At 38.7% G+C, this 263,534-nt stretch overlaps 4 protein-coding genes and 1 long non-coding RNA gene across 17 annotated transcripts; 2 read left to right on the top strand and 3 right to left on the bottom strand.

Moving 5' to 3' along the window:
• Positions 1-24,944: 24,944 nt before the first annotated feature.
• Positions 24,945-58,754, bottom strand: LOC120787409 (1-phosphatidylinositol 4,5-bisphosphate phosphodiesterase delta-3-A-like). Of its 4 annotated transcripts, none has more exons than XM_040123043.1 (17): positions 58,469-58,754; positions 53,466-53,521; positions 53,224-53,335; positions 47,804-48,032; positions 47,504-47,633; positions 47,069-47,294; positions 45,660-45,861; positions 41,344-41,488; positions 40,911-41,063; positions 32,031-32,135; positions 31,691-31,844; positions 31,422-31,538; positions 31,077-31,255; positions 30,801-30,803; positions 30,578-30,713; positions 29,471-29,620; positions 24,945-29,351 (listed from the first exon to the last, which is right to left on the bottom strand). In XM_040123043.1, the coding sequence occupies exons 2-17, from the start codon at positions 53,490-53,492 to the stop codon at positions 29,191-29,193; spliced, it is 2,229 nt and encodes a 742-aa protein (XP_039978977.1). In that variant the 5' UTR covers positions 53,493-53,521; positions 58,469-58,754; the 3' UTR covers positions 24,945-29,190. The 4 variants fall into 4 exon arrangements, with proteins under 4 accessions (XP_039978977.1, XP_039978976.1, XP_039978978.1 ...); XM_040123042.1 differs by having other exon boundaries at positions 58,274-58,754; XM_040123044.1 differs by lacking the exon at positions 30,801-30,803 and having other exon boundaries at positions 58,274-58,754.
• Positions 58,755-63,393: 4,639 nt separating this feature from the next.
• LOC120787410 lies at positions 63,394-69,323 on the bottom strand. Its single transcript, XR_005706913.1, has 2 exons — positions 69,046-69,323; positions 63,394-63,626 (listed from the first exon to the last, which is right to left on the bottom strand). It is a non-coding gene; the product is annotated as an uncharacterized LOC120787410 (long non-coding RNA).
• A 2,315-nt stretch (positions 69,324-71,638) lies between these two features.
• acbd4 (acyl-CoA binding domain containing 4) lies at positions 71,639-88,515 on the top strand. 2 transcript variants are annotated; one of them, XM_040123036.1, is made up of 11 exons: positions 71,639-71,829; positions 74,281-74,413; positions 74,606-74,726; positions 75,619-75,703; positions 76,119-76,239; positions 79,364-79,510; positions 82,777-82,874; positions 83,086-83,272; positions 83,414-83,625; positions 86,246-86,304; positions 87,272-88,515. In XM_040123036.1, exons 2-11 carry the CDS (start codon positions 74,323-74,325, stop codon positions 87,363-87,365), a joined length of 1,215 nt encoding a protein of 404 aa, XP_039978970.1. In that variant the 5' UTR covers positions 71,639-71,829; positions 74,281-74,322; the 3' UTR covers positions 87,366-88,515. The 2 variants fall into 2 exon arrangements, with proteins under 2 accessions (XP_039978970.1, XP_039978969.1); XM_040123035.1 differs by having other exon boundaries at positions 86,251-86,304.
• Positions 88,516-91,247: 2,732 nt separating this feature from the next.
• On the bottom strand, positions 91,248-193,441 carry arhgap23b (Rho GTPase activating protein 23b). 7 transcript variants are annotated; one of them, XM_040123027.1, is made up of 23 exons: positions 179,749-179,809; positions 126,513-126,704; positions 119,351-119,381; positions 118,917-119,012; positions 116,433-116,511; positions 116,284-116,344; positions 113,386-114,832; positions 110,299-110,407; positions 109,885-109,924; positions 106,925-107,062; positions 105,880-106,188; positions 105,733-105,794; positions 104,840-104,946; positions 103,632-103,744; positions 102,322-102,474; positions 102,024-102,102; positions 101,769-101,842; positions 101,555-101,644; positions 101,342-101,467; positions 99,057-99,101; positions 98,865-98,958; positions 94,893-94,924; positions 91,248-94,813 (listed from the first exon to the last, which is right to left on the bottom strand). In XM_040123027.1, exons 1-23 carry the CDS (start codon positions 179,794-179,796, stop codon positions 93,818-93,820), a joined length of 4,521 nt encoding a protein of 1,506 aa, XP_039978961.1. In that variant the 5' UTR covers positions 179,797-179,809; the 3' UTR covers positions 91,248-93,817. The 7 variants fall into 7 exon arrangements, with proteins under 7 accessions (XP_039978961.1, XP_039978962.1, XP_039978958.1 ...); XM_040123028.1 differs by lacking the exon at positions 179,749-179,809 and adding an exon at positions 157,657-157,864 and having other exon boundaries at positions 116,290-116,344; XM_040123024.1 differs by lacking the exon at positions 179,749-179,809 and adding an exon at positions 157,657-157,864.
• Positions 193,442-197,305: 3,864 nt separating this feature from the next.
• LOC120787405 (zinc finger protein 271-like) lies at positions 197,306-213,685 on the top strand. 3 transcript variants are annotated; one of them, XM_040123034.1, is made up of 4 exons: positions 197,306-197,560; positions 203,715-203,774; positions 203,890-204,089; positions 210,763-213,685. In XM_040123034.1, exons 2-4 carry the CDS (start codon positions 203,746-203,748, stop codon positions 212,067-212,069), a joined length of 1,536 nt encoding a protein of 511 aa, XP_039978968.1. In that variant the 5' UTR covers positions 197,306-197,560; positions 203,715-203,745; the 3' UTR covers positions 212,070-213,685. The 3 variants fall into 3 exon arrangements, 2 of the variants coding, with proteins under 2 accessions (XP_039978968.1, XP_039978967.1); XR_005706912.1 differs by lacking the exon at positions 210,763-213,685 and adding an exon at positions 204,419-204,636 and having other exon boundaries at positions 203,715-204,089; XM_040123033.1 differs by having other exon boundaries at positions 203,715-204,089.
• The last annotated feature ends 49,849 nt before the right edge of the window (positions 213,686-263,534 follow it).

The raw sequence follows: 263,534 nt of genomic DNA on the forward strand, positions 1-263,534 counted from the left end.
TTCACCATTACCTATATAACAGGCACTTATTAATTGTAGCCCAGTGCCCAGAATTAAATCCTGCATTTTTAGATTAGAATATTAGCAATACATCTCATTATAAAGCCCTCCGAAAAAAAACACAACTAACTACCACCTCAAAAATGACCATGATGTTAAAATGATATGTTTCCATTACTTTGCCAATAGAACATCATAATTTTCATAGAGAAAGGAGCTCTTTCAGGGCATGTGAATGTAGATATAATGCATTAGATTGCAGCAGTGTAGGTGTTCCTTTTTCTGATGTTTCAGTGAATGTTAAATGAGAAAATATACAAAATCAAAGTATTCATAAAGGCGTATTTGATCTGTAAAATGTTACGCAACTATTCACCCAAGCAAATATTTCAGAATCACTGCACTAATTTGTGTTTTCTCATCATATTCCAGAGAGACAGATGGGTTTAGTGGAGAACTTGATGGAGTTAGCTTAGGCCTTACCTGCCGCCTCCCAGTGCTTGACTTCAGAGGAAGACACCACTTCACTTCTAGGTTATTTGATTTATTGTTCATAAAAATATTGACTTGTGCAGCTTTATAAAGATCATTAATATATAGTGTGGTGGCAGTTCTTTCCGTTCCATATAGTACTAGGAGTCAACTCTTGTCTTTCCTAAGTTTAATTCATCAACTGCAGATGGTCTCAAGCATACAGGGATCAAAGGACACAAAGCAATGAGCAGTGTATGGCAATGAGCAATGTATGACAATAAGAAAAGAGCACAAAACATAGCAGGCATTTATACACTTTTAGCGAGTACAGAAGGGAGGGGTTACTGTGTAACTGTTCAAAGAGATAAGACACACAACATAGAAATTGTTCCATCGCAGCTGCAGGGATGAAGGCCGTCTGTCTGGCATCGTTTTACCCCTGAAGGTCAACGGAACAGTGAGCATTCAGTGCATTCCATAGATAAATATAACTACAGCATAAAAGGTGAATAGGAAAATGCGAATAGTATTATAGTTTCCCATTACAATAGTGTCACATTTGAAAAAGGATCAATAATTTCATTGTAGTTTTCAAAGCTATGGTGTCTTTTGCCATACCATAGTGTTTGTGTGTGTGTGTGTGTGTGTGTGTGTGTGTGTGTGTGTGTGTGTGTGTGTGTGTGTGTGTGTGTGTGTGTGTGTGTGTGTGTTTGTGTGTGTGGGTGTGTGTCATTCTCAGGCTCAGTTCAGTTCAACTACAGCTTGAAGAGAAAAGCTCTAATTTCAGAAACCACAGTGCCTGGAAAACGGCTCTGCCAGATAGCTCCAATGCATTACATATACAGTAATTTATCTGTAAATGTCCATAATGGTGTTCTGTTTCATTTAATAATACCTTTTAAAGAATTCATTTCAGCCACATACCCGCTGTGAAATACAAATACTGTTACTTGTGTGTTCTCCGTTCTGTTAGACTTTAATTTGTGATATTGTTGGAAACTGTTTAAAGTAATATGAATAAAGTATAAATGATTTTGTAATTGTAGTTTATTTGATGGTGTTGATGATGTGAAGAGGATGAAGGAGACTCCGCTGACACCGTCTTGATTGTATATAAAGGTTTATTACAAAGAAGAACAGCGTCAAGTCAAGCATCTGCAGAACTGCTTGTGAGAGGGTGTGAAGCCAATGAACCACTCTGAAATTCAGCCTTGGTCACCGACTCTTAAATAGGACAGTTGTTTTCCTAAAAACTGTCACTCACATATGGTTTTAGTTACAAAGCATTACCTTCCTTTGCAAACTGCAAGACCCCTTCTGAGGACCTTTGACCTATGGCCTCTGAGCCATACCTCTATTTTCACACATGGTTTATATTCTACATTTATGACCATACACCTCATAGTTCATACACCCCTCTGCAGTTTATTCAGCTGTCATGGAACAATTCTGAAGAAAATGTCCGAAGAAGAAAACATAATCTAGCCTCAGAAAGAATGTATTTATTAGACTACGAAATCCTTATAATAAAAAACAGCATTACATTTTGCAGTAATCTTAATCTGAAAATACATATGCCAAGTTTTGGTGATGCAAGAAAATCCTAGAGTTGCTCAAGTGAGCTGATTTTACATGTATGAAGTCTTATTGAGACTGTGGTTATTCGCAGCTCTATCTTGAGAAACGTGAAGTTAGCAACATCAGCTACCATAGTCAAAGGTATTTCTGGGGCCAGAGTGGGCGACGTTGATTCCTATTTAAAACTGCTGGCTAAGGATAAACGTAAATATAGCAAGAATGTTATTCACATCAGCAGAAACAACACCCGATTATGGCAATCGGAGGTTACAAAAATTAATGTTGAGTCGGTGTGTACATTTGCATGTGTAGCCACATGTCATCATGTATGCCATCTCTCCTGGTCTGATCAGGAGAGATGGCATACATCCCACTTTGGATGGAGCAGCTCTCATATCTAGAAATCTGACTGAGTTTATTAGTACACCAAAACCATGACAACCCAGGGTTGAGACCAGGAGGCAGAGTCGCAGTTTTACACGCTTCTCTGTGCTTCCAGTACAGCAGCCACCCACCCAAACTCCCATTAGAGACTGTGTTTGCCCCCTGACCACCTAATTTAATGAAATCAAAAATAAACAGAAGAGGAGTTGTACACACAAATCTAATAAAAATTAAGACCACCACTGCAGAAGTACAACAAAATAGGAGATTTAAATGTGGACTCTTAAACATTAGATTGCTCCAATCCAAAGCCGTAATAGTAAATGATCTAATATCAGATCATTATATTGATATATTTGGCCTCATTGAAACCTGGCTGTGTCAAGATGAATATGTTAGCCTAAATGAATCCACTCTCCCCAGTCATATTAATACCCTCATTCCTCGAGGCACCGGCCAAGGAGGTGGAGTTGCATGTCAAGCCTGTTAATCAACCCTAAACCTAAACTCAATTATAACCAATTCGAAAGCCTGGTTCTTAGTCTTACACATTCATCATCGAAAACTTTAAATCTTATTCTGTTCGTTATAGTCTACCGCGCTCCTGGCCCATACTCTAAATTTTCATCTGAATTCTCAGAGTTTTTATCAAGTTTAGTCCTTAGTATAGATAAAGTAATTATAGTATGTGATTTCAATATTCATATGGATGCTGATAATGATTGCTTTAGAACTCAATTGGTTTCGCTCAGGGTGTATTAAACCCACTCACTGTTTTAACCACACCCTGGACCTCGTTCTGACTTATGATATCGAAATTGAACATTTAATAATCTTACCACAGAATCCTCTTTTATCGGAATTTATTCTGAATTCCTGTTACTTGACTAGACACTATTAGGCAAAAATGTCTTTTCTAAATGTCTATCTGATAGTGCTGTAGCTAAATTTAAGGAACAGATTCCATCAGCACTTAATTTACCGCCGTGTTACAATATAACAGAGGGCTCCTATGCTAACTTTAGTCCCTCCTAAATTTATCATCTTGTTGATAGTGCTGCAGGCCCAGTAAGAATGACATTCGACTCTATTGTCCCTCTAAAATAGAAGATAATAAAACAAAGGAAGTTAGATCCATGGTTTAACTCCCAAAACCATATATTAAAGCAAACTACACGAAAACTTGAAAGGATATGACGTTCTACAAAAAAGGAAGAATCCCACTTAGACTGGCCATGATAGTCTTAAAACATAAAGGAAGGCCCTCTGTAATGCCAGAGCAGCCTATTACTCATCTCTAATAGAGGAAAATAATGACAACCCTCAGTTTCTTTTCAGCATTGTAGCCAGGCTGACAGGGAGTCATAGTCATTGATCCATGTATTCCTATAGCTCTCAGTAGTGACGATTTCATGAGCCTTTTTAATGATAAAATTCTAACTATAGAGACAAAATACACCACCTCCTGCCCTCAACCAGCACCAACCTATCTTCAAACACAGGCACCTTAGAAACAGCTGTGATAACCTGATATATACTTAGACCATTTCTCTCCCATCGACCTTCGCCAACTAACTTCTGTAAGGTCTTCATCTAAACCATCAACTTGTCTCTTAGACCCCATCCCAACTAGGCTGCTTAAGGAAGTTTTACCCTTTGTTAGATATAATCAATATGTCTTTATTAACAGGTTATGTACGACAGTCCTTTAAAACTGCTGTAATTAAACCTCTTTTTAAAAAGCCTACTCTTGAGCTATATGTCTTAGCCAACCATAGACCCATATCTAACCTTCCCTTTTTCTCTAAGATCCTTGAAAAAGCTGTTGCCAACCAGTTGTGTGACTTTTTTACATGATAATAGCTTATTTGAGGATTTTCAGTCAGGATTTAGAGTGCGTCATGGCACAGAGACAGCACTGGTGAAAGTTACAAATGACCTTCTTACTGCATTGGACAAAGGACTTGCCTCTGTACTTGTGTTGTTAGCTCTTAGTGCTGCATTTGATACCATTGACAATCATATCCTATTACAGAGACTGGAACACTGAATTGGCTTTAAAGGAACCGCTCTAAACTGGTTTAGGTCTTATTTATCAGATCAATTTCAGTTTGTGCACTTGTGCACTAATGATTAATCCCCCATATACTGAAAAGTTAGTCACGGAGTTCCACAAGGTTCTATGCTTGGACCAGTTCTGTTCACCTTATATATCCTTCCTTTAGGCAATATTATTAGGAAACACTCCATAAACTTCCATTGCTACGCTGATGACACCCAATTGTATTTGTCAATAAAGCCTGGTAAAACCAGTCACTTGGCTAAACTTCAAGCTTGCCTTAAAGACATAAAGACCTGGATGACCAGCAACTTTCTGCTGTTAAACTCAGACAAAACTGAAGTTATTCTGCTTGGCCCCCAACACCTCAGAAACACCTTATCTAATGATAAAGTTCCTCTGGATGGCTTTGCCCTGGCCTCCCGCACCACCGTTAGGAATCTCTGAGTTCTCTTTGATCAGGATATGTCCTTTAACTCTCACATAAAACAAACTTCAAGGACCGCCCTTTTTCACCTACGTAACATTCCGAAAATCAGGCACATCCCTTCTCAAAAAGACGCTGAAAAACTAGTCCATGCTTTTGTTACCTTTAGGCTGGATTATTGTAATTCCTTATTATCAGGCTGTCCCAACAAATCTTTAAATACTCTCCAGCTGATCCAGAATGCTTATGCAGGAGTACTGACAGGAACTAGGAAAAGAGATCACATTTCTCCTGTTTTAGCTTCTCTCCAATTCAGAATAGAATTTAAAATCCTCCTCCTCACCTACAAAGCCCTTAATGTTCAGGCACCATCATATCTGAAAGAGCTCATACCACCTTACTACCCCATTAGAACACTTTGCTCCCAGAACACAGGCTGGAAGAACCATCTTCCAGTTTTGGTCCGGGAGGCAGACACCCTCTCCACATTTAAGAGTAGGCTTAAAACCTTAAAACCTTCCTTTTTGATAAAGCTTACAGTTAGGGCTGGCTCAGGCCTGTCTCTGAACCATCCCCTAGTCATGCTACTATAGGCCTAGACTGCTGGGTGACTTCCCATTATGCACCGAGCTCCTCCTCCTCTTCCTCTCCATCTGCACGCATTCATATATTATCAATGCTCGTTACTAACTTGACTTCTTCTCTCTCCCGTAGTTTTGTGCTTTCTCATCTCTATTCTCTCTCTTCCTGACACTTGCTGCAGGTATTTGTGCCCCTGGGGTTAGCGAGTCTGGATCAGTGACTGCAAACCACTTATTGCCCCATGATCCTGCTCAACACCCACTGCTTCAAATATTATGATTATCATCTATTATTATTAATTATAATAATATCTAGTCCTATTATTCACCCTATTATTATAATTGTTAGTTTATTATTAGTCTCATTATTGTTACACATCTTTATGTAATATGTCAGCTGTGCTATGCCCCCCCCCCCCCCCTCTTTTCTCCCTCTCTCTGTCTCTCTCTCTCTCTCTCCCTCAACCCAGCCAGTCGGGGTAGTTTTTCCTTGCTGCTGTCGCCAAGTGCTTGCTCATTTGGGAATGTTGGGTCTCTGTAAATATAGCTATAAAGAGTATGGTCTAGACGTGCTCTACATGAAAAGTGCCTTGAGATTACCTCTGTTATGATTTGGTGTTATATAAATAAAATTGAATTGAAATGAATTGAATTGAATTATTTTAGCTTCATGATGTTTGTCGCATTCCTTAGTGTCAGGGCGAGAAAGTTTTACTAAAATCTATTTGACTCTTTTTACTTGCATTTTACTTACTGGAGGAGGAGAGAGTGCTGATTGTGTCTTTGTGTGGTGCTTGCTTGGGTTTATAATAAAGATGTAGTGTGCCCTCTACTGGCAAACAATGCACATTCCAGAAACATTTAATATCATAGGTATTCCTACTTTTTTTCCTGCCAATCACCAAAGTGATTGTTGATATCTGGGAATTACTAAAAATAAATCAGACAGGGCAAGCAACAGAAGCAGTCAAATGATCAGACAGGATGCTAATAAACACCATGTTAGTCAAACTCATTTGGAAGAGAAAATGGAGGAGATCAGAAAAATTTTTACCCATAGTGTCCCAGTAAACATCCATCACAGTTTACAGACCCATTTCCTGATTCAGTTTTGACCTATTGTATTTGTAGTAGTTGGACGCACTCATAGTTTTCCTGTGTAATGAGGGATTATTAGCAACATTAAGGGTAACTCAATTTCCGTTTTACCTCCAAATATATGATTTAGATAATCTTACAAACCTTTTGGCTTGTTACAGCATGTAAACTTTTCTTTGTAATTGTCGACTAGAAAAATAAAATCCAAGGTGTAATAAACTGTCTTTTCCATTAAGATTTGAGCATTCATTGTTGACTTTCGAAATAATAGTTTGACGATATAATCGTAACTTGTTTTTAAAAGTCATTAAACTATTTTAGAGGTCAACAATTCATTTTCACACTTAAGTCTTAAGCCAACACAAAAGAAAGTCCTAAAAGTGCTCAGGAAACTGGAAAAGTCACACTGTAGACAAACCACAAGCTGTTCAACATCGAATGGGTGGAAGATTGTAAAATGTAATTGACAGCTCTTGAAAGAGTTAGCCGGTGAAACTTGAGTTAAGATTATTCTGCCAAACTTGTTTTGTAATTAAATGGTTTTATTTACAGAGGTAAGATACATTTTTACATGCATACAGTAGACATGCATGGTAGACAGTTTTTAAGTTAATGAGGATAATTTACCCGGAATTTAATAAACTAAATTCCAACCTTTAAAACCATCACAAATTTTAAAACACCCCTGCCCATCATTCTCTCTGAACTAGTTTATCAAGGTCCTTCCTATACATGTATAGGAAGGTCCTTGTATTCGGAATGACCTGACCCTGCACTACGTCCCATGTCTTCAAAGGGACAAAGCAAGAAAACGGTCACAATAATAAAATGAAAGGGCACAAAACAGTGAGAAAAATGAGTGTCTGGAATCAGCCTATGTCAGACTTTCAGTCATTTTTCCGCTTTCCTCTGGAAATAAGTCACTGACCTCTGGTTTAACAATAAGATCAGTGCCACTTAGATGCTCTGTTGGAATTGTGATCACAATCATTTACTGGTTGTAATCAGTGCTGAATATGACTGCTGAGTTCAGAAAGCTGTCTATAATAACAGGCAGTCCGAAAATACATCCCTCTGTGTCAAATTCTGCAAGAAAATCAAAACACCAGGAATGAATTTAGCTTTGACTTATCAAGTTCACATGTTTAGGCCGCTGTACTGACCCAATGTGTTTTCAACATTGGAGTTATCAATAGATGACAGACATACTTGAAAAATAAATAAGTTTCCTGACCATAGATGCCTTATGTTCTAATTTAATGGTGTAGGAATGAAAGTTGCTGCTGCATGTCCATTTAACATACGTGCCTAATTAAGGAAAAGACATTTGCGATACATTTAAATCGCTTTCAGTAATACAGCGGTCAACAAAAAGAAGATTATCTTACAGCAAACAATCTAATATAAACATTAGAAGCATTAATTTTTTCAGAAAAAAATTGAGTCCCTATTGCCTACTTAGCTTACTTTCCATTATAGCAGTAGTTTGTTGTTTTTATCATGAAAAAATCTCTGGAATTGTACATTAAGAAATGCATGCTAGTAAGTTTGCAACATTGTTAAGACTCCCTTTGAAATTATATGTTAAATCTGTGCTCAACTGCGACTTGTTTGGGGTAATGTAAGAAAACCTGAGCACTCTTTTGTAAATGTGTATTGTATGGATGGGTATATTGATCAGAATGAATCAAAATGAGAGTGCTCATCAGACAGCTAACTCTTGATTGACATAGATAATCCTTGATTTCTGATTCAGTTGTCCTCACAAATAATCTGTAGACACATAAACTTTTATTTGTTGGAAGCTGATTTAAATAAGCAATGTTAGCAGCTTCGTGAGGCTGTACTAAGGATCAGTAGTAAGGGTGGTCATTACCACAAAATTTCTTTTTGATCTGATACAAATAATACCAGGCCAGAATTGCCAATATCGATACCAATATCCATACAGATACTTTTTATTATTAAATCAGTTTATGTGCTGTAATCTAGGGGAGAGCAGTGTATCAGAATTTATTAAGCATATGCATTATCAATAGGCTAAATCTTAATACATACGTGAGGTATATATTATTTCAATTCCATCTAGATAATTAATTAAGATATCACGTTTCAGTGGGCTGAATATATTATTAGAGTGTCTGAATATAGTCTATTTCAATCAGTCTGCTAAAGTAACAGCTAATGATTGACCAATTACAGTTTAAAAATGCAACATAAACCAATGCTGAAGATGACATTTGACTAAAATACTAATTTCACTAATATCCCTGGATATTCCTTGCTCTCTGAACATCCTTTGAGTCAGAGGATCAGCAAAGTTGTTACAATTCATCCTGAGTGGAACATGAATGTCTGAACCACATTCATCACAATACATCAAGAAGCTGTCAAAACATGTCACTCAAAACCACAAATGTAAACACATTAGTGGCACTAAGTCAGTTGGATTCACAAATCTAGTAAGTTGACATCGAGCTTTACATTTTTTTGTCCAATGGACTAAGCTTATAAAGTATACAACAAAACTGAGTACATCCCTGATCAATGCCACCAGAATGTTAAGTAATTGCAATTCATGTCCACTTAATACAGTTTTATTTGTTTTTAGCCAAAGTTAACGGAGAATGAAGCCAATTAATTTGAAAAGCAGAAATGTTTGACTCAATAAACTGTAAAGAAGCGACCATATTAAATAACCAACTGCAACATAACTCACACCCTTCATTAGTGAGATTCGATTCTTTTATTTTTTAAATATTTTATATGCCCACATTTATTTTTGATATCAGATTTGATCCTTGTGGGCATGGATAATATGAGTTTTTTTTACAAATCTGTAGAGAGATGTTCTGCCATTCTCCACAGATGATTCTTTTCAGCTGCTCTTTACTGGAGTGTTTGTTGCTACCTCTGCTTTAAATACTCCATAGGTGTTCTATTGGATTCAAGCCAGGGGACATTTATTTATATGGTACTGTACAACCTATTGCAAATACTTACTGTATAACACTAGTAAAACACTACTGCTGGGGCCTACAAAATTAGAGAATAACATCAACACCTTTCTGGCACAATCCTGTCAAAACTGAACATTATATTGGGAGGATGTATTAAAGGGCTGTTGTACAATGTTCTTTTTGACTGTGAAGGGTTTTCTTTTTTTCTGGTTACTTTCCTCATATTGCAACAGTTACATCGCTTTTGATTTGCTAATGTTGTTGCATATTTCCAGACTTAATTGTTAAAATTTTATTTGAAAGCAGTTTCCTGAAGTTTGACCAAAATGCTCATTCTTGGTCTTGACTAAAACTAGAGGTAAATGTTTATGTGTTTCTTTTACTAAGACAAGACTAAAAATTTACTAAAAATAAAAAGGCTGAATTTGACTAAAATATAACACTGACTTTTTATCTCAGGATATAAGCTAAGACTAAATGTAAAAATAGCTTACAAAATAACACTAGTGGGACACTTCATGTGCGGTGTGTATTTTGATAGCTTGTGGCTGAGGTTTGGGAGTCTGGGTATGTTTGCTCCATACTGGTTATCTGGTGCTGTAACAATTCACTAACACAGGCCTGTGGCAGGATGTAAACATGTAAACACAAACCTGAATAACTGAGAAAAAACTCCAACACTGAATTAAACAGTTTATTGAAAGTGGCCTCTGTACACCAACCTTTGTTTATGTGGAAACAGATTCCGCCTCCTCCGATAACTTTGTTATTTCGCCACTAAGTGGACTTGGAAACCCAGCAGATGTAGCGTGCTATCCCTGCTGTCGCAGTTAAACCAGCACTCCGCCACACTTCCCCTGCTTGCATCTCCTCCGTGTCCCATAGAGGGCTGCTGCTCCTCCAATTAAAATGTCAAAACTTTCTGTACATCATCTGCCTGAATGAAGAATTCATGGTGACCCATACTACGGAGGTGCTACAATACAGAGAATCCTGCCACCAGAAAGTCTATCCGGTTTCTATCTGGTATTTAGGTCAGGACAGGACGACTGTGGAGGGCACCAGAGGCCGTGGATGACACTGATTCGTGGCTAAGGCACAGGTTGCTGGGGTGGGGGGCAGTGGCTTGTGGAAGGGCTGGCCTGGGTAGCAGTACTACACCTAGCTACAAAAAGGTTCAGGGGAAGGACCGGAGGGTGCTGATACAGTGAGCTTTGGAAAGTCGAGCCCCATCGAATAAAATTCTTAGTCCAGGCTGTCTACGATGGCCACTGAGGCCTCAAAGGTTGCTTCAAGGTGGCTGTGGTTCAGTAGAAGAGAGCCGTGGGTGTGGTACCTACCTCGGGGCTTGATCAACCCCAGCTGGGTCACCTGGGTGAAGGTGTCTGATTGTTGAAAGACCCGAAACACCCAATCACTCCAGGCAACATTACTGATGATGTGTTCAGGTAAATCACAAGATGATGTATGCTAGAAGCCTAGGTCACCAAAGGTTGAACAATACTATGTACTAGAATTACAATGAAAATATGTTACTAAGAAATAGAAATTGTAATGTACTGGCTAAAAAACTCTGGCATTAGTTCAACTGTATAATATTACCATCTGAAATCATTAATGCAGCAAGAGACATTAAAAATGTTTATGAAAAAAACCAAAAGGAAATGGAGTGACATACTAAGACAAATCAACGATGTACAAAATATACACAAGTCACAGATACAGAGGGAGAGACAGAGACAAACCAGACAAAAAGACAGAGGCGGAGAGAGAGACAGAGAGAGAGACGGAGACAGACAGAGAGAGAGTGAGACAGAGACAGATAAAGTACACTTTGCAGCACCCAGTGCATGTTACCCCATGAGACGTTTACCATGACAGACTGTACTTTCTGTAGCAAGCCAGCAGGGGGCTCCATACATGCTAACCTGTGCCAGAGTATAGACGCTACCAGGTTATTAATGATCAGGACTCTTCCTCTGAAGGACATCTGAGGCAGCAGCCACTTCAACTTTTTTAACTTCCCCTCCAACTTCTCCACCACTCTGTCCCAATCCTTCACCCCGTTTCCTGATTTCTTTGTTAGTTTGATAAACTCCATACAGACAAGTGCACACCGACCAGCAAACTGCAAACACATACAAAAATCCTACATCCAGTCTATATACACACCACACAGTGACACTAACAACAACTACAGTACAGACTATTTACAACATTTACAGGTGAAGTAAAAGATAGAAAAAATTAGACAAAACCATTCACAACCGCTCTCACGTCCACTCAGAGAGAGAGACGACAGACAGAGACAGCGAGAGACAGAATGGAATTTTAACAATATTTTATTAAAAATTCAATATGTTACATAACAACAATAAACAGGGCGCTTTATGGGAGGGAAAAGTTAGGACGATTCTAGGGGCCTGTGACTGATAGGGGCCCTTAAAAATGATTAGAACATTAGGTTTCTTTTTTTTCGATATTAAAATATTAACCTATCATTATTAATAGAATATTTTATTTACAATATACTAAGAAAACTAACGGTTTCTTTTTCTTTTCTTGTTTTTGGCAAAAAGTAAACATCCAGAGCCTTTATATTTCCCAACAGACTCAGTCTGTATGAAAGTAACAGCTAATGTTAAATACCTTCAAGTCATATGGCCAAGGTATGTCTCTATGGCTTAGATCAGACTGAATTATGGCATCTTGTAAAATTTCTTATAGAGGCCATCAGTCTTCATCAAATCATGAATTCCACTGTATGCAAAATTTTGCATGCATGTCTGCAAAGTGTTATATTTTCAAGGTTGGCATGGCCTACAGTGGTGGGATGGTGGGACCCAAACTCCCAGGCAGCACCACTGCTGTCCTCTCTTTCCCTGTCCTCATTTTGAAGGGATCTCTACAGGATCCGGATCTGCCACTACTACCTAACACTCATATAACACTTGGAGGCATCTTAATCAGATGCCTGAACCACCTCAACTAGCTCTTTTCCAAGTTAAGGAGCAGCAGCTTTACTCTAAGCTTCCTCCGTATGTCAGAGCTCCTTACATTAACTCTAAGGCTCAGCTCAGCCACCCTGTAGAGGAAAGTCATGTTAGTTGCTTGTATCCACAGTGTCTTTCTTTCGGTTACGACCCAAGCTCATAGGTGAGAGAGCGTAGATCAACTGGTAAATTGAAAGCTTTGCCTTTAGGCTCAGCTCCCTCTTCACCACAACAGTCATGGATAATGCCCACTTTACTGCTGATGCCCCACCAATCAATGTCAATGAATCTCAATGTCAATCTCCCACTCCATTGTACCCTCAGTACTGAACTAAACCCTGAGATCCCTTAAATTCCTTCACTTGTGGCAGAAACACCATCCCATCCCAAATGGAGCAACCCACCATTTTCTGGCAGAGAACCATTGCTTCAGACTTGGAGGTGCTGACCCTCATCCCAGCCTCTTCACACTCGGCTTCAAACCTCCCCAGTGCATGCTGAAGGTCAGAGTCTGATGAAGCCAAAAGAACCACACCATCTGCAAATAGCAGAGACGTAATTGTGATGCCCCCAAACTGGACATTCTACTCCCCCCAGCTGCACCTTGAAATCCTGTCCATGAAAATAACAAACAGGGTTGGTGAAAAGGGACAACCCCGGCAGAGGCCAGCACCCACCAAAAACATGTTTTACTTCTTACCAAAAATAGGGACACAACTCTCCCTCTGGTTATATAAGGACCGAATGGCTCATGGTAATGGTCCCAGAACCCCACATTCCTGCAGGACCCACCAAAAGATCCCTCAAGGGACCTGCTTGTAGGCCTTCTCCAAGTCCACAAAGCACATGTAGACTGGATGGGCGAATTCCCATGACCCCTCACGTGACTTTACAAGGGTAAAGAGTTGGTCCACTGTTCCGGGATGGAATCCGCATTAATCCTCCTGAATCTGAGGTTCAACAATCGGTCTAGAATCTCCTTTTCTGCTGAAAAGGAGTCTCCTCAGCCACCCTGTAGAGGAAAGTCATGTTAGTTGCTTGTATCCACAGTGTCTTTCTTTCGGTTACGACCCAAGCTCATAGGTGAGAGAGCGTAGATCAACTGGTAAATTGAAAGCTTTGCCTTTAGGCTCAGCTCCCTCTTCACCACAACAGTCATGGATAATGCCCACTTTACTGCTGATGCCCCACCAATCAATGTCAATGAATCTCAATGTCAATCTCCCACTCCATTGTACCCTCAGTACTGAACTAAACCCTGAGATCCCTTAAATTCCTTCACTTGTGGCAGAAACACCATCCCATCCCAAATGGAGCAACCCACCATTTTCTGGCAGAGAACCATTGCTTCAGACTTGGAGGTGCTGACCCTCATCCCAGCCTCTTCACACTCGGCTTCAAACCTCCCCAGTGCATGCTGAAGGTCAGAGTCTGATGAAGCCAAAAGAACCACACCATCTGCAAATAGCAGATAGCAGATTGTGATGCCCCAAACTGACATTCTACTGGACATTTACCCCAGCTGCACCTTGAAATCCTGTCCATGAAAATAACAAACAGGACAACCAGCACCCACAAAAAACATGTTTTACTTCAAAATCTGGTTATATAAGGACCGAATGGCTCATGGTAATGGTCCCAGAACCCCACATTCCTGCAGTACCCACCAAAAGATCCCTCAAGGGACCTGCTTGTAGGCCTTCTCCAAGTCCACAAAGCACATGTAGACTGGATGGGCGAATTCCCATGACCCCTCACGTGACTTTACAAGGGTAAAGAGTTGGTCCACTGTTCCGGGATGGAATCCGCATTAATCCTCCTGAATCTGAGGTTCAACAATCGGTCTAGAATCTCCTTTTCTGCTGAAAAGGAGTCTCAGACCAATTGTCAAACCTCAGGGTGCTCCCTGTCATAAGCATTCCTTGACAGGCTGAGCAGTGTAATTCACCGATAATTCAAGCTCATCCTCCAGACCCCCTTTCTAGAATTGTGAACCACCACCTAGGTCTGCCAGTTCACAGGCATTGTCCCCAACCTTCATGCAACAGTCTGAGTGAGCAGTTCTCCTCCCCTGCTGAAAACAGCCTGGGCCAAGCCCTGCTTTCCCTTTCTTAGACACCGGATGGTTTGCCAGAACTTCCTTGAGGCCAACTGAAAGTCCTTCTCCATGGCCTCCCCGAACTCCTCCAAAGGTTTTTGCATCCACAACCACCGCAGCTGCAGCCCTGGTTAAGAAGACCCATGGGTCAGCTAGGCCCGAAAGACCTCCTTCTTCAGTTTGATGGCTTCCCTCGCCACCAGTATTCCCCAGCAAGTTCTCAGGTTGGGGCAGGCACAGAAAACCTTCCGAACACAACCCCTAATGGCTGCATCCACAATGAAGGCTTTGAACATGGCCCACTCACATTCCATGTTCCCAACCTCCCCCTTGGATGAATGCAAAGTTCTTCCGGAAGTGGGAGTTGAAGACTTTACAGACGTTCCCATTTCACTCCCGACACATTTGGGTTTGCCGAGTGTGTGCAGCTGCCTCTCCCACCATCTGATCCAATTTACCACCAGGTGTTGATCAGTTGACAGCTCTGAGAACCTTTACCTTGGTCTCAGATCTTAATTAGCTTGTTAGGGCTATGGCTTGTTTACAGTCATCAAAAGGCCAGGTGATGCAAATTTCAAAGTTTTATAAATACTCTGACCCCTCAAGCTTGTCCCAACAATCAGCAGCCATAGGTTCCTCCAAGCAACTGCCTAGCACTCTGAAAATTAAAATAATTGATGTCCACAAAGCAAAAGAAGACCATAAGAAGATAGCAAGGTGTTTTCAGGTAGCCATTTCCTCAGTTTGTAATGTAATTAAGAAATGGCAGTTAACAGGAATGGTGGAAGTCAAGTTGAGGTCTGGAAGACCAAGAATTTTTCAGAGGGAATTGCTCGTAGAACTGCTAGAAATGCATACCAAAACCCTTGTTTGACAGCAAAACACCTTTGCCAAGATTTAGCAGACTCTGGAGCGGTGGTGTACTGTTTTACTGTATAATGAGTTCTGCACAAATATGGCCTTCTTCAAAGCGTCATCAGAGGTGTGTCCTCACCACAAAATTCCCGTCAGAAGTTTGCAAAAGAATGTCTAAACAAGCCTGATGTATTTCGGAAAAAAGTCCTGTGGACTGATGAAGTTAAAAACTTTTTGGTCACAATGATCAAACATATGTATGAAGAAAAACGGGTGCAGAATTTCATGAAACAAACAGCTCTCCAACTTTTAAGCACCGGGGTGGATAGATCATGCTTTGGACTTGTGTTGCAGCCAGTGGCGTGGGGAACATTTCACTTGTAGGGGGAAGAATGGATTCAATTAAATACCAGCAAATTTTGGAAATCACATCGCACCATCTGTAAAAAAGCTGAAGATGAAAAGATGATGGCTTCTACAACAGGATAATGATCTTAACACACTGCAAAATCCACAATGGAATACCTCAAAAGGCACAAGCTGAAGGTTTTGCCACAGCCTTTACGGTCCCCCTACCTAAACATATTTGAAAATCTGTTGATAGACCTCAAAAGAGCAGTACATGTAAGATGGCCCAAGAATCTCACAGAACTACAAGCCTTATGCAAAGGAAGAATGGGTGAAAATCCCTCAAACAAGAATTGAAAGACTCTTAGCTGCTTACAAAAATGTTTAAAGCTGTGATACTTGCCAAATGGGGTGTTACTAAGTGCTGACAAAGTTTTGTTTTGGGCTCTTTTCCTTTTTGTTATTTTGAAACTGTGAAAGTTGGAAATTAAAAAAATCATCTTGCTTAAATTTGAAAGAAATGTGTCATCTTTAACTTTATGCCTTTCGGAGATCAGTTCATCTTCTGCTCACTTAACTATTCACAGTAAAAGAAAGTTTGACCGGGGTGCCCAGATTTTTCATGCTACTGTTTTTATAATGGAATAACATTAAATATATATTTATGACATTGAATGTTCGTAAGATTTTTATTTTAATAAAAACTGTAAATTTATTATCTTGGTTTGGTAGAGCATGTTTTTAGAAACTCATTCAACCCTTACTAGACTTTTCTTTGTAGTATCAAGTTACATAATTCTGTTCAGTCAGATATCTGAAACTATAATATGTCAAAAAATATGCTTACACACAAAAATTCCACCAAACAAAGCCCTCATGTCCAGAGTGCCTTTTTTGTTGCTGACTTGTTGCTGTAAGGAAGCAAACTGAAAACGCGTACTACTTAAAGACACAGTGACATCTAAACCAAGTGGTAGAGATGGCTCAATCATGTTGAATTAAGTTTAAAACCTATTTCAATAAGATATAGTTACTCAAAATGTGCTCTACCAGACAGTGAGACAAATTAAAAGGTTAATTAGTGACACTTCATTTGTATCATATGCTCATAGCTTTTGTATTATTTCACCGAGCATATACACCTCTGAGTCCAAAAGGCCATCAATGCTCCGCTGAATCTGTTCTAGACTCTAGGTGTTTTTGCTCCACCCATCTGGAAATGATGAATCAAAAGATTTTCATTCACTTTCTGAACTGAAGTCACTGGTTTACTTGTCAGTCTGATTTATAGACATTTTCTTTGACATTCCCATTGTCATGCCCTCATGTGATTTTCTTTTTGTTGTTGGTAGTTTTTTAAAAATTATTCCATCTTCCCATATCATTGACTAAATCATCAATCTATGTATCTTGTTCACCAACCATGCTTGACAGACTGGTCTCTATAAAAGTAGCCGTGGAAGTGGTAGGCTTCATATCATCCTTTCTTATATCTGTTCTTCATCCTTTCAATTATCTGACTCAGTGATTTCAGCCTTCGCACTGTGCGCTGCTGCTGTCTGCTGCTCTCTGGCCCTTTCTGGACAGTTATGCACAATGTGCCCCTCCTGCCTGCACCCATACCACTTCCTAGACTCTGATGAGGCAAATATTGTGTATTTAAAACCATCAAATCTTAACTTCATCGCAAGGTTCAAATCTTCATTTTTTATTTTTCAATACCATGTACACTTGCCTCCTGAAAGATACCACGTGCTTCAGTTTTGGTGATTTACACCTCAATGAGATCATGGACACATGGGAAATAGTTACCTGTCTTGCCAAGGTGACTAGTGGGAAAACTGTTGTGTGTGTTTCTCGTGACTATTCCATCTTCAGAAACTAGATCAACTTGTCAATTTAATCTAAAAACATGACATATGCACTGTTCGGTCTCGATGGTGCCTTCACACTTTTGTAGTCAACAGCCTCCACCACCACTAAACTGCATTCCTCCACAGAATAATCCATACTGACAGGCAACTTCATGCCATGCCGGCGGGTGAGTTTCCTTAAACCCTCACTCATTTTGGCTCAACCAACCAGCCTAGTACTGGCTACCACAAGGCACTATATCCTGTTAACACCCCCAAACAGTGCTGTAAGTGCTTGAAAAGCGATTTGACAATAAGCATGGAAAATATACCAGTGAAAAACATGAAAATCGCAAGACCAACAGAGAAATCCCTTAGTCTTCCGCGGTCACATTCTTGACCAATCACAGAGCCCATCCACTTTTTGCTGTTATAGTAATCACGTATTATGTTCATTAATATAGGCTTACATTTAATTAATGTTTCTCTCCCACCACAGCCTCCCTTTGTGGCTCCTGTAAATCCCATCTGCATTAATTGTATGTCTGCTTTTCAGAGACGAACAATTTTACCCAGAAAACTAGCGGTCACGGTTTGTGTGATGTTAGTAAAGGAATTAATCATTTGCATGATCTTCCCTTAAAAGCACATGCAGTAAGGCAAGAGATCCACCTTGACTCCAATCTGGTGTGTCTGATAAAATATATTGTGTTTGGGGCAGAATGCAACGCAACTGAAACCATGCCACAAGCAGCAATAAATCTGAGCTCTGACAATCCTGAGACTGTCCTCCTGTAAAAGAATGAGCCCAAGGATCATCTGTGCAAGCAACTTGTCATGACCCATAGATAGGTTTTATTCTTAGGTGAACTCTAGCGGCTGTAGTAATTGTGACAGGAGCGAAGGAGGAAGTCAGGTGACGCATTAATATAGAGCGACAAAGACTGTATTAGGAGGAGATTGGGATGGATGGATGGATGGGAAGACAAAACACAGGACTTTCACACAGGAGACCGCTGTTCGTTTGTCATGTGAAACCATGACCATTACACAACCTTAACCTCATTTTAGCATTGTAACCATGATGACGAGGATCCTCTAACCTAGTACTTATTTTTACCCAAACCATGATCTTTTCCTAAACCTAACCAAGTAGTTTTCGTGCTGAACCTTACTAAACTGTGATCATTCTACAACCTTAACAACATGTAGTGGCCGTTATCTTCATAGTGATGAAACAACCAGTATGAGAAGAGGAATGATTACAGTGATTAATAACTCTGTGAACATGTGAGCATGGCATGTGAGCAAGACTGACTTGAAAAAATCCAAACCTTCCCTTAAATATACAGATCAGGCTTCTTAGTTTTTGCAGCATCCTAAACACTTTTCACTGAGAGCCCAGGAAGTAGAAACTCAAAATCCATGCTGCACATGAGGTTTACTGATGCAAATCATCAAGAGCAGCACTGAATCAAAAGAACCACTCGGACTGAGAGCTCGCTGTAGGACTATGAGACCTAGTAATAAGTTTAACCTGGCCATTCTATTCCTGAGTGTTACCAGTGGTATGCACCTTGTAGTAAACCCTCTGTATTTACATTCATGAAGGCATCTCTTGATTGTAGACTTTGACAATGATACGCCTACCTCGTCGAGAGTGCTCTTGACCTGGCTAGATGTTGTGAAAGAGTTTTTCTTCACCAAAGAAAAAATTCTGCGATAATCCAGGCCTATTGGACTTGCTGAGCTACCCAGTGATTTCTTTCTTTTTAAGAATGTACCAAATTCTTGTTTTGGCCGCTGTTAAAATTTCTTGTCTGTTAGGTTTGTTTGTTTTTTCAGCGTAATGATGGCCTCCTTCATTTGCATCAACACCTCTTTGAAACGCATATTGAGAGTTCCCGTGAACAGCTACCAAATGCAGATTCAACACTTTGAATTTACTACAGTTGTTTTACTTGCTGAATTTGTCATGAATTAACGAGGGAGCAGGCCACACTTAACCATGAAACTGACTGTCAGTCAATTTTTCTAATTACTTTTGAGCTTCTGAAAATGAGTTACTGTGTATAAAAATTTCTGTAATTCCTAAACAGTTAATACGATACTTTTGTTATGCCCAGGCCTAATGCCGCAAAACATAATTTCTTAGGTCCTGGCTAAGATTAGCGGTAAAGTGTGAATTGAGATTAGTTTTTTATGGTGTGGAAGACAATGCGATGTACTAACAAGAATAGCTGTGCAAACGTATGTGTGTGTCTGTGTGTGTACTTAAAGTGTGTGTAGTTTGGGTATGCTTGCCTCATGCATGTAGACATTAGTTATGTGCAGGTTAGCACAGTCATTTGATTTCGATTTGTGTTTTTTTTTCAGGCTGTATGCAATTCTTCATCCACAGCAGCTCAACAACAAAGCTTTTCTTAACTTAACTATACTAAACAATTCTGCCTACAATTAAGCCCTAAGAGCTCCCTGAAAATGCATTGAAATGCTCTGTGGACAATATAAATGATTCCAATTTAACAAAATATTTTCCTGCCAGTATTGCAGTTCTCCACATACATAAAAGACACCTGTTGGTTTAATATGTATCGTGAAAAAATGTCATTAATGCATACCTGGTATTTACATTAAACAGGCTCAAGGCTGTTCCTACATCCATTTTTGCTTAAATGCGAACAAAAATCTTGCTCATTCCCACATCCAGTTTAATAGTGATTAAGATATATGAAATAGATGCATGAAATGGAACAATGTAAACATGATTTTGTACATATTTTTGAACCTACACAGCAGAGTTTTCCTCATGTGGCCTCTGAGGTATTTCCTTTATTTACTGAGTGGAGACCTTATTGCAACCTTGGCTATGATGTGACCACCAGTTCCCAAAATGCAAAATTTAGAGGTATCACATCCCTATCAAACATGGCAAAATACGCTACAATTAGGACTAAAGAAAGATTGTGGTTACGGTGAAATAAAAGGGAGCACAATAACTATATGTCTGTGACATGACACAGACTCTGGTTTTGTGCATGAAATGCAGACTTGCTACATGCCCATCCACCACCCAGAAATCCACACTCTTATTTTCGACCCCACGACACAAAGGACACACTACTTCCTGCCTTGGCACTGAATGTTAGTTTCAGACATAATTGAGGCCACATTCTTAGGTGCTGAATTGGCCAATTCCCAGGATGCTGTGCTGTGCTTTGTCTAATGACACAGGTTCATCTTAGTCAGATTTTCTTTACATTTACTGGTTTCAGTAAACCAAAGTCACAGTACTGCTGTGAACAAGGGTTTTGGGAGCGCTCATGGCCGAATACAAAATCAGTGTAGTTTTGTGTGTGTTTATTATACTTCTCCAGGCTGCATGTGGGCGTGCACACAGGTCACTAGGATACATTTTTGTGGCGGTTTCTTTTATACTTGTATAAGGTTTGTTTACATTTGTTTTCATCTCCCTTTTAAAGACACCTCCCAATAGGAGTTGAATCAACCAATCAACTTACTTGACACACAGCCAACATAGCACGTATTTGGGATGGGAGGTGTGCACATTAGCTCCTCTGCCAAACTCTGTGACCTGCAATTACCCATAAAACCCTTCCCAGTGTAAGTTTGCAGAGATGTATATACGTGCATCTTCAGAGAAGCTCGCACCAGTTGGTGCTCAGGCCTTAAAAATAATAATGATAACAATTATAATAAACATAGCGATCCCAAGAAGGTCCTCGCACCGGCCAGTGCTTGGGCCCTAATGATAACAATAATAAACATAGTATATCTCATAGGGTCCTTGCATCGTTTTGTCCTTGGGTCCTAATAAACATAACTATTTCAGTAGAGTCCTCGCACCGGTTCGCGCCTGGGTCCTAATTTAACACAAAGTACAGCTAAAGCTGATGGGAATGTCACTAGTTTCACAGGTATTTGGTTATAAATCAAATCATAAGACAAATTGAAAATTTTACGTGATGATAGTATTATTTTTAAAGTCCAGGAGTCACCTACGTCATTAAAAGAATGTCTGTACAACATATAATCACAATCCATCCAATAGCTGTCAAGATATTTCAATCTGGCATTTCATGACCAAAAATTGGGACTGGGATCTCCACACTATCTGCAAAATCCCTGCTGTGCTGCAATAATATTTACCAAAATTCCTCAGCCAGTGTGGAGCCTATGAAAGATCTTTCATATCAGCCTGCTGATATCCACTTAATAGGGCGGGATTGTTCTGGTGGCATAGGTGAGATCCCTCTGGAGGCAGAGGAGGCGGCTGATGGTGAAAGTGGGATCCCTCCAGAGGCTGTGCAGGGTACTGGATTCGGAGTAGGTGGCAAGTGTCAGCGGGGCCAGACAGGCCAACAGGTGAAGCTGAGAAACAGACACAATGGAGGCTGGCCTCTGGAGCATCGGACAGACAGCCCGATGATCGGGCTTGTCGTCATCAGCTGAGTCGACAGCCGAATGCTCTGGGAGGTCTGACAGAGTGTCAGTAGGAACTGTCGACTGGAAACCTGCGCCAGCAGGTGCAGTCTACTGGAGATCAGGAGCAGGAGTCAACCGGACCACTGACTGGGAACCAAGAGTAGGTGTTGGCTGGGCCCCATTGCCTGGAGAGAAGGAGAAGACTTAATGTCGACCAACTCAGGAACATCCTTAAATTCGGGCGACTTAGGAACAGGCAGGACATTGGCTGGGATGGCCGACTCAGGAACAGTCTCAGGAACAGGCCTGGCATCAGCCAACTCAGGAGCAGTCTTGGGAACAGTCTTGGGATGGTATGGTCAACTCAGGAACAGGCAAGGAAACTGGCAAGATGTTGACTGGGACCCCCTTTGCAGGAACAGATAGGTCATCATCCAGGACTCCCAACACTAGGCAGCTGAGGTTCGAGGTCGCTAGGCAGCTGAGTCTCTAAGGAAATTGGCAGCTGAGTCTCTGCGTGGCTGGGCAGTTTGGGGGATCGATCAATAGAAAATGCTTCAATGCATGCCAATTTCAGAGCAGTGTCTTTGTACTCCATACTAGTGTCTAGTGACTAGTGTCGCTAACCATACCAACACACAAGGGAATATGTATATATGTATATTCTCAATTCTTGGTCAGATCATACTGTCACAGAAAGGGAGAACCAAAATGCAGACAAAGGCAGGCTGATGCAATCGAGTAGCTTTTAATGAAGAAAAACAAGGCTTACAGGCAGATGGATAGATATTCAGGCAGGTGAGTAGACAGGCTGGTATAATGCGTTCCAGACAACTCGGAAGTTGAGAATTTCCAACTAGGAAAAGTACAATAGAAAACCACTCATAGTCGAAGTTCCTACTTTTGAACTTGGAGCAAATCCACCTACACTGACTACATGGAGAAGCAGTTGTCTGAAGTCAAACAACACTGGCAGTACTCATAGAGGCATACACTGTAAATGGTAAACCACTAAAAGGCAACGCAAAAAATAAACATAATTTATTTCCTCTCTTGTACATTTCAATCAATAGGGGAGGGGGGTAGGATTTATTTGTAGACAACTATATTTGTATTAGGCTCATGATTGTAATTTTTAGATATTTTTCCATTTATTAAAGTGCCATAAAATAAAATGTATGTTTCCTCCTCTGTTCGTTATGAATGCAAGGAGGCTGCACTGCTGACAGTTCAATTGTCAAATCAAAAACACCAATTTCTCATGGTCAGCCATGTTTTTTTGTTTACATTTGGCGCTGTGCACCTGGAGGTGGAAATCAGAAATTTCAACTGGGAAATTCTGACCTCTGACTTCGAATGGAACACAGCATAAGTATTGGCTGAGATAATGAGAAACTGGGAACAGTTGTGTGTGTGTGGCGGGGCAGGGAAGCTCAAGTGATTGCAGGGCTGATGATATGGTCAGCCATCAGGTGTGTAGATGGGCCAGGCAGTCAGGTGAATGGATATCTGCTGGGTAACTAGAGGAAGGCAGGTCTGGGGAGATGAGGGAAGAAACATGACCTGGGAACAGTGAGAAGAGGCTGGAGACAAATACCAAGGGGAACAGAGGGGAAGATCATGACAAAAACAAAGAAATAACCAAAGTACTCACAGAAAATCAAATTAAGAGACACGCACTCTGGAGGTGTCTTTTCCCACCTTAACATGCCTCCTTTGCTTCCATCCATTCATTATACCCACCATAACAGTGGTACAACATGACAAAGAACTACATGTGACTGTATTGCTGTTTTCTCTGGACTTTAATTTTTTAATCTGTTACTGATCTAATTTTCCTACTATTCAAGGGTCTTCAGATGGGCTGCACATGTGCCCTCTATTGGACAGCCCCCACTGTTCACCGACTGTACAAATTTCTGATATGGGTATTGCTATATTGATGGGTTTGACTGTATGAAATCATTACAACCCCTAATTTAACCCCATAAATACTGACTATCTTTAGGCCTGTTGATGGTGACAGTACAACTTTTTACAAGTGTCTTAATAAACTTAAGTTAAGAGTTAAGAAAATTATTGCTATAATACACAGTTTGGAAATATTAAAGTTTTTTAAAAATGTGGCCTAAGACACCTTGGAGATAGTGGTGTCAGGAGGTACCCAGACTTATCCAGGCAGGCCAGGAGAGTTGGGGATTTTCCAAAGAGACTGACACCATTATTTCCAGTTGGATATAGAGAATGTAACCAAATATGGAAAGCATTACACCATTATTTCCTGATGAAGTGAAGTTCACTTTTTAGAAAAGAAGGTGGAGAACCCACCAGCAAGGAGGAGCAGTTTGGGGTATAAAAAATGATGTATAGCTATGCTTTCTTCAGTCGATTTCCGGAGCTAACTCAGGTTTATCTCTTGTGTATGCATAAACTCTATTGCATTGAACTCTGATCATCTCCAGTGAGTTTTTGTGAACTTTTTGGGACTCCAGTAACTCATCACCTTCACTGAAGTTAAGTGTTTGAAGAGAGGTCAAGAGTTAAACTCTGGCCCTGATCTGGGCATCTTTTTCTCCAACAATATATGAAGCACTGCTTCAGTAACATGTAGCAGCATATTGAGAATATCGAATCCATATCGAATGTGTGAGTGATCCATAAAATACAATTTTCCTTCTTAATAACTTCAGTCATTGGAGGTAAGTGCAAACATTGACTTAACAAAGTCAGTAAAACATTGAAAAATAAGACTTTTTAATATCTTTATTATTTTTTTGTAGAGAGCCATAATATGATGATGATTATAAAGGAAAATGTAATGCTGGAATTCTACTTTTTCACTGTGAAAAACAAGTCAGTTGTCTATGGTCTATGATTAAAAATTGGACTTTGGTTACTCAAGTACCATCTGACATTATGAGGTTCTTCAGTTTGTTCGGGTTAGGGTTAGGGCTACTATTTTCACAATGTTTTAAAACACTTCTATTCAATCATCGTGTATATATTACCTGGTAAAAAAAAAAGTAATAGGTTAATTACTATACAGCTCGTGCAGCACAAAAGCAAACAGTATAATATTTCAGTTACAATAAATAAACGACAAAACTGTCAATACGTTGAATTGTACAGTTCAAGAAACACAACTTTTTACCATATATGTAGTTCTTTTGCTTACAGTTCATCATACATGTGAGTAAGTGCAATATTGGTCAATCAGAGCTAGGATTTGTTATATATCGTTAAATATTGGGAGTAGGTCTAAAAATTAAAACTTTACCCCAATTCAGAAGATTATATGTTCTGTTAAATGACATTAAACTGTATTCATCAAAAAATGATTTATGTGACAAAAATGTTCCTAAAATGCCAAAGATATTCTGAAGCTGTTTGATTATTTCATTTTTTTTTTAATGTCTGAAGACTAATACTGGTCTCAAATAGGTTATCTCTTCTTCCCAGCACCCAGCCCTGATTGAAAAACTCCTTCAAGTAATAAGATTCTCTGAGATAAAGTCACCATGTAATATTCATAGTACTTCTTTTCATATGTAAATTAACAAAATATCAATGTTCTAAAACCAAATGCTACAAAAAACTTAAAAATTTCCTTCATCAATAAAAGCAACACTGTAAAAAACCTATTCTTGAACATGATAACCTAAGGTGGATGACTTAAGAGAGTGAAGTTTAACAAAGAAACGTGTTGTATGATCTGTTCAAACACTGATAATAATAAAGTCATGTCACAGTCACAAAGGATCATCTGTCAGGTTGACTTTGGCATGCACAGAACAAGCTTGAAACCAAAGTAAAAAATGGCAAAGTAAAATATAACAAAGAAAACTCACTGCAACTATCCATGTATGTCTCATCTACCAAGCTAACAATAAGGCAGCAGCTCTATCTAGTGCACATCATCATCTTGCCATAGAATAACTGAACAAATTCTATATTAAAAAAACTCGATGGCTGCTTAAAAAAATAATGTCTTTAGAATCTGTTTGCCATTTAACATAATACACTAGGCCACATTATAAAAGTACAGGGATGGAATCCTTCCTTTGCACATCATGTGTCAGACAGGTAGCAACAAGAGCTATTCTTTATAATGGTTATCTAACATATTTTAAAATAAATGTGTTTTATTTTCCATACGGCTTTTGCTATATACAGTTGTATTGGGGACATTGCCCAATTTGAACCTGATATCAGATTTTTACTAGAGCTGCATTAGGATCTGAACATCTTTATTACAATGTTAAAAGAACAGGTTTGGATTTCTCTGTGGCCCTGTTCATACTTCGCATTAACATGCGTCTTGGATGATCCGATATCAAGTGGACAGCTCTAATGTCCATGTGTAAATGCACTCAAAATGGTAGACACATTGAGATCTGATGACTCAGGCCACATTTGGAGCTGGTCTTGGCCGCATATGGCCACATTCTTTTGGCAGTGTGTACGCGAATGTGTCCTGGGCCACATTGAAGGACACAACCTACCTAACACTAGTTTGTGTTGTTGCCTTGGCAATGCATGTCCATGAATTTGGGAGGTGGAGCTGCTGAAGAAGTACAGTACAAAATCCTCTTTCAATGCTAAAAGGTTTTCTAATGTTTAAGCTTAAGTTACAGCGTTTTTAGTATGAAATCCCCTCTTCCCTTGAACAGTGTTTCCTTGATGAGCTGTGGCAGCAGGTCAGCACTTTTTACTTCCCAGAAGTCATACTTAGGTTTTTTTGACGGGACAAAACTCTGGCAATAAACCTACAATACACCAACTTCATTCGGCTATGTTCACACCAACATTAATTCTGTATAAAAAATGCAGCTCCGTCATTTAATTCAGTGAACTCTCCATTGGTACTGCCTTGTTAGGTAGTAAAAGTTGACCTCGGCTCAGCCCCGTTTAAGTTCACAGGTAGATTAATTCATATTGGGAACAGCCTAATTCTACAATTTACCTGACAATCATCAAGACAGAAGAAATAGATTCAAAGAACCCTTATCCAACCTCTATGGAGTTCATCCCACCCCAATAAGATGCATTTTTAATTAATATTTGACTGTCACCTTTCAACAAAGAAGGTAACATGAAATGACTGTAATTATCATTTCTCACATTATGGACCAACTGGAATCATACACACAAACACTGCAGTCCTCCCCCTCTCCCGTTTTCTCACTCCTAAAGGGGTCCCAAATGGCAGACGACAGGCCCCTACCCTAAATCACACCGCATTCCAATCTTGACAAGGGACTAGCATTTTCCTCTTTAACAACACATTTGAAATAATATGAAAATAATTGTTCAACTATTCCTTAACCTAGTTAATATTATTCCTCAAATGTTTTCAGGGAATTTGGTGCAACTCTCAAGTCTCAAGGTCTTAGGAAAGCCTCAAGAGTTTATTGCATGAGCTGAGCCAGTATCTATCATGTAACCATACTGCCATCTACTGACCATGTCTAATTAAGCATTCTCTATACAACCTAATGAGCATCAAATATTCTTAATTGTGTTCTATTATTATTAATGTTGTATAATTCCCATAGAAATTGTTGATTTTTTTGTTTAGTCAATTCCCTACTTGTATTATGTTGAAGATTTGCGAATGATACACTTCTGCGACTTTAGCACATAAACCCCAGATTAAACAATTTAAAAGGTATTGACAAATTATGCCTTTCTTCAGTTGAAGCAAAGACAGAAGACCCCAGTTGATGAACAACTGTTACAATGCCCATGATGTGCCTGGCATCCCCCTAAGGAAATAAAAGCAGCTGGACTTTCGTGTTCGAGCTTACTGTCTGCTCTGAAGCTGCTCTTCTGTCGTTTCTGCCCTCATGTTCTTCTTTCTTTCGCCACGTGTTTTCTGAGAAGGTTTTTTTGAATATGTGTGACCTGTAGCTCCTTTATTTTGAGAGACAAGTCAACAACAACTTGAATCAGAAGAGCAGAACTTCCTTAGATCATTTTTTGTAACTTTTAATTATTACTCCAGCTTCGCTTTAAAGATTTTTGAGGTTTTTTTTTTTTCATTTGGCCAACACCAATCCCTTCTAAAGTTATCTAGTTAAAGTTAAGTAACTTATTAGAATCATTACTTTATTCCACATCAACCTGCAAGAGTCACAGGCAGACAACTCATCTTCCCCAACCGCCTACGGAGAACTCATCAGCGGTGCCAAAGGAAGAGTCTGCTGGCAGACTTCCAGATGCTGAAACAGTGGAAAAACACTAGCATAACCCATCACCCAGGCAACCAATGATGCGTCAGAGAGGATCTTTCCAGAGTACGCCGTGAAAGGTCTATTAACAACCTCTAACGACTACTAACCACAAAAAAGTCCTTCCTGCAGAAGTTGTGAGACTTAAGTAATTTTGGGGTTAGCTTATACTCAATGTTCTGTGAATGAAGAGACAAAATCTAGCACCAAACTTTGGTCCTGGTCGTGTTGATTCATACATATAGACTCCTGGAGGCTGGATCGATGTGTTGTTATTAAGTTCTTGAGTCCTGCTCTAAAGATCAAACCCCATTAAATAAGGAATTAAAGAGACAGTTCTGGTTTCAAGTATCCAGTCACAGTGGTTGTTAGATTTTGTTTGAGGGAATGAGGCTAGGAGTGTAGTTAAACCCACCAACCACACCCAAAACTGACATTTGGTTCATTGGTGATGATCTAAATGTCCCTCCCTGATTGTATTTCCATTTCTGCTATTTAGACATCCCTAGGAAGATCAGGAAATTTAGAATACCATAGAATACCATATTAATCTGTAGGCAACGAACAGTGAGAGCAGCATTTACTTCTTTACAAATTTGTAATACTGGTCAGCATTTTTGCGACAACCTGTCTATAAAATATAGACAGGTTGAGGATATAGCTGCAGCATTTGCAAGACAATTTTATAACCATGGAGTTTTATGACTTTGGAGCCAGATCGTTTATTGCCTGGATCCAGGCAGATATGTTATGGCATCTTCCCATAGTGGCTTCCACGCTTCATGTGGCTAGGGGGAGAGGGGGGATTAGGGTTCCTTGGCTGAAGACTTGGTTAGTGACCTGGCTGGTGAATTTGTTGATGATTTGTAGAGACTGCTTTGACAGGGGGTGACTGTGACGTGGATGAACAGAGAGGCAGGTGAAAGGCTGGAGCCATCCAGCTTGAGCAGTCGGACATGACGATAACCTGCAGAGGTAAAGGAAAGAAGGTCAGTAGAACAAATGGTTGTTCACACTGTGTTGGCGACCTGGCAAGTCTTTTTTACAGCCCCCATATTAGCTAAAACATACTGTCCCTAAACTCACCTGTGCGGAGACTGGTGAAAGGCAGGGTGTATTGCCCTAGGAAGTCATTGCTTGAGGTATAGTCATGGTCTTCCACCATGAAGCGAACCAGAGCAAGGTCAGGGACATGGACAGTAAAGTTAAATGTACAGTCCCACCGTGGATTAAAGCCTGAAAAAGAAACAACATTTTTTACAGACTTATTCACACCAGTTTGTGTATTTTTACCTGATGAACTTTGCATGGAATCATGTTCATGCCGTATGTGATTCCCATCCTTTTTTGTTCGATGTACCCCCACAGCCCTGTCAGATAAACTAACATAGCCCTATGTGTAGCCATGGTTGAGCCTAGGTGGTCCTGGGCCCACCCATTCACAAGGCTTCATAGGACCAGCATCAAATCTAAACTAATGAATGCTAATCATTAACTCTTTCTAAATGTTCTTTAGAATAAATGTATTTGGGTCTTATTTTACCACTTATAATAATTCTGTTTCTGAATGGCAGCAGCAATATTTCATAAAACTATCAGGACCTCAAATATCCATCAACATATTGTTTAAGTTTGTCAATTACTGTTCAACCCTTTATCTTTATTTACTTTTAGCTTTTTTGACATTTATCCAGTACTTTTCGCTAACTGTTCAGACTTTTCTGCTGCTTACTAGTTTTCAGGCAGTCTCAACAGCAACAAATAGAGGTCAGGTATGATTGATTGATGTGGATATATTTTTTGAAATAGTTATTCATATTATTTCAAATTAGTCAAACTCCATAATCTTTCCATATACCCCATTACAAATGCAGAAGTACCCCCTGAGGTAGAACTACCCCTGGGCAGGAATCACTACTTTACAGTATGTCATTGTCATCGCTATGACACTTCAAAATGCAATGGTCATTGTACCCTTTTTTGCTGTTGTTTACAACTCATATATTTCATCAAACAAATCTTTTTTTAACCACAATCCACTTACTAGGTTTTTTGGGGGCTTTAAACTACATCTCAGTCTTCATTAGCTACAATATTCAATGTATGACTATCTAAAGCTGTGGAGAAATTCCTTAATGCTACCACTGAAGTCATTTAAATTGCCAAAGGGTCTTTTGTCATTAGTGTATTTACCATTGTTGTCGACATAATGAGTTTTCTTCTTATTGTTGTCGATGGGAACACCGTGTATCTCCACCTGCACTTGAGGGTCCACAATGGAGCTGGGCTTGTCCCATTCTGGTTTGGGCAGCTGCTGAGCTGAAATAACCTGGAATAAAAATAAGGGAGATCTTAATTTCATTGGAGAATCATTACAGAATTTAGCATGAAGAGCCTATCAAGCAACAGTTCTTACACTCTGATAAAATGACGTTCTCTGAGTATACTGATGTGGTCCAGTTTTCCTCCATGGGTCATGTATGGATTCAAGATGAAGTCAACTACAACTCTCTAGAAGCATTTCAGTAAGAAACATCCAATCTTCAAGCTTAAATTCTCATGCAGTTTAATGTTGAGGAAAATAATTATCTTTCAAATGCAAACTAACAGTGGGGAAAATACTTCTGGAACTTGCAATTCCACCTGTTCTGCTACTTGCTACTCATTTAGGGCAAGTATTGCGCCATCTTACCTGAACAGTGAGCAATACAGGTCTATGGCCAGGACCTCTGCCAACATTCTCTGGGTTGAATGTGCTGTCAATCTGGCACATGAAGGGAGGTTTCAGGATGTACCCACACTGACCATTCTGTAGGAACCTGCCTTGGTTTAGGTCCATCTGCTCACCAGGTGTCTGAAGGTTCAAAGCAACTGGAGAACACAATACAAAGGAGTGTTAACAGCTGCATTTCTGTTTCACACAGTGTGGTATAGGTGGTGTGCAGTTAGGACAGAGTGGAAGTTGTTTCTGAGTGACAACTCTTGATTGGTCTGTTAACTTCTCTTGAGGACTGAATAATATAAAATAAGCTCTCACCAATCTGACAGCCTCCATTCCACATCTCCTGAGGGTTGTAGTTAGAGGACTGGAAGCGCTGTCCTGAGGGGTAGATCCTGCTAAGCTGGTGACTGTTGTGACGCACAAAATACATCCCTGGAGGGGAAGGGGAAGGAAAAATAAAGTCCAAGTTAGTCCAGTCAGTCCAACAGTATACTGAAGAAAGATTAATTTTCTGGAACAAGGCAGAAAAAATGTGTAACTTTCTGTATCCACACAAGTAAATGTAAGTATAGTCAGCATCATACCTGAGTCCTTAATGTGCCTGAGAGCTTCACTTTCAGAGAAAGAGGACATTTCAGTCGCTGGGTTTTTGGAAGCTTGTTCAAAGCTTTTAAAAGGAACACTGCGGGTGTACACAACCAGCTCTGACAGCTCTGGACTCAGCTTAGAAACACTTGGCTGGGATGACACACACAGAAACCAATCACATTCTTAACCAACTGAACTGGTAAACAACTGGTAACTGTCAATTTATCCTCAGGCAGAAATCCAGAATGAGTACACCAATGCCCCAACCCCCCTAAAAAAATTGGTAAATTGATGAGAGCCACTAGGTTAAATGTGCACTGGTGGTGTTATACCCACCTTCTTGTCCTCCTCATCTGAGGAACTGAGGTCTGAAGTCCTGGATGAGCACTCCTCCACCACACGCTCCTTCTTCCCCTTCACAAGGATTTTCCCTTTAAGATCCTGCACAGACACAACCAACATACACACACACACACACACACACACACACACACACACACACACACACACACACACACACACACACACACATTACCAATTTGTTTGATAATGATAATCATAATGGAACTATTTTGTCATGCAAACAACACCATTACTACTGAAGCTATAACACCATGACTGCTACTTTGTGACACCGTTACTACATTAATAATGCTACTACAGCTTCTACTGTACTCCGGTTCCAAAAAATGCATTCGGCTGTTAGTGAAAAGACCCGTGATCATCCTCTAAATAGTCCAAGGGATGATCAGCTATTTGGCTTGGCTTTTGGAGTTTCCATAGAAGACAGTATAACCTCAGTGAAAGTCAGCCTCACACATGTAAACAAACTGGCATGCATGGATGAGTATGGGAGGGTGGTTAGGTCAGCCAGCTACTTGGCCTGTATGTAGATCCCTATGCAATTAGCCATATCGGCTATTAAAGGAGGCTACTTTCTGTTTACTTTTGGTTGGACAAGTGGAGACAAGTGTTTCAAATGATTCATGTAAATTCATGTTAATTTGGAAAGCTGTGGGAGCCTCACACACTTTAAAAAAGTAGCCCATTACACAGTCCAGTACTATCCTCTAATTATTCATCGAATTAATACATTTTGTTTTTCACATTTCCACTACTATTCACACATACAATTGCAATAATACCTTGTTATTGATATATCACCTACACATATACCACTTGAGGGATTATAAGTGATCAAATCATCTAATATTTCTCCTTTGTTTCTTTATTGTGTGTGTTTGTTGGATATTTTTGGTGGTTTCACAGACTTGGCTGTCATGTATTGCCTCTTCCCTATAGGGCTCCTCCAGTGGGTGTCTCGCTCACAACCCCCATATCTCCCAGCCTTCTCCTAAAAGGGTGATCTTCAGCAATTGGACACTCCAGTTTGTCAGTTTGACAGAATATCCTTTGGCACATGAAGGTCAATCTTGATTTTTGCATTGAAGCATTTTGAGCAAAAGGTCTGGCTCCTGAGGGTGACTTCACTGAAATCAACCCTAGAGGTTACACTCTGTCCTGCTGGGTGACACTGCTAATAGGACACTTCAATTGGTTGGTTCAACTGAGCTAATCTGGATGTTAAGATGATTCATATTGAGTGTTGTCCCTTTGTACATACAGGTACCCTTTAACCTGACATTGCTGTTGATAGTTGGTTGTGAAGCTAAGCACCCAGGACTGTTCCATCAGGGCTGAGTCTGTGTGACTGACCCTGTCTGGGAAAGCTGCTAGAGGGTCCCTGAGCCACTCTTTCAGTTCGCAACCTAAATACCCCAACCCATTGTCATCTTGGTAGCAAATCACATTGCTCACACTTAACCACAAGCATAAACATACAGACCCCAGCCACACACTAATGGGTAAAATAAGCTATTGTGAGAGACCCTATTAGTTCATAGCACTAATTCTGCCTAATCACCAGTAGCCTATCCTGCCTTCCTAAACTCTCATCTGACTTCTTTGGTTTTAGTTGTGTTCCGGTTATTCCTAAAATGGCCGGCCTGGTAAGCAGCAGGTAAATTGTCGTGGTATAGGGACTTAGTTGGTAGTTACACAAACACATGACTCCGTACTGCCATCACACCGTAAAACACTAAACAGATGTAATTGTGGAGTCACACGTGTGTTAGTGTAATAAGTGAGTAACAAAGAAAAAAAGACAAGAAAAAAAAACGGGATATACCTTAATTGCCTATACAGGTACATGGTGTCAGCCCTTTCTTAGGTTTTAGTCAGAATAAGTACTGTGTGGCTATTCACACTGGACTATAAACATGTTGACAACGTCCAGTCAAGCTGACCCCTGTCTTCTATGGGAGAAATTGGAGTTTTGGATCAACATCATAACAGGTGAACTCTTACCAAAATATGCTGACAAACTCCAAACCCAGGTACAACTGCAGCTTGACCAAAAAATAGCTGAGATCTTCACTAATATCACCATGAAGTCTTCTGGAAACAACAAATTGGTCAAATATTCAGCTGTGATAGAGAAATAATTCAGTTGGAACAAGAAACCAAAGCCCTGTCTGATCAAAATGCATGTATCAGCCTACTGTTAACCGTCAAGCAACAGCGACTGACTTGGGCAGAGTCGCATCACCCAAGTAAGCAGGAAATCAAGAAAAGGCTACAAGAAGGAAGTGGAGAAACTCAAAAGGTCTCAGGTTAACTGAAAATCAATTTCTTTACCTAGCATGAAAGCAACAGGGAGGAATTGATTCAAGTGAAGAGAGAAATTAGGTAATTTTACAAGATAGGCAAGGGATTCCCAAGGTCTCAGTACCAGATGAAAACATCATCATCCAGTCAAGCAGCATCCAACAGTCAAAGAAGAGTTCTTGAAGATAGAACAGACATTCATCAGCACAATGTGCCGCAAAGTCAGTACCAAGTCTGCCAATGGATCCCAAGAGAACCACCTTCAGGGAAGGACACCAAGAGGAAACTTTTCAGGAGTGGCGTAGAAGGGTGTCCATCAGAGGCTTAGACAAGGTTGCATGGAACATCAGCACTTGCACCCCTAGGGGGCAATGACATCCATGCTTATCTGCAAGACACAGACTTCCATCTCAGAATGTTATATGAAACAAACTCAAGATAAAGTGTACTTAATTAGGGTAACCTCTAGCCTTGAAGTCCGCAGCATCCTGGATCGTCAACCAGAAGAAGTCATGGCTGACTCCCAGCTGCTGCGTGAGGCCCCGACAAGGGAATTTGCCGACCCCAAATCAGAACAGGGTACAATGGATGTCAAACAAGGTAAGCAAGAGACCCCTTAGGCATACTACAACCACCTCAGGAAAGCCTACTTCAGGTCTTTAAAAAGCTTTTCCTCCATTCATCAATAAGCCGGTACCTGGGTTTAATAGCTGACCTTCTCACGATGACGATCCAGCAGCTAAGTGACCTAGCCATTAAAGCTTACAACCAACAGAAAGCAACCGCCGCTTATCGAGCCCCCTAAGTGCAAGATGAAAACAGCCCCAATACTCCAAAGTAAAAGGGTGGCCAAACAAAACGATTCAACCTGTCCAACTGAAAGGGAATTCCTAAACATGCTAAAGGACTTCTTGGAGAATGACTTCTCAAACAAACCCAAAGACTATACCAAGAAGAAGCCCTTATGAGTAGAGGGCAGCGGACAAGGAGCACTCGCCGTCCAAACACCCAATTGCTGCAAAAACAAGCCAAAACAAACCAACTCCCGCAGTCTACAGAATCCAAACACAGTAGTATTGAGAAAAGCTGCTCAGTGACAGCGGTCCCATGGATGGCGTCAACCTCCAAATTCCGGTCAATACCCCAAGACTTCAACCCCCTAGGTGACCTTAAGAAAAGGGGGTTAGCAAGGAATTTCTACTTGACAGCTACCCTTGAAGAAAAGGTACAGCTGTAAGCCCTAACTGACACAGCTGCAAACATCACCCTAATGATAACCAAGCTCTCCACCCAGGTACAAGCAGCCATTCTTAAACTGAACAAAACCCTGCAGATGAAGACGTGCTCCCTGACCATTCAAGTTCACATGTGGGCACATGGATGGGACAAATCGCCCTACTACAAATGTCTATAGATCACAGAGGACTGACACCTAGTGGTACATGCCAGTACGACGAAAACAGAGCAGTCAAACCAACTTGATCTATGCTTGTCAGAACATGGCTCCCCAGAAGAGCCCTACAAAGGACAATAGTGTAGAACTAAAGCCAACTATGTTGGCCTCCTCATACCGTAAGACATTGAGCCTCAGTCTGTCTGCATTCAGACCATCCAAAATGTCAAAGCACCCTCAAATGTGTCAGTACTGTGCAGTTTCCTTGGAGTGTGCAACTACTCGCGACAGTTCCTCAAAATATTCACTACATGCTTGTTTGAGGTCCCAATGCTTGACCAGCTTGTTGCTTGATGTCTTGAAATTGTTGCGTTTCCAGCATAGGAAGTGGCAGGTGAAACTAGGCGTGCGTAATCGGACTCAGTCCAGATGAGCAGGTTTTAACGCTGTGATTGACAGCTGTTTGGAGAGCGATGAAGATTGCCACTATCTCTGCATACCGAGTTGTGTGATCTCAAGTTGAGGGGGCAGAAATAGGTTATCATTGAGCAATACGATACCTGCATGTGGTTTGAGGGCTCCTTGATGATTAAAGGAACATCAATCCACATAGGCAGTGACCATTCCTTGGCAAAGGTTTTCGTCAAAATAGTGGTGATTTTCTGATGCGGGACGCAGATTTACTTGGCTTACAGTTGTGGAGAGTTCATCTTGGGAGCATTTTTGCCAGTGCCCAATGGCAGTTTGTTTTGTGCATACTAGACTTCAACGTAGTGGCCTTGGAGTGTCATGCGTGAGTTGGTGGGCACTCCATCTCGGATGCACTGACTGTTGAAAAAAAAAGGCACTGGTTGTTATTATGTTTCAATAATGATTTTCTGGCTGCTGATGTATTTGGAAAAGTGCTTCATGGCCCAAATTGTGCATAGCGGGGCTTTTTCACATTCTGATTATTTGCACTCCCCTGGATTGCAAATACTTGGCCTGTCTAGGTCATATTTCTGGAATAGTCCAGCACTTAGGCAGTGGTCTGAGAAACCTGCTTCAAGGTGGAATTCTTTGTCTGTGTTTAGATAGACCAAATGTGGTGCAGGACCCAGGAGCTATTTCAGTTGCTTCATTGCATGTTATATCTGTCAGACCCAGCCACAAATGCCATCACGGAGGTTGACCTCAAATAACTCCTGGGACTATGCCATCTACAGAAAATTCAACACAGGCTGCCCCTCCAGAACAACATACTGCTCTATGCCCCTGATCACCGCATATCACCACAGCTTGTGGTCCCTCAGAGCCGAAGGCGAGTGACATTAATGTACGCCCATGACACTCCATGTGCCGGCTACCACAGCACCCAGGCCATGTACAAAGCCTTCAGCCACACAGCCTACTCAACAGGTATGCACCAGGACATGACAGAATATGTCAAGGGATGCATGGTCTGCAGTCAATTCCAACCAGCAAATCTGAACCACAGGTTGCCTCTACAACGGAAACGGATTATGTTCCTATAGTCACTACCTTTGCCTTCGTGCAGCAGAATTTATTGCAGAGACTGGAACATATTACAGAGACTGGAAAATTTAATTGGCATTAAAGGAACCATTCTAAGATGGTTTAAGTCCTATTCATCAGATCTATTTCAGTTTGTGCATGTTAATGATATATCCATATACTCAAAAGACAGCGTGCCAAGAGAGGGTTTGAGCATGACACTGCCCCTGGGAGGGTGAGCCCACCACAGCTTGGCCAGGCGTCTCTATGAATATTTGTCCCAAACTTTCCCCATTAATCACTTTTATTAGTTTTACTATGTTGACTCTGGGATTTTAACAGTGGATGTTGTTCCGCATGATAATTCTGATTAACTCCATATTTCCCAATTAAGATCATTTGCTTACACTATCTAGCTCTCTAGCAATCGATTCACTACATTTCAGAGGGAAACCGATTTACTACACTACATTACTTTAGATCTGTAGTTACTAGTTGCTCTGCAAATAAACAAAAGTCTGTTACAAAACATAATGCATGACTGTAGATAAAAGAACTCAACAGTATATAAAGTAACAAGTAGTTCAAATTAGCTCCATCACACATTTGATATTGGGGTTTTAAAAAGATGCAAAGAACATTGTCATACATTGTAAACTTTGTGCTAACAGCAAAATGCTTTCAACCACGAAAAAATAACATTAATTTGTTGATGCATCTGATACAGCAGGACAGCAGCAATGTGAAACTTCAAAAAGGGAGGGAGGCCTCTACTGCCAGTGATGCATGCATGAATACAACAGAAACTGCAGGACACAGTGCTGGAGAGACGTAAAGTGGACAAGATCTGAAGAAGTTTGTCACTGGGTAAATCGTAAAGGATATGTTACCTATTTCCACAGTTGACTCACCCTCATTTCGACACATTACAGAGAAAATACTCACGAAGAGCAATGCTAAGCTGCGAGAGAGAAAGATGTTTGCTGGCTACCTCGAGAGAGGATATGCGATGATGGAATCTAATTTGAAGGCCAAATTTGGAGAGGCAGGCTTTGTTTCCACCACAGTTGTTAGCTGTTCTGGACAGCCAACAACAAAATCTTTCTGGGTGTAACAGTTCACTAGATCAGCAGTTCCAGGTTGGAGCCAAACAAGCCCACCATAGCACGTAAAGGAATCATAGGCAGGCATGCATTTGATGTTATTGAAGCAGAGATACAACAAATTCTTTCACCATATGGACTGTTTGGCAAAGTTGTAGACACTGTGACAGACAATGCATCAAATTTTTCCAAGACGTTTATAATATATCAGATTGTCAACTGAAATCTGATTCTGAACTGGAAGAAGACAGTGATGAAAATGTCAATTTTACAGATCTTACAGAAGCCCTCTCTGCTGAGGCTGATCATCAGTTTACTTTTCCCACATTACAGGTGCAGATTGCATACAATTAACCTAACTTTCCCCTGATCTTGAGAAATTCTTAACTTCCAGTGCAGATACCAAAGCTGTGTATAGGAGTAGTATCGCAAAATGCATAGTTCTTTGGACACAGGCAAGTCAATCTACAGTTGCGTCAGAACATGTGAAGGAAGTCAGCTGCAGAAAGCTACTGATGCCATCATCCACAAAGTGGAATTCCTTTTACGAGGCCATTTGCAGAATCACCAGAATCCCCATGGACGAGCTGAAAAGCTGATGCGTCAAACTGGCAATTAAGAGTACTGCTCCATCATGAAGCCACAGCACTGGACTTCTTAGAAGGGGATAACTGTTGTTATGGGACTCTTTTACCAAGCCTCAAAGTCTTGATGTCAAGGACAGTTACCTTGAAAGACAACATCTCAAGGATGAAAGCTGGCCTTCCAGATGTCATTGTTAAGGTATGGCTATATTCCTAAACCTATTATCTTTTTGCAAATTTATTTAGGCAGGTTTGTTGAATTGCACTATTCATGAACAGAGGGAACAGATCTTACTGCAATATTTGTTTTTAAATCAGTCAGTACAATTATCAAAAAATAGTAGTCAAAATAATGTTACTCATCCTCAAAGCAACAGAAGATTAAAAAAAAGGGGTTGATAAGTAGTCTAAAATAAAATTTAATCTATGATATTGATCCCACATGAGAGGAAGGATGGTTTAGGTCTATAGCGAACAGCCCGCATACAAAGTAATCCAAATGACAAATTAAACAGTACTTACACAATGATAATAAACAGATTAACTTGTAATTTTCAGGCCTTCCAGACTCATTTGGTTGGTGTACTGGATAGCAAAGACGCACTTCTTGCAGCTCCCAGGTGTCCAAAGTTCAAACTCCGACGGTTGAGAAATAAGGGTAGGAGAGAGCTTCTGACAGCACAGTGTCGCACAAGTGCTCCTGTGGAGTACCCTGCCTCTGTGTCGACGATGTCAGCCAGCCATGATGAAATCTACTTTTTTTGCATTTGAGACAGAGTCCGAGGACAGCTACTAGGCAGAAAAAGTGGTAATGAACTATTTGAGGTCGGTCGTATAAGGTTGAGACTGAATCAGTTCTCAAACATCAAAAACATTTACATGAAGTACAACACTCCCACCCCAGCTAGTGATCTGTGGAGCAGCTTTTTAGTTTAGGTTTGGTGCTCACCCCTAGAAGGAACAAACTGTATGATAAGAGGTTTGAGAAGCTCCTGCTAATGAGATACAATCATTGTTTCACTTCTGAACATTAGGACCTTGCTTAATATGTCAGGGCAAAGATAACAGAACAAGAAGCTGGAGCTGCAGTTCAGCCTAAATGTGGTGTCATGCAACATTTTGTTTTTTTAAAACCATTAATTACTCTTTGCTGCTCTTATGACAGAATATGCAGGAAAAGATTAGTTAAAAAGATGGAAGAAACTGTTGCTTTATTGTATTTTTTATATATGTATAAATATATACATATACTGTATCCCATCAGGTTTTAGGAGCTGCAATGTTTGCAGTTATGCAGTTTGGCTGATTGTTGACTCCCCCTGTAAGGTTGATTATTGTTCCAATACAGTGGATTCAGTTCTAAAAGGAGCTGGCTAAAGAGGTAATAAAAAAGTAACAATATTATTACTTTTTAAGGGAATAATACATTACCCTCATGCACATGTTATGATTATGTGTATTGTAGAATAAGTGGGACGCAGAGGAGCAGATGGCCCCAGATTTCCCATGTAACACAAACAGTCTGCTCTCTGCTTTAAACACAATCCTAACAAAGTAACAGTGGCGATAAAGATAGACAAACTGTTTACAAATGCCTCATGTTACATGACAGAGAAATAAAACGCCTGCCATCCAGTGTGAGACAGTTTTGATATTATGTGTCACAGTGAAATCCTTGCAGCGGAATCTGACTGAGAGCCAGTTATTGGCTACTTTTATCCATGTCCACAGTACATTGAAGTAGCAAGCATACTCCATGTTTGTCTGGGCAAATCATTTTTGTCCAGACAGTTTTTTAATCTTCAGGCAACGACAGAAACGTTCCAAGTAAGTTTCACATAAAAAATGTTTTATGTGGTTCCAGGGCATGCAAGCTTGATCTATGTTCTACTTAAGGACACCGTTAGTCTCAATAGACATATTAGTTCTTATGGGTATTGAACTTTCATCCGGGTATGGAACAGTGTCTCCGTACCTCTGGAGAAGGCAGGCTGTGACAATCCAGAGCATTGATGGGCTTGGTGAGGAGCTTGTCTCCCAGGATGGATCGCAGATGTTGAGCCATTACTGTCTGCTGCTCCACAGAGCAGTGGTTCTCCAGGGAGAGGATCAGAGGGTAAGGAGATGCCTGGGATAGAAGGAAGGTAAAAAGTCAGGGAGAAAATGATTTTCTCCATAGAGCAGAGGAGAGGAAGGAAATCATCTTTTGCCCCTTCAGTAAAATTGTCACTGTAAATGGAACTCAAAATTTAGATTTGTATAATCTTTGCCACACAAATTTATTAAATTAATCAATTTACAAAGCCCATGTGTCTAAACTTTACCAAGTGACCAAGGCAAAATACTCTATACCAGTATTTTTTTGTATCTGACAAGTCAGATGATTTTGATTTTATTAGTGTACTCACTTTAAAAGCATACTCATTGATAGTCTCAATGACTTCAACAAAGGGAACTTTGGAGGTGAGTGTGTGTCCATGGTAGATGACTGGCTCTCCTTTATCTCCATCCCAACAGTCCAGTTCAACACAGCGACAGCCATGCCTCAGAGCTCTAAGAAAACATTAAGAATGTCTAAAACAAAAAAGATTCTGAGAGTGAATGTGTAATTTCAGAGCTTGTAAGTAATCTGTGCCCTTTAGTTCTTTCTTTTCTGATTTGATTTCACTTTATTATCTGAATTTTCTTTTTCTGAAATTTTACTTGCATCCTAAGATGTACACTGTTTCACATACATGACAAAACACAACACTTAGCCTAACAATAAAACATCAAAAAACAAATACTACAAGCACATAATGCATTTTGCTCTTCCTGAGGTTTGTTCCATTTTACCTGTTTTTCCATTTTTACCTGGATTTTTTTGGCCAGTTTTTCCTTGTCTGAGTCAAGGGTCTAACGACAGATAGTGTCATTATACTATACATGTTGTCCCTTGAGGCAAATTTGTGATTTGTGATATTGGGCTATATAAATAAAAATTGACTTGATTTTACTACATCACACATTGCCAATAGGTAGCTACAGTACATTTACTTTAATTGATCACTTTCACATTCAGTGCAATTCTACTCCGAGCTCCTTCAAGATGTCTAAGACCAGCCACCCTGTGAAGAAAACTAATTTTGGCTGCTTCAACCCTTGCTCTCCCTCTTTAGGTAAATTACCCAAAGGGTTGGAACACCAACTTCTATGTTCAGAGTTTTTCCTTCATATTCAGCGCTTTTCCAGGGCAGCAATCCAGTACACCTGCAATACTGCTGGCACCGCACCAATCCGCCTGTCCATCTTCCAAATGGGGTAGCAACTCACTACCAACACAGTTTTAGGAATCCATTGTAGTCCGGAAGAATATTATGGCCTCACTCCTGATTCTGAGGAGAGATTCTGCCCCATGAAAATCACAAACAGAGGAAACGCTTAACAATGGCCCTTCTCTGCTGGCAACATGGAGGAGGGGTCTTGTTGCACAGGATGTCTCCAGTGAGTTTAATCAGGATTGCTTGAAGGCATCTTGGGTTATGAGCAAATGGCTCCCCCTGTGGGTTGGGCTCAAAATGCTTTGGTAGACCTATTCCCAAAAACAGCCTGAAAATATGCAACCAGATTTATGGTGATTGGAGAAATCGTTAATGAGTTAAGCCCCACCCTTGTGAAGTTTATTGGTCAGTATCTTGAAATATAAATAATATATCAATAAGCTTTATGCAACTTGATAAACTTGGTCCAATGATGATCTACTGAAAATTTGGTAGCAATTGGACCTACAGTTTAGGAGGATATGTCCAAAAAAAAAATTCAAAAAATTCAAAATGGTGGAAAATCCATCATAACAGATTTTTATGGTCCAAGAAGTTATTTTGTAGAGCTCATTAAGCTTGACTTTCAAGTCAATCAGAATTACAGTGTGAGGGGCATGGCTTTTCCAAAATTGCATTTTTGGGACTTAATTGCAATGCCACCATCTGGCCGATTGGGTGTATTTTTCATCCAAAGCACTTGCACATCATTTCCAGTTATTGGGCCAAGTTTCATGTTTCTAGCCCACTCCAGCTCATGGCAATTTGAGCCGATTCAGCATACTACTACTACTACTACTACTACCAAAACTACTTCTAATAATAATAATAATAATAATAATAATAATCCGACACAAAAACAGAAATTCTACCTTTTCAGTGCTTAAACCCTAATAAACGCTGCGTTGCATGCGCGGCCCCCAGTCCCGCGGGCTTGGACTCCTAATAAACTTACACAAAAACAATAGTAATAATAATTGTGATGATTGTGAAGACAGAATTTTAATAGAGCTGTGTACTGTCTTTAAAAATATACAAACTAACAAAGCAATGGGTCCAGATGGCATATTTGCATTTCAGAACATTTGCTGAGGAACTCACACCGGCCTGGCATCAGCTCTTTCAGCTCTCTCTATATATACACACAGTACCAGAGCTCTGGAAAAAGTCTATTATAATTCTAGTTTCTAAAGAGTCTTGTCCTCAGCAAAATAATGATTATAGATAAGTGACTTTAACTTCCAATGTTATGAAATCCTTAGATAGGATCATGAGTAAGGAACCATGTAGGGGGGTGGAGTTATCCCTAGCTCATTACCAACTTGCTTATATTTATATATATATTATATATATATATATAAAAAATGAAAAAAAAAAATCACAGTACAAATCACGACATTTCTACAATATTGCACCTTGTTTTTCAGCATTTAGAAAGTTTTGTTGCTCATGCCAGACTGCTTATTGATGTTAGATCTGCTTTTAACACTATTCATCCACACATTTTGTTTAAAAATTGGTTCAGTGGAAGGAGAATACTTTTTTTTATCAAGTCGTATTTATCAAACAGGCTAGAATAAGTGAAAATTAGTGCTCTCTGCTCAGTGCTCAGTTCTCTCTGATATAGCAATGCAATCAGTCCCTAAGGATGAGTCAGTAGACCCTTTTTGTTTACTCTGTATACAAATGTTTGTGTCAGCTAACAATCTAATCAATAGTAAGGAAACCCTCTGATGATACTGTTATTTTTACCTCAGTTTACTCAACAGTAACTCTGACATTAGCAGCTGTAAAGCTGAAATTGACAGGTTTGGGGATTGGGGTGATGAATATAATTTGTTCATCAGTGTACGTGAAGCTGAAGAAATGGTGTTGGATCGCAGATCAGTCAGAGATCAGAGTGCTGTTGCCATACATGGCCATGACATCAGACAGGTCACTTTTTATAAATATCTAAGGGTCCACAGGGATAATGACTGACACACTCATGTTGCAAGTGTCTGTGCTAGAATTCATCAGCATCTCCACTTGCTTTTTGGTGTCAGCAGGAATATTATGTTCATTTTTTATAGAGCTACCGTAGAGTCAATATTAAATTATTGTATTACCAGCTGGTTTAAGTGGTTAAGCTTAGGGTTCAAATTTTTAGTCTGGTTAAGATGGCAGGGAAGGTTATGGGAGTGCTCATACCCCTAACCCCACGATACATTTTTGAGCAGTCTACTATCCAGCAGGCCAACATGATCCTATCTGACCCTTCACATGTGTTGAACTCTTGCGTAGGAGCTAATGAATACTGTGCACAGGTACAGGGTGTCGTTATGGAGACCCAGTCCCATGGGACTGACCAGTTGTTATAAACACTAATTTGCACCTCTATCAGTTAAACTTATTTATGAGCAGCTCCTCAAGGATAGACAGAAGGGTAGGGAGACACACCCCATCACCCAGCCCATCACCCGTGGAGAATGTGCTTGACTTTCTGCTGAAAAATTCCCACACAAATCTCAATGCTGTTAAACAAGGTCTGGGTGGGCTCCCATCATTAACCATGGCGATCCCTATTCTGGCAGCAAATCCAACAAGACACACCAAGGGATGTGGTCATAATCTTTCTCCATGTTCATAAAACACATGTACACTTAATGGGCAAACTCCCATGAACCCTCAAGTGTCCTCAAAATGGTGCTCCACAACCAGGACGCAATCTGCACTGCTCTTCCTGAATCTGTGGTTCAATCAGCGCTTCCTTTCCAGCACCCTGGCATAAGCTTTCCCAAGCTGAGCAGTCGGATAAGGCTATAACTGAAGCACAGCCACCGGTCTTTTTTTTTTTTTTTTTTAAAGATGAGAACTACCACTGCTGCTACTCCACAGGCACTGTTCCCAAGCTCCACAAATCAGAGGCATTTTACCTGAGACACCCAAACAATCTCCAGAGCCTTCAGCTCCCAAGGTAAATCTCACTTACCCTTAGTGCCTTGCAGAGCTTTTTCACGATCTCTGTGGTCTCTGCCAGAGAAAGTCCTCCAAATCTGCCTCCTCAACATAGGGATGTTTCAGTCAGGTTTGGAAGTTCTTCAAAATGTTTTCTCAGTGTTCTTACAATATTCCCAGTCAGGCTCAGCAGGTGTCCTAGGACCTGCATTTCCTTCCTGAGTCGGATTGTTTGCCAGAACAAGGCCAGTTTTAAGGCCAACTAAGAGATGTTCTCTATGGCATTCCCAACCTCCTCCGAAACCTGAGTTTTGCCTGGGAAAAACTCGGCTGACAATTCCGAGCAACCGCCACTAATAGTTTCCCATAATTGAACAAGAAACAAGTTCTTATCTTATTTCTTTCAGATGTTGATTAATTGGCTTTACCTAGCCTAGCAAGCTACATAGCATAGTTCAGCAGATTGGCAGTTTTATTCAGAATCTTACCGTATGTATGGATCTGTGCTGCTGTCCCCAGTCAGCTGGTCTTTAGTGAGGTATGTGTTGTGGGAAGAGGAGATGAAGTAGTGTGCCAGTGGGTGTTTCATCTCTTGGTAAACCCTTGCATGTTCTGGGTTAAAGACACAGTTCTCCTTAGACAGCATGTACATGGTGAAGCCATTTGGGGTCATGAACTGGTTCTTCTGGGCTGTACTGGGCAAAAGGCACAAGGTAGTAGTCATAGTGCAGTATATACAACTAATTATTTAGCAACTTTGGCTATAGCATATCATCTTTTGGACATAGAGCAGGGGTTAGAGACACACCCATCCTGTTAGAAAAAAAGAATATCTTTAGTTCTATAAGCATAATATTTTGACCTTAACAGCAATTTAAAAAAAGACTAATAATAATATTTGTGTAATATTTGTGAAGGCTGCACCTCGTCTCTTGCTGTTTAGTCAAACCTTAATTAAATAAAAATGGATATAGCATATGCAATTGTAAATCTAACTTCCAACATTTTAAGATTTTAAAGAGATAGAGTTTAAAGAACAGTTTCTTCACTAGACTTCTGCAGCTAAATATTTGCTTGAGCCTTTGTCTTAATATTTACGTGTATATGCGTATAAAATCTGGGTGTAATTTTTGATTTTGCTTTAAATTTTGACAAATGCTAGACACTAGTAGTAGCTGTTTCCACATTAGGTCCATGGCGAAATTAAAACATTTTCTGTCCTTTGAATATCTGGAAGCCATTCTACATGCTTTTATCTCTTCAAGTCTTGACTCTATGTGGGACCCTATCTCGCCTTCAATAGGCTCAAAATGGAGCAGCCAGTCTCTTCACTGGTACCAAGAAGGGACACCATATTTCCCAGGTACATTGCCACCTTCAAATGGTTACAATTGAAATACAAAATGGATTTTAAGATTCTCTTAACTGTTTGCACTGCATGGACTGGCATCAGCTTACATCTCTGATCTGCTTACTCCCTATGTCCAAATCCCTCAGACACTCTGGTCACCTATTCCACACCAACTTTCCTAGTCAAAGTTCAAAAGTGACCAAGTGTTTACCAATGCTGCTCCCAGACTGTGGTACAGTGTTGCCCCTGTCTTTGAATTATTAGCAATAATTTGCTTTTTAACACATCTAGGTATGGAAAAAAAATTACACTTCATTTGGAACTGTTTTTCTGCCAGCTAGTTCAACATTAGGGTCTTCTTTTAGGTTTATTTTGGTCTTTACCAGTTCATGAGAAAAATATCTTTATCTGCTAGATGCTTTTTTGTGTTTCACAGCTAGTTGCTGAGTTTGTCTGTCTCCTTTTGATATTATCAGAGCTTTTTTGCTAAAACACACACCAAATAAATGTTGGTACTTTACAATATATTGCCACTTAGCACCGTACCCCACTCATTAAGTTCATATGTGAGTATGAGGCTTTGGGCATGGATGAGGGAAGCATCCTCCCCCTGGTCCTTCAAGAAATCCCTCAGGTCCACAGTGGAAAGTACACAGCCATTTGCAGAGTAGCAGATAAACACAGCATCCAGCTCCGGTCTCCGTAACAACTCCCTGCAGAAAACCTCAATCTCCCCGTGGTCCAGACGACCGTTGGCTGACCGGTCACATTTCTATCAGAGAAACACAAAAAGACACAGATGATCATTCCTGAACATCAACTTTCAAGTTGGCTTCAATTTGTGATATCCAAAGCAATGCATGGTGGTCTCTCATTACTCAGGCAAAATGAATATTAGGTTGCAGTAACATGTTTAAATATTAGTTTAAACCCTATATAAGGGATAAAGTTTTTAATATGTGTGTGTGCGCATCTATCCACCTGGAAGAGGCTGCTGGCATATTGGTCACTCATGTCAATATTGATCATCTGCAAGAGTGTCTGGACTTCTTCATAGCTCATCTTATCATCATGGTTCTGGTCAGCCCGACTCAGGTAAGCTTGAATCCAGGTGACACACAAACATAGTCAAGGAAATGGCAGGTTGACAAGATGTACATTGTTGTAGTTTACAATTAGAATTAATATTTCATTTTTTATTTTATTTTAACTTTTATTTTGGTACTATTAAATCCCCAGCTACAGTCTGGGCTAATTCCACACAAACAACAGTTAGGATATTGGTCAAGTTTTTCCTTCTGGGTCATATTCTCCAATCTCTCTTGAAGTGTTCGGATTCCTTGGGCCCAGTGTTGAGCCTCCTCCCGGCTCTGGCAGAGGAGATCCAGGCTCTTCCGGGGCCCTTTGAAGACCACCGTCAAACACCGGTCCTCAGGTAATGAGCCAACCAACTGCCGCAACGTCTCAGATTGGCAACCCTCTCGAATGCACTCCACCTCCATGACAGAGACTGAGGATGTGTGAGGAAACAGGAAGAGAAAGATGAAGTGAAGAAGAAGAAGAAAAAAGAACAAATGGGTAAAGAACAAGTACTGCCCAATTAATTATCCATCCTGTTATTAAGTGTGATGTTCACTCCAAGAGTATTATATCATATTGAGCCTTAACTTCTATTAGCACAATAGAAATATAAGAGAAATTTTAAAAAAACAAATAAAAAAAGAAAATCACAACAGCAAACATGGTAATTAATTAAGAAGCCATTCTTTGGGGGGGGATCTTTGAAAATGACAAACAATCAGTTAATTGAAGAAGTCTGTCTGCTGTGGGTATCCTAAAGAGGAGACAATACAGACATTTCTCTCCTCTCAATCATGAAAGGCTAAAAGGGCAATGGAAATGGGGAGAAAGGACATTTTGCGTGGAGGCTGTTTAACTGCTCCTCTATATTCAGGAGAATGTAGAAATAACAAGTCCTCTCACCTCAATGACCATATAGGTAATTTTTCCCTACCCTCCCATACGACCCCCATGAGCATCTCCTGAAATAGTGCCCCTATGGTGGCAGGCATAGGTTAAGATAATAAACAATCAGAGTTTAACGGCAGCAGTGTACCAGACCTTTGTCTGGCACAAAAACAACTTTTTTAAAGACGTACATGGTTAGGTTTAGGAAAAGATCATTGTTTGGGTTAAAATAAGTACTGCCTTAAGGTTAGAGGAATGTTGTCATCATGGTTATATTAATAAATATGCAGTTAAGGTTGTGGAACGGTCAAGGATAAAAGAAAAAAAGTTGACAATCGGTTTCACACCCGTCTCCTGTGTTAAAGTCCTGTGTATGGCCAACCAATTCCTCCACCCTAACCTTCTCCTAATGTGGACTTTGTCAACTATGTATGCAGTAGTTCTCTCCAACAACTGCAAACACACCCTGATATCTAATAAAGTCTTGCTGTATTATCTATCTGAACGTGGTGCAAAATGAAGTGAAATTTGCTCATATTTGTTGTCTATGGGATGCAAGTGAAAGTACTGTGGGATAGCAGGAACCATGGGACTGACCAGCAAAAGGGAGAGATTGAAAGTTGAACATTTTGTGCAAATGTGGCCAAAATTTGCCTAGAGGCACCGAGGTGATTTGCCAAAAAGCAGTGGGGCAGGAAGTTTAGTCTTTACCAGAATAAATGGAGAATATTTTTACTGTAGTTTTAATCAATAAGTCAATATATTTGCCAGTTGTTATTACACCTGTATTTACAAGTTGCAAACTGGTCATTATTGGAAGACACATATTAGGTATTTTAATGATGGTGGTGGAGAGCGCTGTCTAACACATTGGTCCAAAATCTCCCATAGGTGTTCAGTTGGATTGAGATCTGGTGACTGTGAAGGCCACAGCATATGATTCACATCATGTTCATACTCATCGAACCATTCAGTGAGCCCTCTTGCCCTATGGATGGGGGCATTGTCATCCTATTTTTCCAGTCACTTTTCATGTGTTTCCTTTAATTTGTTACCCGTCTGTATGTGAAAAAAGGTTTTGTAAACCTTTAGTGTGTCGAGGGGGAGCTTTGTGAAGTCTGATAGATGTACTCAGGTGATGTCACTTGAGTCAGCAGCGGTTGGGTCTGAAGACAACAAATTTGAAAAGTAAAAAAATCTGGGGATGTGGAGTTAGAAAGACGTGTCATAGCAAAGGGTCTGAATACTTGAGTGAATGTGATATTTCAAGTTTTTCCTTTTTAATTAATTTACAAAAATTTCTAAAACTCTGTTTTCATCTTGTCATTGTGGGGTATTGAGTGTTGATTCATGAGTGAAAAAATTAATTTAAATGATTTTACTTTCACGTTGCAACATAACAAAATGTGAAAAAAGAGAAGGGGTCTGAATACTTTCTTAATGCACCATATATATTTATTCTTCTCAGAGCAGAAGAATATCATCCTAGGGATAGTTTCAAATGAAACTTCATGGAAATTCACAATATCCTCCTAGGGATAGTTTCAAATGAAACTTTCAAATGAACCTCTAGGCAGAAAACCCTGTATCTTTATGAACTGCCCCCAACTCAGGAAATAACCTGCAATAAGGGGTACAGACTTTACTTAATTTAAAGGGTCACAAGCTAGGTTGGGAATCATAGCACTAAACCGCCCAGTAAGGTTATAGTTAACACATTTGGTCTAAAATTAGTGGACTAAATGACTGGGTGTGGCTGACAAGCCTCTACTTTCTTTCATCCACATGTAAAATCCAGTTAAAATCAATTTAAGAGTTTTTCAGAAGTAGGTATGCACAAGAGTATAGAATACAGATGATGCATCTAAAAACAAAACATGAACAAGCACATCAGGATTTAACTGTAGCTTGGTAGTGTGTGAGAAGAAACTAAAATCTTATTTAAAAGTTAGATGATACTGAGAAGATGCATAATAATCCAGGATGTCACGAGAGAGATGCAACACACACACACACACACACACACACACACACACACACACACACACACACACACAGCTTTAGTGGTTAGAAGAAAGGTCCTATAAAACACACACGCACCCACAAACATCAACTTTCGCACACAAACACACACTGTGCCACATCACAAGCAAATCTAGTCTTGTGGCAATTAAAGGCTGTGTCCTGTAGTTGGGAGCCCAACCTAGTGGTTGAGTCATATGGTAAATATAGCACCAAACCACAAGCTCCAGGGCCAACTCTAACCACCATATAATGTCCTACAATATCACTGTTTGAACCACAGCAGGATCAGCCGCCATCCTAGGCTGAAAATAGATGAGCTCTATAATCAGGGCACCATGTGTAACCCTCAGATAGCAGTGGAGACAGAGTAGCCTGTGTCTGTACAGAGCAGTAAGTAGCATGTAAAGTTAACAAAAATAGATACAATATAATCATGTTTCACTTCACACACCCAGTAAGCACTGAACTCTTCTGGAACCACTTCTATGGAAAAGGACAAGCTTGCTTTTACCAATTATCATCGTGGGATGATTCTTAACCTCTGGGTGGGGCCCCTTAAAGGATTTTCAATGGATTTTTTGGAACTAATTCTGCAGTGTTTAATGTATGATAGAGGTCTTCATGTGTCCACTCAGTCCCTAGAAACTAAGAACTAAGACTGAGACTCTAGGTCTCATATGCAGTCTATATCTGTCTAGTAGGGCGCTGTTGTATTGCCCCAAGTCTTGAGTCTGTGTTTCCATATGTCGAAACCTGTGGTCTACACAGGAGGCGTAGTGTGAGCAGCACGTTAGCAAAGTAGTAGCAGCAGCTCCAGTGCTGCATGTGTTTCCTACACAGGAGGTCTGCATTACAGAGTGTGAGTAAAGTGCGAACAGTTATGTAAACTGTGTAGACAGCTGGATTGATTAAAAAAAAGAAGCATGTCTGCTCATCACACTCGCATGAGGTGGTGCATCATCATCAAAGGAGAAAAATATGCTTTTGAGGCAAATGAAGGATGTGAACTGTGAAGCGCAGGGAAAAAAAATACATTTTTAGTATTGGTGCCATTTTTTTACTGTTAATTGGTGAGGCATCAGGCTGCTGCCAATGTTGTTCTTTTATCCTTCAATCTACTCGGACCAGGTCTGACTGTCACTGATGATAGTCAAGTGAACTACCAGACTTCTACAACCTGTTGCAAAAAGATTATTTGACTTTCACCTAACATATGGGTCACTCAAACAGCAGCATACCCTTTCTCTCTCTAATCATCTCCATAATCTCTCTTTCACCAGAGTTCATGTGCACTGTTAACATCTGGAGTGCAACTGACAACACACATGAAGTTACCCCTTGTTTATGAGTGGAGACATTTATTGAAGTGCAATCAGTGCCAAGTTGCCATTTTTTTCTATCAGGTTTACTGTAGCTATATTGTTGCAACTATGAAAGGTGAAGGGGCCACAAGCAGCAGCTAGCAGCCTGTAATTCACTTTCACTATTGGTGCAGTGATATTTGCCGAAGGGGAGATTAACTTCAGCATTTCCCTTAACAAAAAATCCTTTTATAAACACAAATAATGTGTTTTCGATAAACATAACACTATACTGAATTGTAGTCTCCCATGTTGAGTCATGCTAAGTAATGCTATTTAACCAATATTGTAACCATAGGCTTGTTGTCACAAGACCAGTAAGCAATATTGTGATATCTTGTTTTAAATCACTGCTCATGCAGTACTATTGATTGTTTGTAAAGTTACATGAGAGGGTTTAGTAACTATTACGTTTTAGTACAACTAGTTGTGAGTACAAGTTTTAGTGTAACACTGTGGAGCAGACATGACTCAAAACAAGTAACCTAGCGATGCAATCCAACTAATCACGTGGATTTGTTTTCAAGTTGAAAACTGTATGAACATTAAAGAAATTGAGCTGCTTAGCCTATTCAGCAATCACAGCATAGTCTTGCACTTCTTTTTGGCCTCAAACTATTTCAGCCATTACAACATGACAAATTCACTTTTGTTTTCAGATCAATTTAGCACATGCTGTCAAATTAAAGTTAACTTAAAGAGTCCTTCACAGATTTAGTAATGCCTTCCTATAACATCAGACTTATGATACCCAGTTAGAAAATACTAAATTCATTCAGTGCATTCCTCTTACTTGTCAATAGTTGGTGCCTACATTACCCTCAATGCAACTTGACTGCAGACGGGTCGAAAATTCAGGTGTACTAGCAGAGATAAGGAGCGGGCTACAGAGGTTTGTTAAGCTCACTTCTTTCTATCGCCACACCCTGACATATTTTTACATTTCAAACTTGTAGACTTTAGACTCAAGCCGACATTGACTCAAGGGACATGACTTGAGGACATTTATCAGACTTCAAATAGCTCACTCTGGAGACACTAAAAGCTTTAAAAAAAACTTTTTTTCACATATGAAGTAGTAATCCGTAACACCTGGAAACACAAAAAAATTTGTGGTTTGGAGTTCCCCTTTAATTCTAAAAACAAATCCAAATCCTAAAATGACACCACATAGATACATGAGGATCAAACTCTTTTTTTTTTCCTCATCCTTCAATCTGTGGTTGTCATGAGGATGTTCTATCTGAAATCTGCTCTGCCTTGTACCCTGCATGCCATCCTGTTAGTTATTCCTATGCATCAATGAATTGATTCTGATTCACATACTGTAAAAGAACAAACACTTACAGGATTGTTGCTCCTTGGTGTGGCTGGAGGTTTTGTGGGACTGACACCAGACAGTGACACCATCTTCCAGCAGCTTCAGAGTTCGTCGCTTTTGCCAGCGAGGTGAGCGGACCTTCAAAACGTAATAAATGAATGCATTAAATCTCATTTTTTTTATTGTTATCACTACTACTGCTACTACTGCTACTGCTATTGCTACTACTAACAGCTAACAATGACTAATAATTTATAATTTAAGATACCTTCACCATACTGGAGCCCTGTAACATCCACTTTACATCTTCATTATCCCAAACTCCTTGAAAGAAAACAGACAAAAATGGCTGAAGAAAGACAGATAAGGTGTTATGAAAACTCGATTGTGTATATGATTACAGTAAGTACACACAGAGTCCTGATCTGATCTCAACTTAGTAGCACTGAAAGAACATGGGGGATGAGAAGAGAAAAGGGAGGATGAACTGAGAGGAAAAAAGCGGAGGATAGCCAGAATTAAAAACTGGTGTATATATACACTTTACATCTATTGGACCATACGGGAGATCCACAATTCTGACATTTTAGCCCTGAATCAGCACGTGGGTGTGGCTTGAGATGACAAGGTATAGATGGAGACCTAGAGAATTACGATATACCTTTTAGCTCAATGTGACTGAATTTCAGCCTGATGAGATTATGCAATACATACAGTCATCCTTTTGCAACGAATATGTGACACTGTGCAATTTCTCTATGTATAGTTTCTTAATAACAGTTAATCTCTCCATACTGTTAGGAACGATGTCCCTCAAGGCATGACACTTAATCCAGTACTTTTTAACCAACTAAATCTTAGTTTCAGCAACTTTTATTAACCTCAGTATCAAATTCCACTTCTATGCAGATGGAACTAAGCTCTATGTTGCTGTCAATACTACTGATTACTAGGTGCTCTCAGACTAAGGCCTTTTTCAGACTGCCAGCCCAAATTTGTTTTTTGGTATATCCAGATTGACTTTAGAAAGCCTTGACATCAAATAACCACATGTGTTTGCATATCAGATCCAAACCACATTTTGGGGTGGTTTGAAATGTGATTCCGATCAGATTTCAACAGATGCAGACACACAATGATGACATCAAATCCAGAGTGACAGAGTACCAGCAGAGCGCTATCGGAGAGTATAGTTTTTTGTTGCTATGGAGCACAATGAGGACAACAGTCCATGGACAGATGCCGAAATAATAACAATTATTGTTTGGAGGGCAAGATGATGGCTCTTCATTTCTCGTGCTTCCACGCTAGAAAGCACATCAGTGCAGTTAGGTCAACATCATTACCACAGCAACCCCTGCAGATAAGAAGGTGATGTCTAGACACACAAATCCGATCTGATCACTTGCAAATAAAAGTGCAGACAGTCTGTCCTAAAGATCTGATTTGAGAAACAAATCGGATTTTCCTGCAGTCTGAACAAAGCTTAAGAGTTCTGCTTCCTAGCTGTTAAACAGTGCATGACAAGTAAATGTCTGCTTCAAAATGTAAAAAAAACCCAAAATGCTAATATTAGGCTTTAAGAAGCTGTTGACTGTTAAAAAATGTTATGTCATACCTTTCAAATTGGATTTATTCTACTAATACTGGCAACACTTTCAACAAACATAGGTCACCTATTTTAACCTCCACAATATGGCCAGAATTAAACCTTTCCTTAGGAGCTTCCTTAATCATCTGTCTTGTAAAATACATTTCCTTGGCATCACTGATGGTGAGACTTTGGTTCACAACTTTATAAGAACAAGCAGTTTTTGCATTTATTCCTGTGTTTACACCCCATTTGAAATGCCCAATTTCCTATGATGTGCTGTTCTTCTAACGTTGTCACATTCCCCAGGCCCAAGAGTAGGTCCAGTTTGCAAGAATTAACACCTATGTACAACCTCCATGACACATGCTGATGTAGTTGGTTTTTGACTAGGTTTTTGCTTGTGGCAAAATGGATTGAAGAAATTCCCCAAAGGTGTCCCTAACATATCGTTTTCACAAAAACGGGACGGACAGACAGATGGACAAAAACACAATGCCTCCAGCCATGGCTTTCACAGGTACGAAGGCATAAAAACAAACCAGCTTCCCACCTATGAACACGACCAACTGTGTTTTTGTATGAATCTGAACTCCAAAAAGTAATTTTCATCTACCTCTAATGGGATGATTATGCTTATAGATTTACTGTAAGATTTATAAGTACCACACTGGTTGTCTATGGACAACTATGAATATGAAATATGTGCTGTGACTTTTTGTATCAGATTCCAAAACAAGAATATATGAAATATCATGGATTTCAGAAGTTTAATGTCCCATGGTTGAAATGTTGCCATTCTTACAAGAATACATTTTGTAGACAACAATAGACTGTTTTTGGCACGAAAATTGTCAAATTGAACATTTTTCTGCAACATGCCCAGACCTCAAACACAAAGCAAATGATGATGAATGCTAATGCCATTAGCACTAAGGCCGCCACGCCAACACTATCCAATGCTGACCCTGGACAACAAGCGGTGCTACAAGCATATAGAGATCTAAAACAAGTATTGTTGATAAAAATCGACGAGAAAGCAAACAAAACACCTGCAGAACCAGATAATGCACCTTAAGGAGGAATTGAAAACTTCAGTGGAGCAGGCTCCACTCCACTCCATACATTAGGAGATGAAGGACAAAGTCACCGGTCTAGAGGCTGCAACTAGTAATCACTCTGACTCAATCACCACCCTTGTATGCAAAGTTAATGAGATGGAGATGAAAATACAGCGTCTTAAGGAGATAAACGAAGACTTGGAAGCAAGTCCACGCAGATGTAACAGCTGTGAGGTAACAGAGAGGACGGTAAATGCCTGACAGATTTAATTTCGGAGATGCTCAAGGAGGTTCTTGCTCTGGATAGACCCCCACTTCTGGACCAGTTGCACTGGACTGTGCCAGAGGCCAGGAGATGACCAACCACCAAGACCTTTTGTGGTGAGATGTCATTATTCAGAAAAATTAGGCAATCCTACTCAGGGCAGCAGAGAGCAGACAGCTCACCGGAGCAAACAGGGACAAGATCTGTATCCTATCTGATTATACCCAGGCAGTCCCCAAGTGACAGCCAGCTTTCCAGGCGGTAAGATCACTGTTATGAGGCTATGATGGAGTTTGATATGTCCTGTGGTATGCAGCTGAACTGAGGATTACAGACGGTAAGTGTTCCAACTTTTTGGATCAATCCAAGGCCAAAAATTTCATCTTTAACAACCTGCTATCCAAGAACACCTGAACTTGAACTTAAACAGTTTTAGGAAGATGCCTGACTTTCAGGGTGTCCCCAGAGGAGTCGGACTGGCTTTGAGCTACTATGAGAACGTTAACCTTTTACTAGGATATGGGTATGGCATTATACAATTATTCTCTTTATTCATACGGATTTAATCTCAATTTTTGCTTCCCCCAAAGAATCTAGCTTTGCCTATTCCAGGGCACTTTTGCTTTATAGCCATTTCAACTATTTGTTTATTTTGTTAAACCTATTTATAATGCATACTGCCTTGCTGTTTTTCTAAGTTATCAAACATAACAAAACTTTCTGGGCAGATCATGTTTCAAGATAACCAATGGGAATTTGAAGTAGGTCGAACTTGGCTTCTTCTCCTCCTTCCCCAATATTCCAGTCATATTCGGGAATAGACTTCTTTCTGCTAGACAACAGAATCCTCTCTATACAATAATCTACTGACTATGAGGTTATTGCAGTTTCTGACCATAGCCCAGTGGTGATGTCTCTCTGTTTTCCAGATAGGTCTTTGCCTCATCAAACTTGGTGATTTAATCCACTATTTCTATCGGACCACAAATATATTTATTGTGTATCAGAACAATAGAGGTTTTTTTAATTTATTTAGTCAACCAGGAGCCTGGCATAGATATTGTGATTCTGTTGGAAGCATTAAAAGTATACCCGGGCCAGATAATATCATTTACAACATAAATAGGTCTGCACGTCTATCCAAGCTTATTAGCCTCATAACTTATATCGATCACAGACATGCGCACCGTCTGGTGATATTTATAAGGAAAGGATCTCACTGCAGCGGAAATTTGATGATCTAACTTCACGGAACATTGGGAACAAGCCAGTTAACTTCTCTGCCACCAGTTTAGGCAATCTACTGCCTCTAGTCTAATATCTGCTATCAAAAACATACACAGGTGACCTTACCACTGATACAAAAGATGTTAATGACCTTTTCAGAAGGTTCTATGAGGAACTGTATTGTTCAGAAGAAAAAGGAGAATATTCTAACTTCTCAGTTCCTTGTCAACTTTGAGACACCAAGAGTGGATGCAAAACATAGAGCTGACCTTAACAAACCCCTCTCGGTGGCAGATATTGATCAGGTAATAAAATCTTTCAAAACCTTGTAAAGCCCCTGGCTCCAACATGGAACTTTAAAAAAAAAATTTGCAGAAATTGTCACTTTTACTCTGTAGTGTCTATACCGAAGCACTCCAAAAGTGGTTGCGTCCCCCAACTATGTATCAGGCCACAATATCTGTCATCCTTAAAAAGGATAAGGACCCACGTAAATGTCCTTTTTGTCCAGTGAGTTTACAAGGATGTGACTATAAAATCCTTACTATAGCCCTAGCTACTCAGCTGGCATCCGTTATGTCCACAATAATTTAAACAGACCAGTCAGGTTTTATTACAGGCAGAATCATTTGGCAGTTCACGTCAGCAATTTAACATTCTTTCACATCTAAGATGACTAAGGTTTCGGAAGCACTTATCTCTCATATCTATGCCCACAAAACTTTTGATCATATTGAACGCAAGTATCTTTTTTTCAGCACTGGAAAATTTGAATTTGCCCCATTGTTTTATCTACAGCAGAGCTGCCCTTTGAGCCCCCCACGGCTTGATATTGCCATAGAACCATTGGCTGTCTCCCTGAGGGCCAACCCCAGCATGATAGTTATAAGTAGAGGACAGTTCCATAAACTCTTTGTATATGGATGACCTACTATTTTATTTCAGGAGCCCCATACTTCCATCCCCAGAGTTCTGGATGTTGTCTCAAACTTTGGTGAAGTATCAGGATATAAAAGTCAACCTCAAAAAGAGCCTACTCTTCCCAATTAGTCAGGTAGCTCTGGACTTGTTCGTGACTCTTTTATATACAGCATCTAGGGGTACGTGTGACTTGGGAACATAAGCACCTGTTTAAATCTAACGTGAAAACAGCTTTAGAAAAGGCTAAGCAAGATTTGACTTGTTGGTCAAATTTGCCTCTATCCTTAGCAGGTAGAATCAACTCTATTAAAATGATCATCATGCCCTTCTTCGATATCTCTTCCAGATAGTTCCTGTCGCCATACTGTCAGACAAACAGAAAGGTGGGCAAGCTGGCAGGAACACAGGTAGGCTGACACACAGGTTAAAAAACAAAAACACACTGGTATCAGGAAGACAGGCAAAACACAAGGGACCATGAGCAGAAATACAAACAGATGATCTGACAGAGAACAAAGTGAGTGAACTGGTATATATAGTCCAGGGTTGATTAGTGAACGAGGTGCAGGTGGGGAGTGCTCAGGTGACTACAGGGCTGAGGACAAGTGGGAACAGGTGTGTGGATGGGCAGGGTAGTCAGGTGACTGGAAACAGGGAGGACATCTGATATAAAAATGGCAGGAGACAGGGACAGAATGGCCAAAATGAACAGGACTGGGGTAGGGGTCATGACAATTCCATAATAATGTGCTTGCTCCTTTTCAGCAATTGATGATAACATACAACATCCCTCGATCACATTTCTTCAGATATCTCCAAATCTGAGATTTTACGTCAGAACTTTTCTTCTCTTCAATCCCTCCTACTTTCGTGTTGTATAGGAAAATGCCTGGATATGGATCCATATTTAAGAGGACCTCTCTCAAGTGCCCTGAGATAACAGAGGTTATCTCAGGGCACTTTTCATATAGAGCAGGTCTAGACCGTACTTTTTACAGTTATATTTACAGAGAAATAACATTCCCCCATGAGTAAGCACTTTGCGACAGTGGCAAGGAAATAATAATAATTTTAACAGGTGGAAACCTTGAACAGAACCTAGCTCATGGTGGGAGGGCGTCTGCCTCGACCAGCTGGGTTGAGGTTTGATACACTCATCCTCTATTTGTATCGGCCTGGCCTGCTATTCAAAATTCAAAATCTCTCACCGCTAACACCTTTGTAGAAGTGGACTTGCCAAGCTTTATCCAGAAGTTGACCCAATGTGTTTGAGATGTAATCAGGCCCCTGCCACTTCTTTCCAAATGTTTTGGTCAGGCCCAGCACCAGTGTCATTTTGGTCCTCCATTTACAGGAAATTCTCTCATGTGTAGAAAAAAAAATATCACTCCAAACGCCATTACTATGCCAGTAATAGCTTCTGGAGTGATTTTTTTTTTCAAAGCTGCCCCAGAAAGTACATTGTTTCCTAACTCCCAATCAGAGGCTATAGCCTTCTCATCTCTACTAGCCCGACGCCTCATCAATCAACAGCATCCATTTCTCACACACGTGTTAGGAATATCATGTCTAACCTCAATCTGGAGAAGTTAAAATACACCACACTCAGAAATTTTACATGATATCGCAACCATTTACTTTGAGAGAGAATTTGCCTCTAGCATCTCAGGCACCTAACTTTCAAACTTTCTAACTAAACTGTAAGTGAACAAATTTATTCTGAAATGAATTTACAGTGGTTAATTTCTTACATAATGCTAAGACTGTAAATCAAAAAGAATAAATACAAAACACTTAATATGCCTTAGTTCCTAGATCAGATCCTTGTATAAAACTAAACATTAAAATTCTTATATTAGGGCTACTTTAAAATGTGTGACTGATGAGGACACTTAAATCGAGAGCTGAAGTTATGGATTTGTTGTTTTAATATATCCTGATTACCTGATTAGTGACTAAACAATACATTTGGCAAAACTGACAGCTTAAATGAGAATAAAATAATAAAAGTAACCGTTAGTTAAAAATCTTCCATAGTTTAAAATCCATTCTTTGCAATGGCTGTCATTGTAGATCTATAACATTACAACCTAATGTCTTCATTGTCTGTTTGAATGAATCCAGCTGCAGTCAAACCTTCCTCTGTGTACTCCCATTCTGACCGTGCAACATCTTTTACCCCACATCCAGATGCTTACAAATCTTTGGGTTTATTTGTTCATTAGCGGTGCATGAGTCAGAGCTGGGATCATCTGTGTGGTGGCTGGCTTAGAGTGGGACAGCAGAGGGGAGCTCAGAGGAGTTAAACCATAGTATATAAGATAAAATATCATAAGATCTTGTGATATATGTTCATATCTAGAGAAAGTTATAAGAGTAGATAAAGATTAATTGTCTCAAATCAATTGTAATCTATATTTTATGACAACAATGTATGAAATGACGATGTGAAAACATGTAAAACATGTAACATGTAACATGTAAAAGGTGTCTCTGGTAGATAAAGCTTTCCAGAGCTTAATAGTTTACTTTTTATAGTTTCAGCTCATTGTTTATCTGTCTGAGCCACAACTTTACTGTTTTGCTTCACTCTCATCGTTCTCATAGTGTAATTTTCTGTCACAGCTAGCAGCTGTTTTCAGAGAAAAAGCTCTAAAAGCCACTGTACACTCCCTGCTCAGCACCAAACAGTAGACAGACACAGTTAGAGACAAGCTGGTGAATAGTGGAGCATTTAGCAGCTAAAGAGCCAGCTATTTCCCTCAGAGTTGGTAGAGACCAAAAAAAGAGATAAAAGAGAGTGAATATTGCACTAAGATTCATCAGGTGGACACAAATACCACTCTAAGTGAATGATGGTGTTGCTCTGTAACTGCTTGAAATAAGCAGCTGTTTGCTAACAGGATCTCCCTGTAGGAAGAGAAGGAGGCTGATGGTTAAGATGGGTTCCCTCTGGAGGAAGAGCAGGAGGCCGAAGGCGAAGGCAAGTCCCCTCTGGGGGCCGGCGAGACCAGAGGTCTGAAGAGACAGCTGGCACCAGGAGACTCAGCTCAAGGCCAGAGCTGAGAGCATGACAGGTAGACGACTGGAGTGCTGGGCTGGACACAGTCAGATGGAGATCTGGCTCGGCGTCGATAAAGACGATCGATTGATGATTTGGGAGGTCAAACAGTTTGTCGGCATGACCTGTCAACAGGAAATCAGCGGCTGGTGTCAGCAGGGCTGCTGGCTGAAGATCAGGAGCAGACGTTGGCCAGGCTGCTGATGGGGGATCAGGAGAAGGAGTCAGCCAGACTGCATAAAGGGAATCAGGAGTAGGAGTCGGCCAGACTGCATAAAGGGAATCAGGAGTAGGAGTCGGCCAGACTGCAGGGGGGGAATCAGGGGCAGATGTTGGCCAGACGGCCAACTGGGAACCTGGAGCAAGCTTGACTTAGGAACGAGGTTGACGTTTCGCCTGGATGGCCGGCTCAGGATGTCTTCAGGGTCCAGGTCAGACAGGAAGTTGATCAGTTAATGAGCAGGAACAGGCTGGTGGCTAGCTGATTGGGATGTTGGCTGGAGGCTAATTGACTGGGGGACTTGCTGGAGGCTAGCAGGCTGGAGGCTTGCCGACTAGGAGGATGGCTGGAGGCTAGCAGGCCAAAGGCTATCCAATTGGGATGCAGCAAACTGGGAGCTAACAGTCTCAGATGTAGGCAAGTGGCTAGCAGGCCTGGAGATAGCCGATTCAGGAGCAGGCAGCAAGTTAGCGGACACTGGAATAGGCTGGAAAACAAGATGGAAGCTAGCAGGCCAGGTGCTAGCCGCCTAAGAACAGGCTAGGAAAGAGGTTGGAGGCTTGTGGGCCTGGGACTTTTCAACTGGGATTCAGGCTCAGGAAAAAGGGGACATGGAGGACTGGAGGGGCTGGAGTAGAATTTCCACCTGAAAAAGCTACCTTTGGAGAAAATTCTGAGTACCACTACCAAGTAACTTCAGGAAGCCTGACTGCTCCTGTCCTCCAGGGAAAATGCTAGGCGTGTCACTGTCACAATTCAAAGATTTCAGTACCCAAGTGCAGACACACACACAAAGACAGGTAGGGGCAATAAAGGTGCTTTAATAAATGAATATAACTGGCTTACGAGCAGATGGGTAGATGAGCTATAACCAAAAACAGGGAAACAGAACCACAGAAGTATCAGGAGCACTAGGAACAAACACAGGAAACAAAACTGACAAACTGACAAAGAGTGAGGGTAATACAGGGACTTAAAGACATAAGGGAGGCAAGGGTAATAGGGAACAGGTGAAACTAATTGGGGCAGGGCAGGCAATCACAAAAGCAGGAAAAAACACAAAGGCAAGAAGTAAAACAACCAAATACATAACAGGTATGAAGTAATAAAATAAAACAGGAAGCACGGAGTCCATAAGAAGTCACTTAAGGGCAGATTGTGACAGTTGTATCTTGTTTGTTTAATCCATGCACATGCAGGAATGTTAAATAAGTTGCGGTTTTATTTTGCTGGAAGCAGTTCAGGCATACAGTGGCTTTAGAGGTGTTGGTAGGCATATTTTTGAACTTTGGACAAAGTCAGTTAGCTGAACTAAGCGAATCCCCTCACAGCTCTAGCTCCGTATGTAATGCATGAGCGTGCATGAACATAAGCGTGCTATCAATCTTCAAGACTTTCCTCCTGTAAAAAAGGACGCCATAAGTCATCTGTGCAAGTTTGTTAGGACCCAAAGTTACATTTTCTTCTTAGGTAACTTCTAGTGGCCGTAGTAGTTATGACAGGACCGAAGTCATGTGACATAGTATATAGAGCGGCAAAGTCTGTGTTAGGAGGAGATTGGGGTGGATAGATGGATCGACAAAACACAGGAATTTCATACAGGTAAACACTGTTTGATTCCCATGTGAAACCGATAATCAGTGTTCTTTCTTTTATCCATGACCATTCCACAACCTTAACCACGTTTATTTTAATGTAACCATGATGATGAAGGTTCTCGAACCTTAAGGATGTGCTTATTTAAACCATTCCACAACCTTAACTGCATGTTTATTATTGTTACTATGTTCTCATCTAACTCAAGAGAGCAAATAGACAACTGTTTGCTAACATATTCATCATAGCAACAATTCAATTCAATTTAATTTTATTCATATAGCACAAATCGTAACAGAGGTCATCTCAGGGAACTTTTCATATAGAGCAGGTGTAGACCGTACTCGTTATAGTTATATTTGCAGAGACCCAACATTCCCCCATGAGCAAGAACTCTGGCGACAGTGGCAAGGAAAAACTCCCTTTTAACAGGTAGAAACCTTGAACAGAACGCGGCTCATGGTAGGCGGCCATCTGCTCCGACCAGCTGGGTTGAGAGAGAAAGAGAGAGCGAGAGAGAGGGAGAAAAGAGAGGGGGGAGGGGAAACATAGCACAGTAGACGTATAAAATAAAGATGTGTAACGATAATAAGACTAATAATAAAATGAATAATTATAATAATAGGATGAATAATAATACTAATAAAACTAAATATAATAATAGATGATAATCATAATATTTGAAGCAGTAGGTGGTTCGCAGTCACAGATCCAGACTCTCTAGCACCAGGGGCAGAAATAACTGCAGAAAGCGAGGTATTGCTAACATGTCAGTGCTGTGTTTATAGTTTGTTCCACTGCCAAAAAAAAAAAAAAAAGTAAATGCGTTAACACTTTTAATATGTTATGCATTTATTATAAATGCTTAAGTCAGTTTTGCTTCTGTGTAGAAGCAGTTGATAAAGACAGATCCAGTAGCAGTCTAATGAGTGAATTTTCCAGTAATTATAGAGACCAATAGAATCTGTGGAATGTAAGTTATCTCAATGTTTCTTATGAGGAAAGACTTAAAATGGGCTCTAAGGGGCCCCTGTAGCTTTGTTATTTTATAGCCATATATAACCACGTGTGCAGTACTCTGACATTGCCTTTAAGCTCTCCTTCACAGATACTGCTGAGTCCTAAGCTGAGTAAACAGGAATAAGCAGCAGAAACAGAAGTCTCACTGTGGTTTGGGAAGGGCTGGGTCCTATACTCACAAAGGCATCTTGATACTGTAAAGACACACATGAGCATGTAGATACACACACACTCCTCTGTCCACAGCAGTGAGCTACTGTAAGTGAGATCAGCAGTGGGAGGAATTCATTGGGTTTGTGGTTTTACGTGAATGCGAGGAGGAAGAGAGCCAATCTGTCTCAGTGTGGCTTTATAAACAGATTGAGTTCTTTAAAGTGATTGACCTCAAAACAACAGGTAACCACCACCAACAGTCTTCCATAGCCACACTTACAAAGGATTAGCAGTTAAGTTTAACATATAATTTGGCCTCCTAAAACTGTTTTTTTGGAATTTATGTTTCGTTTTTGTGATACTACATTGACTTACAGATTTCTTTGCTAGCAACTGGCTTGCACATGACTTAAGCATTTACAAGCATTCTGTAAGTTTTAATGGGGCAACTTGATTTTGTAAATCAGTAGTTTGAATCTAGCTAGTTACTAAAAACTGAGGAAGAAGTCTATGCAGAAATTAATGGACTCATAAATAGCTGGTGCATCCCAGTCCAGTACTTTTAGTGAGTTTACTTAAGCACAATAACTAATTATGCAAACATACTTAGTGACCTCCAACCTCTGAAAGTACATGTTATATCTACTTTAACTAAATAAACTATCTCTAGATTAACTAAAAAAAAGCCACAGTGCATGGAGTCAGACAGGAAGAGCGCCTCAAGCATTAAACCCGAATGTTAACAAAGCATCCTAACACAGACAAGTTAGCTTAACGTTTTTAGATGATATACCATTATGATTGTTGAGCTGTGATTTGCAAACAGCAGTTTACATATCACGTGACTTTTTGGTCATCGGTTTTAACAAAATGCAGCCACAACAAAGACATTTTGACATGTTGTCAATTAGTTTTGAGCAGACTGCAAGTAAACGTTTATAACGTTAATTAAGTTGGATTTAGCAGTCTTCATTAGGTTGGGCAAATTTAATCTTGTGAAAATCCACATAATGAATTAATCCTGCGATAGCGGTGCAACCAATGAGAATTTGGTCAGATGAGAGCATATCGATCAAACAATCGACCAGTCAACCAGGAGACTACAGCCCTGCTGCCCTGATCATTCCAGCTTGAGTTTGATGGAAGTTTACTTGTCCAGGACCCAAATGCATGTAGCAGAGGGACCCTGCAAATATGCCAAACAGGGCTTTGAAAAAACAACATGCAACCTTACCAGTCGTTGTCCCTGAACCCCACCGTGACACAGATGCTTATCTCTCCAAACCTTTGAAAAAGAGTTCGATAGATCTCCAGGGATTAACATTAACATAATTCTCTATCTAATAACAGGAAAATATAAGCTGTATTCAGAGTTATTTTCGTTAATGAAAAATATGACGAAAAAATATACATTGATGACGAAAACAAGACTAAAACTAAATAAAAAGTAACCTTTGAAACCGAGAACTAAGACAGAATGTATTACAGTTGTTAAACTACTATCAATAAGAAAAACCATGCAAAGTTATGTCAGTAATGTTATCTGATATTACCTGTTCTTGGAGGAAACAGATTTATGGACTAAATTGAGACAAACCACAAAAAAATGCAGGCAGAGCACCGACATATATAAAAAGGTAATTGGCTATCTTTTGTGTTGCTATCAGGAAGAGTGAGTAAGTTCTAAAATTAATGTCAGGGGTCCATCTGAATCATCCTCTAGATGTTTGCTAAACAAAGATCATAGTATTGATGTTACCTCACGATATAGCGTCTCCTCTCAAACTTAACCCAGAAAATTAACAATATTTTAGTGAACATGTGAGTGAATGCAGCTTCTGAATGACTCACTGCTCTGCAGTGAACAGCACAGGCAAGTGCAGTATCACTGCTATTGTTATTAAAACTGTACCTTTTAGTAGCTTCATGCTAACACCAAAGTGTTGTTAGTGGCAGTAGCTACATCAACGTTGATGTGTAAGACATATGTAGAACTAGAATTACCGCCACCTTTTATGCTGCTGCCAACGAAATTCTTTTAAGGCATTCCTGACATTTCACATTCATGATAATGGGACGTGAATGGCACAATTTGAAGATAGAGTGAAGTTGACCTTTGACCTCCAAAATCTAATCTGTTCATCCTTAAATCCAAGTGAATATTTGTGCTAAATTTAAAGAAATTACCTCAAGGCATTCCTGATATATCGCATTCATGAGATTGGGTCAGAAAACATAATGCCTCTGGCCATGGCTGCTGCCGGCATGGAGGCATAAAAACATTCAGTGACAATAAGATAAACTCAGTGAGGGCTTTTTTCTGCCAAATTTTCATGTACCTGAAATGGGACACATGTTATGCCACCTTTCAGCCCCAACATCTCACCAGCAGCATTATAACAGTCTTTAAAAGCTCAACAATAATATAAAAGCTATTATTGTCTATAGAACTCAGTAATAATCTGTAAATAGCTCCCTCTTTCACCACAGTAGTGTGTTTTACAGATAAGGTTATGGGGTGAAATTATCTCCTGAATGCTTCCATGGTCTTTGACAGTAAGTAATGGAGGTTTGCTTTGAGATGACTGACATATTTGTTGCCTTTTTGATAGGAGACATATCCACTGATTGCCATTCAGTGTAAAAAGTTAATTAGTTCATCCTTGCCGTGTAACCAGCCTTTCCCCAACATTCTACAATCCCATTCATAACTAACTAAGATATCCTGCGAGCAACCAGAAAACAAACAAAGCTGTTAGAAAAAACATCTTTATGGATCTTTATCCAAGCTGATATGTCTAACTCCAGGGTAAAGCTCTGAAGACTTAGTAGAGGTTAAAAGGGTCAGTTTACCCAAATTACTAAAAACATACTTTCTCATTTTCTCCTAGTGGTATTTAGCTACGCCTAAATTTTGAGAGATGTCTGATACTAGCCCAAAAAAAAAATGTTGGTGAGAGGAATTTACTTTGTGCTGCTTGAGACATTGAAAAGTCGCACTTTAGAAGTACAACGTCAAACTCTCTTTCCAGTTAGGGTTTTGGATAGTCCACAGAACATACTACTGACAGGTTTTCATTGGGAACTATTCCTTTGAGAGTGAATATTCCCAATCAAAACTGCTAATTGACCATTTGAGATTAACACAAGGTTATATAATAACTAAAAATTAAAAAGCCGAATCTACCTCCGACCATCCAGTTTGACAACCATTACAGAACTGACCTATGCCAACACCACAATAACCACAGGTTTCCTTGTTTCTAATTGTTATGGTTACACACGGTTAAATCAGACTGTGCTGTGCCAAACCATGGGCTTAGAATTCAAATTTGTATGCTAGAGAAAATATTGGATTATATTAAAATCTAACCCATTAAAATCATCAGTATCTCCATTTGTTGACCTGTGTTTCGTTTTAGTTCTCTGAGCATTAACAAATAAAATTAAATGCTTTTTTATTAGTACGTTATGCTGTCTTTTGCTTGCATTATGGGAATGGCACAACTAGTGCTTACTATACATACAGTGGCTTCAGAAAGTATTCCGATTCCTTCACTTTTTGCACACTCTATTGTGTTGTACATTTAATTGTAAATGGTTAAAATGGCCATTTTTACCATTTTACCATTTTACTGGCCAAACCCCAAAAAACAGTAACGAGAAGGAACACAGTGAAAAAACAGACTAGCACTGTTTGTACAGTAGCTACATGTCTAATATTAAAGTGTGGCAATGTCTAATAGCTTTTTCTTACTGGTGAACCTGGAAACATGTTGCCCTAAATATCTCCTCTGTTTGTGGAGAGAGTTTTCATGACCAGCTGATAAATGTTGTTGTTTCCCATGTGTGACACCAAAGTTTAAAATCAGTCTGGACAAACAGTTAGGACAAACCTACAGAGCAGAACTACACTGTGCTGTCTATGATGGATTTCAAGATATACTCACCACTTCTATTATCTTACCTAACAAACATGAGCTACAGAATGACTAAAACTCTGCATCAGTGATTCTAAACCATGTACCCTTGATGCTCATGAGACTGCAGGTTTTAATTTTAGTCAGCCACTACAGCTGATGGTGTCCCCTGTATAGTTGAGGCTGTGAAGATCAATGAAATCAGGCAGGATGTGTAAGCTCTTCACGGTCATCAGGGTACAGTGGTATACTGACCTCCAGTCAGTGAACACCTTTATTCATGTAAACATCCACTCTAATTTGATTAATCATCCCTGCAATTTTCCCAATTTAAATACACTATCTTTATTAATGCTAACGATTAGTCAATTATTTGATTAAGTGACAGAAAATTAATTCTGAATAACTTCTATAATGTTATTGCTTGCTTAAGTCATTTATAAAACAAAAAACTAAAATATTAACTGGCTACAGGATCTCCAATGAGAATATTTTGATTTTTGCTCTTTTCTGATTTATATAATTTTACACTGAATATCGTTGGCTTTGGACATTTGGTCAGACAAAACAAGCAATTTGAAGATGTTAGCTCGGGCTCTGAGAAAATTAATTCCGATTTATCATAACAATAACTGACATGTTCATTGCTAATGGCAATATTAATTAGTTGCGGCCTTTCGCTTTATTTAAATTTTAGTACAGGGCCGACATATAGGCACAAACAACCAGTCACGCTCACAATCAAACCTATGAGCAATTTAGAGTCACTAATTACCCTTACCTGCATTTCTTTTGACTGTGGGAAACACTCACCAAGATTCCTGAGAGGATCGATAGCCTTTAAATTGGACGTCCCGGCTCCGTTCTTCACCACCGGAGCTAATTTCTTTTTGTTGCCCAACATAGTGAAGCTGCGCTCGATTTCGCTCTGCCTTCCTCTCTTCCTTCACCTTCTCCGTCCCTTGTCTTTTCTCTGGCAGGAGGTCCGCAGTCTACTGTATAGAGGTCCTGCAGGAGGAGAATGTGCAAGTCTCCACAGCGCTCCTCAGGCTGCTCCGCATGCTTTTATCCTGGAGGAAGATAACAGGAGTCAAGCCAATCCTTCTCCCTGCTGATGTCACTGAGATTGGATTTAAACACAAAGCTGTATGAATCACACACACGTCAATAACCACAACAGTCAAAGACTTCCTGAGGTGACTTTCAACATAAAACTCGCTGAAAGTCGCTTGATATCAGGTACATATAAACTCGAAAAAACTTGACACTTGAAAACAATTGTTTTTCACAAAAGCTAAAATCTTATTATAATGTATATATATTTTTACCTGTCTTAAATTCATATTGAAAAATATTTACTATAGTTTGTAATTATTTATGTATTATATTATTATTATTATATTTTTTTATCATAAATGTTGTGCCACAGTGTAGAAATACTCTTAAAAATAAAATCTTAATAAAACTCTTAATAAAAACATTTGCATAAAAATATACTTATAGTACCACAAGTAAAAGTAATCTTTATGCAGAATGACCCATTTCAGAACAGTGTATATGAACTAAGTGAATTATAATGTTGCAGCTGTTAAAGGTGGAGCTAATTTAAATGATTGTATATACTGCTGGGTAGTGGGTGGATTAATAAAGTGTTATTTTAACCTATAATAATAAATCATAATGCATTTGTTGGTCATATTCTGTGTTATTATTTTCAACCTGAAAAGTTAGTAAAGTAATTAAATAAATGTAGTAAGGTAAAAAGTACAATATTGACCTCTGAATATTAGTTGAGTAGAGGTATGAAGCAGCAAAAATTAAGATACTCACTAAAGAACAATAAGCTCAAAATTGTACTTACGTAGAGTACTTGGGTAAATGTACTGTACTTAGTCACTTAGTATAATATAAATAAATCTTCTTCCTTGATAGAAAATTTTGCCAATTAGAAAGGAGGATATTCGGAGCTCAGTGCCAACAGTAGAATCCTATATATGTTTACCAACGGGAAAAAATTCCCTCAAATAAGATGTAATCTTATCAAAATTTTGGTCTGTAGCATGGTGTGTTCCTGATTACTGGAAAAACCCTTTTATTTTTGTCAGGGTTCAACAAAATAATACTACTGTGGTCCTCTGAATTGTGCCATGATATGAGAACTATTTTAGAGGTGGCTGAAAAACTATGGGTTATTTTTTCTTCATTTATGTTCTGTATTAGACTGCTAAAAACTTCAAAGTCAGCTTTGCCAAAGCTGACATAAATGACACCTGTCCAAAAATGTATTTTACAGAGAAATCTTTTGTAAATTAATCTATTATTCGGATAAAGTGAAATAAATTAGACTAAATTAAATATTCCCCCGTTTACCCCCACTTTATCCCCACTTAAATGATCTCTTTTTGGTTGTATCAAAAATGAAACACTCATATCTTAATTTACAAAATTACAACTATGCCTTTGTTTTGAATGCAAACTCTCAACATTTCCGGAATTTGTGTAGTCTTTGGCAGTTTAACAACAGACGGTTCTTAAATGGGTTACAAACTGAGGAGAAACGCCCATCTGTCCGATCTGAAACAGTCTTCCTCATCTCGGTCCACTAACCTCTAATTTGAACCAAATCACAGTCTAAGTGATGAGACTAAAAATAGCTTATCCCCAAATACTGTCCGCTTTAATCAGGGCAATGGCGCCCCATAATGATTTAAGCACAAATGGTCCTAATACGTCCCGTGTCGGCTGTAATACACGGACTGCTTAGAGCCTGTAATAAATTGATGGCTCTACCTTACCTGAAATAGGCCTAGCTTCTGTGCTGTCATCTGAACTATTTTTCCTAAATTGCATTGGTGAGAACAAGTATATTAGATTTTAAACGGTTAACAAGAATAGAAATCGAAGAACAGAAATACAGATTCTGAGAATACTGATTCTACTTGTAAGGCACCACTAGGTCTGGATGGCAGCTATATACAAAGGATTTAACATGTTTTTTGTGCCTTGCTTTTTTGTGTCATGTAGTGATAATTGCTCTGTTGATTTAAAAAATTTTTTTAAGATAGAATGGGATTTTATCATATCATATATAAAAATACATATCTATACAAATATAAATATATAACCACATAAACTATATAGACACATACACACCTTAGCCAATTGAATAATAAGACAGGCATTTGATTAAAAACGAATGTTCAGAAAGTATTTAAAAGAAGATACTGATTTTTGCACTCTAACTTTCTGCATTATTATAAATTTAATTTAATTTAATTTTCTTTTTTGAATATACTTTTTATTTAATTTTTTTTAGCGGTGTCACTTTAAATGGCCAAGTGGGCGTGGTCATACATGCGTCTTGTGATGTGACGCGGAAGTCGTCTGTATAAACAACATCCCGGAGTAGATGGACTGGATAGGTCAGTCTCAGGTTAGGTAGGACCGTGGGTAGATTTGTAGATAAACTTAACCGTTAAAGTAAACCCGCAAATAGGCGAAACTACAGTAGCCAGCCGTATCAAGGAGTACTTTGGTATTTGTGTGCTGTTTACATGGTGCTGCTGATGGCAAGTGGCGGGACACACAGCTTCTGAGGTAAGAAAAGTTAGCAAGCTAGTTAGCTAGCTCAGCTGTCTTCCATATGCTGCACTTCGGAGTGTTGTTTCTGTTTTTGTCTAATCAAACCAAATTTGAATTTAGCGATATGATGTTTCTCGGTATAATTATGTAGCAGTATATGTATGCTTTTACTTTAGCCACAGTCAATTCTTGGATTCGTGATGGAAAGTCTGGTAAATCAATGACCATTAGAAAGCAGTACTTTCATAAGTAAAAGTAGCTGTTAAACCCTGCATGCTGTGAATGAACCTGGACGCTTTCTCCAACCTAGTTTAGGTGAAACGCCGCCCACTTCCTGGATACCAACAATCCTCGTCTACTGAAATACATAGTGTTGGGCGGAGTGAGCACTACATTATTGTGCCTACAAAAAGTGTTCTCCACTGTACTTTCATGTCCTCTTTGAGTGTTATTGGATTTTTCTGAAAGTCATTAGTAGAAGAAATACTTAAATCACAACGTGAAAACGAAGCTTTATAAACGGATACAAATGAAGTAAAAAACAAAGGTGTGACACGTGCTTTCAGATAAAATATATCTGTATGTGGAAAGTCAGATGCTGCAAAACTTTATCATGAAGACCAATGAACATTCCAGGCAAATCCGTTACAAGGTTAGTGAAACATACAAACCAGTGTTTTACTAAAAAGTAGTCCCGCTACACACACACGCCACCCTGCCATAGCACTTGTACATTTTACGCCGATGCAAACACAAAGATTGCTCATAAATTTTCTGGACCTCATTTGTCATATACACCGGTAGAAGCACTGTTTGCTGGCAAGTGGTTTAATGCTTTTTGTTGTTTAAATATTTGGCATATAATTATTATAAGCCCCACAGCTAAGTAAGTGGGCATTTGTGCTGTGAAATGGTGAAATGAGTATGGCTAAATTAGGGTGTGTGTGTGTAGGTGTGGTGCTGTCCATAGTACTAAAACGGAGCGTAGGAGATCAATAGACAGACTGAACACTTCACTTAGTTCGGTTTCTTAGCCTGCTTGCTTTTTGTGGTTGTAAATAGAATTTTTGACTCTAATTCCATTTCCCCCCCATTGTAGCAAACCACAGACAAAAGGGAAATGACAGGGAAGTGAAGGGACAGGCAACGAGAGAGGGATAGAGAGAGAAGGAGAGAGCCACAAACCATAAACAGCTGTTTCAGTGTGCCTCCTATTGCTGGTTTTGAGTGATTATTGAGAATGCTCTGATTAATAAATGTAAATAAATCATAAGTAATGCTTTGCTTGTGATGACAGTTTCGTTTAGTTTTGTGCATTGTCCAATATGCCCAGGGGACTTTGGATTTTTGATGTGTTCAGTTTTTTGGGGACCTCCTGATTTACAAATTAGGCTCTGAATACAACACATGAACACTACCAAACTCAAACAGGAAGACCATTGCTTTACCCACAGACAGAACAACTAATTTGATTTTGGCTTAATTAGTGCTGTCGGACTTTCAGGTGACCCACCTTGAGAGACCTCTTGTCAGCCCAAGTCTTGAGCTGGAATACCTTTTCTGAGAAACCATTGCTCCATAGTCATTCTATGTGATAGCTAGCAAAACTAGCTATAGCTGCTTTCTTTGTTTCCAATCAGAAACTCCTGTGCACGCACACTTTGACTCACTATCACAGTTAATAAAACTTATTTTAAGGCAAATTATACCATGGGTACAGGTGATGTAAAAACCATTCCCCTGTCTAAAATATGCTATTTTATTTTTAATTTATTTTCTTATCCACCACCATCTGGTGACACCCGGAAATTGTCTCACAACCTCCTTCAGTATCAGGACCTGCAGGCTGAGAACCAATGAATTAGGGGAAGGATATTTAGGCACTTCCGTGGCACTGAGTGTCCCTTAGACTAATTAAGATCAGTCATTAAAAAATAAAAAAAAATCACATAGATGTAAGTCTGCTTTAAACAGGCCGTCCGCAAAAACTCGGTGCCTGTCTGAGACGAGGGGAGTCATCAAGAGGCATAGTGATACCCTGAAGGAGCTACAATAACCGTTGCCAAAGGTCCCTCTGCTAAATCTTGGCTTTAAAGGGATGAATACTTAAGCAATAAGTTATGTTTGTGTTTCATATTTTTAATAAGTCTATATCAATTTATAGAAATTAGTTTTCACTTAAACATTGCAGTCAAACTCCCAAGTGCTGCTTGGTCCGAATAGTGACTAACCTAAAGACCTTAAGTCCTGTTTTGTGAAATTTTCTGTGATGCATTAGCCTGTCACAATTTTTAACTAGCAGCTTGATATAAATACAGTAAATGTGTTCAATGTTAACATTATGTGACAAGCATTATGATCTATGTCACATAGATTATAATGCTTGTCACATAATGTTAATTTTTGATTCCACTCTCCTAACTGACTGTTACCGACTGCTACATCTGTTTTTGTGTGCTCTTTCAGCTCCATCTGTATCCATCCTGGTAGATTTAACAAGTCAGTGTCATGCCAGTCCCAGCAATGGCAGAGCCTTTGATTGATCATCAGAAACGGTTTCAGGCTGCCGTGGATGTCGTCCATAACCTACCCAAAAATGGTATGTAACATTTTACTTTGAGTACAGTCTCACATCAAATTTCTGAATATAGCAGCTCAAAGGTTCCTCTTTGCTAAAGATCAAATGAGCTGCTGTTTTGCTTGTGATCTGAAGTCCTCGTTGTGTTTGCCTGTGCTCAGGTAAATGGAGAAATAAGACAGTTAAACTTGATAAATGTCTGTTATTTTACAGGCTCCTACCGGCCGTCCTATGAGGTGATGCTACGTTTCTACAGTTTGTACAAGCAGGCAGTGTGTGGACCCTGTACGGTGCCCCGACCTGGCTTCTGGGACCCAGTGGGTCGCTACAAATGGTGTGTATGAGTGTGCACTATATCACTCTGTAATTAGAGTCGGGTTACTTATTGGTAGAAGTTGTTTTTTTTTTTTTTTTTTTTGGTAGCAGACACTAGCTATTCAGTTGCTTTGATAAGTGGTCTTCTTACATGGTACAGACAGAAGGCCATGCAGTTTATACTGTCCGTCATATTTCCATTCAGAAATCAAATTTTTAATGTGATCATTGGTTCTTATTATGTTTGCCAGAAGGCGTTGCAACACAAGTTTGCTAGATTTTTGCATGAAATTTGGTGTGATGCCCTCCATATGGATTTGTAACTTTATCTCCATGGCTGTTGGTAAGAACCAGATAATTCAGTTTGAGCTAATCTCACAATGTGTGTTTTTGTTCCAATTTTTTGTCCATCTGATTTATATTAATTAAGGTTGACAAAATATTAGGAACACTTCTCAGTATAACCCAGTACAGTTCAACAGCGCCACAATTTACAGCCTCCAAAATGACCATTAAACTAAATCTACTCCTCTTTCAAACAGATTCAATAAAAACTGAACATTATAATCCTCATGAATGGAGGATTTATTGCAGCCCTGTTGTATTGTACTGCATTAGTTTTATGTAGGTGTACCTAATAAATGGGCAAGTGAGTGTATGTGTCATAGCAGCCCTTTTGAATTTGTGGTCCAGTATTTTCTGATCAGGTATCAGACAAATAGGGTCTATTATTATAAATATTATGACACAGAAGTGACGTGGAAATTAGATGATGATGATTAGATGATTGAATAAAATATTTTACTATTGATGAAATGATAAGCACGTTTTCAATGGGCACTGCATTAGTGATAATAATGTTGTGTAATAGCAGACCTTTGTTTGACCCGTTGTTATTGTTTATGTGTTAGGGATGCCTGGAGCCGTCTGGGAGAGATGAGCAGTGAGAGTGCCATGGCAGCGTATGTGGACGAGATGAAGAATGTAGCTCAGGAGGTACATGACAGATTTTTTTCAGTCATATAGTTCAGCATTGTAAGTAGTATTTCTAGCAAGACGATATCTGCATACTGCAGGTGAAAATTAGTCAGTTGAAGGTAGATTTACATTTTAATGAATGTCTCAAATAAAATAAATAAATGAATAATTTTGAAGTGAAGGATGCTTACACCTTGGTACCTCAAGCCCACATTTTGCCACCAGGCACTGTTTAGATATTAACACTAATTTGTTTAGGTCAGGTTCCTGTTGGTTTCTTTGATCTCTGATCAAATAAATTCACAGTAAAGTTGTGAATATGAATCAGGGCATTAAACAAAACCGGATAAATAAAATGGCTCTCAGGCAGCATGAACACAGGGACTTGTACTGTAATTACCAGTGATCAATGAAGGTTTCCACTGATCTGCAGGTCGTCGACACCATGCCCATGAATGAGAAGACAGCCGCGCTCTTCCACCACTTCGAACCTCTCTACCTGGTGATTGAAGATATGCCGCGACCTCCAGGGTCACTGCTCACACTTACAGAGGGTCAGTGACCCCAAGTAGTTGGAGGGTGCACTGATGTCTGTGCAGTCCACCTTTGTGAACAGTACAGGATGTCCGTTGGGAGCCTGAACACTTTCTAAGGCAGTCCACAGACAACACCTTTTTTTTTTTTTTTTTTTTTTTTTTTTTTTTGGTTTGGTATAATTAAAAAAAAAAACACACAAAAAAACAAACAAACAAAAAACAGAGTATGAACCTGCAGAAAATTATGAGTGGAATCTGCAGCTCCCCTCGGCTTTACGGAGCTTTATAGGGAGTTTCAGATCAATTTATATCTGTCTGGACCTCACCTTTTACTGTTTAGGTTCACTCTCGCTGCTCTCATACCGTAGTTTTTGGCCGCAGCAGGCATGTGTTTTCAGAGAAAAAGCTGTAAAAAGCCACTATACACTACCTGCTCAGCAGCAAACAACGGACAGACAAGGTTTGAAACTAGCTGGTTACCATAGTGGAGCATTTAGCAGCTAAAGAGCCAGATATTTCCCTCAGGAGTTGGTAGAGACCAAAAACAGAGCTACTTTTAGATACATCTAAATGGTAACACCTTCAGTCACTTTCTTATGACTAAAGCTTTCGGCCAGGAAAAGATGTCATCAGGCGGCGTCGGACTGTCCTCGGACATTTCGACCCTAAACTGCAACGTCCTGAAATTGGTGGGTTGGCAGAGATGGCCAGTCACTGCCCATGTTCTCCTGGCTTCTGGCTCAACTCTTTCCTCCTGTTCTAGAGCCAACCAGAGGCTCTTTCCGCTGCTTTCCCCGACCTGCGAGCTTCTGTCTTTCTCTCCTTTCCTGCTATTCCCAGAGCTGTGAGCATCTTCCACACAGTCTGTGCTGGGAAACCTCTGTAGCCTACCTCAACTGGAAATAGCCAGGCCTGCTGGCTGTTGTTGGACCAGGTCTGAGCCTTTGTCTCCCCATGCACAGGTTCTCAATGATATTATTCAACTTCAGCATGCTTTCAGCCTGTGAACAGCTGCCCACAGCATCATCTTGTGGAGATGCCTGCATCTCTGACCTTTTCATTGCTGGAGTCTCTATACATCATCTCAACCCTGCACTTTGCCACTTTGAACTCTTCAACCGCTGATGATTGGGGTAGCTGTAACTGACCAGACCTGATGTATAGAGCTACTGACTTGGTGGAATTCCGAGCCACCTGTGTAGGTGTTTGTTCACTCACCTGTCGACTCCTTCCACTGATGTCATAGGCACTAAATAAATTGCCAGCAGCCACATGATTCTTGGTAGCAGAGCATGCTGGAAGAGCCAGGCCTTGAATTTTACCTGATAAGACAGATCCATCTATCTTCTTCAGGCATTCATCTGCCGGTTTTACTGACCTGGATACATTGCTTCTTTCAGTAAGAAGGCATCATACCACTTACGTATACATTTTATTGGGTTTTCCTCAATTGATGGTATAACCTCCCCCTGGATGTGAAGCTGGTATTTACTAGTCACATTCCCATTTCTGATCATCATGCTTTTTGCCTTTCTTGATATGACCTTCATTCTTGCCCATGTTACCAAGTCAACAAGTGCCTTAAGTATCCACCTTGCTTGTACATGGGATGAAGTTGTTATGGTTAGGTCATCCATAAAACCTCTTATTGGAGGTTGGTGGGTGCCGGACTCCATTATCAGCCCTTAGGATTTCTTTCCTACCGGTGTTATGAGTAGATTCATTCCTGTAATAAACAAGATGTTTTCCAGGTCTTTCCCCTGGTTTGTGAAATAGGATGTCTTGAAAAGTACATTGATTCCTCCAAAGTAGTTGTCAATCATTCCTCTGATGTGGTGGAGGATATGGTAGTGTTCCATAGCTGTTTTGATGATGATGTGAGGGATTGATCCATACGCATTGGCCAATTCAAGCCAGACAACTGTATCTGGCCTCCCTTATCAGCTGATTGAGGACAGCTGGGGGTGCCACCCTCATGGACTAGTGTTTCGACGTACTTGTTCTTCAACATGCAGATAGTCATCCTTCTCGCCAAGACAAAGAAGAGGATCTTTTCTTTGACGCTTAGCAGAGAAATGGGTCGGAACCAACTAATCTCAGAGGAGTCTGTTTCCTTTGTTACTAAACAGCCCTCTGCTCTTTTCCGAGATGAGGGGATCATGCCTTTTTTCCATACCTTCCGGAAAAGCTTCCCTAGCCTGAGAGTAGCATCAGGCATCTTTTTTATACGTTATAAGTTATACCACTTGGTCCTGGGGCAGATGCTGATTGGGCTTTCTGTACAATGTCTGGGACTTCTCTCCATGTTGATTCACTGGTGTCTAGCTCTTCCTCAAGAGGTTTAGTTCTAACGATCTTCAGGCGTGCAATTAAAGCCTGGCCCATAAGATTGTTGCTGTGGCTCTCTTTGAGGAACTCCTCCACAAATGCCGTAAGGGCTGGTCAGTCTCCTGGATTTTGCTTTACCAAACAGAATTTTGGTAAACCTGTATTGGTCCTTCAGGAACTGAGCTCACCTGGCCTCCTTCTCCTTCCTCAGTCTCCAAGACCTTTCTGCCCTTCTCAGTCTGTACAGTTGCCCTGCAAGTCCACTGGTCATATCTTTTTATAGCCTCCTTTTCTTCAGCACTTGCTCTTTTGAACTGCTTATTTAGAGTCTTGATTTCCCTTCTTGATACAAGATCTCTCGCTTCCTCCTGTTTGGTTGTTTTCCAGGTGTTTTGCTGGTGCCCTTACTCTACAAGAGAGTGAATATTGGACTCAGAATCATCAGGTGGACACAAACACCACTCCAAACGAATAATCATGTTGCAATGTAACAGCTTGTTTCACTGCTCCCAAGTGGCCAAAAATCATTGAATGCAGCTTTAAAAATAGTGGTACATACAAACTATGATGGCAAGACAGTAAAAAGCAGTTTTAATATCGTGTGACATCCATAAGTCTCAGACAGTTCGAGCTGTTTGAGCGGGGTTGAAAACTGCCCTATACAGTTAAAAAGCTATTAGCCAGTGTCAGCTGTCAGTCTTGTTGACATCAGTTTCCATTTTCACTTACCTTTATAGAAAATGAATTAACCTGTGGTGACTTTATGATGATTTTAAGTGTGAATATATAGAGGAGTGTTTGTTTTTTACTGTAGGTCTTAAAGGCAAGCAGCATGTTGAGAGGCAGAATGAGGATGAGGAGCAGGAGCGGCCTAAAGAAGATTCTTCTCTTCCAGAGGATCCAGATCAGGAGTTCAGCCTGGCTGAGATTATAGACTGCACTGCCAACACCATCCCTAATGGTATGTAATGAGTATAGCTCCTGTCCACACCTTTCTTCTGGTCTGAGTCTCTGTCTACTCTAAGCTGTCTAATTTTTAAAATGCAGTTTTTCCTATGGAAACAACTTGCGCCCTCACAAGTGTTTCACAGCCAACATTTGGTAAGAAGTGAGACAGGCTGCCAGCTGATTAATTCAGATTTTATGATTGTGATCTCTGTGGTCATCCATACTGTTTTAATTCAGCCAAATTCACCATATAGTTGTTCTCATTTACATATTTTTTTTTTCTTTTCGTCGTTAGAAATATTGACTTTAATTGTATTTATAATTGTAATTATATTTTGTGATGTTCATGTCCGTGTTAACAACAACAGCAGAGAGAGAGAGAGGGAGAGAGTGTGTCCCTCTGTATCCAGCAGGAGGGACTATATTTGAAACAATAGCAGAGTTTGTTGGAGCTTACGCATCTGAGACTCTTTTGGCCTGTTTCAGACATATTCTCAGTCTATTTACCCATTTTTTTTGGCAAAGGTATGTTCATTGGAAAAAGTTTTCCTGTCATCAGAGTTACATTCAGCTTGTCATCAGTGGAAAGGGGCCCCTTGCATGTAAAATAGTAATAATCCTGTGAATTGTGGTGCAGGGTGCCAACGCTTGTTCCCCTACAGTACAGTACAGTGCTCCATGCACAGTGGCTCACCCAGGTGCACTTAGAAACAAGGTGAGTTTACGAAGAGTTCTTGTATTATAAATGATGGGGTGTTGGGATTACACCTGTCTAACAGTTGGCAGCCTGGCATGCTGATATCCTGTGTTCTGGGTACAATTGCACAGGGAAAAAAAGGCCTGTGATTTGACTGACAGCTAAAGATTTGAACTGGGGCTTTTTGACCGATGTTTGGAGTCACTGACATTCAGAAGGCAGCCCTAGTAAGCTACTGACAAAGTGAGAATCAATTGAGCCTGTACATTGCTGTCACCTGGTTTGTAGGCAACACCACAGCATGTGTAGTGGACATACTAGTCAGCGAACCTGGGTTGGAAATATGGGAAATGAATTCGGAGCCCCACTTCTAGTTCTTGGGAACCCCAGGGACTCAGATATTGAAAGATTTACACAAACAAAAAAAATCAGGACAACTTCTCTCAGATATGTGGTTGTTATTTTACAATATTTACACACATAATGAACCGAGAGAGAAGATTAATGTGATAAATATTCAAATAGTAATACATTAAGAACCCTATCTAATAATGAAAGATGAAATAAATGATCATATTTATATTGGTTTCTTAAGTCAAGACACTCTCAGACTCAAGTAAGAGAGTGATCAATGACCAAACTATCTTGGAAAATAAGAGTTTATATTCAAATAATGAAATAGATTCAAATAATGAGGATACACCATAAAGCTACACTAAATGATAGCTATGATATCTATCACAGTTTAGGGATGCTACTCACTGAAAAGGTGAGTTAGATTATTTCTGGAAAGAAAACTGGAGAACCTCATGTAATAATATAAAGCATGGACAGTACTTGTGGCAGCATATGGTGAAGGATGATGGCAGGATGACTCTGTGGTCTGTAGTCCTGCCCAGGCAGGGGTCCATCATGCTGGTCAGCTGGCATCATGAAGCTCAGCAGTGTATCAGAGTTTTAGTAGGTCTCAGAAAGCAGAATGTTCAGCGTTCAGGCAGTTGAAGTCTTCAGCAAGAGGTACCTTTTAGGGGCAGCTCTTAATGCGAGTGTGTTGCAATCACTTCAGGTCGTTGAGTTAACGTGGCGATCCTGCACTGGTCAGACGGTGATGTTTAGTTTGGTTGCCAATGCAAACGCAGCAAATGGAGCTGAGCTGATGTAGGACTCACACAGGAGAGAGACAAAGAGACTCTGGCTCTCTGTTTTGGTCAGTAGTTCAGTGTCGGTTGGCCTGGTTTGTTTTGCCAGATGTACCTCAGGACCACCATGGCACAGGCTGGAGAAGTTACAGCAAGTCTTTGCTGTTTTCGCCATCTCCAATTCTTCAGTTCAGTTCAGTTCAGTTCAGTTCAGGAGAAGAGGCAGTCATGTGGGCTGATGTGGAGAAAGCATAAGGGAAGCCAAAGGGCATTAGATGGTAGACAAAGGACCACTTATAATTTTGGGTTGAAGCGGTGGCGACCAGGAAAGTTGACCTTCATTGTGGCACAAATCTCTGTTCACAGATGTTCACAATGTTATTCAATAGCTGATAAGTGAGTAATTTGATAATTTGGGCAACGGTGGGAGAAAATATGTGTAGGTTGTGTTATAGTTATATTACAGATCTTGAGATGTCTATAAATGAAGTTTAAGGACTAAAAGATTAAGTATTTTGTCATCAACGCAGTTATTAACAAAAGAAAAGATGGCCTTTTCCTACTTCATTTCACATTTTGGCCAATCTATAAGATAGAAATCTGGGGACTGAAATAAATTACATAAAATGTTTGCTGAGTAATATTACCTGGGTTAATAATTGGACAATTATTTCATATTGTTGCAAACACGTGTTGAAAAGGGGGAAATATCCTGTTGCTTTGCTTCATGAATGTGGCCTTTGATTTATGGTAGGTATCTATTAATAAAAAGGGAAAGGGAAAAGGGAGAAGAATGCCGTGATTGTGTGCTTGAGTCATTCTATGTGGGTCCATAGTATGAAGAGGGGCTCACACCTTAATGATAATTAGTTTTTTTGTTTTCATGTTGTCTTTTTTGAGGGAAGTAACAGTAAAATATTAATCAAAGATCAGTTGTGGTGGAAAGAACTCCGTTTCACTCTGTGGAGGTTTTGCTTGTTTAATCCCATTTGCCTTGTGTCCTTTTGACCCATGGGTTGGTCATACATATCTCTGAAGTTTTAAAAGCTTGTTAGTTTTTTTTTTTGGGAAAGATCCTTTGTCTAGGTTTCCTACGCATGTGATGGTTTAATTGTGGGAAAGCAGGAAAGGAGACCATTTTGGGTCCATAAACTCTGAATGTCCTTAGTAAGAACTCTTTAATAGCTTACTGAGGCTGGCCTATGTCTGCTACATTAGAGTTCTATTTTTGGGGGGCAGGAAGAAGCAAGCCATATGAACTACAAAATTGTCTAATGAACATACAATTCCCAGAATGATTCTGTTTGTGATCCAAAAAATAATTGTTGTTTTTTTTACATATTTGTTTGCAGTCAGATCACACTGTAATATCTAACCTACACACAAATGAACAGACATAAAAAACGTTTTTCTCACATATCTGAAATGCTTGTGATGCGGCAGACTCTGGAGTGTCCGAGGGTTTGGTGTTGACCAGTGACTCAGAGAGTGAGATCTTCTGTGACTCTTTGGATTCAGTGGAGCAACTCAGTAACATCAAGGTACAACTCACTCACATCCTCGAAATGGTGGGTGTAGCACTGGTGACACTGGTAACATACAAAGCAAGTTAACTCTACTTGAGGATATCACACAGTGCATTAATTATTCCAATAAACTGGAACATGAAATTAAAAGCAAAGAATAAAAATTGTAAATTGAGAGTTACTGTATATTCAAATAAGGCTATTTCAAACAATTATTTCTGTTCAGATTCCAGTAGTCAATTCCAATGGTTTTCAAAACGGCCACATGTACTTGGAGTCAACTCTCCGTCCGGAGGCCCGACAGGTTGGAGCAGGGCAAGGTGGAGAGGGAGCTGAGGATGGGAAGGGCCAGGGTTCAATTAGCAGGAGGCGAGACAGGGGGCGGGAAGGTTCCTACCATAACTGGAGAGAACGTAAGCTGCTACCACAAATACTTCAAACACAACTTTCTGCAGGATAAGTTCAACTTCCAGCAGTGCTTCGCTTCACACATTTGTTACACTTGCCATATGTAAAGCTCATCTCATAAATCAGGACTATATTTTGGTCCATAGGTGGTGTTCCTCGGGGCAATCCAAGGTGGGGGGCCTTGGGTGGTGGTGATGGGGCCGGACGTGGAGGAGGCGACGGTTTAGATGGCGGGGCAGAAATGCCCCCTGACACCCAGCTACAGCAGCAAATCATCATAGCCCTACAGAGGCTCAGAGTGGACATGAGGAGTGTGATGGACAGGCTGGAGGTGGTGGAGAGGCTCGCTGACAAACATGTAAGCTCATATATAATGATCATTCTATGCTGACACACTCAGAGCAAAACTGCCGAATTTCAAAGAGAATAACAAACTGTTGTTTAATTTAAAATGTTGTAGAAATTCAAAATGCTCAGTGCACCTGCATAAACGAATTGATTTCATCATTAAGCTTCAAATATAAAAAGCTAGCAAAAACCCTAATGTTAGTAGTAGTAGTGTTCAACTTAGAGCAGCTAAAAGTTACATAACTGAAACTGAACTGGTGTTGTAATTGTTACAACATTGGAATTTATCAGCACCCCTATCTTCCCTCTGCATATACCTTATGGTACTCATAGGACTTTGAGGCCAAATTCAGTGTGAGTTTATTTTTATGTTAGAGTGCAGAAGTGAAAATGGAGATTGAAAATGTCAGAAAAGCGAGATGCCTGTATAAAAAGTAGGTCAGTGTTATTCTGAATGTTTCTTACTGTCAAAAAATCCCAGCAAAAGACCCAAACCAACAATGTGTTAATCCGTTTCTTAACATTTCTGACTCCTCGCTCTGTCTGTGGATCTCAGCTCCAAGTCCATTGGTTCCTACTGAAGATGTGAATCTTAAAACACCTCACAAATATATAGTTTCCTTTTTAAAGTCTCAGTAATTTACTAAAACAGCTGGTTACTGTAGTTTTTAACAAATGTTACTCGAAAATGAGGACATAGTGCATTTGTTGGGGACTATTTTCAGCAGTGGATTAATCCACATTTAGTGCTCTGTATTTGGGGCAGCAGCACGGTGTGTGTGTGTGGGATTGAGTCAAAATAAACTACAGTGTGGGTTCATGGTAATGAAGGAACATGTCATCCAGTGCAACAGTTTGGCTCACTGCTGTGTTTTTAATATTTTTTGGACAACAATGGAGCTCCATGTTGTCCAAAAAGTATTAAACAAAGGAAGAATTTATGCAGTTGTGGTCAAAATTATTGACACCCCTAAATCTCAAGTACATATCCCAGAATAACTCAGAAATAAATGCAAATCAACCAATTTTGTATAGCCAGAATATCTTGATAAAATGTCCAAGGTTACTGAACAAAAGAGAAAAAACAAAACAAAACTTGAATAATAGTGAAAAAATACAAACACAAAATTTCCCCCGGATACAATTATTTGCACCCTTCACTAATATTTGTTGGCAGAACCATTGGCAACAATGGCAGCCTCTAAATGTTTCTTGTAGCCATTTTCAAGCTTCTTGTCCCTGTCTGCTGGTAGTGTCTGCCACTCTTCCATTGCTATGCATTCAAGCTGTTAAGTTTACAGGACTCCTTTTTGCAACAGCTGATTTCAGCAGATTTCAGCCAAAGTTTTTCAACCATTCTTTTGTGCTGCTCTGCTGCTGGATTTGTGCTTTGGGTTGTTGTCCTGCTGAAAGACCCAAGACCTTTGCCTCAGACCTAATTTCTTGACACTGGGTAACACATTTCAGTCTAAAATGTCTTGGTACTCTTCTGATTTCATCATTCCTTTTGATACATTCAGTGCCTCCAGTAACAGAGGCAGCAAAGCAATCCCACAGCATGATAGAACCTCCACCATGTTTTACTGTAGGTTGGGTTTTTTTTTTTGGTTTGTTTTTTTTATCCTAATGGGTGTCATTTCATTGCCTATAAACAAACTGAAGCACTGCATCGCCTAAGAGCTCTATTTCGGCTTCATCTGTCCATAGAACATTATCCCAGAAAGACTGTGGCTTATCTATATGAGATTTTGCAAATATTAGTATTGCCTTTTTGTGCCTTTCTTTCAATAGTGGTGTCCTTATTGGCCTTTGCCCATGGAGCCCTACTTAGTTGAGTGTGCGGTGCATGGTACGGGATGAAACCACCACTCCAGATTGCTCCAGGTCAGCCTTAAGCTCTCTAGATGTCTTGCGTGGTGTTTTTTCCAAAATCTGCACCAATCTTAGCAGATTTCTCTCATTGAGTTTAATGCCGCATCCTGGAAGTGTCTTGAAAATTCTTGATAACATTACAAACTGTTACAGGGATCTAAAGATCTTTGCCAGTTGCTCTGTAGCCTTCGGAGTTGTTCTGTTTTTTGATAATAACATTTCTGATGCTCTCAGACAATTCTTTTGTTTAAACCATTGTGAAAAAGAAACTCAAACAGTCAGCCCATTTTTATGAAGTAAAACCATCATTCATTGGTTATTTCGGTTCATGTGAGCAGTGAAAATTAAGCAGAGGTTATTTGTTTTTGTTTGGTTTGGGGAACTAATTTAAATTCATCAGAGGGGTGCCGATAATTATGTCAGGGATACATTTTGTATTTTTTCACTATTATTCAAGTTTCATTTTTTTTCTATTGTTCAGTAACCTTGGACATTTTATTGAAATATCCTGGGTATAAAAAATCGTTTCATTTGCATTTACGTGTGAAGGTATTCTGAATTATGTACTTGAAATTCAGGGATGCCGATAATTTTGACCAGGACTGTATCAGGCTTTGATATACACACAGTTCTTGTTAATGGAGACATTTAGTGTTGGTTTGGCTCTGCATATGGGATTAGTGGACAAGAAGAAAAATCTAGAACATCACCAAACTGCCCTCAGTGCTCTTAGCTCATTGCTCTTTCATTGTGACAAGCTCAGAGTTCAGAGTGGAGAACCTGTCTTCAGTGTGCAGCCACAGCTTCAGATCAACAGGTAAGAGAGAAACAGCATTTCAACTCAAGTCTCGTAATTCCAATTTCTTTTTGTTCTGCAACTGTTGGTGTTGATCATGAATGTATTAAACTGAAGATAATATCTTCAAACTAACCTCTGAATGTAGGTATGAGAGTAAAATCTGGATCCTGAGAACAGTACTCTTCAGCTTTAAATCAGCTAATAATTGATGTACTAACCAATATTTTAAAATTAGCAGTGAATCAAATAACTAAGTGTAATATGAGAGGTGTTGCTCCTAGAGTCAAACTCACAGAGAACTATCTCTAACTCTGCAGTTCCCCTCAGATTGATGGAGTTTTCTGGCCCACAACTTAACTGTTTCGGTTCAGTCTCACAGTTATCATCAAGTTTGGTTCTAGCTACAGCAGGGAGCTGTTTTCAAAGAAAAAGCTGTCATAAACCCACTGTATACTAGATTAATCAGATGGACAGAAACACTACTCCAAATGAATGATCATGTCACTTTGCATCTGACTAATGTACACATTACCTCAAACTGGTTGTAAGGACCATTTTTAATAACACATTAGTCAAAAACCTAATAATCTAATAATACATCAGTGTTTTAATTTACAGCTTGTTGTTAGTGGCCAAAAAAACACTGATACTGCTTTACATTATGTGTAATATTTATATAATTACTTTTGGTTTTAATTTGAACATTTCAGACCTTGGTGCCACCAGTGGTAGTATCAAAAAAACACTGGCAGACAGAAATTAACCTTGCAATGGTTTTCTGTTTTAATGGACACAGTAGCCAGTGCTCAGCAAAAGTTACACACACTGAATAAAAGTGGTTTATACCAGTTGTCAGGTGTGCAATGTTCAGTTATTTGACAGTAAAGTGGTCAGTCTCTTGTTTGAACAGGGCTGTGTGAGCATTGTGACAGCTCCTGGTTGTCTTTTCTATGATAAATAATGAGCTGAAATTTTTTTCTCTCAGGAGGAGAGGTGGTGGCCATTTGACGTGTCGGGTCAGACCATCCTCCTCTTCTTGGTGTGGCCATTTGTTGCTCAGGGTCTGGTCTACCTGTTGAGGAAAGCCCAGAGGAGAAGTCGCATATCTTCGTGAAGAGGGGCTGACACTCAACCATTCAGCCATACTGATAGGTGGAAGAAGTTACATTTTTACAGCACAAAAGGTTTGATTCTAATATGAATTCACGAGAATGCATCTGCCACCCTAATTTTGCGCACTGGGAAGAGGGCGAGAAATTTGTGGACTGTTTCTGTTGGAGACAAATGTATTTGGCTGTATTGTGCACCATAGGATCCAGAAATCTACTCTTCACTACAGCAAATTTATCTTTAAACTATTCAAGTGGATTCATCAGCTGGCTTGTGTTAAGCGGCAGGAATCAAATACTCAACATGATATTGTCTTCATCAGACCTGGAGAAGTGCTTATACGGATCATGAGGAGCCTGAATTAAAGACTTGGATTATGTTATTGTATTATCCATGTTAGTGACACCTAATATGCATTCACCTTATTTGCTTTCTTCTGGTCCTGCTACCAAAAACTCAATGTCTTTGGAATATACAGAATATTATCAGAATAAAATCACTGTCAAAACCAGCACAATGCAAGCAACAGTATCTGCTTTCTGGTGGAAAAAGACAATCTACAGATTTCATGCAGTTGCAATAATGACACTGTCTCTGAAATGTCTAATAACTACAATATAACACTGTTAATGTCATTGGAACAGACCAGACATTATTTGTTGAATTGCTGTGAGTGCTGAGGGGCTGCTGTGTACTGGATGAGAGGACTCATTCATTCATTGTAATCTTTGAGTTCAGACTCTTGAGCTCAGGTTGTTTGTCAGTGTCTCCTTTAACTTAAATCCAAGTCTTACATTCAAATAGTGTGTTTCCATTACTATGGTGCTGCATCTCTTTGACTGCTTTTGCATTGTGTCCAAACTACATTTAATCACAGTGTAACTTCTGTATCTCATTTTGTAGATCCAGTACCACTGTTTACAAAATCAGATTGTTTTGTGACATGTGGAACTTTTACCTACTGTAACTCCAGGCATAAATAGTTACTAAAGTACTCTGAGATGAAAATTGTAATTGAAAAATTTGTCACAAAATTATAAAGAACTGATTTTAAACTGCCCTATAGTGAACAGTCATGTATAAAACTGAAGCATGAGCTCATAATAAAAATCTATAATTAATAGATGGCTGTACTGTATCAAGTTTGTGGCAGTAATTGAGGATTTTAACAAAGGCCTCTAGTTTCACAGCAGTAATCCTAATCTTTATGTGGGTGTTGCAGTCCCCTGGGCTCTGGCTGGGCCACTCAAGGACAGTCAGAGACTTGTCCCGAAACCACTCCAGTGTTGTCCTGGCTCTAGGCTTTGAGTCATTGTCGTAATGAAAGATGAATCGTCATCCAAGTCTTAGGTTGCATGCACTGTGGAGCAGGTTTTCCTCAAGGTCCTCTCTGTAATTGGCTGCATTCATCCTTTCCTCAGTTCTGACCAGACCAATCTCCCAGTTCCTTTCACTGAGAAGTAACCCCATAGCACGATCCTGCCACCAACATACCTCACCGGGATAGTAGTAGCCAAGTGATGAGCAATGCCTGGTGTTTGCCAAACATAGTTTTGGGAGTTCTGCCTAGAGGGTTCAATTTTTGTCTCCTCATAGAAGAGAATCTATTTTCTCATGCTCTCAGAGTCCTTTAAATGGCAAACACCAAGTGGGCAGTCCATATGCCTTTTACTCAAAGCGGCTCCTGTCTATCTGGTCTGCCATAAAGGCCTGATTGATAGAGTACAGCTGAGATGGTCGTTCTTCCGACAGGTTCTCCCATCTCTGCAGAGGACATCTGAAGCTCTGTTAGAGTGACTGTTGGGTTCTTGGTCACCTCCCTAACCAAGGCCCTTCTTACCTGGTTACTCAGTTTGGCTGGGACATCAACTCTAGGAATTAAATTCAATTAAATTCAATTTTATTTATATAGCGCCAAATCATAACAGAAGATCTCAAGGCACTTTTCATATAAAGAAGGGATAGACCATAGTCTTTATAATTATATTTACAGTGATCCAGCATTCCCCCATGTGCAAGCAAGGAAGAATTCTGGTGTTTCCAAACTTCATTTCACAATTTTGAGGCCACTGTGCTCCTGGAAACACTCAAAGCCTTAGAAATGGTTTGATGCCATAGCCCTAACCTATTTCTAACTATAGTTTTATTGTAGAGGTCTACAAAGAGTTCCTTGGATTCAGGGCTTGGTTTTTGTCCCGATATGCTGTGTGAATTGTGGGACCTCATATACTGTACACAGGTTTGTGCCTTTCTAATCTATATCCAATCAATTCATTTACCACAGGTGAACTCAGTAAAGTTCTAGACACATCTCAAGGATAACTGAACCAAACAGGAAGCACCTGACAACAATTTGGAGTGCTAAGGCAAAGGGTCTGAATACTCCTGAAAATGAGAGATTTCAGTTTTTGATTTTTAATAAATTTCTAAAAGCTTTTTTTCACTTTGTGATAATGGGTTATGGAGTGTAGACTTATGGGCAAAAATGGAAATTTGATCAAGTTTACAATTAAATCTACAGCACAAAGTGCGCAAAAAGTGAAAGAGTCTGAATACTTTATGAAGCCACTGTATGACTGACAGTCTCTATGATACTGGTATTACATGAGAAAATATCGTAAACCCAATGTTAGGTAGCTAGAGAGCTTATTACTATATGTTAAAATAAGTTCAGTTTGATGCAGCCACAACTTATATAGAGAACAGTCCCTGTTAGGTTATACTGATACCTTATGAAAAATAAAACTGATACATTTTGATCAAATCGAGATATTAATACAATGCAAATGACAGAAATATATATTTAAACATTAAAGTAGTTTAATCCCACTGTATAATTACTAGGTAGGTATTAAACTGTATTTTTTTATAGATAGGGTTATGTATATATAGGCAACTATATATAGGTAAAGTGAGTGAACCAGGGATCCATTTTTTTTAAGGTTTCAGGGCTTTGTTTTTAATGAAGTCCTACTGAATAACAATGTGCTACTGCCTTCATCAAATATATTTGACATAACTGATTTCAGATTTCACATTTAGGCTTTTTATTTGTATGCACATAGAACTGAATTAAAACAAGCCAACTAATGAAATGAGAGTCAGAGAGCGTGGTGGACACATTTCCTTATTTTAAAAGCATTTCTACAGAAATTACACTTCGCTTCTGTAATGATGGGACTCGAGAAAAAATTTAGAAGAATGATCAAAGACGAAGCAGCAGAGGCAGAATTTTAGTCCCCAGTATATGTCAAGCACCAAGATTGTTACATCCTACATTTCCCATAATGCAGCTGCTATCTTTCAGCTTCACACCTAAAGTTTTTAACTTTAAGGCTTTCTGTAATAAATTTTCCAGGTCCAAGCTGAGGTAACGCTGATGACATTATGAAGGTTATTTGATATGACTAGACAAACCTCTGTCAGAGCCTATCAAGACCTTATACTACTGATTTACAGGCTGTTGCAGAGCTTTCTTTATAAAGTCTGTGGAATGCCATTTTAAGCTTAAGGATTCCTGTCAGCAGCTGGAGGCAAATATTATTTTGTGCAGAGGCTGATTTATCTCAGTGAAATCTGACAAATAAACTTTCTCTGTTTAACTCTGATGAAGTTCATGATATCAGTAGTTGATTTGGTTGACCGAGGGACAATCCACGCAGATCATTATTCTTAATGAGCGAAACCTTTTCAGTCTCATTACGACCTCCTCTGCATATACTGTGGTACCACATTACTGTGACACTACAGGCTTCAGTCTTTCTCCACATTCAATTTAGTATGATTATTGATATACTGTGGGACACATATTTACTTTTGAACCCATTTATGCCCTTAGTTAGATAAAAATAAATACGTACAGAATGATTTCCAAAACAAATAATTTATTATATTATTTATAATATTTATATACACAGGTTAACTTAACAAGGCTTTGTACAACTGTTATAAAATAGTACATGCACAAGGGCACAGATAGAGAGAAGGAAAGACTGAATTAAAATATGACTTTGACCAACACGGAGTCTGGTTGCACGACAGTGGTTGGCATTACAGTTGGGTTCAACTCCATTTTGTTTTTTCATACTCTAAAGTTCAGGGAAGGGAGCAAAACACTGAAAATGTGAACAGGAAAAATGCAAAAATATCACTCAGGTAAGACTAGGTAAGGTTTGGATTTAAAGAGGTTATTTGCCCACTTTAATCTTCTCCAATGACAATGCTATCTTTATAAAACTAATATAATGTATCAGCTGGAGTAACACTAAAGTTCTCTGTGTTGGCTCACCACGTTTCCATACTGTTCATACTGTACAACTACCCAAATAGAACAATAAAGAATTTTGGCATGACTTCACATAGCTGCCTAAAAAACAGTCTCTGATTAAACAAGCGTCAGTATCCTCAAAACTCTGGCCTATCTCTCCGAAACACACACACACAAAGGGAAGTACAACAAGCTTGTGTTGGACATTTACGCTTTGCATATTTTTATATGTCACTGACTCCATGCATGCATGTTTTAGACCATGGAAGTGTCAAGTCACATTGTCCAGAGAGAGAGTTTGTTTTGCTCCTATGGATCACTGAAGTTCCCTGTAAGTCCACAGAAGGATGTGGAAGAGAGTAAAGGGTTGAGAAGTAAACTGAAACGGCATTAGTGCACAGTGATATTTGCCCATGTGGATACCATCAAAGATATCATGAGTGAAATCCAGTGGGGGGAGACACCAACAGCACAGTCGATTGAAAAAAGAAAATCATTGCCGATGACTCTGCTGAATTGTTTGCCGGTGAAGGTTAGCTGGATCATCAGCAAATGGGCTCTGGAGTTGAATTTCAAATGTTTAGTGCTTTCTTTCTCTAATTTTTTTCTCCTTATTTATTATCATCATTCATCAATTTAAGTTTACAATTGAAGGGTTTAATTCCAAAACTTTAAAAAATATATGTTAAAGCTACTATGTTTAGGACTGCAAACTTCCTTGCTTTGACACTGTAAAACAATGACTGCACCAATTCACCAGGATTGTTCAAATTTTCTACAACTTCATCAGAATAATTTGAAAGATGTTTTAATCACACGGTGGCTTTAACTGATGTTCATTAGGGTTTAAGGTCATTTTGTCATTTTAGAAGGATTAATTCCTAGGAATATATCATTCCCTGGATTTCTCGCCATTAAGGAAGTTTGATTTTCAATAAGAAGTATAGATACTTAATCAAAACAATTCCTCTTAAACATACACCATCTTTGTATGGAAAAACACAAAGCCAAAGCCCTCTTTTTTGATATGGAGGTCATCATGTCTAAATGCAGCACTTCTTGAACACTCTGCATAGTGTCCATTTACAGATTTTGAAAAATGTAAACTGTAAATTGTCATATTAGCATGAAAAGGGGAGGAAACTAGGCCAGATGAGAAGTATTACCAGTTATATTGCTGTAAAGGCCCAAACACACCAGCATTTGAAATAAAAATTTCTGCAGCAAAATTAATTTATTTAAACGGAGATGTTGCAATTTGTTGATGGATCGCATAGGTGTGAAGTAAATCTGCAAACTACTTTCAGACTACTACAAAATACTTTAATTTGCACCACTGACCACTAGTAAACCATCTTGGGAATTCTGACCTTTGAGGGAATGGAGAGTCTGGGAAGTCCAGAACAGTGGAAGCTACTGTAGTTTATTTTTATTCAACCTCTCTGCAAGAGTAAAATGCTCCACAGAAAGGGGATGCTTTGTAGATCGTTATAAACTGTGTGAACATATTGTACTGTTAGTAATAACAGTCAAGTAACAAGCTACCTAGCTCAGAGAATTATTGTGACTGACTAAAGCTATCATGTTCCTGGCTGGTTAGCTTGTGAGCTGTTAGCTTGCAAGCTACAATAGTTCACCAACTCGGTCTTGCAAGTACACACTACGTCACCAAGCTTCTAGCACCACCTATTTCACAGGGACTCAAGGATGAACTTCACTGTGCCAATTTCTGGTGTAACTGTGCCTTATTTCTAAATTCTGGGTTCCGCAGGTATTTTCTCTCAGAGACATGTTCAGATTTTGGCGAGAATTTCAAAGGAAATACCAGGTTCAAAATTCCCTGTATTCAATCCGATACTCTTTGCAAAGTATATAAAGACATTGATAATTACATCTACAGTCATTTCGTAAGTAAAGGATCAAAACAGCTTCAAAAGTAGCTGAACAGTAGAATTTCTGTGTTGTTTTCAGAGTGAGTTTCAAAGGTTTCCAATGGTGATGATCTAATTTTGGAATGAAACTCAACAGATGTTCACAGTGTCAAAGAATTGTCCATGACGGACACTTGGTTTTAGAAACAGTGACACAGATAATCCAGTGTTAGTGAGTAAATGGCAAATACTTGGTTCTGCATTAGCAGATGAAACAGTCAAGTTAAACTACCACTGTATGTCGACGCCACGCTCTCATCTTGTCCCGCGGATCCAGGGCCGATCTCCTCAGAACCACAGTGGAAGATCCTGGGAAGCTCTGATCTATCCGTGCTGAGGAGGGGAGAGGGAGAGCCCTCTGGGCAAGACTAGGGAGAGGATCTATTTGCCGAATTGCCTTGGGGCCTACAATTGATCCCTGAGGAACCACAACACATTCATGCTGACCCTCAATGACTCTGATCACCTCCACCCTCTCTGCTCTCCACCCTCTGACTCTGTCCTCATTCCTGCCTAGCTCAAGGTCCAGGTTCATGGACATAGCCTTCGTCCTCCCACCTCTGGTCTTCCTGTAGCGGACTGGTGCTAGTTGGTTCCAGTCTGGCTGCTGTGTCCCATGAAAGCTGGAAGCCTGGTAGAGGCTGGGAAGCCTGTCGGGAGAAATCCAGAAAGGGACCATGGTGCGTTCTCTTGCCAGATTGTCAGGTCTCAAGTGGGAAAGAGGATTAATCACAGGTCTTGGGTATGTGGCATGGATTTGATGGTGTGAGTGGAGAAAGCTGTTTGGGCGAACCTGCAGTGGAGTACCCGGCAAAGTCATTCTATCCCTGTGCTCCCTTTCAAAAATTGTTGTGCCATTGCCTGTTTTTTTCTTCACGTCCTTTTCAGCCTCTTTTCCTCCTACCAGTGAATCATTTCCCTCCTGGGCCTCTCCATCTTTCAACCCATTTCCCTTTTCATCCCATTTTTCTTTTTTAGGAATGATATGTTCTCCCTTGGCTGCTTCTTCCTCTCCTCTATCATCTTCCTCTTCGCCACACACCCCCCCCCCTCCCCTGTAGCTGCTGGCTTTGACTGGCTCATGCTCAGAGTCCTCGTCGGCGCTGCTGCCCAGCAAATGGGTACTGAGGCTTTTTTTACGTTTGCGGGTCACAGCAGAGATGATGGACTTGGGCAGGAAGTCTCTGGCGTTCAAGTCTTTTTTGGAGCCCAAAGAATGCTGAAAGGTTGAAGTCCCAGTCAAATAATGGTAACTCTGTACTTCATTATTTATAATCCATGAGGTATTTCGTGCTTACCTTTGACTTAAGTGAATCACTGGTGGTGGAATCTATTAGAAAAGAATAAGATGTGGATCAGAACCATTATATCATTAAACATTGTGCAGTATTAGTGTTAGGAGTGGTACAAAGTTGTGATATCTGACTAATCACAGCAAACACTACCAGTCCTGCAACCTTTCAGGAGAACTCTAGCCATGACCTGAGGATTAGTCTCTAAATTCACGCAACCTTTCAGGAGAACTCTAGCCATGACCTGAGGATTAGTCTCTAAAATCACGCAAACAACCGTTACTGTTTTTTTAAGTTTTTACTTTAAGTAACAAAAATGGCTAGAATCTGTCTTTAACACCATCAAGGCAGAGCGGTTATAGTACACTGGTGGGAAACCAAACTTGGTTTTCTTTATGTCAAGACTGACATAAAGAAAATGAGGGGTTCAATCCAAGCGCAATAGAAACACCAAACACAAAAACACAAAGAAAAGACCTGTTCCTACCGAAGAGGCTGATCCACTGTGTCAGCTAGGGGAAACAAGTGCAGAAAGGTCCGGAAAAAATGAGAAATTGAGAAAATGAGTATTCACAGGCAGAAACATAAAAGCTGGAAAAATAACACAAAGATCTACAGGGAAAGAAAGACACAGAGTTGAGTCTGACTTGACTTGGCTACCAACTCGTAGTATTAGGAATACAGAATGTAGAGCATAGGTTAGATTTATAAGTAATTAAGTATTAGAGGTTTTAATTAGCATTAGTCATACTCATGCCAAGCTCTTTTCCCTGAGCTGTACTAAAGACTGTTTCTTATGTTCCCTTGAGATAATGCAAAATAGAGAGGTAAAACTTCCAGATCTAGACAAGCAAATGGATGATTTTCCATAAGACCCAGATAGGAAGGTTTATGCATCCTTGTAGGTCTCTCGCTTCTCTCTGGGGCTAAGGTGTGCATCAAACGGATGGACCACTCAACAGCACCTGAAAACCCCTCTACCCACACCTTTCCTAAGTCAGAATTGTGGAGACTGTATGGCAATTTACAAAACTTTCCAGAATCAAAAATTATGCCCATTTTATGCAGAAATTGGTCAGGTGTTCATAGGTGAGTGAGTAGGCGTGGTTTGAACCTCTCTCGAGTTCTTTATTTCATTCTTCACACAACTACATCAGTCAATTTTCGTCTCTGGTGAAGGAAAAGTTGGTTTATCATTTATTTACTTTCGGTGATGCTCCTATAGAAGTTTCAATGTCTCTCCCAGAGGTCTTAAACAGATGTTTTATGAGTCCAGGGGGGACTACATATGGAGCAGCCTGTAGCCTTACCATAAATGGAAATAAGCCAAGCTATGTTTGTCTCAATTTTAATTTAGGGCCAGTGCATGGACAGCACATGAACATCATATATTTTTCTTGGCTATGGATGATGTGTTTGGGTAGAAGTAAAGATAACCAATTGGAACTAAGTTCTTTGTCTCATGAAACACTATAAAAGATGATTGTAAGGCTCTTTCTAATGAGAGACTCTCCTTTGATTTGTTGTGATAAGGTTTGTTTGTCACCTATATTGTAACTTACAATATATTTCACCTTAACCTTATCAATGTTTTGTGTGTTAAACTGTGTTCAGTTGTTTGTAGAAAATCTTCAATAACAGTGTACAAATTAGTGCAACACGATGAATGCCTTTGTGTGTGCCGTTTAACCCATTATCAGGCCTTGCTCCTCTCTACAAAGGCAGTCTATTCCACCCACCCCCAAGTGGCTGCACTGTTATTAGTGCAGGTAGTGTTGTAATATTTTTTCCCTGGATTTTATTCTGATGAAGGTAATGTTTCCATACACAGTATATTTTTATCACTGCTAATGTTTATTTGCTCCTAAGAGTACAGAGAAGAAACATTTGCTTAAGATAATCTTCTCAGTCTCAAAGTCTGGGTCAGAAGTTGATGTTTCATTTCATATTCAGTCTTTTTGCAGGGATGAGAGTGTTAATTGTTACTCAGCTGCACCTGCCGGGAAGCACGCAGAATGTGTCACATCTGTGCAATGCCGATAGTACATCTGGCCCCAAGTCTTAAATTCAGGCAGGCAGGACACCTGCACTGGTGTCGGGCAAACCCCCACAACCACCTCCTAATGAGGGGCAAACGTTTTACGGTTTTCATAGAGGACAACATCCAGAGTTCTTCAAATGGCAAGCTAATAAGTTTCTACCTGCCATTTGGTGCCCACATGATAATTAATTGTCCCCAGAGGAGAACAGTTTCCACATCCACGTCCTCTGAACCTTCCTCCTCCATAACTGAAGTGGGGAGAGGGAGGGAACTAATATGAGGCCAGTCTGCTGTAGGCCTAAGAATAGGGTAAAGCAGGGTAACCTGCTAGGGCCTGAAACACTTCCCTTTTTCACTTCTGGCTTCAGCAAAGTTCCCAATTTATTTACTCCAGAAAAGTGGCAGTGGGCATTAGAAAACAATCCATGAATCACTGGGGGTTTTCTCTAAACAATATTGCATGTTGATATCCCAAACACAACACACACTTATAAAGTCCATCTTCTACTGGCATAGAAACACACAACCCATATAAGAGTGTCCTTGCTGGCACATTAGTTCATCTGCAAGCGATACTGAATGCCGCTATAGGGGGTCACAGCTGCAACTGGGACACCACCAGAAAACAACAGCTGAAGGGAGATAGAAGCTCCATCACTGGGAGGCCACCAGAGGCAGTGCAGAAACGGGTAGTAGAACTAGGGAAACTACAACCCAGGTAGGTTTCTAAGACTTTCTCTATCTTTCAAAATCACAACACAAATTGTCCCACACTGCACTGCATTGTCTGATCTCTACTTGAGTCAATCAAGTGGAGATCAAACAATCAGCTGGGTAAGCTGGTGTGTCTTGAAGAATCCACGTACCCTCACAGCAGGGGGATCACTTCCCAACAATACAGGGACATACATATGTAAAGGAGTGGAGAGAGTCTTTGTATGAAAGAGAACGCTCACTCCCTCCAAGCCAACTAATTACCCACTGAGCATGCAGGCAACTGCCATAGGATCTGCAGGGGGCCTGAAGCACCCTGGTTCATTTTGTGGCTATTAGTTTGTGGTCATTTAATTAAATTCAGATTTTTTTATCACTGTATGCACCATTAATGCAAATTATAAACTAAACTGATGGGTCCCTTAAGGAAACACCTGCATTTTTACCTAACCTTAAGATCTCTTCTTTGTGTTAAAATGTAGTTTTTAGTCTTACATGGTGATTTTTTCTAAATACATTTCTGCCTAATTTAGTTGCCACAAACATTACTAATAGAGCTGAAATAATACCCCGAATAATCATTTTAGGGTATTACTGGATTAAGTCATTTTTTAAGAAAAAATGCCAAACATTTACTGATTAAGCTTCTAAAATCGTATTTTTTTCTGGGTTTCTTCTATCGCAATACACAGAATATGTGTGTGTTTAGTTGGTCGGACAAAAAAAAGACATATGTCTACTTGGGTCTGCGAAACTGCAAAATTATTGATGTTTTCACTATTTTCTGCCATTTTATATACTTAATTGCTTAGTTGAGACAATAATCAGTAGAAAAATCAAATATGAAAATAATCACTAGTTTTAGCCCTAATTACTTACAAATACATACACAATGCACAGAGAGGAGTGGCAAACAGTGTCAGTGAAGGATCAAAGCTCATTTTTGCTCTATGGGGGTCCCAGTGGGTTAATTCAAACATATTTGCAATTTGCAACACTACCATAAAATATATGGTTAACAGTTTATAGAAGTGCCACTTATTTCAGGTTTTTTTTCAGAGATGCTGTTAAGAACAGAATAGATTTGAAAAAGTTTTTTTTTTTCTTTAACTGGCTATCAGTTAATCAGATAGATAAATTGAATCCCTCATAGTGAACATGTAAAGTTCACAATGTCACAGATTATATTATAACTTCAGTGTTGGATTATGGCTCCTCCTCACCTGATGCCTCTCCTGGCATGCCCGGCCTGCCAATGTTGGACAGCAGATGGTCAATGTTGGGCACAGGCTGCATGTCCCGCTTATCCTCTGGAGCCTTCAGACACACCCAGAAATACCCCAAATAAAAGTACAGATGAGGCTATCTGATTACAACCAATTGTACTGTATTCATGAAATACCGTGACAACATACCTCCTCTTCCTTATCAAGCTCTCCATCACTGAAGAACCAGTCATACTGTTGAAGTGATGAAACACAGTATCACTACATAGTTTTTTCAATTGCTAAAGTGCACTGGTCAACACTGAAGTCACCTTGTCAAAACTCTTCACACAGTCTGCAAAACAGAAGTCTATGTGGACCAAACAGTGAATCATTTGTCATTACTTTCACACAAAATGCATTAAATGACCATTTTCCAAAATCCATGAACTCTTTTCTCATTCATACTCCACCACCTGGAAAACACTATTTGCAGCACATTTTTCAAATGCTATCAGTTTTCAAAACTGTTAAAAACACATTCAAAATGATAGAGAGAGGCCAGTTTAAGGGTGCAACCAAATCAATAGTACAAGTCCTTCAATGATAATTGAACTATAATTACAGTACAATACAGTATGTTTATTTGTTTTACATGTACTAAAATTTTGAAATACATTTGTTTTGCTTGATTGTTTTGTGTTTTACAATAGGATCCCCACAGGAGAGAGAGACAGAATATACTGCATTTACATAGTGCTTTTCTAGTCTTATCAACCACTCAAAGCGCTTTACATTACTTCCACATTCACCTAAACAAATTCATACAGCACTTTTCTATACGCACACACACATTCATAAACCGATGATACATCGGAGGATTTTGGGGTTAAGCAACTTGCCCAAGGGCACTTCGACATGTGGACAGTAGGAGCCGGGGATCAAACCACCAACCTTCTGGTTAGTGGACAACACACTCTAGCACCTGAGCCACAGCGGCTCACTTGTTGAAATGGTTGCGTGCTAGAAGTTACTGGTAACAGTGACTGACGAGAACTTGAACTTTGATCTTGAACACATCGCCATCTGCAAAAAGGGCCGGCTAAGATTTTAAATTCTGCGAAGATTGAGTACTTTTAATGTGGACAAGACACTGATTGCTTTATTTTATAAATCCTTTATTGAGTCCATTTTAACCTTCTGTTGGATTTCTTGGAATGGGAACCTTAAAGTGCAAAACTATATTGTCCAACATTGTTAAAGTAGCCTGCAAAATAGTTGGCATGCAGCAGCTTTCTTTGGCAGATATCTATGACAGTCAAGTTTTGAGGAAGGGACTGCCTATCTTAGCCAGCCCTGACCACCCACTCTTGGGGGAATTAATTCTTCTCCCTTTTGGGCGGAGATACAGGTCCCCCAGGGTTAAAAGCAATAGGTTTAAAATTTCCTTTGTTCCAAGTGCAATAAATGCGCGTAATTTGTACTAAACCTTGACAGCACTTCTCAGCAGCATTTTATTATGGCTGCCATTCCAATGGTTTGACACTTTTAACGAACAGATACATCCTTTTTATATGGTTGTTTGCTGTAACTGTTGTGATAAATGTACAACGTCCTCTTGTATGTTGTGTTTCTATGTTTTTTGCCCACTACTGTAAACCACATTTCCCGTGGAGGGACAATTAGGATCACTGAATCTTTGAATCTGAATCTCTGAATTTCTTCTCCTGAAGACTGCCAGGTTTGGATTAGATATTCTAGAAGATACTTTCCAAGATGCATTGCTAGACAAAAAGATGTGATGTTGATGAGAACTTGTGGCCAAAAGCAAGAGAGAGGGAGGACTAGAACCCTCACAGTACTGTGCAGTATGAGTGATTATACTATAAACGTCGTTGATGGGGGGGTTTTGTAATTATTATTGCAGCCCTTGATTGTCAAGAATTTGTTTTTGGTTCAACTTTTTATCATCACAAGCAAATTACTATATGCAAAGATATAGAAAAAATAAAGGATATTGAAGCAAACTGCTGCATTTCTGATCCATTCTTGTTACATACACTTTAGTACAGTCAATAAAGTGTAAATGTTTTATTCTATAATGAAATACTGATTTATGTCAAAAATCATTCAAACCTCAGAGATCAAAGTTCATAATATATGTAATACTCCATTGTTATTGTTTTTTAGGTCAGTGTGTTATGAGTGACAATGAATGTTTTCTGAGTGAGAATTGTTGCCAGTGTTATAGTCTAATGAACTTATTTTGAGACATGTATTCATGTTTGGGTGGTTTGAGTGGGTTTTGGAGGTGAGATTAACTGTTTGGCCAAGATGAATGTTCGTAATGAAGACTGTATGAAGGGTCTTGAAAATGTGACTTCAGTAATGACTTGTAAATTGTTTGTAAATGAAAACTACCGTAACACAGAATACAAGACTGGCTACTTAAAATGGTACAGTATTTCTTGCACTAAAAAAATGCTGGGTCTTACATGCAGGATAAGTGTCTCCACTATTTTGTAGCGGTCAGGCATGTGAGTGACCATGTCGGTCATGTTGTCCTCTGACGTCCTCACCAAAGTGGGACCAAACACCAGAGCTAAGTTTCTTGGCTCCATCTAAGAATAGCATCAAAATTATGTCATGTCTGCATTATTGTCCACAGAACACAAAACCTTAACTGCTAATTAGAGCGGGTTAGGTACCTTATTCTTTTCAGAGTTATCTGCCACCCTCTTGAGGTGGCCCACCAGGAATTTGAGGGTGTGGTAATAGTAATCTGGGAGGTCATGGATCTGGATAAAGAAGGAAGGGAAGCAAGAAATGGGTATAGCAAAGAAGAAGATTTCAAGATGAAATAGAGAGAATCTATGACAAACATATTCATCGCTCTATATTCTACTGCCATTTTACACATACTAGTTTCTTCATGGTCTTCAGTCTGTCCTCTGCGTCTTCTATCCGGTTGGCATCAATGAAATCACTGTATTTGTCTGTGGGCAGAGAAGGTGTCGTGACTAACATACAATGAATGTTTTTTTTTAAAATAAAAGCATAACTATTTCAGCATTAAGTATGATTTCCACATGCAAACAACATGCATATTTTTATATTATACACTATACTTCATTAGGATCATGCTACACTTCATAATAAAGAAATGGCTGGCCTCACCATCAGTAAACAGAGGCTCAGGCAGTTTTCGGAAGAATGATTTAAGCAGGCTGCTAATTACATTCAGGTCCTGCCATCTCTGTGGAGACAGACAGAGGGAGGGTTTAGTGTTTCTGGTTTAGGATAATAAAAACAAGACCTCTACCCTAACAAAATGATTTCTGGTATTAAAGTAAAACTACAGCCTTGGTTAGTTATAACGCAAGCTAAGACATACAAGATAATTCTTTTTTTTTTTAAAAACTGGGTAATTAAGTCGAGCATGTTTCCGTTCATTTAAGCAACGTGTCCTCAAAACCTCCTCTGCAGTGTTGATGTCCATGCCCTTGTTTAGATGCTCCTGAAGGTTGGACACCATGGCGTTGTTCCCAGGCACCCGGTAGATGCCGGTGTATTCCAAACCCGTTGCCTCCACCACGCCACAACACATCTCCACTATCAGAGGGACAAACTGTGGAGAGAGAGTAAAATGAGTCAAGAGTTGTGGTCATTAAGGGGGAAGAGAGAAAAGTTGATGGATGCAAAAAGAAGTAACCAAGGAGGGAAGAAGAGTATAATTAACAAAAGCAGAAAGGTGTGGTTAGAGGACGGACAGAAAGGAAAGAGATGCAAAATAGAAAGTAGAAAATGACTTCAATAACCATTGTGTTGTGTCTTTTCAAATTTTCTACTTGGACATAAAATGATCTATAAATCAATATAGTTAATAGAACTGATGTGCTGAGTTTATTAACATTTCTCATATAGTCATCATGCTCTGTCTTTTTATAATGTGAAAAAAAGTTGCTTATACTTGAACCAATCCAAGCTATGAGACCTTAGACTGTTATGTTCCTTTGTTACTTTCACAGTCAGCCTACAGAAACATCAATCTGACAAGTCTAATTGACTGAAGGGCCCTATGGGCATGTAACAGCATCTAAATATCCAGACCATTAGTCATATCATATTTAGATAGTATCACTAAATAGCAGCATTCAATTTAAAACTGCCTTTTGTCACATGATAAAAATTATCAACTTGGAGAAATTTGGCTATCCTTTAAAAGGAATAGTTCAACATTTTGTGAAATCGACTTGTACACTTTTTTCTGAGTGAGATGAGAAGATTGATACCAATCTTGTGTGTGTGTGTCAAGTACAGTGCTGGAGCTGGGACATGGTATTTCTGTAAATGTTACTATGGTTACATTAGTCGTGCAGGCTATGCTCTCAATCAGTCAGCAGGACTGTTTTATGTAAATTACTGAATGGATAAGCAAAAAACTGAAATTTTAACTGATGAGAAAATTCACATTCCTTCACTGAATTTGAGTTTCTCTGTCTCTTGTATTAATGCTTTAACAAATAAGGGAAAATACAAATAGCCCAGCTTATTCTAAGTATCTACAGAATATTTCTTGGAACAAAACACAGTATAACTTTAATGAATATGAAAATGAAGAGGAAACTTTGAACCCCATCGACTATGTTGTTCGTCTTGTCATTTTGTCTACAAATAAATGGAGTTATTAAGACGAAGTAGAATTCACATTATGTTTGTGCTATGAATCATGTTGTTGGTGTAGTTGTTAATTTCTGGCCTCATTATAGAACATTGAGGGTTTACTTTATGGTTGACAGCAGGCTGACAGTCCTCCAGGCGCACACCAAAAGCCTTTGGACTGCCCGTCTTCTTGGCTTTCTTCATGATGTTGATGCCCCACAGTGCCTTGTTGTCATCTGACGACACACACACACACTTAAAGTTAATATTTATATTCACATGTAAAAATAACTTAGAATTGACTTATAAAATTGACAGTTTAACATCACTACCTGACCAACATTTGATTTTGAATAACTACAGCAGGAATCTACAGCTATACTAGCAGCTCTGTGAAGCACCTCCTGTGGCTGTAGGTGAATATTGGTTTTGCTTCACAAATTTAATGATAAAGCAGACATTCTGACAACAGGGTGGTTCTACAGAAAAACCATCCATCCTCCAACTATAACTTTGACATCAAAGTTCATTGAAATTAAAGTGTTACCGTTCCCAGTGTCTGGGACTGTGACTAATATCTTATGGTGACAGTGAAATCAGGGTATTCTCAAAATGATTATAATTCATCCACAAGGATCACTGGACACAAAACTAAAACTTTCTGTGTGCTAACAAGGACTGTTTTATCTAAGAACACATTTTATTGTCTATTCAGGCACACCAACTGGTTATTCACTGTTCATCAGGCAGAAACCATAGTTTAGATAATTTCCTAGTATTTATTTTTCTCCTTAAATATTAAACTAATAAATTATACATACATATTTGGGGCAATTTGGCCCAGTATTGTGGGCAAAGAAGGTCACACACAGATAATAAGCAAATAATGAAACATGTATTGCAGAAATTAGAACTTGTTTGTTGTTGTTCATGGATTATTTATCATTAAAATCAGTATTTCAAGATGTAAAATAGCACTAAACACAGTCCAGCTGAGGCTGATGGGAATGTCGCTAGTTTTGCAGTTATTTGGTCATTATTGGACAGTATTGGACAAGTTGAAATTTTGACCTCATGGTGGTGCTAGATGAAGGGTCAGAGGATCACCAAAGTCTGTGAATGGATGAATGAATGTCTGTACAAAACTTTACAACAATTCATCCAATAGTTGTTGAGATATTTCAGTCTGTACCAAAGGGCTGAATAACCATGCAGCTAGCTTGGCCAAAAGGCAACACCAATCTAAGTGTTTTAACTTTGCTGCTTTTAACCAACAGTTAGCAGTCTGTTGTATGCTGGTGAACATTAAGCAGAGGAATGTTTGTACCCACCAGTTCTGGAGGCGCGGTTCACTAAGGTGTTGTCAGTCTTAGCCAGGAGGAAGGGAGGCATCATACGGTGGACTCTAGGAGAGGAATCAGGCTTGTTACCTGTCAGACTGCGCCAAGAGAGAGAAAAGATGGTCAAAAATGAAATATGTTGTGATTTAAGGTTATTCTTTGAGGATGGGGTTTCAAAGGAATTCAGGAATGCACTGTGCATTCTTATTCAGGTCTTAATATTTTCAATAGTTTCCATATGCTGCCGTGTTATTCTTGGTTTTTGGAGAATGAAGTTCAAGTTATTAGTGTTTAAGCCCCCCGAAGGGGTCAGTTTATTATTATTATTAATTTTTTTTTCTCCCGATATAGCTGTAAGCTGGAACGAGCTAGAATCACGAAACTTCGGCAAATAACTGGAAATCATGCAAAGTGTTTCCCGTGAAAAATTTGCCTAATCGGCCAGATCGGCTCATGCGCTGTAAATAAGGTCAAAAAATTCAGGAGACTTCCTATGCTATCTCCTGAACATACACACAGAGTTTCGTTCAAATGTGATGAAGGGGGGACAAATGGCAGAATGTGTGCAAATATTGAAATGCTGGAGGCTTTGTGATGATGAAACAAGTGTTTGCTTGTTCTCACCTATTCTTTATACAGAGTTAAACTAGCTGAAGTGACTTTGCTTAGCTTTGTGAAGCCTGAAACTCACTTGTTGCTGTTCGCGGCTTTAATTTTTGACAACTGCACTTTTTCCTTCTGTTAAGTGCAAAAGGGCTTGAACCCAGAATCGCAGTATGCAGCTATATTTGTTTCTGACCAGATTATCGCCCAGAGCCACAGCAACTCCTGATTACACAAAGGTAAGGGACAGACGTTAACTAAATATAATTCACCGTGCTGACCTGTGTTTTCTGTAATCATTCAGCTTCTTGTTGATGAGAGCTTGTCTTGAGAAACCAATCTCCTGGGATATATGAAAAGGAGGAATTAGTTCAGTATGTGTGTGTTTGTGTAAACTGTATAAGACTAACTACGTATGAAGTTCTAACCTCACTGTCGGTCTTGCTGTTCTCCCTGATGACCCTGATCCAGGCCAGCATGTCATCCCTGTCCTCAGCCTGCAGCAGGTACTCACAGAAGTCTTGCGTGGTGAGCCTCAGGGCGTGCTTACGCTTGGTTTCACTGTAGGCGATGTCAATCAGGCAGCCGTAGATGCTGACTGGGGGATGCTCATTCTGGCCGGGCCCCGCCCCTGCCCCATGAAGGACCGCCTCTCGCTTGTCCTTGTAGAGGAAGAGTAAATTGGAACGAAGCACAGAGAAAACGTGTTTCCATGGCCGCATGCCACCACCAACTTTCTATAACAAGAAGAGCCACAAACAGGAATATACCTTTAGTATGAAATTTTGAAAAAGAAACCCTGTTATTAACTCTTCCCTAAATCCCTCACCCAAACACCAACTTTCCAATCACAGCAATGGTAGCAAATGTAACTTGACTTGGCAGGTCTGTCAAGGTTTGGTTTTTCCACAGGCCAAAAAGATGTGCTTTCAGGTGAGTGGTGTGGCAGCACTCATTGCAGGAAGTGAATGACATGACCACTAACAGCTTAAGTACAATGCTATTATCAGAAGAGTGCATTAGATATATATTACAGTGAGAGAGTATGCCATGTGGGTGTAAATGTGGACTCAATATGACTGCCTGAGCTTTTGAAGCCCAGCTCACAGTTAGCCGAAGACATCCCAATGAGACAAAGTTTTCAACCAACTCATAAAGTTAATGTTAATCAACGAACATGATTCAACAAGCTACAGCAGCTACAGCTGATAAAATATGCAGGTGATAGTGGACATTTCAACCAGCAAAATGAAGTCACTAGCTAAAAATGAGAAGTAAACTTTTGTCTACGTCTCTCTGACGTGAAGGACCCATTGTTTGAGAAAAGAGTAACATAGATTTCAAGTGGTAAATTTACTGTTATCAATACCAAATTAGAAAGCTTGACAGGCATATCAACAGTAGCTTAGGGTGGTATGGCTTACTGAAGGGCCAATCAGCTTGCAATGGGTGTGTACATGCTATGTGCTGTACCTTTCCCTTCTCTGTGAGGATCTGTTTGTAGTGTAGCCAGCCCTCCTTGCGAACGTCACTAAAAGTGATGGTTCCCAGTTCAGAGGTGGAGTGGCGCTTGGACCGAGCCTCCTCCTGAGCTCGCAGGCTCTCCAGGGACTGAAACATAATGAGTTATTAAAGAATTCACATTGTTCACTGTTTACTTACAAAATATAAATAGAAAGTACGTGTACAGTATACACCAAAACTGAGTACACCCCTGTGCAGCATCACTAAAATGTTCAATGATTCAAAATTGTACCATTTCACAGTAATTGTATTATTTTCAATTCGAAGTGTAGGGTGTTTTATCTTATATATAATTATAAACAAACAGGTTAGATAGACTATATTGAAAATACAGGCCCCAAAGTACAATGTCAATGCAAGAAAAGTCAGTTTACGTGTCCCCAATGCAGCAAAAGTTATAAAACCTGTGATTTCCAATTAAGGATGATTGCATGAACAATGTTATAAAAGAACCTGAGAACACCACAGCTTCCTCAGTTTTGGCCTGGGTTTTGTCTAATGCAACATGGCTCCATATGGTAAGGAACAGCCTGTACAAGTAGGAATCCAGAATTTGAGATTTCATAAAGATGGGAGAGGGTAAAAAGAGCATCAGTAGGCTACTTAACATAAGGTGAAACACAGTCGCAGCAGTGGTTAGGAGGTATATATAGAAGTTCCAGTGGCCATCCTCGAAAATAACATCACGCACAACATCAAGCAATTCACTATTTACACAGCCTTGCAATGAAAAACACATGAGGAAGTGCTTCTTACTTGGCACAAGGATTATCTGGGGAAACTGGTATTTCAGTGACTGATCAGACAGTGGACATTGCATGAAATCAACCTCTATGGACAGCGCGCAAGAAGAAAACCACTGCTCAAAAAATTGCACAAAAGTGCAAGGTTAAACTATGCCGAAGACCATGAAAAGAAGCCTGATGAATGTCAGCTGCACATTCTTTATTCTGATGAAACCAAAATAAATTTGTTTGGATTAGATGGGGTCCTGCATGTTTGGTGCGGACCTGGCCAGGAGTACCACAGTGACTGCATTGTGCCGACCGTGAAACATGGAGGTGAGAGTGTGCTGATATTGGACTGCATGAGTGCTAAAGGTGTAGGGAAGATGACATTTATAGATGGCACTTTGAATGCAGGTTTGTATACCCAAATACGGAATAAAAAGACGACTCCCAGCTCAAGAAGCTTGGTAGGAGAGGAATTTTCCAACATGACATGATCCCAAACACACTGCAAAAATCACACAACAGTTTGTAAAGAAGAAAACAAAGGACAACTATAACCTGACCAGGTATGTTCCCTGACTTGAAATCCAGTAGAACAGCTTTAAGTTGAGGATTTTCAGTCAGGATTTAGAGTCCATCATAGCACAGCGACAGCACTGGTGAAAGTTAAAAATGACCTTCTAATTGCAACGGACAAAGGACTTGTCTCCATACTTGTCTTGTTAGATTTTAGTGCTGCAATTGACACTATTGACCATCAAATCCTATTACAGAGACTGGAACATCTAATTGGCATTCAAGGAACCGCTCTAAGTTGATTTAAGTCCTATTTATCAGATCAATTTCAGTTTGTAAATGTTAACAATAAATCCCCCATATACTCAAAGTTAGTCACAGAGTTCCATCTTTTCTGTGCTTGGACCAATTCTATTCATCTCATATATGCTTCCTTTAGGCAATATTATTAGGAAACACTCCCTAAAATTCAATTGTTATGCAGATGATACCCATTTGTACTTCTTTGAAGCCTGATGAAACTGATCAGTTAGCTAAACTTCAAGCATGCCTTAAGGACATAAAGACCTGGAGGACCAGTTTCTGCTATTAAACTCTGAAAAAACTGAAGTTATTGTACTTGGCACCCAACAACTCAGAAACACATTATCTAATGATTGCCCTGGCCTCCAGCACTACCGTTAGGAATCTTGGAGTTCTCTTTGATGAGGATATGTCCTTTAACTCAATCATAAAACATACTTCAAGGACTGGCTTTCTTCACCTAAGTAACATTGTTAAAATCATCATAATGTCTTGTGTTACTTGTAGGCTGGATTAGTATGATTCCTTATTATCAGGCTGCCCCAACAAACCCCTAAATACTCTACAGGTGATCCAGAATGCTCCAGCGTGAATAATGACAGGAACTAGGAAAAGAGATCTTATTTCTTCTGTGTTAGCTTCTCTGCATTGGCTCCCTGTAATATCCAGAATAGAATTTAAAATCTTCCTCCTCACCTACAAAGCCTTTAATGGTCAAGCAGCATCATATCTTAAAGTGCTCATAGTACCGTATTACCCCACTAGAACACTGCACGCCCAGAATGCAGCATTACTTGTGGTTCCTAGAGTCTCCAAAAGTAGAATATTTATCAGGCTCCTATACAGTGGAACCATCTTCCAGTTTGGGTCCAGAAGGCACACACCTCTCTATGTTTAAGAGTAGGCTTAAAACCTTCCTTTTTGATAAAGCTTATAGTTAGGGCTGGCTCAGGCTTGGCTTGAACCACCCCCTAATTATGCTGCAATAGGCCTAGACTGCCGGGGGACTTCCCATGATGCACCGAGTTCCATTATATTTAGTTTGTTATTAATCTTATTATTAGCCCTATTATTGTAATTATTAGTTTTATTATTAGTCTCATTATTATTATACATCTTTATTTGGTACCTGTATTGTACTATGCCCACACCCCCCGGACCTTTCTTAATGAGTCAACATTTCTGTTTTTCAAATTAATTGGCTTCATTCTTCTTGGACTTCAGCTCAAAACAAATGAAACTGTATTAAAATGGACAGGATTTGTAATTACTTAACATTTCAGTGATACTGACAAGGGGTGTACTCAGTATTGTTGTATACTGTACATGTGGTCAAGTCTAATAATTACAACAACTCACCCCATCAGTGAAAAAGCTCTTGACCCTTTTTGGTAGTTTGCTGTGGAACAGAAAACATACAAGTTACAACAAAAGCATTCTAGAGTGCAGACAGTGTCTGTGTTTTGAAGAAATTATTTCTTCAGAAGAGAAATATATATATTATATACAGTAAACATAAGTTATAAAAACTAACAACAGTCAAAAAGTGAAACTCTAAGAAGTAGAACAGAGTTTTTACTAAGACTTTACACTAATAATCTTAATGAAGCTACATCTACAGTGAAGTAAAAATCCGCTCCTAAATGATGTTTGTCAATGTAATGTTGGGGTATATACTGTATATTTGTACATTTCTGAGACTATTTACTACAAAGGTGGACTTCTCTGTAAACAATGCAGCTTGTCTGAGTGTCATCTGAGTGTCTGACTTACGAGAAGACACGGCTTTCTTCCCTGAAGGTGTTGAGCCCCTCATCACAGGACTTGGATCTCTCAGTGGTGATGGCCAGCAGGTAAGAGGACCGACGACCTTTAATACTACCTGAAGAGACAAGAGACAAATCAGAGTAGAAAAGAGAGAAGGAGAACAACACAGAGGGTTGAAAACATGCAATGTATTGTTGTGACATGTGAACTGACAAGAAGATGAGTGATTGATTTGCTGTTTCAAACTCTGAATGATTAATATAACATTAGCCAGGTGGATGAATTAAAGGATTAAACATTCATACAGCATATTAAAGGAATACCTTGACATTTTCATTTTAGGTTTTCAATACATTTTAGCTGAGTGTGCTAACAGCATGCAGTGTCACTTTGTTGTCAAGTGTTTTAAATGAAAATCTAGAAACGATGGGGAAACATTTTCTCCAAATGCAGCAAAGAAGCATTCTAAATTTGTTTCAGCTGTGATCTGCATTACTGACTGATTTCATCTGCATAGCCAAGCTCAACGGTATAATAGTTTTAAAGCCTTGTGCAATACCAAACCGAAGATTTATTTTCCAAAAACTGAATGAATTCTTAAATCGTAAATGTCACCGTACCTCTTTAAGATGAGTCTGAGGCTAAGGCTAGACAAATATATCAGTCCACTGTTTCCTCTACCATTGCCTTGGGGGCGCAGCCCATCCCCCCAATGGACCCCCCCCGTCCTCCCAAGAAACCAAAGAAAAAAACGTAAAAAATTTAAAATAAAAAAATATATATATTTTATTTATTTTATTTACCTAATTTATGTGTACTTGCTAAATTTCAGCTCATGGTGAGAGTCTCTGCTGTGTTTTGCTGTCATTTACGGTCGCAAGCCCACCCCATTCCCCCGCCGACCACTGTCCGACACACTGCAATGTTCCCAAAAAAGCAATTACATAACTGCTTGTCATATTGACTCAAAAACACTAGCAGTGGGGTTTGGCAGTGCCAATTCAAACATAGTGGAGAACATACTGTATATTGGTCAAGCCCTCTCTAAAGCCTTTCAGTATTTTGAGTAGGTGAGTGAGACTCACTGCAGTCCTAAGAATGAATTCAGACAAAGGCGGAGAGGGAGAAGAAGGAGAGGGTGTGGGAGACAGAGTTGGAAGTGAGGGTGGCCATAGTGGAGGCCTGGGAACTGGACACCACAGAGCAGGCTGGTACATAGCAGCCTGTAGGTCAATACTAGGACTGGTGAGCTCATCTGTAAGGTCATCGTCACAGGTATGCAACAAGGGGTGAGAGATAAGAGATTAAGCACTGATAGGACAAAAGAGAGTTTCCTCAGGCACGGCTTTGTTTGTTAAAACATCTGTCTGAGGCAGAGCTACTCTGGAGATATATCTCTGTTGAAGGAGAATTACAGAAAATTAGCCAACTGACAAATCTAAATGGAAAACACAGGAATTTTTTTTAAAGCAATGCAATGTACATGTTACTGAATGGTGACCACTGTGCCCACAAGTGGCATTTGCAGGACAATGGCAGACTGAATTTCATTTAATTTCCCAGGATGGCCATGACGACAATTTCCATCAAGTGACATCCATCTATCCATCTATCTCTCTATCTTGAAAGACATAATTATTACTTTACCTGACTGAGAGTGGACTGGGACAGCAAGCAGAACACAACAAACGTGTGTGTTCACATCACATCCTAAAGACCATAATTTTGAGCATCTGAGTTTTAAAAACTGTTCACATCAGTCAGCTTCTTGTGTTATCCACTCGGAGATATCAGATTTTACTAACTACAATATCTCCCACTTTGAAAGAAGAGCAATAGAAAAAGATGAGTAAAAATGGCTGAACACTATATATAAATAAAATCAGCGCTTATGTTGGCAACAATAGAGGAACCCGTAGGAGCATGATTGGGAGGAGTGGCCTGCCTGATCTGAACCTAGGTGCTTTGTTATTAGACTTCTGTGCTAGCCATGAATTGGCCATAACAAACACCATGTTCAAGCATAGGGTGATTAATAAGTGTACTTGGTACCAAAACACCTTAGGCCAAATATTGATGATAAATGGGAGGAGGAGAGTTTATGGTTTGGGAACCTTTACATTGCTTTTCTGCTCAGTGAACTGTCTCACTATTGTCAGTTCCAAAGCAATAAGCTTTTCTTAATTTTAGCTTTTATTATCTATGAGCTACTGGTCATACCAGACCATGTAAGGCTATAGCAGCACAACCTCTGTGTGTACTGAAAGAGTTCACTTTTCATTTCTTAGAGGAAGTATGTGTTATTTTTCTTTCAAAAGTTACATTGTCTGGCTTTAAAGTTCCAGTTTTGGTTGTGGCATTCAACCCCACATAGTTACAGGCTAGTGTTCAGTTTGAATTAGCCTGCATATTCTCTGTTTGTATACATATATATATAATAGTGGTATGCCTCAACAGTTCCCCTCCCAAACTCCTTACCTTTCTAACCAGGCTTCGGTCTACAGTGATGTTACCCTGCAAAACTAGTATTATTTGGCCTGTTGACTGAGCCTATAATATTATTTCTGCCTCCAGAGCAGCTCTGTTTCTGAGAATAGTTTAAATAACTAAAACAGTATACAAATATTGGAAGGTAAAGGTTCAAAGACAGACCAGATCAATCAGCACTCATCCACACTGTTTGAAACACATACAGAAAACTCATTATGTTTACATGTATATAACATACACAGACTCATAGAAGTATAAACACATAAAAATGTTGAAAAGGATAGAAACACAAAAAGAAAAGGTAAATTTCTAAATGCTCACATAAATTAAGTGAAATGTTGAAGAGCTCTGTAGCAACAGACGACATAATAATACATACATAATAAAACCATAGAGAAATGTGCCTGTTAATGAATTCAAATGCCAGTAAAATTGTTTTTAAGAGACAGTGTAATATCATCTGCAGAAAGACATTTTTGAATTTTACACCACTTCTAGAATAATAACAAATGAATGCAAAAATGTGTTATGCTCCACTGTATTATGTGAACATTTTTGAGGTAGCTGTATAAAGTCAGTTGCTACATAGGAAAGGTCACTAACCTATGAAGGGAATAGAGGACAAAGAGTCATATGCATGCTGTGCCAGGCTACCACTGGCCCTGCGGTTGGGGCAAGGCCCCACAGAGACAGGAGAGGGGGTCCCTGGTGAAGGTGTCAAACCAGGGGGCTCTGGTGACTCCTGATGTGTGGTGTAGTGGGGATGTCGAAGAGCCTGAACGTGGATCCGGTGGCCTGAAGGTGGTTTCTGCCTAAGGACCACCTCTTGATTCAGAGAGATGGGAGAGATGATCTCCCTGTCCTCACCCAGCTGGGATCTCTCCTCCTCTGACCCAGACAAGGCAGGTGTGGACTGGGGCCTAGGTACCACCCCTCCCTCACTATCTGCAGGGCTGCTCCTGCTGCCGGTGCTCCAGTTGAGGTGGGGGCTATTGTAGCTGGGCTCTCTGAAGGAATGGAACTGCTGGAGGAGGTGGCTAACTTTGTGGGATAAAGAAGGACTCTGGCTTTTGTAGCCCAACAGCTTTTCATCTTTTACTCGCCTTGTTTGGGGTTCAGCTACCTGCTGACCTGACTGCCTACTACTGGGAAGCACTGTGAAGGAGGCTGTGATGGGGGATGTCACTGTGGTTTGGTGCTGATGCCCTGCTGAGGCTTTCTGGTCTATCTGCTTGCTGAATTTTGTCATTTGGGAGCTTTGTGAAGTGTTTTCAAATCGTGGTAAGACCAGTGATGAGGCTTGTGCCAGCGTTTCCACAGAACGCCCATAGTTGTGCTCATATTTGGCATAAGCTGCAAGCAGGCCCTCTGAGCACGACCGGCTTCCTGGTCCGGATACACCACCCAAGCCACCTAGCCAACAGGAATCATGGGATGCAGCAGCTGCCCGGTGGTGGTAAAGGAGGGTTTCTCTTCTGCGTTTCTCTGAAGACGCTGTGGGGACAGATGTGGGTCCAGGGCTGAGTGCCAACCCCAGCTCCGCTAAACAATCCCGAGAAATACTCGAGCAGGGGGACATGCGCTCTGCAGCCTCAGCCTGGCTGTAGTACCACTCAGACAGAGCCTGGTGGCAGAGGGTGTCGGCATGGGTGCTGGCAGAGGTTGGTAGGCTGCTCTTCCTTGTTGGAGGCAGTGTTGCAGAGACAATGGCAGCGTTGTGGTTAGCAAAGTGAAAGTCTAGTGCGCTGATGGCTGAAGAGCAACGGCCATAGTGCCTCCCTGACAGGGGAAAGTGGCCACTGGAATCCTCAGGACTCCCGGGCCAGCCAGAGGTTGGGTTAGAAGCAGCAGGGGCGTGGTTATCCAGTGAGGTGGTGTGGCCAGATCGGCACTGCCAGTTGTCCAGGAGACTGTGGAAGTTGTAGCTGGGCTGGGGGACTGTGGAACCGGGGTTAGTGGAAGGATGACAGAGAGGCGGAGGCCCAGGGAGGTTCTGGGCCTTGCCTGAATATGGCTCATTGCCTTTCAGGTAGGCATCCTCGGAGTACGCCTGAGGACAGGAATGGTCAGGGCACAATGTAAAACATGACAAAAAGGATAAAAGAACAAAGATGGCAGGAACAGCTAGAGGGCAGAGTGAGGCAGATAGTACAGTGTGCACCGTGCAGGAACATTTCTTTCTGTTTGTCCTATAAAAGTTTAATCCTTATTGTACAAACAACACTGGAACTTTATTTACTTTAATAATGTTAAGGGCAGTTATTACTGCATCAAAGGTGTATTACTTGTCTATTTTTTTTTCTACTTTTATTTTATTTATTTTACTCTGTTCTGCTTTGATTAATTTTATCATTCACTTGTTCAATTGTTTTTTAAGTTAAAAAATATAGTTATTATTACAGTAACAATCATAATAATGCATTTCCTTACTTTATATAAAGCACTATAATTAAATAGTGCTATAAAAATAAACTTGCCAATAAAAAAGTGTTGCAATATCAATTTCACTTCAATCAAATTTTAAATGATAAGGCTGGCATTATGTTATACTTTTGTCATTGTCAACAAATCCCATTAAAATGCCAAAACCAACAATACGTTAGTCCATTTCTCAATACTTTCCAAACAAGTTGGACTCGAAGTTACCCAAGACACCTGACAAAGACGCCTAACAAATATATAGTTTCATTACCAAAAAAAAAAAAAAAAAGGCTAAGTAATTTCATTAAACAGCTGAATGCTGTAGTTTTTAACGAAAGTTACTGAAACAGACGGAAATAGTGCATTTGTTGGGGACTATTTTAATCCACATTTGGTGCTCTAGTGAGTATTTGGGGCAGCAGATAGTGTGTTTGGGATTAAATCAAAATAAACTACAGTATGTGTTCATTGTAATAAAGGAAGATGTCATCCAGTGCAATACACTGCTGTGTTTTTAACTGTTTTTGGATAAAAATGGAGCTCAGAGGATGAAGATATATCACGCTTTGATACAAACACAATACTTATTTAGTAGGGGCCTTCAGTGTTGGTTTGCTTCTGCATATGAGATTTGTGGACAGGAAGGTAAATATATCCCCAATCTTATCCTTTAAAAGGTCGAACACAAGGTTGACTATTTAAGCTGACTAGAAAACTATCAACTAACGTTTGTAGATACTCATTCTCTGCATGTGTATTAAAAAAAATAAGATAAAAACTGTTTATAAATAATATAATTTAATGAGCTCTGTGTTGGTTGTTAAATTGCCTCCCTCTATGTATTCCTTTGAACCCATCTGTACATACTAATTTTATTGTTTTCCGAATGATGATAGAACAGTTCTTTTTTTGACGGTGCACATTTAAAATTTTCAGAGGTTAAACTTCAATAAGAGGATAGATTATTTTATCAGAGATACACAATCCATGCTATTACTTTAAAGGCCTAGCTAACTTGTATATAAAGTGTCAAGGTGAAAAGAAGGAAAGAAGTGAAAATAAAAGAAAGATCATACTCACACTTACCAACTGCAACACATCCTCATCTCTTGGCATAATAGAGAGCTCCAGAATGTTTTCACTGCAAAAAAAGATCAACATATATTAACTAAATAAATAAGAGGTCAAATGGGACCATAAAATTGGATTTATAAACACCAGTTTCCCACCTGTTTTGGATTAGTGTGATCACCTGAGAGTACGTTTTCCCAAGAATGCTTTCCCCATTCACCTTCACCAGCCTGTCCCCTGGAATACACACATATGCAAACACACACACACACACACACACACACACACACACACACACACACACACACACACACACACACACACACACACACAAAATTAAACCAGGTTCTGTAATCATGCTTTCCATGGTATAAAAAAAAATTAAATACTGAGTTAATGCCCTAAACTTACTTCATCATCATCATGCTTACGTCACTTTCCTTGACAGTTCTAATAATGCTGTTTGGATTTTTCCAAATAGTGCTTTCCTTTAGTGCATTGTCCTTTATTGATGTCCATTTATAGCCTTTTTAGAAAAATATTAACTGTAAATACAACTGTAGATTAAATTATATTTTATACCCAGAAAAATACACAGGAGATGACAGTAATTTTTGCAGGGAAAGACCAGGGAAGAAGATTATGAGTGGTTTTGCAACCCAGTAAATCCAAAGAACAAATGCATCATAATGAAACACACATCCATTTTGGTTTTCAGTAAAGTGACTTAATATTTTGAGTTTTAATAGCTTTAATTTCACAGAGTGGTCTGTGAATCTTGGTGGTGCGTTCAAGTGCTGAAAGTGAATGTCTGTAAACAGAGCTTCACCATTCAACCAAGTAGTATATGTATTTATAAGATGTGTTTCTGGAAACTCAACAAGGAATACAAATAATTACCAAGCATCAATGTTACAAGTACTTTTGTATAGTATATTTGTACTGAATAGCCTACAAAATTTTTTTTTTTTGTGGTTATAACATGCCAAATTATGTAATCCCAAACAAAGTGATTTTACTGCCATGAATGAGACATGCTGGAGCTGCTGTTGGAGGAGTTTGATGAAGGAAGGCATTAATGCAGTGGGTGAACCTACCAGCCATCCCGATTTCAGCACTCTTTTGTTAATTAATTTAAGTTTATAAAGTGGTTCATCCCTCCTAGCAAATAGTGCTGACCGAAAATGAACAACTTAATTTTTTCTACTGATACTTTTGTATGTTTGATATGAATCAAGTTTACACTGGTACATATGCTTGTTACAAATTCACTTGAGTACTGTGTGACAAAATTTGGCAAATTTTTTCCCTCGGGGCTGTGTGTGTTGCTTTGTTTGCTCGCTGCTGACACCATTCAGTACTACAAACCCGTACATACGACTCAACTTGACTCAACTCAATTCAACTCGACTGTTGCTGATACCAGCTCTTGTACAGACTTGCTGCCCTTGACACATCCCATTAATTGCCAAACTGTGGCCCATACGCCAAAGAATGCCGAAGAGATCACCTGGGAGGTTTGGGGCTCACCAGATTCGTTCATGTAGAACCAGGCAATGTTTATTAGCCTGTTATCCTGTGAATATTACATCTGATTCAGTCATTTCTTCACGTCATTTCTTATTTCTGCTACTGTCATGACACAACATACATATGAGCTGGTAGAGTTTTATTTATTTACTTTAAAAATACACACGTAACATCAACACAATTACACACATAGCATCAACACAATTCCAATACAGTAAGTAAAGTAAAATTCTTCTTGAGTTCATAAGTTATCAGCTTTATGTAGCCTGCAGCTTTATATTTTGGGAAGACAATGAAGCATATTTGTTTTACTTCCACGTCATATCATGTTAGTGTGACCTGCAGTCTTGTGGTCTGAAAGGTGTGCAACAGCCATTACTGGAAAACTCAAAATACTTGACACATTTAGAAGTCAGCACACAGTATAAAGCAAGGGAAAATTACACTCGCACTACTATCTAGAATGTTTTGGTCACAAAGGAGGTGTGCCTCAAGGAGCAGAGTCTGTCCAATCAGAAATGCCCGTAGGCAGGACATCTATCCTGCTAACCAATCCGACATAGCATTAGACAGAAGGAATGTATACCCCTGCCATGGAAGTTAGTCCCACGATAAAAGATTGTTTTACAAGCGAAATTATAATCACCATGAGTTATACATGTGGGTGTGTGTTTTGGGAGGAGAAGCACTGAATTTTAAGGTGGGTCTATTACCTGGATATTTAATTTTGAAAATATAAACACTTTTGCAAAATATTAAAAAAAACAAAAATATGGCTGTATGTTTTATGAAATGACTGGCACTAACAGAGAGCGTAATCAGATAGTAGTTATTGGGCTCATACATGCAAAATCTGAAAAAGGTGGTATGGTCCTTAAAGTAATAAGCTAGGTCAGCCTGTAAGAAGCCTGAGAATCAAAACCCATAGGAAAAAATTCTTCAAAGTACTTGTTGCTGCTAAGTTTGTTGCTGTGAGCACTTACTAATAACTGAAGGTCACTCAGGTGAGAATCTCAACATTTTGATCAGCTCATCTCTTCTCTCCTTTGGACAATTGGAGAACACTATGAAAGTGTGATGAGCCATGTCATGTGTTTGTGTGTGTCCTCTACCTGTACACAGTCCACCTTGTTGGGCAGGGCCATTTTCTTTGACACTTTTCACAAAGATGGTGTCCATTGGCTCCAAACGAGATCGCTGACAACCTACTTAAGCACACGCAGAGGCACATACACGTATAGAATCCAAATTCAGCAAACCTTTCCTAGACTGAGCATATCAGCAAAACCCAAAAAATTGAATCAGTTCCACCTACATGTGTAAACAAAAAGTCCCCCGTACATACACATTCTCAGCATTTGTACGTTATAACACAGAACACAATAGTAATAAAATAATAAAATAAAATAATAATAATAATATAAAACAGATCCTAATTAGTCCCCAGGGCAGGTACATAACAGTGATATGATTCATTCTATAAATCAGACCACATATGGCAAACAATGTGTAGCTGATTAAGTCAGCAGAAACATGGGACACTCACCTGTTCCAGTGCTATTTCCATTCTCTTCATCCTGTAGAAGAAACACAGAGCAGATGTTGAAGTTGTATGTAACTCTTCGTTAACAAATCATTAACATGGCGTTGTACAGCCCATTCTTCATTTAGCTATGTAGTGTAGACGGCAAATTATGTTGACTGGGTAGGAATAACATAAGGCAGTAAGTTTACTACATTTTGTCAACAGATCCTCAGTTCATTAGACACTGGGAGACAGATAGTAGGCTACAGTTTTTTTTGGATGTGTCCTTTTTAATTGACCCAAATATTGTGATTACTGGGCAATCATGTTTTCATAATCTTGAGTAGGCTAGTGGTTATGTCAAGTATTCATTGTGGTGTGTTACTTTTGATGTGTTGTCATATTGATGTTTATATTATGCTTTGTGTGTTGATATGCTACAAACTTGTGTGCTACCATGCAGCATAATTTCCCCTGTGCTGTGAATGTTGGATTGCTGTGCAAGGGTCTTTATTTCTGCATTAGTGCGCTCTTATGTGCTAATGGCTGCTTGTTGCCTGCTAATTCTTGTATAGTTTTACTGTTTTTTCTGTGCTTTTGTATGTTTTTATAAACCATCAACCTGTCACGTCACGTCAAGTCACGTAGCACATCTGTACATCAATCTGTCCAGTACGCGGATCAGTTCTTCACAGACAGGAATGAGAGATACGTTCTTACTGTATGTGCTAATTACACAGTAAATGTTCTAACTGTACCAATACTTGTGGACTCGTGAAAGTGGCTGAAATACAAAACCTAATGTGGGATAGCTGTGACTACAGCTGTTTCTTAAAGTACATGGAAAACCCAAAAAGGAAATCTTTCCAATATGTTACTTTGAAATTAACTACTGTTGTTGATGCTGTTATACTGATGTCTCTCTTCCACTTTGGTGTGTCTGCTATTCAGTATGAGGACCTTCTGCTAGCACAGAAGACTGTTTTAAGATGGCTGATACCCATACAGTATATTAGAATGTCTATTTAGAGATACTGTTAAGTTAACAAAATGATCATATCACAAAGGTTACAAGTGTATTCTTCTGTACAATACACAATGTATGGAAGAACATTTCTCATGTAGGAGTTTGTTCATTTAATTCTGTAAGTTCATACACGATAGTCCTCAACTGAAGGAGACATACATGAACCTATCCTGACAAGCTGGTATATGTAGGTGGTTCATTGGGATCCACCATGTCTTAAGTGTTTGTCTTTTACTGTAATTTGAACTGTATCTGCACTGAATACTGGATGACCAATGCCAACAGAAGGAAAACCTCATGTATGGAGCTGCGTATTTGGTGCCATTCACCTGGTCGTGGAGAAGGGAGACTGCATTAGTTCTCAAATGGGCTGTGATGATGGTGGCAGAAAACCACTTCTAGTTTAGCTTCCTATGATGAAAAGAAAGACCAACTTTTTCTTGGAAGTTTGTTTATTATTCTCTGTCCTTAGTATTGACAGGTTCAGTTTCTTGCCTTTCACTTCATTTCTGCTGTTGTGTGATAGGTGATAGCAAAATTTTTAAAAACAGATTTCAAAAATATTAGACTGGATTTAAGTGATGGATCAAATCTAGCACAGTCACCACCTTCACAGATGAAAGGATTTCCCAGTTTGATATCAAAAGGGTTTCATAGGAAACAACAGGAACTGGCCAACCTGAAGTGCACCCAGGAGCAAAATGTGACTCCTGTAATAGAATAAATTACTGCTATAGAAGTATGTTTTTAGGATTATAAAATTTTTCGTGTTTACTGAAGATTTGACAGTTGGGTTTCGAAACAATTAGGTTAAGTAATTGATATTGCATGTGCATGTATGGTTTTTCATTTGATGGAGCCTTCCAAAATGTCAGTGTAGTACAGCTCACGTACATTGGTTTTACTCATAACTCATAATCATAACTCATACTCATAATGTTTTTAATGTGCATTTGTAATTTATGATCACAGTTTTCTTTAATATTGAATTTTAAATAAACCTACTGTGATTAAACAATACTGACTGTATTTTCCAATAACTACAGAACACTCGCCTGGTTTTTCCAAATTTATTTATTTTATATCATTAAAATTGATAAGTAAATAAGACACACATGAAGAAATGCAGAAGCTCTAATATCTATCTTGATCCTTCATTGTCAGTGTTCAAGGAAAGCAACATTTAATTAACATTTCTATTTACAGTTTGTTGTTGATAAAGCTAACGTAGAAATATCCTTTAAATTAATTACAAATTCTGACAAAACCTCTATTTATGTATTCTTCTATGATTACAATACTGTGCATGTTGCTGTTGTTAAAATTCATACCAGATACGCACCATAAAAACAATCAACAAGGGCAGGAGCTTCATAAATACCTTTATTGCACATTAAAAATTACATTAATTTCGACAATTTTATTATCCATCAACAACACTGGAAGAGTGTAAAGAATGTAACAAATGGATGAATTCAATATTGTAGTGTGCCTTTTACAATTAACTGTAACTACTTAAAAGATTAAAAATAAAATGCAGCCGTTGATCAAGGTAAAGGTGAACTTAACTGTCACGAGACAAGTTTGCATAATAAAAAGAGGTAGTTGAATCTATAGCGCAATATAATTTCTAGTCACAACTAAAAACACAACAGCACCATATAAACCATTCTGCCACAACATTAAAACCAGTTACCAGTTTTAATGTTGTGGCAGAATGGAGTATACATTTAGGTACATAAGTATGTGGACAGTGACACAATTTTCGTAATTTGCCATTGTACACCACCACAATGGATTTGAAATGAAGCCATCAAGATGTGACTAAAGTGTAGACTTTCAGCTTTAATACATTGTCCCTCCATTTTCAGAGGCTCAAAATTAATTGGACAAGCCAACATATTTATAAAATAAGGATTATTTTTAATACTTGAATGAAAATCCTTTTCAGCCAATGACTGCCTGAAATCTGGAACCCATGGACATCAATAAATGCTGAGTTTCCTCCCTTGAGATCTTTTGCCAGGCCTTTACTGCTACTTCTATCAGCAGTCACATCATCAATAAACACTAGTGACCCAATTCCATTGGCAGCTGCCTCCACCATGTTTGACAGATGATGTGGTATGCTTTGGGTCATTGAGCCGTTCTTCACCGTACTATTTTCTTCCCATCATTCTGGTAAACGTTCATCTTGGTTTCATCTGTACAAAGAATCTTGTTCCAGAACTTGGCAGGCTTTTTTTTAGATGTTTTCTGGCAAAATCTAATCAGTCCTCTCTGTTCTTAAGTGTTACCAGCGGTATACACCTTGTGGTAAACCCTCTGTATTTACATTCGAGAAGGCGTCTCTTGATTGTAGACTTTGACAATGATATGCCTACCTCTCAAGAGTGTTCTTGACCTGGCCAGATATTGTCAAGGGTTTTTCTTCACCAAGGAAAGAATTCCACTTTGGATCATCCATTTTAGTAGTCTTCTGTGGTCTTCAAGGCTTTTGGGTGTTGCCGAGATTAGCAGTGCATTCCATCTTTACCAAATTTACCAAATTGTTGATTTGGCCACACCTCAAGTTTCTGCCATCTGTCTGTTAGGTTTATTTTGTTTTTTTCAGCCTAATAATGGCCTCATTAATTTGCACTGACACCAGTTACTATTTTTAATGTTGTGGCTGTTCTGTGTTCTTGTGACTAGAAATTATGTTGAATTAGAGATACAACTACCTAACTGTACCTAACTGTACAGTATACAGTACAGTATATACACATATATACATATACATATATATATATATACATATATATAAATATATATATAGACACACACACACACACTGCATATATACACCATTACGCCACAACATTAACACCGTTAACTGGTTTTAATGTCGTGGCTGATCGGTGTATGTAGCCATAACACTGTTCGCAAACCTGCGAACCTTTATCGATCTTCCCCGGATTGGCACGAGCCTTCCACCTGCATCTCTGGGTGATTCCAGAGAAGATCATCTTCATGTCTGGATACTGCAGGTGGAGGTGGTGTAGGCCTTCCTTCATTGCTGTGACAAGATTGACACTTTAGACATCTCCCAGGTTATTCCAACCACAGTGGATGAGGAGGATATCCGGTGCTGCCTTGTAGAGACTGTTCAAAAGGGGGAGAGGGCTCTTCCACCTCAGACCACCCCAGTCGAACCAAAAGATGGAGATACCATCAACACCAAAGCGTCTCTTGGACGTAATTGTCCCCTGTGACCCAGACCATAGCTGGATGGAGGTAAAGCTGGATCTGCTGATCTGCTGGCTTATGAGCCCCCTGCACTTCGATTCGCCAGCAGTTAACTTTAATAACGTCATCGTTCCATTATGATTAACGAAATGTAACCTACAGGAAACTTTGTTATACTTAATAGTTAGCTAACATTAATTAACAACATTGACAACCCACTATCAGTGTTAACACTCACTAAGTTAGGAAATGTAACCTTAAATTTGCCAAACCAAATTTAAAACACAATGTTAGAATATGTTTTACCCTAAGTGGTTACATGCAGTTTAACATTAACTTACACACGGCTACTTCAGCTACAATAACAATACTAAGTTACTCCAAATGTGAACATGGATGCAATTAGCTATTAAGATTACTTTAACACTTAACTATAGAGTTTACCTCGAATTATGTAAACTAACTTTGTTAGCAGGGACGTAGCACGGCGTAGCCAGAGGCTGGTGCAGTCAGGTTGCCAGTATAAGTCGGCGTGCATAGTGTACTCGGGTCATCAGTCAGATACATCCCTTGCTCTTCCCCAGCTTGATGTTCTCATCCAAATATGTTAATTTCTGGCTCCAAAAAACCAAGATGGCGATGGCCAAAATTCCAGACTCAAGGCCTCAAAATGGTAGTCCAGAGACCAATGGGTGCCATCATGGTGGGTTGCTATTTGATCTGGATGCTTTGATACTTGGTTGAGTTAGCTCATTCCTGACCTGAACACAAAAAGAGCTCTCTGCACACATACTCTGCTCTTATACAATATCTACGTCTGTCCAGGCCACCGACGTTACCATTCTGTATATAGTACTACAACAGCCATAAATGTGTGTAACAGATGACTTACAGGCTAAATTCAACACTTTCGCTTAAACAGTCAACCCTGTTTGATGTGTGTAAACTTTGGTTCGTCTGATCAGTTTTTTGACATTGTAGCATAGAATTAGTTTTCAATATGTTGTATACACACAGACCACAGACAGAAAGATAAAAAACACGTGCAAATACTGCTTTTATGGCACAGCATTCATTTTTAATATTTTGGGAAATACACACATACAACTGCTCAATTTCTTGAGAATTAGATAAAGTGATCTACATCAATTTTCATGTTTGTGTGTTTAGTATGGAGCTAGAACTGGGAGGAATTCATCTTAACTTAGCATAAAGACAGCTAGTTTGTGGTTTTAGGGGTAGTTCAGGACAAACAGTTTTTTCAGCACCTCTCTGCAGCATCTATAGCACTGGCTGTCAAGTACGGTCAGTGAGCACAGGTTTTAAATAGGTCTCTGTACAGGCACGATGGTACCAAATCTGACAACCTTACTTTGACAACAGTCACTTTCAGCACATAACTACTCCAGAAACCACACATCCTCATATCTACATTTTGGTTTGTGTACGAATTGAGATATGACTGACTCCAGCTTTGTGCTTGTACACGCAGACATGAGATTGATATTGATCTTTTCTTTTCTATCGATCTCAGTCGGAAATAAGGCAATTAAGTCTATTGGTCAAAATGCTGAACTGTTCCTTTAAGACCTTATATATTAGATGTGTTTCATTATGGTCTATATATCATTTTTAATTTGTCTGAAATTGTGTCTGTACAAAGCTAAGGATGTTTTTATCCTAGATTGAAAGATTTTGCTTTGCATGAGCCAAAATCTGACTTGAAAAGAAGAACAAAAAGGCACCTGCAACAAAATCTTGGGGCCATTCGAGGAAAAATGACTGTGTCCAATTCAGCCCAGTCTTTTAATTACAACAGATAATTTGCTAAAATCCAAATCAACCAGCTACCAGATGTTGCGTTGAACTGGTCAATAACATGGTGTTAATTAAGTCTTACAAGACGGTTGTCTTTTATGGTTATAATATAATAATTATGAAAAACTAATGACAGTTTTAGATTTTGAAAGTTTTTAGATTTTGAAACCAGCTTGACCCTGTCATGTGCTTTGGGTTTAACTCATTACCAAGAAGAAGTTAGTTTAGCAGATCAGCTCTTAAAGGCCCATTACATGAGATTAGTTTACAGAGTTAGCCGCTCTGCTATCCACTACATGATCATTGTGTTGTCCGTGTGATCCCTTATGGTCGGCTTGTGGCGTCTAAATGCTTTACTATGACCAGGATACACATAATTGCGTATTAAGGTTGTTTTTACAGTTCGTGTTTAACTGTTTGAACACACATATTTGTTACTGCCTAGTCTTACATAATACTATGAAATAATAAACAATGTCGAAATTGTCGACTGTATACGTACAGAAATTTGCAGTCAACCTTTATGTTCAGTGTAATGATCGGAAGTCTGATCCCATCAAAGCTACAGTACATTCCCACTGCAGCTGAAAGGCTAATTTTCCCAATTTGACTGACGATTGACATTTATTTTTAAAAGCAGCCCCTGTCCAATATTTTGTGCAGATCTCCATCGTGAAACAGACTCAGTAATTTTCAAATAACCTCACTGGCCTTTTAGTTTTGACTGAATTGAGATGTAGCTTCAAATACTAATTACGTGTTTTGTGTATTGCTTTATTTTACTGCTCTGTAATTTCAGAACAATTTTCAAATAATATCCAAGAACTACCCTGGAAAGAACTACGCAATGTGGTGCTAATTACAGGGGAAATAGAGACAACGTCCAGTTGGGACAGTTCCAATCAATTCTAATTAAATACCAGCATAACCTAGAGAGTCTTGGAATCAGATTTCGGATGACAAGAAAAGATGGTCGAATCTGAAAAGATAGGATGCCTCATGGGCAATCGGTTAGAGTGTAACTGAGTTCTAAATGGCTCAAATTAGTCATATTTCAAACACATAAAAGGCTCCAGGCCAAAGTCCGAAAGCAGATAGCATGCCACTTACCTTGAGGCTGTGGAGGGAGGATTCTGGTGGGTAGACAATGAAGTGGCGCAGAGTGAAGCCAAATCCCTGTGCGCTCTTCCGGAGGAAAATGGTCCGCGGGCCCTGCCATGACACCCCCTCCACATCACCTGATGACAGTGGCCGGCACCTTTTCTCATTGGACGACACCATGCCATCTCTCAGCCCTTTAGCCTATTGAGGATGGAGAAAATATTTCAATTAAAAACACTTTCCTTTCCTTTCCCTCTTGGAACACTGACAAAAACGTGAATCTTAAAGTACTTCTCAATTATAATTTTCAGGTGTCTCCACTGAACTTGTGTATGTGACTGTGTATTTATCTAGAGTTGAATAGTTTTAAGGAAAGTGTGAGTGGGTGGATATTGTCCATTTTCTGAGGACTCTGTCAAGATCCGCCCAGAGCAGAATTCTGCCAGTGCCAGGAATTTCTCATACACTTCTTCTCTCCAAAGAGGAAGATCTATTTTCACCAACAATCACATTTATTACCTCCAGACAATAATGGCAGAGTTATATAAACCATCTATAAATAACAGTCATGGTACAGCAGGAACTTACTGGGGCTCATAAACAAAGATCTGGACAATTAGATGAACAATAAACAAAAGGACCCCTTATACTCACACAGAGTGTGCCTAATAACATCCACTAATACCTGTATTTGGTACAGGGGGTCGAACAAATATAAACAGACAGCGGACCTTTGAATAATGCGAACAACTGAGCTGCTAACCCACTTGTGTAACCTTATGATATGAGATACTGCAGCTCACGCATGCCTCGAAACTACATTTTTATTGACATAACAACACAGATTTTAATAATTAATTTGTTGTGCGAAGCCCCAAAGCATTAGGGCACCATATCTGTTTGTGTGTGTGTGTGTTAGATAGTTGGGTACATTGCTCTGTTAGATTCCTCATCATCTGACATCTCTGCAGGTGACATCTCACACGAGTGAATGTTAACAGAGATGAGATGTTGTACATGTTTACCTCTCCCTCCCCATCTCTTTGTCTTTCACTCACACAGTCACCTTATTCACCCACTAAGAGTGTGAAATGCCAACATGCCAGAGTGTGCACTAAACAGTGTGATTTCTTTGACAGCTCTATCTGTAAGACTGCATACATTAACATTTTCCTATGATTTGAATGAATTAATACTAATATTGTCCTTGCATAAATAAAGGAGTCCCCTTTTAAATTTTTATTTGGAGGTCAAACTGAACGTCAGAGCACCCAACATGTGGCTATTATCCCTCATTGTGAATCAAAACATATACTATGCCTAGTTAATTAAGTAGTAAATTGTGACGGTAAAAAGCTAACCACAGACTTTATTCTTGAATTCGTGATAGTTACAACGGATTCTAGAGCTGGGTGATAATATTATCATTTGACCTTAAAAGATCCATTCATAATGTACTTCTAATAAAAGTAACAGCAGACAAATATCTTCTTTCTGTATACAAATACATTTTAAACTTAAACTGAAGTTAGACATGTTAAACAAATCAAGCAGGTGTCTTCCAAAGTTACAGTCCTGCTGAAGCCTCATATTAACTTCAGATAAACTTTAAAGTATATTTATAAACAAAATGAGGACTGTGAGTTTTTTTCTATTACATTCCATTAGGATCTGTTAATATCCAATGTGAAAGGGAGTTTTTTTATTTTACACGTGAAAAATTTAGTTTGACGTAAAGCATAACATTGAAACACAGTTCACTTCACTGAAAATCAATTTGTTTATTTCATATGCCATATTATGAGATAAATTAATATCAGAAAAGTATTCTTATTAATATGGCTTTCACAGCAGAATTGACTTATCCCCTGCGGGCATAATCAATTTTTTCTCAGCTTATCAGTATGCTCAGTATGTCCAAAAGTCATTTATTCACCAACCTGTGGCTAAATTATAATGCTTTTGTATCAGACCTGACAAGCATGTGAACAGGTACTCAACCAAAGCTTGTTTGAGCGCCTGGATTTGATACTTGATTTGAACTTCAGTGTTTTGTTCATGCTTGGAATGAAGAGAGGTTGTCCAAACCTTCCTGAATCGTAATCCGGACCTTCATCTCACTTAAACTGCTTTCAAACATCTATTGCAGCCCTGAACTTTCTAGACATTACGTTGAACCCGACATTAAATGGACTTTACCCTGCCAGCTCACAAATTCTGTTATGTCCGCTTGAGCCAGTGTGTGAATAGAGCAGGTCACTGTCCAAAGAATTCACAGCGTGAGTGTGGATGACGTTTCTATCCTGGCTCCTGCACATTCTACGCATGCACCACCCCTCACCTAAACCAAACAAAGTATTTCCAGTAGGTGTGAATATGTCTCACACAGACAATCTCCAGTTATGTGTTGCATGTATGAAAGGGCAACTCCGGAACTGATTCTTCGGACATTGTCCGTGTGAATGCGGCTTTATAAAAAACACCATAGGGAACCATAGAATGAACATTAATACAGAGAAAATATAGTCTTTACATTTACATGCAGGCATGTCTTACCCAAACTGGACATCCTTTGCTTATTTAAACATAGGCTTACTTACGCTAAATGGTCACTGAACAGATGTATTATTTAGGAAAATGTATATAAATCACCTTTGGAATTAGTATCTTAGCATCTCTCTCTTTATATAAGTGAAGCATTTAGATAAAGTTGTTTCAAGCTGTTTTACTAATGTCATAGTCACTGTCACTGAATGTTGGTCATACTGGTATTGATGAAATTCATTAAATGTTACAAACAGTAGTAAACCAACAATCACTTTATTAATATAACCCCTTCATAAAGGAACGTAAAGCCAGTATAATTAAATGTTCTGTACATTCTATCTGAAATGACATGATCCAGAACACTTGGCATGATTGTGCAGCTCTTTCAGAACAACAAGGGCTTGTTGTGCTGTCTAAAATATACAGTAGCTCATCATAAATGTGGGCCAGCAGCTCACTTAATTTACTTATTTTTTTGTCTCCTGCACTAATCATTTCATTTTGCTCACTTGGATTTAGTATTTGAATAACCATTTATTGTTGGCTATTGAAATTATTTAGTTATTGTGCTAATCTGACATTCAGACCACAGTAGAGTAAGCTGAACTGAGAGAGAAAGAGTAACACGATGCAAAAAGACATACATTGAGCCTGCATACACAGATGAGATAATACAAACTGACAGATACTTTGTGTGATAACACACACATACACTCACACACAAAACGTATACTAGAAGCTGGATAACTAAAACACTCACTCTACCAGCAAGTGTTGAAGCAGTGTAATCTTGATGCATATTTGAACAGATGATGTAAAAGCACAACCACACACACACACACCCACATCTGCATACTGCACACACACAAGACTTTATATAAAACTACATGAACCTCTGTGCATAGTGAAGGCATCTGCCTCATCTCCCTTCCCCTCTGCTAGTCAACAGGCCCCCTCAGTGCTACATTACATAACACCTAAGGGAGGCACAGATACATGAAACACACATACACACTCAAATGAATCAAACACCATGTGCTGAATCTTCCTCCAAACTGTCGATGATGACAGGCTGGTAATAGCCATTCCATTTAGCTCCACTCTGCCATCCCTATCCTGACACAGGTTAAAGTCACCCTTGAAGTTCACAGCGGGAACCTAAACCTTCACTCCCACTGATAAAACCAGGATACCCACATAGTGGAAAAAGACAGGGACAGTCATTAATGTTGTCCTTCACCATGCACTGATGCACGGCAGACAGGATAGGTTAAAGCAAGATGGCACAAGAATCATCCAATAGGAAATACATCTGTCCACACTTATCAGATCAGACAGGAGATGAGGAGCCTTCAGACAATGACAGCCATGGCTGTTTTTAGACCTGCAGTCTGTCTACTATGTACAAGAATGGATCGATAGCAACATACAAAGCTAGTCCAGTATACACACCAGACAAAGCAGAAAAAAACTACCAAATGTAATTGATAGTTTCACCTGATTCCATTGTTGTTTTACTCAAGTAATGGATCCTTCATTCCACTTTATAGATTTGTACAGGAAGCAAAAGTACTTGAATCAGGAAAATCAGTAAAATCAAGACTTGTTTTTAGAAGCACTGGAAGGTTCTCACAACCACTGCCCACATTACAAATGTCAGAGGTATAACCTAAATACATGTGTATGTCCAGATAATTCAACTTTAAAGCTGCACTAATGAGTAGTTTTTTATATCAACAATGGGTCAAATGACTGTGTAATTACGGAGCATTTTAGAATCTTTCAGGACATTGTGTTGGTCGTCTGGCCCAGAGCTTTACTGTTTGTTCTCAACAGCCTCTTTCCCAGTGACAATTGGCAGCTGAGGAACAAATAAACCCACTAAGTACTACCTCAACAGCAAAAACAAAGCTAAAAGAGAGTGAATATTGGACTTAAATTCATCAGGTGGACACGAACACCACTCCAAATGAATTATCAATGAAACCAAATGGCCAAAAAATCAGTTATTCCAGGTATAAATTATTCAGGTCAGCAAAAACAGACTCCAAATGAAAACTAATGTTGCTCTGGGCGTGCTGGATTTTAAAATAGACAATGTTAACACAGCCATATCAATTTTATAAGGCCACAATATGTCAAACGTGTGTGATATTAATCTTATTGTTGTTTTCTGTCCCAAAAAATTTGTCAAAAAAGCTCAGTAATTATGATAATTATAGTAAACAAAGTCGGTCGTCGTTCATAGCACTGCTTGAAGGCTTATTTTGCTTATTTTGTTAGTTGCAGGCTAAAGCAATCCTGCTGATTACTGAAGTGACCTACCTACAAGTTCCCACTTTTCAGAAAAAAAAAAACCATAATAAATAAAATAATAAATGTTTAACATGAAACAAAAATCTTTAAAAAAAAAAAAAGTCACGATTGTTTGCCTTCTCTTGGCTTTTTCTGTCAACTTCTACAACATTTTTTTGTAACATTGTTCAACAAGAATGTATGACTTGTCTTACATAGTGACCATGTCAAAAGACAAAAATATTGTGTAGTCTGATTCTAGCATAAGATCCTCAAAAATCTATTAAAAGCCGTATTTAATAAATGTTTAAAAAGGAAGCATTAGTACCAGCATTCCCTCTAAGCTAACTATTTGGTGATTTAGTACATTAAATAATTTGGTACACTGATGGTATAAAAATATTTTGTGTGTCATCTGTCAAATGTTTTCTTGAAGAAAGTGGATTTGGATGCAATTGTGACATGAAAGTGATAGACATATTAATAACTTTATACTATCAATTCCTTAAACTACCCACATGTGACTGGTAGCTCTTCCTTACAGCTCTGCTTTATTCTGAAAGAATTTCATTAGTCTGGCTTTAAACTCAGAATTCCAGAATCAGTTTCTTTTTGAGGCTGACAAGGAAATTTCTTTGGCAAAATGTTGACCCTAGAAAATAGAAAAATTTAATCTATCTGCACGAAAGAAATTTGGTGTTAGCAGTTTAAGCCCAAAATTACTGTCCCCCCTCTTACCCCGGACAATCGATGGCGCTGTATGTCCCTCCGGGAACCCCATCTTCTTGGTGATGCGAAGGGTGTCCACTGGGGTGAGGCACGAGATGAAATATCCCTTAACACTGCCAGCCAGATACAGCGAGGTTCAGCGTCGCTACAGTCCACCCCGACAGAACACTGAAATTGCCACTCGTGGCCTAATGGAGCTGGTGCAACACCCGACACTCTCAGCATAGCACATCCACCTTAGTATGCACATTTACTGTCTCTGCAGTGAACATGCACTAACACACACCAGGCTTCAAAGCCCACAACTGAGATATCCAGTCACCTTTGCATTAACTCTGCTTGATGGATCAGAAGTGACAATCCAGAAGAAGTGACAATCAAGGGTAAGTCAATGGAAAGCACACTTCTACACAGTGTGTCAACTACTCGAGTGTCACAATCAGCAATATGGATGCAGAACACCCAGTCTTTAATGTATGAATCTGCAGTCCATGAGTTGGATTTTGCCAGAGTGTCATCATTTGTGTATATCCTCCTCTGGGCAACTCATTGGATCATGTTTCGTAGTCTCAAAGATAGATGGCCAAGCCATGATGATCCTGTCCAAAGCCAAGGAAAGCGTCCAATTGCTGATTGGTTTTCTACCATGTTGTTTCAAGTTTGTCATTATTTTTTCCCAATCTGGGTTTGACTTGGTCCTTGTCTTTGAATTTGCATTAAGGCAAATTTCTGCAATCAAAACTGCTGTTCAACAAATCTTGACCTCTTGTTGCCTTTTTCTCACCTTTCATTTAGCCCGATTCACAGTTCTAGATGAGTTCTTCGTCTTTGAAAGCATCCTTGTGTTTTGAATGTGAAACAGCTTTAGAAACAGCATTGGTCCCAGGATAACTAATGTGGCAGCATTAGCTGAAAGCGTTCTCTAATTTCAATTAATACTCTTCATAGCTATCAAAACAGAATTGCCCCCATGTCAAAAAAATCGCACTCATTACACTGAAGTAGTGGTTGCCGCTGAAATGCAATTTGGCTTAAATTTAGAGCTTGTCTCTCATTTTTGAAACAAATCCATCCCAGACCAGTTGAATTCTTTCCCTGGACCAGTTGAGCTGAGAAGGCAGTTTGTAGTCACACCAGATTTTAGAATTGGTAACAATCCCACGCTGCTGGTAAGAGATCCGGTGTGTCCCCATCCATACTGGCTGTGTAGTGCATCATTGGCTATGGCTGGCTATCTTTATTGCCGTCTAGAGTCTTCGCTCATCTCAACCCTGCCATGAATCTCTCTCTTTTCAGTCTCTCTCTCTGTCTCTTGGGTCTATTGCTGACATCCCTGCTCTCTCTCTCTCTCTCTGTCTCTCTCCCTCTCTTTCTCTCACACACACATTCCTCTCCTCCTTTAGCTACACAGTCTAGCCCATTGGTAGAACAGAGAGCAATGTTAACCCTCTCTCTCACTGTGTTGGGTCTCCCTGTCTCCTCCAATTAGTCTGACAACCTGGTGGCTGATACTGATGTACTGCAAACTATGTGTGTAAAATGACTATTTGCTTAACTGATAGGTAGACCAACAGAAAATTAATCAACAAAAACTGGTCAAGCAAACATTCTCTGATTCCAGTTTCCAATTTTCTGTTTAATATCACTGTAAAGGGAAATCTTTGGTTGACACAACAAGCAGTTTTAAGATGTCATCTTGGGTTCTGGAAACATATGATGAGCATTTTTCATTTTTTTCTGTCCACACTCAACATGCTTGTATAACCAGGACTTGTGTACATTCGTGTTAGGTGCCTTAAATAAAAAATTTAGCCAGGAGCTGTTTTTTTATACTGGTGCTGTACTGTGGAAAAGCCTTCCTGAATGAAGTTGACAAAAACAAGAGGTTAGGTCATTGCTTGTTTACGCAGCAAGGTGACATTTTTTTTAATGGTAATATTGTGTTTTTGGTCTAACATTCTGTTGTTTAATTTTTTGTTGTGTGAATAAATCAAATTTAATTTCTGAAATTTTTTGGGATTTAATAATTAATTAAGAAAGTAACTAATAGATCAAAAGAAAAGTTCTACATTTGAGGAAATGTACTTTTTTTGCTTTCATTCCGAGAGTGAGATGAAAAGACTGATATCAATCTCATATCTGTGTATTAAATTTGTTGCTGGAACCAGGACAGGGTTAGTCTACCTTAGCATAAAGAGGATGGCTGACTGATATTGGATTTTTGAGGCCTATACTTAAAATGTTGTTTGGAATTTAAAAAATTGCAGTTTTCTTCTCTGCCTGTTTTGCCTCTTTTTTGTGGTTCTGACAAAGGCCCAGTTGGGATAACCACAAGTTCTAAGTGCTTCCTTGATGTGTTTATGTTCCTTCTCTTTAGGGTTCTGATGACCCCCAAGTTTATGCTCCAGTGGGCGGTGAGAGTCAAACAGTAGGTATTGATCTGTGTGTGTGGTTTTTCAGTATACTTCAATGTTTAGGCTTCTGTCGTTCTCAACGTGCACTGCACAATCCAAGAAGGCTATGCTATTTCCACTAACATCCTTAAAGGTGCGCATTTTGGCCAGAGAAGACCGATGGTTTGAAAGAGGAGTGAAAGAAGCCATCTTTGCCAATCTGGAACAACTATCACTAAACAGTTCTCTGAGATACCACCTGTCCGCCGCCTACAATGCAGTCCCCAGAAAACTGATCCACACCAGGACTCATGTGACCTCAACGACTCACTTGTCACCATAACTACCCTCAAGGTGTTAGCACCCATCCACAACTTGACCCATGTGATCCTAACGACTCACATGATGACCGGGAGGGTCAACAACTCATGTGACCTCAACGACTCCCAAGTATTGCTGATCTCACCAGAGGATATATATCCTATGAAGAAGCCTTTCAGATGAGAAATGAAATGTCTTCAAGAACTTCAATCAAGTTGCCTTTGCATAGCACCTACAGAATTTAGAAGTGTTGGTAGGTTTGACTTCACACCAAGCCAGGCTAGCAGTTTTCCTGTGCTCCCAATCTTTAGCTGTTTTTCTAGTTTCTATTTGCTACATAGTCCACTACATTTACACTGCACCATTTTATTTAAGTATCCGAATTCTCAGTGTGAAATCCATGCACCATATAGCGTCCTCTAAAAAGTCCGTGCATTGCACATTAGTTTTTGTTAACAATCTCACATAGCATTGCATTTGATGCAAAAATTACAGTTTAGCAGCATTTCAATTGTCAAAATTCCAATTTACTTATAGAGAACTACTTAGTGTCTATTGGGAATAGCAAATGAGTGAACGAATGAGAGAGTGATTTCAGACACAAGTCTATATGCTAAGCTAAGATAACCACATCCTGGAACAGACTCTGTACATAGCACACAGATATGAGAATGATAGCCGCCTTCTAATCTTACCCTAAGGAAGAGCGCAACTAAGCATATTTTGCAAATTGGTGAAGTGTTCATTCAATCAATAATGTAAATAATTGTTAGTTATAAAGTAAGTATTAGAGCAAAATTGGGAGTAAATCAGCATGTGTACATCTATGTGTGTGTCTGGTTCTAAAGAAATGGGAAATAAGTGAGTTTCTGAGAGAGTACAAAAGTGATTAAAACAAAGTCTAAACTAGCATAAATGTTTGTGCTTCTTGAAAAATGTGAACGCCAGACAGTGTGTGTGTGTGTGTGTGTGTGTGTGTGTGTGTGTGTGCGCGCATGTGTCCATCCTCTAGCCCCGCCAAAACAGCTCCAACAGTGCTGTCAGCCCCTCATTCCTCTTTTCATTGAAACCTGAGAGCAGCTACAATAAAAGAAAGTGAGAGAAAGGGAGATTGAAGATAAAGAGGAAGTAGTGGGATACAGAGACACTAAAAAAGGCTGACATCCATGCAAACATCCTCCAGCAGCCTCTGCATCTCTCATCTCCTGTCCTCCTCTAATCCTCACTTTCCTTTTATCTTCTCTCTCAACCCCTTTTCTCTTTTCTACTTGTTTCCTTTACATTATTCCCCCTTCCTTTCTCTATATTACAGCTGTAAAACAAAACCTACACATCCAAAGTTATTCTGGCTGAAACTTTAAAACCAAACAAACTACTGTGAACATTATTTTGGCATTACTGTGCGTGACTCCATATCTGACGAGTGTTGGTTTGGGAAAAACACTATGACCAATCCGTGCACTTACAGTGTTTTTTGACTGTGAGCACTCAAGCCAGAACAAAAACAACATAATTTGATGTGTGAGTCAGAAGAGAATATGCATCTGCTCTGCCCTGATTCTTTATGCCTCAAGTATGAGGGCAACCAACCACATGATGCCTTTGAGGAGGGATGCTTCATGGGATATGAAATTACCTACAACCAAAGCACAAAAAACACATTTAATCAAATTCAGTTATCAGATCTATCTATTCATCAGTTTTTCTAGGGAGAATATACAGTATATATTGAGACTTGGCCTAAAGAAAATGCTGGATGCCATGACCAGTTAAAGAGCTAAGGCAAAATAATACAAGTTCATTAAGAGAGTCTGACGTCATCTTTAGTTTCAGTCCTGTCAGAGAGTACTAAGGGCACAGCTTCCACATCACAAAAAGATGCTTACTGATTGTATGAAGCAACTGTGAGGTGCCGTCCCTCGAAAACACTGTGGTGTAGTCTAAGCCTATAGCAGTTTACTGACGTCATGAACCACACACACCGAGTGAAGAGACACACAGTAATTCAATGATTAGGCTGAAAAACGCCCACTAGTTAGCAGGCTCACTCGCTGGTAAGCCAGGAGTTTAGCTTATTTGCTATAGAAAGCCAAAGTTAAAATGAATTTCCTGGGTTTTTTTGTTTTCAAAAAACACCTCATTCAAAACCACTTTGATGTCTGTAATAATGCAGTTTACTAAAAATAAAATAAAAATAAATAAAAATAGAACATAACCTTACCTGTGGTTAACTCTATATGTCTGTCTATAAGGATCGTAAATGTTTAAATAATGATTTAAAATGAGTTTTTCTTTAATGTTTCTGTTTTTAGTGGCCTTTAACAAACACTATTTCCTATAATTCCTAGACTATTGTTGGAAAAAATGTCGTCTTTTTGACAATAGGAGGCGAGTCCAATGTCAAGGCTAGTGGTCACAGCCAGACAAAATAACAGCAGGACAGAGAGGACTAAACAGTGTAGACGTTTTTACACAGCAGAGATTATGGCTAAAATGTTTGGGAAAAAAAAAATAGAAGAGCGTGTTTTTTTGTAGATATGAAAGAAACCAAGAGTGGATGATGAAACTGGATGTCAGTGTCTTTACCTCTGCCATTAGCAATATAAGGAGCCAAAATTCTGGTGTCAGCTCTGAGCTAACCTCTGTTTCATTCTGCTCAAATACTCTGCTCAAAAAAAGACTATCTACTACAGCAGTTACTATTACAACTCAAACTCTTCAAGCTTTTCATCAACTTTAAACAATGGATAATTTGTAAGCATAGCTCCCATCAAGTTTTACCAGCACAGCAGCACATGAAATACATCATTGTAACTGTTGGTTTCTCCCTTATAAAAGACATCCACTCATACTCTCTACTAATGGAATTTTTCCCACATTTTCTCTTTTTGTAAATTGTATTTATATAGCGCCAAATCATAACATGTATTATCTTAAGGCACTATAAAGAGTAAGGTCAAGACCTTACAGTATTATAGAAAGAAACCCAACAGTTTCCACCATGACTAACACTAGCACTTGGCAACAGTGGAGAAGATCACTCCCATTCAATAGGAAGAAACCTCCAACAGAACTGGACTCAGTGTGGGCGGCCGTCTGCCTCAACTGGTTGGGTTGAGAGGAGACAAAGGGGGAGAAGGGAGAAAGAGGGGGATGACAGCAAAGAGAGAAGAGTGAGAAACCAGGAACAGCTCTATATACTGTTGTATTCAAGCACTGTCTGCTGGTATCGGTCTGCTAAAAGCAGAAATATTACATAAACAAGAATAGTAGATAGTTTAAAAAGAAATTAACATCACTCTCTAGAAAAGGGTGGATTTTTACTAACTTGTATTCTTACAATTGTCATTCAGTTTAATGGACTTGTAAGTTCTGGTTTCAGCTCTTTACTGGGGAGATTTTGGTTCTTCAAACACTACTATATAAAGAGAAGGTTTAAGTAAGGTAAGCCTGCAAACTGTATTGAAGAAATACTGAGACTGGTGACATTTCCAAATCACAAGAGGAAGCAATCCTATCTCAGGGGTAAAATGTTACAGCCTTATTCTTATAACTGCATCAGGGTACCTCACGTACTCTACATTTTCCAATGAAAATGGCAGAATACTTATTTCATTCTGCATCCTCAAAGTATGAAGAAAATATCTAGTCTTAAACCCACTACGGTAGGTAGGTTAGGCAGGTTTGTCTCTATCCTTTTGTAACTGAAACTCATCCACTTCAGTTACATAAGTTGTAAACTTACAAATGTTCTGCTGTTGGGCTCAAGTGAGTACATGAGTATAGGAAAAATGAAGAGCAAGGGAGTGAACAAGAGAATGAGTGGGAAGAAGAACACATCAGAGAAGACGGGGGCAGAGGGGACTCAAGGAGACAGCAAGTGAGATGAGAGAGAGGAACAAGGAGACAGAAATAATCCCTGTAGGACGAACAGTCAAGACTAAAGCAGTGTAGTTAAAACAGTTAAATGTGATTTAAAAACCATTAAAGGTGAAAGTCAACAGAGAGAAACAGAAAGATGGGCAATAAGTGATTGACCTGACAGAAGAATCACAACTTAAAATATGAGCACTTCCAGTTATAAAGGTAATTCACATGTAGACTGGGTATTGACACTCTTGCTCATCTTTAACCACCTAGACATCTTTTTGAGGTTTTAATTAACACCTAAATTTATCCACACCTATTGTTTGTAGTCATGAGCCTGTACACAAATCTTGCTTTTAACCTATTTTTGAAACTAGTACCATTTGCAATATATGAGAGACGCTTCTTAAAGTAAAATCATCAGACATACAGGTCCTCTGATGCCTTAGGTGCACCACAACAAGTCAAGAGTTACAGTGGTGTTAACCTATTACAACAAGTGAACTGTGTTAAAAACAATCATCATGAGCATTACCTGCATATTTTTGGAATCTAAGAAACAAAAGTCTTATTGTGCATAATTGTATATGTTTTACAATTTTTTTTAGATTATAGCAATAGTGTTGGTTGTGTTACAATTGTTTAAGATCTACAGTGTGATGTCTTGAAGCTGCACCACATGGCGTGTTTATTTGACTTGTGTGATTATATGATGTAGTTCTAAAGTAATAATTATCATGGAAGGTCCTCCCAGAGCGCAGCTCAATAAAAAAAGTCTGTAAAACCTGCAATAAATTTAGATTCTCTTTCAACATGTATTCATTCATGTTTTCCTGTAAAGAAATTTTCCTTTAAAGAGCAACTGAACAGGAACTGAAAGATTTTTGCTTACCTCCAGTGGTCAGTACACTGTGAAATCACACTGTGATTACAGATGCAAAAGGCTGTGACACACTGATTTAACTTGTTATGATTGCTCAATAATCTCAAAGTTATCGGTATCGGTAATTTATCGGTATTTGAGGGTTCAGAAATTATATTTGAACAACATAAACATTTTTGATAAGGATCCCTGAAATGTAGTTGTTTAAGACTAGTGACCAAGATACATACTGAGCAAGATATTTTACAGTGTTAAAATCAACTGGTCTGTATTCCTTGGTGGACAAACTCTGTGATGGAGACACTGTTTTTAAATGACCTCAAACATAACTTTGACATTTCTCTACTGACATGTCTAGTTACCTATTGTCTTACATATCTGCCAATACTGATATATGTATGGGAAGCTGATATCAACCACACATTTTTGGGTCACCTTGCTGTGATTGGGATGCTAACTCTTGGAGAATTTAATTTGTCTGGCTATCAGTCAGTATCAGTCAGTCAATTTAAAGCTGTATTAATCTATTTTTGGCCCCATAGCTTTGACATAACATCTTGATGACTAATGTGTGAGCAAGCAAATTCCTTTTCACAGATCCGGACCAACATAATTATTTAGAGTGACGTTTGTGTCCACCTGGTGAATGTAAGTCAAATATTCACTGTTTAGTTGCTAAATTTTCCACTACACTATTTTCACCTCCTAGTATAACCATGTCTGTCTGCTGTTTGCTCAGCAGGTAGTATACAGTGCTTCGTCACTGAAAGCAGCTGCTTTTGCTCGGCTGAAAACAAGGTTTCTGTGAGTGTAATGTGGGACCCAATACCAAAACAAGGAGCTCAAAGAGGCTAAAAAGCTCTTTAATGCATTACATTTTTTTCATTTGGCAGTCGTTTTTGTCCAAAGCAACTTTCAGTAAGTGCATTCAAACCTCATAGGAAACAGGATGAACTGAAGAATAAAGAGGAGGCTAGAGCTGATGAAAATACTACAGTCACTGACACAGTAGCAGAGGACGCTTAATAGATACACTGGAGCCCCTAAATAATACTACACGTGACAGATCATTGACCAAGAACACTGCACACTGCAGCACACACATGCACTCTAACCACTGGTAAAAAATCCTTACTGACTACAATGAAACAACAGTAACTACAAGTTATGTGATTCAGAAGTCAAAGTTAATGACTCAATTTTAAATGAATCATTTAAAAATATCAATGATTTACTAATAACGATGTGAGAATACTGAGTGAAACTACCAAACTTGTAGCTGCATCCTCTGTTTCCTCTCCTGAGCACAATGAGGAAACAGAATGCTGTTGATGTCCAACGTTTCATTCTATCATTATGGGAATATTTCACTTCATATCTCATGAAAGTACTGTACATGCTTCCAACTTTCAAATAAAAGTTTCTATTTTGTTGGCTGGACCTCAGCAGCAGGTCCAGCCCTATAAACGTGAATGTCTGTGACTGACTGTGAGTGATAAAGTTACACCATTAGCTGTTGCTCTTTCAAAATGAATTGGTGCAAACAGTTTCTATTGCATCATCAGGGGTCGTTTACAGGCAACCTTAGCTACTTTCCATTGAGGAGAGTCGCCAGTATTGCTCCACGAGTGCAAGGTCGTGCTTTCCCTCCACAGACACACCTCTCTATGTGTCTCATTCAATTGACCGCACGGCGCCTGACGGACATGAATGAGCTTCTAACATTCTTTCTGAGTGATTATTTTACAAGTAAATATAGGCAAAATCACAGCAAAGCTGTTTTCTTCAACTTTTGTTTATGGTTATTTTGTAAGACAAAGTCCCGGTTATTAAATCAGGATTTTAGCAGTTCAGAGCAGCAGCTTGGTAATGGCTTGGAAGCGACTGCTTGGTAACATGTCATCTTAATGGGCCGTGTTCCAGTCACTGTTACATACTTGTTCCATTGTCTGACTATGGAAACAGAAAAACATGTAAATGAGAAGAGCTTTATTGGGAATTGAGTATTAACTTAATCTATATGAGAGCACTGTCCAGCTATATACTTGTTTTTGACCTAGTCTTGTTTCAACTTAATTTTTATTGAATGAGAGATAATCAATTAGATGACAGAAAATAAAAAAACACACTGTGGTGCTTCTAATCTTAGATACATAGCTCTGTCATAACCCGAACATGTGGTGCACGTCTCTCACTGAACATTGTTTTCAGCCGAAGCGGCTGTGATCTTCTCATGACAGCTTTGTTTAAAATAAACAAACTAAAATTATTATCTGCAATATTTTCAGGTAGGATGCCAAGAATAAAAAGTTGTAAATGAGGAAACATGTTCACGTCTAAAATCAGCATAATATATGGACAAAGTCCCGTACAAAGCCCCAACCCATCCAACATAAGTTACATTTTGAGTTTTAAAGTAGATCGTTTTGACCTTTTCATCTTTTATGTTTCTGTCTGTGTCTGCTGTTATTATTTGTTCTCACATTTCATCTCAAATCATAAGATTCAATTTGAAATCACATTTTCTTCAACATCCAAACTGTTGTCAGGGGATTCATGTTGCATGACTTTTTTTACAACAATTTTTCTAGTTCAGAGAGCAGTGTGCATATAGTACATTATCCTACTCTGTATGATTCTGAAAATAATGCAAAACTATGGAAAAGGCCAATTGAGTCATTTGGAAAGTTGTTCAAATTATTTCAGAATTATTTTCATTCAAATTCTTGTTCTAAATAAATACCCCCTTGACAGAATATAAACAGTGGTGCTGAAGATTACTTTTTCCTTCACACAGACATAAGAAGAAGACACACACACACACACACACACACACACACACACACACACACACACACACACACACACACACACACACACAAACACACAAACACACACACATACACATAGTGAGCTAGAGAAGAGAGGAAACATGAATGAGTTTTAGTGTTTTCACTTTACAGCCACATGCAGGCAGCACTGCATTACAAAGAACAATTCACTGGCCGTAATGAACTGCATTCAAAATATTTCCTGTCACAAAGTGAATCAGTACAGTTCAAACAATCATGCTTTACATTGTTTTTAATTGTCACTGCTTTGGCATCAGTGCCTAAAAGCTTATTTTAAACCAATTACACAAAATATACAATATATATATATATATATATATATATATGCACTATATATATATATATATATATATATATATATATATATATATACACACACAATATATATATATATGTATATATATATATATATATATACACTATATATATATATATATATACACAATATATATATATATATATACACATATATATATATGTATACAACAATATACAAGCTTATTCTGTCATGTTAAGTTATTTGTAGAGGTCTCTAAAAGTCCTCCATTTTACATTTGAATTTTAGGAAGGTATGCTGATCTTCTATTTCTGGATCACCAAGTCACCACAATTAGAGGCATCAAAGATCATTGAAGTAAAGCCCTAACAATATTCTTATTACTACTGATAAAATCATAAATTCAGCAGCTGCAGTGATATAGGTAGAGTATTATAAGGGCAAGAAACAGTCACTATATACATCGTGTTCTGCTGACGTGCTCTTGGGCATGAAGCTCATCTCTGTCACATCAGATAAGAGTTTTGGCTAAATACATGACCTGTAAAACTACATGCAGACTGAATGAAATGGAGGAAGTAAATCAGAGGCATAACTGAGTATAAAAGGACACATGAACTCGGTCTCTGACAAATGCAGGGAAAGCTCACTAACTCACCTATTTTAGTCAGCTGTGAAACTTGTAATGACCTTAATATAACTACAAATTCATTTTAATGCATTTCTTTGATAGTTTTCATTTGAGACACAGCTGCTATCACTATGCTGGCCTGAGTAACTGCCATCCAACCACATATTCATAAATACAGTTTGAGATTTTCATCATCCATTCAACTTTTCATTTGACACTTGGCAACACTGCATGCAGGTAATCAATTGGTTTGCTTAGATCTTATTAGTTCAGTTTCTTGATTAATTGATTAGTTGTTTGGTCTATAAGAAAATAGCATTAATGCTTATCACAGTTTCCAAGACCCCAAGATGAAATCTTCAAATGTTTTGTTATGTCCAATCAACAGTCCAAACCCCAAATACATTTAGTTTACAGACTATAGAGTAGAGAAAAAAGGATATATTCACATAGGAGGATTGTGTGGTCATGTTTTCTTAATTAATTGATTAATTAATTTTTTGTCAGTTGACTAATGGATTAATTAACTAATTGTGTCAGATTCAAGATTCAATAAGAAGATTCAATACTATATTCCAGTTCAATAAACTACTAAACCCCAACAATAGGAAAAACTTTGATTGATCCTCAGGGGACTTTCTTAGACAAATCCAGGGTCTAACGGTTGAGGGTGTTGGATGTCATACACACACATACACTTTAAAGCCCTTTGAATCTAATTTGTGATTATGGGCAATATAAATAAAACTGACTTAACTTGACCATGAATATCCACAGCAACAACAGTGGTTGTCAAGCTATCATGCTCTGCAGGCTGACAGACAAACCGACAGACCAACATTGCCATCTATCATTGCCACCTTAAAAAAATATGTCAGACGGGCCCCCTTTTGGTGATCAGTTCTGTGGTCACCAATAGGGGTCAGCAAAGGTCATAGATTATTTTAAACTTTGAAATCAAACTGTCATACTTTTATTTTTACGTCACAGGCTATTGGGCTTTGGAATCAAGGGAGCCAGTCAGTGATGAGCAAGTCAGTGACACTGGGCTGCGATGTTACCACAGACCTCTGAAGATTATTGACCTGCTTTGAGATCAGCCCAGTTGACTTGACCCTCAGCAGACACTGTATCTTTACTTTTCACTACTACTGACCTCAGACCAGCCAGGGGAGATGTCTGAGACCATTGTTCCCCATTAGACAGTGGCTCTGTGCATCTGAAAAGGCAATGTGACAAAAAGTTTGGGTGTTTGTGTTTCACAGAAAACAGTACTATCAGATAAGAAGGAAATAACAGCGGAGGATACCACACTGACAGACACACTGATAACAAGGGCTCAGTAAAATTACCGTTCTATACCATACAATAGTCTGGCATACACTAAGGTACGTTTCTGGAAAAAAAAACAAAAAACAGCCATTTTTGTGGGTAAAGCCGACAAAACAGCATGTAAATCATGAGACACTAAACACCTCCATTTAAAACCTCAGGATTAATTTTAATCATATACTACAATGAAACACCTCCACCCTCATGGCTAGAAACACCTTTGATTTCCAATGTGGTCAGACAACACTTTATGTGACCTCAAACCTTACAAAGTTTGATTTACAAAAGTATGAAGCTTGGCACATAGTGAAACATTTCCATTTACATACATAAGTATTTGGACAGTGACACAATTTTCTGAATTTTGCCCCTGCACACCACCAAAATGCATTTGAAATTAATCCATTACGCTCGCTCAAAAACGGACGAGGAAACGTGGCTTGTGATCTTCACATTAAAAGCTCTGGTATATCTGGTCTCACTGAACACTACCTAAAAGAAGGAAGACTTGATCAACTTTATTGATTCTCTCACATATAAACAAAATGCTAACATTATAGAAGTTGTATGTATGGTTGTATGTAGTTGTAAGTTGTAGTTATGGTCCTTAAAGAAGGGACATTTACTATCCCTGGTTTCATGCAGAAAAGATATTTACTTTGCCCTCTGAATGAAATACTATTACTACTATTGGACAGATCAATAGCTGGCTCGGGAAGGATATAGCCTCCGCCGACTTCTCAGTAGTATTAATTTTGTCCATTACCCTGCACCATAATCGAGGAAGTAGGCATATCATTGTCTACAATCAAGAAACACCTTCACAAATATAAATACAGAGGTATACCACAAGGTGAATACCACTGGTAACACTCAAGAACAGAAAAGCCAGATTAAATTTTGTCAGAAAATATCTAAAAAAAAACAAAAAAACGCCTACCCAGTTCTGGAACAAGATTCTTTGGATAGATGAAACCAAGATTAACTTGTACCAGAATGATGGGAAGAAAAGAGTATGGAGAAGGAAAGGTACGGCTTATGATCCAAAGCATACCACCAGGCAGTATTATGGCATGGGCATGTATGGCTGCCAATGGAACTGGGTCACTGATGTGTATTGATGATGTGACTGCTGACAGAAATAGTAGGATGAATTCTGAAGTGTATAGGTCTATACTATCCGCTCATATTCAGCCAAATGCTGTATAACTCATAGTATAATGCGTCACAGCACAGATGGATATTGACACAAAACGTACATAGAAAACGTAAACAAAAAATGGAATATCCTTCAATGGTCAAGTCAATCACCTGACTTCTACCCAATTGAGCATGCTTTTGACTTACTGAAGATAAAATTGAAGGCAGAAAAACCCACAAAAGAGAAGCAAATGAAGGCATCTGCAGTAAAGGCCAGGCAAAGCATCTCTAGGGAGGAAACTCAGCATTTAGTGATGGCAATGGGTTCCAGGCTCCAGGCAGTCATCGACTGCAAAGGAAGGGACTATGTATGAAAATAGCTGTAATTCCTAAACAGTTAATGCCATATTTTTGTTAAAACACTTGAATTAAAGCTGAAAGTCTACGCTTCAATCACATCTTGATCGCTTTGTTTCAACTCCACTGTGGTGATGCACAGAGACAAAATTACAAAAATTGTGTCACTGTCCACATACTTACGAACCTAACTGTATATTTCAGACCAATTGGATGGGAGTCACCAGATGGTCGTGGAAAAAAAATAAAATATTAAAAATAACATATTTTAGGCTGTGAAATGGTTTTTACTAGGGGTCAACCAATTCATCGTTTTGGCCAATTAATCGGCACACATAGGACATTTTATAAATTCAATCGTTGGAACTTTGGCTGTTTGCTGCACAGCTTCCACCAGTCACACGGGGACATCTCTATTTTGTATGGCGGCTCCATTCACAAAGTCAAGGTAATGTCATTGTGTACCTAAAATAATTTATATTTAAATGAAAGTTAACTTAAAATCAGCAAGCTTTATTTGTAAATTATGAGCATGAACATAGCCATCTTGGTTATAGTATGGCATTATTACTGGATTAGACTGAAGATAACTGCTGGTGTGCCGTAAGCGTGCAGTCTCTGTTTTGCTAGCAAGCATGGTTGGTAGAATTTGGCAAGCCATTAGTGCAATCCTAGCACGGCTTTGGGCCAATGGCCATATCTGATCATTTGAGGGCCACTTTTGCTCAGAATATCTGTGTGCATGTGATTAACTATTATTAATAATAATATAAGCAACTGTTAAGGACCCCATGAAATGACACTCGTACTTTGAGTCTGTGAGAGGAGGGGAAGTGCTGGGACTCAGTCAGTGTGCTGCCATAGATGCACACACTTTAAATTACGTTTTTCTGTGTAGACTACATCAGAGATAATTTTTTCAGAAAGCAATTCTCCATTCCATGAAAACCTTCATCACATTATTCTGGCGATAGGGTTAGAAAATGTGGGCTAAACAGTTAGGCCCGGGGGTAAATATTGGAACAGCTGATTTTACAGCAAGGCTGACAAGTGGAATTCATGTCATATCTGATCCATTTTAAATTTATTTCTCCCCACAAGTTTTCTCTCAAATATATAACGCAACACTCAGCTCTTTGTCCACAATACAATGTAGGCAGACAGGGAGGAAAAGAACTATTCAACTGTTACTTTACTTACCAATTTGGTTTTCTCTCTCCCCAAATGATCCAGCCACCTAACTGTCTATTCATGAAGTTAAATCGCACACGTTACGGGAATATGTACGAACATTAATGGCTTGTAAGAATGGCATTTAACAATGTAATGGGATGCGCAACAGAAGTAATCCTGGCCAGGGCAGAACAGTGCACCGCTCATTCTAAAACAAATTCCAACATTGTAATCCACCATGTCACACTTCAGGATGTTCTGTTACCATCAATGTAATCCATGAAATCACGCTCCAGGATATTCTCTTATTATAATGATTAAATTCAGCTTCACAAAAAAATGGTTTATGAAAAAAAATGTGCTTGCAATAGTAGCCGGCTAGGCTATTGCAGAAGTAAAGCTGCATGATAACACAAACTCAGTCTGATGTCGCAGTGATAAATTGGTAATTATGCTTTGATGCTACATGGGTTGTGTCTGCTGAATTATATCCGGTTTTTGCATTTTCCCCAAAAAAAGCTTCTGTGATGATGACATTTGTTTATAACTTTAGGAAACTTAACTATCTGAAAGTGGATAACCTGAAAGTCCAACAGGAGCACCATCAACTGAAAAATACAAGGCACCAAGCTCCCTTCAAGCTTTGGAAATATCAGTCTGACTTTCTGCAATATGGATTTATATGCATAGCCAAAAACAATGTGGAAAATCCACAGTGTGTTATTTGTTCAGAAGTGCTTGCACATGAGTGTAAAACCAGTTAAATGTAAGAGACATTGGAAAATGAAACAACTCTCCCATCGACGAAACCTTAGAGTTTCTGAACGTACGGAGGTAGAACTACGGCTTTATTTTTTTTTAACTCAGAAGGCATTGTTCTCATTTCATTCCCTGTGGCCCCCCTGTGATCTATTTTTGTTTCAATTCAGGTGATTTAGTCACCTATTAAAAGTAAAATTATCCCACCCCATTGTTTCCGCAGGAGACTAAATGCATATTCATGCCAGTGTGCACTGTATGACAAGCATAAAGATAGAATAAAGAGTCTGTTATGGGCAAATTCTTACTAACAGAATGATCAGCTCACTACACTGCCCTTGGTTTGAATCTGGTAAGATGCCTTCCACAAGTGCACAGTCAATTTTAGGATCTGTGTTTTGCTCAGAAACATGTAGAAATGATGAAATCAGTGGGAGGCAGACGGAGCTCTTCATGTTGTCCATCCCTTCAACACGGTTTGGATTCAAGAGAGGCACAGCATTTCTCCATGTGCTCAGTGTTTTTACGCTTATTAGTAGGTATGTTAATAGTATCCTCTCCTTTTTTTACACTGGTGAAAGATAATTATTGTGTTAGAGGTGTATACTATCACCCTGAGTAAGTTATTTGTCCTTCATTCCAGGTTCCAATTTTCATTTTCTCTCCAATGGAATCTTTGCATTTGAAACACTTTGCTTTGTATTTGAAATGAATAACCTCACTCACTATGTTGTTTTCATTCTACCTTTTGTTTTTATAATGACAATATTTCCTCAGATGTAATCTGAGGAAATCTCAATCAAATGTACACCAAATGTGTATGATGCATGTGCAAAACTTTGCCTCACATATACTACTTTTTAATTTTAATTTCTTTAAGTGACTACCAAAAAACTAATCATGCCAATGTGTTCACATTTAAGCTAATTCATATCACTACTTCTCTATTTCTGTGCTGAGTGTTTACCTTGACTGTGCTAACCACCATGAAGCCAGATGGGGATCTGGTGCCACTTTGACACCTTTGGCCCAGTTCCACCACAACAAAGCCGAACTGAGCAGTAAACAGCAGATGAACCACTGCTAGTGAAGAGCAGTAATGAATGGCAGCTGGAAAATACTGTATATCTGAGCTTTGGAAAAACAAAACTTTAAAGGTTCCATGTGGAGTTTTGACTTCCAGAGTGCTACAGAGCTATTTTTCTATGAGTGGGTTCCCATTTATATTATCCAGTGCACATGCATGAGGATACACACAACCTCACACTATTATGATGTCACACTATTCCATTTACCAACAGTTGCTGCATTGTGTCAGCAAAGGCAGGGAAGAAGACTACTAGCTTGTAAACACTGTTGTAAACAATAGTGGATTTAAACTACTTACAAAATCAACTTTGCAAATGTTTTACGAGGAAGGAAATGCACTCAGCACATTTGTTACATCGCAAGGATACACACAGCGACTTCTGGTGAGCAACACTGAATGTAAACCTAACTTTTGTTAGTTTACTAGAAAACTGTTCTTCTACTCCTCAATCATCACAGCTTATTTTTATATATAACTTTCAACCAACTTGTTGCTTTTAAAAGGGCTAAACCACGTGATATCTGGAGGAAATAGGTAGTCCAGTGCTTGTTAAAGGGGATACTCCAACAATTTAATACTGAACTTCCATAAATTTGGGGGACTTACAAGAGTCTATTAAAAAAAAAGGATGGAAAAAAATCAAAGCAGCAAAGGCTGAGATAACCTGAATTATAGTCCCTACTATGGGTAACCCTCCAAAAACACTGGATACAACCAACACGGGATACAATAGATGCAACCCTCACTAGATGTTAGGCACTCACTGTCTGGTATTCTGTATGTCCATGTCTTTCAAATGCCAATCTATGGCATTATATTTGTTTCATTTCTGAGCTTGCCTAATTCCCTAGTAGCCCATAATCCTTCTAGCAATCAGAGTAGAGACAAAAGAGAAATTACCTAATCCAATTCTCTAATGAAATTGTGGCACACTGTAACAGTATGTCAAGTTGAATGAGCATGTAGGCAAACTTGAAAGCACACACAGCAGGGATACTGAGACACAAAGAGTGATAAAATTCAAGTTTCCAGCTAAATGCACTGCAAATTTCAAATGAATTTCTAGAAAATCTGCAAAATAAAATGTAAGCAAAGTGTTGTTTCCCTTCACTCCTGTGCTGTATATGAGTTAACCAGCAATAAACAGCTGGTCTTCTCTATTCAGTGCATTAACCAACTGCAGAAGAAGAGGACACAACGAGATAAGGTCATTAAAATAGCTCCAGTCAAAGCTCAAACAATGAAAACCATCAGGCATTTCTGTTTGTATCATGTATTAAAGTGAGGAAGGTTCCAGTTTCCTCATCGCACCACACTGATCTGATGTTTTTCCTCTCTTCACTGGAAGTGACAATGACATTTAAGTCATGAATAATGTATGTCAGTATTTTGCTTTCATTGATACACCATTTTTTTTCACCTCAGCCAAGTGATAAAACCTTTTTGCAATGATTTGACATTTTTTCCCAATTTGGTGGTGTTGAAACGCACTTACCATAAATAAGTACCCAAGGGTGTAAGAGCACAAATAGCTCACATACTTTGAGAAAAAAGAAATGAATTAAACTGATTTTCACAAAATATAATGCATGTTCGTGCATATCTTATTGCCTGCACATAATTTAGACCAAAATTCCATACATGTTCCAAGTTTGTAATGTAAACTTCCTGTTAGAAATTTGTTGTCTCCAAGCCTGAGCTTTCTCTGGCAACAACCAATCACGAAGCAGGAGGAGGATTGAGGTCAACGGCTTCCCAATTCTCTGTAACAAAAACATATACAACCTAAACTGTGCATGGAAACACATTGCTCAGGAAATGATCATCTTTGTCATGCACCCATATCGTGGCAATGTGATAAAATAACTGCAAAATCAGAGCTGAGGATGTGGATTACGTGCTGAACATAAACATGCCTGCAAACTTCATGCTTGTCAGAGACAAGCACTGCCTGCCTCTATATATCTGGAGTGTTAATTCATCAGGAGACAGTAAATCTCTTTGGGAGGAAGTAGCAGGGCTCACTATGTTCCTGGTCCCAGCACCCCAAGGCAGCAGCTGGGTGCCCACATGTTGCCAGATCCCCATGTATGCAGAGTTCACAACTCAACTCAGCCGCAGAGAGAGTGATTTGCACTCCAAACAATTGAAAAAAGCCCTGTTTGAGAAGACTTGGATTTTGATCAGTACACAGCAAAATTGGTGAACCTCGAGATAAAGTTGTATAAAGCTACGTAAGCTACAGTTAGCCTACCATTCCAGAGCATTAAACAGGGCTGTACTGGCCTCGTGTTCGACCTTTCAACCTTGACCTACACAGCATCTACCCACATCGTTCTTGTCTTTCACACACACAGATGCAGTACACAAAGCTCAACAGAGCTCTATTGTCACAAATTTCACAGTAAGTCTCCGCCTGTCTACTGCCCACCCCCCACCGCACAACCACAGACACATCCACCCTCCAACCATCCCCCCTCTGCGATACAGCAACGAGCCAAGCCTCTCCTTCCAAAGTCAGAAAAAAACACGAGTGTTCCCCATCTGCAGTGGGCTGTTTGCTCCCCATCACTCCTGACCAGCCCACCCCCCTGACACACGTACACACACACACACACACACACACACACACTCACACACTCCCTCTGCCTAATGTGAAGGATTCTGTGCTTGTTAGTACTAGGACACTTCATCATTGTAATTAGGGAAATCATTTAGTGATTATTGCTTTTGCAGATAGAGCACATTTCTTTACTGCAGATAGTACCCAACTACTCCCATTATCCTGTGCAGGATTGCGCAGGGGTGGATCTTATCCCAGTATCCACTAATACACACAGACAAAAAACATTCACATTAAAGTTTCCAAATGACCTAACCTGCATGTCTTTAAACTTTGGGAGTAAAGTGGGAAGAACATGCATACCCAACACAGAAAAGCTCAACTTCCTTTCGACTCGGGCTGCAACTAACCATTGTTTTCACTAAAGATTAATTTGGCAATTTTATTTTTCAATTAATAAATTAATCGTTCCGTTTCTAAAGTATAAAAAAATATTGAAAAAGGTCCATTTCATCTTCCCAGAGCTCTTGATGATGTTATCACGTTTTGTTTTTTACGACCAACAATCTAAAACCCAAATATATCCAGTTTACAGTTATATAAAATCCTCACATTGGAGAGAATGGAACCAGGGAATGTGTTGCATTTTTCCTGGAAAAATTACATAAATTATTAATTGATTAAAATAGTTGTTGATTAATTTTCTGGCCACTGACGGATCAATTTGTCCACTAATTGTTGCAACTCTACTTACAACATTATTTCAATGTATGATTGACATGATAGTATTTTTCAGCATTTGTCATGGGCTCAAGATAGTTAAATGTTGAACCCTACTTGGGAATCAAAAGTACATGGGATGTAAACAGAAAAGGACAGAGATCTAGGGATTTTGTAGTGAACACTAGTGTTTATTGCTTTCAGTTTATTTTTTCATTGGACACTGGAAATTAGAGCGTGTATTTAGAATGAGATTTGTCTGAGTCTGGGTTTTCTACCAGCCAGAATAACCAGGAATAAAAATATTACAGAGCACCTTCACCATGTTTAACCCAACAAGAAATGTTATGCTGTTGGAGTGTCAGTAAGCTACACCTATGGCCACCTTACGCATCACATACACCAAATTTATTCATAACAACTCAGACAAAACAAGCTCACTCTGTATTTCACTCTACAGTATTTGCAGGAGAGAGAGAGAGGGACAAGCTTATCTAATGATGCTAACAAGCTGTTCAGTCTTACACATGCATACAAAGCTGCAGCTGTAACAGTAAAAACATGTAGCTAACATAAAGATAAGATTAGACAAGGCTTTATTTATGTTACAGCAGCACGGAGACAGAGGTAAGAAAACATATAAAGGATGGTCTCAATGAAATAAAGAAAAAATTAAATAAGAGATTAGAGAGCTATATACAACACATACATTATAATACCTTAGATTATAGTGTATAAGTGAACTGTGCGAATATTTGTGCAATAGAACTCCAGTAATGCAACTCCGGCAGCCATGATGTATGAACAATAGGTATTGATAGGTACAAATAGTACTTCAAATATACAGAATAATATAATAAAGTATACAATGGTATATATAATATTTTTCCAGTATATGTACTATACACACACTATACAGTAATAATACATTACTATGAAATATATATAATAGAAATCCAAGCGAATACCATTATATAGAATGTAATATAATATTAAATCACAATATTAACAATATAGTAGTAATACTGTATTGTTATGTGGTGATATGGGTACTAAAATGCTATTTAAAATAAAATAGTGTTATAATAGTGGTACTTCTCATATTAATATTCCATTAGTAATAATAATAATGCTAATATGCTAATATGTATCAGGAACAAGGTGCAGGTGTGTTGCTGTAAAGTGCTTGATACAATGTGCAACATTAAGTAGTGGTAATATATTGCACACTGGTAAATATACTGTATCACTACCACTTCACATTAATATGGAAAAAAGTCACCTATTGCTGAGCTTCACAAAGCCCCAAAAACTGTGTCACTGTTTACTACAGTGGAAGTTGCTGGTAAACTTGGAGATACGCAAGCCAAAATAAGTTGACAATATGAAAAACATAGAATAATACTGGCTTTATGCTTTCATGCCATTCATTGTCATTAAGAAATGCTGGTTATACAATACCATTATAAACAGTAACAATAAAACTGACATCAATCTGTTAATATAAATTAATAAGTATATAAACAAGTATGACTGATATTGATCAGTTACTACTGCATGTCCATTTTTCTTTTATATCCCAGTATGTAACTTAACCTAGTGATAATCAGCATTAGCCAACTGCATCATCACTCACAGTTCTACCGTAACAGTTGCAGCCAGCAAACTGAATCATCTCATCCTCATGATAATCCAATTCCATGCATTTATGCGCATGGGTGCAGACGCTCAGGTGCTCGCTTCATCTTGACTGTCTCCATGGTTAGTGTTGGGGAGATGACCATGAACCAAAACCCTCCTCTGTAATGGTCAATAGCATTTTTTGCAAGGATTAATCAAGGAGTTGTCTGTACAGGTATTATTTCTTTGTGATGAGAATATCTGATAAAGCTATGAGGAAACAAATGAGAAAACAAATAAATACTCCTGAAGTCTCTCACTCTCACTCAATCAATACTTGATTCCTTATTCAAACAAGTCTTTACAGAACAAACAGACCTTACCTGAGCTTACTACCTGATGTGAAAGAGAAATGCCACTGTTTTGCTCTTGTGATCACATGAAGTGAAACTCATTACCCTGTACTGCTTGAGCTAAGCGCAAAATTTGGAGGCCTAGTACACGACATATAAGGCAAGAGGAACCTGCTCGACTGAAAACACAGAATATGATGGGGGTGGGGGTGGGGAGCATAGATAATCAACACATTTGGAAACAGTGGCAAGTTGAATGAATATGCTAAAGATGTGAATTTATGCCACTACTAATACTGAAAGTGCTTCATTTTTACATCAGTGTAACCTGACAATTTCATAATTTCCCACATAATATTATAAACGTTACACAGCAACAACATGCAACTTGTGTTTCTGATAAAACAATATTTCCCACAATATATGCCTTTTAAAGAAATGACAGGAAAGCAGAAATTCAGTGCTCAGTTATCATGTTATTAGTATAGACCTGAAACAAATGCCTGTAAGTATGAAAGAGGTCTGTAATGATTATTACTTAGAGATTATTTACCTAGATGTTACCTTCATGTTTAAAAAAGGACCTGAGTCACTTTTCCAAAAGGCTAACAGGCCCTGTCTTGTAATTGGTGGGGGTGTTCATAAGATCACACTAACCTACTGCACGCCATTTTGCCCTGTCACGCCTGACATCCGCGTGCAGCCCAGAAAATGAGACCACACTGACAAGCACACCAACTGCCTGTGAACCAGAAAAGTAAACTGGACGTATGTACGTATGTACTGTATTCCACATTAGAGGTCAACCAATTAATCTGTTTGGCCAATTAATTGGCACTGATAAGGACATTTTATTAACTGGAATCTGCAGAACTTTTGCCGATGGCTGCCCTGCCTCCCCTGATCACGCAGGGATGTGCTTTACCATTTTGCATGGAGGCTCCATTCACTAAGTCAAGTTAATGTCACTGCTTACCTGAGAGAATTTATTGTTGGGATTGTTGTGGAAGCAATTCCACTATACAGTATGCTCTTCTCTGCAGCCATTTCATTTATTGTGTTATTGCTGCACTGGCAAGCAAATTATGAAATTAAGAAATCATCATGTTACACTGATGTAAAAATGAAGTATTCAGTATTAGTAGTGGCATGCAAATATGAACAACTTCCTCATCACACTGTTCATGACCATTAGATGTACTGTTCATGAATTCACATCTTTAGGATAGTCATTCAACTAGTCAATATTCCCAAATGTGTGGGTTAGTTATGCCTCCACATCCCCACACCCATCAGATTCTGTATGTTCAGTCGAGTAGGTATCTCTTGCCTTATATGTTTTGTACTAGGCCTCTAAATTTTGCCCTTAGCTTTATACTGGTGGTCTATGGAGCAGGCTGGAGTCTTAATGTCAGCTGTTCTGCTTTACACATAAATTTAACACTTTAGCCCTTTTAAGAAATTCAAACATTCAGCTGTTACAGGATACAGTTCATCTGTCTTTTCAAAGCAGTGCATTTCAGTTGATATCAGCTGGTTATCAGCTATTTTCAGTATGGTGGGCTGCCACTGCAAAATTATTGCAACTACTGCCATGTAATGAAATTGCAAATACATTACTCTGCAGAAGGGCTTTTAATTTGAAACAACAGATACAGGAAGTCGAGACCCCCGGCCAAGGTGAGAGGACGAGAGAGGAAGAAGAGAAAAAGAAACAGAAGAGAGAGAAAGGTAGATTTAACTAGCTAACTTGAAGTTAGATAGATTTTTTTTATTACCTATATTCACGCCAACCGCCGGTGTACTACGCGCTCGCACCACCCAGGTAAAACATAAGCCTTCATAGTCAGACCGGGTATTGGGCATAGCGAGACAATTCCCGGTAAGTTTTTACTGACCCTGTCAATCTCTTTTTTTATTGTGTGCCTGTCATTCATGGTGCGCATGACAGCATGCTGCAGGCATTGTCTAGGATGTCTACTGCCATCACCCATGATCCTGATGCTAAGTGGGCCATGACACAACCCCACAGTAATAAGCTGCGGTAATATGAAACCCACACATTGATCTGAGAATATAACTCATGTGCTCAGAGCAAAGAACAATGTGATGTGTGATGGGTGTAATCAAAGTGATGAGAGATGACAGGAAAAAATCAAGATTAGTAACAACCCTCATTAACAAGCATTGTTAAGTTCTACTTCCATGCTGGACGTAATTGTTGAGAGTAGGAAAATATATTTGAATCGTTTTTTTTCTGCACTGAGATGACTAACAGCTATAGTGCGTCTTCTGTCACTGACTGCGCATATGTGGGCTGCCATATGGAAATACATGCATTCCAGCCCAATTTCTCATTGTCTCTCTGCACACCCACCCATATCTCATCTCTGCAATTCATGGAAAAAATCATGAAAAAAATTTTCAGTTATTTGCAGAATGCAGCATGTGATCTGCTGGTGAAAAAAAGGCTGTGTGGGACATGACTGTGAATTTGTTTAACAGGTTAATAGATAACTTTGTGTTTTGTCTATGCTTTTCAAACAAACTGTATCAGGTCATCACTTAGATTACCATTCTGTGGTCGAACAGCCTGGAGCTTGCACTTTTGTTTCAAGCTGGGGAATTGGACGAGTTACATAAGACACAAGTCTTTATACTACAACTATAACTAAGTGTTGCTGGAGTTTTTGTCTCTTCAGACTTTTCCTTTCTCCATGCACTTTGGAATTAGCCTAGGTAAAGTTGTGCCAGAGTTCCCTACTCTGCTAAGACACGGACAAGTGCATGAGAACATCTCCAAAAACAGAGGTCCAAAACATGTTGAGTGCGTTTCTGGATGAGATAAGTCATGCAGCTATGCCTGCAGTTGGTTATATGACTGACGAACCGGAACGTGTGAAAAGTTACGTTACCTGACATTTACCCTATGACTATGACGGAAATACAGGGTATGAGGGTTGAAGGAGAACTACAACAAAATAAATTACTGTCCCACTAAAATACTGTAAGGGGGTTTGTAAAAGGCGTTTGGCTTATTTGCGTTACTGAAACTGTCATATGCTATATCACCCGTTTTAACCGAATCGTTTATTACAGGGTAAAACAGAATACATTTGGGTTAAATCAAAAATGACCATTAAGCTTTGAACTACAGGATTGTTGGCAATCGAGAAAAAAGTGCAATTTACAAGTGGAAACGCAGAACTGCAGCAGAATAAAATCACAGTATATGTTCCCTTTGGACTTACTTCAGTGTCTGAGTGAGGTGGAATTCCAACAAGGCAAAAAGCAACTCCATTCATTGGGTTCTCAGCGTCTGTGTGTGTCAACCGACAAAAGGAAATGGCTTAAAACTGCTCTGCTGTCAGCATTGTTGCAACTTGTTTTTTCTCTCAGGTCTTGTCGTTGTTAGCGGCTTCAATGCAGGCCGGAGACCGAAAAACCCTCCTGTTAGTGTCTCTACAACGTTAACAGTTCTGCTTCGAGCTGCGCCCAGATTTAGACATGATAGTACCGGAAATGTGGTAGGTTGGATTTCAAAATAAAGGCGTACAACACTTTGCCATTGGATTAAAGGAATTCAAGCTAATATATAAACTGACATTTTCTCAAAACAACGGGTCATTTTAAAGACACATTCGGACTAATATAGTAGTTTTTTCATTATTACTCTACTGTTAAATGTTGATGCACTTTTGTTTTGGAGTGGCCTACATGTATCCTCTACAGCTAACTAAAAAGCTGACAAAAGAATGTGATTGGAACAACTAATGCTGAGATGCTAAATATTATTTTATCACATGTTAATATAGTTATACAATTTATTATTTCTACTTACAGACATTTCTGACCTAAGTAATATAGTTTTATATTTGTAAATAACACTTTTATTTTGAAAGTTACGGGCGGGCGGCATTTTTATGTTCTAGCGTGCTTGACAGAGGTCCTGATAGTGCAACAGCACCAGCTGGGCGCGAGCGACGCGCGAACTCGCGTACAAATACAACAAAAGGTGAAGCCAAGTCATCGCGAAGATGGGTGTGGCCGCCATGAGAAACGGCAGTGGAGGCCAAATGTTTGTGATGGGAATGAGTTCAAGACCGACACCACAACTCTGTTACAAATGTTGATGGTTCAGCTGTACTCAGCTTTATTTTATGTTTGTGCTCTTCTGTTGGCTGCTGTGACCTCTACAAGTCCACATGACAAGACAGGTCACTAAGTAAGGTGTAAAGTTCAAAAACACTTCACCTGCACATGAACACCTGCACATTTTCAGACATGTCCATATGTCCAGAATTATCCCTCAGGAGGGCAACAATTAGATGCAGCGCCCCTGCTACCCCTTTTTCTTCCCCTGTACTATTCCCCAAACTGCTGGCCTAGGTTTGCTGCGTGGTAATGTATTTAAAACAAATTAATTTGGGAATATCCAACATATAAGCACAAAACTGAGGTAATGAAAGTGTTGACAGTGGAATTTGAGACAGGGATACTCTTCGTGCCAGGGCGTCACGATTAGGTAATAAAGCGGCATTTTAAGGTCCCTGTCATTTCATTTGATATTGTGCTTTAGTGGAGCACATTACTATACATGTTTACAGTTAATATTGCATAATCCAGTTGGCACACAATAAGAAGGGAGCTTGTAGGGCCCCTGGAATTCCTAGGGCCCTATATTATTGTTATTATTATTATTATTATTATTATTATTATTATCCTCATTGTTATTATTATTATCCTCATTGTTATTATTATTGATATTATTATTATTAACATTATTATTATTATTATTATTATTAAGTTTTTCGGTCGCTAACTACTTATGAATACTTTCTGCATACTTTCAGCTAAAGAAATCATTCAACTATCAAAATTTTCAGCTTTTTTTGAAAAATTCTGAAAAATTGCCTTCATTTAAGCTTCAAACATCACAAGACTTTCAGCTATTAAACTTGTATTCAGCTATTTGATCTTGTACAATTTTTGATTTATCACAGTTTAAAATATATGCTTTTTTCTGACAGTTTTTGAGTTTATAATCATGGATGAAACTACCTCTAAACTTCAGCATTTCTACATTTTTTGTAGTTCAGCTCTTATAGCTCACACATCTTTTATTTCTTACACACAATTTATACATCAAATTGTAGACAAATTTGTGCTCATTCCCGCTGAGTGACTCCTGAGCAATGGGACTAATGGTTTTTGAAGATCAGCAACAAGAAAATAGTGAGCTATAAGAGCAGCCCTCAGCTGCTCCTTAGACTCCAATGTTAAATGACCTCTACCTCTTGTGAGCAAAAATACAAATGTGGGCAGTTTTAAAACTATAACATTTCAGTCATTTCTCACTTTATCTATGCAAGTTACATATACGTCTTCAGCAAAGTCTCTTGACACTCACTGCAAAGAAATTTCAGTAGTATGAAGTATAGATTCTTAGTTGAGATGTCTTGTTTGAGGGGTGCCTCAGTGGGGTCTCTGTCTGTTATCACTGCTTCTGCCTAACAAGGACTTTGCATTTTCGGGGTCCACAAACATTAACACAGAGATACTCTGATTGGTGGATTACCTTTAAGCAGTGTTTGGCAGTTGGTACCCTTTTCTTTCCATTTCAAATTTTTTGCATTATATCATTTGCCTCTCCCCTTTTTCAGTAACATGTTTCAGCTCTCAGCTTCTTCAGGTAATGCACTTCAGTTCCCAGCTCCAGTTTTACATTTCAGCCTCCAAGTTTTCAAAACAATGCATTTCAGTTGATATGAACTAGTTTTTCCACAATTTTCAGCATTGCTTTAGCATTTTCCTTTATCTTTCATCTGTAATTTTTTGGTTTTACATTTCAGCTAGTTTTTTAGCAGTTTTCAGCATTGCTTCAGCAATTTCCTTCAGCTTTCAACATTCACACTGCATTTTCTTCAGGAGATGCAATTTCTGCTCACTTTTTTGGCACCTAGCAAGTTCCACACCGTTTGTCGTAGAAACTCAATTCAAACATTAAAACGTGCAGTTCAATCAGGAGATTCCTGGCATTACTTTACAATACAATATGTATTATAATTTCCAAAATATTCAACATTTTGTAGGCAAGTTTTCACCATAGAGATGAATGGACAGTATGTTCATAGGGCAGAGTGGATGACATCACAGAGTGGGAGAAGGTGTTAAACTGCTCTGGAAAATTTCTGTTTAACTCATCCTCACGGCCACAAATTTCACTCTTCACACATCATTTTTTTTGTCAGAACGTGGGCAAATGTGTGCTCTTTCAGACAATGTGACTACCAAAGCACAGCGACTTACAGAATTTAAAATACAAACCTCACAGTTGTAAAATCACCATGGCAACAAAAAGCTGATTCAGATCAATTGGTTAAACTACTTCTCTGATGTCTGTGGTGTTTTATCAACACTTAAAGGACATTTCTGTTAAAGTCCTGCTACATACTGTTTCCATACTACATACAGAAAACATGGATTTAAACACATTTCAACAGATTTCACTGGAAATACGTTTTAGTACAGTGTTAGTCAGGAGACATTTGGCAGTTAATTTCAGTTGGTACTTCTCGCTGACTCCACACACACACTCACAAACAATCATACTCACACACACACACACACACACACACACACACACACACACACACACACACACACACACACACACACACACACACACACACACACACAATCGTGTTCTGATAACTTCTGAGGAAATTATGTTGATTTGCAATGACAAGCACAATCACACACATGCACACACACACAAAATTGCTATTTCTCTGTAACTTACACTCCATTTCATTAGATTTTCACAATATAAACCAAAATATAACTATAGTAATTTTGAGGATATAGAAATATATTTTTAAAAAATCGAATTTGCCTCAATTTTCAAGCTTTCTGTATTTAACGCTGGAAATGCAGAGTGTCCCTAAACGCCTTCTTCTACTACTTCATATAAAGTTATAAACAATGCAAGTTAGTTTCTGGCATTTTCAGCAATGAAGCTCAGCCTCAGCCTTTTTTTTTTGCAACCAGCAATGCAGTTTAGCTTCAGCTTTTCCAAAAGCCAGCAACTCTGGACACCCGGGAGCCTGCAGGCCATTCAAGACCCAGTGTTCACTGGTCTTCGAGCTTCAGCCATCTTCTTTACCGAAAAAGCCAGGGTTAATCCTGTGCAGACTTAACCCACATGTTCATTGGGCCACAGGGGTCATTCTGGGGTGGAGCCCGCACTGCGATGCTCTCTGTTTGAAATTGGCTATGTCTCCTCCTCTAGACAACTCAGAGTCTTTGGAATCCCCTGACATGTCGAATGTTCCCCCAGAATACCTTAACATCAAGGAAGTTTTTAACAAACCCCAAGCCACCTCTCTGTCGCCTCACTACCCGTACGACTGTGCTATTGACCTCCTTTCTGGCACCTCTCCACCCAAGGGGAACCTTTACTCACTATGGACCTTGGAATCAAGGTCTTAGAGCATTACAGTTGTGAATCCCTGGCAGGTGTCCGTCTGCTCTCCTCCCCAGCTAAGACCGGATTGTTCTTTGTGGAGAAAAAGGATAAGACTCTACAACCTTGCATCAACTTCCATGGCCTGAATGACATCACAGTGAAGAAAAGGTACCTCCTCCCACTCATTTCCCCTGCTTTTTAACTGTTACAAGGGACGGTTGTGTACATTAAACTGGACGTAGGAAATGCTTATCACTTGGTTCGCATTTGGGAGGGGGATGAGTGGAAAGCAGGACATAGCCACTCAGTGGTTGCTATGCCCTTTGGACTCACCAATGCACCTGCTGTGTTGCAGGCTCTGGTCAAACGGCCATTTTCTACAGGCTTTTGGAGAATCAGCTCTATGTGAAAGCAGAAAAATGTGGGGGTTTGTGGTCTCTGCAGACAACATTCAAATGGATCCCTCGAAAGTTATAGCAGTGGTGGACTGGCCTGCTCCAGGATGCCGCTAACAGCTTCAGTGATTCCTGGTCTTTGCTAACTTTCACAGGCAGTTCATCTGAGGCAACGGTATAGTACTACCCTCCTGAACTCTCTCACATCCTCCGTCTGTTTTGGGTGGACTAAGCAGGTGGACCATGCTTTTCAGCAGCTAAAATGTCAAATCACCTCAGCTCCCATCCTCACCATTCAAGAGGTGGATGCCTCCAATTTGGGGATGGGGGCAGTCCTCTCCCAACACTTTGCAGAAACTCCATCCTTGTGCCTTCTTTTCCCACAAGCTCTCCTCAGAACACTTTTTCCCTGTTCCTCTACTGGCCTGTCTACATTCCAGTGTGCCTATGGCTACCAACATATGCTCTTTCGTAATCAGGACAGAGAGGTCAGCGTGCCTTCTGTGCAAGCCTTCATGGACTAAGGCCTAGTAAGCTCTCTTTCACTCAGCCTGTTACCTGAAGAACGCCAACCGTTACCACAATTCCTGCGCCCCACTACTTCCCTGGGCAAAAGGTTGGGACCTACTACCACTATTTCCCTGTTTGGGACTTTCTGCTAAGAGTGGCGTCACAGAAGCTGGATCCCCACTTTGGTTCCTTTCGCAACTCCAAGGGAGGGGCCTCCAGTACCTGGTAAACTGGGAAGGTTACAGACCAGAGGAGTGCTCCTGGGTGCTGGCGTGGGCCATCGCTAATCCCATTTTAATGACAAACTTCCACCACAACCATCCTGGCCAGCCTTGGAGAGACGTCGAGAGCTGTCCCTGGTGTTGGATTGTGTTAATATTTTGCTCCATTTTTCCACTCCTTACAATGATGCTGCTTACCTTCCTCTCTCTATTTCTGTCTATTTACTATAATGCTTATGAGCTCCCACACTAATATTTTTTTTAATATGAAAAGAATAGAAATAAGATATATTGACGTCATACTGAAAGGGAACACTGCTCGGGAATGTTTGCAAGGGAATCACAGCTCATGAGCTGATTATATGGGAGACAAGCACTGCACTGAATGAAGAGGGAGAACAAATAACAACGCTGTTTATCTCTAATATCACAAATCTTCCATGGACAGATTGATAAAGTACTTTACAATAGCAGCGCCTAATCCACTTCTTTTTTTTTACACACACGTTATAGCAGTAGAGGTCCTGATTTTCTCTGTCAGCTTGTCAATAATGCATATGGACAGTATACACCATCTATTAGAACAGGCCTTCATATTCTATGGTCCATACCTATTTATTGTTGTGTCAATGTCAACTCCAAACTAAATTGAAAGCCCCTACACACCCATGTTTCAACCACACCCGTGTTTTCACTGAATCTGCCTGATCAGACATCTTCTCAGGACTGTGTGGATGTGTAAAAAATGCACTTGATTGACAGCTCCCTCAATCTCCTCTTAGATTTGTTGCACCCATTTAGATGGGACAACTTACACTATTATCATTCCTATTATTCCGTAAAATTTATCGAATTATAAAATTTCCAGCATAGCTCCACCAGTTTCAACCAGAATAGCTCCACCTCATCAGACAGGGTCACTGAAAACACCTTCGTGGGATTGCGGGGCCAAGCCATCTCCTCTAAATTGCATTTATTTTTTACATGTAATTTTTATTGCCAAATACGTTTACTAAGAAAACTGAGTTGCTGCCAGGATTCTGTTTGGCGGCAACATGACGTGCCTGTAATTTTTGGTTCTGTTTAGGCACTCGCTTAGATAACTTTAGGGTGAGATATTGGTCTTGATTACATATTGAAAAAGTCCACAGTGATTTGAAGCACAAGACAGGACATGTTTACTTTATTAACATTTCACCGAAAACACAGATTTCCCTTGCCTCAACCACCATGTTAGTGTTGCCTAAACCTGCCTAAACAGAGTCCTGTGCTCTGTATGGCCACCATCCACTACTACTACATATGTGTGGTTCAATGACATAGCACTTCCTACACTTGTAAAGATGTTGCCACTGAATAAAATTCAGGTACTGATTACGACTCCCTCAAAACAACAAATTAGTAGCTCTACATGAACATAAAATCTAGGAGTCAGGGTTGAAGTATTTAAAATTTTAGACATATTTAATATTTAAAAAGTAATGTTTGACATTATTCAGTGGCAAGAGCCCTTCATAACAGGAAAGTTTTGCTGGATGTTGCAATACAAACCCTCCACCCTTACATTTTTAATAACCAGTGATACACAGTTTCTGTCTCTCACTCGCTCTCTCTATCTTGCTCCCTCTCTCTCTCACACACACTCACACATAAGGTATATAAAGCTGTCTAAAGCTGCTGTATGTCATTTAGCATCAGTGGGATTTACAGTGTACTACTGTGTCTGACTGTTCTCTGTTGTACATTACATAATGTATATGTAATGATACTAAAGTAAACATACCCTGACATCCAAAACAAACATTGTTTCTTTACTTTAACCTTAAACCTTTTTCCGAATTTTTTTTATCTATTGTAAATGTCCTTCATAGAAGTGCTGCTTGTTCACTCTTTTGGAGGCAAGTTGTTGCTTAAGTTCTGACTCATTAAATAAAGGTTTCTCAACTTGGTTTACACCCCGGACACATTTTATATTGACCATTTTGTTGCCAACAAAACAAAACTACACAAAATTTAAAAACTTCACTTTTTTGGTTATGTGAGCGTGTAATTCAAAATCAATATATTGTTGTTCAGGGTTTGACAGTGAATGATGAGGAAAAAATGCAGCACAGTACAAGGCAATTACTGCAGAAATAGTCTTTAATAGCCTATTATTTTTTGCTGAATTATGTTATTTCCAGTCTGTGGCCCAGGGGTTAGGAATCGCTGCTTTAAAGCAACCATATTCTGCATTTTTATAAAAATATATTAGATGACAATGTGAAAACGATGTGAAAGGTATCTCTGGTAGTGATGAATCTACTGAGAATTATTAGCTGAATCTGTGGCTCCCCTCCGTTTTATGGAGCTTATAGTGACCACAACTTTACAGTTCCGGTTCACTCTTACCGCTCTCATAGCTTTGTTTTCTGCTGTAGCAGGCAGCTGTTTTCACAGAAAAAGATTTAAAAAGCCACTGTCCACTACCTGCTTAGCAGCAAACAGCAGACAGATACAGTTACAGACTAGCTGGTGAACATAGTGGAGCATGTAGCAGTCAAAATGCCAGATATTTCCCTCAGGAGTTGGTAGAGACAAAAACAGAGCTAAAAGAGCGTGACTATTGGACTTACATTCATCAGGAATGATGGATGATCATGTTGCTCTGTAACTGCTGGATGTGGAAATAAACAACTGTTTGATAACATTACACCATATCAACTTAAAGGGTAATGAGATGTCAGTATTGTTGTCACTACTTGTTTCTGCTGCTCCCAAGTGGCAAAAACATCAGTTATTGCAGGTTTAAGTTGCTTAAACATAATCATAAATATGCTGAACATACTTTAGATGACAAAAAATGAAATACATTGCTTGTGAACATTTTACAGATATGTTAAATATGATTATTAAGCGACTTTGCATTTAAATTTTTTCCAGATTATGCTGAAAAAATTTAATTTTCGCGACATATTGTTTGTTTTGAAACCTATTTGCTGTTATAGACTAGTAGTATATAAAGTTAATATAAAGGTATAAAGGTAATTTTTAGAAAACAGGCATGCATTCCTGCAGGTTGCAGTTTTTGAGACACATGAACAAAAAACTTTCTAAACCTATTGCATGTCATTTTCAATTACTTGACTTTTTTTGTTTGATTGCTTACTGCTCCGTGTACATATTATCCAATAAGATCCAATCACTGTGATGTCAAAGCAGCAAAAAGTTAGAAGCTGTTTTTTATTCTTATTTTGTTGGGTGTTTTAACAATTTTAAACTTGAATGTATATTAACATATTTTGTCAGCATGTCTCTCTTCCTGACTATATCCTGTGTTATGAAATTTAGTGGGAGAAGAGTCATGCTTGAAGGAGTGTGTGTGTGTGTGCTGATGGTCAGTGGAGCTAGACACAGCCCAATGCTGATGTTGGCTGACAGTGCCCTCAAGACAGAGGAAAGAGCACGCACAAACATGTATGTAAATTTTTATGTACACACACACATGCGCCTGAGCACACTGAGTCATTATGTAATAGCAGGGGATGAAATCATCGGAGAGAAAGAGGAGAGAGAGAAGCTGGAAGTGTATACACACTCATACACCCTCTACTGGCATTTCACTGCTCTCACAGACACACACACACACTCAAACACACACGTGTCACAGTTAGAAACACTGATCATCCTCTTGTTCTCTCTGGGAAGTCCTAATGAATTTGCTTCCTGCCCAGAGAGGTTGATGATGAAGAATGAATAAATGAGTGTCATTGTGCCCATTATTCCTAAAACAACAGCTGTTTGCAGATGAGTTTTTTTCTTTCCAAATGAATTTACCTCCCGTTCTCTTACATCACTTGTAACACTTAGTCATGCATCACTGACCACGGGAGGATGGTTAAATTCTGTTAAGTAAGCACTGGTCCAATTTTCATCATCTGATATCATATGATGTCAGGTCAGGATCTTGGAGGCTTTTTCTTTTTGCTTGTTAATGAAGTCTGGTTTCATTTTTTATCATGCTTTAGAGCATCAGGAAATTAGTTACAATCCTTCAGACCACAATGTCACATTAACTACTGGAAGAGCCCTGAAAGTGTTGATACACAGTGAGTTATAAAGGTCACTGATATGAGGTTTTTAAAAGGCGAACCGATATTTTAGATTTCAACTTTCAACCAATATGTTTGGCCAATAATCTTACTCCACAAAAGCAGTTTCCATCATGGGACACAAAAACAAGTGAAATCTTTTGAGGTTGGCAATTCTTAAGTGACCTGCTACATAACTGTAGGAAAAATGGCACGTTACTACCAATAAATGATGGATAATTAATTTAAAAAAAACTTGACTATGTTAATGAATAAATATTATATAATTTCAAAGTAGTGTGAGGAAACCAAATAATATCAACAAATCGATATATGGGTCAAACCCTGGTCAGCATACCACTGGTCTAGCAGCATACAGTAGGTACATCAGTACTGCATAGTCTGTGAGAGGCCAGAATGCTATCATCACATAAAAAACATTTAACCCTAGGCAACCAGACTTGGTTGTAAATACTTGAGGACATTTCACCTCTCATCCAAGAGGCTTCTTCAGTTCTTAAGTCCAGTCCAGTTGCCCTTGATTGGTCTCTTCAGAGACCATAAAAAAATTCATGCACTGTTTCACTGTCTTCTCTGGTTGAAAGTTTCAGTCTGTTTCACCTCTGGTTGGGTGTGGTTAGAAGTGTGCTCTGTTGCATCTTTAACCGAACTCAACAGTGATGTCACAGTGTACTGACACACCCTGAAGTACAAAAGACAAAAGCAAAAATAAAGACTTTCAGCGTAAGTTACTCTATTAATCGACCAAAGATAGTCTCACCACATCCTGTCTTCTAATAAAGTTCATTTGTGATGAGAGTACCGCTTTACTAAACACTGAACTAATTCTAATGAATGGGTTCCATATACTTTGTTTTTCATGTCCTACAGAACACCGAGAAGGATGTATACGCGCCACAAGCAAGCGAGTGATGTAATTCACATTTCTGCTGACTACAAGAGGTGTCACAGTTGTTGGTGGTAATATGCCATAAAGGGCAACAATGCAGTTATAAAAAAAGGAGAAGATCATGAGTTAATGTAACTGTGCAAGTTTCAAAATGTAAAAAAATAAAAGCTTTACAAATATTTTATGAGGGAGGAAAAACATTCACCATCTTGTTATACCTTAATGTTCCATGCAGTAGTTTTGGTGATAAAAGATAAACATCAACAAAACAAGGATTATTTACAACGAAAACTTCAGAAACTTCACAGGATACCTTTAACTTCATCTGATAATATTTGCCAAGCTTCCAAACCAAATTGTATACAGTGACTGGTAGTTCATTATACAGTTAGTTAAGATATTGGCAAAAACACAGATACCAATGCTAAGAAATGAAGCAATTTTAAAACATATCTATTGCTCAAATTAGTTTTGAGTCAACAAACTGTAGCATCTTTATATACTGCATTTTTTTGGGAATTCCTGCTCGGTTTGTCCTATGTTTGTCTTTGTTTGAATTCAAATATTACCCCAAATGTGGATGCAAGGATTAGGGATTTATTGATATTACTTTATCTGATATTCCATCAAAAGAGATTAGCAGCTTGGATGATCCGCAAACATCCTCAAACAAAGGGTTTCTAACATTCCTTAGACCAAAAATCACTATTGAGGACACAGAGGTCCTCTGGTCTTTATCCTAACACCCCTGTGCTCCAATAAAAACAAGGCTGGTATGGATTTAATCCAGACATTGTGTTGGAAAGTGATGATTGTGGAGATGTAGAAGGAAGAGGGTGACTAACTGTCTGTGTGTGTGTGTGTGTGTGTGTGTGTGTGTGTGTGTGTGTGTGTGTGTGTGTGTGTGTGTGTGTGTGTGTGTGTGTGTGTGTGTGTGTGTGTGTGTGTGTGTGCACATGCATGCGTGCGTGCGTGTGCGTGTGCATATGTGGAGGCACTAATCTGGCCTCGTTCTGAAAAGAGTTTCATCCCCCATGTCCTCCCATCAGCCCCCAGTCGCTGTCCTCATGTACACTGTGACCTCCCCAAAACTCTTCCCCCCTCAGTTAACCTTCTGTCCTTACTTCCCATCTTCCCTGCACCTCCTGCTACAGAGACTTTGCGCTCGTAAATCTCCCCACAACCAAGTTTGGTCCCATCATGGCGTTTTGGAGAAGTAGATACATGGAAACAATTCTATAGATTTATTATTAACATAAAATGGAGTCTGTTAAGATTGGTTTTGGTGGTATATGTACATTATTTCAGAATCGTTGATGGCACTGTAGTCTCAGCAGATATGTGGAAATATATTCTATATTTGCTATTTGTATTGTGTTACCCATTTGCAGCAATTTGCTAACAAGCTAAACCTGATAAATAAAATATGCAGGCTAGACCCTCTTTCTAATCCTCGTCAGCGATTGTATTATTGTTAGTGCTGGATTTTATTTACATTAAAATTTCAGTAGTTTTTGACTTTGAAGCCATTTCGGCACCATGTCAACACTTTTGTACTTCTGTTCACCAAATGGGGGATCTTGTAGCTGTCAGAAAGTCCTAATTTCTTGTAATTAGGAGGCTTTCATGAACAGTTTTTTCGCTCCTATTTGCAGTCTCATGATATGTCCATAGCTAACTAACAGGTTAGCCTGTTAATTTAATTTGTAGTTTTTTGTATTGAGGGACATACTAATAGTTTGAGACACTCCATACTGAAAAATGTTCTTTTAAAAATTCACACTTTGACTGTAGACCTACAACAACAAAGAGAATCAGTGGTGGTTAGCTTACCAGAGATGGCGGTACAGAACAAAGAAATTACAGATGTCTTTTCAGGTCTATGAGATAGGGCAAGTTATACGTTTGAAGACTTAACTGTGAAGCCTGCCATGTCCAAAGAACTTTGGACTTCAAAATGGCTGCCATAAGACATAATAAGCCACCTTACAGCCTTTTCGGTTCCTACACATACACTTGTTCCCCAGTACAGTCTTCATCCAGAGGTCCTCATCCTCATCTTCACATCCACATTTACGTCTGATTAGAATCAAGTTACAGTAATTTCACTCCGTTCACCCAATGAAGAGAAAAAATATATCTAACCTTCATAACAATATGATTTCAAATTTTCCTGGAGTTACATTCTTTCCTTCAAGTATAGATATTGAATTCAATTATCTATAAACCATGGTCCGTGATTATTTGAAAAAAAAAACCAACATGATAATTGTACAATGTGCTAAGCACACAGCAAGAAGGTTCTGGGATCAAAAGCAAGCAAAAAGGTTCTGGGCTTGAACCTGTGGGCCTTTTTTTCTCTTGAGACTTGAGCATTGTTCCTCATTTGTAAATCCCTTTGTGTAAAACCGTCTGCCAAATGTAAATGTAAATGTAAATGTGGTGCTTGTTGGAAATGTTCTTAATCAGTGGAGTCTATAGGTCACTTTAAAATACAGAGTATTCAAACTGTAAAATCTGTTACCATTATGTCAACAAATTAAAAATATTTTCTATGAACAAAGAAAAACACTATAAGTAACAGAGCATAAAAATAGAATAGAAATACTCTTTCAATATGTGGATATTTTTATTTTGGAATTCAAGTCTTAATTAAACAGAACATCTGTCTTCTATTCTGTAGTGTTCTATTTTGCTGTGGCCTGGCATGGCAGCAGAGAGGCTGGTGAGTGTGTGTGACTCTGAGTGTGTGTACGTGTGCATGTTGGGGGAGGGTGGGGAACACACCCATCTGTCTATTTACAGTAGCACTGGGAGATTGCACTAAATATCTAATCCATCTAATCCTCAGTGAAGCTAGAACATGCATTGGTGCAAGATGGCCAATAGGGGGCAAGCTGACCGTTAGCTGCTGATGAATGGGAAAGACTTGTTTTGACTCACAGAGAGGGATAAACTGGGATAAAGATGTATGGAAGAATTGGTATAAAAGTGGTGGGAAGACAAAGTGCTAAGATATAGATTTACATATATATACACATTTGAAACACACACGCAGCTCGTCTACGTGTGTGTCATAGTATATGACTTCTGCAGCATCAATGGTCAGTTGTGTCTGAACTATTCTCCACGGATAGGCTGTTCTGGCCCGATCACATATAAATTGCTGATTGAATTAGAGCTCTGTGGCTTCAGAGAGAGACTCAATGATCACCTCACATCAGTGTCATTCGCCTGCAGCCACAGCACAAACTAGATACTTCCATCTTTGGACTTTATGCACTCTGTGGAGTTGGTAGCAAATGATAAGTTTCACCAAAGTTCATTGAAGTTACACTAGGAGACAGTTTTTGTCATAATACTTTAAATCACAAAGTGGTGAAGGGAGCTTTGTGCTCAGTGAGCACTGGACTCATCATATTTGAACCTTTGCCTCTTTTGTGTATTTGGTGAACAAAACATCGCACAAACAACTGGGCTGTTTATAATGCCATCCTTTCACAATATTTATGGGCATTTAAAGCTGTACTAATCAATATTTTTATATAAACAATGGATCATGATGAATGTGTAATGTGAAAGGGGTCACTTATAGTACAAACCCACAGAGAATTATCTTCAAATCTGCAGTTCCTCTCAGCTCTACTGACCTTTCAAGTGTCTTTTAGCACATTGCCCTGGTTTTCAGACCCATAATGTTACTGTATGGTTAACTCTCACTGCTCGTATCACCTCTTATAAGCCCACTGTCCACTACCTGCTCCGCAGCAGAAAGACACAGTTAGAGACTAGATGGTGAATATGGTGGAGCATTTAACTGTTAAAGAGCCTGATATTTCCCTCAAGAATTGGTAAACACCAAAAACAGAGCTAAAAGAGAATTAATTGAATTCATCAGGTGGACACAAACACCACTCCAGATGAATCATCATGTAACCCTGTAACTGCTGTGTTAATAGGCAACTGTTTGATATCAAATGAACTGTTAGTTGATGATGTGTCAGTGTTGTATTTTAAGCTTGTTCCACTGGCCAAAAAAAACCCAAAAATAGTCAGACTGTTTTAGGTCCAAATTAGTCAAAAAGTTACCTCTCTCTTCCATTTGAAGCAATCTAAATGTGAACTTCCCCAGACAATTATACAAATTTGAATGAGGATAACGACAAGAGAAGTATTTCCTTAGACCTAAGTTTTTGTCTCATGCTTGTAATATATACATATGAAAATATTCAACATTTCTGGAAATACACTTATTTGCTTTCTTTCTGACAGGAAGACAATTATATCAACATCAATTACAACATCATAATCTCTGTGCATTAAGTACAGAGCCATAGTCAGGACTTGCTAAGCCTATCTTAGCATACAGACTATGGAAGGAAATGCAAATGTATCCAGAAACGCTGCACAGAAGTACTGGGTGGACGGATAAAATGTTGTTTAAATTGTAACAGCATGTAACTCCCTGTAAAACTACAACAAATGAGATACATGTTAAACACTGAGCTTTAAAATTGTTGGTAGACCTTTTGTCCGCCTTTACTACAGAGCCAGTCCAGCTGTTTCACCCTGCTTCCAGTCTTTATGCTAACTAGGCTAACTATGCTTTGACTCTAGCTCAATATGAATTTGAGATGGGAAGTATGTGAATAAACATATATCTCCATAAGTTGAACTATTCCCTTACAACTAGCGTTCTTGTTTTTTGACTATAAATTTTTATGCTATTGTCTTTAGTTTTTACATAAACCTTTGTAACAAAATAATTTGCATCTAAACAAAATTTTTTTTATGCTTTTACTTTTTATACTACACATCTGTTTTGTTCCTCTGACAAATTCAACTATCCACAAACATGATTTTCGAGTGCAGTAAGAAAAGTGTACTAAAAATCCTGAAATAAGAGTAACCTTTATGTTGTGCATAGTCATTATGCAAATTCACAGCATGAAAACTTGGCTCATGAACATAGAAAATTAAATGCTCAAGGCAAATTGTCTCTATTCCAATGTATTTAATGGAAAAAGGGGTTACGATTGTTGATGAGTTAGATCTTCCTATCAATCCTGATCCTGGCACAAACACCTGACCACGAGACGCGCAGTGAGGTCCCCTCTGTTCCATTCATCCATGAGAGGAATATATTTAATATCCACAGAGAGCACATGTCAATCTCACAAAGCACAGGCCAACATACCATTACCACCAACACTCACCACGCTCAGCCTCTCTTCACACACAAGCATACAAATAAGTCTTATCTTGCCTGTGCTGCATCCTTACACACATAAATTCTCTGGGAGGGTTTACAGAACTTTTCAAACTTTACTGAAGAGAAAAACCAAAAACTTTGAATTATTGCATCTTTTAAATTTAAAAAAAAGTATAGAAGCTGTACAAGAGCATTGCATTTACACAACTGAACGTAACTAGGACATTCTACCATATTTTTATAAAGGTGCATGTGCATTACCAGCAAACCCAATGAGTGGTATCAGGATTCATTTGGTTTCTAAGCTCCTGCTGTTGCTGCAAGCTCAGCTTAGTCACCTGAAGTACACCTGCTGCTAATGTGGAAACACTCTGCAGGTTTCATGCTGTGTTGCTTCGTGCCAATATATCTGGTCACAGTCCATTAAAGACATGCAGATTTCCCTTTTTAAATTTGTTCATAATGGCTGTCCAAGCCCCTCCTCCATTGGGTATGGATATTTGGATAAATGATAGAAATGTTTGCCGTTCCTTGCCTGGTTTCATTGCTGGAATGGCTGTGACTAATATGTTTGAGCAACATTAATAAGAAGAAGTTAACTAAAGGGTGTTGCTATTGACAGTCTTAAAGAAGTACTCTACTAGTATCAGTGATACTAGTCAACATCAAAGCAGTAGAGGCTAAGATATTATGATTTTTAGTTCTTAGTAAGCTCCAAAATCACTGGATCCTACATTCCCCATAATGCAACGAATAGCATCTTTTCATTAGACACCTGCTGCCTGATATAAACCCACATCTCTTAATCCCCCCTCCAGTTTTTAAAACAGGCTTTCTTTCAAATGATCAGAAGACAGTCTGTTTTTAACGAAACCTGGTCACAATTAACTAGTTTAGGAAGAATATCTCTAAATGTTTCACTCAGACTTGCATATAACTTAAAGTGTTAACTCGAAGATTTCAGTCCTGATTGATTTGGCGACACCTGTCGGTAATAGCAAATGCGAGTTTAATACTACTGGTCACAGAATTTTAATAAAGAATTTAGGCAATACTCGACCTTTTTCCATCATTCTGTGGGCAACTATGATCGGGTTTTTATGATGCACATGACATGAGTGTGCAAACGGCAGGGCATAGTGAAGAGAGGTGATTACCTTGCTTAGAAGTTGGAGGTGTGCAGCCTGTCGCCTACAGCTCTTCATCTAAAAGCTGTGGCTGTTCCTTCTAATTCCATTACTCCCCGCAATATTTTAAACTGATCCGCTGTCCAACAATTCTGAAAAAGATCACTTTCTTGTTCTGTAGACACATTTTTGGTGAATGGTAGTGCTAAACTCACCGACAAACACATTGCATTTCCTGTTGCTATTTCATAATAAAAGTCAACTCGTGTTTCGCCATATAAAGGCTTTTAATATGAAGCTGCAGCGGTAGGAAGTGTTCGGTTTGCATTAGCTTTAACTTAATACAGAATCTTTTTCTGGGAATGTGTCAAAAGACACCCAGTTTGTGATACTGCAAATATAAATATTGCAATAGTTTCACCAGTGGGCCATTGGCTCAATCATCATTGTGTTACCTCATATGACAATAGATAGACATATCTAAGAGACAATTATTTAAATCAAAATCTTCAAATGTTCATTTTAATATCACTGTTGATAAGAGCCAATGGTTGGTAACTTGACCACAAAGATGGATTTTATTTTCATTCTTTAACAGTACAGTTATGCCTGCAATGATTGAACTGGTACTGAAGCTACCCTGAGTTTGTGCCGTTTGTAGCATACCTAATAATGATGGCCCAGTTCTGACTAAAATGGTAAAATTCTGTTTTTTTAATTAATTAATTTCATTTTTTATTTTTTTTATTTTTATGAAACATTTATATCTTCCTTAAAGTAATAATATGACACTGAACTTTTTTTTTTTTTTTTTTTTTCCAATTTTTGGCATTTTTGAAAATTATGTGTGTAGATTGATGGACATAAATGTTAATTTTATCCATTAAAATTAAATCTAAAACTCAATAAATTGTGCACTAAGTGCTGGCGTCCTAACACTTACTAAAATCACTATGTAAACTATTTCTATTTTGGTTATCATTTTTGATGACACTAAAATAAAATTTATTCTAGAAAATGATGTGTCTTCCTGAATAGAAGGTACACTACAGGCACTCAGGATTGTAAATTCTCCAGACATCTATCAGTGCATGATCTAATGAAAGATTTTGAAAGTTTTTTGTAGATCCTCAGCCTTGTTTGATTTGCATCATTTCTAAAATTGTTTGGGAAAGGGAAGTAATCTTTCAATGAGATTTTGGATAATAATAATGATGTTCATATTAACTGAAAAAGAAAACCTAACGATAACTGCAATTTTAACCCAGTGTCTGGCTTTCTCTCCAGTCAACAAAATGAAATTATAAATGGCAGGGGTTACAAAACATACCAAATTGTAACATGTACAGTATTAGATTGCCCCCGATTTAAAAAATGAATGAATAAATAAAATAATTAAATAGAATGCGAGTAATCCATTACTGAAAAGGAAATAATACTAACAAGAGTATAATAAAATTCACCTATGGTTTTATTATAATTACCCAGCAAGCATTGGCCTGGCATTGTGTTGTGTCCCTGGCCAAAAGTGGTCCTGGTCGGATGGCAAAAACCGTGGACAGAAAACTGAAATCATGAAAATCAAGAAAAATCCCTATTAACTTATGTGTGTAGATCTCTGGGATACAGATATCCACATGTACGTGCTTTTCTCCCATTTCTCCAACTAAGGCCAGCTATATTTGGTTCAGTTTTGTGTGAAATGGTTGTAAACAGGCAGTCACATGATATTGTCCTTTCCACTCAAAATTTTTGCTTTTATATTAATGTCTTTGTTGTGTGTCTTGCTGTTTTGGAGACAGCCAACTGCAGCATCTCAAGTTCCTCAAATGGAATTGTAAGTGTTAAGATTTCCCTCTGTTAGATTATCTGTAAGCCGCTGTATTGCTGATGATCATCTTTTTTTCTTTGTTTAACCCAAAAAAATGTAGTTACATTGGTATACTTAATTTATTATTAGGATTATCTTAAAAGTGACATGTTGTCAAAATGTCTTGCAGATGCCAGGGTCAGACCAGGACGTTGGATGGACCAATTTACAATGTATAGTAAATTAAACTGTTCATAATGTACATGATGTATAAAGCTGCAATATGCATACTGTAAACAAAGCTTTGCAGAATATCTAAAAAGGAATACTGATAATGGTAACGACCAATTTTGATATTGGTGGAACATCCAGAAATGTCCCCGTACAACTTAATTTTTTTAAAACTCTTTATGAACCATGATGTCTTGGGGGGACGTTCAGACAACGGTCATAAAACATTTGCTCGGAATAAAATTCACCAACAGAATCATGAAGGACTGTTAAAAAAATATGATTTAATTGTGTACCTGAACAGCAGTGTATACCTGACAGACAGGGATGACTAGTTAACCAATGTACTTTTGAACTGCAATATAAATTCTGCAATAAGTTTGCAGTGGCAGTGATGCTTGCAGGGCTCTGATTTAGTGACGGTTTAACTGTCTTCTGGTAAAAATCCATCACCTCTGAGTGTTGCATGACGGAATATGTCTTGCCCTTGTATGTGATTAATAGTTTTCTCAGGAAAACAATACCATACCTCAGGTTAGTTTACAAGGGCAAAATCCTCACTCAGACTTTTCTTTTTTTTCGGGGGGGGGGCTTCATTCATGGTTTTGATTATGTGGCTTGTAATGTAGCGGTTAAAACCCGCCTCTTCCACATGTAGCTGGAAACGCAGTGTTAACAGAGACGGGTGATTATCAGCTTCATGCAGTGTCTTGGAGCTCACCTTGAACATGCATCTTATCAGTCTTCTTCCTTTGTTAGCTCCGCCAAGGAGGCTATATTTTCATCCATGTCTGTTTATTTGTCAGCAGGGTTACAGAAAAAGTACTGAACCGATATGCACCAAACTTGGTGGAGGGATGGGGCATGGGCCATGGAAGAAACCATTAAATTCTGGGGCAGATGCAGATCATTTACTATGAATTTGAATTTTTCACTCTGAAGCCTGGTGTAAATTTTTTGACATTGGCCTTGGTGGAGGTATGCGCTCTACTGATGTCATTCTAGTTTCCTTTGTGGTATGCCACCACGGTTAATAAAATGATGCTTCCATCTGACCAAGTGTACTAATTAGACACAGAAAAGTATAAACTTGAACTTATAACAATGGATGACATTTTTAGGGGGGTCAAATTTCCCCCTTTCATACTGATATTGATTTCATACTGATACTGCAACTTTCCCTGTCCCTTTTCCCAGATCAGGTGCCTGATGATCAAAGCTCTGGAGCCTGATTATCATCCTTTGGTTCCCACTGGAATTGGAGCCCATACTGTGCACAGTGGAGATCAGAGGAGGAGGACCAAGCTTGTCTTGGCCAAACGAACTGTAGAGAAGTTTGGTGTAACATAGGCTGCTGGCTTACACCAGTGACTCTCAAATCTAATTTCCTGCTCTGGTTTTCAAGGATCTCTGATTTTTTTCAGAAATGTATTATCTGCACAGTTGTTCACATTAACTCCCAGCATTTTCAGTCAATTTCCTCTTTTCCTCAATTCTCCTGATCATTTACCCAAGTTCCTCATAATCCATTGGTCTGCTGCATGCAGTTACAGATAAAGCATTATTGTACTGAAATTGAAGAATTTTGCTCTAAACCATCGAAATAGTTTGCCTCTGAGCTTATCAATTCCTTTTATCAATGCCACCATGTTTTTCTGTCGGAGCCTGGACAGCCCTATACGCTTATGATGCAAGTTGCATAGGGCACCGTAAATTAGCAAAGGGGCCAGCCTCCCCCTCATGTTAAAGTGGGTGTGAATTTTACAACTTTGAAGAGAGGATGAAGTGGAACGATCTTTCAGGTCACAAAAAGAGAAAAAAAAAATGCAAAAGTTAATTGCGGGAACAGCAATCTGGTAAAGTTGTGTTCTCTCCTCTCCTCTTTGATGTTAGCAAATAACAGTAGGCTAACATAAAAGGGGCCCTATTATGCTTTTACTTATTTTCTGTAATATATATAATTTTACAGTGTCAGATGTTCATATTAAACGTGGCCAAAGTTTCAAATAATGAGGTAAACATATGTAAAAGTAATCCCTGTGAGATGAAAAGCTCAGGTGTCAGACTTCTCTGAACACTAGATTCTCACAGTTTTTCTGCGTCCGCGACGAGCTGATGTCAGCTTGTCATGGATTTATTTATACGACATCCGCTCTAAGCATAGCTCATTCTCCAAAAACAGTCGTATTATAGGCATTTAATGTACTCCAGCATACAAATAACCACTGGTGCAGGCTTACTATATGGTCATTTGGCAACAGAAGAATAACATTTTACCAGCAATGTTAGCTTTTGTATTTTCTGATAGCAGATGTTTTCCACTTCAGTTGGCATTTTAGTGCATCTCCCACAGGCACCACTAATAACACGGACATATATAGTACATTTTTAAATGCGGATTGTGATTGAAAGTTCCACCATTATGTTACACAATAAGCAGGCAATGGGCATAATATTTACCAAACAGAGATGTCCTGCTATTATCTTTGTTGCTGTCCAATCTTATATTCCAGATCATTTCAGGCTCAAACATGTAGGGATTAATTTGAAAAGTTGTGATTTCCAATTAATTATGTTATATTCCTTTGTTTTAGTTACTTGTTTCTTAGTTTTACAGTTTGCTTTCAGAGCCCCCACACCGATAGGAGAATCAGGTTGTGCTCACAAGTGCTGGGTGCGCTGCCCATCGACAGGCTTTCAGATATTCAGCCAATCAGCAGATATTTTATGGAGGCCTCTTAAGGAGGTCTGAGCTAATACTGCCTTTTTCAGTCGTAGGCTCCATGGAGGGGGTGAAGGATGGGACTTTAGAATTGTGTTGTGACTACAGGGAGTTGAAACGAAAAACAGTCCCTGATCACCACCCCATCCCCTGAATCCAAGACATGCTTGACTCTCTCTTGGTTCTCTGTGTTGGGTCATGGGGAAGGCATCAGGGGGTTTCTGGATTAGGAAAACCAGCCAACCCCTTATTGCTTTCACAACACCCTGCTGCCTCTACCAGTGGGTCAGAATCCCATTTGGCTTAAGTGCAGTCCCCGTGGAGTTTCACAGAAACATGGAAGAGTGCATAGTTGGCTTGAGAAATGTCATGTGTCAGCCATACCTGGATAATAATCTTGTCCAAGGCCCAAGCTTCAAGGACCATGACCGTCACATTAGAACTGTGTTGCAAAGGTATCAGGAACACGGGGTGAAGCTTAGTACACACAAGTGTAAAGTATTCTAATTGAAGGTGAGATTCCTGGGGTGAGTGGTGTCCAGCAAAGGCTACACTATGGATCTGGCTGAAATTGCCCCAGTACAAGCATTAGAGGAGAAGGTGCCCACAACCGTTGGAGATATGTGAAAAATACTTGGATATCTCTCTTATTACTAAAGGTACATACCAAACTTTTCTGGAATGGCGAAGCCTCTCTACCATATGCTATCAGCATCTCCTGGGAAGACACCACCTGAGGAGAAAGGTCGTCACCACCAGAAATAAAGGTAACCTTCCACCTTACACTCCCATACACTTGACACATAGCTACTAGGAGACACTAAACGTTCTCAGTGATAAATTGATGGAGCCTCCCATCCTGGGGTACCCAGATCTCACACAACCCTTTGTCCTCCACACTAATGTCTCCAAGGAGGGTTTGGGAGCAGTACTTTATCAGAGACAAGATGACCAGATGGTGGTAATCAGATATGGCTCCAGAATACTGACCCCACCTGAGAAAAACTATCACATGCACTACAATAGGCCGTATTTAAGCGTTTTTGGGATCACCTGTATCATGCTCCTCTCGTCAAGGTATATACAGACAATAACCCCCTGACCTACATCCTTTTCGACAGCTAAGCCTAATGCCACGGGTTACGGTCGGGTTGCTCAACTGTCAGAGTTCAACTTTTCCATTATGTGCCAACCTGGTAAGTACAATGGTGATGCAGACAGCCTCTGCCCATATTCCACGAGACATTAATGAATTCATGAAACAGTGTACAGAGGAAGTGAGCCAGGAGGTGATCAGGGAGTTATAGTGCAGAAAGACACTCCACAAGCCACCAGTGATAATGGGAATCTCTAGAATAAAGCATGAGATAAATGCCAGCTTGTCACATTAAGAGTTGCACAAAGAAATGGGACTTCTGGGGTTTGAAAGGACTCTTAACTTGATTCGGGACATATTTTATTGGGCCTGTATGCTCCAGAACACTGAACAGTTTTTGACTCAAATGATATCCATTGTGACTACATGCCCATTTGAGCAGTCTCTATAGACTTTTTGCATTTAGAGGCATGTAAGCAAGGATTTTAGTATATTTTAGTAGTAATAGACCATTACACTTGTTTTGAACATGCCTATGCTACAAAAAACAAATTCACAAAAGCTGTTGTTGGGAAACTGTTGAATGATTTTGGCCTCCACTTTGGGTTTCTGGAGAAAATTCACCGTGACATGGGCAAAACCAGCTGATGGTATAGTTGTAGAATTGCTGCGACGTACAAGGCCCCCACACTATCTGTTATCACCTACATGGCAATGGGTACGTAGAGGGCTTTAATAGGACACTGCTGTCAATGCTTCAAACAGAGTCATCAGAGGAACCCGCGTCAGAAGAAAATAATCCGGAACCACGTCCTGCAACCAACTACTCGAAAAGGGTGAGATGCTGACAGAGGATGCTGACATATGGAGGTCTGGGTTGGCCAACTGTGGTGGAAGTTGGTGTCTAGAACCTACAAGTAACTATGTCCCCAGCCTGCAAAAGACTGTGGCATCCTTGGATAGCACCAGAAATTGAGGTAATGAGTTAGGCTCACACTGCATAAAAACACTTATGGGAAAAAAAGGACTGAGGAGTAACAGTGAAAGGGACATTGAGAAATAAACTGAAATGGGATGAACTATAAGGGAGAGACTCTACCAGGAGTAAACCTGTAAACCAAAGGGAATGGGAACAGACTAAAACAAGTGATGCCGAAACTTGAGTCATTAGCATATTAAGTGCCACTTAAGAGTAATACCATGTAAATTCAGTAATTGTGAGGTTTTACGCCCACCGTTGTAGTAGTCTGAATGCAGGTCAGTAGCCTGGACAATGAGCCCTCATATTAATATTTTGTATGACTATGTCTTAAATAATATGATGTTATGCTGAGCAACTATTATTTGTATGTCAATGGATGAGACATATTACTTCATTTAGTACCACTTCTGGCTTTTTAGAAATCAGCTAAATTTAGAAATGTTTTGACGTATTATTGGTATTTTTGTATATCATTAAAATTATTCCATGTAATTATACTAAAGCCTTATAATTTCCAGAATACCGTTATTTTACATTAATTTTGGTATAGAAACATTAATATAAACATGTTTAAAAACAATATTACACCTGTATTGAATATTTTATTTGTAGTGAAAGTTGTAAATTAGTGTTTTTGTTACAACCGCTAAACACAATGTGTCTGGTCCTTATAAATAAATGTATGTTAGAATTCTGATCCTACTGTGATATACATATAAAATTAATTACATTAAATTAAATTAAAAAGTAAACTATCCATAACACAGCCCATTCCAAACAAATCACACTCAAAATGGAACACAGTGTGCCATACAACAAATAAAAAATAAAATACAATGTGCAAAATAGCAGCATCAATCCGTTTTAACAAAAACATTGTAAGATTGTCTTTGGGGCAGACTATCAACCCCCACCCCCCTTTAACCTGATGGTATGATTCTTGTCTGTCATCACATTTGATTTGTGAAACACCAGGCACATCAACACAACATTCAACATTCAGTCAGTCCATGGAGTGCTTATGGTCGAGCTGTGCGTTGAAAAGACAATCTTTTTATTTTGTCTTGTATTAATTACCAAAAAATGAAGACAGAAAAAAGGAATCAGCTCTCAAACGGAAGCCGCCTCTCATTGTTCATGTAAAGGACCCGGCTCATAGAATCGACAACAAATTACAAGAGAGACTTACACATCACCATGTGCTATGATGAAAAAAGAGACTAATTACAACAGTAATCCACAGCCTCTACAGGTAAATGAATGGGCATTTTGTTACTATAAAAATACATAGCTACATTAGATTCAAGATTCAATACTTTATTACCATTTCTACATATAGTTGATAGGAATTTGGTTTGGTGCACTCTCACAAAACGATAACAAACAAAAACCTCACATCACAGACAGTAACACACTGGGAGATAAAATGAGTGAGGTAAAAAGAAAAAAGCAATAAAAATACTAATAAATAATTGAAACAGTGTTCCCATGGGGATGCTATCGGTACCACAAACCAGTCATGATATATACTATTGTATAATACCCTTGCAGTGTCTTGCAGACAGGAATATAAAATTAGTGGTTTAAGAATAAAGAACGTGCATGAACAGCCTCGGGCAGGTGCCGTTGCATAACCTGGCTGTTCTGATTCTAATTCTTTTCAATCTTTTAAAAGAAGGGAGCAAGTTAGTCGGGTGAGAGGAGTCATGAAGTATCTTTCCCCATAGTCTAATGGTGTAGATTTTCATGTCCTGGGTTATGATTTCCACACAGTGCAAACCACATTTTCCAGACATTTCCTGTCTTGTGCTGAGGTTTTTTTGTACCACGTAGTTATTCCAAAGGCGAGGATGATCTTGACCCAAGCATGATAAAATTGCATCATACGTTCCTGTGATATGAAACACTATTTTTTCAGCAGTCTTAAAAGAAAAGTCTTTGCTCAGCTTTTTTCAGCATTGGTGTACTATTAACTTCCTATTTTAAAGAAGAGGAGACTGTTATACCCAGTGTTCATAGTTTTCCACCTGTTGAATTTCCTGACCATTTATGATGACTAACAGCAGATGGACACTATGGGTCTCACAGAAGTCCATCACTATTTCACACCCAGTGGCAGTGTCTGATACTGTCGGATGTTCGTCTCGTTCAGCACAGTAAACTATGTGTTTTACATTTTCTAGATCCAAGGATGAATTGCTACAGAGAAACTGGTTAGCAAGCATGAGCAATGATAAAACCTGGCTGAACTGACAGAGAAAAAAAACACAACACACAAAAAGCGGATGATCATAAGCAGAAAATCTAAGACACAGTGTCACAAGATGCCACACACTAAACTTGTGGACTATCTGTTGTCAGCATAGATGCAATAAAAGCGCTGCATACAGAGCGGGATGTCAGCATTGCTGCCAATTTGCCCCAGTGGCTAATCATGCAACAAAAAATTGCAGCCAAAAAAGTATTTTCCCCATAGAGCACCATTATGAAGGGTATTATTGTAGATTATTACCATTATGAGGGCCTGTAAAACTGTTGTCAGAACACCTACAAATGCTACAGCTACGAACGGACAGTTATTACTCTTTCTGTTATGTCTTTTTAAAGTAGAATCAAACCAGGAAAAGAGGATTTTTTTTTGGCATATATGAGGCGAACAGCCTTAATTGGGATGGAAAGGCACCATCCAGTATCCAGTTCTCTTAAAACATCCATGGTTACAACTTATGCACTACAGATACAATAACATGAGGTGGTTAAAGCAGTTTAACCTGGTTGGTTACATTAAAAGTGCCTGGTGCATCGAGGCTGTACATGAACACAGTGTAATCTGTGGGGAGTGCAGTGTAAACACCAAAGCAATGAATGGTTAAAACAAGAGAAGAAGAGGTAACTTCAGAAGCAAATGACATGAATGACAAATAGCAATGTTTAGTGCAGTGATGTGTTTCAGTGATTAAGCACTTATTCTATGCTGAAAGATAAGCTGAGAGGATGTGTAAAAGCTACAAGAAGAACTGCTTTATTTACATGGAGAGAGTCAAATCAAAGAAGAGCACAGATAGACTACTGTTACTCTTATACTAGACACACACACACACACACACACACACACACACACACACACACACACACACACACACACACACAAACAAACACACACACTAATACACACACACAAACACGCACACACACACACAGCCATCACATGTTCTCTTGAGGACCCTTGGGGAGATGCACTCTGGAGGAAACCTGTTATCATGTAAGGAGCAAACACACACACTTCAATAAGGCTTTCATCATTCTATTTAAAGTTCTGATATAGCTATTTAAAGCTCTCATGTAACGGAATGAAGTAGAGCAGAAAACACTCAAACACACACACAAACACACACACATTCTTATTTTACTATATCCGTGGGGCCACGTCATTGACATAATGCATCAGCTGCTGTAGGTGTGAGCTGTGCTGCTGCATGACACTGGTGTCCCACATGAGCCCAGCAGTTTATTAATACAAAAATTACAGTCTTGCTTTAATAATACATTTCCCTAAGCTTAAGTGTTTCTTTCTTTTGTTCTTGTGTTAATTAAAAACAACAATGGTGTTGAACTTGTGAAATGTGTCTAATTGCATGAATTCATAGGCAAACTACAAAATACGCTCAGTAGAGCACAGACCTCCGGCAAGGCCAATGTCAAAACAACATACACCAGATTTCAGAGGAAAAAATTCCAATTCCTAGTAACTGATCCAGATCTGCCCCAGAATTTAATGGGTTCTTCCCTGGCACATGTGCTATCTCTCCACCAAGTTTAGTGCTAATCCCTTCAGTACTTTTTACTTTCCTGATGAAAAAAAACAATAAATAAACAAACAAAAAAACAAACAGACACAGGTGATTACATAACCTCCTTGACGGAGCTAACATTGAAGATCAGCTGCCTACTCACTGACTCTCTCTCTCTCTCATTGTGTGTGTGTGCATAGGTGTGTGTACCACAGGCTATTCAGTCCTCTATTAGTGAGTGTTGTGGGGGGAGTGGACATAACTGCAGTTACACACACTACATAATTCTCATTCCATTTGTGACAGGAGGTGACACTTCTCTATATTGATGGCTGTGCCATTAGTATGTGTGTGTGTGTGTGTGTGTGTGTGTGTGTGTGTGTGTGTGTGTGTGTGTGTGTGTGTGTGTGTGTGTGTGTGTGTGTTAGAGTGCAATGTATGAATGTGTGTGCGAATGGGTGAATGTGGTATGAAGTGTAAAGCGCTTTGATTGGTTGATAAGACTAGAAAGTGAAGTCCTATTATCATTTATACTTCTATCTTTGTGAAAACAGTCATTGACATAATGCATTTCCTAGCCTCTTAAGCTAACCCTAACCATCACAACTAAATGCCTAACCCCAACACCTACCTGAACCCTAACCTTAACCTAATTCAACCCATAACCCTAAAACCAAGTATTAACCCTCAGACAGCCCCGTGAAGGTGTGTCAGAAAGTGAGGACCCAGACAAAATATTTGACAAAGATAGCCATACAAGTAAACATACACACTCCAACTCACTGTACTGACTCTGGTCCTACGGAGTCAGTGCTGCCTGTTCTCAGCGTACAGCTGAGGCTGTGGGAATGTCAGTAGTTATAAATTCCTGACTGGTAGCCATCCTAATAAATGTGCACTGGCCCCATTCCCACCAATTCTTCCAAGCCATATCTCACATCATTGTGCCAGCAATTGCACATGATAAATGCTTGACTTCGTTCACTGCACTCGTTCAATGCTTGGCTTCATTCATTGGCTTTGTGAACATTTCCTACCACATTCAAACAGGCTCGGGTAACACCTCTTCTCAATAAGCCTTCACTAGACACTACTCAAGTTGAGAACTATTGACCTGTTTAATTTCTTCCATTCTTATCTAAAGCTATCAAAAGGACAATTTTCAAACAGGTTAAGAATTCTTCTCACGGAATGCCCTCCTTGATTAGCTTTAAGAGCAGCCACTCCACTGAAACAGCTCTGTTGTCAAAGGGCAACCAGAGCTGCAGCTCAATATCTCGTTGGACCCATCAGCAGCCTTTGACACAGTGAACCACCACATTCCATTCTGCTGTACTCTACGATATGGGCATCTCAAGCAAAGTGCTTTCTTGGGTTGAATCCTATCTAACTGGGTGTTCTTTCAATGTGTCATGGCAATGACATATGTCCTTACCCCATCCCCTCCCTGCAGGAGTGCCTGAAGGCTCAGTACTGGGGCCCCTTCTTTTTGCAATATATACCAACTTCTTTGGTCCAATTATCCGCTCGCATGGCCACCAGATTACCCCACAGTCTTGGTGCAGGTCTTGGCTTGTCTCTCAGACATATTCACATGGATGAAGGAACACCACCTTCAACTAAACCTCTTTAAGACTGAACTCTTAGTCATCCTGGTCAGTCAATCTCGCCATCATAATATCAACATCAAAATCACCTCTTCATCTCTCACCCCAACCAAAGTCAGAAGAAACCTGGGTGTCATGTTTGATGACTAGCTATCCTTCTCTGACCATGTTGCATCTGTCTCGTGGTTGTGCCACTTTGCACTTTTATAAGCTTTGCCAACCAACTGTTGGTACAGGCCATGGATATCTCTCACTTAGACTATTGCAAAGCCATTCTAGCAGGCCTCCTTTCAAGCACAGTTAAACCCTTACAGATGGTGCAGAATGCAGTGGCGCATCTGGTTTTCAATCAGCCTAAAAGGGCATATGTCACACTTCTGCTCATTGACCTCTACTGGCTACCCATGGCTACATGATTCAAATTCAGTGATTCAAGTCACTGATGCTTGCCTACAGAGTGACTTCTGAGTCTGCACACATCTACTTGAACTCAATCATACAGGCTTATGCTCCTTCATGGCCACTGCGTTCTTCCAAGAAACATCGTCTGACATTGCCATACCTGTACACAAGTGACACAGTCCAGACTGTTTTTGACTGTGAGTCCCCAATATTGGAATGAGCTAGCAAATCTTATCAGAGCAGGGTTGTCTCTCTCTGTTTTCAAGAATCTCTTGAAGAATATCTCCTCTGAAAGCACCTCCTTTCCTTTACTTCTAACACCCTAACATGCCTAACTAGTACTTACTGTGCACTTTTGGTACACCTCTTTCCCAGATCTTCTTGCATTTTATCTTTTGAACAGAACTAGTACTTAGGACATACTTCAAGGTCTCCCACTGTACTGAGGCTTAAGTGTTGTCACTCACATGTAAGTCGCTTTGGATAAAAGCATCTGGAAAATTAGTAAATGTAAATGTAAATGCACAAAGACTAAATCTACAGCATCTGAAATCTTGTCAAATAGAACATGAACCAGAAGTGATCAAAAAGATCTGTGTGAGACACTGAAACATTAGTAAACAGTAATGGAAAATTGTCATCATTACATTGTTATTTGTCACCCCTGCCCACCCCTCCACATATCTCCCTCCCCCTGTCCTCCTCCCCCCTTCTCTGCTGAGTGCTGATAACTTATATTCAGGTCCGCTGCTGTAATGTCAATCACAGGCCTGGCTATAAAAACAGACGAAAATGATTTTGTGTCTCACTTCATAATGTTTGGAGTGTGTTTGCGCCTTTATGCTTTGAATTCATTAACAAACTTAATCGCATTTAAAAACAAGTATCAAGAGACCATAGTGCAGCGTATTATTATGTAATTATTGCATATAGTGTGTTGAGTTTCTTTTATAAAACCATAAATGTGTTAATATGTGTATATATTTAAAACCATTTACCAAAGACCTGCATGCTTGTGTTTCTATTCTTAGAAAACAATAACTCTGAGCACATTATTGATCCGTGTGAGCCCAACCCAAAACAATACATATGTAGATAGCCTTAATCCTCCCCAAACTGCTCATCAGTCTACAGTGCAGATTGTTTGTCTGTATGAAAATGATATCAGTTGGCAGACTTTCCTCACTGGAACAACCACTGGTCATTTGTTTATGTGTACATTTATGTTGTCCTCACTAGGACTTTTGTGACCATGTGAGTAATAACTGGATTTTCTAAGATGCTAAGGGGGAATTACAATGATGTTGTAGTGCCAAAAATCATCGCAGTTCACATATATATTCAAAGGCTGGAGAAGAGACAGGATACCAGTCACTATGAATTCAACCTCAATACAGATTTGTAACTGAAAGTGTGTTTTGATTCCCACAGGAAATGAAGGCACAAAGTTCTGTTCTACTCTATCATGTGAAGAAGGTGTAAGCCTTCAATGGCCTCCCAACTCTACCAGGATTTGAATAGAACAAATGATTTGTGGAAAAAGATAAAGTTGTGCAATAATAGTGGCATAGGTACAGTGGCAACATCAGACAAAAACTACCCAATCAGAGATGAGTATGGAAATTACATACACAACACTTGAAACACTTTACTGACTTAAGCAGAGCTGTGTAAAGCCACCAAGGCTAAGCTAACATTAGCGACTGGATGGCCAGTAAATACCTCTAAACTGTAGGCTAACTGTTAAACCACAATTTCTCCCTTTATATTGCTGTGATGTGTGTCTGTGGAAGCTTTGGAGTTGTTTAAAGGCACCTTTGACAGAGCTGCTGAGTAACAAAAGAAAAGTAATGAGTAATGCAATGCATTACTTTTTCTGCTGAGTAATTTGTAAAATACTGTAATGACTTTATGAGTAATGTCACATTAGTAATTTATTACAGTTTTCAAGTATCTAGCCCAACACTAATGTAAACACAGGATAAGTGTCTGTCCAGCCACCTACCAGCAGTCTATGTAGGTTTATTTGATTGTTCAGTGATAGGGGCAGCAGTATTAGTAGTAGCAGTATTCAGTTACATGATGGCATATTTGCTTTTCTTGGAGTGTTCTACCTTCAGATACATAGATTTTTTTACACAAACACTGAATATTTGAATCTTAACATACTCTCTGTACATATTGATAATGAATCCTTACTGGTTCCAACTTAGCAATAGTATCAGTCCAACCACCTGACTCCCCTCTGGCCAACTTCCCTCTTATCGTCTTTCTTTATTGTTCTGCCCATCCTTCAGCTGGCTGAGTCCAAAGCCTCACTAAGGGCAGTGCACTGAATGAAATCTAAATGTAAACACACACACACACACACACACACACACACACACACACACACACACACTGCCCATTACAGGACAAGTGAAGTGTAACTGAGAAAAGATATAAAGGAGAATTCCCCGGAGAAACCTGGAGGCTTCAGACAGCAGAGTTGCTGAACTGGACTCACTACAGAGGACATGTCAGCTCAGTGTGAGTCACTTCAGTGAGTCACACAGTAAAGCTCATGTATGTTGACCGGTGCTCACAAAGCCCTTTCCGCTGTTTCACAGCGAATACAGGATATGTATTTTTAAACCTTTATCAAGGGAGGGTTTATAAAGCATGCATGCTCTTTTTCAGCTGTGCCACAGTTCACAGTTTGACTCATAGCACTTTTAGAAGACTTTAAGTTATTTTTTGATTGATGCTGCCTGTTTTACAACTGTTGCATTTTCATACTAAATGCATGTGGAATATTAAAAGTACTCCACTTTTTACTTCATTCAGAGCAAAGCGAGAGAGTGAATTGGATTTATCATCTTAATAATTGATTACATATTTTTGGGCAGAATTAATTAGGTTCAAATTCTTGAGTGAATTGGTCTATATTCAATATTTTAAGCCAGTATTCAACACCAAAGGCCTGCCAATACAACTTGTGAGGCTAATATCTGTATTTGACCGTTAAATCAATCTGATAACCATTTATTGTCTGATATTTGTTTTTTTTTAAAAATATAAACACATGACAAAAACAAAGATTTATGATAACAATCCACTAAATTTACTCATTACAAAAATGACTAAATTGAAAGATAGATAAATACTGAGTTGTATATTTGATAGTTGGAAAATAAACACAACACTAATAGCAAATATAACAGGAAATTAAATATACAACAAAAAAGTTGAGATAATAAAGACATGACTCAATATATTGTAAATATAAAAATACAACCTAGAACATTTTTTTTAATCCATGAATGGCACTGGAGAAACTATCATTGGAAAGAGTAATCACACTCACTCCTGTAGTATTGTTTATTGTTTATTATTATGAGGAAGCCTATTAGCTTTCCACTGATAGGGTTGCTGGTCTTCCTGGGCACTGTTTAGTATGTATATGGTGTCTGTGTTTCAGTTTGACTGAAATATGACTGAGAAGGGCTGTGATTTTTGTTGAAAATTTTGTCAGTTGGGTTTGGAAGGGTTAAAAAAAATCAGAATTAGAGTGTACTGAACATAAGATACATACAGTGATAAATTTGGTGGGTAAGCACCACATTCTGACTCCAACTCTGTACTTACCAAACAGACATCACAGTTATATCCATGTGAACCATCTGAATAATAATGATCACATTTTGTTATGGGTATTTAGATGGAACCAGCTCAATATCTGTCATTAAAAGTTGAGTTCAGGTTAAAGTCTCCCCATAGACCACTCAGCCATTAAAAGCACATTACAAGACTGAAATCAGTTGGACACCAGTGACTAGATCTCATCAGATCTGCAATAAAAGTATAACAAAAGTCTAATATCTTTAAAGTATATTAGTCTAGCCCTAACTGATTGTTCAGAAGTGTTTCTCATACTGCTGGAAATTTCATCAGTTCTCCTCCTCCTCAATCTCCTTTTGTTCCAGTAACTGTGTTTGTCTGTCCACATGGAGCAAGAGCAGGATATCCTACCATTTCCACACGCACAAATACACAAGCTTCAAAAATACAATGAACCTCTCACACTCAGGCTGACTAAAAATTTCTCCATTATGCTACCATACAGAATGGGTTGTTCCACCCTAACACACTCAATGCCTGCTCTATCTTAAAGGATGCACTGTCCTCTATATACCATAAAGACATCTATATCTACATTCCATAAAGTCCTCCCATGCTCTATTTTCTTGCTGTCTCTGTCTCACTGTATGAAAAGACCAGACCACACACTCTCTCTCACAGTCCTCACATAAACACATGCATAACACAGACAGAAAAAAAATTGCATCACTTGAGTCAATTGGCTAAAAATACACAACCTTCCTTTCTCTCAGAGAGATGCCCTCTCCCTCATAGAGACGGGCTCAAAATATTCCCTTCTTCAGTTCACTGGGTATTGTTGCAGTTGGTATGCTGAAGTACAATACAAAGTTGGGCTATAACAAAAAGCGTCCCATTCTCACCAAATAAGAAACCATAAATTCCCCCATACTAGCCCAATGAAATGCTGTATCAGGTGGTGTCACTGGCAGGAGATCTTTTCTACGAAGGAAGTCACACATTATGCATATATATGTGATTGGAGTATTATCTGTGGTGATGGGCTCTATAAATAGTTTGTTATAATCAGTGCAATTCCATCAACCTAACAGGCAGGCAACCATCTGGGGGGCCAAAGTTGTTACCCATTGTTTAGCCCCATCTGTGATTCCAGCACTCCCTACATTAGTCTGCTACTCTGTACGTTACTCCATGGAACTCTCTGATACTCCATGATTTGAATGATCAAGTAATGTATGGAGCACTGAGGTCACAGGACTAGTCGCCCTTCTTTCTAGAATGCAAGACCAATACAACACTGAATGTAAAGGAGCTGACTCAGAATGTGTTGGAATAACATGATTGAAAAGTAACGTGTAGTGGGAAATTGTACTAACGTTAGCAAGCTAAGATAACTACCTTCCACATTTTGAGTAAATACAAACTTAACTTCCTACATGTTGAATGTTGTAAAGGGAAAGACACCTTAAATTGCTTATAGTTGATAGCTACTACTATTTGACTGTGCACCTTTCAGCAACACCGGCCCTCATGTCAATCAACTGCCGCATTGGGACACATCCATGCAGAGGCTTAAGACTGTGTCCAAAGACTGTGCTTTCCCCTCTTTTGAAAAAAATGAAAAAATTTGCACAATAGCTGCAATATCATAATATTTTAGTACACAAAAAGTTTGACTTGAAGGGTTCAGCTTTTGTTTAGTTTTAGAGGTGCATATTATCAAACAATTAAGTAATTACTCAAATTACCACAAAGTCTGCAACATAGACAACCTGGGGCCTTCGGGAACCCTGGAAGTCTGGGAACCTGGGGCAATTAGCCGCTTTTCCCAGTTAGTAATCCAACCCTGGGTCTGCATAAGTAATATTACCTTAATTTCTGAGTAATGATGTCGTCATACTCTCAGAAACTCAAAGACTTGTCTTCCATTCTGGATTGCCAGAGTGCAAAATTGCAATTATATGTTAAAGCAGGTCGTTGTTACATCATCATGGTACGATCAAATAAAACACCTCATTGCTATTAATATGTATAACAATTTAGCTTTCTTCTCCTGTTGCACTCACTTTGAGTTGTTGTGCATAAGTGCTGCAGAGATGCCTGAAATGTCAAAGTAAGCAAACTCAGAAGACTTCTCTTGAGTGCTTCCACCGCTGTCAAACACACCAGGGTAATGCCTGTGCTAAAATATACGCTTCTTGATAATGTGAGAGACAGAAGACAGAGACACAGAGAGGAGTAACCATGTTTTGGTAAGTCTGTATGAGTGTGTGTGTCTCTAGGCATTTCAAAAACTCCTTTTAATAATATTTAACACATATGTGTAAGTTTTGTGTGTGTGTGTGTGTGTGTGTGTGTGTGTGTGTGTGTGTGTGTGTGTGTGTGTGTGTGTGTGTGTGTGTGTGTGTGTGTGTGTGTGTGTGTGAGTGTACATGAGTGTTTGAGCCTCTTCTCACCTGGGCCATGGTTCTTCAGCAGGACTTTGGCTGGCTCCTGGTCCTCAGCATGTCTTTTGAAACCTGAAAGTGGTTCTTTGTAGATGATGGTGGAATTTTGATGGTGAGGAGTCACTTCACACACACATCCACACACACACACACACACACATTAGTGTCATATGACTTGCTTTGCTGGTGGGTTTCAAACCCACCCACGCACACACATCACCTCTTCCTCCTTCTCCTCCTATCTGACAGCACCGTCCTCTGAAACGTTTGCTCTTGGAAACACACTATTTTTCTTCGCCTTCTTTTGACCCTCTTTCTGACTACAACCTTTGTGTAATCCTCTTTCTTTTCAACTAACACAGAAGGAGAGAATATATCATAGGACCATGTATCCCTTCATTTCTGCAGTGAACGCTCCTGTCTTCCCTGCTTCAGTATCTGGTTGGCTGTAATCTGGGCTCATAATGCTCATGCCTCTCCTTTTCCTCCTCTCCTCGCTTCCTCTACTCTCTCTCTCTCTCAGCTGCTCACCCTCCTCCTCCTGCCTCGCCTTCTCCTTCCTCCCCTCCTCTAAAATCCTCCCGCTTTTTTCTCTCTCTCACTGTACACAGCATTAGTGAGAGACAGAGTGAAGGGGAGGGGTTGAGGGATCAGAGGGATAGAGTATGTGTTTGTGTGTGTATGTGTATGTGTATGTGTGTGTGTGTGTGTGTGTGTGTGTGTGTGTGTGTGTGTGTGTGTGTGTGTGTATGCTCGCGACTGTATGTGTGTGTGTGTGTGTGTGTGTGTGTGCCATGTGACTTAATGATGTAGTAGGACTCCCCCAGCAGCTGTCGCACTCATTCCTTCATATTGCTTCATTATGAGCTTCATACATTTGCACTGAAGACCAGCATTGGTAAACTGTCAATGGAGCAGGGATACTGACAACCGGCAGGTGCAAAGAGAAGCAGTGAGGAGGATTTTTCAATATATTATCATATACTGCAGGTTTAACAGTTACATCCATCCATTCTCTGGATGCGGATAAATATTTACACACCCTGACATGGTAAAATGCGTGAGGAGATTATTCTGGGGTGAAATTAAAGCTGCAATAATCAATATTTTTGGCTGGATCGCAACAGCGGGGCCAGCCAAATAAACACGAATGCCCATGAGTGAGTGAGTGAGTGAATGAACTGAGTGAGTATGTGATAAAGCTGCACCATTGGTCAGCGGAATGTTGTGTGACTGGGTGATAAGGTTACACCATTAGTTGGTCGGCCAAGTGTTGGAGTTTCCCCATTGGCCTTTGCGCTTTCAAAATGAATTGGTGCAAACAGTTTCTATTGCATCATCAGTGGGTTCAAACCCATTTAGTAGGTTTTCTTCACAAAAGCACATAGCGACAAATCTGGCGACTTTTTGGACAAACCTCATCTACTTTTCGTAGAAGAGTTGTCAGTATTGACATGGAAGCTTGGTCAGGCTTTCCTTCCACGGGCAACCTCTCTCTGGTCTCATTCAATTTATCACACAGCAACTGACAGAGACATACTACTACCTGAGAGAGAGAGACGTACTACCTGCTCAGCAGCAAACAGCACATAGACATAGTGAGAGACTAGCTGGTGAACACAGTGGAGCATCTAACAGAACACACATTTCAATGTCCCAGGAGTTTGTGGAGACCAAAACAGAAGTAAAAGGAGAGTGAATATTCACTCTGAATGAATGCTAATTTTTTTCATTACTGCTGATACTGTTTGCTAACTTTTGCCAAAAAACCTTGATAAGGAGACGATGTGATGTTGTCTTTATATGTTGTGTCACTCTCAAGCGGCCAAAAACTAAATTACTGCTTATAGAGCTGTGCATAAACTCTACCTATCTATCGACTAGCATCTTAAAGAATAATTAGTATGGTTTATTACAACTTGTTGGCTGGATGTTAGCTAATTCTAGTGGCTAATTCTGCACTCTGAGCTATCAGTAACGTTTGCCTCTTCAGATAATGAACATTTTCCCCACATCATTTTTGTGTTTGTGCCGTCTAAGGCACAAAAACAACTCCATATGTCGATCTCCTTATTAACTATTGAGACCAAGTATATATATATACTGTAGTACCTCCTGCAATGCCCAACCCCCAACACCTCAACACCGCCATATCCATTATATTTCACATCCCCATACCTAGTCTGCAATGCCAGGGATCAGCATACCCAGGCCCACAACCCAGCCCACTGCCCAGTTTACAATGCACCGTAAGCCAATGCGAACCCTTGCAGGTGGTGAGCTCATAGGGTGATGGTTACATGTAATTTGTTCAGGCTTTGCGCCACTGGGCCCCATAGGCCAAGGCCTTGTCACCACATGCTCCCTGGTGAGCTCCCCTCCCAGGTCTTGCTCCAGGAGGGTACCCCAATTTCCCTAATTCAGGCAAGGTGACGCAGTCCAGAAGTTTGCCCTTCATCTGGCTGTCATGAATTGTTCTTAGTCTGGCCTCTCCTCTCTGACCAGTTTGCTTTGGGAGACCCTACCAAGGGCTGCTGCCACCGACAACACAACTTCCATGATCACTGAGACACATAAACCCCTCCACTATGTTAAGGTGGTTATTCTCAGTTTGGTTTGGTGATCCCACACTTTCTTTTTCTTTTGTTAAAAAAATGAAAAGAAAAATGAAATCAAAGTCATACTCGGAGACCAGCTACAGACAAAGAATTGTACAATTTAATCTCAGACTTAATGTGCACTGCTCCCATGGAGAAATTTCTCCATACAAATTTCTTTGCATTTTTGCACTGGAATTTTGGCTCAGACCTGATGTGCAATGGCTTTATGACAAGTTGTAGTAAAGTGGAATCATCCTTTATGAGACTGTTTTGCAATGAGTTTTGACCCAGTCAAATTTGACTGATTTCTCCAGAATATTTTCAGGAACTGTTCCCTCGCATCTTTTATCTTGTCAGGGTGAGGACATTCTTTTAAACAACATTTAGACAATGGACCACCATAGGTCTATACCAACATCAAATATTTAATTATTTGAATAGTCAATAGTGATTATGAACTTTAGGTTTGGGTCATGCTCCCATGTTCTGGAGGTCTATTTTATGCATCACTGCAACAAAAGAAAAGCAACTGACAGAAATTAGAGAATACTGACACATTGGAAAAATGTTACCCATTCTATTATTTCACAGAAACACACACAAGAAACACAGTAACACACACACACACACACACACACACACACACACACACACACACACACACACACACACACACACACACACACACACACACACACACACACACACAAAGTCATTCTGTCCTTGAGGAATGAGGAAAAGGACATCCTGTGGGGCTTCCCCTGAGCTGTATAGCTGGAAACTCCCAACACACAACAACAGGAATGGGCAGGATGGTCAACTGCGGCACTGTTCTCCACTTCAACAATCACTCTGATTACTCCTGTTTGAACAGTAGCTTAGTGCTCACAGGCAAATAGCCTGGAAAAAAAACATTCACCACACCCCACTCACCAATTAATGACTTTTATACTGATTATTTTTCTACTGAATTATTGCTACTGGACACTACAGCTCTGAACACGTCCTTACCTTAGACATGGATACCTTTGACAACCTTTGACATGGAACACTTAATTACTCAGTTTATCTGGGGTCTAGTTAAATCATCTGTGAATTTACTAATGCATTTTTTTGTTGAACACAGCATAATCTTAGATGCTTCAGCTAAGGTGTGAATAAGTTACCAAGGACAGAAACTATGGAAGGTGAATGGTGCCATCTGGTGGACAACTCATGTACATGGTCCTGAATGGGACCATGAACCTACTGTATGTTTAACAAACTGATCAAAGAACAGACATTAGTGAACTTATTTTAGCATGATTATGTTCTATTTTCTTTTTTTTGTACTGTGTAAGAACTACTGGTACATATCAATAATTTATTTTTCAGATAGGGGATAAATACTTTCAAATGTACATTTAAATACAATTTGGAAAGTGTTACATTGTCAGAAGTGGGTAAATAGACAAACTACACACACTAATGTATTCAAACAGTGTGTTGCTGCCAGTGTGTAGAAAACGGTCTGCTCAGTTTCCTATTACATAAGTTTGTCTTTTTCTGGCATCAGTAAATTATTGAGATTTATCATGTTGCCCTACTGCTGCTGAAGAGTCAGTAACCAGAAAAAGATTACTGGAGTTGAGCAGTAGAGGGAAGTAATGTTGCTGGTAATAAATACCAGCAGAAGAAGAGGGAGCTGGCTCTTCTTTAACCAGCTATGTTTTTAGCATTATGACATGTCAACCTGACCTGTGTGTACTGTGTAATGTAAAGCCATCTAGTTAGCTGTGTAGCTTTTAATACTTGGCAAGCCAGCAGTTTTTCATAAAGTGAAAATAACAGGCCTGCACCACAGCATGTAGTTTAGTAGTTTGTGCAACTCGTTCGTATGAACTGGCAGCTTAGGTAGCTACCCTTTGTTAGCAAAAGCTAACTCTGTTAATTGAGGAGTGCCTGATTCAACAGGGTAAGCATTTAAATATACTTGTCATTTTAGTTGGCATAAGATCGAAAGAGCCCAGTGTTTGTTCGATGTATGTTAGCTATGCGGGTGGGGGAGGATAAAGTTTTTCCTCTTCATTGTTTTGTTGGTTGCCAGTACATACATAACTTAACTCTGGTTGAAGCTGCATACATACGTTAGACAACGCAGCAGTGATATGTGAAGCCAGCTAGCTCAAAAACAGTTGATTTTTAACACGTAAACAACACGTTGACGACACGTAAACAACGCGCAGCAGTATTGTTAACGCCAAGTGTTCTTGGCTTGTGAAAATCAACGCGTTAAAAACGTGTAGTCTCAAACATCAATTTCATCAATATCATCAGTCAATTCTGAGCCATTTAGCTACTTGCCCAGTTTGAACGGGTAAGTCTCTCAAGTTATCGTTGGCAGTTGAGCACTATGGTTAAACAATTTCTGTGAGCCTGGGGGTTGCCTGCCAGTATTTAACATGCTAAGGATCCTATTATGTCAATTACCTTTTCTTTCTTTGTTGTGAAGCCTACAAAAGTAAAATATTGAATGGCAGTTTTATGACTTAAATTATTTTCGTGAAGATAGAATTGCCTCCTTCTGCTCAACTACTACTACTTTTTGGTAAACAAACACATTAGCCACATTCTAGACTTAAGACCACTCATCAAACTTTAGTTTTTCACCATTAAAAATATTTATAATTTTGTGGGGGAAAAGGTTACAGCAGTGGTAGGCTACTCCTTCAATGCTGGTTTAGGTGCAGACCATTGTAATAAATATCTGGCCTTGGGAAACGACATAATTGTTTTATGAGCATTTTAATTTAATTTAGAGCTATGACGATGCTGATGCTGATGAAATGGTAAAATAATGACCAATGTGTTGACAAGAATTTCAGGATATTATCTAGGTGCTTGGTGCAGGAACCCTGTGAACATAATTTAAGATGAAATCCCACAGGTTAACAAATAATTTTAATATATTGTCCCCTCAATATTCTTGCCCTTCAAGCTTGCCAATTTTCACAAACAACCTCTTGAAGCTTGGATGATTGCTTTCTAACATATTTTTTCTCCACATTCATGCATAATATGGAACATCAGTATGTACTGATGTAAGAGTGGATTGACAAGGATGTAATCTTTGTTTTAGATGTACTTACTGATAGAGGCAACCTCTACAGATTTGTTGATTTTGTTCAGAATAAGGGTAAAATATTTCTTGAAAAGAATATTACAGTGTTATAAGAAGTATATCACCAAAATTACTATTTCTCAATCCAAAATACATTATTGTATGGCCTTTTGACATTTGTCATAAGACTTAAGAAGATCCTCAGTACGTTAAATGGTGGCACTCAAGAAATGGTTTAGCTATTAGGCATCCAATGGAAACTTGGATGCTCAGCCCTAGGGTTCAAACTGGGCAAGTGGCAAGATGGGTTGGAATTATATGAAATTTATGTCTGGGATCAAACGTTGTTAATGTGTTTTTATTGTGAAAAATCAACGTGTAACCAACACATCATTTGTGCGCTGTTTATGTGGTGTCTACGAGTTTACATGTTAAAAATCACGTTTTTGAGCTAACTAGCTTTCCATACAGTTGGACTTGACACCAAGAACACCAGTATGTAAAAACATGAACTCTAAATGTGTCAGAGCATGTACGTATGTAAGAAAAGGATAGTTAGGCAGCAGCAGCCAAAGTAATATAATTTTAAAAACTCAGTCACTAATGTATTTACTCAAGAAATCACAGGTGTATTTAAACATTTGGTGAACAACTGATGGAAAAAATGAAACTTTATGAAAAATGTTTTTTTACACAATCGAAAAGCATAATTTAGCAACAATAAATCCCAATCAACTGTACATTTAGTTATTAGTTAGTAGTTATTTAGCTAGCCTTTGAGTTGTCTGTGTGTTAAAGGACCTGGTATCTATTTGGGAATGATAGCAGGTTCTAGCTGTACCTATGAATGAATGCATTGTTGTGTTTTACCATTGATATTATAAACCAGCACAGCTTTGATTTTGCATACGTAGGCTCCAAGTCAAACCATATTACTTGGTCATTCCATGCCAACTCAACCAGAATTCAGAACTTTTCCAAGTTCATTTCATGGATTGTCTAGAAAAAATTCACGTGAAAACTTCTATTAAATTCATGGAACCTTGCAAGATCCTATAGCTCTACTCATACTTTTTTATTATCTCCACCAAGGGGGTTGTGTTTTCACCCATGTCTGTTTGTTGTTGTTTTTTTTAAACGATTTGCACCAGGGATGGGGCATGGGCCAGGGAAGAACCCTTTTCATGCCAATACGTTTAATGAGGCTGATCCTGGAAACCTTTTATTACTTTCCTTAACATTGCCAGATAGAGCATTTTTGCCTTGATGGATGCACTCTACTGAGTACCAGTCTAGTTTAGTTGTTTAGCAAAATTTAATCATTTTTGTGATTCTTTGTATGTGTATTCTAAACCTCACCAATTGCTTATTTTTCAGTGGATTGGGTTGAAAATTTCTACTGAACATCAAGGGAAATCCCTGGATAATTTGCAACATGTAGTTACGTAAATAGTTGTTGCCAATTGTTTTACAGTAATCAAATTAATATAAATAAATCATTTTTTACTCGAACAAAGAATCTTGAATTTTCAAAAACTAATATCTCCACTAGTTTTCACTCTCTTGCAACCAAATTTTGAATCTGTGTAGTATTAATATGGTTCTATCACATCTAGAAGTTATTTGGTCCTGCATTAAAAAATTGAGTGCCACAGATATAGCTTCAGAGCTGAAAAGTCCACTTTTAAGTTATTTTGACATAGGGTTCATATTTTGGTATGTTTTCCAAGAAGGGATTGTTTTAATTTCCTCAAAACTTTTATTGTTATTTTTATGGGAAAGTGCTATATTCATTGCAGATAAATAAATAAATTAAGGATTTTATATTACTCCTTCATCATTTAATAATTTTTTTGAACATAGCTTATTTTTGTACTTTTGACTGGCTGTAAGATCACATTCAGTGTTTTTATTTCATAAGTAGATATTTGTACTATGTTGACTTCAAGATATTCTTTCTCTTTGTGGTACCTATTGAGTCTGTTTTTCATTGGGTCAGGAAATTTGAAAGTTACAGCTTGTAATGGTTTGGTTTATTGTATACTAAATGATGTCATCTTGTTCAAAGTATTCATTTTAGTTCTTTAGCTCAATACACTCATATTATTTTACAGTTTCAAACTTTTCTGAACTAATTTCTGACATCCTCAACTAGTAGCATTAGAAAACAATAGAGCAAGTCTGGGTTAATCCCATTTGAAACAGGTTTGGTGGATTATAGCAAACGGGATTGCATCATACCCAGAAGTATATAAAGGAGTGCAACTGCAATTCATTTTATCATTAAGCAGTTTGATGTGATAGTGAGATCATGGAGCCCTACTCTACTGGAGAAAGCCAAGAAGAAGAAGCCAACTGTCACAAGATGGTCTGAACTAATGGAAAAGTTCATCTTTCAAGTTTGGCTGAGTTGGGAACAGACAGGGAACTATTGAAATTGAGAAGTGGATGCTCTGACTTGACAGATGATGGATGATGCATTTCCAGAAGTACTTTTTGGTGAAATAGCTTCCACTTCTCAACTTCAGTGTTTTTAAAAATAAATAAATAAAACATAACTTTAAAAAATATGTGGAGTAGAGCTATAGGATTTTGCGAAGTTAAATAAATTTTATAGAAATTTGCGCATGATTTTTTAAAAGAAATTCCATGACATGAACTAGGAGGTCCTAGGTGAGTTGGTAAAAATGTTCATTTGCAGGTATTATTAGAAATAAAACACCAGTATACAGGATTTTAGACCAATACAGTCCTGTGTGAAATTATTGGCATCCCTGAATTTTAAGAACACAATGTAGAAATACTCAGAAATGAATAAAAATGAACCAAATTGTATAATCAAAATATTTTAATAAAATGTCCAAGGTTACTGAACAAAAGAAAATAAAAAAAAACACAACTTCCATAATAGTGAAATAATACAAACACAAAATATACCCTCACACAATTATTGGCACCCTTCACTAATATTTAGTTTCAGAACGTTTGGCATCAATGACAGCCTATAACGTTTCTTGTAGCCATCTTTTAGCTTCTTACACCTGTCTGCTGGTAGTGTCATCCACTCTTCCGCTGCTTTGTGTTCAAGCTCTTTTAGGTTTGCAGGAGTCCTTTCTGCAATGCCAGATTTCAGCTCTCTCCAAAGGTTTTCAATGGGATTTAAGTCAGGACTCATTGCGGGCCACTCCAACACAGTCCAACTTTTCCTTTTCAACCATTCTTTTGTGGTCCTGGATGTGTGCTGTGGGTTGTTGTTCTGCTGAAAGAATCAAGACTTTCACCTCAAACCTAGTTTTCTGGCACTGGGTAACACATTTCACTCTAAAATGTGTTGGTAATGTCCTGATTTCATCAATGTTGTGATACATTCAGTGCCTCCAGTACCAGAGGCAGAAAAGCAGCCCCACAGCATTATAGAACCTCCGCTATGTTTTACTGTAGGTAGGGTTCTTTTCCTTATGGGCTTAATTTCATCGCCTATAAACAAACTGAAGCACTGCATTCCCCGAAAGCTCTACTGTGGTTTCATCTGTCCATAGAACATTATCCCAGAGAGACTGCGGCTTATCTATGACAGGTGTTACAAATATTAGTCTTGCCTTTTTGTGCCTTTCTTTCAATAGCGGTGTCCTCTTTGGCCTTCGGACCAACTTTAGTGTGTCGTGTATGGCATGGGCTGAAACCACCACTCCAGATTGCCCCAGGTTAGCCTGAAGCTCTTAAATGTTATGCGCAGTCTTTTTCCCACAGTCTCCACCAACCTTCGCAGACTTCTCTCATTGAGAATCATCTTAGCACCACATCTTGGCAGCATCATAACAGTTTAATGACTGTAAAACTTCTTGATAACTTTACAAACAGGGATTTCAAGATCTGTGGTGATTGCCTTGTAGCCTTTTGAATTATGTTTTTTTTGATAATAGCATTTCTGATGCTCTCAGACAGCTCTCTTGTCTTCTTGTCTTTTATTTGTTTTTATTTTGTTTTAGGAGCTAATTTAAATTCATCAAAAGGGTGCCAAAAATTGTGTTGAGTGTACATTTTAAGTTTGTGTTTTTGTATTGCATTATATGAAAGCATTTTGTTGAGGTTGTTTTTGTTGTTCAATAACTTTGGACATTTTATTAAATATTGTGATTATGCAAAACTGGTTAATTTGCGTTAATTTGCATTAATTTCTGAAGATATTCTAAATTCTGTACTTAAAATTCAGGGGTGCGTATAATTTCAGCCAGGATTGTAAAATAACTGGATCAATGTTGGCACCAAACAGCTTCTTATTTTAGGCTTTAATACTAAAGGTCTTTAGCCTACCGACATGTAAAATCCACTGTGATCAGTTTCCAATCAGGCAATGGCAATCGATCATTCTGGCCTTTCTACCGCTATCATGCTTATTCTTTTAAATGTGTTGCCAACTGGCAGAGAGTACAAAGCGTTAAAACATCATAAAATTGTAAAAAGTGCCCATCATAGTTCTAAGTTATGTCTTCAAATTGTTTGTTTTCAATAAGTTATAGTAGAAAAACTAAAGATACTCACGTTACTAAATAGAAGATTAAGAAAACCACCATATATCAAAAAATCGTTTCAGCTTGACACCACACTGTAACGATCATGTGCTTTGGGTGTGTAAGAAGTTTTCTTCCTAATATGTATTATTTGACTAACTAGTAAATGGAGACCTTTTATTATTAAAAACATTTCCATGAAGATTTTTAAAAGTGAAATGCTGAAAATTTTCAAACGCTTAAATGAGTCAAGTATATTTCCATAATTTTGTTACTTATGAATCAACAAATACAACTGTTGCTTTCATAGAATCATAAAAGATCCACAACCTTTTCTTTAACTGCTTCTTTGTGTAATGAATTTAAATGTACCTCCATTTGAAACAGACTCAGATGTGCAGGTGTGAAAGCTTTATTCATTTATTGACATAGAATTTTCCCCCTCAGCTTTGAATGAGCTTCACTTCACTATAATATTTCCTTTAAATTTCTTTCAGATCTCCACTTAAATGTCCCGAGTCTCCTCAAATGTCATCTCCTCACATGGCTAGAGCAAGGTAAGATCTGAGGACACAGAAAGTACAGTTGGAACTGTGGAGCAATCAGGACTAACAAGTGAGCTTCAGGGCTCATGTCTGCTTCAACACTCCCATCCACGACTTCTCACTGTAGAGAACGCCTCAGCATGGTGAAGACAGCAAAGATGGAGCTGCTGAGAGCGCTTATCAGTGAGTGTTTGTCTGCAGCTGCAGAGGAGATCTTCAAGATAGCAGAAAGAACCATTATAGAGTATGAAAAGGAAATGTCCTGTTCAAAGTGGATAGTGGACGGCCACCGCAGACTGCTGGATGTTGCCAAGTCACAAAGTGAAGGTCAGTCTGTCAGAAGTTTGCTTTTTAGTAACGAAATCACAATTTCTGATCAAATAAAATTACAGAGAAATGTCTGGGGTCCCAAGGTGTCAATGACAATGACTTTACATGCACTGGGCAGGACACTGTTGTCTGCAAAATGGTATTGTATTCACAAGCTTACTTTTTAAATCGGGAAGCCAATTTTCCTGTCTATTCTTTTACATTGGCATGCATCATTCTGTCAGACTTTTAGGTACACATTATATTTAGAATAAAAACAAATAAATATAGATAAAGATAGATAGACAGATTAAAATATCTTTGCATTCTTCTAAATTTCCATGCAGACTAAAGAAAAGAAGAGCCAACTGACCTGAGGAGCAACAATGGTAACGCAAACCAGCCGAAATTATCTAGCTAGCTACTACGTTAACCATTATTACATCCAAATAACAAAATTTTCACAGTAATTAAGTTACACGGTTGCCTGGGAGAGGTTCAGGAACTTAAAGAGCGTTTAGCATTAGCTAACACGTGCTGCTTAACGGAACAATCAGCCATCAGTGTGCTGTTAGCATGCACTTGTGCCATTTGTCTTTCAGTACAGGGGTTTGTTTGTAAAGCCCCTCACTTTTATCATGTGGTATGACAGCTAGGGGATCCCTCAAGCTACAAATGAAGTCACTGACCGAATCCCACTGACTAAAATTTAATTGACTGATGTTAGGTCTGTTAAGAACCTTGACAACTCTTTACATATCATTATTGAAGGCAATCATAAATTCCTGCACATTAGTGGCAGTTCATATCACTAATGAGTAAAAATAAGGAGGGCTATCTAAAAACATATTTGATGCTCAAAGATAAAGATTAGATAAAGATATCTTTCAAGATAAGATATATATATTGAATATTAGGTTCTTCGTGGTAAGCTACATCAACTATATGATATTTACTCATAACCAATTAATACTTTGTCTTTTAAAGACAATATCTTGTCTTTACGAGATATTATCAGTAAAAAGCAGTAAAAAGTTTTAATTGTGACATATAGAACTTATTAGTTCACTGGAGCAGTCCTCATCTTCTGCACTGTACTGTGACTGTGGGACAGGCTGCTTCTGTAATCACAATACAAACACATCAGTGACTACAACCACATTAAATCAATTAGAGCTCAGCTTACGTATATGCGACCAGTGAAATATAAAAAAACAACTAACTCTCCTCCTTTTGTTCTTTATTATTATAAATATCACTGAATAATAAACTTAGTTTAAGTCCAGAAAATTAAAGTAATCAGATACTCATACTACCCTTCACGCACAGTGTATCAGTACACAAAACATTTGGCTATCTAGATGTTTGTTTTTAAGACTAAGTTGAGGACTAAGCTGAAGTACCTTATCTTATTGTATCTTATTACCAATTTTCTTAAGTTTCTGTAAGGCACAAAAAAAATTAAAAATGTGCTGGGTTCTCTGAAACATTATTCACAAATACTTTAAACACTGTCAGTTAACTTCAATTATTATAATGTGAACTGAGATTAAACCTTCATGTTTAAATGTGTCACTTATCAATGTTTCCATTTTGTTACTTTACATGTTTGAATTGATGGCACTATTAGTTACAGACAGGTGAAGTAAATTATATTTGCAAGGGTGCTTGAATTGGACTCAAGATTAAAACTACAGGTAGTTTTGATATTGTTACCTGTCTTCATTTACTTGATGTTGCGTTACACGTAATTACTGAATCACTTTACTCCAAATCTGGAGTAAAGTCAAAAATGGTGCTGCTGTCTGAGGTTCAGATGCAGCTCACCTCTGCACAGACAGCTGGAGAACATCCAAACGTCTTATTCTTGACTCCAAAATCCTGTAGCTGCTGTGAGAGTCCTGGGATCTGATCGTTGTACTGATACGGTGACTGAGAGCAGATAATATCTGTCAACGGTCCAAGAACATCCAAACGTTTTACTCTTGCCTCCAAAATCCTGTAGCTGCTGTGAGAGTCCTGGAATCTGATAGCTGTACTGATATGGTGACTGAGAGCAGATAATATCTGTCAACAGTCTGTTTTTCATTAAAATGAAAAAATGTAAAATTTTTTGAGTAGTGTCTGAAAAACTCAAAATTAAATTCATAAATAACCAGCATTAACAAGTTATCCTACGTGGCTAACTTTGAGTTTTGCAGTAAAGTTAGCCAACTACCTAACACGAGTGAGCAGACAAAAATTACCAATTTACTGAACAAATGCAAAGAAGAGGAACCCTCAAAATTTTTGTAAAATTCCTGACTGTTGCATCAGGTCAGTGATTTTAAAATGAAAATGTAAACAATCTTTCAGACAATGCTTGACCCACTCCGCTCCTCTGACACATCTGATGGAGGTTTGAGAGCACCTGTCACTCACTCATGCTGAGCCACACCCCTTTTTTTAATTTAATTAATTTATTTACTTATTAAAAACAAACTTATAAGAAAAATTACCACTTGAACATGCATCAGCATGATGAAACCTACCTAAAATAATAGGAACCAACCTCAAAAATGATTTTATGTATGTGTATATGTATGTATTTGTGTACTCTGAATTTTTAGTTTAGCTAATGTCCCATCTACTAATTACGGAATGGGCAGGGTTTATATACTGCAACCCTCCAATAGGGGGCGAGATATTCTGGGGAGCTGTCATGTTGTTAGATCTTTACATACTATACTATAGTCTACTGTCAAGCTCCATTGCATTTCTACAATGCAGTATGGTAGCATCTTTCAGTAGACCCTCCCTGGCTGATAAACAGCCGCATCTTTCCAACTTCATACCTCGAGTTTGTAACCCAGATTGTATGTCTAGAATGTGTCGAAGTCTAAAGTCCTGATGATGTCATCAGGGTTATTTTCTCAGACTTGACAAAGCTACTCCAGAGCTACACGTAACATTAACTGTTTCCACAGGCTGAGTAGAACTATGAAGCGTAAACTGAACTTAACGTATAAAATTGGTGGAGGGCAAATTTAATTTAATTGTAGAATCCATGTAATTTCACTCTCACATTTCAAATTCAGGTAACATTTTGTTAAAGCTTCTATTAGTCAGAGTATGGACTCAAAATATTGAGATCTAAGTGTGTTTTGAAATGGAACTACGCTGTCTTCTGGTGTGCCGTAAAATGGCTGCACTGACGAGAGCTTTGAGTCAACTCAGCAATTTACTGAGGATTTACTTCTTATTACTGGCTGTTTTTGCACATACAGTGCTATTATAGATTCAGTGTTATTGACAAACACTTTCGGAGATATAATCATCAGCCAGTTTGGTCTTTAAGCCGACTTTTGACACCGTGGATGGCATACTACCCTGGGTCTTTTGTTTACTTGCACGTTGTTGGAGGAAAACAAAGAAAAGGAAGCACTCCAGGGCTCTGTGCAAACCCGACAGAGAAACCTCCTCTTGTCTAATATTCTGTTAGCTAATGTTCAGTCCCTGGACAACAAGCTAGATGAGCTGTGTGCATGGATTAAAAACCAAGGGGACTTTAGGAGCTGCTGGCATTCACTGAGTACTGCTCCCTGGTTCTGGAGCTGCTGACCATAAAATTTAGACCTTTCTACCTCCCCAGCCAGTTCAGCTCAGTCTTTTTCACAGCTATTTAAATCCCCGCACCACCCTGGACAAGCGGTATAGGATTGTAAATGGACTGGAGAACTCACATCCAGATGCTGTGTTCATTGTTTTGGGAGACTTTAAGAGAGCCAACATGAAGAAGGTTCTCCCAAAATACTATCAACATATCGCTTTTGACTGGCAGATGTTCGAGGATGCAGCCGCCAGCAAAATCGGCGACGAACCAGAAAACAAGGGTCAGCCAAGAGCTCCACGCTAAACTCAAAGCTCAGACTACCACCTTCAACTCAGGGGACCCTGACGCCTAAAAAGCAGCCAGATATGACCTCTGACAACTACAGCTCTGATCCCAGATGCACATGGCGTGGATTTAAACTGCATCATGGACTAAATAGGGAAAAAAGGGAATAATGTTCAACCCACTGCATTGTTTCCAGACGAGTCCGCCATGTGTCCACATGTGTGCGGTGAGGCTGCCAACATTGACCCTAAAAGTGGCCAAAGTGAGATGGTGCTTCGAAAGGATCAACTCCCACAAAACCCTGTGGCCAGATAGTGTCCCAGAATTGGCTCTCAGGGCAGGTGCTGATCAAACGGCAGAGGTGTTCACCAACATCTTTAACCTCTCCGAGTCAGTCTGTGGGCCCCACCCCCTTTAAGGCATCCACAATCGTTCCCGAATCCAAGAAACCATTGGCCTTCTGTTCAACAACTACTGCTCTGTCGCACTAGCCAAAACCGACATCTGCTCTTCCCTTGCTGACACCTTGGACCCCCGTCACAGCTCCAGGGTCGTCAAGAGCCTCCTCTTGAAAATACTAACCAGCTGGTGCCAGGAAAATGGTTTCTCTCTCAATGTCAGTAAAACTAAAGACATGGTCATGGACTACAGGAGACAGCAGGGGGGTTTACACTTTCCGACCCACATTAACGATGCTGAGGTTGAAAGGGTAAACAGCTTCACCAAGTTCCTTGGTGTTCACATCACTCAAGATCTCTCTTGTTCACTACACATGGACACCATGGTTAAGAAAGCTTGCCAGCTGAAGAAGTTTTGCATGAATGCCAGGATCCTCATGAACTTCTACAGTTGCACCATTGAGTGCTTGCTGACGGGCTACATCATGGTCTGGTACAGGAACTGCTCTGCCCACATCCGCAAATCACTACTGGTGGGGGAACAGGATTGAACCAGGACTATCAACCATGACTACTGCTATGGAACTAGGAATGCTACATACCCATTTTGCAATACTGTGGAATACACTTGTCAGTTTTGCTTTATACATAAATCCTCATTTTCATAAATGTATGTAGTGTTATAATTTATTTATATAAAAAAATCTTTATATAATTTTTTATCTTTTATATATGTTAGATGACTAGTGCTCTTATTATTGAGCTGACCTGTTTTCTCATCCAGCACAATCTACCGTTGACCATGTGTTAACCTACATATGAACAATCAGACTGTACTGAATTGGAGATACAGGGAGAGTCCAAGTACAAGGGAGCTGCAGATTCAGTTGATAATTCTAAGAGATCCGTTTCACTGGTTTTGTAAAGCAGTAACAGAAGGTGAGGAGCAACAGAAAGGGTTTGAGTTTGCACATGGCAGAGAAACAATGTCAGTGGTTTGTGGGTTCTAAAGTGACTTTATTGTTCAGTGTGACAAGTGATTTAAGAAAAACCTTTTGCATCCACCAATTGTCTTATATATTGGTACGAGTCAGTACAGATAATCTTTCTCAACAGTGGAAGAACACCTCTGCTTGTCTTAAGGCACTGGGCACCCAAACAGGTGCTACCAATTAATCAGGTTGATGTTGGCTGGAGCAGTACTGGAATTACTTGAGGTCACCAAACAGCACAAACCAATAAGGATAATAAAAGTGTAACTTCTCCCACACAAACAGGTGCAAGAAAACTAATAAATGTCAGGTGTCAATCAAGCCCAGTCTTAACATGCCAACACTTTAATATTATAATGACTTAACTGGAATGATTTTGGAGTTTAAGTGTGTTTGGAATGAAGTAAAATGAATGTAATAAAACAAAACTCAATATAAAATGTATTTTCTGTTGAGCGAATCATGGCTTATCAATGTGCTGGGGTGTTCAACAATGTAGATTTTATTGCCATGACTATTTTGGCATGACAACATATATAAATCTCACTCCAAACAGCTCCCTCAGAGTCTTTATGCAAGTTGCAAGTTTAACATCCTCTGTTAGATCCAACAGTGTAATTTCACCGAAAATCAAATGGATTTTCTTTCCGTCTTTATTTTCTGTGACAGTATAGTGCTTCTCTGATGACATGTTGCTGGTAGCTCTACTAATATTTTCTCATTTCTAAAGTGTCTCATTTCAACTACTGACACTAGTAAATGTGTTATGTTTTTGTCTGCTGATTTTCAACAGTGGGACTTGAAGCTCTGAGACTGACACTGAGCTCTGAAATTCTTCCTTTGGCTCTCAAGTGACATTTTTGTGAATGAAACCTTCCCACAGAGTGGGGGAGTCAGCCTTATATGGAGGTTTTAGGAATGTCAATTATGCACATGATCACGTCTGATAAATATGGACCTCTTCATGAACAGGGGATATTCATCGGTCTGAAACAACCCATTTAGGTGAAATTTGTGCAGTTAACAGTGTTTGGTGAATCCAACTTGGAACATTCATAAAAGTAAATAAAGTTAGAGATCATTAGGATATGAATACAAAAGTGTACTTGCATGGGGCTCAGTATTATTTCAGACTTCCTGTAAGAATTATTTTCAGCTATAGACTGGTATTGTCCAACTGTCTGATTCGACCACTCTCACAATAGATTCCATCAAGTACTATCCAGTATGTTGAAATTTGAAAATGGTCAAGTCTAAAAGTGTGTTTTAAAGTAGCAATACAGGAAACCTAACGGTGAAACATAATTTACTTATGCCACCGGGTTGGCTTAAATATATACAAGTCATGCCTTTACACTGTCCAGCTACTACTGTAACTCACATTGACATCTGTAAAATTAATTTACTATTCATTTTTGCTTCAGACTATCTCCAGATGTCTGCCACTGATGTGAAGCTGCAGTCGGGTGAGCAGCAGCCTCCTGCCAGTATCAGTGTGAGCTGGGAGGAACCAGACAACACCACATTAGAGCCAACAGAAGACTGTTGCAACATGAACAACACTCATCCACATGCCTCTCCTGCCAGTGAAAATGATCAAAATGATCGGGAGATACTGAATAATATTGATGAAGATGATGTGAAGCAGGACTGCGATCTGAATATGCCTTTTACAATCCTCAAAGTGAAGAAACTATTTAAATGTCCCATTTGCTTCATTGGTTTTTCTTCCAAAAAGACAATGGTACAACACGTCAAGACGCATCCAGAGGACAAATCCCCTTCTTACCAGTGCCAGTTCTGTGGCTGCTACTTCTGCCACAAGTCTGAATTTATCATTCACACCAGTATACATAAAGGCTCCAAACCATACAAGTGCCAAGACTGTGAAAAAAGCTTTCACCAGAGGGACAGTCTGCTTATTCACAGGCAGAAACACACTGGGGAGATACTATATCATTGTTTTAGTGAAAAGGCGGATGCAGAATCTCGCCTCAAATCAATGACGGCTGCCAGTAACATGGAAGAAGAGCTTGACCTGAGACAGGATGAATCTGGCATTAAGACATTTCCACTAACCATCACTCCTTGTGACAAAAGTGAGTTTGATCAGGAATCTCTCCAGCCCCTGTGTCTGTACCAAATCCAGACTGTTGATGACATAGATAAGTTCTCAGCTGCACTTACAGTGGATCACATTAAAACTGAGCCAACTGGAGCTGATGGTGGAGTATCAGACAACAACACTGAGCATCAGCTGCTCCTTTCAGTGAATCCAGGTGAGCATTGTGAAAGTGAGACAGAGCCCAACCATCTCAGTATAAAGACTATCCTGCCAAGGAGACCTTCAGTAAAATCCACTGAGCTCATCATGAAATTTGAAGCAGGAACAGCACAGAAACCCTACAAGTGTCCTTGTTGCACCAAATGTTTCTCCTTGACTAAGACTTTAATAAGACATGTAAGGATCCACACAGAGGAAAAACCATATCAATGCCAGTTTTGTGGGCGAAACTTCTGTCAGAAGTCAGATCTGGTCAATCATACAAGGATACATACAGGGGAGAGACCCTATCAATGCCAAGAATGTAACAAGTCCTTCGCACAGAAAGGCAACTTGGTGGTCCACATGAGGAAACATACACGAGAGAGACTTTATCAGTGCCAAGAGTGCAGCTGTAGTTTTGGTCAGAAGTCATCCTTAGACTGTCACATGCAGTGCCACAGGTAGTTGAAAAAGTTTGTCACTTTGTTGGGACAGTGCCTTGGCAATGGGGCTGGGTATTAAAACTTAGTACTTTTGTGGTACCAACCAGAAGTGTCTGTAGCACCAGGGGCTAAACTGGGTTTTTTGAGGCATTTGTATCCAATTATATTTTGGGGGTTAGGTTTGGGTGTGGTGTTTTCCAAGACCACACAGTGAACGGTTTACACCACAAAGGTACTTTTGTTGACCTCCATTGTATTAGTGAAATTTCAATTTGCATATCTCAAATTTTTAAAATTAGATTTACTTTGGTGATTAGTTATAGTTCCATACTTGCAGTAATGCCACTACTACATATATTATATTCAGGCAGCAGAACTGAACACTCCGTCATAATAAACCTGACACACCAGAACAAATGTAAGGATTCTTCGGGGGAAATTATATTTTGACTTCAGGTGAAAATAAAAAAGTAAGCAACAGCATGATGGAGCTAGACTCATCCTGAACATGGACATATTGCTCCCAATGATTTCATTGTAGAAACTGTGAATCTGTGGATCAGCCCACATGTTCACTGTAACGGCTGACCTGTTTACTGTATCAATTCAGCTGTTTAATGTAACAGCTCATCTGTTCACTGTGCTGAAAAGCATTTAGGTTAATAAGGCTACAGTCAGATCACAAAGCCACATTTAGCCAGATTTAAATCATTCACAAAGTTACTACTGCTGTGACTCCGCAGCCCGTCTCTCCGTGTGGAGACACGATGTGGGTCCTGCTACTTTGTAATGACCACAGATATTTAATACAGTCAAAGAAAAGGAGCCTACATTGTTTTGGTCAGCTTGAGGCAGTGTCTGAAAGAGGAAGTGTCAAGCTGATACTGTGAGAGTTGTCATGCTGTTATACTGAAGGAGATGGAGTTGAGCTCTCATAGGGTGTGATTTGGATGTCAAACGTTTGCCTGTTACAAAAATCATCTCGCCACAGGGTCAATTAGTAGCTGTTCTGGAACTTTTGATTGTATCACATGATCTTCCTCAGCAGGTGAAGTTTGTCCAGTACAATGGAATCTTAGATGTTTTTCTGAGCACTTCAAGGACTTCTTGATGTTTGCTTAGAAGTTAAGATTGAAACTTCATTTACAAAATAATGATTGTTTTAAAATAATTTTTCCAAAATAAAAAATGAACTTTGAATCTCAGATCAACAGAAGTCAATAGATGAAATTTCCTTGAAAGAGTACTCCACAGATTTAGCATTGCTCTCCTGTAGCATTGTCAGTCTCACAATGGACACTTAAAAACAAAAAAACAATTAAAACAATGCAGCAGAACCAGAGATACCTTTTTTGTTCCACATATTCTTCTTCCTACCAAATCTTGGTGCCAACATTACCCCCACAAAACAACTTGACCGCCAACAGTTTGGTCAGAGATTCAGGGGAGTTATGCTAGTAGTGGCTAATGTATCCTGGAGCCTGTAGCCTGCAACAGAGATGAGGAGTGGGCTATGGAGGTCCGGTCTAACTCCACAGCTCCAGATTTTTTTTCTTTTCAAACTTGTAGTCTTCAGACCCAGCCCACGGTGACTCAAGTGACATCACCTGAGGATATTTATCAGACTTCACACAGCTCTCTCTGGAGGTTTTATTCAACTTTTTTCACAAATGCAGTAGTACTAACTAAAACATAAAAACACACCCCGATGAGGAAAATTAGTGCATTTCTTCTTTTAAAGTGCTCAGAAATAATGGACAGTTGAATATCTACTATTCTATGAAAGATTTATCTGCTGTAGAAGATCCCGCCTGATTCCACTCCTCTAAATCACCAACCACATCTCAAATTAGGTTAGTGATTCACACTGGTCTGGTGTTGGGCTCATTAACAGCTATTTAAAGAAAATTTTGACCATTTAGATATTTGAAGGTGGGATTAATGATGGGGACATCTTCCTACAGATCTAGCTTGTTGTGTTGCTACATTCATAAAAATCAGTCATAGAAAAATTGTGTCAAGCAAGATCAATATAGCTGTATAAGTTGTAATAGAGTTAATTGCCAACTGTTAGCTGACATTTCTTTGATTGACATGAAAAATGCAGCTTCTGTGTAGACCTAACATGACATTGAAGGACAGACATGTCAACGCTACTGATCGATTGGAGCAAAACAAAAAAAGAAATGAGAACATGAACATAATGTCAGGCTGAAAAGTGAAACAGGCTGCCTTGTGACTGTTTTGTCACCTGCTGTTTCCATTTTTAGGATATACATTATTAAAGTCCTTGTAAGGCTGTTTCTGTTCAGCAAAAAACTTTTATTTTATTTTATTGGATGACAGAAAGGAATTTACAGAAATCATGTTTATATGTGTGATGTGATGAAAAAAATATGTTGTATTTCTACAGGAACTAATAGTATCGGCACTAGTATCCAAAACTGTTTAATGATGAACAGCTCAATTTTCCATTGTGTGTGGTATTTCCTGGGGAAAAATAAAAGGACATGAGACTGTTATTTTCTCCATACTGTCCCTGATGTCATTCCACATTCATTTTTCTGAAACCTTGCATTCAGCCAACATGTCACCATGAGTCACCATGGACAGATAACTCTTACTGACAGTGAAATCCAGTAAATAAGTAGCAGGTGATATTAGAAGTGATTGAGGTGGAACATCTTCTGTACCTCTGAATGGGATATATGACATCAGATAATGTTAAGGTGGAGAATCTAGTTTCCAAATGAAACCAAACTGCTCCAGTGTGTTCAGCATTTAGCCAGTTTTTCCGTAGGGAGAGTTCAGAGAACGGAAGTTTTCTTTTTTTTGAAGCCTGTGTTTTAATTATACAAATCCCAGGTATAATTAAAACAGTCTGAGGACTGTTTCTACATAAACTATAAAAATTTCAATGTAAAACCAAGCTTCTGTCTCATAGTATCTGTTAAATGTATTGCAAAGAAAGCAACCAGATTGCACATACAGTAGTATGTACAATCTGGTGACACTTGTATTTGGTGTTCTGGCAGAACTCACCATAGGTGCAGACTCTTGCTCAAACACATTATGCAAATTCTAATTAAAATCAACAATGTTTTGAAAATGGTTTGTGTGGTTTCACATCATATTAGTGGAAGAATTAGAACAGGGCATCCTGTTGTCATTATTCCAACCCCAAGGAACTTTTCTGCAATCTTTTCATCCACCAGAAGCCACACATAATGCTTGTCACACTGATTCTGTGTAATTTAAAGATGCAAATATGCCTGTTTATATTAGATTTTATAACAATGGAATAGACACCATAAAAAGGCTGATGAATGAAAAAAAAACAACAAAAGAGTGGAATGTGTCAGTTGTAAAATAGTACAAGTGACAATTCTTGAGACATGCAATCAGGTCATGTCTTTACCATTGAAATTTACAAGAGTAAAGGCTGATGACTTATTATCAGAATGGATAAGACCAGCTAAAGACAACGTCGGTGTTGGGTGTGTCTCTGACCAAACATTACTAAGCTGCCTCGTTTGTGTGAGTTTCCTGGGTGGATTGTTTTTGTACTTACTGTATAATAAAGTATATATATTGCAGCATAAAATCTGTGCTTATTACATGAAATATCATCTGTAAATACATCCATGGTGATAGTCCTTTTGCAAAGCAAACATTTTGACAAGTCAAAGTAGGAAAAGCACAGGTGTTACTGATAACATTAATAATGGCTCTCTTCTATTACAGTGTCCCAGTAAACCGTGACTATGAGCTAGTGATGGGCAGATGATGAAGCTATATGAAACTTTGGGGCTTTCTCCCTGTTTCTCCCTTCAAGACTTCAAGACAAAGCACTACAACACATCACTGATCTTTATAGTTTCACTATCATATGTGTACAAATTCCAGGAAGCATACATATTGTTTATGTAATCCCTGTTACTTTTGTTCAGAAGTGCTGCAGTAAATGCAGAGATTATTCTCAAATATTTTCCAGTAAAATAACCTCCAAGACTGAGGCCATGGTTCTCACCTGGAAGATTGCTCCCTTCTGATTGGCAGTGAGTTGCTGCCCTGAGTGAATTATTTCAAGTGTCTCGGGGTCTTGTTAACAAGTGAGGGTAAAATAGACAATAAGGAAGACTTGCGGATTGGTACAGTATTAGTGGTAAAGCATATACTGTACTGGACCATTGTGATGAAGAGGGAGCTAAGCCGAAAGTCAAAACTTTCAATTTACCAGTCAATCTACTCTCCAACCCTCAACTTGTGGTCATGAGCTTTGAGTAGTGACTAAAATAATGAGATTGTGAATACAAGCAGTCGAAATGAGCTTCCTCCATAAGGTGGATGGGCTCACTTATAGATAGGCTAATGAGCTCATACATCAAGAGAGAGCGAGGAGTAGAGCCACTGCTCCTACGTGTAGAAAGAAGCCATTTGAGGTGCTTGGGCATCTGATCAGGATGCCTCCTGCGTGGCTTCCTATGGAGGTTTCCAGGCATGTCCACCTTCTTAGCAGACCACAGGATAGACCCAGAACACACTGGAGAGATTATATCTAGTTTTAGTTTGGGAACACCTTGTGATGATGATGATGATGATGTTACTGGTGAGAGGGACATCTGAACTAGCTTGCTGTCTTGCTTTCTCGTCTCTCTCCTCTCTCCTCCTTTCGCTTTCTGCAGGTATTTCTGCCTCTGGGGCTACAGAGTCTGGACCTGTAACTGCAAACCACCTACTGCCCCAATGATCCTGCTCAACACGCACTGATTCAATAATAATAATAATTATTATTATTATTACTGTATTTTGTCTGATTATTTTTATTATTATTACTCTTATTAGTCTATTAGTTCTGTTCAAGGTTTCTAGGTGTTAAAAGGGAGTTTCTCCTTGCCACTGTTACGAAGTGCTTGCTCATAGGGGAATGTTGGGTCTCTGTAAATATAACTATAAAGAATACGGTCTAGACCTGCTCTATATTAAAAGTGACCTGAGATAACTCCTGTTATGATGTGGTGCCATATAAATAAAACTGAATTGAATTGAATCAAAATGTTCCAACACTTTTGATCATGTCTCTCAAATGTATCTTATTTTTCTCAGTTATTTTCCTCCTACGTCTTTTAAAAAGACATTGCTGCAAAACTTCCAAATTGTCAAACTGAATGAAGGCTTTACTGAAACACCAGGGGTGTTTGAGGGTTTGGAACTCTGACACAATGTATTGAAATGGTGTGCTTCACAGGGTTGAAACAAGCTCTGGTGCCACGGTACCGTCTGTCCATCACTACAGTGAGCCAGCATGTGCAATATCAGAGCCCTAAAACCAAATCAGCTTAATGGAGTTCTGCCATCACCAAGTTTATTGTTTGTACCTTTGCTTTTCTTACTTTGACAAAAGTGTTCTTAAAAAAAAAGTCTTAAGTCTAAATTATTTGTTTTATGGCAATACTGACAAATTCCAGTTTAAAATTTCTGGGTGTGCTGGACTTGGCCTTTTTCTGATACTATGTGAAGGCAGTCGGGTATCCAAATGGGTTATGCAAATTTGAGGTTTAATTTTTTTTTTTTGCTGAGAATTTGGTTCCATCAGCTCTGCAAGAGGAGGGCGGGAGACAAGAGAAAGGAAGTTAAAGAGAAAACATGTCTGTTACCTTGATCATAGAAAATACTGTAAGTACATGACTATAACGATTTTTCTTGCTCAATTGGAATACTTTTCTTGGGATTTTTATGGAAAAAAATCCAACTAATTGTAAGGTTTGTCATCTAGCGTTTCTCTCAACCCTTAACTAATTGACTAATGACCTGCCAATTACACTTCAAAGGCAACACCAAGGTAAGAGCAATATTCCATATTTGGAGTGTTTTGTGATGAAACAATTAAAAACTGCAGTTTGAACCGGAAACTGAAGATAGTTAAAAACAGTTATTATAAGTAGGAAATGATGGTAGAACCACAAACACAATTAACACCTCCAGTATTTTTCTTTATAAATTCATGAGTTTCATAATTAATATTTGTGTTTTCTGTTTCATTAATTGTACTAATCGCCTTTTAGTACATAGTCAGTTACTGCACATATTGGTTATTTTGTGGGACAATTTATTTCAAAATAAAATTAGATTTTCTCTGCGGAAGAAAATCTTGCATGATAGGTCATGGAATTTCAATATCTTCACAAATGTCAATGCAACGTTAAATTCAACATCGTATCTCTTTGGCAAGCTCTATGCTGCTGTATAATCTCGCCGCCCATAACCTTCCAAATCTTATGTGCTGGACTCTAGGAGTCCTAGAGTCCAGTGTGCCCCACTAGGACTGACACTTTAGCCTTTCTGCACATCGTAGCAGAGTGCCAAATTTTTTTTTTTTTTTTTGCGTGTGTGTGTGTGTGTAGTGAAGAGGAAGACAGGAAACAACAGGTATGTCATGCAACACAGGTCCCTGGCTGTAATTGAACTGGACATGCTTAACCATTTGGCTACCACAATGCGTATATTCTGATGCACATGCTTACATTTTTATGTTATAAAACACTAATCCAAATGAGGGACGAAGTAATGATGAATAGTGGAGAGATGACAGGAGTCTGATCTGTCGGCTCTGATCTTGGTTTTTGGTTTCCAGGGTGTCATTCTTCTTTAAGGACATCAAGCAGCTTAGCCTTCAGAATGGGGGTACAGATACTTTTGGATTCTGTGCTTGACTCCACCTCCTGCTTGACCAGGGAGAGGGGCATGTTTTCCTCCCCTCTGATGAACCTCTCATAGGGCAGGGTGAGAGATGATCAGCTGAATCAACAAATGAGAGCAGGCACTGGGTGGACAGCTGGTGACAGATGCATATAGCCAATTACAGAATAACTCTCAGAATTACCTTGATATAGAAACTCTACTGAAACTGTCCATATGCCATGAAGGGATGGGAAAGAGAATACAGCATTTCTGTTAAATTTATGTTTTAATCCAGAATCTTAATCTTTTGTATATTGCAGATAGTGCAGTTAATCACCTTTTAAGTTTTGCTTTCTTTGCAGCCGAACATTGTTCACGCCCACAGATGCATCCAAAGGTACAAGATATGTTAGGCTGAATTTTGGAGAAATGTCCATAAAATTATGTGCAGGACATCTAGAATATTTCCAAATTAATGGAATGCTGCTGTAAAAACATGGGTCTTGGGTCTCACTTTTAAAGCTCACTGATTAAGATGTTTTATCTTGCAAGGTTTGGTACCATTTTGCCTGTAAAGAGACCTATAGACTTGTTAAGTAGGAGGGGTTGCTGGTTCTGGAAGTGTTTTTACCTAGTCTGTATTCCCATATCAAATATTTCTTAAATGATATTCTCTATGTTACTTAACATTTATGGGATTGTCCTGGATTTTATTACAATCCTATAAGATTATGTTGTTTCTGAGGAATCATGATTTGGACGGATCTATAGTAGGGTCAGTAGTGAATTCAAAATGTTTCATTGGACAACTGAAAACTGTAATAGCTGAATTCAAACAAAATTGACCTAGGATCTGATACTGAGTTTTAACACAGTAATGTTGAAATCTACCACAAACAGTGGTAAATTTCAGTTCAAGTACAGATTAAACAATTAGATACAATTTAACCACTAAATTTTAGAGGTGTCGGTAGGTAGATTTTTGTACTTTGCACAAGGTCAGACTAGCTTCCATCTAGTCTGTCTGCTAAAATAGGCTAACCACTTCCTGACTTAAATTCTGTACTTGGCACACAGACATTAGATTATAGCTGTCTTCTCATCTCACTCTTGAAATGAAAGTGAACAAATGCATTTCCCATAATGTTCCAATTCCTTTACCTATATTTATAAGCTAGTGTCACTGATTGTGAACCACACTAAAACATTTTAAAAGGATTATTCCTGCTTTTGAGACAACTCTTCAACAGAAGCTTTTTAAAGTATGAGAGGAAAGAGAAGTTAAAAATCTGCTGTCAGGATTTCCTTTAAAAGCTCTGTTAATCCAAAAAGCACTCTAAAAAGCTTTACTGTAACATTTGGGTTTTTTTTTTTTTTTAGATCTGCTTGAGTAGAGAGATGCAGGGCAGGGTTGAAAGGGTTGCTTTTGTAGAATTAATTGCAATATTAACATCTGGCGCTGACATAGATATTTTATTAGTAGACTGTGACAAGGCCTCTGAAACAGCAATATACCACATGGCATACCTCTACACTGACACCGATAATATGAATGAAATTTTTGTTATGTTTTGTAAGGCTGCACCTCATCCAGTGTGCTCAAAGTAAAGTGAGTCAACCTTGTAAAAATAATTTATTATTATCATTGCACGTACTAGTGTGAGAGTGTAATTTCTAAAAGATGGAATACACACTCATCTTTTGTAGTGTTGATTTGTGCAGGTTGCTGGGCTAGTGCTGCCTGAGTTTCCTAACCCTTTCCAAGTTCATCTAAGACATTTTTCCACAGTCTGTAATCTACAGAGACATAGATCAACAGAATGGCACCACTTTTTATTAATGTAGCCTTAATAAAGGGTTTATAAATTGTAACTAATGGTTTCATTACTAGGTAATGAATCATTTATTAATGTTTTACAGATCAGTTATACTCCATTAATAAGTAAGCATTTTGGGTTGTCAGGTTGTGAAGAATCCTTTTGATCTGTCTTTATCCTCCGCCAAAACTTTCTCTGTTTTTTTAGATCGTTGTAAAATTCATCAGGACTGTTCGACTTCTGGAAAAGAGCTGCAGAGCACTTGGTCCAAAATGTATTTTATAACAGCATTTACAAATGCAGACTTGATGAATTAATATAAGAAGCATTTTATTAAAAGACTTTTTCTTGCAAATTCACCATAACTTTGTTATAAAGCATTAGTAAATGATGTAACATCAGTTAGAATTTATTAATCCTCTGTTAAGGGCTCCTTATTATACCAACAGAATAGAAGAGTGGAGTCACACGAGGTCAATATGTAAAACTCACCAGTTCATATCCTTCCAGTTTCTGAGTAGCTTTGAACATGGTCCAGAGGTTTACCGTTACGTAAACACACAAACAACAGGAAACATGACACATAAATGGTGTATTTCTTCATGCTAGATTGATGTAATTTTGAGCTATGGTATGACTCATCACATTATGCATTATAAATCCATGAAATGCCATGTCATGCTAAGGTAAAATTAATCCTGATCAAGGATCATCATACCTCATGGATCACTAAACTTGGACATTTTAATCACTGTGAGGCTCATAAAGTTCATTATTTGGAGAACGTCAAAATACAAAACTAGTAGTTTAAACTTGGCAGCGTTGTAATTTTATATCTCCATTGAACAGAGTGTTGTTTTTTATCTTCAATGAAAAGAAGCAAGACCAATTAGAGAGGGTTTACAGGAAAATATGGTGAAATACTCATGTCTTATTAACTGACAGGTCTCTCTATGCCTAATGCAAGCTCACACAGTCAGTCATTTTATGAAAAATTGATAAATGCAGATATTTCACTGGTAAAGGGGTTGAAGCTGAAGCACAAACATTCTCTCGTGTCAAGTAGGCTAAATTTAACCAGGTACTTTTAAAAAGACAGAATTCAGTCAGTTGACTTCATATTTCCACAGGTAACAACGGTAATGGACTGCTATTATGCAGCGCTTTTCTACTCTTATTGACCACTCAAAGCGCTTAACACTACATGCCACATTCACCCATTCATACACTCACACATACTGATGGCCATCAGGGGCAATTTGGGGTTCAGTGTCTTGCCCAAGGACACTTCAACATGTGTACTGGAAGAGCCGGGGATAGCCACTGACCTTCCAATTAGCGGACTACCCACTCTACCTCATGAGCCACAGCCTCTTCTCTAACAAAAGGATAAATGATTCATTACTTGCTTCAGACTCTGGCTCAGCTTCAATACTAGTGCTCCTAGACCACAGTGCAGCATTCAACACAACTGATAACCAAATTCTATTAGAACGTTTTGAGAGTGATACTACACTCACCAACATTGCTCTCTCTTGGTTAGATGATGTTTAACTGACAGATCTCACTTTGTTCTACACAATAGCTGTTCATCAGACCATGCTGTCAGTTATGGTGTGCCACAAGGATCTGTGCTTAGCCTTATCCTCTTCTCTATTTACATGTTGGAACATTAATCAGTATCTAAGTTTTCACTCATATGCAGATGATACTCAACTTTACATCTCCATTAAGCCTAACAACTGTCATCAACTGGTGAAGCTGGAAAAATGCCTATTAGAAATCAAACAATGGATGTCATCTAACTTCCTCATTTAAAATGCTGAGAAAATAGAAATGCTTGTTCTTGGTCCAAAGCAGATTTGAAACAAACTCAGTGATCTCACTCTGAACAAAGCCAATCTCACAAAGCCCTATTATTAGATATCTTGGTGTCCTATTTGATGCATATCTCTCTTTGGAAAAACATATCAATGATATTACAAAGACTGCATAGGTCCATTTAAAAAACATTGCCAAGATCAGATGCTGATGCTTAAACACTTGTTCATGCATTTGTCTCATCTAGATTTAAACTATTAGCAAATTACAACTTGTACAAAGCAGTATAGGATATTAAACCAAGACTAGAAAATTTGATGATATTATCTCCATTCCTATTTCATTACATTGGCTTCCTGTACTTTCTAGATCTGACTTTGAGATTTTTCTATTAACTGTTTCAGTTAATAAAATATTTCACAGACTTGCACCGTCCTACTTATCATCTCTAGTCACTCCTCAAATACCTGTTAGGGCTCTATGATCACAAACTGCCAGTCTTCTAAGTTTTCCTAAAATTAATAAAACATAAGTAGGTGATAGTGTTTTTTCTCTTACAAAGCCCCTCTTCTCTGGAATTGTATTCCTATCCAAATTCCAGAAGCTTGCTTGGTTGACTCACTCAAAACCAAACTCAAAACACATTTATTCGCAAACAGCCTTCAACTTCATTTAGTTTTCTCTGGGTGCAACACTATGGATATCCATTTTGTTTCCAGTTTTTTGTTGCACACGGTTGCATACATGTGATATATGTTGCACATTTTTGTATGCATATTTTCTTGTCTGTATCCAGGTATTATTTGTCATGTTGTCTTATTTTATTTTACTTTTGATTTATTTTTTAATATTCTGGGGTTTTTTTTGTTTTTGTTTGTTTTATATGTAATTTATGGCACTTTTTGTATTTTGCTAACAGTGTTATTTGTTGTTTTGTTTTATGTACAGCCCTTTGAGACCCTTTTGTGATATCAGGTTATAATAAAATTTGACTTGACTTTAAGAACATAAAATATGGCTAAATATGAACGCAAATATGATTTGATTTGAGCTTGTGTAAATATTTTTCCAGAACACAAAATATGTTGAATTTGATGTTCATTTGCAAAGACTGTGATTTTGAACATTTAGCAGAACAAAGACACCTTAGAAATTAAATTCAAAGCTGCGCTTGATATAGGACACCACCTGCTTTTGCAGGAAATTAATTAATCAAATTAATTTTATTTATTTAATTAATTTAATTAATATGTATTTAATCAGAAGAAGTAAGCTCTCAGTTAAGGGATCTCTTGTTTCTGCCTTAAAGAACATGCGAGAGAAGACTTAAAGATAAATTATACTATTTATTATAACTAAATGTCTAAAAGCAAATGATTAACTGCAGCATTAGTAATGAGCACAGAGTAATGAGGTCACAATCAAACACATAAATAAAATTGATGTTTGAACATATAAAATGAACTACATCCCTTTGGTTTTGCAATAGTGAAATAAAGTGTGTGAATTAGGATTATCAGATGAAGGAATGTTATGAGAATGAATAATTTCTCTAGGCCTAATAATAAGGCTATTAATAATTCAGAGCACTATCCGACATCAACTCTTATTTTAGGCAGCAGAAGTAAAGTTTAGCTTACTCTGTGGCATTGGATCGGGAGCTGGCCCCTTCCAGTTGGATCCACAGTGGTTCGGTGCTGATTCCACTCGCAGCTTCCCAGTGATGCAGTGCTCTTTGAGACGCAGTGGTTGTCAAGCAACAACTGTCGGGAATTGGGGCTGCTCAAATGATGACCTCGTTCCAGCTGATGGAACAGATATTAAGGCAGAGGATGGCTCTTGCAAGCATGCTCAGGCTCTGGAAGATGCTGTCTTTGCTGGTTGCTTGGTCCGCTGAAGCTTGTGTTGGATACACTCTGATAGTTTCACTTTCCTTACCTAGACTTGTTAAATAGTCTTGAAAATAATTTCACTGGCCAGGCAGCAAAACTTTAAAAATACAATCAGAAGAGACTTACTAAGGTACAAAATTAGGCTATAAAAACTTAGGTTCAATTAGTTTAGTATTGAGCTGTAAGCTGTGGTTGCTTCCAGATAAAAATCAAAATGCACATGCAGCTTAATAAAGAATTAAAAAAAAAACGTTGTGATAATCACAGTGTAGTAGAGAGATTATTCAGAATGGTATAAGACCAATTAACTATCAAGATGATTTTCAGTACTGTTAATAGAGGAACAAGGGTTTAACAGTACTAATTAGATTAACTATGCAATGAAGTAAAGTCTGGCCTCCAGAATGCTTTTGGTGGCTCTTCTGCACTCCAGTCCTTTAACTCCAAGGAGATTGAGAGTTCACTCAAATTAATTGCCAGCAAATACCTGGCACCCAACTTTGACTGGCTCACAGCGGGTTCTCCAGCCATTACCCCAACACTCTGTAACAAAATCTTTATATTTAGCCCTTTTGCGCTCAATGGCTTCTTCAATCCGGTCTTCCCATAAGACAGAAAGTCCCAGCAGGACTACTTGCTTTGTAGACTCCAATCTTAACACGTCTGAGTGGAACAGAGTTGTTGTGATGTTGTCTAGGAACTTGAGCTGCTTTCCTAGGTCGACTTGGAGCTGCCTGTCCTGTGTGGTGGCAAGAAGCCCTCCTGAGGAGTTAGGCTGATGTGCCTTCTCCCAGGGTCTGATGATGGTGATGGGCTGTTTGGGAGCGTGCTATTCTTACTGTTTTGAACTGCTGGGCTGATTGTGTCAGCCAAAGACCTCAGAACTTGGTCATGGTGCCAGCAGTATTGCCCTTCCCCCAAAGCTTTTGGGTAGCAACTGAGGATGTGCTCCAAGGTGCCCCTCTTCCTGCACAGTTGGCAATGCTGGAGTGTTTGACATGCCCCAGCTATGCAGGGTGGCCTGGCTTTGGAGAATGTCATTGGATGAGAACTTGATACACGATGGTTCCGCTCTCCAGAGATCTGTCCAGGTGATCTTTGAGGTTCCACATGCTCCCCATCTGGTCCAGGGGCCTTGTTTGTACATGCCGAGCATCTTGCTGCAGCCTTCTTCCTCTACCTCTGCTCATACCTCATCCCGAACCAGTTGATACACCAGCAGCAATGTTTTGATTTGTGTATCTGTTCACATTTTCCAAATACACAACATATATTGATTTTAAGGGTCATTCACAGAGAGAAGGTGAGTTTGAACAAAATATTATTTTAAGCAGGCAAAACTTCCCAGCAGGCTTTTTAACCAAAACATAAGAAATTTAATAAAATAAAAGGATAACAATGTATGATTTTACTTTATGTAAACATTTTCCCAAAACATAACAAATATTCCTTTTAATGTTCATTCACAGAGAGAGAGAGTAAATTTGAAAAAAATGTTAGTTTTAGCTGTCTTTTTTACCCAACAGGTTTTTCAAACAATTCTACTGAGAATTTAGAGAAATCTATAGGCAAACATGAATTTTGTTGAGAAGATTTTTCTGCTCAGATTCTCTTTGAAACAACTGTCGTCGATATGAAAATAAATAATATGATGATTACAGAGGAAGAAATTAGTGTTTAATTTGAGTTTCCATCAAATTGTTATCTAAAGGCTGCATAATTTGCCTCTGAGGTCTCTGATATTAATTGATTTTAAAGAAACTCAGAAAAAAAGTGTTGTAACTGTGTTGCCAGTGAAAAAAAGGTGAAAAAAAAATTCAACTTTGATGAAATAGATTGAAATTACAAACTGTTGAGTGTGTGCAGAAGCATCGCAATACCCTTTTTGACTGTGACTTTCAGAACTAAAGTGCATAAGTATGTTGTGCCTCATTCTTTTCTGATCCCGCTGATTAGTTTCGGCCATTGTCCTCAGAATTTTGTTTCACATTAAGGAGAGAGAAAGAGGGTGCAGAAAAAAATATAATTTATATATGTGTGTGTATGTGTATGTAGATTATGTAGCTTATATAAAAATAAAAATTAAATTTTGTGTCATTTTTTCATGAAATTTGCTTTTGCATTTAGTTCCCAGACACTTTCATCTTTCTGAATTTTCTATCTGAAATCTTTATTTATTTATTTTTTAACATACATTAAATTCAACCAGTTTTTTCACCTTGTTCTCTGTGACAAACACTCTGAATGTTTTGTAATGTCAATTCAGAAAAAAGTGCTTTGGCAACACTATCTGAATATGGTTAGGCCAATAAAGCCCTTCGAATAGAGAAAAATGGAAGAGTGGAGACAGAGCTAGAGAGACACTCTCAGCAACTTATAATTGGCTCTTTGTAGAGAATATAAATTGATTATAAAATTGATCTTATTAAATGCTGGTAAAAGATCTGCATTTTATTTTATCTGATCCATGAAAATCACAAACTGGATCGGTGACTAGGTACAACCCTGGTGGAGGCCAACACCAACTGAAAACGTGTTTGACTTCCTGCCGAGAATACAAACACAACTCTCACTACGGTTACATAAAGACTGGATGGCTCATTGAAACGGCCCCAGTACCTCATACTCCTGTATTACCACCAATAAGACCCCCTGAGAGACACAGAACACATGTAGACTAGAGTGCAATTAAGTCCTGCCTACACTGGTGAGAGAAACAATTCATTGCTCTCCACTGATTTTGTATTTGGTGAAGGTGCCTTCTGAGTTGGCTGGTTTATGGTAGTACACAACTCGCACCCATCCACTAACAAAACAGTTGTTGGCTTTCAAAGAAATTATAACTTGTCTGTGGTTGTATGAGTGTAGATTCCTAACAAAAGATAAGACAAAGAACAAGCATTCAGCTTTCACTGGATACTCTTGTTATCCTAGTATTTTATTAGATTTTTTATAACATTGGGAATGGAACAATCGTAAAGCTCAGGCTATGTGCCTTGATTATTACTAAACATGTTAGAGGTTGAAGCTAACTATGCTACACAAGGCCTGGTTTTGATCTTGTTAGGTCAAATGATGATCTTACCTTGTGATTCAATCAAATAGATGTAAATATCAAAGTAATTCACTTCTGGTCATTCAGTGGGATAATTTCTTTAGAAAATCTAGGGTAAGGAGAAGGGGCACATTCAGTGCACATGTTGGCTAGGTTTAGGACTTCCTCCTCCCACCGCCTGACAATATCTCCAGTCCAAGCAAGCAGTTTTCCTCCACAGCTGAGCACAGCCTGGGTCAAGCCCTGCTGTCCCTTCCTGGGTTGTCTGATGGTTTGCCAGAACTTCCACAAGGCCAGTTGAAAGTCCTTCTCCATAGCCTCCACAAACTCCTTCCATATCTGGGTTTTTGCCTCTGCAGCCGCAACCATTGCTGCAACTGCAGCCCTTTTGGCCCTCTGATACCCATCTGCTGCTTTAGGAGAGTCCCTCGCAAGCCACACCTGAAAGGCCTCCTTTTTCAGCTACTTTTTCCCTCACTGCTGGTGTCCACAAGCGGGTTCTCAGGTTGCCAACAGGACAGCAACCTACAACCTTCTGACAGCAACTCCAAAAAGCCTCACAAACATCAGTCAAGGCCTTCCTCTTCGCGACTTGCAGTTGCATTGAGACGACCGTCTCGTTCTCCAGGAAGAACTCCAGCACAGCAGCACTCAGCTGGGGTCTTGTGAGTATCCCCACATCTGCCCGACACCTCACACCCTGGGCAAATCCGGATAAGGAGAGAGTCCAGCCCCTGTCCAGGAGTTTGGTTCCAGAGCCCGTGCTTTGTGTGGAGGTGAGTCCAACTATATCTATTTGTACCGCTCCACCTCCCGCACAAACTCCGGGTCCTTCCCCGCCAGAGAGAGGACATTCCATGACCCTAGAACTAGTCTACGATGCCAGGTGGTGGCAGGGTTAGGTCCCTGCCCTTGGCTGTTAACCAGCCTGCATTGCACCCAACCCCGATTCCTTTCCCTGTGGGCGACTGGCCCACAGGGTGGAAGCCCCATGTAATCTTTTTGTGCCCAGTCAGGCTCCATCAGTTGAGCCAAGCCACCAGACGCTTGCCAGCGAACTCCCCTCCCAAGTTTGGCTTCAGAATAGGGCCCAGTTACCCGGGTCTGGGCAAAAGGTTCCGTCATCAGGATTATATGAACTGGTCTTAGACTGGTCCCTCCACTGGGACCAATTTGCCTTGGGAGACCCCACCAGGGGCTGTTACCCCCAACAACACAGCTCCCAGGATCACTGGGAAAGTAAAACCACTCTGCCATGTTGAGGTTGGCGATTCTCAGAGGGGCGGCGGTTCTTGGAGGACAACTTAATACTGATTTTGAAGTGAGTTTTTCTCAGCGAAAGTAAGTCAAAGTACACATATGCAATGTTTTGAGATATTTATACAAATGCAAACAAACCCATGTTTTCCTTCATATACTTCAGGTTTTCAGTGCTTGTAAACAAGGTTTTTGATAGGATAATTCTAAAACAAACTCAGGAACACTGAAATTCACAAGAGTAGGTTGTTTATTCTTGTAGCAAGGGAACAAGTTACACACAGAGAGACTGCAGTGGATATGTTCAAAAATACAGAGTTCACATGAGACTTTTATAATGCCAGATGGGCAGGGGCTTGCATTCTCGCTGACATATATCACACACATGGTGAAGATAGTTCTTAGCTTATCATACAGGAATAGACAAGTGAGATGGCCTTGAGGAGAGGAACAAGTGTGCCCTGTTTCTCTCTGGTATTCACCTCCTCCCCTGGGCGCAGCCTCTGTTGTCATGAGATAGTTGTACAGATTCTCACACAAGTAATTATTATTACTTGTTTGAGAATCTTTCAAGGTCAATACACAGTCATGAGCATAAAGGGTAAGAATTTTTCCAACAGTTTTTGTTTGCGAAACCTTATGAGAAGAAATAGACACCTTTGCTCAATACTGATATTAATATGACTTTTTCACAGCGAAAATAACATAAAGTAAACATATGCAATATTTTGAGACAGTATTTACAGAAACTCAAACAAAACCGTGTTTTTCTTCATGTTCTTCAAGTTTTAACAGTTTGTAAACAAAGAATCTTTTGGAAAGCTTCTGTGAAGAAAAGACAACTTAATACTGATTTCAAGGTCATTTTAATGACTACTTTAGCTCAAGCTGTCGTCTCTTTTACGTTTTACATTTCCACATTTTATTGACTTGAAAACTTGATAAATATAAATAATTTTTTTATCTGACTTTTCTTCAAGCTTTGTCCACAGGCTTTTTGAAATTCCTTTGCTGAGACAAGCGGATTTTAAGAACTTCATGAGTTCAACCTTTAAGTTTTTCCCACGATATTAAAAATATATTTCTGAAATGGAAATAGTAAAAAATGGATACCTGTTAATGAGAACATGATATGACCTTAGTCACCCTGAATACTTATTCGAAAAGCTGCATGTGTTCATTATGAACTTTATTTGCAGAGATAAGCTGATTTTTACCATTATGTTGATTAAAGCTTCAACTTCTGCTCAAATACTCATAGAAGCCTCCTAGTCCCCATAGAAGATTTTTGACAAAAGTTTCTAGATTTTAAGAATCAAAAACTTGATGAATATGAAAAATAAAATGATTTCATCTGTGTTTCCCTCAGGATGTTTGTTCAAAAACTTCTTATTTTCATTTTGAAAATCATTTTTGAGATAAGTGGATTTTGACAACTATGACAATTTCTGTTCACAACAGCTTTCTTCAATGTAAATATTAAGACCTGAATGAAAATGAAGGATGGCACTATCACCCCATAGTAAGAAGTTTCTAGGTTCGAGTGAACTGGCCGGTCATGGCCTTTATGCATGGAGATTACATGTTCTCCTGTGCCTGTGTGGCTTTCCTCCTGGTACTCCGATTTCCTCCCACAGTCCAAATACATGCAGGTAACGTGTGAATGTCAGCCCTATATGTCAGCCCTATAATAGACTGGTGAAAATAGTTTAATTTGATTTACTTCAAAGTCCTTTCGAAAAGCTACATGTTTTTTTTTTTTTTTCTCTTTTTTTGAACTTAATTCAGCAAAATTTTTAAATTTTAATTCAGCAAACGCTAGTCCACAGCAATACACATAAAACCCTCTTTTACTTCGTATTTATTCACTTTCTATAGATTGTAAACTAGATACTGTTTCTGAAAAATTACAGTCTATTGTTGTCAAGGGAAACTTTTCTCAGAGAGGGAATGGTGTTAACCATCTTATTACCAACATTACACATGATTTAAATTTAAATTAGATCTTTTCCAAATGACCCTTCTTCAGTGAATGAAACTTACAAGTTAGCATAGGTTGTGGTTTCAGAAAGTATGGACAAAAACTCAAACAAACCACATTTATCACCATATGTATCCACTTTCTTAAGTTTGTAAACTAGATATTTGTTATGAAAACCTTCATTCGAAAAATTACAGCTTACGTTTATGTTATTCTCAAACTGAACTTTCTCAGTGAATAAAACACAAAATAAACATAGGGCTGTGTTCTCAGAAAGTATGAAAAAAAACCCCAATATATGTTTGCCTTCATTTTTATCCTGTTTCCCCTGTTTTTACAAACAGGATTTTTTTTTTTCAAAGCCATCCCTTTAGAAAACTACAGTTTAATTTAATGTTACTTTTCCTTATGGCCCTTAATTTATAACCATTTTCCAGAAACTAAAATTTATTATAGGTTGTGTCCCAGAAAGTATGGACAAAAACACAAACAAAACCACATTTGCCTTCATAATTATCCAGTTTTTTAAGTTTGTAAACTAAATATCTGTTTCGAAAACCTTCCTCCAAAAAATGACAGTCTACGTTTATATTGTTCTCTAACTGAACTTTCTTGGTAAACACAAACTCAAAATAAACATAGGCTGTGTTGTCAGAAAGTATGAAAACAAACACAAACATAATCATGTTAGCCTTCACAAATTTTTTTTCAAAACCTTCCTGCAGAAAATTACATCTTGATTTAAAATTACAGATTAATTTAATATTATTGTCAAACCGAACAACAGTTTTGAATTTAGGTTCAACGGGAAAACATTTAACCTAAATTTAAAACTGTTGTCAAGTTGACGTATCAACGGAGAATGAACCTTCAAGTTAACATAGTTTGTGTTTTCACAAAGTACGCACACAAACAGAATTGCCGCCGTATTTTTCCAGTTTCGTATGTTTGTGAAGTAGAACTTTGTTTTAAAACCTGCTGATAGCCAATTACAGCATCATGTATTATTGTTGTTATTGGGACACCTTTTTCAGTGAATGCTGGTTAAGTTACATCTTATGGTGTAAGGTTAAATATGCAGAGCTAAATTTCTCATAGAGGCCCAACGTCAGGGGGACCTCAGAGGATGCCTCCCAGTCTGAAAAGGGAGTTAATGCTTTGTGATTGAAACCATACGTTAGTGACATTTCTTAGGAAAACAACTGCCTTATTTAAGAGTTGGAGGTCAAGGCTGATTTTCAGAGTGGTTCATTGGCTTCACACCCTCTCACAAGCAGATCTGCAAATTTTTGATTTGATGCTGTACTTCTTTGTAATAAACCTTTATATGCAATCAAGACGGTGTCAGCAGAGTCTCCTTCATGCTATTCACATCATCATCACCATCGAATAAACGACAAAGCCGCTCACCAAACCTCATCTCCAGTCATTTTACCTCTTCGAGACTGGCATTCCCGCAACGCTTTTTTTAAAATTCTTTATTAAGCTGCGTCTGCATTTTGATTTTTCTCTGGAAGCAACCTCAGCTTACAGCTCTACTTCTTTGTAATAAACATTTATATGCAATCAAGACGGTGTCAGCGGAGTCTCCTTCATCATCTTCACATCATCATCACCAGCTAATAAACTACAATCTTCATTTAAAACTCATTAAAATGACCCTCAGTGAATGAGAGTAAAAGATTGCATAGGATGTTTCCAGAAGGTATGAACAAAAACACAAACAGAATTCATGTTAGCCTTCATATTTATCACGTTTGTAACAAGAAAATTCTTTTCAAAACTTTCCTTCAGAAAATTACAGCTTAACTTAATATTACTATCAAACTGCACATTTCAAATTGACATTTGACTGAGATCATATTTATCCACTTTCTAATGATAATGATTATATAATATAATAATAATAATAACTGTATATCTGTTTTGTTTAATGACTTGAAAAGAGGTAAGAGGTAAGTGAGGGACATTGTTATTGTTATTCACACCTCCTAATATTTTGAGCTAGAATTTTCTGCTTGTGTCAAAAAGGGTTCTGTCCTTGTTGGTACAGTTCTTCAAACAGAGCATTCACCGCATTATGCGTTATGCGAAAGGTAGAGGCCATTCTCTTTTCAGTAATTTTTATACAAACTGTGACTGACATCGTAACCAATAACACACAACACTGTTAATATTGGATAAGAAAAAATTGCAAAACTATTTTTTTTGGCTACAAACTTTTACTTTTTCTATACTGTACATTTAAAAATTGTACATTGCATTTTATACATTTGCATGTAGCACCGATTCTGGACACAATACAGTGGCCAATTTATCTTAAAATATGACAGCATAAAATTTTATTTCAGCCCCTGTACCTTAAGTTGGGGTTCAACACATGTTTTTGTGTACAAAATGTCAAGACCCAGTGCACCTCTGGCAGGCTTCAATAAAGCTGGTTTTTGAAGAAAAATATCAGACTCGTGATCATAAAAAATGTTCTGTCAGACCACTATAGATTTTTTGTAATCATTATGAGATTCATTAATTTGATGAAGCTATACGACAAAAATTCCTTATTCTAACCTTGCACTATGGAATAAATATGAACTAAGGTCTACTCAGAGGCACAAGGTGGTAAATGAAAATTTGAGATTTAGCAATCAATGTATTGATTTGGTGATTCCAATGTAATTCTTAGTTTTTAAGTTGTCAGGTAGTCAGATTAGAGCATGCTGATAGTCAACTGAGAGATTTAATATTATATGCCATCTTAACCCGGAAGTTGAAAACAAAGGTATTTAAACCAAAATAGAGAGTTGTCTCAACAAACTGCATATCAGACATCTTGAAACAGTGAGCAACTACAAATGAGGAACAAAGCTGCTAGAAAACTACTGTTAACGACATGAAATAGACAAAATAATTCAACACATACCTTATATGAAATTGTAGAGAGGGCCCACTGGCGTATTGCTTGCCCATCATAAACATATTTTCCTATTTTAATTGGATTAAGTGAGAAACATAACGTTCCCCCATGCCCAACGATCAAGCAAATCGAATCTAATAAGGCACTGTCATTTTTTATCCCTCATGGTTATCAGTGTTGGTCTATGACCACTCTCAGCTTCAGATCAAAACCTTCACATTTTGTCCACCAAACCATTAGATTAGTGTAACTGTGGATATCAGGGATGAGGTCTGCGTAATCGAGGAAAACATCAGGTGGCCACAAACAATCTCATAAACGTTTAATGACAGGCTTGGTTCAGTCATTCTGACTAAAAACAGAATCAGTAGGAGAGAATGACACTTTGACAAAGAATTTAGCTGCCTCATATATACAGTAAAAGAGCATCAGCTATTTCTCCATCAATATTCTTACAGTCACTATATATGGATGCTGCAAACTATCATAGACTTAACATAGTTTTTTTCGACAAGTTTCCTAGAGTCCCTTTTGTCTACCCATATCATCCTTAGATTCTCACCAAAGCTGAGGTAAGCATGTTTAAATATGAGAGGCTGCTGAAATAATGAAGTCTTGCCCATTAATGATAAAGGAATCCCTTGAACTTCCAGCTCATGGACTTTGCAACCAGTAGAGAACCATCGCTCTAAAGGATGAGAACTTTAGAGCGATTACCAGAACTTTGACTGATTGCACACTGATTTCGGTCATCCATATCATCATATTCTCTTCGTCGTCAATGAATCAATCAGACTGTTCTGGCTGGGACATATGTGCAACATCCTTCTCCAACAACAGCATCGTTACTTGAGCTGCTGACTGATAGAGATTTCTTCATCTACTGTTACTACGTTTCCTTATACAGTTACCTTTTCCTTGAGCTTGTCTAAACTTGATGCCAAAACTGGTGGTGTAGCTTTGATTCTCGTCGCGTGAATCCATTGTAGTTGGCCTTCGACCTTGACTGCAGTTCTGGTCACCAAGAGAATTTGTTTTGGTGGTCCTTAGCCTGGTTCTCCCTCTGTAGTCTAGGAACAAGACATAGTCACCTGGTTGAAAGGTAAGAGACCAAATGTTGAACATATTTCTGCTGCATTTCCTGTAATTGCATCCATCCTCCACTGGTTTCTCTTTCATCAGAAAACCCAGAGGAAAAGGACAACCCAGTAGTACTTCATGTGGTGACAAACCAGTAACATTACTGGGCATTGCTCTAATAATGATATGTGATGTATGAAGCATTAGTGACAATGCCTCCATTTATTCTGGGATAATATATTTTCAGCAATTTATCTTTTAAAATCTTATTTGTACTTTCCACTTACCCTGAATTTTGTGGATGACAGGGAATATGAAAAGTCCACTTAATTCCTAGTGTGATGGCCAAATGTTTATTAACTCAAGAAGTGAATGGTGGTCAATTATCTGAATCAATTCCTATAAGAATTCCAAATATAGGAATGAAATGTTCCATAAGACACTTAACCATCATGCCTTGGTGGGTTTGCATGTGGGTTACACTTTACACAAATTAAGCATTGTTGTATATATTCTCTTTTCCCTTTTTGTCCAATCCTCCTGTGAAAAACAGTCTAGAAATACAATCTTTACTGCTTTATAATTTACATGAGTCACTCGTGAAAATAACCAATGAGAGGGCCATAAGCTAATTTTGGTAAAGCTACATGCTATAAAAGCTATAAAATGTTGTAATAATACTATATAGTTGACTCATTATGTTGCATAGTAATATTGAGCAAAAGGATATGTGATGTATGAAGGACCATTGGATGTTTGACGGTTATAGTTTATTGATTCAACCATATGGCAACAGTTGCTAAAGCCTGTAAACAAGGAACCATGCCATGTACAATCAGTGGTAAATTTTTGGAGTAATATGAAACTTGTCTAGGCCTAACCGTGTGTCTGGGCTAATCCACCAGCAGCAACAATCTCATTTTAAGCAACATAAAGATAGAATTGCATCTTGTAGTCTGGCACACCGAGTACTGGAGCTGTACAAAGTAGGTATCTGATGTGGTGGAAGGCATGTTTCATCTCTTCAGACCAGTGGACAATGTCTTTCTGCTTTGCGCAGAATCGAGTCATATGTTGCATACTCCCGTGAGCCATGCTCGACAATAGTTTACAAGGCCCAGAAATGACTTTGGACTTTTAATGTCTTCACTCTGTTCGGAGACAAGTATTTCGATACATATCCAAAATAGTTAACAGCCGGTTGACAAAACGTGAGGTTGGCGAGAGAAGCTCTATTTCCACCTACAGCTAGATGTTTAAGAAGAGTGGTGGAGTCTTTGATGCAATCTGACTCGGTTGGAGAGGCCACTAAGATGTCATCGACATACTGTAAAAGTGTTGACGAACTGGGTAAGTGCATATTAACTGCAGCTGATTCAATAATTGACAAATCAGCAAAAAATATTGTCAGTGTCTTGATGTGCATTTACATATTGATATCTTAAAAGTTGGTTCTTACTGCACATACGAAAGGTTCAGTCTCATCAGAAACATTTTTCCATGAGAGTAAAAGTCCCTATGGTGAATTATAAAAACACTGTGGGGTTCTAGCTTTTTTCTGTGGATTTCTTAACTAATTTATCTGAAAAGGTCAGGTCCACCAGTTTCATGTTCAAAATGTTTGCTGCTTGGCACGCAGCCAATTCTAAATATTATCCATTGTGATAATTGACAACAAAGTCAATATTTAACAAAATGGATGTAGCCCTATGATTCTTATACATACTGTTGGAGAATAATTTAAGGTTTATTTGATGTAATAAGAATCTCCACACCATCGGGTGAACATAAAATAATTGCATTTAGTTTACTCAACAAATCACGTCCCAATAAAGAAACTGGATTGTGGAACACACAAATACACAACAAATGATTGAGTATAATTTCATCGACATCTACTTGTAATGGAAGATAAGATAATGGTTCTGTTGCGGGACACCTCTAATACCAACAGACTGGACCGTTTTTGTACTCAAAGGACATTTCAGATATTTTTTTCTTAAATATGAAATAGTTGCTCCTGTATATATCAAAATGTGAATCCGTTTTCCTGGCACACAAACTTAATTGTGGTCTCTCCAAAGGTATATCAGAAATGTGAAATTGTGGAATATTAATCATAAATTTGTCCCACTGTCAGTATTTCCTCCACAATAAATTTGTTTGTTGTTTTCAGGGGTTGACTGAATTTGCTGTTGATGCACATCAGCTCCAGGCTGCAGAGATACAGCAGGAGGTGCTGTTGCCTGTGAAGAAGAAACAGCTACTGCAGGTGAAGACGGTGAGAGCCATAAACGTCTCCTGGAACTTGACACTCATCCTGCCTCTTCAACTTGCAGTCACTAATATAATGCTCTGGCCTCAGACAATAATGACATACACTCTAACTCTAATCTTCTGCCCCAACTGAAACCTGCGTGGAATTTCAGCCGATGATAGTGGTTTATCTATTACTTTGTGCTAAAAAATTTCAATTGGAGAATCAAATTTGTACTCTCCTTTTTCCTGTAATATTTCTAATCACTATTAAATTTTTTCTTCTTTCCTTCTTTTTCTGTCCTTCTCTCGCCCTTTGTTTGTCTTCATCAGTGAACTGTTTAATCCTTAATAATACCAAGTAGCTCTGCATCAGAAATACCAGAGAAGATACCCTATATATCTTTTTAATTAACCTGTACTGTAAAGTCAATTTTCAAATTTTGTTTATCTATTAAAGCTTTCTACTAAAGTTTCCACCAAACCAGACTTCCACAATGCTACTTCTTTCCTTTTTTGTTAATACAGAGTAATAATTTTTCTGAATTCACCTATAATGCATTCTCTAACATACATAAATACGGGGATAAATGTGCTTTTGTGTGCATACTGTCCTAAAAACACCAACTATGTCAACTTTAGGGTTCATTCACTGTGTACACGTCAACTTGATAACAGTTTTAAGTTCAGTTGTAAGAATCCACCGTTAAACGCCAATTCTTCATCAGGTTGATAACAATATTAATTCAAGATGTAGTCATCTGAAGGAAGTTTCTCAATACATGTTTTTAATTCACCAATATGGTCTTGTTACTGTGCATAGTTTCTGAAAACACAAACTATGTTCAATTTGAGGTTCATTCACTGCTGAAACTTCAACTTGAACCAGTTTTAAAATAAGTTGTTAACAAAGCAATACAAGTTGACTCTGACACAAACATTAAGATATGATTGAATTTTCTGCAGGAAGGTTTTCAAAACTGGTATCTGGTTCAAAAGACATGGTGAACTGGATACATACGAGGATAAATGTGCTTTTGTGTGCAAACTGTCTGAAAACACCAACTATGTCAACTTTAGGGTTCATTCACTGTGTACACGTCAACTTGATAACGGGTTTAAGTTAGGTTTCAACTATCCACCATTAAACGCCAATTCTTCATCAGGTTGACAGCAATATTAATTCAAGGTGTAGTCATCTGAAGGAAGGTTTCCAATACATGTTTTTAATTCACCAATATAAGAAAATGAGTATACGAGAAGCTAAATATGATTTTATCACTGTGCATACCTTCTGAAAACACAAACTATGTTAAATTTGAGGTTCATTCACTGCTGAAATGTCAGCTTGAAACAGTTTTAAAATAAGTTGTAACTATCCACCATTAAAAGTGAATTCCTCATGAGGTTGACAACAATATTAATTCAAGGTGTACTTGAGTGTTTCCATTGTATACAACTTTATACCTCTACTCCACTACATCACAGAGGCAAATATTGTACTTTTTACTCTATTACATTTGTTTGACAGTTTTAGTTACTAGTTGCTATTCAGATTACAATTTTTCTTGCCCTTCCTGTCCACTGAAACCATGTATCTCCAATTGTGTTGATTTTGAGTGTTTGTGTTAAACTCAAGGATCAAGTGTTACCCTTTATGGGTTGAGAAAATTCTCTTACCTCTTAAGCTAAATAAACTATTTGAAAAAACCCCTTGGATCGGCTGGAAAATGCATTGTCACAAAGCTGAAAACAGGTTGTTTTTCTGAGCTCATGAAAAGTTGACCTTATAGAGATATGTGGTTTTCACAGGATAGCGACGTTAAAAGCATGTGATGATCTTATAGACTATGATGCATTGTTGTAGATCAAACTACCCAACAGTATGTAAAGTGATTAAAAATAGCTGAATCGTACACATCTACAGCAGTAAAATGCAACATACAAATTAATGCATCAGTAATATTAATATTAATCCAGAAACATCATATATATAATAGTAAAACACTGACAACGACCATTTTACTGCACAGTGAGTACTTTTACTTTTCATACTTTGAGTACATTTTGCTGATAATTCTTACTTACCACATAATTTTACTTTGGTAAAGGTTTGAATTCAGGACTTTTACTTGTAGTGGAGTATTTTCACATTGTGGTATTTGTAGTAAGATCTGAATACTTCATCCATTACTGACTACGGTACCATACTTCTGTAAGGCTTTGTCTTTCTAGAAGACACTGAACTGATCATGAGATAAGATGGTAATTGTTACTTTAGTTATTTGTGACATTGAGAAGAGATGGACATAAAAAGTACCATAAAAAGCACTTCACACAGTGGTCCAGAACAAGACTTTATGAATTAACCTGTATTTCACCAAGGGGATCTATAAAGTGCTTATCTATCAAATGCCATTTAATCTCTTATCTTAGATTGTGATTTGTCTGTTTGAGTAGTTATTATTCACTTTTAATTGACTGCTGTAGGGCTCTAGAATAGCGATGCAATGATTTGAGATTATGACATTTTGGCATTTGAAGCTGATCCACTGGGCCCGTTTTTATTCCACCTGCACTCTGCCAGATGTATTTTGCCTCTCCACATTTTTTTAACAGGATTATCCAGTTTTTCTCTTATTTTTCCCTGAGCAAAAATTACTGTGGGGAATATTAACATACCATGATGTCAGTGTTCTTGAGAGTAACAGAAACACTCGGTATAGTTGAGGCATTGCAGTAACCAAACTGTGATGTTTTAAATCAGTTAACCGTGACAACGGTTAATTGCCGCAACCCTACTCTGGAACATCAAATACTTAATACAGCAGCCTCACTGCACCACTTTTCAAACTTTTCCAAAACAGGATATACATTTTACGATAATGACAATAAACTCAATGTGCATAACTACTCACTATTTCTTCTTAACCCTCTCTCCCTTTATTTATTTATTTGTGTCTCACTGAAGGACCTGGCCTCCATCCTGGCAGCCAGCCTGCAAACATGCAACATACATTGCAGACACTTATTTTTTTCTGTTCTTCAGTAAATAATTAAAACATGCTTAACAATGAAATTTTTTGGTGTTTAATTTTATTGCTCCGTAACATTGTCAAGTTGTGTCAAAAACAATTCAGGTCCATTAAAAATGAATAACTAAGCAATTTACTGCAACAAATTTGAACAACATTATCATTCTGTTTTATGGTTTTCTTTTAGCATGTTGCAGCTGCTCTTATCTGTGTGGACTTAATAAAGTGCAACAGTATAACAACTCAAAGGGATTTAACATTTCTTTAACTGGAAGCACTGTTGTACGCATTGTTTTGTGGCCACTTGCAATTCATTTCACAGTTGCACAGTTGCTACACAGTAGCATCCAACGAAAAAGTTACGATTTATGATATTTTGAATTATGGGCAACAGCTGATACTTTCACAGCTACCAAACATGTTCAGTCCACTGATGAACTGTTATTAAGAACTGAAAGTTGTTGATTCTCCAAAAACTAGAGTCGAGGAACATAACAAGCGCCCCCCCTTGGAGCCCACGTATTTACCAGGTTAGTTGAAATAATTGATGTATAAGCTGTGTTATGGTAAAATTTTAAAAATCTACACTGTCGTAAATATGGTTTCTTTTACAGTGCCAGAAAGCATCACAACCTCCTCGACACTCAGTATCAGAGCACAAATAATTATGTTTACAACTTTTAACAAGGGCAACTGTTTTCAACTCCAGGACAGCACGGGCTCTGGATTGTTGAGTCATTCTGTTCACCACTTTAGGGTCACATGGGTCAGGGAGTTAGATTGAAAACTCAACCGGAACGTGTGTCCAATTCAGAACAGATGGATAAAACAAGACTACATGACACTTTAATGAGATCTGTGAGGAAATGTATGTTCATCTAAAAGCACTGAAATGTAACCCGTGTAACTGTTAGGCCTGGCCGTTTTCCGCTCAAAACGGCCGTTGTTTCCCATTAGTGATTTGTTCATTTTTAACAGGTGGGATGGTCCACTGGGAGCATGATCATAGAAATATTAAAGGTATATTATAGGAATACCACAGGCAGCAATGTGTCTCCACGATCCTCTCGCTCTCTGGGACTACACATTGCTACATGTCAGTAAGATCGTGGCGATGACACTTCTCTTTGAGTAAATAACTTACGATATATTATAGAATTGAGTATTTATAGCATATAGTTTAGAGGATATTACAGATCCAAGACGAAACTGACAGAAAAAGGCGCAATTACAAATCTGTCTGTTACTTCAGCACCAAGGACAGCGCCATGGATTTCTCAAGACACAGCACTACCAAAATCCTGAGAGAAAAGCCATCTTTAAAGACTGCTTTTAAAAGAAGATGCACCTTCACCAGTTTTACATTTGATTAAGTAGCCTACATTTAGGAGACACATGCCGGAGATGATGATCTGAGGCGTCTGATATAGTGATCCGACTGCTACGTTCAATTTCTGCCGCTTTTTTCAAATCAAGGCAGATGTGAACTAAATCCATCCCATGTTAAGGTTTTCTTTTAATAATAATAATAATAATAATAATAATAATAATAATACATTAATTTGTACTGCACTTTTCATCCACTGTGAATCTCAAAGTGATACAAACATAACAGCATAGGCCTACAACACAGGTAAAGAATATAACAAGATTTGAGCTAAAAAAAGCCCTCCTGAAAAAAAATTATTTTTAAGCCTATTTTAAAAGAGTCTAGGGTTTGTGCTGCCCCCTCAGATGGTTAGGAGGGCTGTCAAGTGTCAAGTCTCCCTGAAAACTCAACAGTAGGATAGGTTAATGTTATGGTCATCGATTTGAATCATTTCTTAGATTCTGCAAAATCAAGTTTGGAGACACAACGTTGGAGTGCCTTACTGGATGAAATGTCTCCATAGTAATTGAGGAAGTCACTGTGTTTCATAAATGATGATTTCATATTCAATATAGGCTATAAAACGGTTTTTGTTAACTGAGATAGTGGCGTGTGGATTCGTGGAAGCCCACTGACAGCAGACAACCCGAAATAGGAGTCAAACTGCAAGTCCACCCACAACACAACGCCCTTCCTTAACCCTAACCCTAACCTGTCCTTGCACACAAACGGGATGGGGACGGGTTAAATGGGGTATGTATAACCGAGAATCATAAAGATACAAAGGTTCTCCAGGGTTCTGTAAATATTAGCCAACGTATTGCTGTCAGAAACCTGAAAAAATCATTCATTCATACTACTGGGAGGGACGAGGCCCCCTGTTCGCAGTCGGCCGGGACTGTCCAAGTGCATCCCAACCGCAGGATCCCGGCCCAGCGGGGTTGGGCACACGGCTGACCCGTCTTGTCTGCACAGTCAGGGAGGTGGAGCTTGACGCGTGTGATAGGACCCGAAAGATGTTCAACTATCAGGGCGAAGCCAGAGGAAACTCTATTATCACACAATTATCGGTTACACAGAGAGGCAAATCATATAAAGCTAAATATAATGACTGTGTATCCTCATGTTGCAAGATTAGGCCTACAGATGAATGTAGTATGTCGCTTAGGAAAGAAGATGTAAGAAGTATAATATTACTATTTCATGAGCTCTGAAAATCAGCCTGTTTTCATATTTGTGACAATGCATTTTCCAACTGATCCAAGAGGGTTTTTCAAATAGTTTATTTAGCTTAAGAGGTAAGAGAATTTTCTCAACCCATAAAGGGTAACACTTGATTCTTGAGTTTATCACAAACACTCAAAATCAACACTATTGGAGATACATGGTTTCAGTGGACAGGAAGGGCAAGAAAAATTGTAAAAAAACTAAAACTGTCAGACAAATGTAGTGGAGTAAAAAGTACAATATTTGCCTCTGAGATGTAGTGGAGTAGAGGTATAAAGCTGTATACAATGGAAACACTCAAGTAAAGTACCTCAAAAATTTACTTTGTTAGGTTCCACCACTGACCGTAGATGTGCGGGATACTCTATCTGTAGGTTGGTGGTGGGTGCTCTCTATTTGATTTTGCATTTACGGCTTTAGGTCTGACCAGCCGGTTTGCGATGTCGGGGGGACATTGGGTCGCCCGCAATCGCCAGTGAAATCCTCTTGATAATTTCCAATGCCATTTTTTTATTCCGAAGACTCTCTGTTACTGACTGTTTTCACAACACATAGACAAATACATGCATTCAAACTGATTTTGGTAAGTGACAGTGCCACAATCCAAATGTGCCGGGGATAGCAAGATGACATTTAGCTGGCTAGGTAACTTCAACCTGACTCTGCTAGCTCAACGTTACAGTTAGCGTTAGCAAGCCGCATTTGGCAAATGGTCAACCAGCAGCCGTGTAAAGTTAACGCAACACACTAACACACTCAGCCTAATCTCCAGGGATGAAACGCTGTAGACACTGGGCTATAATGACATAACAGCAACTCTATTTCGTGTTTTGATCAAAAGAGCTCCCCGTGGGTTACAATACCTACTGTAGTCCGGTGGCAGTTGAAATGAATGAAAGCGCAGTGATTATGGGTAAGCCTGATGTGACGTTGCCATGTTAACTACTGAATCGTTTTCTGATTCATTATTATTGATAATAATAATAATAATAATAATAATAATAATGTTAATATTACTATGAAAGAAAACACATTTAAAAAAAGTGGATTTCAGCCTCGACGTACAGGCAACCGTAAAAATCTATTTAACACAGATTGTGTTGGAGCTCTAGTATTAATGCGATGTCAAATCATATCAAACGTAATTATATGTAATATAATGTAATGTCATATGTAACTATATGTAATTGTATGTCATATCATACTTAATACATTCGTCATTCCCATGCGGGGGGAGTATTCTTCACAATCATTAACATCATAATTTTATTATTATTATTATTATTAGGGGGAAATGATAAAAGATAAATATAATTGCCTATTTAATAATGTAAAGGGAACTAATTATTTGGCACAGCTGAAGCTCTGGCCTTCCTTCAAAGCCATCTCATTACATCCAAACGACAGTTATAGCCTCTCACACACAATTCAGTGTTTTTGGAAACCAAAAAACCGCAACTAAGCCACGATAATAAATTCAGTCAAATGACGATAAAATATAACGAAAAATGAAGTTTTCTATGCACTGTTAAGAGGCCGTGGTCTAGGTTACAGTAAATCCAAGGGTTCAATCACTTTTTCCACTGTGAATGTTGAAGGATTGTGATCGTTTGTGCGTAATTAGTTTAGGTACATTGCGTTTGTATATAACTATGAGTTAGATGAAGATCAGATCACATTTAATGACCAATTAAATTAAAACCAAGTAATTCCAAAGGGTTCGTACTATTTCTTGCTCCTGTTTTTTCTGAAAATTAACATATAACTGTTAAATAAAAATACTGTAAAGTATTCAGTATTATTATAATAAAAGTTTATTTCATAACATTTAAATCCAATGTGAAAAAACAAGTGTGTGTGTGCGTACGCGCGTGCCAAAATTCTATAATGTCATTTGACCTGCTCTGAAAAGTTGACTCAGCTACAAAATCCTGGATATTACATCTAAAAGGTAAGGATCGACGTTCTGATTAAGAGATTTAATTTAGACTGTTACTGTATTACTGTAGGGCCCCTCTTGTGTATTTCTTCCCAAGGACTTTTCCAGGCTGTCCTCTGAGGTTTTCTGGCGTTTTGTCTTGCGCAGTTGAGGGTGGTGTGGAAACAGTTTTCTTTTTCTCTTCACTTTATTGCGTACACAGGGATCGGCATTTGCATTGTCGTCGCTGTCAAGACATCTTCCTGCCTTGGAAGAGGTCCCCTCTTGTTTGTTTTCTTCCAAGGACTTCTCCAGTCTGACCTTTGAGGTTTTCTGGAGTTTTGTCCTTCTCACTTGAGGGTGGAGTGGAAACAGTTTCCTGTTTCAAATCACTTTGTTGCATAAACAGAAATTGGCATTTGCATTGCCGTCGCTGTCAAGACATCTTCCTGCCTTGGAAGAGGGCCCCTCTTGTTTGTTTTCTTCCAAGGACTTCTCCACTCTGACCGATGAGGTTTTCTGGAGTTTTGTCTTACTCGTTTGGGGTGGTGTCAACTAATTTTCCTTTTTCTCTTCACTTTATTGTGTACACAGGGATCAGCATTTGTGCTGTCGTGTATGTCAAGTCACCTTTGCGCCTTGGAAGAGGGCCCCTCTTATGTGTTTTTTTCTAAAGGACCTCTCCAGTCTGACCTCTGTGTTTTATTGGTCTTGCTTTTGTCTTGCTCACTAGGGGGTGGTGTGGAGAGAGTTCCCTGTTTTATATCACTTTATTGTGTACACTGAGCTGACTAGAGGGTAGTGGGAAAAACAGTTTCCTTTTTTCGGCACTTGCGTTGTCGTCGCTATCAAGACACCTTCATGATGAGGGCCCCTCTTGTGTATTCTTTCCCAAGGACTTCTCCAGTCTGAATTCTGAGGTTTACTGGAGTTTTGTCTTGCTCGGTCGAGGGGGGTTTCGAATCCTGTTCTATTATCACCATATGCGTTGTCGACGCTGTCAAGATACCTGCACACCTTGGAAGAGGGTCCCTCTTGTTTGTTTTCTTCAAAGGACTTCTCCAGTCTGACCTCTGAGGTTTATCGGAGTTTTGTCTTGCTCACTTGAGGGTGGTGTCAAAACAGTGTCCTTTTTTTCTTCACTTTACACAGGGATCACTTTCACAGGGATCAGAATTTGTGCTGTCATCGGTGTCAAGACATAATCATGCCTTGGAAGAGGGCCCCTCTTGAGTATTTTTTCTCAAGGACTTCTCCAGTCTGAATTCTGAGGTTTTCTGGAGTTTTGTCTTGCTCACTTGAGGGTAGTGTCGAATCCTGTTCTATTATCAGCATATGCGTTGTACACAATAAAGTAATATAAAACAGGAAACACTTTCCACACCACCCTCCGTTGAGCAGGACAAAACTCCAGAAAACCTCAAAGATCAGACTGCAGAAGTCCTTGAGAAAAAATATTCAAGAGGGGCCCTCTTTCAAGGCAAGAAGATGTCTTAACAGAGGGAATTTGAACATAATATTGTGTAAACAGCTTTTTTCATTTGGAACATACTTATATATATATATGTATATAAGATATGTTATCGACCGATCAAGCTCATCTAACTACTTTAAGATTTTGGAACGTAAGAAATTGCATGACTGATGATGGCAAACATGCTTTCATTTGACTTCAGTGCGCAGACGGTCCAAAATCACAGCAGATGTTGATTTTTGGCGTCTATTCGCCGAGAAAACTTCATTTGACTCAAATATTCATTTGAGCTGCTAGGCTCTTAATTCTTGCCAGATCGTTTCAGAAAAGTTTCTACTTTAAGAAGACTCCTGAAGAATGGTAAGTATGTGCTTTGAATTGAGTTTGTATAAGCATTTTTTGAAAACGCAGTACATGTTTGATTTGATGTTCATTCGCGACGAGAGAGGGAATTTGAACTTAACATAGTCTAAACAGCTTGTTTCTTTTGGAACGCAGCTATATACATGTGTATATAAGATATGTTGTCGACCCCTCAAGCTCATCTAACTACTTTAAGATTTTGGAACGTAAGAAATTGCATGACTGATGATGGCAAACATGCTTTCATTTGTCTTCAGTGCGCGGGCGGGCCAAAATCACAGCAGATGTTGATTTTTTGGAATCTGATTGGCGAGAAAATTTCATTTGACTCAAATATTCATTTGAGCTGCTAGGCTCTCAATTCTTGCCAGATCGTTTTAGAAAACTTTCTACTTTAAGAAGACTCCCAAAGAAAGGTAAGTATGTTCTTTGAATTGAGTTTTTATAAGCATTCTTTGAAAACGCAGTACATGTTTGATTTGATGTTCATTCGCGACGAGAGAGGGAATTTGAACATAACATAGTCTAAACACCTTTCTTTTTTTGGAACGCACCTATATACATGTGTATTTAAGATATGTTGTCGACCCCTCGAGCTCATCTACCTACTTTAAGATTTTGGAACCTAAGAAATTGCATGACTGATGATGGCAAACATGCTTTCATTTGTCTTCAGTGCGCGGGCGGGCCAAAATCACAGCAGAGGTTGATTTTTGGCGTCTTTTCAGCGAGAAAATTTCATTTGACTCAAATATTCATTTGAGCTGCTAGGCTCTCAATTCTTGCCAGATCGTTTTAGAAAACTTTCTACTTTAAGAAGACTCCCAAAGAAAGGTCAGTATGTTCTTTGAATTGAGTTTTTATAAGCATTCTTTGAAAACGCAGTACATGTTTGATTTGATGTTCATTCGCGACGAGAGAGGGAATTTGAACATAACATAGTCTAAACACCTTTCTTTTTTTGGAACGCACCTATATACATGTGTATATAAGATATGTTGTGTCGACCCAAGCTATTTGACTTCAGTGCTAGCGGGTCAAAATCACAGAACACCTTTCTTTTTTTGGAACGCACCTATATACATGTGTATATAAGATATGTTGTCGACCCCTCAAGCTCATCTAACTACTTTAAGATTTTGGAACGTAAGAAATTGCATGACTGATGATGGCAAACATGCTTTCATTTGACTTCAGTGCGCAAACGGTCCAAAATCACAGCAGATGTTGATTTTTGGCGTCTATTCGCCGAGAAAACTTCATTTGACTCAAATATTCATTTGAGCTGCATGGCTCTTAATTCTTGCCAGATCGTTTTAGAAAACTTTCTACTTTAAGAAGACTCCAAACAATGGTCAGTATGTGCTTTGAATTGAGTTTCTATAAGCATTTTTTGAAAACGCAGTACATGTTTGATTTGATGTTCATTGGCAACGAGAGAGGGAATTTGAACATAATATAGTCTAAACAGCTTGTTTCTTTTGGAACGCACCTATTTGTATATGTATATAAGATATGTTGTCGACCCCTCAAGCTCATCTAACTACTTTAAGATTTTGGAACCTAAGAAATTGCATGACTGATGATGGCAAACATGCTTTCATTTGACTTCAGTGCGCAGACGGTCCGAAATCACAGCAGATGTTGATTTTTGGCGTCTATTCGCCGAGAAAACTTCATTTGACTCATATATTCATTTGAGCTGCTAGGCTCTTAATTATTGCCAGGTCGTTTTAGAAAACTTTCTACTTTAAGAAGACTCCCAAAGAAAGGTTAATTATGTGCTTTGAATTGAGTTTGTATAAGCATTTTTTGAAAACGCAGTTCATGTTTGATTTGATGTTCATTCGCGACGAGAGAGGGAATTTGAACATAACATAGTCTAAACACCTTTCTTTTTTTGGAACGCACCTATATAAATGTGTATATAAGATATGTTGTCGACCCCTCAAGCTCATCTAACTACTTTAAGATTTTGGAACGTAAGAAATTGCATGACTGATGATGGCAAACATGCTTTCATTTGTCTTCAGTGCGCGGGCGGGCCAAAATCACAGCAGATGTTGATTTTTGGCGTCTATTCGCCGAGAAAACTTCATTTGACTCAGATATTCATTTGAGCTGCTAGGCTCTTAATTCTTGCCAAGTCGTTTTAGAAAACTTTCTACTTTAAGAAGACTCCAAACGAAAGGTCAGTATGTGCTTTGAATTGAGTTTCTATAAGCATTTTTTGAAAACGCAGTACATGTTTGATTTGATGTTCATTGGCAACGAGAGAGGGAATTTGAACATAATATAGACTAAACAGCTTGTTTCTTTTGGAACGCAGCTATTTGTATATGTATATAAGATATGTTGTCGACCCCTCAAGCTCATCTAACTACTTTAAGATTTTGGAACCTAAGAAATTGCATGACTGATGATGGCAAACATGCTTTCATTTGACTTCAGTGCGCAGACGGTCCGAAATCACAGCAGATGTTGATTTTTGGCGTCTATTCGCCGAGAAAACTTCATTTGACTCATACATTCATTTGAGCTGCTAGGCTCTTAATTCTTGCCAGGTCGTTTTAGAAAACTTTCTACTTTAAGAAGACTCCCAAAGAAAGGTTAATTATGTGCTTTGAATTGAGTTTTTATAAGCATTCTTTGAAAACGCAGTTCATGTTTGATTTGATGTTCATTCGCGACGAGAGAGGGAATTTGAACATAATATAGTCTAAACAGCTTGTTTCTTTTGGAACGCACCTATATACATGTTTTTATAAGACACGTTGTCGACCCCTCAAGCTCATCTAACTACTTTAAGATTTTGGAACCTAAGAAATTGCATGACTGATGATGGCAAACATTCTTTCATTTGACTTCAGTGCGCAGACGGTCCAAAATCACAGCAGATGTTGATTTTTGGCGTCTACTCGCTGAGAAAACTTCATTTGAGCTGCAAGGCTCTTAAATCTTGCCAGATCGTTTTAGAAAACTTTCTACTTCAAGAAGACTCCTAAAGAAAGGTCAGTATGTGCTTTGAATTGAGTTTGTACAAGCATTTTTTGAAAACGCAGTACATGTTTGATTTGATGTTCATTCGCGACGAGAGAGGGAATTTGAACTTAACATAGTCTAAACAGCTTGTTTCTTTTGGAACGCAGCTATATACATGTGTATATAAGATATGTTGTCGACCCCTCAAGCTCATCTAACTACTTTAAGATTTTGGAAGCTAAGAAATTGCATGACTGATGATGGCAAACATGCTTTCATTTGTCTTCAGTGCGCGGGCGGGCCAAAATCACAGCAGATGTTGATTTTTGGCGTCTGATTAGAGAGAAAATTTCATTTGACTCAAATATTCATTTGAGCTGCTAGGCTCTCAATTCTTGCCAGATCGTTTTAGAAAACTTTCTACTTTAAGAAGACTCCCAAAGAAAGGTCAGTATGTTCTTTGAATTGAGTTTTTATAAGCATTCTTTGAAAACGCAGTACATGTTTGATTTGATGTTCATTCACGACGAGAGAGGGAATTTGAACATAACATAGTCTAAACACCTTTCTTTTTTTGGAACGCAGCTATATACATGTGTATATAAGATATGTTGTCGACCCCTCAAGCTCATCTAACTACTTTAAGATTTTGGAACCTAAGAAATTGCATGACTGATGATGGCAAACATGCTTTCATTTGATTTCAGTCTTGACGGGCCAGAATCACAGCAGATGTTGATTTTTGGCGTCTATTCGCCGAGAAAACTTCATTTGACTCAAATATTCATTTGAGCTGCTAGGCTCTTAATTCTTGCCAGATCGTTTTAGAAAACTTTCTACTTTAAGAAGACTCCAAACGAAAGGTCAGTATGTGCTTTGAATTGAGTTTCTATAAGCATTTTTTGAAAACGCAGTACATGTTTGATTTGATGTTCATTGGCAACGAGAGAGGGAATTTGAACATAATATAGTCTAAACAGCTTGTTTCTTTTGGAACGCACCTATTTGTATATGTATATAAGATATGTTGTCGACCCCTCAAGCTCATCTAACTACTTTAAGATTTTGGAACCTAAGAAATTGCACGACTGATGATGGCAAACATGCTTTCATTTGACTTCAGTGCGCAGACGGTCCGAAATCACAGCAGATGTTGATTTTTGGCGTCTATTCGCCGAGAAAACTTCATTTGACTCATATATTCATTTGAGCTGCTAGGCTCTTAATTCTTGCCAGGTCGTTTTAGAAAACTTTCTACTTTAAGAAGACTCCCAAAGAAAGGTTAATTATGTGCTTTGAATTGAGTTTGTATAAGCATTTTTTGAAAACGCAGTTCATGTTTGATTTGATGTTCATTCGCGACGAGAGAGGGAATTTGAACATAATATAGTCTAAACAGCTTGTTTCTTTTGGAACGCACCTATATACATGTTTTTATAAGACATGTTGTCGACCCCTCAAGCTCATCTAACTACTTTAAGATTTTGGAACCTAAGAAATTGCATGACTGATGATGGCAAACATTCTTTCATTTGATTTCAGTGCGCAGACGGTCCAAAATCACAGCAGATGTTGATTTTTGGCATCTGATTGGCGAGAAAATTTCATTTGACTCAAATATTCATTTGAGCTGCTAGGCTCTCAATTCTTGCCAGATCGTTTTAGAAAACTTTCTACTTTAAGAAGACTCCCAAAGAAAGGTAAGTATGTTCTTTGAATTGAGTTTTTATAAGCATTCTTTGGAAAACGCAGTACATGTTTGATTTGATGTTCATTCGCGACGAGAGAGGGAATTTGAACATAACATAGTCTAAACACCTTTCTTTTTTTGGAACGCACCTATATACATGTGTATTTAAGATATGTTGTCGACCCCTCAAGCTCATCTAACTACTTTAAGATTTTGGAAGCTAAGAAACTGCATGACTGATGATGGCAAACATGCTTTCATTTGTCTTCAGTGCGCGGGCGAGCCAAAATCACAGCAGATGTTGATTTTTGGCGTCTGATTGGCGAGAAAATTTCATTTGACTCAAATATTCATTTGAGCTGCTAGGCTCTCAATTCTTGCCAGATCGTTTTAGAAAACTTTCTACTTTAAGAAGACTCCCAAAGAAAGGTCAGTATGTTCTTTGAATTGAGTTTTTATAAGCATTCTTTGAAAACGCAGTACATGTTTGATTTGATGTTCATTCGCGACGAGAGAGGGAATTTGAACATAACATAGTCTAAACACCTTTCTTTTTTTGGAACGCACCTATATACATGTGTATATAAGATATGTTGTCGACCCCTCAAGCTCATCTAACTACTTTAAGATTTTGGAACCTAAGAAATTGCATGACTGATGATGGCAAACATTCTTTCATTTGACTTCAGTGCGCAGATGGTCCAAAATCACAGCAGATGTTGATTTTTGGCGTCTATTCGCCGAGAAAACTTCATTTGAGCTGCAAGGCTCTTAAATCTTGCCAGATCGTTTTAGAAAACTTTCTACTTCAAGAAGACTCCCAAAGAAAGGTCAGTATGTGCTTTGAATTGAGTTTGTACAAGCATTTTTTGAAAACGCAGTACATGTTTGATTTGATGTTCATTCGCGACGAGAGAGGGAATTTGAACTTAACATAGTCTAAACAGCTTGTTTCTTTTGGAACACACCTATATACATGTGTATATAAGATATGTTGTCGACCCCTCAAGCTCATCTAACTACTTTAAGATTTTGGAACCTAAGAAATTGCATGACTGATGATGGCAAACATGCTTTCATTTGTCTTCAGTGCGCGGGCGGGCCAAAATCACAGCAGATGTTGATTTTTGGCGTCTGATTGGAGAGAAAATTTCATTTGACTCAAATATTCATTTGAGCTGCTAGGCTCTCAATTCTTGCCAGATCGTTTTAGAAAACTTTCTACTTTAAGAAGACTCCCAAAGAAAGGTAAGTATGTTCTTTGAATTGAGTTTGTATAAGCATTTTTTGAAAACGTTTGATTTGATGTTCATTCGCGACGAGAGAGGGAATTTGAACACAATATAGTCTAAACAGCTTGTTTCCTTGGGAACGCACCTATTTGTATATGTATATAAGATATGTTGTCGACCCCTCAAGCTCATCTAACTACTTTAAGATTTTGGAACTTAAGAAACTGCATGACTGATGATGGCAAACGTGTTTCTTAACATAATATAGTCTAAACAGCTTGTTTCTTTTGGAACATACCTATATATATATGTATATAAGACATGTTGTCGACCCCTCAAGCTCATCTAACTACTTTAAGATTTTGGAAACCAAGAAATTGCATGACTGATGACGGCAAACATGCTTTCATTTGATTTCAGTGTGCAGACTTTGCAAAATCACAGCAGATGTTGATTTTTGGCGTCTTTTCAACGAGAAAACTTAATTTGACTCAAATATACATTTGAGCTGCTAGGCTCTTAATTCTTGCCAGATCGTTTCGGAAAACTTTCTACTTTAAGAAGACTCCCAAAGAAAGCTACGTATGTGCTTTGAATTGAGTTTGCATAAGCATGTTTTGAAAACGCAGTACATGTTTGATTTGATGTTCATTCGCGGCGAGAGAGGGAATTTTAACATAATATAGTCTAAACAGCTTGTTTCTTTTGGAACATATATGTACATAAGATATGTTGTCGACCCCTCACGCTCATCTAACTACTTTAAGATTTTGGAACCCAAGAAATTGCATGACTGATTATGGCAAACATGCTTTCATTTGATTTCAGTGCGCAGACGGGCCAGAATCACAGCAGATGTTGATTTTTGGCGTCTTTTCAGCGAGAAAACTTCATTTGACTCAAATATTCATTTGAGCTGCTAGGCTCCTAATTCTTGCCAGATCGTTTTAGAAAACTTTCTACTTTAAGAAGACTCCCAAAGAAAGGTAAGCGTGTGCTTTGAATTGAGTTTGCATAAGCATTTTTTGAAAACGCAGTACATGTTTGATTTGATGTTCATTCGCGACGAGAGAGGGAATTTGAACATAATATAGTCTAAACAGCTTGTTTCTTTTGGAACATATATGTACATAAGATATGTTGTCGACCCCTCACGCTCATCTAACTACTTTAAGATTTTGGAACCCAAGAAATTGCATGACTGATGATGGCAAACGTGCTTTCATTTCATTTCAGTGCGCAGACGGGCCAAAATCACAGCAGATGTTGATTATTGGCGTCTTTTCAGCGAGAAAACTTCATTTGACTCAAATATTCATTTGAGCTGCTAGGCTCTTAATTCTTGCCAGATCGTTTTAGAAAACTTTCTACTTTAAGAAGACTCCCAAAGCAAGCTAAGTATGTGTTTTGAATTGAGTTTGCATGAGCATTTTTTGAAAACACAGTACATGTTTGATTTGATGTTCATTCGTGACGAGAGAGGGAATTTGAACATAATATAGTCTAAACAGGTTGTTTCTTTTGGAACATACCTATATATATATGTATATAAGATATGTTGTCGACCCCTCACGCTCATCTAACTACTTTAAGATTTTGGAACCCAAGAAATTGCATGACTGATGATGGCAAACATGCTATCATTTGATTTCAGTGCGCAGACTTTCCAAAATCAAAGCAGATGTTGATTTTTGGCGTCTCTTGGCCGAGAAAACTTCATTTGACTCAAATATTCATTTGAGCTGCTAGGCTCTTAATTCTTGCCAGATCGTTTTAGAAAACTTTCTACTTTAAGAAGACTCCCAAAGCAAGCTAAGTATGTGCTTTGAATTGAGTTTGTACAAGCATTTTTTGAAAACGCAGTACATGTTTGATTTGATGTTCATTCGCGACGAGAGAGGGAATTTGCACATAATATAGTCTAAAAAGCTTGTTTCTTTTGGAACATATATGTACATAAGATATGTTGTCGACCCCTCACGCTCATCTAACTACTTTAAGATTTTGGAACCCAAGAAATTGCATGACTGATGATGGCAAACATGCTTTCATTTGATTTCAGTGCGCAGACTTTCAAAAATCACAGCAGATGTTGATTTTTGGCGTCTATTCGCCGAGAAAACTTCATTTGACTCAAATATTCATTTGAGCTGCTAGGCTCTTAATTCTTGCCAGATCGTTTTAGAAAACTTTCTACTTTAAGAAGACTCCCAAAGCAAGCTAAGTATGTGCTTTGAATTGAGTTTGCATGAGCATTTTTTGAAAACGCAGTACATGTTTGATTTGATGTTCATTCGCGACGAGAGGGGGAATTTTAACATAATATAGTCTAAACAGCTTGTTTCTTTTGGAACATATATGTATATAAGATATGTTGTCGACCCCTCACGCTCATCTAACTACTTTAAGATTTTGGAACCCAAGAAATTGCATGACTGATGATGGCAAACATGCTTTCATTTGATTTCAGTGCTAGACGGGCCAGAATCACAGCAGATGTTGATTTTTGGCGTCTTCAGCGAGAAAACTTCATTTGACTCAAATATTCATTTGAGCTGCTAGGCTCTTAATTCTTGCCAGATCGTTTTAGAAAACTTTCTACTTTAAGAAGACTCCTAAAGAAAGGTAAGCGTGCTTTGAATTGAGTTTGTACAAGCATTTATTGAAAACGCAGTACATGTTTGATCTGATGTTCATTCATGACGAGAGAGGAATTTGAACATAATATAGTCTAAACAGCTTGTTTTTGGAACATATATGTACATAAGATATGTTGTCGACCCCTCACGCTCATCTAACTACTTTAAGATTTTGGAACCCAAGAAATTGCATGACTGATGATGGCAAACATGCTTTCATTTGATTTCAGTGCGCAGACTTTCAAAAATCACTGCAGATGTTGATTTTTGGCATCTATTCGCCGAGAAAACTTCATTTGACTCAAATATTCATTTGAGCTGCTAGGCTCTTAATTCTTGCCAGATCGTTTTAGAAAACTTTCTACTTTAAGAAGACTCCCAAAGAAAGCTAAGTATGTGCTTTGAATTGAGTTTGTACAAGCATTTCTTGAAAACGCAGTACTTGTTTGATTTGATGTTCATTCGCGACGAGAGAGGGAATTTGAACATAATATAGTCTAAACAGCTTGTTTCTTTTGGAACATACCTATATATATATGTATATAAGATATGTTGTCGACCCCTCACGCTCATCTAACTACTTTAAGATTTTGGAACCTAAGAAATTGCATGACTGATGATGGCAAACATGCTTTCATTTGATTTCAGTGCGCAGACTTTTCCAAAATCACAGCAGATGTTTATTTTTGGCGTCTTTTCAGTGAGAAAACTTCATTTGACTCAAATATTCATTTGAGCTGCTAGGCTCTTAATTCTTGCCTGATCGTTTTAGAAAACTTTCTACTTTAAGAAGACTCCCAAAGCAAGGTAAGTATGTGCTTTGAATTGAGTTTGTACAAGCATTTTTTGAAAACGCAGTACATGTTTCATTTGATGTTCATTCGCGACGAGAGAGGGAATTTGCACATAATATAGTCTAAACAGCATGTTTCTTTTGGAACATACCCATATATATATGTATATAAGATATGTTGTCGACCCCTCACGCTCATCTAACTACTTTAAGATTTTGGAACCCAAGAAATTGCATGACTGATGATGGCATACATGCTTTCATTTGATTTCAGTGCGCAGACGGGCCAGAATCACAGCAGATGTTGATTTTTGACGTCTTTTCAGCGAGAAAACTTCATTTGACTCAAATATTCATTTGAGCTGCTAGGCTCTTAATTCTTGCCAGATCGTTTCAGAAAACTTTCTACTTTAAGAAGACTCCCAAAGAAAGCTAAGTATGTGCTTTGAATTGAGTTTGCATAAGCATTTTTTGAAAACGCAGTACATGTTTGATTTGATGTTCATTCGCGACGAGAGAGGGAATTTGAACATAATATAGTCTAAACAGCTTGTTTCTTTTGGAACATATATGTATATAAGATATGTTGTCGACCCCTCAAGCTCATCTAACTACTTTAAGATTTTGGAACCCAAGAAATTGCATGACTGATGACGGCAAACATGCTTTCATTTGACTTCAGTGCGCAAACGGTCCAAAATCACAGCAGATGTTGATTTTTGGCGTATATTCGCCGAGAAAACTTCATTTGACTCAAATATTCATTTGAGCTGCTAGGCTCTTAATTCTTGCCAGATCGTTTTAGAAAACTTTCTACTTTAAGAAGAATCCATAAGCAAGGTAAGTATGTGCTTTGAATTGAGTTTGCATAAGCATTTTTTGAAAACGCAGTACATGTTTGATTTGATGTTCATTCGCGACGAGAGAGGGAATTTGAACATAATATAGTCTAAACAGCTTGTTTCTTTTGGGACATATATGTACATAAGATATGCTGTCGACCCCTCAAGCTCATCTAACTACTTTAAGATTTTGGAACCCAAGAAATTGCATGACTGATGATAGCAAACATGCTTTCATTTGATTTCAGTGCGCAGACTTTCAAAAATCACAGCAGATGTTGATTTTTGGCGTCTATTCGCCGAGAAAACTTCATTTGACTCAAATATACATTTGAGCTGCTAGGCTCTTAATTCTTGCCAGATCGTTTTAGAAAACTTTCTACTTTAAGAAGACTCCCAAAGCAAGGTAAGTATGTGCTTTGAATTGAGTTTGTACAAGCATTTTTTGAAAACGCAGTACATGTTTGATTTGATGTTCATTTGCGGCGAGAGAGGGGATTTGAACATAATATAGTCTAAACAGCTTGTTTCTTTTGGAACATATATGTATATAAGATATGTTGTCGACCCCTCACGCTCATCTAACTACTTTAAGATTTTGGAACCTAAGAAACTGCATGACTGATGATGGCAAACGTGTTTCTTAACATAATATAGCCTAAACAGCTTGTTTCTTTTGGAACATATATGTATATAAGATATGTTGTCGACCCCTCACGCTCATCTAACTACTTTAAGATTTTGGAACCCAAGAAATTGCATGACTGATGATGGCAAACATGCTTTCATTTTATTTCAGTGCGCAGACGGGCCAAAATCACAGCAGATGTTGATTTTTGGCGTCTTTTTAGCGAGAAAACTTCATTTGACTCAAATATTCATTTGAGCTGCTAGGCTCTTAATTCTTGCCAGATCGTTTTAGAAAACTTTCTACTTTAAGAAGACTCCCAAAGAAAGCTAAGTATGTGCTTTGAATTGAGTTTGTACAAGCACTTTTTGAAAACGCAGTACATGTTTGATTTGATGTTCATTCGTGACGAGAGAGGGAATTTTAACATAATATAGTCTAAACAGCTTTTTTCTTTTGGAACATATATGTATATAAGATATGTTGTCGACTCCTCAAGCTCATCTAACTACTTTAAGATTTTGGAACCCAAGAAATTGCATGACTGATGATGGCAAACATGCTTTCATTTGATTTCAGTGCGCAGACGGGCCAAAATCACAGCAGATGTTGATTTTTGGCGTCTATTCGCAGAGAAAACTTCATTTGACTCAAATATTCATTTGAGCTGCTAGGCTCTTAATTCTTGCCAGATCGTTTTAGAAAACTTTCTACTTTAAGAAGACTCCCAAAGAAAGCTAAGTATGTGCTTTGAATTGAGTTTGTACAAGCATTTTTTGAAAACGCAGTACATGTTTGATTTGATGTTCATTCGCGACGAGAGAGGGAATTTGAACATAATATATTCTAAAAAGCTTGTTTCTTTTGGAACATATATGTATATAAGATATGTTGTCGACCCCTCACGCTCATCTAACTACTTTAAGATTTTGGAACCCAAGAAATTGCATGACTGATGATGGCAAACATGCTTTCATTTGATTTCAGTGCGCAGACTTTCCAAAATCACAGCAGATGTTGATTTTTGGCGTCTTTTCAGCGAGAAAACTTCATTTGACTCAAATATTCATTTGAGCTGCTAGGCTCTTAATTCTTGCCAGATCGTTTTAGAAAACTTTCTACTTTAAGAAGACTCCCAAAGAAAGCTAAGTATGTGCTTTGAATTGAGTTTGTACAAGCATTTTTTGAAAACGCAGTACATGTTTGATTTGATGTTCATTCGCGACGAGAGAGGGAATTTGAACATAATATAGTCTAAACAGCTTGTTTCTTTTGGAACATACCTATATATATGTATATAAGATATGTTGTCGACCCCTCACGCTCATCTAACTACTTTAAGATTTTGGAACCCAAGAAATTGCATGACTGATGATGGCAAACATGCTTTCATTTGATTTCAGTGCGCAGACTTTCCAAAATCACAGCAGATGTTGATTTTTGGCGTCTTTTAGGCGAGAAAACTTAATTTGACTCAAATATTCATTTGAGCTGCTAGGCTCTTAATTCTTGCCAGATCGTTTTAGAAAACTTTCTACTTTAAGAAGATTCCATAAGCAAGGTAAGTATATGCTTTGAATTGAGTTTGCATAAGCATTTTTTGAAAACGCAGTACATGTTTGATTTGATGTTCATTCGCGACGAGAGAGGGAATTTGAACATAATATAGTCTAAACAGCTTGTTTCTTTTGGAACATATATGTATATAAGATATGTTGTCGACCCCTCAAGCTCATCTAACTACTTTAAGATTTTGGAACCCAAGAAATTGCATGACTGATGATGGCAAACATGCTTTCATTTGATTTCAGTGCGCAGACGGGCCAAAATCACAGCAGATGTTGATTTTTGGCGTCTTTTCAGCGAGAAAACTTCATTTGACTCAAATATTCATTTGAGCTGCTAGGCTCTTAATTCTTGCCAGATCGTTTTAGAAAACTTTCTACTTTAAGAAGACTCCCAAAGAAAGGTAAGTATGTGCTTTGAATTGAGTTTGTACAAGCATTTTTTGAAAACGCAGTACATGTTTGATTTGATGTTCATTCGCGACGAGAGGGAATTTGAACATAATATAGTCTAAACAGCTTGTTTCTTTTGGAACATATATGTACATAAGATATGTTGTCGACCCCTCACGCTCATCTAACTACTTTAAGATTTTGGAACCCAAGAAATTGCATGACTGATGATGGCAAACATGCTTTCATTTGATTTCAGTGCGCAGACTTTCCAAAATCACAGCAGATGTTGATTTTTGGCGTCTATTCGCCGAGAAAACTTCATTTGACTCAAATATACATTTGAGCTGCTAGGCTCTTAATTCTTGCCAGATCGTTTTAGAAAACTTTCTACTTTAAGAAGACTCCCAAAGCAAGGTAAGTATGTGCTTTGAATTGAGTTTGTACAAGCATTTTTTGAAAACGCAGTACATGTTTGATTTGATGTTCATTCGCGGCGAGAGAGGGGATTTGAACATAATATAGTCTAAACAGCTTGTTTCTTTTGGAACATATATGTATATAGGATATGTTGTCGACCCCTCACGCTCATCTAACTACTTTAAGATTTTGGAACCTAAGAAACTGCATGACTGATGATGGCAAACGTGTTACTCAACATAATATAGCCTAAACAGCTTGTTTCTTTTGGAACATATATGTATATAAGATATGTTGTCGACCCCTCACGCTCATCTAACTACTTTAAGATTTTGGAACCCAAGAAATTGCATGACTGATGATGGCAAACATGCTTTCATTTGATTTCAGTGCGCAGATGGGCCAGAATCACAGCAGATGTTGATTTTTGGCGTCTTATCAGCGAGAAAACTTCATTTGACTCAAATATTCATTTGAGCTGCTAGGTTCTTAATTCTTGCCAGATCGTTTTAGAAAACTTTCTACTTTAAGAAGACTCCATAAGCAAGGTAAGTATTTGTTTTGAATTGAGTTTGTACAAGCATTTTTTGAAAACGCAGTACATGTTTTGATGTTCATTCGTGACGAGAGAGGGAATTTGAACATAATGTAGTCTAAACAGCTTGTTTCTTTTGGAACATATATGTATATAAGATATGTTGTCGACCCCTCAAGTTCATCTAACTACCTTAAGATTTTGGAACCCAAGAAATTGCATGACTGATGATGGCAAACATGCTTTCATTTGATTTCAGTTCGCAGACTTTCCAAAATCACAGCAGATGTTGATTTTTGGCGTCTATTCGCCGAGAAAACTTCATTTGACTCAAATATTCATTTGAGCTGCTAGGCTCTTAATTCTTGCCAGATCGTTTTAGAAAACTTTCTACTTTAAGAAGACTCCATAAGCAAGGTAAGTGTGTGCTTTGAATTGAGTTTGTACAAGCATTTTTTGAAAACGCAGTACATGTTTGATTTGATGTTCATTCGTGACGAGAGAGGGAATTTGAACATAATATAGTCTAAACAGCTTGTTTCTTTTGGAAAATATATGTATATAAGATATGTTGTCGACCCCTCAAGTTCATCTAACTACCTTAAGATTTTGGAACCCAAGAAATTGCATGACTGATGATGGCAAACATGCTTTCATTTGATTTCAGTTCGCAGACTTTCCAAAATCACAGCAGATGTTGATTTTTGGCGTCTTTTCAGCGAGAAAACTTAATTTGACTCAAATATTCATTTGAGCTGCTAGGCTCTTAATTCTTGCCAGATCGTTTTAGAAAACTTTCTACTTTAAGAAGACTCCATAAGCAAGGTAAGTATGTGCTTTGAATTGAGTTTGTACAAGCACTTTTTTGAAAACGCAGTACATGTTTGATTTGATGTTCATTCGCGAAGAGAGGGAATTTGAACATAATATAGTCTAAACAGCTTGTTTCTTTTGGAACATATATGTATATAAGATATGTTGTCGACCCCTCAAGCTCATCTAACTACTTTAAGATTTTGGAAGCTAAGAAACTGATTGACTGATGATGGCAAACATGCTTTCATTTGATTTCAGTGCGCAGACTTTCCAAAATCACAGCAGATGTTCATTTTGGCGTCTTATCAGCGAGAAAACTTCATTTGACTCAAATATTCATTTGAGCTGCTAGGCTCTTAATTCTTGCCAGATCGTTTTAGAAAACTCTCTACTTTAAGAAGACTCCCAAAGAAAGCTTAGTATGTGCTTTGAATTGAGTTTGCATAAGCACTTTTTTGAAAACGCAGTACATGTTTGATTTGATGTTCATTCGCGACGAGAGAGGGAATTTGAACATAATATAGTCTAAACAGCTTGTTTCTTTTGGAACATATATGTATATAAGATATGTTGTCGACCCCTCAAGATCATCTAACTACTTTAAGATTTTGGAACCCAAGAAATTGCATGACTGATGATGGCAAACATGCTTTCATTTGATTTCAGTGCGCAGATGGGCCAGAATCACAGCAGATGTTGATTTTTGGCGTCTTATCAGCGAGAAAACTTCATTTGACTCAAATATTCATTTGAGCTGCTAGGTTCTTAATTCTTGCCAGATCGTTTTAGAAAACTTTCTACTTTAAGAAGACTCCATAAGCAAGGTAAGTATTTGCTTTGAATTGAGTTTGTACAAGCATTTTTTGAAAACGCAGTACATGTTTTGATGTTCATTCGTGACGAGAGAGGGAATTTGAACATAATATAGTCTAAACAGCTTGTTTCTTTTGGAACATATATGTATATAAGATATGTTGTCGACCCCTCAAGTTCATCTAACTACCTTAAGATTTTGGAACCCAAGAAATTAAATGACTGATGATGGCAAACATGCTTTCATTTGATTTCAGTTCGCAGACTTTCCAAAATCACAGCAGATGTTGATTTTTGGCGTCTATTCGCCGAGAAAACTTCATTTGACTCAAATATTCATTTGAGCTGCTAGGCTCTTAATTCTTGCCAGATCGTTTTAAAAAACTTTCTACTTTAAGAAGACTCCATAAGCAAGGTAAGTGTGTGCTTTGAATTGAGTTTGTACAAGCATTTTTTGAAAACGCAGTACATGTTTGATTTGATGTTCATTCGCGACGAGAGAGGGAATTTGAACATAATATAGTCTAAACAGCTTGTTTCTTTTGGAAAATATATGTATATAAGATATGTTGTCGACCCCTCAAGTTCATCTAACTACCTTAAGATTTTGGAACCCAAGAAATTGCATGACTGATGATGGCAAACATGCTTTCATTTGATTTCAGTTCGCAGACTTTCCAAAATCACAGCAGATGTTGATTTTTGGCGTCTTTTCAGCGAGAAAACTTAATTTGACTCAAATATTCATTTGAGCTGCTAGGCTCTTAATTCTTGCCAGATCGTTTTAGAAAACTTTCTACTTTAAGAAGACTCCATAAGCAAGGTAAGTATGTGCTTTGAATTGAGTTTGTACAAGCACTTTTTTGAAAACGCAGTACATGTTTGATTTGATGTTCATTCGCGAAGAGAGAGGGAATTTGAACATAATATAGTCTAAACAGCTTGTTTCTTTTGGAACATATATGTATATAAGATATGTTGTCGACCCCTCAAGCTCATCTAACTACTTTAAGATTTTGGAAGCTAAGAAACTGATTGACTGATGATGGCAAACATGCTTTCATTTGATTTCAGTGCAAGAGACTTTCAAAATCACAGCAGATGTTCATTTTGGCGTCTTATCAGCGAGAAAACTTCATTTGACTCAAATATTCATTTGAGCTGCTAGGCTCTTAATTCTTGCCAGATCGTTTTAGAAAACTCTCTACTTTAAGAAGACTCCCAAAGAAAGCTTAGTATGTGCTTTGAATTGAGTTTGCATAAGCACTTTTTGAAAAACAGTACATGTTTGATTTGATGTTCATTCATGACGAGAGGAATTTGAACATAATATAGTCTAAACAGCTTGTTTCTTTTGGAACATATATGTATATAAGATATGTTGTCGACCCCTCAAGATCTTCTAACTACTTTAAGATTTTGGAACCCAAGAAATTGCATGACTGATGATGGCAAACATGCTTTCATTTGATTTCAGTGCGCAGATGGGCCAGAATCACAGCAGATGTTGATTTTTGGCGTCTTATCAGCGAGAAAACTTCATTTGACTCAAATATTCATTTGAGCTGCTAGGTTCTTAATTCTTGCCAGATCGTTTTAGAAAACTTTCTACTTTAAGAAGACTCCATAAGCAAGGTAAGTGTGTGCTTTGAATTGAGTTTGTACAAGCATTTTTTGAAAACGCAGTACATGTTTGATTTGATGTTCATTCGCGACGAGAGAGGGAATTTGAACATAATATAGTCTAAACAGCTTGTTTCTTTTGGAAAATATATGTATATAAGATATGTTGTCGACCCTCAAGCTCATCTAACTACTTTTAAGATTTTGGAACCCAAGAAATTGCATGACTGATGATGGCAAACATGCTTTCATTTGATTTCAGTCTTAGACGGCCAGAATCACAGCAGATGTTGATTTTTGGCGCCTTTTCAGCGAGAAAACTTCATTTGACTCAAATATTCATTTGAGCTTCTAGGCTCTTAATTCTTGCCAGATG

Source organism: Xiphias gladius, unplaced genomic scaffold (genome assembly GCF_016859285.1).
Source record: "Xiphias gladius isolate SHS-SW01 ecotype Sanya breed wild unplaced genomic scaffold, ASM1685928v1 HiC_scaffold_1473, whole genome shotgun sequence".
Classification (NCBI taxonomy): Eukaryota; Metazoa; Chordata; class Actinopteri; order Istiophoriformes; family Xiphiidae; genus Xiphias; species Xiphias gladius.

What these genes read in the sequence shown, in the direction of transcription:
- LOC120787409 (XM_040123043.1), bottom strand. Translation starts at nt 53,492, where the DNA reads ATGTTACAGGGCTCCAGTATGGTGAAG. An exon ending in CAGATGAGGAGGACAAGAAG is followed by an intron (nt 31,845 to 32,030) that starts GTGGGTATAACA and finishes GTGTCATCCCAG; the next exon opens with CCAAGTGTTTCTAAGCTGAG. An exon ending in TCATTATGTCGACAACAATG is followed by an intron (nt 29,621 to 30,577) that starts GTAAATACACTA and finishes TTTCTTTTTCAG; the next exon opens with GCTTTAATCCACGGTGGGAC.
- acbd4 (XM_040123035.1), top strand. Translation starts at nt 74,323, where the DNA reads ATGCCAGTCCCAGCAATGGCAGAGCCTTTGATTGATCATCAGAAACGG. An exon ending in CCAGTGGGTCGCTACAAATG is followed by an intron (nt 74,727 to 75,618) that starts GTGTGTATGAGT and finishes TTTATGTGTTAG; the next exon opens with GGATGCCTGGAGCCGTCTGG. An exon ending in TGAAGAATGTAGCTCAGGAG is followed by an intron (nt 75,704 to 76,118) that starts GTACATGACAGA and finishes ACTGATCTGCAG; the next exon opens with GTCGTCGACACCATGCCCAT.
- arhgap23b (XM_040123024.1), bottom strand. Translation starts at nt 157,710, where the DNA reads ATGAATGGAGTTGCTTTTTGCCTTGTTGGAATTCCACCTCACTCAGAC. An exon ending in TCCTCACAGAGAAGGGAAAG is followed by an intron (nt 106,189 to 106,924) that starts GTACAGCACATA and finishes TTCTTGTTATAG; the next exon opens with AAAGTTGGTGGTGGCATGCG. An exon ending in AATGATTACAGAAAACACAG is followed by an intron (nt 104,947 to 105,732) that starts GTCAGCACGGTG and finishes CTCTTGGCGCAG; the next exon opens with TCTGACAGGTAACAAGCCTG.
- LOC120787405 (XM_040123033.1), top strand. Translation starts at nt 203,849, where the DNA reads ATGTCTGCTTCAACACTCCCATCCACGACTTCTCACTGTAGAGAACGC. An exon ending in TGCCAAGTCACAAAGTGAAG is followed by an intron (nt 204,090 to 210,762) that starts GTCAGTCTGTCA and finishes TTTTTGCTTCAG; the next exon opens with ACTATCTCCAGATGTCTGCC.